This window comes from Sciurus carolinensis, chromosome 2, assembly GCF_902686445.1.
Source record: "Sciurus carolinensis chromosome 2, mSciCar1.2, whole genome shotgun sequence".
NCBI classification, from domain to species: Eukaryota; Metazoa; Chordata; class Mammalia; order Rodentia; family Sciuridae; genus Sciurus; species Sciurus carolinensis.
Window position 1 is genome coordinate 174,402,793 of NC_062214.1, and position 286,023 is coordinate 174,688,815.

Below are 286,023 nucleotides of genomic sequence, written 5' to 3' on the forward strand. Positions count from 1 at the left end.
CCAAGATTCCAGGCATTTCCCTGGAATTCCCATTTCCCATAACCCCCCAGCACCCAGAATTTCCCAAGGTTTACAGCTGTCTGGCCATTTGCAATTTGGCTATGAGCCTCATCATGGTGAATAAAACCTCTGACCCCACTGGATTCTTACGTGCTGTGCACACTGGAGGGAGGGAGGGGGAGAGAGAGAGAGAGAAGTAGAAGAAGCATTAGCAGAAGAGGAGGAGGAGGAGGAGGAAGAAGAAGCATCAGCAGAAGAGGAGGAGGAGGAAGAAGAAGAAGAAGAGGAAAGAGAGGAGAGAGGAGAGACAACATCTGAAGATATTTAGCTCTCCCAGATAGTGTGACAGATTGAGGTCCCCATAAGCAGACCCTGAAGCAAGGACTTTGGTACAGCTGTTGTATCTGGGAGATGGTTCAGGAACCACAGTGAGTGGTAGAGACAGCAAATCAGGGAGGAGAGGAAAGAGCCAGGGGTGTGTGGGGAGGGACTCTGCAGGGCGTCGGGCAAGTGGGACGAATGGGGCATTTATACAACCTGCAGCTCTCCTGCTTGTCCCAACTTTGGGCAGAGCAAAGAGGTAGTGGAGAAAACAGAAAAGAGCAGACACTCAGGCGCTCGAGCTGGGACGTGGTCAGGCTGCGGACACTGTCCACCTCGGGTGGGGGAGTGCGGCCCCTTCTCTCGTGGGTCTGAGACTCCCTAGTGCTCATTTCTAACGCCGGCCGTCACTCACAGGCCGCCCACTTGCCAACACGAATCCGCTTCTGACCTTGGCCGTGCTCTCAGCCTAGGCTTGCTCATGGATCTAGACACAAACGGGACCCTCCGACTACAGGGGTCCCGTTCATCACCCTCGCCCTGCACTCTGCATCCTTACTGAAATACCAGCCCCCGGGGCCTAGCTCAGCCCAAGTGGCACACACGTGACACCGCACTCACGTGCTGAGGTCTTTTAAGGTGAACGACAGACATGCTCCCAGCCAGGTGAGGCCTGTCTGAGGAGGTGACCATAAAGCTGAGCCCATCAGGCAGGTCCGGGCAGGGCTGGGCATCTGAGGCACAGGGACCAGCTCCTGCCACCTCTCCCACCCTTCTCCTCTGGGTATCCCAGCACCTTTTATGCTTCTCATCTGTCTACCTAGAAAATGACTCTACGGTCTCCGTGCCTGGCAGCCTCCTCTTCAGCTTTCAACGCCCGGTGTATACATCCCATCTCCTCCTCTCACCATCCGCGGGTCCTGGCCCTCCCCCTGCCTCCGTATTCACTATGCGTTCTGTCTTTCTCTATGTTTGCCTCCTTAGGCATAGTGACAGTGGTGTGTCACCTTTATCCCTGGTCCTTAGGCTAATGCCTGGCTCACAGTGTAGTTGCTCAAGAAACATTTGTTCAGTGGATGGTACCAGTCGGCTGGTCAAGGAGAGAGTTAGATGACAGGCCAGGGCTGGCTCCTCTTCAGTCACTTTCTACCAAGTCCTCACCTCAGCCTCAGCCTCCTCCCTGAAGTACCAGGTGGGGAAATGTCCATGTATAACAAGGGGACACTTGCTCGCATCTGCCAGCACAGATGGGTCTTTAGGGATCTGCTATGGGAAGGTTCTGCCCTCTCCCGTTCTGTGGTTTAATGTGTAACTTGTCACCTTTCCTGAATGTCAATTTCTTTTATTTGCCTGTCACATTTTCACCTTGCTTAGTCTCCTTGGTTACCATGCGCAGCTCCAGCCCACACCAGGTGCCAGGAGCCCAGCCACCTGCGCTCCACGTGGCTGGCAGAGGCTTGGGCACTCTTGACCCAAGCCACAGGACTTCCCAACCCACCCAGCTCCTCCAGGGCCGCGCATCCCACGGCAGCTGCCGGTGAAGCTCCGAGGAGCCTCAGCTCTTCCGGAGGGCAGATCCCCAGGGCCGGCACCACCTGGGACATGGGCGGTGCTCAGAGGTATTTGTGGAATTAAAGGGAACTGCTGCTCCTTCTGCGGAGGCCCCTTCATTTGGGATGGAAGTTTCTACTTAGCCATAAGCTCTCCCTCCCCGGGCCTGCTCCCCCAGCCCCACTTCCTCCCTCTCGTCTACAGACTGGCACCAGGCCTGCAGGGCCCTGGCGAAGACTTCCTAGGTGTCTCTTCATGGAGAGGGGACCTTACAGTGGGGACAAGCCAACAGACCAACATACTGTGGGGGACATCAGAAGGGACATGGCAGAGGTCCCCACAGAGCGAATAGGAGAGCGGCGGGCTTTGGAGAGGCAGCCGGGGAGGAGCTGGGAGAGGAAGTGAGAGAAGCCCAGCCAGGCAGTGTTGGAGTCTTAATGACATCTGGTTTGTTTCTTAGAAAAGAAAAGAAAAACGACATCAGGCTAACGTTGTTTATTCTGGTGCAGAATCCGTGGGTTTCATTACCTTTTGCACTTTTCTGAATTGAAAGCATTTCTGTATTTAATGTTTTCTGCATTAGATCATGTGATTTAAAAATTTTATCCAATAATTCATAATTCATGATGAATGAGCCAAAACTCATATGAGTAATAAGAAACCACCTTGGAGCATCACGACTTGTCCCCTGAATGACTCTCTTTCCCTTCTCTGGTGGCCACCCTTGGCTTTCTTCTTTTCTCTTCCTGGAAAACTCTTATTCATCCTTCAAAACCCTTCTTAAAAATCACCATCCTAATAAAGGCTTCCTTTACCTCCTCTGAGAGTCAGTTGCTCCATAATTGTGGTCGCTCAGAACATCGTCTATATATTGCTAAAAATGGTACATATTGAATCACAGTTTATTTGTGTGTGTATATATGTTAGTCTGTAGATTCTTCCAGAGTAGCTCCCAGTCCTGTTCATCTCTTTATCCTTGGCTTCTAGCAGAGAGCATGTAGTAGCAGATAGTATATTCTCCGCAATGATTCTCCGGGATGCCTGAAGGATATCTGAATGAATGTTTAACCTTCGAACAACAAGCTTTCCAAAGAGTCTTAATAGAAGATATTTGTATACGAAGGATGTGCTAATTAAATTAGTTTTATTTATTCATTCACACAAACTCAGCAAGAACTCCATTTGGCTGCTATTAATGTTGAGTGTGATTTATTGTAAGTATGAGACCTGTAAAAAAAAAGGATGTTTCTTTTAAAAGGAAAGCCACCCTTCCTCCTGGTGGCCATACCGCTCCCCATTTGTCTGAATTAGTAAGGCTCCACTTTAGTCCAGGTCTTTTCCTGAGACTTGCAGGTTGATTGTGTGGTAATGTAATTACCTCTGTATCTGCTGAAGGCAAATACCAAGCAATCTACGGGGAAAGATTATAGAGTTCCAGGTTGTTTATTAAGTGAGCCTCATGTGGCCCTCGTGGCTGTGATGTGACCCCACCCCGTCCCTGTGTCAGTGCTGGGAGGGAAGCCCAGTCAGAAAAGCTTGCTTCTGCCATCAGCCAACAGGAGGCCCTGGAAAAGCAACTCCAGAGAGAAAACCGTGAGCCCTTCCCTGGGCTCCAGGCTGCTTCCTGGAGGGGCTCAGGCTGCATCACCATCTAACTCACTCTCTTCTCTTCGCCGGCAGGAGTTACCACCATCCCATCGAGAGCATGTTGTGGGGAAGGGGCTCTAGAGCCGGATGGACTTGGTTCACATCCCAGCTTTGCTCTGCTCCGTCAAGGTGGGAATGTCACGGGGCCTCCCAGTGCCTCTGTTTCCTCATCCATAAAATGGGGGTGCAAATGGAATCTCCTCTTATTGGATGGAGCTGGGGACAGTGCCTGCCTGGCGCCTAAGAGTGCTCAGGTGAAGGGGGCACCCGAGAAGCTGCAGCCCACAGGTTTTCAGAGGAGGATGGTCTTCAGGGCTGCCGCTGTCCCTTGGCTATTTCCTCGCCCCTGTTCCTCACTATCTGCCTGGGGTCTGCGCTCACTCGACTCATGGGGACGTAAAGGGCTACGTCGTGAGCAGCCTTTTTCCTAGCCCAAAGAATGACAACTTTTTTTTAGAGGTGGGACTTGTGGCTGCGAGGAGCTGGTGCCGGCTAGATACACGTGCGTCGGAGGGGAATGGAGTAACCAAAGGACTAGGCATTTCTGTTCCGTAACTCCCGGTTTGTAATGGATGAGCCGTGGCTCATATGCATGGTGAGTGACCACCTTGAAGCATAAATCTGGTCCCCAAATGACTCTCTGGCCCTTGTCTTGTGGCCACTCGTGGCTTTCTCCCTTTCTCTTCCTGGTAGACATAAGGGGGAGTCTCCTGGGGAGAAAGGGAGGACATTTGGGCAATATTCATCGAGGGTGCCCAGTACGTCGGTTACTGGGGTGCAAGGAACAGGAAGGTAATACCAGTCAAGCGGTGAGAACGTGCCTCATCTCCTAGGACCAGAAGAGGGACTTCCGGGGTTCTCTTGGCGTGTCGATCGCCAAAGTCTCAAGGACCCCGGCCTCTCCCTTCTTGTGCCCTGACACCTCTGCACGCTGGCTTTTCTTTGCCAACTTTATTTTTCAGGGTTGCATCGTGGCTCCTGTGGCCTTTCCTCCCTGTGTCTCTTTCTTTCCACCGTAGAGGACAATATCGCCCAAATGTTCTCCATTTCTCCTGTAGGAGGCTCCCCTGGAAGTCTCTTGTCAGATTGGGATGTACGGACTCCTCTAACTGTAGGAGAAACAGGGGAAACAACTGGACCTTCAGCCTCTATTGGCTGCATCTGGCCAGCTAGGAAAAGCTGGGAGAGGACAGTGCAGGTGGCTGGTGAAGTCCCCCAGGCTGGCTTAAGTTCCTGTTCCTTAATTCTCACTTGTGGTCCCCTTCCCAAAAGTCTTTTCCAACTTAAATATTAACTGGAAGCTGGTTCTTTTATTTTATTTTTTTTCCTAGAAGAGAAACTATATCTTCCTAAGTTATTTTTTTATGGAGCTGTTACATATACCTACCCAAGTTGTGCTCTGCACAATTTCAGGAAGTTCATGTAGACCAGCAACCATATGAATGGTGCTTCCTGGAGTTGTGCAGTGCACAACCTTCTCATCCAGCACCCTGTGAACCATTCCTCACTCATCCTCATTTATTTTTTTGCCTCACTATTTACCCTCAAACTCTATATTTCCTAACTCAGTAACTTTCAGTCATTCATTCAACAAACATTTGTAGATCATCTACAAAATTCCAGGAGCTGGGATAGGCACTGTTTGGTGGTGGAAGTCCTGGCAAGAAAAAGAAATAAAAGGCATCAAAGTCAGAAAGGAAGAAGTAAAATGATCTCTACTTGCAGAGGACACCATCTTACATGTAGACGCCCCTCCAAATGGTTACAACCAATAAGTATAGTAAAGTTGCATGATATAAAATCAACATTAAAAATCAGTTGCATCTCTATACACTATCAGCAAACTATCTGAAAGTAAATTACAAAGGTAATTCCATTTATGATACCTTCAAAAAATAAAATATTTAAGAATAAACTTGACCAAGCAAGTTAAAAAAAAAAAAATCTTAGCCACACTAACAAAGAGAAGACGAGAGAAAACCCAAATCACTAAAATTCGGAATGAACAAGGAAATATCACAACAGACACGACTGAAATACAAAACATAATTAGAAGCTATTTTGAAAATTTATACTCCAACAAAATAGAAAATTTTGAAGACATCAACAGGTTTCTAGAGACATATGAATTGCCTAAACTAAACGAGGAGGACATACACAATTTAAATAGACCAATTTCAAGTAATGAAATAGAAGAAGTCATCAAAAGCCTACCAACAAAGAAAAGTCCAGGACCAGATGGGTTCTCAGCCGAGTTCTACAAAACCTTTAAAGAAGAGCTCATTCCAATACTTCTCAAAGTATTCCATAAAATAGAAGAGGAGGGAACCCTCCCAAACTCATTCTATGAAGCCAATATTACCCTGATACCTAAACCAGACAGAGACACATCGAGGAAAGAAAATTTCAGACCAATATCCTTAATGAACATCGACGCAAAAATTCTCAACAAAATTTTAGCAAATCGCATACAAAAACACATTAAAAAGATAGTGCACCATGATCAAGTGGGTTTCATCCCAGGGATGCAAGGTTGGTTCAACATCCGGAAATCAATAAATGCAATTCACCATATCAATAGACTTAAAGTCAAGAATCACATGATTATTTCGATAGATGCAGAAAAAGCATTTGATAAAATACAGCATCCCTTCATGCTCAAAACACTAGAAAAAATAGGGATAGTGGGAACATTCCTTAACATTGTAAAGGCCATCTACGCTAAGCCCATGGCTAATATTATTCTAAATGGTGAAAAACTGAAAGCATTCCCCCTAAAAACTGGAACAAGGCAAGGATGCCCTCTTTCACCACTTCTATTCAATATCGTCCTTGAAACTCTAGCCAGAGCAATTAGACAGACCAAAGAAATTAAAGGGATACGAATAGGAAAAGAAGAACTCAAACTATCCCTATTTGCTGATGATATGATTGTATACTTAGAGGAACCAGGAAATTCCACCAGAAAACTGTTAGATCTCATAAGTGAATTCAGTAAAGTAGCGGGATATAAGATCAATGCACATAAATCTAAGGCATTTTTATACATAAGCGATGAATCTTCAGAAAGAGAAATCAGGAAAACTACCCCATTCACAATAGCTTTGAAAAAAATAAAATACTTGGGAATCAATCTCACAAAAGAGGTGAAAGACCTCTACAATGAGAACTACAGAACACTAAAGAAAGAAATTAAAGAAAACCTTTGAAGATGGAAAGATCTCCCATGTTCTTGGATAGGAAGAATTAATATTGTCAAAATGGTCATACTACCAGAAGTGCTATACAGATTCAATGCAATTCCAATTAAAATCCCAATGATGTACCTTACAGAAATAGAGCAAGAAATTATGAAATTCATCTGGAAGAATAAAAAACCCAGAATAGCTAAAGCAATCCTTGGCAGAAAGAGTGAAGCAGGGGGTATCACAATACCAGATCTTCAACTCTACTACAAAACAATAGTAACAAAAACGGCATGGTATTGGTACCAAAATAGAAAGGTGGATCAATGGTACAGAATAGAGGACACGGACACAAACCCAAATAAATACAATTTTCTCATACTAGACAAAGGGGCCAAAAATATGCAATGGAGAAAAGATAGCCTCTTCAACAAATGGTGCTGGGAGAATTGGAAATCCATATGCAACAGAATGAAATTAAACCCATATCTCTCACCATGCATGAAACTAAACTCAAAATGGATTAAGGATCTCGGAATCAGACCAGAGACCTTGCATCTTATAGAAGAAAAAGTAGGTCCAGAGCTTCAACATGTCGGCTTAGGACCAGACTTCCTCAACAGGACTACAATAGCACAAGAAATAAAAGCAAGAATTAATAACTGGGATAGATTCAAACTAAAAAGCTTTCTCTCAGCAAAGGAAACTATCAGCAATGCGAAGAAAGAGCCTACAGAGCGGGAGAAAATCTTTGCCAATCATACTTCAGATAGAGCGCTAATCTCCAGAATCTATAAAGAACTCAAAAAACTCTACACCAAGAATGCAAGTAATCCAATCGACAAATGGGCTAAGGAAATGAATAGACACTTCACAGAAGAAGATCTACAAGCAATCAACAAACATATGGAAAAATGTTCAACATCTCTAGTAATAAGAGAAATGCAAACCAAAACCACCCTATGATTCCATCTCACCCCAATTAGAATGGCGATTATCAAGAATACAAGCAACAACAGGTGTTGGCGAGGATGTGGGGAGAAAGGTACACTCATACATTGCTGGTGGGGCTGCAAATTAGTGCAGCCACTCTGGAAAGCAGTATGGAGACTCCTTAGAAAACTTGGAATGGAACCACCATTTGACCCAGCTATCCCACTCCTTGGCCTATACCCAAAGGATTTAAAATCAGCTTATTACAGAGATACAGCCACATCAATGTTCATAGCTGCTCAGTTCACAATAGCCAGATTGTGGAACCAACCTAGATGTCCTTCAATTGATGAATGGATAAAGAAAATGTGGTATATATATACAATGGAATATTACTCTGCCATAAAGAATGATAAAATTATGGCATTTGCAGGCAAATGGATGAAACTGGAGAATATCATGCTAAGTGAGATAAGCCAATCTCAAAAAACCAAAGGAAGAATGATATCGCTAATAAGTGGATGAGGACACATAATGTGGGGTGGGAAGAGTTAGTGTTAGGTTTAGAGTTAGGTTTAGGGAGGGGGGCAAGAATGGAGGAAGGAAGGACTGTATAGAGGGAAAAGAGGGGTGGGAGGGGTGTGGGGAAGGGAAAAAAATAACAGAATGAATCAAACATTACTCTATGTAAATTTATGATTACACAAATGGTATGCCTTTACGCCATGTACAAACAGAGAAACAACATGTATCCCATTTGTGTACAATAATAAAAAAAAAAATCTTACAATAAAACTGACAAATTATTGATCAAAGAAATTAGAGAAGACACAAATACTTAGGAGGATATCCCATGTTCATGGATTGGAAGACTACTGTTAAAAATATCCATACATCCAGTGCAATCTACAGATTCAATGCAAACTCTACCAAAAATCTCAATGGCATTTTTTTAAGAGAATAGGATAAAAAATACTAAAATTTATATGAAACCACAAAAGGCCCCAGATAGACAAAGCAAGCTTGGGCACAAAAAACACTGGAGGCATCACAAGTCCTGATTTCAATATATACTACAAATCTACAGTATTTAATACTTTATAATCCAGAAATAAAAACAGACATATAGACCAATAGATTAGATTAGAGGACTCCAAAATAAAATCTTGCATATGTGGTCAACTATTATGGTTTACGTATTAGGTGTCCCCCAAAAGTTCCTGTGTGAGAAAATGTAAGAAAACTTAGGGGTAAAACGATTGGGTTATGAGAGCTTTAAACTGATTATCTCATTAATCCTCCAATAGAGATTCACTGGGTGATAACTGTAGGCAGGTAGGGTGTGGCTGGAGGAGGTGGTCACTGGGGCATGCCTTCAGGGCATATATTTTGTCTGTGGCGAGGGAACTTGGTGCTTCCTGGTGTGATGTTCTGAACCACTTTCCTCTACCACACACTTCTGCCATGATGTTCTGCCTCAACCTGAGGCACGGAGTCAGGCTTATATGGACTGAGACCTCTGAAACCATGAGCCCCAAAATAAACTTTTCTTCCTCCAATTGCTCTTGTCTGGTCTTTTGATCACAGCAGCTGAGTAAAACATTAACTGATCTTTGACAAAGATGTCAATAATACACCCTAGAAAAAGGACAATCTCTTCAACAAATGGTGTTGGGAAAACTGGATATCCACAGCAAAGAAATGAAACTGAACCCTAACACCATGCCCAAGAATCAGCTTAAAATGGATCAAAGATGTCATGACCTGGACCTGTAAAACTCCTAGAGGATGATGCCAAAGAAAAGCTTGACAAAGTCTTGCATGTGACACCAAAAAGACAGGCAACAAAAGCAAGATTAGACAAATGGAACACCATTAACTACAAACCTCCACAGCAAAGACCTAATTGAAAGAGTGAAAAGGCAACCTAGAGACTAGAAGAAAGTATTTCAAAACACATACTTAATTCCATAATGTACTGGGAACTCCTACAACTCTCCTACAACTCTACAACAAAAACAAAAGCAACACGATTAGAAAATGGGCAAAGAATTTGAATAGATATACGACAGCCAACAAGTATAGGAAAGGATGTTCAACATTACCAACCATCTTACATGTAGACACCCCTCCAAATGGTTACAACTAATAAGTATAATAAAGTTGCATGATATAAAATCAACATTAAGAATCAGTTGCATCTCCATACACTATCAGCAAACTATCTGGAAGTGAAATTACGAAGGCAATTCCATTTATGATAGTGTCAAAAAATAAAATAAGAATAAACTTGATCAAGGAAGTTAAAAAAAAAGAAATGCACATTGAAACCACAGTGAGACATCATCTCACCTTGTTTAGAACGGCTCTCACTAAAACAAACAACAGAAAATAGTAAGTGTTGGCAAGTACATGGAGAAAATGGAACCCTCGTGAAGTAGGGTGCTGTACCACTATGGAAAACTTATGTCAGATCCTCCCAAAATTAAAAACAGAACGGACCTATGGGAATTTCCATACAACCTATGGGAATTCTCCTTTGGGGAAGATATAAACTCCCATGTTTATTGTAGTATTTTTCACGATAGGCAAGCTATGGAAACAACTCAAATGTCCATCAACAGATGAATAAAGAAAATGCTCCATATACATACAATGAAATGTTATTCAGCATTAACAAAAAGGAAATCCTACCATATGCAATTACATGAATGAAGTAAATGTTCCATACAATGGAAGACATTAATGCTAAGTAAAATGAGCTGTTCATGGAAGAACAGGTACAACATTATTCCACTAATATGATGTATCTAAAAGAGTCAAATTCAAAGAAACAGTAAAATGGTGATTTGCAAGGGTTGAAGGGAGGGAAAAAGGGAGTTGCTATTCAATGGATAAAAAGTTTCAGATATGTAAGATGATTAAGTTCTAGAGATCGGCTATGCAGCAGTGTACCTCGAGTTAACAATAGTGTATTGTAGACTTAAAACATTTGTCTGGAGGGTAGATATCATGTTGTGTGTTCTTATCACCATAAAAACAAAAACCCAATATCCCTGGGTGTTTGTGTGGAAGTAGTTTGAAGAGACTGGGGCCAGAGTAATCAATTAGGAGGCTCTTCCTAGTCCAGGTAGAGTTGATAAGAGCCCAAGATAAAGCCAGGCCAAAGATTGGGAAGGAGGGAGTAAATTCAAGTTTGACCATAGCCTAGTGATCAGACTTGGCGGTGAAGAGAAAGAGGAGTGAAGGGCCACTTGAGGGTCCCAGTGGGGTGGATGAGGTGGATGGTGGTGCCCGAATTAAGAGGGACACAAACAGATGAAGTGTGTGCATGGGGACAGTTTTTAGTGCACTGCGTTCAATGCGATTCCTTGGCTATCAACTCGGTAACATGCAGAAGGAGGACTTCAACAAGAATCTACAGGTAAGAGCCCAGGTCCAGAGGGAAGAGAAACAGACAGGGGAAGGCAGGACCCAATGGGATGCGATTTTGTTTTGACTGTAGAATGGAGGAGACTTGGAAGCGTTTTGATGGTTCAGTGGAGGAAGCCATGGCAGAGGACTGATGACAGGAGAGAGGCGGGGAGAATTGATGGGCACAGTCCTGGAGAGCGGCTAGAAGCAGGCCCAGATGGTGCTGTTAGCTGGGGGCAGGAGGAAGAGCAGTAATTAATCTGAGCTAGGGGAGAGTGCTGGCAGCCATTAATCTCCCCCCTCCAAAAGGCTCACCACCCCACAGAGATTTTTTTTTTAAATATGGCAAATCTATGTCCCTAAGAGTCCTGGACAATTTTTACTTTTAAGATTTGACTACCGCCATCCATTTCCTTTTGAAGGCAGAACAACACTTTAATTTCCTCTTGAGGAACCACTTCTTCCCATTGGGTGTAGTCTTGGTAGGCTGTCGTCTTGGTAGGCTCTCAGCTACTCCAGCTCCTCACCTCCGGGGCAGTCAGGTGACCTGGGCTGAACCAATCAGCATCTTTCCTGGGTCCTTTGGTCTTTGAGCCTGTGAAGGAGGGACCGGCAACAGCCTGTGCATTCCCTCATCAGGGTGCCTGGGCCCCAGAGCATCCTCCTCCAGACTCCGTTCTCAGACCCCCAGAGCCAGCCTCGTTTCCTCCGTCTTTCCTTTAGTTTTTGTGTGGTACCGGATATCATTTCAGTTCATTATTTCTGCTTAAGTTGGACACAGTTTCTGTTGGTTTTGACCAAAGTATTTATGAATAACTCGGAAAATGTTTAGAGTAATAGAATGTTCACTGCTGACCAAGGCCCCACGGTGTCTTCAACACTCGCATTTTACAGAGCAGGTTTTGGACTAGGCATCTCTACCTCTGGTTTACCAAGGCCCGGGGAGAGACCCTGGAGTCCGCGGTCTGCCCGGTCCCTGCACGCCCAGCTCAGGGACACCTGCTCTTCATGCTTCCCCTCTGCACCTCGCCTCTCTCTGCTGCCTTTAACTCCATCCTAAAGGGAAGACCAGGGGCTCCCTGCCTATTTCACCCAGCACTGAGGAATCATCCAGAAGCCACTGGGCGCCAATGTCCTGCTCTAACTCAGCCCGAGGAAAAGACAAACCTGGCGGAGATGCCCTGGGCCCCGGATGCACCCACCCAGCACAAGGCCCGGGCCCTGCCCGCACTCCCTTCCAGCTGTGCTCTTAGTGGGAACCCTGTTCCTTTATCCGATCGTGCCCTGAAGCAGTGACACTCTAAGCCCCCACTTGGGTGGAGGCGTCACAGATGATGCTTAAATGGGGCTAATAGCACAGGCTTTTAAGTCACATGGAGGTGCGTTCAAATCCTGACTCCCATTTACTTATCCACTGTGCAACTTTGGGCAAATCACTTGACCACTCTGCTCATTTCCTATACGATGAACTGGAGAAAATAACCCCGGCTCAGCAGGGTAGTTGTGAGAGTAAATGAGGCGATACAGATCAGGGGCTTCCCGGGGAACTGGCACTTGAAAGTTGCTCAAGCCACGGTTCCCGTGATCCCTGCTTCTGTTGCATGAGACCAATGCACCTGCAAAGTCTGCACAGGCTCAGGGCCACGTGAGATGCGGCAGGTGGCTCAGGTGGGACACGTTCTCGGAGGTCGGGGGAGAGGCGCGTTTAGGACCCCCGTGGGCAGAGTGGACGGGCAGCATGTCACACCTGAACTGGACGGCGAGAACGACTAGCAATAGGCAAGGGGGAGGGAAGGCAGTGCGGGGAGGAAGGTGGGAAGGCGCCCGGCCAGGGCAGCGTGCCGCCCGGGTGCCCCATCGGCTGCTCGGCCGCAGGCTGGGTCTCTCGCGGTCAGGAGACACAAGCAGCTGGGAGAGCGCCTGGGTCTGGGACCTCTGGTTTGTTAACATGGCCACGTTAAGTCTCCTGTCATTCTCTGAGTCTCCATTCTGGCATCTCCCCTTCCTCTAAGGACGGCATCCCTGAGGGGGTTGTAGGCAGGTGTCCACAGCTGGGCCTGGTGAGTTCCTGGCCAGTGCTGCTCCTGGTCAAAGTTCCGTCTCCAGGGAGCAGGCATTTGCTTGGGGAAATACCTCCTTCAGGGCGATGGCCCCCTCCCAGCTCCTCCCCAGCCCTGCCTGGGGTGCCCTCTGGGAGGGAGGAGCCCAGCAGCGTCGCCAGCTCAACCTTGCCCTTGTGTTTAAAGCCAGGGTGCCCACGAGGCCGCCCGTCTCCGCGTCCCCGCGGGAGATGATTAATGGCCTAGCTGCACACCTTAGGTCTCTCCCCAAGCAGACAGATCTTCTCTTCAGATAAAGCGCACGCAGGCCCTGCTGGGCTGTGGTCCCGGCCCGTCCTCCCTCCCGCTTGGCTGCCGTGTCCCCTGGCGCTCGGAAAGGTAAATGAGTCGATAAGACAGCGGGGACGGGACGGCTATCTCTTCGGTGGCCCTGTGAACAGTGTAAAGTCACCTTGATGTGCCAGGACTAACGATGCTGGAGGTGGCGCCGAGCCAGCGGAGGGGCCGGAGGGAGCTGCCAGGGACCACCTCCTCCTGCCCATGTCTTTTCTGTGTGGTGACAAAACTAGAACTCTCTCTCACACCAGGTGCAAGACATCCCAGACTCGACTGCTTCCTCTGTAAAAGAAGGCGTTACGGACTGAATTATGTCCCCCAGTTGAGGTTGAAAGTCAAAGTCCGACCTCCCAGTTCTTGTGCATGTGACCTTATTTGGAAACAGGGTCTTGGCCGATGATGGAGATAAGATGAAGTCATGACACTGGTGTCCTCACACCAAGGGGAAGTTCAGATTTAGAGACAGACAGACACACAGGAAATGCAATGTGGATCTGCGCCCACAGAGAACACCAAAGATGGCCAGCTCTCCACCGGAAGCCGGGGAACAGATGCTCCCTCACCACCTCGGAGAGAACCCACCCTGCTGTCACTTTGATCTTGGACTTGCAGCTTTCAGAACTGTAAGCCAGTAAATTTCTGTTGTTTGAAGCTGTACAGTTTGGGGCAGTTTATTATGCAGCCCTTGCAAACTAATATAGGGAATTACAGTCCCTCCCACGGAGATGTAATAAGGAGACCCATGCAAAGCAGCTACTGCATAGCAGGTGGGCACAAGGCATGGAATTTCAAGGCCAGGAGGTTCACCCTGAGATGTTAGAACTGGGGTGGAGGTAGGCAGAGGCTGCCAGAAGGCCAGCCTCCTTCTCTGCGGAATAGACACGTGGGGTTCGGAGTTTAGGAGGGGCTGCAGACAGCATGACTCTGTGTATTCGAAATATCCAGACGAGGCAAATCCGGACAGCACAGTGGTTTCCAGAGGCTGGCCTATGTTAAAGAGAAGTCACTCTCTCACGTGAAGCCCTCGGACCATGGCACTGTGTTAACAGTGGGCCTCACAGACTGATGCACGGGGAAATGGAAGGTGACTACTTAAGGTGTCCATGTTCTGGAACTAGATGCATGGGACAGCAGTTACATAACACTGTAACTACTCAACCATGTGCTTTAAAACGATGACTCTTCTGTTGTGAGAATACATTCCACTCAACAAAACAGAACAAAATGAGATTTGGAGGAAACTCAAGATGTCTTGAGGAGTTGGAATTCCTTTGAAGGAGGTTGGGGGGCTTGATCAGGGAGCCAGGGGGTAGGTAACTGGGGTTGCAGTGATACGTGGATCATCTGTCCTAAAAGCCACATTCTGGCCAGCTGCTGAAAACAAGGCTCAAGGTGGAATTAGGTATTCTGGGGACCCAGGAAACTCAGGTGGGCACAGTATCTCTGGAGGAAAGGGCTGGGCTATGGAGGGAGGCAGGCATAACTGGGGGGTGGATTTGCAGTCCCCTGGGTTTTCCTGTTCTCTTTACCTGCCTCTTTACCTCTCTGTTAAAACTTGGGAAGTCCCCACAGTCTTTTCTTCCTGACCTCCGACCTCTGGTCAGGCTCGCAGGCGAGAGCGACTTGTCACTGTCAGTTCTTGCCCTGCCAGTCCTGCCTCTAGCTTTCAGAGAAGAACCAGAGCAAACTGGAGGGAGGGGCTGAAGGTGGGCAGAGGCCCCTCCAGAGTGATGGCCGGCCTGTGCACGGGGGCTGGGGCGGGTACCGGAGCATCTACAGAGGACACCGCCCAGGTCGGGCGCAGTTCTGAGCTTGCTCTTATGTTGACTCACTTTGTCCTTGTGACAATTTTTGGACTAGATACTTAAAATTTCCAGTTGCAGATGATAAAAGTGAAGCACAAAGAACCACAGGATTTGACCAGGGAAAGATCTCCCACGTTCTTGGATGGGCAGAATTAATATTGTCAAAATGGCCATACTACCAAAGGTGCTATACAGATTTCATGCACTTCCCATTAGAATTCCAATGACATTCTTCATAGAAAAAGTAGTCCTGAAATTCATTTGGAAAAATAAGAGACCTAGAATAACAAAACAATCCTTAGCAAGAAAAGTAAAGCAGGAGGCATCACAATACCAGACCTTAAACTATACTACAGAGCTATAGTAACAAAAACAGCATGTGGTTGGCACTGAAAACATGAAGACCAATGGTACAGAATAGAAGACACAGAAAAAAACCCAAGTAAACACAGTTATCTCATACTAGACAAAGGTGCCTAGTATTGGAGAAATACATATTGGAGAAAAGATAGCCTCTTCAACAAATGGTGTTGGGAAAACTGGAAATCCATACATAGTAAATTGAAATTGAACCCCTAACTCTCACCATGTGCAAAACCCAACTCGAAGTGGATCAAGGACTTAGGTATTAGACCAAAGACTCCATGCCTACTAGAAGAAAATATATGCCCAAATTTCCATCATGTTGGCTTAGGAACCAACTTCCTCAATGAGATTCCTAAAGTGCAAGAAATAAAATCAAAAATCAGTAAATGGGAGAGTATCAAACTAAAATGCTTCTTCACAGCAAAGGAAACTATCAAGGATGTGAAAGAGAGAGCCTACAGAATGATAGGAAATTTTTGCCACCTGCACCTCAGAGCATTAATCTCCAGGATATACAAAGAACTCAAAAAACTTAACACCCAAAAACCAAATGATCCAGTCAATAAATGGGCAAAAGAACTGAACAGGTACTTCATAGAAGAAACACAAATGGTCAACAAATATATGAAAAAATGTTCAACATCTCTAGCAATTAGAGAAATGCAAATTAAAACTACACTGAGACTCCATTTCACTCCAGTCTGAATGGCAATCAAGAATATAAATAATGACAGGAGCTGAAATAGCTTGTGTTGGAGAGTGCTCGCCTAGTTTGCGCAAGGACCCCGGTTCAAATCCCTGGCCCCTCAGAGGGGAGAAAAAAAAAAAAAGAATATAAATAACAATAAATGTTGGTGAGGATGTGGGGGAAAAGGTATACTCATACATGACTGGTAGGACTGTAAATTGGTACTACCACTCTGGAAAGCAGTATGAAGATTCCTTAGAAAACTTGGAATGGAACCACCATTTGACCCAGTTATCCCACTCCTGGGCCTCTACCCAAAGGACTTAAAATCAGCATACTACAGTGACACAGACACATCAATGTTTATAGCAGCTCAATTCACAATAGCCAAACTATGGAACCACCTAGGTGACCTTCATAGATGAGTGGATAAAGAAAATGTAGTATATATATGCACAATGGAATATTACTTAGCTGTAAAGAAGAATGAAATTATGACATTTGCCAGCAAATAGATGGAACTGGGGACTATCATGCTAAGTGAAATAAGCCAGTCCCAGAAAATCAAAGGCTGAATGTTCTCTCTGATATGTGGATGCTAACCTATAACAACCGAAGGTAGCAAGGGGAAGTATGGAAGTTCATTAGATTAGACAAAGGGGAAGAAAGGGAAGGGAGTAGAGCCGGAATAGGAAAGACAGTGGAATGAATTGGACATAACTTTCCTGTGTTCACATATGAATACATGACCAGTGTAACTCCACATCAGGTACAACCACAAAATTGAAATGGGTTGTACCCCATGTATGTATAATACTGTCATATATATCTAATAAAAAAAGAAAAATATTTTTAAAAATAAATAAATTTTTAAAAAAAGAGGCAAGATTCCAACCCAAGGAGTCCCACCCAAAGACTGTGCCTTACCCATCAAGACAGACTCAGCAGGTGACACTGTATGAGTGTCCACTCAGAGTGGCCCAGGGACAAGGTCAGGGCTGGCCCTTGAAGTTGAAGGGATTTAAGATGAGGAAGTGAAGCCACTAAGAGCCTTCTGAAATCCCCACGCTGAGTACGTCAGCAGAGCCCTGTGATGGGACAGGCTCGGGCTGGTCCCCGCCTGGGGTGGCTTAGAGGGGCTGGGCTCCAAGCCTTGTGCAATCCGGAGAGTCAAGACGGGACTATGGGCCGGTTCAGAGGGCAGGCTGGAGACAAACAGCAGAAACAAGGTCCACAGGGACTTTCTGCAGCAACGCCTGTCAGAAGTTCTGTACTCAACCCAGGAACCACACAGACTGATGAGGGACGGGACTAGTGACTGGAGAAGCCCCCGGAAATGCCAAGGCCACAGAGAGACTGGCACAGGCCTTCTGCCAGAAGTCAGTGAGGGTCGCATGGGTACAGACGGAGAACTGAGGAGAAAGCAGACAAGGAAGAGGTGACTCTTCTGCATCGGAAGAGAGAGCGCCCCTCCGAGGGTCCCACTGGGGTGGAGTGCCAGCGGGTGACCCCAGTCTTCGGCACCCACCTCTCTCTCCGGCCTTGCCTCTCAGGCCCATCTGCCTTTCAGCAACTCTGCGTGGGGTCAGGCCTGCTTAGAGGGGAGTGCTGGGTGGACGCTGGCGACACTGGCCAGTGGTGCTCAGAGCTGTGGGCCCATCAGACTCCCTGTGCCTGAAGTCCCACTCCCGATTCCCCATCTTCCTCGGAAAACACGTTCCTGTGGCATCTCTTGGTCCACAAGTGTGGCTTGAATGGTGGTGTCTTAGGCAGCACTCACTCAGCACACGCGGAGGAGGGTCTTACTGTGCGCCAGGCATCACGGTGGCCCTGTGACGCAGGGCAAAGACAAGCAGGGGTCTTTAGCCTGGTGGAACTTCTGTTCCAGGGGCCAGCCATGGTGGGAGTGGGGATGTCCTGCTGTGAAATAGACGTTGGACGCCTCGGCTTGGAACGCCCGTCCTCACTGAGGAGCAGGGACTGGACCTGCCATCAAAAGGGGGCCCACCTCTGTTTTTTTTCTATTTCTTTTTATTTTTTTCCACTTCATTTTTTAAAAAAAATTAGCTCTGGGGAAGTTTTAGGAATTCTAAAGTGCTTATCCCTCCCACACCGGGAAGGGGCGAGCTCTATGACCCCTCTTAAAGAGGCCCCTCCAGCGGAATCCTGCCTGAAGATGTGCAAGCAACCAGGAAAGCAAGGCAGCTTCCCCGTGGTTGGACAGTGGGTCTCCTGACCTGACGGGCGCTTTTGGGGTTCACTCTTGGCCAGCCAGCTGCTGTCCTTGCTCCACAACTCTCATCCTCTAAAACTTTGCCCCTGGCTGGCCCGTCCCAGGGAGGCTGTGCCAACTTTGCAAAAACCGGTTTCTTAGAGACCTTTTAGTATCTCACAGAGTGGGAATGATTTTCCAAAAGAAGAAACCTTTGCAGAGAGTGTGGTCTCCTAGGAAATCTCTGGGAAAAGCAGAGACCCTAAGCCCCCAGGGCCTTTCCGCGGCAGGCAGTTATTTTACCTGAAATGCCACCTGGACTTTTCAAAGGCCCGGGCCCACCAGGCAGAGCGACTCCAGCCTCCGCCTGGACCCTCACCTGCATGTGCTCCTCACCCTGCAGGAGCCTTCTGCCTGTCCCCCAGGAAGCCCTTCCGCACCCCCCACCCCAGCTGGGAGCACTCTGCTCCCTCCCTGCCTGCTGATTTGGCAGGAGGCATGGAAACTTTCGTGGAAAGCACTTGAGCTGACGAACACTCCCAAGTCAGGACTGTGACTCTGGCCCTGACAGGGCCAGGGGCTGGGGATCCAGGGAGGCCTCTCCTTCCCGGGGTCAGGCCCTCCTGCCCTCCTGCCCTGGCTCCTCCCCTGACTCTGTGGGCTGTCACTCACTAGCTCAGTGACCCCACGTGCAAGCTGCACCTAGAGAAGTCATTGCCCCCCGCACCATGCCTGACCTTCCCCGTTCCGCCCCCCCTTGGTGATACATGTCACTCGCCGCTTTCCTGGGCCCTTCGGAGGCCGTGGCGTCTGCGTGGGGCTCAGTGGAGCTGAAAGTCCAGAGCGTTTGGCTGTTTTGTTTAAGACCTGGTTATGGTTGTGGGATTTTTTTTTTTTTTTTTTTTTTTTTTTTTTTTTGTCAGCTGCCTGTTATATCAATCACGGAGTCGGGATCTATTTATAGGTTGGGAGTACTGTGTCCTTAGTCACAAAGAGACACAGACAGGGGACTGTCAGCTGGTGCCGGAGGAGCCGAACAACGAGTCATCAGCCCCTGGAAACACCTGAGAGTGACCGTCCACGGCAGCCCTGTCCCCCACGCCAGCCCAAGCATGTAAGTCACCTAACTTCTCCCTGCGCTCCTGCCCAGCCTGCCCTGGACCTCTCTGCCCTTCTGCCTACACACCCCCCTTCCCTCCTCTCTCTCTCTCTCTCTCTCTCTCTCTCTCTCTCTCTCATGGATAAAAATATCTCCCACGCCTGCCTTTTCATCCTGGTTTTCCGCACACGAAAGCATCCCCGCGTGGCGGAGGGAAAACCTCTCCTCCCACAGCCTGTCACGGCAAGGTCAGAGGGTCTGGGGATGGCTGGGCAGGACGGTGACACCAACTCATTCGGAATCAGCGGGGCCCTTTATGTTTTTATTTGTTTTGCAGAGGAAAAGTAAGTAAATCAAAAGGGCAAGGCGAAGTTCACAGGCGGCTCAGCGGGCGGTTGTGTCTCCCAGCGAGAAAACTTTGATTTGCTGGCAGCTCCCGCATTGGGTGGGCTGGGGAAGGTGACGGAGGGGGGAGACCTGCTTGGCTGGGACAGGTGATGATGGAAGGGTCCCACCAGATTTGGGCTCACCCTGGCAGCTTCCACGTTCAGCGACAGTCGAGACAGCCCCAGTGATGAGCTCTTCTGTCGCGCCTCACAGGAAAGTGACTTCTTTTCCCTCCGTGGAGCAAGTTTGCTTTGGGAAGTCTGAGATGAGAGCTGAGGACCTGTCTTGCTTTGCAGGCTTTGGCTAGCTCGCTCACTGGGGGCTTTTCCTAATCCTGAAGGGAGGGAAGAGTGTCAGAAAGGAAGAAGCCAGGTGTGGAGAGTTGCTGAATGTATCACTCCGCATGTTTCGCCAAAGGAGAAACTTAATATTATGATTCTCAAGTCAAAGCGGGGCTTGTTTCAGACAATCCAACAGTGTGTGCACATCGGGTGGCTCTGGAGTTGCCCCCGCAACTTAGCCACTGTCCAGCATGCACAGGGTGTACCTGTCACGAGTGTCCGGTGGTGGGATGTTAGTTTTCTGGATAATGTGTAGCATTAACCCCGAATGCTGCATTTGGGAGATTTGGGGAGATTTGCTGTATAGCAGCTATGCAACAGTGATCCTAAGTTTGGGGCAGGGGTGGATTAAGTGATGGTATTTTACATATTCTATGCACAACTTCTAAAATGTATCTCATTTTTTTTATCATGGGTTTCTATTCACTTACACAATGGTTACCAGATGTTATCTTGGAGAAGATGACTTCTTGATTAGTTCCCATAAACAATATCCTAACAAAGAAACGATCTTTCCAACAAATTGAAAGCATTAAACAAAGCAAATAAGTCTAAATTGTTTTTGATTACAAACAAAATAGTTTTGTTAGCAAAAGAGTTGATGAAAGTTAGCAGAGGCATACTCACACGTTCAGAGAGGCAATTTGATCTCGTTTTTATGTTGATGGTTATGAAACCTTAACTTGCCTTCTTCTTGGTTCTTTATTCGTCACCCGCATTTTATTTAGAGTTATTAATGTCTTTAATCCCTTTGTTTATTGTTTTGGAGAGTGGAAAGCAGGTCAGGAAGGAATAAGAAATTGGAAGATGAACTTCATATGTCCAGATAGTAAGGACATGTTCATCAGTGGAGAAATCCAGAATAAGGAGTTCGGTGTGTGTGTGTACAAGCGTGTGTGTGTAGGGGTGGTAAATGTCACTATTTAAGACCTAGTTTGGAAACTAAAGTCCATGAAATCCAGGGGAAAAAAAGAAAAGCTAAGTGAATTATACACGTAGGATTATTAATTTTCCTGTTCCAAGGACTGTTTTTTTTTTAATAGGTGTCATAGTATTTATTATCTGTGCTTTTCTGTTTCTTCAAATTATTCATAATTTTAAAATTCAAAAAGTAAAACCCTGATCATTGCCCAACATTAAAGGCATGTAGGATGTAAAATGCTAACATCATCTAAAGTCCCTTTTCCTGGGCAAAACCAAGGACTGTTTTGATAGACGCATCCTGCTAAGGTTTTCCCACAACAATGCAGGAGTGGCAGCTGGTGGGTGAGCGTTAATTAAAGCTCATGTGGAATCAAGTGATGGAGACATTGCACTCAGAAATCAGAGCGGTCCACTGTGTGCAAAGCTGAACTTCCAGGTCTTTAAAGTCTCAGAGGCTCAGAGAAAGTGTGGTGCTTTATGAGAGGCGCTTCCCTCTCCTTCCCTCTCCTCAGCATGCACCCCAGGCCTGACTGAATGTAGTGGGGAGAGTCCCACATTCCGGAACGAATCCTGTGCTCTCATTAGCATTAAACAGTCCACAGAGAAGAGCACTGGTTGGAACACTCAGGTGAGACCGCCCCTTCCGCTGGCGATTCGGGGATGCTTTGGGGACGAGGGCTTGTCTGGTAGAGTGCTGGAGGCCTGGCTTTCCCTGTCAGGTTCAGGATGTGGCATTTCCACACCCAACGGGCTTAGTTACAGAGATGCAGTTGGGGGGAACTTCGGTGCGTTTGCACAAGGCAGCCTCTGATTACTTACTTTCTGCTTCAATAACGATTAATTTTATGTGGACTGAGCTCCCATCAAACTCATTTTTTTCCAAACTGATTTCTTAAATACAATTGGTCACGGGGCCGTCTGTGACTTCATGTCTGCCACTTCGAACCCATTCCTCCCTTGTTTCTCTCTGTGGCTGGAAGCGAGCAGTTGCCCGTGAGCATGCCCTGCCGTTTGATGTGGCCTCCCTCCCTCCCTGGGACACACCGGCATCCAGTCCTCACCTCCTCCCAGACTGGCGACAGTGGGGCCCTTGAGCAGGTGCTTTGGAATACAGCAAGCTCAGGTGTAGGACCATCAATCTCCAGGAGGAAGGAATTGCAAATACCTGGAGAGTGTAGGGGAGCACTTTCCTCCCCTAATTCAAATGATTTTACATAGCTGAAGTCTCTCCAAATACCCCATAAATAAAAAATGGCAGCCGGCAGGAGTTTTAGACCCTAGACGTGGTGCGACTCCTCCTATCACGGCACCGCAGTGGATCTGTCCATCTTGTTCTTATCTCTATTTTTACATTTCATTATCCTCCCCCTCTTTTCTACCCCTCCTCCATTCCCTCCCCCTTCTCGCCTTTCCTGAAAACACATTTCTATCTGGCACAGAAAATAAACTCAGATTGTGGGTAGTTATGTTAATCTAATTCAATCCTCAGCGGGTTAAGAGTGAAATTCTAATAGTGGAACTGTTGAGGGCTTTTTTGTTAATGGCTTGGGGATTACATTGAGTTAAAGGCTCATTTCCTAATCAAACAGAGAGGGAGAGAGTGACTCCGAATATTTATGAGTCTCCCAGTGAGAGTTTAAACATTCAACTCCAAAAGCTGGGTTTCTGCAGGAGGAAAGAGTTAAAACCCCTCAGGGCTACTGGGGAAAAAAATTAAACCAGTTAAGCCATCAGCATTTCCAGGCTGCTGTACCCCTTCTGTGCTCTGTAAGGTGGGAGGAAGGGCGGGGCTGGGGGCCACACTGGAAGGGAAGCTGGGACCCGCTGAAGCAGTCACAAAAGTCCCCCCTCTCCCCCGTTGCAGACTGGGGTCCTCTGCTCACCCAGGGGCTGGAGGGGCTGTGTGCCTTTACCTCCCCAAGCCAATTTTCCTCCTCCAGTGCGGAGGTGAGACTCGGAGACAGGAGCTGGGCTCCATCTGCCAGCAGCCTGGTGGGCCGGAGGAGTGGAGCTGCCCCTCCAAGACGCGGAGCGCTCTTCCCTTTGGAAAGTAAGCTCACAGGTCTTCCCACTCAGCTTTATTCCCGTGAGGACCTCCAAGCCCAGCTGGCTCTCTGTGCCCAGGTGGAGGCAGGAGGAGGAGTGAGGACCAACTTGGCCAAGGTCGAGCAATGTCAAGGCCGCGCTGAGGTCAGGAGTCTGGGCCCAGGCAAGCCTCTGGCCTCCCTCTCCCCTTGTTCTCTTGAGTGCACTAGGGCAGAAGGGAAGTCAGGACCATGTGGCTGCTACACAGGCCCTGGCTCCCCGGAGTGAGATTTCCTTCTCCAGTTTGGAAAGGACGGGCCGGAATCCCTGATGCAGGGTGGCTCTGCGGGCCCTGTGGGCACTTGGACTTTACCACCAACCAAGTGAGCAGTGTCTATTTCTTCCACCTGGGCTGCTTCCCCTCTCCGTGACGTCACAGAGGCACCAGGCAGCCCACGTTCCTTCTAGGATCCTTTGGCTCTTTAGTTTCCCCTGACCCTGGCTACTGTTCTTTCTCTGTGTTCAGACGTGGCGGCCCGTGGGTCTGGTTTCCCCTCACGTCAAGGTAGCGTTTCCACATCTACATCAGCGTCTCTGTGAAGTCTTCTCCCTCTTGGGGTTTTCACGGTCCCCAGCTGATCTCCCTGCACCTGGTCTTCACCAGACTCCAGGAAGACCAGGAGTCCCGCAGGAGCAAGGCCGTGCCTCAGTTCCCCCGCTAGCGCCGCTCGGGGGTGATCTGTCACGCCCCCACCCTCACCTGTGCCTCCCGCGGACAAGATGGAGCTGGGGCTCGAGCACATGCTGAGTCGGACAGGCAGGGGTCACATCCGGCACCTCCCTTCCTCTGCTGGGGCACAGAGCTGCCAAACCACTCCAGGTCTCACTCTTCCCCTCTGCTAAATGGAGATCACAACAGAAGCTGCCTTGTGGGTTGCTGGAAGAGATGCACCAAGTGCTTAGCCCTGTGCCCAGAAGTGTTGGCACTTTTATTTGCTTGGCGGAGCATATTCCCTCCTCATGCTGGATGGCCTGTTATAGACAGGCTCCCACGCCTACCACTAAGGGTGGGTCACCGTGCTCCCCCTCCAACCTTCTGACCACTAGGGAACCAGAGCGCAAGTGGGCTGGGAAGACCCGAGGCTTTGCAAGCCCTGGGGGAGGGCGGAGGACGCAGCAGGGCTGCAGGCGGCCTCCTCAGGCTGTAGAAACAGTCCCCTCCACCTCTCGGCCCTGACTCTCATCCCGATGAGCAGTTCGGTTCTTAGGGTGCTGCGTCCCTCCCTGCACCCCTCTCCACCCCACAGTATCAGAGGGCAGTCTGCACTGTTCCCACAGAGTAACTGGGCCAGTCCTGGTTGAAAAGACAACACCGCTACACCTACAGGGTGGCAGGTGACCGCTCTATCCTCCTCCCTGCTAATGTGACCACTTGACCAAGTGCTGATCACCTGCAAGAAATGGCCTCTCATGAGAAGCCGAGTCCCAGGACCCTGGACACTCCTGTGTCTGTGTGGGACTCGTTGTGCTGCCAGGCAAAGGCCCTTCTCCTTTCTTCCTCCACTGATAAGCCCTTTGGTTCCTGACCGAGGCAGGGAATCTGGAATGGAATCACAGTGCCACCAAACTTACAAAGTGCTCCGTCTCCTCACTCTGTCCTTCTGCCCCACCTCCGAGCAGTTGGCAGGTACTATTCTAAACACTTGGATTGTCACCGTCTCCCTTTTGGCCTCCTTGGTCTTCACCTTTGAAGTCCACAGTGCCTAGTGCACTGCTGGAACATAATACATGCTCAACACATGCGTGCAAAGCGACCTGCAGAGTCTCTTCTCCCGAGGGGCCCTTCACTCCCTCCGTCCTCTTGATCATGCGGGCACGATTTGAAGCCATGAATGCCCATGTCCTTGGACTCTTGGTTCCTGCCCCAGCCTTTTCACTCCATGACCCTCCTGTTTCCATGTTCTTCTGTCCAGAGAGAGAGCGGGGAAAGAGAGAGAGAGAGAGAGAGAGAGAGAGAGAGAGAGAGAGAGAGAGAGAGAGAGAGAGAGAGAGATCTCCTATCACATGTGCATGCATCTTCCGAGGAATTTATCTGTTCAGTAAAGAAGCTTTGTCTAAGTCGACGTCAGATCTAATTGCTAAACTGCTATCTCTCCTGTGAATATTTCCCTTGTTTGCCACGCTCTCTTCTCTGCCCTTCCTGAGTCGTACCTGCTTCCTCTGGCTGTTCAGACTCTGTGGGGCCCCGTGTTCCTCCCCTTACTTTAACCACTGTGGTCCCAGGGGTACACATAAGAGGGAGACCTTCCCTCTGAAGCCTTCCAAAGTGTCTGCTTCCATTAGCACGGACGAGGCCTTTGAAAGGTGTTGAGTTAGGAACATCATTTTAGGTACCAGATTCTTTCCAGAACAGCATTTCTTTTTTGGCTCTCATGTGGAAGACGGAGCATAAAAACTCAGGCAGTTGAGGGTTAAGTGACAGCAACGAAAAGTCTAGGCTCTCCTGGGGCCTGGTGGCTGGCTGAGACAATTGATTAGCTTGACTTAGTGATCTTTCTAGCAATATTCAGGAGTGAAATTATTGCTGATTAGGCTGTGTGTGTGTGAGTGTGTGTGTGTGCGCGCGCGCGTGCGCGGGTCTGTTTTAGGGTTTTTGGCAATGAGGGTGCAGGATAAGATAGGAGAAAGAAGTGTCTGGATTACTTGCTTTCAGTCAGTCTCAGGAGGAGACCTGCCACCCCAAGTGTATCTGAAGTTACATAACAACTGTAGGTCTTGTGAGTGCCCAAGTCCACGGCAGAGGTAGGTGAAGGTGCTCAGGGTGCCTCTACCTTCTCTTTGTGACTCCTTGGGAATCTATAATTATGTTGGAATTAAGAGTCGAACAATGAAGTCAAGTGGAAAGAGACCCCAGGTTGAGGGCTGCTTCCTCGCAAGCTCTGGTGGTCAGAAGACAGCCTGGTGTGCGGTGGAAGGAGGCAGGTGCCAGGTGTCCATCCCAGTCCCCACTCCAGGTTCAGATGTAATGAAGGTGCGGATGCTCCTTGAGAGCACAGTTCCTCCAACGGTAAATGAGGGTTGAAGGGGGTTTGAGGGCCTCTGACTCTAAAAGGTTACATGTTTAAAACTATTGGTTCTGATGAACCCCAGAACACTGTGCTCCTACCATAACCCATGATGATGGGTCAGTCAGGCTTTGTCCCTGTTATCCAAGGCCATGAACCCAGAAGTGGCTTCTCCTGGGCTTTGTGGCTTTACCCCATTTTTCTTGGTCTGTTCTCTGCACTTACCTTTCTCTATCCCTAAGCACAACTGAGGGTTTGTGGAAAACCGATCAGGGTCCATGGATCCTCTGCATATATATACTGGCACTGGGGATTGAACTGAAGGGCACGTAACCCCTGAGCCACATCCCTAACCCTTTTTATTGTTTATTTTGAGACAAGGTCTAGCTCAGTTGCTGAGGCTGGCCTCGAACTTGTGATCCTCTTGCATCAGCCTCCTGAGTTGCTGGGATTACAGGCATGCACCACCATGCCCTGCCACGGCTGCGTTTTCAATTTTCCTTTGTAATTTGCAGAGACCCTCGTTCTGTACCTCTGTGGTCTTGATACCCCTCCCTGTGCACCTCCCCGCTCTGGAAGTTGCGTAGGCTTCCACACATTTGGAGAAGTCCAGGGCACCCAGTTCTCCAGGAATGCAGACAGTGTTTCACAGCCTCCAAAGGAAGGAGCCATTGGGGATTTGGGAGGGAATTGCCAAATGGGGGGGCCTTTGTGAGTCCTTGATTTGACTGTAGCTTACTTTCTTTACTTGTCCAAAGGGACTGATCTCAGCTTTGAGTCTCTTATAAGGTTGGCATGAAGTTAAAATAAAAATGATAGAATAAGTGTTCCTTTAACCACAGAAGTATTACCACTTTTAGATGAAATTATTCCCTTGCTTTGGGATCTCTGTTAAGTTTTAGGGGTAAAAAACATACTCTAGAGTCAACCTACTGATCCCTGATCCACCTTGTGCCAGATGCAACCCTGGCCGGATTTCCCACCTCTCATTTCACCCCGTATCCTCTTCTGTAAATTGGGGTGATAAGAACTCCTCTCTTATGGAGTTGTGAGTATTAAAGTGACCCACAAACCATCCCTTGGACAGTGCCTGCTAGACAATAACTTCTCAGAGCCATTGTGGGGAGGAGAAGGACATTTGGGGTATTTTGTGGACCTTTTCCAGGGTTCCATGCCAAAAGGCCAGGAGGGAGGAGACTTCCAAAGTTCCCACATTTCTCCAAAGTCCCCTAGGCAGTTTGCAAAGATAGCACAGGGTGCTTCTCTGGAGGTGGTTCAGATACAGCTGGTTGCCCTCCAGCCCCCATAGAGGGTGGCTGCTGTCCACCTCCAGTGACCTGGGTGTGGAAACATGAGCATCCTCTTCTATTACCTGTCTGGGCTTTGGGGGGATCTGGACAAACCGCCTGACTCTTGTGGAAATCTGCTGTCCATAGCCTAACATACAGCTGCCCACGCACAGTCGCGATGGTGGGAAGTGATTTAATTACTCCTGGAGCTTTTGGAGTCCCTGCAGTGTGGTTTCTGCATCCTGCCGATTCCTCTTTCCTGTAGAGTAACCAAGAGGCACGGCTTGTTTCCCACAGGTTGGATGGTGCCCCTCTGGGGAGCCCTCAGTAAGGAGAGAAGAGTGGGAGCAGGGAAGGGTGATTCCTGATGCCTCCGAGAAGCCCTTTCGGCTATTTCAAGGGCCTGGTGGAAGCGCATCACGCTCTTAGGGGAGAATTCTGCATCCAGCCCTGTGACCGGCCGGAGCCCACATGCGCTCGTGAGCACGTTCAGGGTACTGTGGTCAGCCATCCATGACTCTCTTCTCTCCTGTCTCGGGCTGAGAGTAATCTAGAAGGAACATGTAATTACTATTTACTCTGGGGCACTCAATTGAGAGCACCCTCGTGTAATGACTCGCGCTAATTCCGCCTTCGGATGCCCATCCGCTGTCGCTCCCTGGGAAGCCAGTGGGGATCAAGCTCCGCGTTTAGCCCCGGCTGCACGAGGATAGCGAGATGGATGTCAGTCCGGTGGGTTCAGGCTTTACTCTTGGGCCACAGATACACCCAGGTGGCGTCTTTCTTGTGCAGATTCTCCACCCAGATCTCTGTCCTTAGTGATAGAAGTTTCAAAGCAGAGCCGACTGTTTAGCTAATGAATAGTCTCTGTGGATTTGTTGGACAGTCAGCGGCATGGATAAGGGAAAGATATTTAGAAAATTTTTAGAGATGGGAGGATACCATTTGCTTCGAGGTTAAAAACATGCAAAGGAGGCCATGCGTTGCCTAGAGAGCAAACATAGGATGTATGTTGGAGTGAGAGACGCCCACTTTAGAGAGAAGGGCCGTGAGCCCGGGAGAGCTTCCCTCCCGCCTGCCAGCCCACGTTTGCTCTGGCTTCTGCAGCTCCTCCCTGGCTTTCTCTCCCCACTTATTTTTGGGGGTAAGCTTGCCTAGTCATTTAAGGTGGGGAACTGGGGCAGCAAGAGGGCAGGTGGACGCAATCTCATTAAACTCGTGAAATCTATTTGCTAAAAATATCAGAAATATCACCTTGAAATCTGACACTGAACTGATGTGGCTGGACACTGTTGTGGAGGCTTCCAAACTGTTTACGGAAATAAAACTGATTTGATATCAGCATATTGAGTAATCAGTTATGTTAGCTTCCAGAAGCCACTGCCTGATGGCTGGGTGCTAGCCGTTCCATCTCTCTGCCTCTGCTTCTTTGTCTGTAAGAGGGATGGAAGACTAGGGGTGAGCTCCAAGGACCTCCATGTCCAGCCCTGTGCATCGGTACCCCTGAGGGACAGTGGTCCTCTTGCATCCCAGCTGTCTGCTTGTCCGCTTCCCCACCAGAGGTAAGAGCTCTGTGGGCAGACACTGGGGGCCCCACCCCGCAGCACGGTGCCCGATCAGGACAGACGTACTGGTGAAGAAGTGACACAAGCAGGTGCCAACTCCCCAACCCAGTATCAATGTGACTTCTTCCGGAAATGCCACCAGTCTGGGTAGTTGTGCTTAAGTCTTGGTCTCTTCCTTGTCAGGGGGAGGTCCTTGCCTTTCTGGTGTGAACTGGAAAATTCTCTTAGTGATAATATGTAAACGTGCTGCCTAAAAACACCCCCTGAAAAACATTGCCACTAGGCCAGATTTATTTTCTGCATGACCATCCTCTTGTCTATTTCTGGTTTTTCCCCCCTCTCTCTATCATACTCTATTAATTTAAAAATATTACATTTGGAGACTTTCTAAATAAAGAGTCCTCAGAGCACAAAGTATCCCTTTTCCATTTTCTGGGTCCCTATGTGCTCCCTTGTAAAGATTTTTCTCTTTATTTTTTACTAAATGGCCTTGATTTTATCATTAACCACTGTGACAATTCTTTTTACTGTGTCTCCACTTGTTTCTAAAATATTCACCCCTAAGTCCCCAGCTCTTCTCCTCTTGGTCTCTGTGCCCCCTTCTCCCCTGTCTTTGCCATTTTATAGAACTTATAAAGTGATTCCTTTGTAGGTGGGACCCTTGATCTTGGGCTCTCCCTAGTCCTCCACCAACTTTCCCAGCAGAATGGTTCTTACGATTGGACTTGCACGGTGCGGGTGGTCTTGGGTCTCTGTCATTTCCATACTGAGCCTGGGGATGTGCTTTGTTCTCTCTCCCCTAAAACTCCATCTTTTCTTAAGCCAGCAGTTTTCACATTGGGGAAGAACCACATTATGAATTTCAAGTTTTAAAAAATTCTCCAGTCTCTTGCCTTACTCTATTGTGACAATGACCTCTCCTCACGTTAACTCGACCACCCCCAGGACCTGGTCCTGACGTCTCCTCCAGACAGTGCTCCACTGTTCCCTTGTGTCGTTGTTCAGGGCTTGCTTGGTTTCTTGGCTTTTTCAAACGTGTCCCACCTCTGCAGTGGCTCTTGAGATTGTGGGAGAAGGAAAGAGGGCTTTTAAAAAAATTTTTTTTCATACATGTATATAGGCTAATAATGTCTGTCTCATTCTACCTCCTTCCCACCCCCACCGCCTCACCCCTCCCCTCACTCCCCTCTGCACAATCCAAAGTTCCTTCATTCTTCACTACCCACCCCCTACTATGGATCAGCATCCACTTATCAGAAAAAACATTTGGCCTTTAGATTTTGGGGATTGACTTATTTCATTTAACATGATATTCTCTCGTTCCATCCATTTACCTGCAAATGCCATAATTTCATTCTTCTTTAAGGCTGAGTAATATTCCACTGTGTATATGTACCATATTTTCTTTATCCATCTGTTGAAGGGCATCTAGGTTGGTTCCATAGATTAGCTATTGTGAATGGAGCTGCTATAAACATTGATGTGGCTGCGTCACTGTAGTGTCCTGATTTTAAGTCCTTTGGGTATAAACCAAGGAGTGGGATAGCTGGGTCAAATGATGGTTCCATTCCAAGTTTTCTGAGGACTCTCCATGCTGCTTTCCAGAGTGGTTGTACCAATCTGCAGTTCCGCCAGCAATGTAAGAGTGTGCCTTTTCCCCACATCCTCACTGACACTTATTATTGCTTATATTCTTGATAATTGCCATTCTGACTAGAGTGAGATGAAATCTTAGAATAGTTTTGATTTGCATTTCAAAAGAGGCCTTTTTTGAGAATCTGTTATGAGCTAGAAACTTTCTGAAGTTTAGAGTACTTGTCACTGTAACGATTAAGATGTAGGTGTCATGATGATTCCCATTTTATAGATGGGGAGACTGAGACACTGAGGTTGAGGATCTTGCTTAAGGTCACCCAGGTGGTAAGTTATGCCATCTGATGTCACCTTCCACCACACACTGTGGGGCTGTGAACAGGCAACCAATAAAACGCATGAATTCCCTTTCGTATCATTTACGTCTACGTTAGACTCGTTCCAGCCTTTTGAATGCTTTCCTCTTTTTGTTTTCTTTGAGACGTGTTGAGTGTCCCCCTTAACAGACCCACATGAAAGGGACCCTGAAACTGGAGCTTTTGGTCCCCAAGTCCCCGCATCCTTGTAAAGATTGCCACGTGGTGCTTCTGTTGCGAGGCCCTCTGTTAATCATCCGGAGCTCTCCGTGGCCGCTCTTGCAGTCTCGCTTTTCCATAAATCAGCTTTTAAAAGTCTCTGCCGGGGAGTGGGGAGCCACGTTGGTGGAGCGTGGGCCTCGTGGACAGGGTCTGGGTCCCCACTGCGCCCCACATTTCTGGAGACTCAAAACCAGTGGTCCATCCCCTCTCCTGCCACCAGTGTCACCCTGCCTCCTGGGGATAGGAGTGTGGCCTGGTGGCTGTGGGCCCACCTTCGCCCACTGCTGAGCTTCGTTAGGGATGCGGGGAGGCAGGGTCTTTTGCCAAGGCCACGGCCCTGCCTGACTCCTTGCCCACTCTCGGTGACCTTGATCTGCTCCCCGCCACCCGGCTCTCAGGATGCTAATCACATTCCCCAGGAGAGTCAGAATCTCCCCCACCTTGGATCCAGTCCAACCTGTGCTCACTGTTTGGGACAAGGTGTTCATCCTGCCCGTCTGCGACCTTCCACGACCTTCCACCGACACAGGTTCGCCAGGTTCTGCTGGTCCCCTGGCTTCCTCCTCTCTCTCCAGCGGCCGGTGGCCTGCAGCCTCCCTCCCTGCGGTGGGTGCAGGCGGCTGGGGACACTGGTGGATGTTCCTAAGTCACCGACTGACGTGCTCTCCGTGTTCGGCGCTGCCCTTTCTCCCCAGGCCGGTGTCGCGGTGCCATCCTGAGCTGGAGCGTTGGCGGTGTTGGTGGCCATTCTGCCTCTGCCTCCAGTGTACCCCTTTCCTTCCGGCTTCCCTCTGCTTTGTCTGATGTCCTTAGAGCCCCCAGTCCCTGGTCTCTCTTAGTAGGGAGGTTACCGAAGTTCTCCAGAGGGACACTTGGGGCATGGCGATGTGACCGTGGCTGGTGACAGGATGACAGGATGGTTGGGTGGGCTGCAGGAGGTGCTGGCTTGCTCGCAGTGGCCGCGGTCGGCTGTGGCCCAGGCTCTGTTTCTCCAGACTGGAGGGGCCACTGGAGGTGTTCTCTGGATGCTGGGTTCCCCATGGGTTCAGAGGCTGGAATCTGATGGGGGTTGTGTCTCTGCCACTGTCACCCTGCTGCGGGGGGAAGGCTCCTGGGGGGGGCGGTGCCTTAGGTCGGATTCCAAGCAAGGCGGAACCGAGGGAGCGCCTGGAGGAACCTGGGAGCCGGGGAGGAGAGAGGACAGGGAGGATGCCAAGCCAGCCTCGGCCACTGCCCCCAGGAGCTTCCCACCTTCAGGAAGGAGATTGGCCAGTTCTACCCCAAATCAATCAGTCAAGGTCTGAGAGCCGCTGGGTGAGGGAGCAGCCTCCCAGGCCTCTGGAAGGGGCACCCCTGGTCAAGCACAATTCTCAGGAAAAGGTGCAGCTGTGAGCAGCTGGGGGCGGGGGCACCAGGGGCAGAGGATCTGAGCCAAGCAGCAGCGGCGACTCCTCAGGACGAGGCTAGGAGGGGGAGTCTAGCGTGGCCCCCTTCACTCCATGTCCACGTGGCCCCTCTAGAATTTGACTCTGAGCTTCCAGCCCTCCAGGCTGAGCCATCATACAGGACCAGGCTCCAGGTGAAGATTCCACTTGCCAAGACAGACACTCTGGGGCCCATGCTCAGAGTGCGGGTTGCACCCCTATTTCTGGGTCCTGGCGTAGGCTCCCCAAAGGCCAGCAAGAGAGACTTGCTGTCCACCTCATGCTTCTGCTCCTGGGGAGCTGCAGCAAGAGAGCCTCTTCCGCGGAGGAGGACAGCACCCCCAGGCCTTTAGATGGAGTCCCAGGCTGGCCCCACTACCTCCTTCCTGGCGGGCCTTTGGTCTGCAATTTGCCTTCAGTAAAAGGCCAGGTCAAGGCATGGGGCATGATGTCCCTGAGCAGCCTCGTTACAAATGCCCATGTGCTTGACTGTGCACGGAAAAATACAGGAAGATCAGTTCTCTTTCTTTCGGAGTATGGAATACAGGGTTGGAATTGGGGGTGGTCCTCCTGCTTGCTCTCATTGGTGGTAACCGGCCTGGTGACCTCAAGGGGAGGGATGGGGATGTGTATGAAGCGAGTACACGGGGACGGAGACTTGTATTGCTAAGGGACCATGTTCAGGGTGCTGGGCAGAGTGCACCTCATCCCAGCACTTCCTCCGAGGGGACGGTACCTCCAGTGACAGCCGAGGGAACAGAGACCCCAGGTCGGTCTACCTGAGGGGACCGCAGATCTAGGAAATGGTAGAGATGAGTTTCAAACTCAAACCTGGTTGTCTCCATAGCTCTGTTGTCTTGCTGTTAAGCTCAGACACCAAACTGTGGGGCTGCAGTGGGGAGCAGGTCTGTGTGGATTTATCCGCTGGCTCGGTGACCCCAGTTGTCTGGCTCATCCCAGTCCCCGAGGGCTTGGCGCTTCTTCCTGCGTGGACTCTTCTGGCCTGCTCGACCTCTCCCTCGCCCGTCTCCCTGTGCACCCAGTCAGAATGCCACTCACAGAATGTCCCCACTACCCACCCGTGTGCTCTGTGCTGGCGCTGCCAAAACTAAAGTGCAAATTCAAGATACAGTGATGACCCCTTGCTGGTGACCCCAGTGATGACCACACGTCTACAGGAACCTGGTCACCTGATGCCAAGAAGTCCAGACTTTGGACTCAGCTAAATGTGAGTGTGAGTTTCAGGTCTGCTGTGTGGGAGTCTGAAGGTCCCCGTAAGCTACCCTGCCCCTGTGCCTTTCAGTGTCCTCATCTGTGAAAGGGGACAGTGGAATCCAATTTCATGGAGTTGTTCTGAGGATTAAGGAGATGAGGCAGCTCTGCTCTTTTCGTGGCTGTGGGCTGAAGTTCACGGACAGCGAATGCCATGTTTTCTGTGGACATAAAGCATTGGAGTGGGGATTCTGGTGGTAGCAATGATAGTCTAATCAAAAACTTGGCCGACTCTGGATTTGACTTGCATGTGGGCAGAGGGACCGCCTTGCTCGGAGGACGTTGGTGCTGCAGATGTCCCTGCTCCTCCTCTACCTTCAGGACCCATTCACACTTTTGAAGGCCACACAGCTTTCTTCTCTGGCTGTGCCACACACAAAGCAGGCAGAAGGTACCCCGCCTGCCAGCTGCTCTTTCCAGCGCTGGCATGTTCACGTCCCTGGGCACAGGGAGGGCTCCAGGGTGCACAGGCCACCATCTGCTGGAGCCACCATGCCTCGGCTCAGCAACAGCCCCGCCTGCAGGAGCCCAGTCCCAGCTTTCAGCAGCTGTCTGGGTGGGTGACCTCGCAGCTGTGCCATCAGCCTCTCCGGGGCCTATGTTTTTGTCTCTCTCAGGGGCCCTCCTGGCTGCCAGGCAGAGGGCCCACTGTCCTTCATGACCAGCAAGCAGCTCACATTGCCCAGCCTGTGCCAATACTGGCAAAGGATTCTCAGTCGAGAGGCCCAGTGTCTCCGGCCTCTGTAGCTGCTCACATGCCCCACCTGGGGACCGGACCCCAAGTGGGGTGAGGCGTACTCTTAGCCCTTACCTCCTGGGGCTTTACCAGCTTCTCCATTTCTGTCTGACAGATCTGGAGACTTCTCAAAAGGTATCTATGCTCACGAGAGTCAAAGGGAAAAATTGGATGGATGTCTCAGAAAATAGGCACTTGTTAAGTTGAACCGGAAAATTATTAACACTAAGTGAGGAAGTGAGTTTTCTAACCTGACTCCAGCTCATGGTGATGATGGTGGTGGTGGTGATGGTGATGATGATGATGGTGGTGGTGGTGATGATGGTGGTGGTAGTGGTGATGGTGATAGTGGTGGTGATGATGGTGATGGTGGTGTGCTGATGATGGGGGTGGTGGTGGTGTTATTGATGATGGTGGTGGTGGTGGTGATGATGGTGGTAGTGGTGGTGATGGTGATGGTGGTGGTGGTGATGATGGTGATGATGGTGGTGGTGGTGGTGTTATTGATGATGGTGGTGGTGGTGGTGATGGTGATGGTGGTGATGATGGTGGTGGTGATGGTGGTGGTAATGGTGGTGGTAGTGATGGTGGTGGTAATAGTGATGATGATGGTGATGGTGGTGGTAATGATGGTGATGAGGTGGTGGTGGTGGTGGAGGTGGTGGAGCAGGCCACTATTGACACACGCTGTGAACCCAGCTCTGTGCTTGGTGTGCTGCTCCTATTGTCCCTTCTGATGCTCAGTAACTCGAGGAAGTAGGTGCTGGAATCCCTCCTCCCATTTTTCAAATAACAAAGATGGGACCCAGCGGAGTTGGGTGACTAGCCTAAGGACACATGACTGCTGAATGTCAGCTCTGGAATTTGAACCAAGTCATCCTCGAACATCCAAGCTTTCGGCCACTCTCTTGCATGGCATACTCCAACACTGTGCAACGCTTTGTGAAATTAGGGAATGTCAGAGCTGCAGGGGAGACCCCCTAATGAGTAAGGAGTACCTCCCATTTTATAGGTGGAAAAACTGAGGCTGATGGTCAGAGCACCCTCTGTCTAGTACTCATGCCAAGGCAGGAGCTCTGTGACGGTCCTTGCCTGCTGGGGTGAGCTGCAGGGTTGATGGGGCACTGGGCATATATGTTAGCCAGTGTCCACATGGTGGGCAGGAGGGCATGCACTCCTATGTTTTAGACATCTTGAGTGCAGCCAGGTAGAGGAGAGACAGGAAACAGCTAGAGTTGGCTCAGGGCTGGGGCTGGGGTGTGCCACACGGAACCCTTAAGCCCCCGAGTCAGCTTCTAGGACCACCACCTTCCGTTCCATTCCTCCTGAAACCCCCCAATCCCGCTCCCACACAGCAGGCAGCCTTGCCCATGCGCGTGTGTGCCCTCGTGCCTGCAGGCCGTAAGTGCCCCCAAGGGGCTCCCCAACCTCCCAGGGCTCCGTGCTAGCTCTGCTGAAACTCTGCTTGTCCGAGGGCAGGCTGGGTCACATCCGGGTGTCCCCACCTATGAACCCTTTATGTCTCAGCAAGCTGCCCCCTTCTGAGAGAAGCCCTCCATTACCCATCTGGTGGCACTCGTCTCCTGCTCTGGTCCACTAATGTGCTCTGTGCCCTTCCACAATCACACTGCATCACAGTCACATGGGGGCGTGGCTGTCTCCTCTCCAGGACAGAAATCCTCTGAGCCAGGCTGTGTTGCAAATATTCCAAAGAATGTCCAAAAGATGTGCATGTGCGTGTGCGTGTGCGTGTGTGTGCACGTGGGCGTGTGCGTGTTCCTTGGTGTGCACACACGTTACTGTGTGAGAGGAGTCCGTCCAGACTGGAGCGAGGACTGAAGTCCGGTTGTACTGGGGGCGGGGTGGACTGGCTCTCTGCAGGAGCTCTGGGTAGGTGAGAGGCGTGGCTCATCAGCCCACATTTATGGCATTTAGGAAAAAGCAATGGGTACCTCTGTGGCCACCATGCTCCTCTAACTCCAGCATCAAATTGGATTTTCATTCTGGAAAGGGGGCCACGGGTCTTCCCGGGGGCCCAGGAAACAGTGAGAAGTAAGTGGCTCCCAGACCAAGAAAAAAGCAATCAAGTCAACCTCATGTCCCTGTCATGCCTCCAGGCAGTCCAGTGCCAGAGGTCACCTCTGGGTGCCAATTCCCCATCCCTGTCCCTTTGCAGGGAGCTGGGAGGCCTGGTGCATCCTGGCGGCACAGCAGGAAACAGCTGTGCACAGCACGCCACACGCCAGGCACTGACCTATGCAAACACGAGCAGAATCATAGCCACCCGCAAACAAATTAGCATCCTTTAAAAGGTGAAAAGCTCCATAAAATGTCTGGGTTTTGTTTACAGCTCGAGGTGGGGCAGCCGCCAGTCGGACTAAATCACCGAGATGCCTGTGCTGGCGCGGGCTCTCTCCTTCCTCTCGCGTCCCCCACCCGTGGGCCCACGCGGGCTGGTGCACACTCACACACGCTCACGCGCTCGCGACCCGCCTGCAATGGCCGCTCAGTCCATCGTGCCGTTGTTCCTGCCAGCCCGGGTCCCAGCAGGTGTTCCCTAATTAGCAATCTCTTCATTTCCAATCAAAGCACAAAGCGGCCCCAAAAGCCTGTCTTTATGAGGGAGCCGAGCAGCGGCTAGGGATGTGCAGGGGGGGATAATTGTCTTCGCCAGTGGCGGCAGTAAGCGGGCTGGCTAATTCATTATTGTAATAACTTTGCTTGTCCTTGGGGAGGTGCGGGTGGGGGAGGGAAGGAGGGGAAGGGGGAAGGGACGCAGTGTGGCTGAGGGTGGGGCCAAGGGTGGGGGACGGAAGAGCCAATGGAAGAGGCACCTGCTCACTCCCCTTCTCCGCTCTGCGTCCACTCCCCGCAGCAGCCGGCAAGTGACACCCGCCTCTGCAGCAGCCACCGGGCCGGGGGCGGGAGCCCAGATCTCCATGGTGCACGGAGGGCCCCTGGCTTCCAAGTGGGACTCTGGGCTCCAGGAGGCCGGTACACAGCTTCCTTCTGAGTCTGCGGGGCTGCTTCCTGGAGTCCGAGGGTCAGGTTTGTGTGTCTGGGTCCTGAAGCCAGGCCTGCGACTTCCCAAGGGCTGGAGTGTCATGAACTCTCAGACCTTCGTCCTCATCCCACCCCCACAGTGACAGTGGCAGAGGGTCACCAATAGGAACAGCCCAAAGGGCTGCCTTGCCTTTTAATTGTTGTCAGCAAAACAATGTGGGTGACAACCCAAGGACCCCTTCAACCCAAAGCAGCAACAACAAAGTGACTCCCAGTGTTCTTAAAAAGGGACATGGTGACTCTGGCTCGGGCCACCCCTTGCTCTTGCCTGGTGTATTTGCCTGGAGTCACTTGTCCCATAGAGAGCAGGGCAGAGAGGACGCCTGGCAGCTGGGGCACAGGTAGACTGAGATCCAGGTGGGCTGTGGAGGATAGCAGTGGCCCTGCACTGGACGGGGACTCCAGCTAAGCCGCAGGCAGAGAGGAGGGACAGACCGTGTCCCTGGGGGAGGAAGCATGACGGCAAAGGCACGGGGAGAGGCCCAAGTCAGTGACAGAAGAAGGGCACGCTCAGGATGCTTGGGAGACCTGGGAAGCGGGGGCCAGGCTGGCCCCTGGCAGGCCCCAGTCCCCGCGGAGGGCCCAGTCCTCAACTGCAGCACCCCCAAGTCGGCAGCCACAGCAGCCCCTGCCAGAGAGCCTCGGATGACAAGGCCTGAGGGTGCACCCTGGGTCCTTGGAACCCGGGGGTTGGGCCAGAACAGTGACCAGAGGGAAAGGGAAGGCCCCCCAGTCCCCCGCCCCCCAAAGCTGCAATCCAAGTCCTCATGGTGGGGAAGCTGCCAGAGGACACTGGAAGGGGATTCCCAGCAGCCCTTCCCACCTTCCCAGGCCTCCTGGCCTCGTGTGTGGTGGTGGCCGCCAGCGCTCCAGACGGTGGCTCTAGAGGCAGAAGACCTGACTCAGACCCTGGCTCCGTCTGGGAATCACCACCTAGCGTCTCGGTTTCCTTATCTGCCACATGGGTATGATACCAGCACCTGCCTCGGGAGAGTTAATACGTGTGACGTGCACAGCACAGAGCTGGCTCACGGCCCGTTAGCCCCTGAGGCCGGGTGTGGCTCAGTGGTCCAGCACTCGCCTCGCATGCTGGAGGCCCTGGATTCTATCCCCAGTGCCCCACCAAAGATACGGGCGAGGGGAGCAGGGATGGGTGCCAGAGCTTCCCGCGTCCCCTCCCGTCCCCTCCCGGTGGCTGGCACGGGAAGCTGGCTGAAGGACAGCTCTGGGAGATGGACTGTGTGCAGGACTCCCTCCTCCATCCAGGACCTTGGAGATCCCACATCACCCCAGCAGCCTGGTCCGCCTCGGCCCTGCCTCTTCCGTCTGGCTGTGGTGGGGAAGCCCTGCGGCAGGGTCCTGGTCCATGCGCTTGTGTGGGAGAGGAGGTCACATCCCCGACTTTGCTGGCCAGGAGTCCCCGGGCCTGGGCTTGGTCTAACCTGTAGGACAGTGTGGGAGGCTGGGAGCCATGCCCTCCATGGTCATTTCCTCAGGACACCATGGCTTTGCTATCCGGCTCTCACCCCAGAGTGAGGGTCAGGAAAGCCAAAGGCAGCGCCCAACCCCAGCACCACCTAGGGATCACTTCAAGGCTGCTTTTCAGAAAACATCTGCGAGGCTCCTGTCCTGTGCCGAGGGGGAGGATTCAGGGTTACACAAATGGAAGTGTGGTCGGTCGGGGCTGCTCTGTGGGGTGGACAAGGCCCCTGGAGGAGGGGTTATGGGCTGGGTATGTGGTGTCCTCCCAAACCTCGCGTGTGGCAATGCAATAAAATTTCGAGGTGAAAGGACTGGATTATGAGAGCCTCAGCCTAATCCATGTGTTAATCCATGTGTTAATGGATTAATTGGGAGGTGACTGTAGGCAGGTAGGGTGTGACTGGAGGAGGGGTCCCTGGGGGTGTGCCTTTGGGGTTTATATTTTGTCCCTGGTTAGAGGAACTCTCTCTCTCTCTCTCTGCTTTCTGACGCCTGTCCTGAGCAGCTTGCCTCTACCGCACCCTTCCGCCATGATGGTCTGCCTCACCTTGGACCCAGAACCATGGAGTGGCTGTCTATGGGCTGAGAGCCCTGAAACCATGGGCCCCCAAATAAACTTTTCCTCCTCTAATTGTTCTTGCCAGATCTTTTGGTCACAGCGACAAAAAGCCTGACTAAAACAGGGGGGTGACATTTAAGCTCTAGCTGAGAGACAAGGAGAGAACCAAGTCGGGATCTGTGTGGGCAAGACCAGTGCTGTCCAGGCAAACACAGCCAGCCACTTGGGGCTATGCGTGTGGCTCCCAATTTCTTAGTAGCCACAGTTTTAAAAAAGTCAGAAGAAACAGGTGAAATTAACCTTAGTAATATATTCTATTTAGCCCAATGTATCAAAAGATGATTATTTTAACATCTACTCAACAGATAAAATTGTTACAGATACATTCTACATGCTTTTCCTTGTACTAAGTCTTCTGGATTTGGTGTGAATTTTACACTCAGAGTACTTCTCAGTTCAGAAGAACCTCATCCCAAGAGCCTCATGTGGCTAGTTGCTAACCACATTGGACAAGTCTAGGGGTGAAGGGAAGAAACTCTGGAGCCACTTACTACTAGCTGTGTGACGTTGACCAAGTGGCTATGAACCTCTCTGTGCCTCAGTTTCTCCATCTGTAAAATAGGGGCCTAACAGTAGCTACCCCCTGGAATTATTTTGATAATTTTATACGCTCAAAGGGCTCAAGCAGTGTGCAGTTTTGAAAGTGCTATCTAAATGTTAGCTGTTAAGAAGTAAAAATTTTTAAATGAAAATAATGTATCTCTGAAGGAAACGCAGTGAAGGCAGAAAACAAAAAAGAAAGAGCCACGGCCAGAGGGGCTGAGGAGCGGGGTGAGAGGGGACCGAGGACACCAGGGGGCGTGTCCTGATCACTCAGCCTCGCGCAGCTTGAATTCCTCTCCAGCTCCCGGGACAGAACGTGAGAGCCGAGAGAAAACTCGAGGCTGAGACTTCGCCTGACACCTGTTCCCAGCTCTGAGGAGCGGGTGTGAGCGGGCTGGGGGGCTGAGCACCCCCAGTCTTGCCCATCCTGCTCGGACTCCAAAACTGTTGCGCGCCTCCGCTCCCAGCTGCCGGGGAAGCGCCGGCATCAGCTGGAGGGGGAATATTAATGATTCAATTTTCAAGCGGGTTCCACTCCAGGGCCTCGCTTGCAACATGCATTTTTAATCATAACAAAACAGAATGACAAAGGGAGTCATTTGCAGCCAGGCAGCCCCTGCTGGCCGGGCCTCCGGAAGGGTTTGGCTGGGGGAGGGGCGGCTGACCACACGTCACGCCCCCTCCGGAGCCGAGGCCACGCCCCCCTGCAGGAGCGTGGCTGGGGGCCGGCGGCCTCGCCCTGCTGGGCAAGTCGTTTCCTTTGGGTTGGGGCGGATTGGAGTGAACCGGATACCTTGGGTGCCATCGTCTAGGGCTGGTAGAAGCTGGGGGAGTAGAGATGAGACCTGCGTCGGGTTCCAGCGGCTCCTAGGCAGGTGCCCTGCGGGCCAAGGAGGGAGGTCCCACCGCCTTCTACCAGCCAGCCGGCTTGTCGGGCACACCTCAACCAGCCCGGGTCCTTCGGGGCTGATCTGGTCTTGGTGGTGCCGGGGATGGGCTTGCTTCTCGCCGATGGGGGTGGCACCTTGGCTCCTTGTGGGTTCACCTCCCACCTGTGGGTCCTGGCCCATCTTATTTGAAAACTAGCTGCAGTGAGTCACCTGGACTGTTCTGCACTCTTCCTGATGTCCTTGAGGGCCCAGCTTGAATCCCCTTCACCAAGCTCCCTGTCTCCTTTCTGCCTGTATCGCCCCTTGTCTGCCCTACTCCCTCAGCACCCCGCCGTCCACCCCTCCACCTCTGAGCACCCGGTAGATTCCAGGCCCTGTGCCTGGCTGGCTTAGTCTGGTGGGAGTGGCAAGTAGAACACCCAGAAACCAGTCCCTACCTGGGCCAGTACACTGAGCCACCTCCCCAGCCCTATTTGTATTTGCATTTAGTTACAGTCAGGGTCTCACTGAGTTGCTTAGTGCCTCACTTTTGCTGAGACTGGCTTAGAAATCATGGTCCTCCTGCCTTGGCCTCTGGATCTACTGGGATCACAGGCGTGCGCCATCGCATTTGGCCTGGGATAGTATACTTTAATATGTATCCTATTCCTTCAACTAACATTTATGAAGGACCTACTGTGTGCTGAACACTGGGTACCACAGCTACAGTGACAAAGAAGACAGACAGACATGGTCTCTACCTTCAATGTTGAGTTAGGTAGAGAAGATTAAACAAACTGACAGGTTCCCCTGCTGCTGCTTGGATTATCCCTTGTGCAGTGTACGCATGGGGTGCTTAATCAATGCTTGCTGGTTAGTAGGTTCTCAACTGGCTATTCTCTGATTTTGTCGCTTTCCTCTCTCTTGTTTTGCATTTGTGAGGCTGATTCCAAAGTTGGACCCTTACCTGCTTCCTGTCCTGGTTTGGCTAGATCTGATCTCAGGTGTCATCAATTAGTAAGAGTAATAACCAGTGTTTATTGAGTGCCTGTTACCTGTCAGGTGCTAAGCACTTGCTGACACAGTAATATAATCTTATCTGATCTTCACAGCCACCCATGGCGTGGGATGGGGATTATTATTTGACCCATTTTGCCAAAGAGGAAAATGAGGCAGAGAGACGTGAACCGAGATGTAAACCCGAGCAGTCTGGCCCAGAGTCCGCGTCGAAACCACACCGGCTCATCCTGTAGCTGCCTCCTGTCATGGGGACAGCATCCTCTTTTATCCAAAAGAAGCTTGCTGCCTTTTCACAGCCCGGGAGCTGTTGCTGGGTTGGTCCAGGCTGTGCACCCACTACTCCAGGAATCCTGGCATGGCATCCCTGGGGGCCCCGAAGGTCCTCACTGGCTCCCCTCTCACGAATTAGCCAGAAAACCAAGGACCAGGGATGGGAAGGGACTGGCCTAAAAGCTCATGGCCAAACCTTGATCCAGTGTGGCTCCCGGGGCCCCAGGGCAGAGTGGCACCCACTCCATCCCTCCCTCAGTCCAGCAGGTGCCCCAGCAGGCTTGGGGTGCTGGGCAGCGAGCAAGACCCACCAAAGGCCCTGCTCATGCGAACCTTACACTCATGGGGGAAACGTGGGGAGGCAGACAGAAACCCCACAAAGGACTCGCACCTAGTGTGTCAAACAGGTTTGCACCGTGATAAGTAGGACAGTCAGAGCCAGGGGGACCCTCGCCATTCCTCCCTGCCCCGAAGGAGGTGAGGGAGAGTCCTGAAAAATTCTGAGCATTTGCAGCAAAAGGAACTCTTTGCAAGTACCAAGGCCCTGAGGTAGGAATGGACCTGGTGCGTTCAGGGCACAGCAAGGAGGCCAGGAGCCAGTATGGAGCGAATGAAGTGCAGAAGGAGAAACAGTGACAACATACCCAGGGATGACTCCTGATGTCACTGATGAAATGTGTCCTGAGAGTCTGAAGTCACCCGTGATAGCCCATCCCCGCTGGGGCACAGGTGTCCTGCCAGTGAGAGGAAGGCAGAGTGGGGATCTAGCTGGTGGAGGACTCAGCCCCGTCCAGCTGCCCTGCTTGGCTGAGAACCCAGGCGAGGGTTTGTGGAAGGTTTGAAGGTCAAAAGGGCTCAGAGAGGCAGGTGCTCCTACTCTTTCTGACCCCTGCCTCCTGACCAGGGGATTTCCAGAATAAGACAGTCTACCTGCCCCTGCGACCTCCTCTCACCTTCTGTGGTGCTGCGGGCAGACACCGCAGAGCTTTCTAGAGACGGGGCCATGAGAAGGGCAGTTCCACGGTTGTCTGTCTGAAGCTCCACCACGTGGGATGCTCTAGAGTGGAAATGATCTTGCTCTTTGCTCTAGTCAAGGACCTCAAAATTCCACAGCCATCCTAGGAAGGAGGCCTCAGTCAGCCGCTGCCTTTTCTAGGAACTTATGAGAGTCTGGTCATTGTTCTGAGGGGGACTGTGATGAGAGGACACCCTCAGTGAACACTGACTCCTTTGACCCCATCCCTGCTCCTCCTGTTGTGGCCTCAGGAGGCGTTCCTTACGTGACGTAGGGTCTTATGGAGACACAAGCCACAGGGCTAAAGCCACTCTGCCATGTCGGGGCGTGGGGGACTCAGCTTCTGCTGTCTGTGCAAGCTGGTGTTGTGTCCTCCCTCTTCCCTGCAGTCGCCTCTCTCTGATTGAAGGGCTGGTTTTATTCCCGAGCTGCCTCAGGGCTCCTCTTTCTGATTGCATTAAAGTCTCCCTAATTCTCCCCTCATTAATGATTGGCATATTTTTACTCTCACTAAAGGAGCTTCAAGGCGACTCCCTGGGGGCCCTACTCTCTCCGAATGAAACAATTTCATCCTGCTCCAGAAACGCATTAAAAAGGGTTTGTCAGGATCTTATCACCAGTTAGAGAAAGCTAATCAAATTACTTCTATTTATTAGCTGAACAGCGGTGTGGCATTCCATCAAGCCCTGGTCTCAGCTGCCGCCTGGGTGGGCAGGCACTGCGCACCCTGGCACCCTGTGGCCTCCGCATCTGGAGGTGGGCAGTGCGGAGGGGCCGCCCCCTGCCCAGCCGGTCTCTCTGCCCCAAGCTGGCACAGGAGAGCTGGGAGGAGCTACGAGTACACCCAAGCATGGTCATCTGCTGCCCATCAGAGATGGCTCCTCACAGGCCTGCCTGTTCTGCTTGTCCAGAGGGCGCATCTCAGCCCCAGGCTGCCGGCCCGGGCAGACCTGGGCGTGAAGTAGCAGTGCATTTGTAAGAAGACATATTCCCCCTCCTTTGGGAGAGAAGGTTAGGGCTTCTTTTGTTTTCCCCTAGGGAATAGTGTTCTTTAAAAAAAAAAAAAATAAGAGTGTACACCAAATTGATAATGTGTTGTTATATCATTTGTGTTTTGATAACAAAACTGACATTTGATTTTTTTTGTGCCCCACTTCTCCACATTATCTTGTGCCTTATTTCTCCACCTCCTTAGTGAGGAGGATCATAAATTTATCACGTGTCCACCTAGGACCTTAACCGGTCCTGTAAATAACGCATGTGTGTCCAAGAATGAGGCAGCCCTGTGCCATCAGGGGCATCGGCATGGACTCTGGGTCGAATCCCCTGGTTCCCTGGGCTTGCAGATCTGTGACTGAGCTGCCCCAGGCCTCAGTTTCCCCATCTCCAAAGTGGGGATAATAACAGCACCCACTTTTTAGGATTTGTGGTGAGGATAAAACGAGACCCCTGAAGCACTTAGCCAAGGGCCTGGCCTGGGGGCTCACGGAGGCCAGTCAGGGTCATTACCATTGTCTCCCCAGCTCTCACCTGCACCTCCTGGGGCCCCTGAGCCTCCCAGCCCCATTTCGCACGTGCACGTTCCTGCCCCCCAGTGTTAGCTGTGTCAGGATGCGTGGTGTGCAGGATCCCACAGGACACGGCTGGGTGGACGTGCGTGTGCTCCGTCAGGAGCCCTGGAATTCCTTGCTCACAGAAGCAGCCTGGGTGGGAGAACAGGCCAGACTCAGCCCAGCCTCCCTGAGCAGACCTGGGCCCCACAGAAGAGCAGCCCCACCCCCGCCAGCCCTGGGCAAGGGCCACCCAGCCGCGAACCGCCTCCGTGGCCCTGGGAATGGTTCAAAAGGCTGTGCCGCGTGCCCCGTCACGTCGCACAAAAGGACATATTGATTGGTTTGTAGAAGCATTTCCTGGGGTCCTTTATATCTCTCTCCCTCGTCACCCGTAATGAAGAGGCCGCAGCACAGAGGAGGGAGAGGCCAGCACACATCCACCCGGGCGGGATTTCTTCATCTTATCAATCAGGACTTTAATTAGACACGTCCGAGAGGGCAGTTCCATCTCGGGGCAGGCGGCAATCTTTATCAAGCATGCCACATCTCTAATTACTGTGTACTGACAGATAACAGTTGGGGGCAGGATGGGGGGCCCAGGAGGCAGGGAAAGGACAGCGGGACTGGAGAGTGGCCATTTGCCCAAGGAGAGCGTCCTTCCAGGACAACCTGGACAGAATTGCTCTAACTCCGATGCCTAGGGGCAGGGGATGTGGCCTCAGATAACAACCCTCACAGTGATTGCGTGGACGAGGCATGGCGAATGGCCAGGTCAGGAGATGAACAGATGTAGGGATCCTGTGTCCCCTGACCACACAGCCCACACTCTGACACATGCATCTTTCTTTTATGTCTGAACTTCATTGTCGCTCAGTTTTTGCTGACGAGCCAGGAAAACCTATGACTTGGATCCTCAGCTGCGTGTCAGGCAGCTTATGTGACCTTAGACAAATGTCCTAACCTCTCTGGGCTCAGTTGCCTTCACTGCCAGATGGGATGGTCCCACCTATGTGGGACTGCCTTGGCCCTGAGTGGAGATGGCCTAGTGCAGGAAGGTGTTCTCCCCGCCTGCCTGCTCCTTGCCCACCAGGGACACTCTGTGCATTTAAGGGCAGAGGACCAGTTCAGATGATCCATCCAAGCCTAAAGACAAGGCCTCCCATCTTTCTTGGGTGAATTGGTGCGTTTTCTGCTCAGTAGTGTTGACACACCCTCAGGGATGGAGAGTCTGGGGGTGACAGACGAGGCTGGGAGCGGCAGGTTGGCCAGCTCCGTTTCTAGAGAGTTGCCTGGCGTGGAGGTGAGGGAACCACGCAGTCTCTGCAGGGCCTCGAGTTGGGATGTCTGCCCTCTCTGTGAGTTTAATTGCTGACTTCCTCTGAGCCTTGGATCCTGGGGAGCAGACAGGGGTAATCATCCCTCCCTTCATGGTTGGATAGAGGACACATAAAGCACCCAGGGTGTTCCAGCCCTGCACCCAGGGGCTGCCCAGCAGGCTAATGGAGACGGGCTGCCCTGGCCCCCAGTCCAGCCCACGTGCTCCAGGCTGCTGGGGTTCTCCCTTGCTCTTCTCCTGCCTCTGGGCTCTCCCCTTGCCAGCCTCAAGACCGGGTGTTCCTCAGAAGAGTCCTGCCTGGTCCTCAAGGAGTGCCCATTGCTGCTTCTAGACCCCTGGTTCTCAGCCTGGGTGGCTTGTGTCCTGAGGTCCCCTCCCGGCCTCCGACCACTTTTGGAGATACCTCAAAATTCACTCCCTTTTGGCTTGTCCTCCAGTAAATAGATCCTATCATCTCCTCCCGTGAGTCCCTGTCCCTGAGGCTCCCTGGTCTGGTGTGGTCCCTGCGACCCTCAGAGCCCTTGACCACAGGCCCCGGGGGCCAAGTTCTCCTGAGACTTGGCTTGAGGCCTACAAGTGCTCCTGGCCTGCAGGGTCCCAGGCAGGCCCAGGCACCGCAGGAGCCACGGGGCCTGGGGAAGCGGCCTGGCCAGGCACAGGCCTCACCTCCTTCCAGAAAGCTGACCGTGCCTCTCAAGGGCCAGACTCTGGTCCCCGCTCTGGTGGTCACCTGGGTATTCTTTAAACTGGACAGCACAGCTTGGCAATGTCCCAGAACGTCCCTGGACAGGGATTCTCACGAGGAGCTTGGACACACTCAGACTCATCCTTCTCCAAGTGGACGTGAGCTCCCGTCTGGGAGGGTGAGGGCTGGAGGCCTGGTTCTGGGAGGGGTTGCAGAGCACGGGGCACAATGGGACACGGTGACGAGGCGTGCCAGGAAAGGAGCTGTCCCACCTCAAGAGAGAGCAGGGCGTGTGGGAGGCGGAGCCCCACGCAGGCCCCACTGGAGCAGGGAAGGGCTCTGGGGGTGGCACAACGAGCTGTCACAGGAAGGGCAGCGCACAGGCCACAGTGCCAGTAGGCCTTTCTGGTGTGAGCCACCTTGTCCCCTGTTTAAGTTGGACACATTCTGGAAGAGGAGACATTCTGTAGGAGAGAAGGAAGCACGGGGGCAAAGGTCAATGGTCAGCGGGGAGCTTGGTGAGCACCCTGAGCAAGCCTGAAAGAAGAGCCCACAGGTCCCCTGGGCAGGGAAGTACCACAAGGAAGGGGGACCGCACCTGACGCTTAGCACATTCAGTGCGTCCAGTCACGCGAGTGCAGGGATCACCCTCACTAGCCCAGACGAGGAGCAAGAGAGAAACAGGGAAGGCCAAGGCTATGGAGCCAAAGAGCTGGGACCTCAACTTGATTTTTCTCATCTATAAAATGGGAACAGAACTGTTCGTGGGGCAGAGTTGCTGCGTGTCTGTGGGCATGTTTCCTGGTACAGTTCCTACTAGAAACTCCATAAAGCATAACCACCTGGTCATTCATTGAGAAAATACTTGTTGGGTGCCTACTGTATGTCAGGCATCGTGGCAAATCCTGGGTCCCAGCAGCAAACTTGACAGCCAAGCTCTTACTCTCAGGCACTTCTGTTCTGATGGGCAGCAACCAAGGAAGACTGAAATGTGAGCATTAGAAAGCACACTAAGCTGCAGAGCAGGGAATAAACAGGGATTGAGAGAGAGTAGTGCGGACGACAGAGGAACACCTGAGACAGACTGTTCAGGGGAGGCTTCTCAACTTTGGACCACAGGCTGAAGGGGAGAGAGGCTCACCCATGCCCATGGCAGTCCAGATGGAAGGATCAGCGAGTTCAGGGGTGTGGAGTCTTTGCAGTGCTGGAGGAACAGAAATGAGCCGAGCCAAGTGAGGGAAGGGCCATCCCAAAAGGAGCTGGAGAGATGCTGCAGGCCGGGCCCCCCGTCATGGCAGGTAGAGCTTGGGAGTTTATGCCAAGCACAGTGCGAGGTCATGGAGGTCTGAAGGAGGGGTTGAGGGCATGGTGCACGGCTGGAAGGATGGACTCGAGTCACACCATGTGGGTTTGAATCCAACAAGTGTGATCTACTCTGCCAAATGTAGTGTCTTAAAACAATAGCAATCATCACTCAGTACAGGTGGTGCTGGCTGGTGGCCAGGACTCAGTTCCTTTCCACATGGGCCTCTCTGTGGACGCTTGAGCTTCCTCACAGCATGGAGGTTGGGTTCCAAGAGCTGCATGGCTTCTTCTGGCCTGGCCTTGGAAATCATCACCTCCGCCTGATTCAATTGAATGAGTCATGAGAGCCAGCCCCAACTCAAGGAAACGGGAATTAGACCCTATTTCGTACTAAAAGTACTAAAGGATTTACAGCCAAAGAGTTTGAAGAGATTGGTTGGGTCAGGGACAGATCAGGCAAAACAGGTCATGGTAAAGAGCTTTCATTTTCCTTTAAGTGCAGTGTGAAATCATTAGCGGTTTTGAGTAGGGTAGTGATGGCCAATGCAGTGGCAGATAGCACGGATCCCAAAGTTGGACTGCCTGCATTTGAATGGGGCCTGCATGAATTAGCTGTGTGTCTTTGGACTGGTTTTATGACTTCTCTGGGCTCAGTTTCCTTGTCTCCAAAATGGGATTAGTAATAGTACCTACCTCAAAGTTTTGGGCTGAGGATGTATCAGTTTAATTCTCATAAAGGACATGACAGTGCCAGGCACATATTATCTGCTCAGAACGGTCACTATTGTTATTCAAGTTATGCTTTCATATACTTGCTTTGACTGCCCTGCAGAGGAAGCTTTGTAGATTGAATTGAATAGAATTAACTGACCCAAGACTTGAATTTAGACCTGCCAGGTGCTCTGAACATTTGTTTCGTTAGGTGTTTGTTGTGTGCTGGATTCTCTAACAAATCACCACCCACCAAGTGGCTTCAAATACAGGGAACTGATTCTCTTGCAGTTCTGAAGGCTAGAAGTCCAAAATCAGGGTGTCAGGGCCATCGAGGAAGGATCTCTAGGAAGTGTCCCTTCCCTGCCTCTCTCCTGCTGGGGTTGGGGAGCACCTTGGTATTCCATGGCTCATGTCCACCTGGCTCCCGTCTCCACCTCTGCCTTCACCGGGCTTCTCCCCTGGGTCTGTGTCTCTGGGCCCAAATTTCCCTCTTCTTAGAAGGACACAGGCCCTCTCCAATCAAATAAGGTCACATTCACAGGGTGGACGTGCCTTTGGGGAACACACTATCCAAGCCAGTACTGGGCATGGCTGTGATCAGGACTGAATGGGGTGCAGTAGTTGGTGGGGTAAACGGCTGCCCCACGTCTGGTACCTCCCGATGGGGAGCTGCTGTGCGTCCTAAGCAGGGGGATGTGACACCGCTAACCAGCCGAGGCACCCAGACCTCAGCCTCCTCTAAACTCCTAAAGGACAGACCCAGAAGTGACCACTGCCCAGAGGTGCCCTTCCCTGGCTCTCCCAAGACAAGACCCTTGGCTTCCTGGGTTTGAAAGCAGGAGGCAGAGAGGGCTGGGGTCAGCGCGGTGCTCTTGTCTGCCAAAAGGGCTCCCCCGGGGCCGGGCCTCAAGCCTGGGAGCTCTGCCTTGTGGAGCCAACGGAGAGGGCCGCTGCCATGTCCCCTCCCAGTTCTCAGGCAGCCCAGCTCCCCTGAGGGACCTGGGCTCCACACAGCACCTCCACTGGGCCCTGCCTCTGGGCCTATTCTCCTTGTGGCCAGGCCTCAGACACCTTCCCTGGCTACTCCGCAGACCGCCCCTAGCCCGGCTGGGCCGAAGCCCTTCAAGGTCTAAGGAATATGCTCAGGATCAACCAGGATCCCATAATTGGACTGTTGTTCTTCCATTTTGCCACGTTGCAGCGTGCGGATTATAGACACCACATGGTATAGATTTCCTGTCAGAGCTCATGAATCAAGACCCGCTGTCTTATTTACTGTCGGCCGGCGGTGGTGAATAACATCACCCAACACGTGCTCACGTGCGTGTGAACACCGCTAGCCCAGCAGGGCCAGACCTGGGTCCCAGACACCTCTGCAGGGCTGCGGCAGGAAGAGAGGCTGCCCAGCACTTTCCTCCCTGCCCTGGCCTCTGCGAAACAAGAGAGGGGGCTGGTCACGTGGGCAGCTGCCCGACCCTGGGGGAGCCTTCTCCATTCAGACTTAGCTAGCTCTCAGCTAGCTTAGCCCTCAGCTAGCTTAGGGCTACCTTCTGGGGGCCTACAGAAGTGTCCAGACCCAGACCAAACTGCCGTTGGTGGACGCTAGGCATGCGGGGAGTGGGAATAGATTAATATTGTCAATGGGCTTTGAAGGCAGAGATGCGGTTCAATCTTGGCCAGGCCTCTTATTACCATGCAACCCTGGGTTAGCTACAGACTCCCTGGGTCTTGCTTTTCCTATCTGTAGAATGGGTTCATAATAGTAATCATTCATGAATGTGTGTGTGAGAGGCGGGCAGAGACAGAGATGCATGGAGAGAAAATTAATGAGAATTTGTGTGAGGTACTTAGCATAGTTTGCAGGGCCAGATTACTAGCAGTCATTATTATGGACGATAAAGCTCCTGCTACACAGGGCATGAGGACCTGAGTTTGGACCTGCGATGTTTTCCAAAAACTGGTCCTCAGCTTGGAGATTTTGGGAAGTGCTGCAAACCAGAAGAGGTGGGGCAGAAAGGAAGGTCTTTGGGTCACTGGAGGCGTGTCTTGAAGGGGACTGTGGGACCCCTGTCTCTCGTGGAACGAGCAGCTTTGCTCTGCTACATGGCTCTGCCACGATATGTGGCCTCTCCGCAGGCCCAAAGCAAAGAAGCCAGTCGAACAGGGACCGGAAACTCCCACACTGAGTCAAACTCAATCCTTTCACTTCAGAAGCGGATTTATCCCTGCTGTTTGTTACAGTGTCAGACGCTGACTGTCACACTTCATTGACTCACTTAATCTGCCCAACAGCTCTTCCAAGTGGGTATCACTCCACTTTGCACATAAAGGACTCAAAGCTCGAGGGGTTAAGCAGTTTGTCCAAAGTTGCACCACTAGTGAGTGATGGACCAGAACTCAAATCCAGCCCTGCCTGACCCTGAAGGTCCAAGACATTTCCGATAAGCTCACCTCAAGGTCAAGGTTTATGAGCAAATAGTTCAGGATCCTCCTCACCACACTGAGTCAGTCCTTCTTCCTCTCTCTTGTCCATGCAGGGGCGACAGAAATGGATTTTACCCTCCTCATGGATCAGGACTTGTTAGATTTGGGGGTTTGGTGTGTAGTGTCTCCATCACTATGGTGAGCCACCAGACTGTGGGCTGCGTATAGGTATGGGCCATGTCTCCAGTCCACGCTTCTCAGTACATCTGAACTGGCCAGGAACTATTTGGATGGATGGGTGGATGGGTGGGTGGGTGGGTGGGTAGATGGACAGGTGGCTGGCATCCCTGCAGACTTCATAAGTATGGTGCGTGAGAGTGTTTTTAACTAAATACCTGCCACAGTTTCCATCGAATCTCTGCCGTTGGGTATCCAGTAAAAACAACCACTTCAAGGAGGCACAAACCAAGGAAAATCATCACAAAAATGCAAAACCACTGCTTCAATTTAAAGGGAGGCGCTGGGTTCCAGCAAAGGAAATATGGAAACTGTCCCCCAGGCTCAGGCCCCCATGGGCTTGTCATGGGCTGACGAGGCTGCCTTTACAGGACAGCAGGACTTGTCCTTCTCGAAGTCTGTGTCCATCCCAGCCACAAGACACAGATTTCTTTAAGTTCCTTTCTTGTGTCTTGAAATTGTCAAGTCAGGAAAGAGGACCAGACTTCAGATTTTCTGGGCTGTTCTCCCTCCTCGTCGCCTGCCCTAGACCTCAGAGTTGGCCTTGGCTAACTTAAAACCCATGTGGTTCTTGAGAAAGCAGGACCCACCCCTCCCCAAGCCTCACCTTCCTGATCCGTAAGATGGAATGAGAACCACGAACTGTCGTGGAGCGTGGAGTCTTCGATTCTCCTCCCCAAATCCAGAACGGAAGATCTAATTTCAAATTTTCCTGTGTCTGGACAGACACATGAACTGTGTTGAGTGAATACAGGGGATGCGTTGTGGAGTTCTGGGGTGCTACCCGGGCTGGAGAGACCTGGGCAGAGTGCGGCTGCTTTTGCCGGCCTGACACCCCATGTTCCTCTGGTTCCTTCCTAAACTCCTTCTGCCTAGGAAGGTGGACATATTTTCTTCCTGCCCCCAAGAAAAGAAGTCCCCCCATCAAATAACGGGCTGGAGGGCACACAGGATTTGAGGGAGGTTCAGCTGCTGTGAAGGAAGCCACTAAGCTCCAGGCCTGCCCATGAGTCATCTCCAAACCAGCCCGCTTCATGTCGCCCCTGAAAGGCTTTCACGGGCTTGTTCTGTATCCAGAGGAAATGCTTCATCCTCAAATGTAATTGTGTCTGAGGAGGTGTCCTCTGTGACCAGGCGGGTCACGGAGCCAACGAGTGAGTCAGCGCATCCGGGCAGAGTTAATTAAAGCATCGAGGGCTGCTGAGTCCAGAGTGCAGGGCTGCTAAGGTGGGCGGTGACTCCCATCAGGACCGGGGCTCCCTCTGTGGCCAGCAGGGGTCACAGAAGGAGTGCTGTGGATCTGTGGGGGAAACAACGAGGGGGGTCAAGGCCTCAGTGGCTCCCAACTAGCTCAGTATGGGGACATAATGTTGGCTCCTTCTGCTTCCTTTGGATTCCACACATAATTTTCATGAATAATCAGTTTCCTGTGACTTTTCTGTGCCCAGAGGGTGGACCCCTCTGGGAGGGGGAAGGGCAATTCCCTTCAAACGCATTCACCTTTCTGAAAAGGGTGTCCTCGTGGTAGACACCCAAGATGTCCTAGAATAGTGCCGGACACATAATAGGCACTTAATTGATAGCTCTGGAATGAATGAATGACTTTAGAGCCTCCAATTAAGGTTTACCTGAGCTATCAGTAGCCTGATGGGTGGTGAGGAAAGAACTGGAAAAGATAAGCTGTTAAGTAAAGAGAAAGATACAGCCACTAGGATGGAAATTCCATGAAGGCAGGATGTTTGGTCTGTTCCCACTGCTGGCTCCCCCATGCCTATAGCAGCAACACCTGGCTCCAAGTAGGTGCTCATTAAAAGTTTAACAGTGAATAAACAGCCAGGTGCAGGGGTGCTGAGGCCATTGTACCTGCCAGACTGAGGCAGGAGCATCACAAGTTCAAGGCCAGGCTGGGCAACTTGGTGAGACGGTATCTCAAAATAAAACATTTAAAAGTAAAAAAATGAACTGAGGAGAAAAAGAAGAAAGGAAGGAGGGAAGGAAGGAAGGAAGGGAGAGACATGGACAGACTCAGGAAAAGGAAGGAGGCTTCAAGGCTAGGAGAATCCTGCCACACAGCTGGGTAGTAAGTTCCATGTAACCAGGAAGTGTCTAATGAAGGCAGGTATGTTTGATGCGAACAGTATTGTCCTCTATCCCACTTCTCACGCCATGTCTCAGGCATCTGTTCCTGTGGGAGACAGATGCTCTCTTGGAGGATGGGAGGTTTCTTTTCTCCCTCCTCACCCTGCAGACACCCACCAACCTGCTCCAACTCTGAAATATCCACCCCAGGGGAGGTCCAAGCTAAGAGCTGTCGCTGCCTCCTGTCCTGGGTGGGGCCATTGCGCTGAATCTCTGCTCCTTTCCCTCCCTGGGCTCGACGGTCCAGAAGGGACCTGTACGTCCCCCCACAGTACGTCCTTCCCCCCACAGTACATCCTTCCTCCTGGCAGCAGATGCGATGGCAGGCGGGCCACACGCCCAGCTCCCTCTGACTGTGGAGACACTGTGCTAGACACAGGTGAAGTCGCAGCATCCCTGACCTTGCAAAACACGCTGACTTCCTGGAGGAGCGGGCACGAGCACATGAGTCTGCCCGCCCGGAAGAATTTCAGTGAGCTGCAGGGGTTAGAGACGCGACCTCCTGCCAGACTGCCCAGGAGATTCACAGCGACTGTCACCGAAGCCCCCACCGCCCAGGATGGTAGAACCACTAAGTCACATGTGTCTGTGTCTTCACAACGAGGGACGGGGTGGCTCTCCAGTTTCAAATGTGGCACTCTGTTCCGTTCCAACTAGAATATCCTGAGCCAAATGAGTCGATGTTCCGTCTCCCTGAACCCGGAGCCCTCAGGTGATCCAGGCACAATGACAGTAATGTCAAGGCTTTGTGGGGTGACTGTTGAGTGAGAGGCCAGTCTCTGCGTGACGCCTCACAGGGCTGATGGCCCACCTGACACAGCTGGACGGATTCGCGTGACGCTCCCTCCCCCTTTGCCCTGTCCCTCCCTAGGAATCAACAGGCTGTATATCAGTGACAAGAGGCTTTGGCAGTGCTGAACCAGGCTGGCAGAGCTGGGGCTGGCAGGTGAGGTGCAGGGGCCCTGGGCACACCTGCCTGCTGCCTGCCCTGCCTCTGCCAACTGGATACACCTTTTTCATCCTGACTGGGGACCGTGGGTTGGTTCGGTCAGGTAGAGGACAGTGATGCTTTCGTGGCGAGTGAGCTGGGCACCCCTGCATGGCTACCTTGTTGACCATGATCTTGACCACTGTGTACGTGTGGGTGGGGGAAAGAATGTGAAAGACAAACCCCTGATCCTAGTGAAGAAAGAGAAATGTCAAGCTGTTAAAGTCGGCTCCTAGGGCAGCTGAAACAGAGTAAGAACCACACGTTCAGGGGCTTAGAGCTGCAGAAACCAACGCCTCCACGATTCCAGAGGCTAGCCCTTGAAGGTCACGGTGTGGCAGGACCATGCTCCCTCTGAAACCTGGAGTGGCATCCTTCCATCTCTTTTTCTCACTCTTGGTGCTCGCTGGCCGTCACTGGAGCCCCTTGGTTTGCATCTGTGACCTGTCTCTGACTCCACTGTGTGTGTGTGTGTGTGTGTGTGTGTGTGTCCTCATAAAGACACCAGTACTGGATTAGCAATCACCCAACATGGCCTTGTTGATTACATCTGCAACAACCACATTTCCAAAGAGGTCACATTCTCGTACCGGAAGTTAGGGCTCCACCGATCTTTTTGGGGAATGCAATTAACCCTATCACCACCAACGGTCCTCTCCCTGCTGGGAAGTTCAGGATAGTTGTCATGGATGTTGCCATAAGCAAAAACCTTCTTTTCCTTTCTGCTCAGCACACGTGGCCTCTTCCCATAAACTAAAGAAGCAAGGTGAAGGGGGCGGGGCATAGGATGGAAGAGAGAGCAAGGATTTTCATCTGTTCTGTTTATTATTGAGTCCCCAGCACCTAAACAGGGCCTGGCACAGAGTAGGTGCTCACTAAGTATTTGTTGAATGAATGAGTAGATTAACATGGTGGTGGAACTTCCAGAAACCAGGCGAGGGCTGAACTGTGTAACCAAGGACTATCAGCTAACTCCCTGGCTCCGTCCTCCGTCCTCCTCCATAAAGTGGTGATACAAATAACGATGTCCTCATCACTGGGAGTATCACCTGAGAACCCACAGAAACCATTAACTCAGCTGCTGGCACATCCTAAGTACTCAGTAAGTGTTCATTAAATCGGAGTATGCCCGGGCTTTGTGCAGTCTGAGTTTTGGGGCAGCTGGAGTCCCCGGAGGGGAGCGCAGCTTCCCAGCTTTTCTGCGGGGACTGGCCCAGCCACCCTAACCAGTGTCTACTAGGGAGAACGCGAGGGGCGCAAGGGAAAGTAGGAGGGAGCAGAGTTGCCAGGGATCAGTAACAGGGCAACAGTTCCTGGAGCCAGGCCTGGTGGGGAGGGGGTTCGAACCCCAGCTCTGGCCCTGGCTGGTTGTGGGGCTTCTGGCCCGCGGAGGCTCAGTTTCTCCCACCGTATAATGAGCACGATGGTAGCATCTGCTTTATGGGAAGTGGTGAGGATCAAATGACGGGCACGTCGCGAGCAGAGTAAACTTGGTATTACAAGCGTCACTCTTCTAAATCCTCTGCCCGATTGTTCCGAGCTAGATCACCGGAGGGCCCTGACCCCCAACTCTCCCGCAGCTCCGCTGTTTCCCTCCCGCGGCGCGCACACCCGCCCGCAGCCGCCCACCGCGCTCGGGCCCACCCGCGGTCCCGCGGCCAAGCGCTCCGCAAACTCTGAGATCCAGCGCGCCCTCTGGTGGCGCACGGCCCGGCATCGGTCGCGCCGAGGGTCACCCAGTGGGAGCATCCGCAGCTCCTTCGCTTGACGTTCCCAGGCGCCCTGGATCTTGCCCTTGCTCCCTCCGCGGCGTCGGTGATGAGAAGAGCGGTCTCGCTCTGTGGCCTCCCTTGCGCGCGTGCGTCTGTCCTGGGGAGCTTCGAGTGCACCCCGGCGCTGGGGAGAGCTGGGAGACAGAGGATGGAATCCCAGGCGGTTTCGGGGCCTGTCCTCGGGGTTCCAGCCTCGAAGGAGGGAGCATTGGTGACGAGCGGCCCTTTTGCAATCTCTAACCTACCCACCTTTTTTCTGGTGTGAGATTGCAACCAACAGGGCAGCTAGGAGAGTCTGACACCTGCAAATTTGCCTGTATTTAGGGTCACCGCATATGTGTCCGGCTTACTGACCATTTCCACCCTCTAGAACTGGAGGATTCCCCACCCCGTGCTGTCGTGTCGGCCTGCTTAGGCAGTCCACCCCATCATTTGTCATCACCAGCATTCATCAAGCACTTGGCAAGAACTGGGTGCTGTTTTAAGTGCTTCAGGTGTAGGGCTCATCTCATCCAAACACCCAGGAGGGCACTGAGGCACAGAGAGGTTAAGAACTTGTCCAAGATCACAGAGCAGAGTTTTGAATCCTGAGAGCGAGGCCTCAAGCTGATGTCACCACCTCACCTCTCACTGCCTCCCCACTGGATTCTGGGTGGTCACCCCTACTTGACCTGCCCTTGCAGATGTACCCCCTGAGCTCTCCATCCGCCCTGCCTTGCTTGGGAGTCTCCACTGGGAGCTCTTCCCCGCCCCTCTGTGCCCCGGGGTTCTGCCCCCACACTCCATGGGCCTGTCCTCTGTCGCCCTGGTTTGCTTCTGCTACTAGGCTGTGGCTATTTGCAACCTGCACTGAGTCTGCCCACCAGCCAGCACAGTGCTGGGCACACAGCATGTGCTCATGGGATGAAGCCAGCCTCAGATAGCAGCAGCCTCTCCCCAGGGATCCAACTCAGCTCGCCACTCTGCTAGAAAGGTATATTCTAGAGGTGGAAATGCTGAGGTCACAAGGGGTACAGGATTCATCCAACTGCAGAGAGCAAACCAAAGACTCAAGGGAGACAAGCCCGAGCCACAGAAGCTGCGGGGTCTCGGGGAAGCAGAGCAGCCTCGTGTGTGTAGGGAGACCTGGGCTCTGGCTGCACAGACCAAGGAGGAGAGAATAGTGTGTTCAACAGGGTCTCCCCTCGAAAGATGTCCTCCTTTGGGCAGAACTTCCTTCCTGGGTCTCCCTTCAAGGTGGCCTTCTCTGCAGTTTGAAGCAGGGACCAGGCAGCCAGAGGCAGTGGAGACCCAAGTAGGAGCTAGAGGAGTTGAGGACAAAGATGGATCAGCTGTCAGAGGAGGGGTGTTGCTCTGCAGGACAGCTGGGACCCAGAGCAGAGTCTGTGTCCCTCAGAGGCCCTGGTGCACATTCTCTGCCCTTTGTCCCTTTAATGACGAAGTGTCTGCCCCACTCCCTCTCCCCTGGCCCCCATTCTGTTCCAAGCCAGGTTCAAGCTCACCTGGCTCCCTGGCGCCCACCTTGCTGGCTGTCCCCACTGTGCTCTGCAGAGCCTGCCACTGAGCACTGGAGCGCCAGTGTGTATCAACTGCAGGGGCTTCCAGGCCACCCCGCCTCCCCCGCTCCAGGAGAAGGATGGGGCTTCTGGGCTCCCTTTGTCCCCCTCAGTGGCCAGCATAATGCTGGGCACTCTTTGAGGCTCAAGGGTGGGCAGTGGCTCCCTCAGTTTCCTCCTCTGTGAAATGGGAATGAAGGGTTCCTGGAGACTGTCTGCATCAGAGCACCCAGCGCGGTCACTCCAGGTGAGTTCCCCATCTTCCTGGCCAGCCCTGACTTCCTGCTGAGCCTAACTTCCTGTTCCCACCGGAGAATGACCCGCGGTGAGCGGCAATCTCCTGTCCTCCACTCTGGGCTCAGGTGCCTGGGGTTCAGAGGTTCAGATGCCCCCTCCTCTGCAGCCTCTTCCCCCCTCCTCGGGGAGCAGCTAGAGGGAAGGGCAGGGGCTTATTGGGCTCCAGCCCAGCTGAGGTGGGTCCTGTTCCCCACAATGCCCAGCTGGAGCCCTGAGGAGCTCGAGGTAGAAGTTCAACACCAGGTGTCACCAACTTGACCTGCTGGGGCCCCTTACAACCTTCCCCAGTAATAGAGGGGGCAATCATGGGTGGAGGGGTCAGGAAGAGGCCCCGGTTAGTGGTGGCATGAGGGCATGAGCAGACCTCCTTACCTTTTCTCTGCCTTCTGTGTCTTCAAGCAAAGCCTTGGCCCTCAGTGTGTCCCAGCCTCGGTGAGTGACCATTAACCCTCGCAGTAACCCTTGGAGGCAGAACCATGCCTCCCACAACCAACGGACAAAGAGCTGCAGAGAGGCTAAAGGGCTTGCTTAGATTGTCCATCTGTCCCTGGAACCCAGCTCTTAAAGCCTATGGTTTTGTGTTTTCTGTTTTTTTGTTTGTTTTTTTTTGTACAGGAAGGCTTCACCACTGAGCCACATCCCCGGCCCCCCCCCCTTTTTTTTTCTTTAATTTAGAGACAGGGTCTCCCAAAGTTGCTGAGGCTGACTTTGAACTCAAAAAATCCTCCTACCTCAGCCTCCTGAGCCACTGGGATTACACGCATGTGCCACGGCACCTGGATGAAACCTGTGTTCTCAACCAGTACGCTATGCTGTCCCCAGAGTGAAACGTAAAAGCTTAACTCTGCAACCCGATTTCTTCTGGTTCCAGCCGTCCTTCGTGGCCCCTGGCTCGGGTCACCCTGTGTGATCTCACCCCTTAGACCTCCTGCTCTCTGCTTTCTTCTCTGGGCTCACTCTAGACCCATCTTACCCTCTGGGCACCACCCTCATTTCAAAGGGAAGAGGAAGGTCCCCTGGAGGCTGGGGAACAAGAAGCACATGAAGTAGTACCGGCACCCGTCCAGCCTCTTCAGCTGGCCGCTGCGATGGCCCTGGGCAGCTGCACCTCTGTGGGTTTGGACTCACCTTACTCTCTGTCCAGCTTCGTGGTCCCTCACTGCCCCAGCTCCTACCATGATTTCATTCGTTCTTAAGGAAATGGCTCTGTGAGACTGTGGATGGCCACTGTGTCCTGTGGGGGTACCCAGGGAGGCTTGGACCCCCACCTCGCCTGCCTGACACTTGCAACCCCCGGAGAAGGTTGTCTGGGTCCCGCCTGGAGTCCCGCCTGCTGCAGGCCATCCATGGACATCTACTGATGCCCGCCCCTCCTGCCAATGCTACCAAAGTGTTCTTCTGAATCCCCAGGGTGGTGGGAGAGAGAATCGGGGCTGCTGGGAGGAGCTCAGAAATGCACAAAAGTACTCTCCCAAATGGGACTTGACTTTTCATTTTTTTTTTAAAGTACAAGTATTAAAAAAAATAGTACTTTTCTTAAAGTACTATTAAAATCCCCAGGGCCTGTCTGAGAGCTGTTTCTGAGGATGTAAAATAATTCCAGAGAAGAAAAAGTAAGGGCAAGGCAGGGGCTGCTGCCTCAACGTGGAGGCGTGGCGAGTCACTGGCACCCAGATGCGCTGGTGAAGTGGCGGATGGTTTTAGATGACGTTAGGAGCAGCATCTCCCGCGCTGTGCGTGATAATAGGTAACACACAAAGCCACGTGGGCGGCACGTGCAGAAGGGAATGAGTGAAGCTAAAATAATGCTGGTGCAAGGGAGGTGACCAGAGTAACTCCCCTGCTTTAAAATAATATTCCTTGTTTTGAAATAAATTTCCTTGTTTAAAATACTCCTGAAATTAAGAAGGAGTGAGCGGGCAGGAGTGAGGATGGGGTCTGGCAATGTTTGACCTCTGACTCTGGGTGCAGGGCCCAGGGGCTTGCTGATGAAGCCCGAGTTAACGACCCCAGGACGGTGAACCCACCTGTAGGTGTGCTGGACTTCAATAAAAAGTTGAAAAACAGCGCTGGGGGTACAGACGTGTGCTTGGCCTGTGATCTTTAGCACCACCAAAAAAAAAAAAAAAAAAATGGTGATCAACTTGTGTCCAATGACATGAGAAATGCAGCCTGCATGGACAGTAGCTGGTGGTTTTCCCCCCTAAAATGTCCTCTTAATTTAAAATTAGTAATGCCAATTACTTGGGAGGCTGAGGCAGGAGGATCCCACGTTTGAGGCCAGCCTCAGCAACTTAGTGAGACCCTGTCTCAAAATGAAATTAAAAGGACTGGGGCTGTAGTGGTAGAGCACTTACCTAGCATGCATGAGGCCCTGGGTTCCATCTCCAGTACCAATAAATAAATAAATGTATACATAGATACTGGTTTTAAAAGTTGTTTTCTCTGGGATTCTTTGAAGCTGAAGATATGGACTATAAGAAGATAGACTTAAGAACTTGCAATATTTGCTATTTGTGAAAACTTTAGTGGTTCCCAACCTGGAGGTCCCACCACCCCCCACTGCTGGTTCTGGTTATTAAACCCAGGGACACTTAACCACTGAGCCACATCCCCAGCCCTTTTTTACTTTTTATTTTGAAACAGCATCTTGCTAAGTTGCCTAGGCTAATGCTGCTGGCCTGTGGAACCCTCTTTGAGAACCAATGCCCTAAAATAATCCTGTAAACTCAATAAATGTTAATTGCCTTTGGTTCTTTTTATTTTTAAATTTTTATTTTTTTGCAGTGCTGGGGATGGAATCCAGGGCCTCACACGTGCTCAGCAAGAGCTCTGGCACTGAGCTGTACCCCAGCCCCTGCTTATTGCCTTTAAATAATAAACTTTTAAATAAATGTGAGCCATCAAAGATCTCACAAATGGAGGGCCATTGCTGATGAATATCAGGGCATTTTCTTCCTTCTGTAAAATGAAGCTGCTGTTAGGTCTTGATTATGATAATATCTATTGTCTAAGAGGATGTCGGTGCCTGGAGTCATCTGGCACTGTGATCTATGCAGAATGAGTTGATGCTAACTCACCTTATTGACACCTTCCCAAAACTCTAGCCTAAGCTGATACAGCATTCCTAATCCAAAAATCCAAAACCAGAAGGTTCCAAAATCTGAAACTATCTAATCACCAATGTGACAACAGAAGTGGAAAATTCCACACCTGACCTCATGTGACAGGTCACGGTCAAAATGTAGGCTTGCTGAAGATATTGTATAAGATTACCTTCAGGCTACGTGTATAAGGTGTTTATGAAGCCCAAGTGAATCTCATGTTTAGATGGGTCTCCGCCCCAAGACTTCTCATTATGTATATGCAACTATTCCAAAATTCTAAAATACATCCGGTCCCAGTTTCAGATAAGGGAGACTCAACCTGTATGACTGTTGCTGGATACAAAAAGGACACAGAGGCAAACTCATTCAGGCACGGGGAGATGCACAAATTAAAACTATTGGCATTATATCTTTAAATACAACTGTCTGCCTGTTTCAGCATTAAACATTTATTGAGCAATTACTCTATGCCAGGCAGGACGCAGAGAGCTTCTGCGTCTTGTCTCGTTTTATCTTCCTGACCACCTGGGCCATCAGTGCGGTCATTATCCACATTGCTCAGAGTTGAGTAACTTGCCCAAAGTCCCACGGCTTGTAACAGAGGAGTCAGGATTGCAGCCCACGTCCAGAGCCTGCACCATGGCACAGGCAGAGCCCAAGGGGCACACCATCACCTCCTCTCAGGACCCCCTGAGGAAGTGCCAGTGGTGGGGACCCTGAGCTGGCTGCAAGGTACAGCCGGGAGACACATGGGGTTGAGGGAGGGGTTGGTTCAGGAGGTAGGCTTTGGAGAAGGCAGGAGTGTTTGGGAGGAGAGGGAGACACTGTGCAGGAAAAATCCAGGAAGCAATGTGTTGGGACCCATATTTTCCAGGACCCTTGGGAGTCAATGAAACACAGTTCACAGATCAGAAGCCCCGGAAAGTCATATATCTGCTATTTCTAGGGCAGATTCTGTCTTCAGGTATGGCTAGATCCAGGAACCATCGGACCCTACCTCTCCCTATTTTCTAATTTTTCCAAAGAAGCATAATAGAAAAAGAAGGAGAAAAGTTGGAAATAAGGCTCATGTCAGGTTACCAGGGCCTAGTTTCCAATTGCCTGAGAATACTCCTGGAGGGTTTGAGGTCCCTGAGCAGGGATATACATGCCAAGGGTTCTCTTCTTTCCTTCCTGGGTGAGTGTGGCAAGCTGGAGAGCTTCCTGCTGGCAGCCTGCCTCCCTGTTGCCCTGGTACACTGCTCCACTCTGTGTCCTGCCTGATAGTGACAGTCTGGTTTTGTGCAGCACATCCCCACAGTCTCTGGAAAGACCCTGGTCTGCTCAGTTGCACACAGAGGGATTGGAAGAGGAGCGAATGTTCTAGTCTGTTTTATGAATACCAGAGACTGGGAATTCCATAAAGAACAGAGGTTTATTTCTTAGGAGGTCTGGAAGTCCACAGCTGAGGGGCCTATAAATGGCAAGGGCCTCTCGTTGCATCATCCCATGGCAGAAGGTAGATGAGCAAGAGCTCATGCCCTAGGAGCCTCTTCAAGGTCGCACCTCTCAACACCGTTGCAATGGGATTAAGTTCCCAACTGATGAACTTCGGGGACACATTCCAACTATAGAAAGGGAGAACAGGAACAGATGACTTTGTCTGTAGGAAGCGGGAGGCCCTGAAGCTGGCATGGGCAAGAGAGCACCCCGGGGCAGATGAGCAAACCTTGAGCACAGTGGCCCACCACTGTGTTCTCAGATTGTGGTCCCGAGAGAGTCCCCAGCAAGTCTAAAGACCAATTAGATGAACAGCTCCTGCCTTTCCAGGGCACGGAGGACGGGTGGGGGGAGAGGAGGCAGAGGCCACCTTTCTCTTGGTTTCATGTGTTGGGCACCTCCCCTTGCAGACTGCTGTATCACAGGCTGTGTCGTGACCGTGACCGTGACCGACTTAGAGGGTGAAGACGTGCTGTCGCTCGGCCACCCTGGTCTCAGATCTGTGGGTACTGGCTACCTTTCTGGGCTGCTTCACACTGTCCAAGGACATGTTTCATATCTTTTGATTCACTCTGCAACCCCACCACCCCACCAAGAAGGGACCCAGGAGGGCTGCAGAAGGTGGATGGCCCTACTCACATCACCCAGCAGGTGGGAGGGAGGCACTGCCTGCCTTCGACTGAGCGTGAGCAAGTCCAGGAGAGGCTATCCAGGAAGGGCTTTGAAACGTCAGAAGGCCTTCTGCGCGCTCACCTTTGGCATGACTTCTGTCCTGCTTGGAGGTTCTTCCTCCCGACTGCCCCGGCAGCTGTTGGGCAGGGAGCTCTCTCACATTATTGGAAGCTGGCTCTGTGTTCAGCTCATTCAGACCTCACATCACATCCCAGATGACTTGGTGGCCTAGTGTCCAGGCAGGTAGGGCCAGTGGCTTCATCTTTCTGTCCGGGCTGTTGTCTGATGCCATTCAAGATGGCTGCATTGAGAGGTGACCTGAGATGCGAGGCTGGGTAAGAAGGGGGCCCGAGGCAGTCAGCTCCCCGCCTGTACACCTTGAGGCAAGGTGAGCTCGGGTGGGAGATTAAATAGCTCCCGTCCCTCCATTGCCTCCCAAAACTCCTCTGCAGCAGAAATGGTTAGTGTTTGGATTTTTACATATTGATGACTCTTCTTCCAAGATTAAGGGATAGAAGTAATATATACGCTTTTGGGGTTGTCTGGGCGGGAGACAGGATTTGCAGGGATGGTGTTGGGTTGCTGCGAAACTCCGTGTCTGAATGACAATGAAGACTCAAAACAGACCTAAGGCGTCACACGATGGTCCTGACGATGTGGCCTTACCCTTGACGTTGTGTGAAATTCTGTGGCTCACCAAGCTGGACCCGCCATTGGGTTACATGGCTGGGGAGCTCATGGGAAGGTGGCAGAGGCTATGTCTGGCCACGCCCCAGTCCTATCTGGGAGGATGCGCTCAACCCTCCATGGTCTGGAGGTGGGACGGGGCAGAGAAAAGCATGTGCCCAGCTCTCGTGTGGGCCGTCGGAGTGAATAGGATCAGCCACTAGCTAATGCCTCAGTTGCACTCTGCTCTAGGGGTGCTGAGTCTTACCAAGTTTAAGTGCGATGTGGACATTGGGCGTGTGGCAGTGGAGAACACTGCGGAGAGGGCCAGGCTCCCTCTCCCCAGAGCTGAGCTTGGAACCTCTACTCAGGAAAGGAGGGGCACCTCGTAGGTTGACCCCTTGGTACACGTCAGGCACATGCGAAGTGTGCGAACACGCGACCCTGCCACGAACCGCTTTATAGGTCAAGGACACAGGGACGGAGAGGTACATGGTGTCCAGGGTCATGTTGCTAACGCAGGGTGGGAAAAAGGATTTGAGTTCAGGTCTGCCAGACTCCAGAGTTGTGTTCTTCTTTGCCAACATCAACATTCCTAGTAACAGCGCTCCATGCCTGACTTGAAATCCACAAGGACCTTGTGACCCTGGTTGAGAACCACCAAGCCACACTACCTGAGATGATGAATGGGCTTGGTACTCATGATATTTGTGCAGCAAAGCCAGCCACCAGCCAGCTCATACTGAGTGACTGGCAGAGGACGTTGACGTAAGAAGGGGTGAGGGTAGGGCAGTTGCTGACTTTCCCAAGGCCTCCTCTAACATGACCCCAGCGGGGACAGAGCGGTTGCTGTTCTAGGACTGGGTCTGGTGTGCTGTAGTGACTCCTCCTTCCCTCCCTCATCCATCCTTTCTTCCTTCTTTCCTTTCTCCTCTCCTTATTTCTCTCCCTTTCTTGCTGTTTATAAAGAATATGGATTTCAGAGATACCATTTAGATTTTCAAAGAGACCTGGGGACTGTATTGAGATGGCTCACAGGCTTCCTGGGGCGGGAGGAAGGGTCACTGAGAATAGGATGGTCCTTTCTTCCCGGTGGCCTAAACCAGAGCACTACTTTTTTGCTGCTGTATCAGGTTTCTACACACAGTTCCGTCTAAAGTATGACTGGGCTCTTTTTTGAAAGTTTGACAATCACTGCTTTCAAATGATGCTTTTGCAATTTAGGCAAACACACTTCTGCTTGTGGATGACTCTCTCCTTGGTGAATCCAAGAGACTGAGAGCTGTCAAGGAACTCAGTCTCTGTAAAGACCCTCTAGTCCATCCTTTGAAAATGGGAGCAAGAAGTGAATCTCCTTGCTCAAGTGGCGAGGTTAGTGAGGATCCAGGAACAAAAGAAAAGGTGTGTCCATCGATGTTGGAAGAAATGGGATAATAAAACCCCCCATATATTCTGGCTGTGGCCTTTGTAGTCGGAAAGTGAAGGAACAAGAGGTAATGAGCCCTCCTTATTTTATCCGGGAATTTATTCTTCTTCCAGAGGGGACTCCTCATTTCTTGGGTGCATACACAGAAACCCAGCGAGGGCATCCAGCTGGCTTCAGAATTGCTGCCATTTGAATCTGATCCAACCAAGCAAATTGGCCTTAATGGGGAAATTTTGCTTGGCAGTAGATGGTCTTCCTTTTCGTCACCTCCTCCTTCTTCTTCCGGCCGCCCTTCACTTTGTCCAAGTCATAGAAAGTTAAAATAGACCCTCTGGCACTATTCCATGAAATCAGTTGGTTTCTTCCCCAACATTACATCCTTTCTCACATTGTCTCCCTCCAGAGCTGAGAGCGGACCTCATTCCCACTTGAAACAACGTTCCTTTCCGAATGGACATGTCTTGCTAGGTACCTAGGATGGGAATGGGCCCGACCCACATGGGCCCCCCGGAAGCTGCATTCCAGAAGGTCCTCTTTTGAGTTGGATGGAACTAAGCTAGGCCACAAAAATTCTCTTCCTTAGTCATAAGATGCTGGACTGGCATGACATCGGTTGAGGTGACATGGAGGAACCAACAGACAGTTTTGGGGTGAACTTGACTTGGGTTCTAATTCCAGATTGCCTTCTGGCCTCAAACCACTTAGCCTCAGAACTTCAGTTGTCTTCTTAGTCCATGAAAGGAGGACGATGGTACCCACCTTGGAAGTGAGGTGGGCTTGGTTACCCTAGGTAACCAAGTGCCTGGCACTGAGCAGATGCTCAGAGGCTGTGCTGGCTTTCCCATGTCCCCTCCATCTGCAGCCAGAGTCTGAAGACTCACGAGATAGTTGTATGCTACTCATGCACCATGAAAAGGGGGTCGAGAATGAAAAGGCTACGTTTTTAGTGATCAGTCAAAAAACCAGGAAAACCAACCACAATTGAAGAAGAAATAGAATTTCTGTCTTTATTGCTGGTGTGATAAAAGGCAGGATTATTCAGTTAGAGAAAGATGGAGTAGCTGGGCAAATGATGCACAGGGGATTTCTAGACTCAGGGGCTCAAGGTTGGTCATTGCCTATTTATTTGGGGGTCAGTTCTCTTAAAAACGTCCCAGGGAATTGTGAACTATTTCCCTTTTCTATTTCTCAGAATCACCCACCCAGCTGGAGGATAGGAAGAAACAGGAGTAACTGGACCCAAGGAAGGTGGGGTGTAGCTGCTGCACCTCAAGTGTTTGACCCTTGGATTGGATCATTTTCAACCACCGTTCTCCCTGTACACCAGAACTATTCTAGTGATAATCACACAATGATAAATAATAATCGCTGTTTTCCTAATTGGTTGATCAATCCAAAACTAAACCATAAACAATTCAAAATGAAGAATAAATTTCAATTTTTAAGGTATTTCAATTTCAGCAAAATTAGTTACGTATGAACTAATGTTTGAATTTATCAACATTATATCTCACAGTTCCCTCTCTGTTTCATTGGTTTCTATTTTAAGTGCAAACAGAATTTCCAGGTAGGAGCTGAGGGTGTAGCTCAGTGATGGAGTGCTTGCCTAGCATGCATGAGGCCCAGGTTTGATTCCCGAGCAACACACACACACAGAGTAAAAAATTCCAGGTGATCATACAGAACGGGCAGACTGAAGCAGCTCAGGTTCTTTATCTTTAAAATCACTACGCTCTCATTATTTGAGTCTACTGTTTGAACACAGAGATACGTAGCACTGCAGCCTCTGAGCCTCTGAAATGCGCTTTAAGCGTACTTGCATGATTCTGAACTATTGCCAATCTACTTTGGAAGCATGCGTGTAGCTTGTGTATCTGTGTTTGTGTTTGTATGTGTGACTTCCTCACTTTTCTGTGAGGGATGGAATGTATAGTTAGGAATGGACAATAAAGAGGATGCTCTGTGGTGCCCACAGGCTGGTCTGTTCCCACCTCCCTGCCCATGAGACTCCACCAGCTGCAGCAGAAAATGTTGGTTGCCCCCCCCAAAGTCACCTCTGCCTCCTCTTCTATCAAAAGTGGATTTGTTTGTTATTAAATATCAATGTGCCCTGGAAAATTAAAGCTCTCCTCTTCCTTCAGGGCGTGAACATATTTTAAGCCAATCATGGTGGGCCATTTCTCTTTTGACAGTGATTGGCTTGGGGTGAATCTGTGACTGGATTCTGACCAATAAGTGAGAGTACATCCTCTGGGGTGGGGGATGGGAGTTCCCTGGAAAGATCTTCCTCAGGACTTGATGCAAGTCAAAGCAAACAAACACATAAAAAGTAAACTGGAAGCCAGCGTGGTGGCGCACACCTGTCATCCCAGCTGCTCAGAGGCTGAGGAAGGAGGATCGTGAGGTGAGTTCAAAGCCAGCCTCAGCAAAAGCGAGGTGCTAAGCAACTCAGGGAGACCCTGTCTCTAAATAAAATACAAAATAGGGCTGCAACTGTGGCTCTGAGGTCGAGTGCCCCTGAGTTCAATCCCTGGTACCCCCTGCAAAAAAATAAGCTGGAGAAATAAGGAGTGACATTTCCCTCAACATAAATGCTCACCTGCGTTCACCCGTTTCCTGGGCTTGGACAACTGGGTGAGAAGTGTCACCTGGGGCCACAAGAACTTGTCCTGCCTTCAACTGTGGCAGGACAAGCGGAGAGCATGATGAACTGACAAAAAGATGGAACTTCAGTCCCCACAATGTTTGCTGCATGAGATAATAGGCTCTGAAGCCACTGTCACTTGATGCTCCTCTGGCTTGAAGCCAAAGCAAGTTGGAGTTACCGTTGGAAGTGTGCAGGTAGGGGAAAGATGGTCACTTAGGACAGCCATGTCCCTCAGGACAGAGGAACCGGAAAGGAGAGCCCGATAGGTCCTTGCCCTCCAGGGAACGGCAGGACAGGAAGGAAAGCAGAGAGTAGCAGGGGGTCCGGGCAGACACTGGCGTGGCCTTGGGTGCCACCATTGACCTGCACACCTTGGCAACTGAAATGGGTGGTGGTTGAGTGGATGGAGCAAGGTCCCTGGGCCTCTGTAGCTGGTGTGGTGACTAATAATAATCCATCAGCCACTACACTGGTTCAGCCCCCTCCCTGGGGGCAGCAAATAATAAAAGAGTTTAAAGGGAGGGGCAGCCAGTAGCCCTGGGTCGCTTGCTGGTTCAGCCTTTGCCTTGACCCTGGTTCTCTAGAAAACAGAGCCGCGAGGCGAGCCTTAAACGCCGACATTTGGGGAGGTGCAGGCCCCAGGAATGGAGGGGATTGAAGGCCGGTCAGTGAACAGGAGAGAGGCCAAGCATGGCGCACCACGTGCCACGGTGCCTGCCGCCACCTAACACCCAACCTCAAGGAGCCTTCGCGGCCTGTTCCCTGTGCATGTCTTTTCTGGAAGGTGTAGAAAGAAATCACACCATGAAGCAGCACCAGAGGGGAGGGAAAGGAAGGGGTCTGGGGAGTGTCCCTCCTGAACCTCAGTAAGGCTGCGCTGACAAACAGAAAGCTGGAGGCCGCCAGGAGGCCTGGGAGACACCACCATCTGTGAGCGACAGTGTCTGCCCCCAGATATTTGTCCTCTGGTGGGCGGGGACCACCCATCCCTCCTTGGGGGGCTCAGGCGATGCCAGAGCCCTTCGACACCTCCTTTCCTCCAGTCTCCTCTGCATCACCCTTCCGGAACGCTTTCGAAACAAGTCCCCTAGGGCGGACTGTAAGCCTCCATCTGCGCCTCCGTCGGCAGAGTAAAGAGGAATTATTGCTGCTCCCTGCTCTGCTGGGCCTGGCGGAATTACCCCAAAGCAGTGTTTATCATGCCAGCGGGGGATGCCCGTGTTTAATGTGCTATCGGCGCTGACCCCAGGTGTCTCTCTGCATCACTACTCTGCCACCAGCGAGCCTACAGTCTGTGACTCGCCGAGGGTCATTGCTGACAAGTGTATTACCGGTGTTTATCCGTATTAAATCTTGTGTTGGTGACTGCCTTTTACCCATTTTTCTAAATTCTCCCTGGTCCTTGGGCAGTTTCCCCTCCTGCCTTGTCTTGTCCTTCTTGGAAGGCGAACCCTGCTATGTCAGGAATTCTATGCGGCCTCGTGTTCCTGATCGCCTATGAAGAATAAAGATGTTATGGATGGCCCTGCTCCGAACCTGGAGGCTTCGTCTGGAATCGGTGCTGATCCATTCTTAATGACATCGTGCAGAGCGGCGGGGAGCTCACCGAAGGGACTGGCTTAATTACAGCATACATCTGTGAGGGTAGGGGCTGGCCAGCACCTTTCTCGTGTAAGAACATAAACGCTATCATCTTAATCTTGTGTTCTATAGGTATAGCACTTGGCACTTTATAAAACATTTCCACTGGGATTTTCCCTAAAGAAGACCCCTCTTTATTTTTTCCTCTCTACAAATCAGTTTATTAGAGCAAATATAAAATGCATTTTATTCTGAAAAATAATTCAGAAGTTCAGAAGCAGGTAGGAAATAAAAATATGTTCAAGGGTCCCCAGTTTTTAATTTTATGTCATTGATGCTAATGAGACAGGTTCAGTCAACAAGTTTCTTCCTTCCCACCTGATACCAACACTTGCATGTATGTGGCACTTTAGAATTAATTTTCCAAAAGTTTTAGATATGTTAGGGTCTATTTGAGATAGCTATTCTTGAGATTAGAAACATAGATGAGGGCATAATCTGTAAGTTTGCAAAACAAATTGTTCCTTCTTCCTGCAACTGTGGTCGGCCACGGGATTTTTGCAGTTAAAACTATCATCAGCCAAAGAGAAGCTTTTTCTTTTACCAATGATAAGACTCCAGAAACAAATTGCTTGTACTACTCTGTCAAGCCAACTATGTTTTATGCTTAAACTGATGCCAAAGTCACAAGAAATTGGATGATAAATTAATATGTGACACAGACAAAAATAAGGTCAAGTTTCTTTGTTATAAGAAAAGAAAACCACAATCCACTGTAATGGAAAATATTTAATTAGATCATTCATTCAGTCAATAGCTAGCTGTTCAATGCTTCTTGGCTACCAGGTACTAGCAAAGCATGGTGCTCCTTCCTGCCCTTCCTTCTCTTCCTCCTCCTCCTTCAGTGTCCCTCCTCCTCCTCCCTTCCCCTTCTCTCTCTTTGTGCCCCTTCTCCTCCTCCTTTTCCCCCCCAGAAACTTGGCAGGGGACAATGCTATTACAGTCAAGATGTTCTCCTATTCTCCTGGGGAGTAGGAGGGAAAAGATCTTTGTTTCTAGGGAGTGACAGATCGCACTTTCCTGGTTACTGCAGTGGCCATCGGGGTAAAGTCTACAGGAAGAAGGCGTCTTTGTGGCAAGCAGCTTGACTAGACTATTCCGCTGGCTGGTGAAAATGGGATCTGAGGTGTGGACGAAATAAATCATGGAGCTTTGAAATACCTGGAAGTTATTCCAAGATCCCTGGCAGGGATTTCAGATAATGAAATGGATGATGGTGGTGGAGGGGGGACTGGGAAACCCGAGCATTTATCCACTCAAGACGTCCCCCTCGTATTTTATTTGGTGTTGTGGTGGCAGTGCTAATAGGACATGAGCCTTCTTGCCCCAATAATGGCCCATTACCGTTTCAGGAAAAGCCATCATGTTTCCGCAGCATTTATCTGTCAGCAGGAGACTATTATGGAGGACAAACTCACATTGTATTAGCGTTATCAGTTAATTATGATCCTTGGGACGAGTGCCAGCCAATGGGCTGGCAGCCTGCTGACCACCACTCGGGGCTATAACTCGACACCCTAAATTCAAGCATGTGAGAAGACAGCGGGTCCACAGAGGTGTGCAGTCAGGGACATTCCCCAGGCCTGGCGCCCATGGAGCCCTGTCCCCAGGGGCTCTCGGGTTAGGCTCACTCTCTGGGCCAGGCCCACCTTGGTCATCGTGAACTGTCAATGGATGGCCTTCCTGGACTTGGGGTGGAACAGAAGCCAGCGTGGCGTACGCGTCTGACAGTCCCATGGAGGGATCCCCCCATCCTGGGGCTGGTGGTAAGAAGTGGCCTCACATCTTGGGTGTTCTCAAAGGCATGGTTCTTACCTGGAAACTTGGGTAGGGGTGGAGGGTGGGGATGGTGTAACCAGAAGATGTGTTCCCACCTCCGCTGGACTTAGGGAGCAGAGAGGGCAGACCTATAGAAGTGTCTGGTGGCTCTTATCATTTACTGATGAGGTCAGCAAGTCTGCTCTCCTGAGGACCCCCCTGGGCCCACCAGCTCCTGCTGAGCTGTCTGGCCTGAAAAATGCAAAAGCCCTTCTCATATCGTTGGTCCTAGACATGCCCGTGGGAAGGACAGAATCTGAGAACTCGAGGCAATTCTTGCCGCTGCCTTTGTGTGTGTGTGTGTGTGTGTAAAAATAACTAGTGTAGGGAGGCTACTGCAAGGGAGGGGAGATACAACGAAACCTGTCTCTGTGAAGGGCGGCGATCTTCGCCAGGCTTCTGGCAAGGGGTGCTGCGCCTGGGTCAGGAGCCAGCTGTAGGCATGAGGACAGCCACTCTCGGGGCTCAGCCAGCCCATGATGGGAAGTAACAGGGGGTCAGTCAGTGTGGACCCGTGCTTGTGTGACCCGTGACTCTGCACCTGTTGTCCCTTGGGAACTACGGGCTTGAGGAATAGAGGGAGCTGTGCTGCAGGTGATCGCACTTCCTAATAAACTGCCACAGGCAGGGTGACACGTCGTGAAATTGGCCTCCACCTACCAGCACTTCTCTTTCCCTCCCAGGGGACCATGGGGAAGGGGTGGACAGATGCTCATGTCCTCACTATCTCCCAGGTGAAGTCTTTAAGAAAGAGCTTGAACTCAGCGAAAGAGGAGGCTGGAAAGAGAAGACTCCTGACTACAAAGATCTAGAAGTTGAATAAGTAAAAATTCGTAGAACATGGATGGCCTGCTTTGCCAGTGATTCACCGTGTGACCTTGGGTAGGACACTTGACCACACAGGGAAGTGTGCAAATTTCTTGATTGGTCAGTTCTAAATACAGGTGTCCCCTGATTTATGATGGCGTTATGTCCCTATAAACCCATCATAAACTGAAAATGTCAAATACACTCAACTCACCGAATGTCATAGCTTAGCAACACAGCGAACTCACTATTGTCTTCCCTCACGAAGACAAGGCGGCCTCCTGTGGCCACCCGGGAGCTGCCCCTCGCTGCTGCCGCCCAGCATCTAGAGGGACCACTGTTCTGCATCTCTCTAGCCTGGGAAGGGATCCAAATTCAAAATGTGAAGTACGGTTTCTTCTGAATTCGTACGGTTTTTGCACCATCCTAAAGTTGAAAAGATGATGTCCAGCCATGTAAGTCGAGGGCCATCTGCAATTCCCGGATCCTCTCCGAGCCATACAGTTCTTTAAGGGCACTACATATCTATTTGAATGAGTTTGTCACAAAAACAATGTGAGTGGCTGTCACCTTACATCCTCTGCCATCAGTGTCTAATGCAATTTTTCCTACGCCCTTTGGGCTGCCTTGCCCCCTGGGGCACCAGGATCGTACAGGTAAAGGGGTGGCTCAGAGCTCTTGCTGGGGACACATTACCAGCAGCTCCTGCTGCAGGTGGGCAGGGGAAGCAGGAAACCACGAGTGCATTTCAAGCTTGAAAGAAGCCAAGAGCTCTGCCCACCCAGCTCTGCCCGCTGCGCAGCCTCTGCTTTCTGGAGAAGGATGACCTTGGCAAGGTCACATGGAGGAGTCAGGACCAGATCCCAGAGTCCTCAGCACAATCCTGGACTGTGACCTCTCCAGCCAGAGGTGTTGCCCTGGTTTGGGGAAGGAATTCCAGTCACCTTGGTGAGCTGGCCGAGAACGGGCGGGGGAGAAACTGGTCCTGTGCGGAGTGTGACCTGGCCAGGTTTGCCTGGGGTGTCACAGGAGAAGTCTGGGCCTGCCAAGTTGGCTTATGTCACCGGGGTGTCCTGGCCTGCTGGCCCTCTCTCTCCCCTAGCACAGTGGAAGCTCATTCTGGTCAGTGGGGGGAAGGACAAAGGTCTGGGCCCTGGGGCTGGGGGAGGGGGCATGGCAGGCCAGGCATAGACCTGAGGAGGGCCCCAACCACCCCAGACCTCTTCTCCTGTCTCCTTTGCTCCCGGCATCTGCGAACCCACTGCTTCAGGCTGAGCAATGGCCTTTTTCTTCAAATTCTGAAGAGGCCTTTATCTCCACTGGATGTGCTGTGTCTTCAAGGAGCCAACTGACCCCATACAACTTGTCAGGGGCTAAGTCCCTTCATGGGCCACAGCCCGACCCTCAGCTGGCTGTGGTACCAACTCCGAACTGCTAGTTTCATGGTTCATACAGCAGAATCTTTACCCAACACCTGCTGTGTACCAGGTGAATTCTCCAGTGCACACAACAGACAGTCATGCCCTATGGGGCTCACAGTCCAGGGCGGGAGCAGAGGGAAGTATCACTAGGGCCAGTGCACATGTGAGGGTAAACCACAGCCAACATCCTGCAGAGCAGAAGGTTCTAGAAAGAGGGTGGAGGAGTGTGCTTCTAGGTGGTAGGTAAGGCTGGGGCTTGAGGGAGTGTGGCATGGGTTGTGGAGAGTGCAGAGCGACCCACAGAAAACTTTTGCCCCAGGCCTTCTGTGTAGGCCAAACTGGGACCTCATTCCTAACCACAACAAAGGAACACTGGATGTCACTTTACAAAGTGCCATCTGGCTGCCATGCACTAGGAGAATGGATTTCTGAGGGGCAGAAAGGACCCAGAGAAAGAAGTCACTGAGGTCTTGGCAAGAAGTGGAAGTCGTGTAGAAAAGCCAGGTGAGGACAAGCAGCCTCGCACTCCTCTTTCTAACAAAGTACCTGTGTTGGGAAAATAGAATCGGAGGCCACAGGGGGTCTGCCGACAGAGCAGACGTCTCCATCCATCTCTCCGTGAGACACCTTCCTGAGCTGGAGCAGGGAGAGTCCCACGCGTTCCTCCACTTCAACACGTATGAAAAATCTCAGTCCCTTCCCAGCCCGCCCGAGCACACATTTATCCAAGTCGAAAATCACCGGTGACGCTGCTGCCCATTCCCTCCCCAAGTGGCCAGCCCCTCCTGGGCCTTCCCACAACCCTCTCTCCCTGCTTTATTCCTGAAATGCATGACACTGCCTGCAGTTATACTCCATTTAGACATTATTTTGATGATAAAATTATGTCTTCCCCCTACTGCTCATTGTCTTCTGTAGAATATGGGAGAATAAGGTGGTGGTCTCTCCTGAGGGCTTTGTTCCCCCTTTTAAATAATTCTATACCTGCTCCCCTCCCCGCACTCATTTGAATCATCAAATTGATGATTATCCCTGTGGCAGGCACATCTCCAAAGATGAAAAGCCCCACAAGAAGGGTTGGGGCTTGACTTATAGCTCATTTTGGTACAGTGGCAGCCCATAATAGTCTGGCTTGTGGAGGGAGCTGCAGAGGGGGATGCAGGTGTGTTCCTAGCTGGGGATTCAGGTGTGTATGTGAAAGTGTCTAGTTGTGCCTGGGAGTGGATGTGGCAGGTAAGTTGGGGGTTTTAACCACAATGGCATTTTCCTAAGCAGACAGGAATTTATGTGCGGGTGCCTGTGGTCCGGGCACATCACAGAGAATTGCCAATGAGTAGAAGCCACACTTGACACATCCAGAGAGCATTTTATGGCTGTGCACCCTGCTTCTTGCCATAAGGCCAGCAGTTCTGAACTGTCTGGCCCCGGGGTGATAGGAGCCCAGAAGGGCATCCGTTTCCCTCCTGCTCTCTGATTGTGGCTCCCCTGCTCCCCTGACCCTTTGCACATTTGGGCACCAGATATAAGGTTTGAGGCTGTGAATTTCGAAGGCACTGGCATCTTCTCCTTGGTGCGTGGGCGGGGAAATGTGACTCATTTTTAATTTGGAAAACAAACCCATTCCAAGAGGCTGAGAGGTGAGTTTGCTAGGCTTGCAAAGAAAGGGGTAGGAGGTGGGGGTAGGTAAGCAACAACTCTCCCCCTACCCCGAGTCCCATCAGATAGTTGGACATTTTTTTTTCCTCCTTAACTGCAAGAAGGCAAGCCCCGGGGCTCTAAAATCCAGTCCTCCTACTCCTCAGGAGGTGGGGACCTTGCCCGTCCGCGCGAGCGTCTTATTCCATTGAAGTCTCTCTGGCTTGCCCCCCTCCCCCCACCCCAGCTTGATTCTGTCACTTTAAGTCCAGCCCCTGAGAGATAGCCAATAGGAGCCAAACCATACATCAGTCTCTCAGCCTTAAAGCTACAGTAGGGTTAGTGGGCTGCAAGTGTCGGGTGCCCCAGCCTTCTCCACGGCTTCGCATCCCCTCTGCCCGCTCGCTCCCAGCGTGCGGATGAGTGGGAGCGCGGGGCTGGGCGCGCACGGCTCCCTGCCTCCCTCTCCCCCGCCGCGGCCGCTTCCTCCCACTCTGCCTTCTCCCGCTCATTGTGCCCCTGACCGGACTCGCACCTCGCCTGTGCCCTTCACTCGTCTTCCGCGTGATTTCCCCGCCGCCTTTCTCGACCTACTGGGAATGCTAAAACGGGACTGATGGACGTGTCCGAACTCTGCATCCCGGACCCCCTCGGCTACCACAACCAGTAGGTGCCCTGTTTTGCGGTCGGTCTGTGTGTTCATCCATCCGCCTGTCCGGCTGTCTCTGTCCTGGGTGTCGCAGTTCCTCTTCTACACATTCTTGAAGTGGCAGGGACTTCTGGGGGGACTCGGGGGACGTAGGAGGGGGAAAGCCGCACACTTCCTGGGTTTCTCTTTCAGGCTTAAACCCGCCGCTAACTTTTCCCGCATCCCCTTTTACAAACCCTCACTTTGGCAAGAGTAGCGCTTTCTCATTACTCTCTGATCTTGTTCCATGGTGACAAAATATTTTTGAGTTTCCGTGAAGGGGAGGCGGAAGCCCAGAACAGGTGCAGGAACGTGGCGGCAAGGATGTTCTGTCCCGTCCGAGAAAGGCCCCCCGTGGTGCTTTGATTTTATTTCCATCCTGGGGACCAAACATGATTTCCGCAAGGCAGGAAAAAAAAAAAAAAAAAAAAATCGAACGTGCCGCGACAGCTTGGAAATGCAGGAGGCCAGTGGCGCGCTCGCCCTGCGGTCCCAGTGGGGCGCCCCGAGGGTGCGCACAAGGCGGCGGTTCCAAGGAGCCCCGGGGGTGCGGGCGGCGCGGTCCCGGGCGCGCGCCGCTCCGCTGGGCCTGCGCAGGGAACCGGTATCCCTCCAGGAGTGGGATGGCGGGGTCGGCGCTGAAAGCCAGGCAAAGTTAGTTCAAGGTTTTGGAGGAGGCTGGACCCGCGAACAGACCAGCTGATGTGTCTGCCCCCGGGTCGCTTGTCGCTCACCGCGCCAGAACCCTAGGTTGTGCAAAAGGCTTGGGCGGCGGTCGCGGCTGCTGGACGCTGCTCCCACGGAACGCGCTCCCCAGCACCCGGGCGGCGCGCCCAGTGGGAAAGTGGACAACCGAGCCCCACGAGCGGCGGGCGCCTGCCCCGCGCGTCCTGCCCGCGCTCTCCCGGGTTCCCCGCCAGCCACCCGCGCTTTCGCTCCCCGCACCCTCTGCGGTCGCTACCCCACCTGCCGAAGCACCTGCCGGGCTCTCCGCTCTGGCGCTCCGAGTTCCATTGCGCCTGGGGCTAGTGTCCTGGCATCTGGGTGTGCGCGCGTGCCGAGTGTCCCTCGGATGTCTTAAAACTAAAGATTAAAATATTAAGATGAAATCTGGAGATTCTCGCGGACAGCTTTCCTGCGAAACTTTGGGCTCTTCCTCCAGTTTTCCGAAGCACCCTGAACTCTCAGCGTTTCTTCCGTACTACCACCCTTTCATTTCGGTACCATTTTCCCCCTCCCCCCACAACCCCTGCCGAAGAACCACGACTTTATCTCTAAAATAAATACCCTGGACCATGCGGGGTTCCAGGAAGCACCTAACCCCCCGCCTCGCAGCACAGACTACTCCACCCGCGCTGGGCCACGCGTGAGAGAGGGAGCAACTTCACTGCCGCAGCTCGTGTTGGTGACTGCACTGTCCCGGCCCCACGCTGACCTTTTCAGTTCTAGTTCTATTTCCCCAGGTAGAGGGTCCTCTAGATGCCTCTAGAATTTTGACAGTGTCAGAAGAAGACGTTGGGTTGGGAGATGAGGGGAATCCTTAATTATAACGGATTCTGATTTCCATCAGCTTGAAAAGTGTTTTTTCATTCTCCTTAAAGGTTACACTGATCTCAGCTTCCAGACTGGGGGCAGAGAGGGGGGCGTCACAGGGCTCCTTCCTAAGGGAGCAAGAGATGCCCCAGGAAGGGGGGAGGGGTAAGTGAGGCTGTGAACAACGTTTGATGTTTGGAGGGGCATTTCCTCACATAAAATTACCAAGTATAGCAAATATTGAATACTTAAATTATTTAAACTCCCTCTCTCCAGAGGTGACTTCTTTAGTTGAGCTCGAAATATCTATGTGTTTGTCCCTGATTCAAATCATAGTCAATCAATATGAAAATTTGTAAGAGGGAAATATATTCTTTGATTGTGTAGACCAGGAAAACCAGGAGAGATGGAAGGCTTAGTGTCTGGACACTTCCTGGAGTTGACAAGAACCCAGGCTTGAGTTTGAGGAGAAATGTGGGCAAAAAAGGGACTGGGGGGTGGGGAGAAGATGAGGGAGGCGAGGGCCTGGGTATCTGGGAAAGATCTGAAGTGGCCATCATTTAGAAACTAAACCTGACTGTGATTTGGATCCCCCACACTTCCTGGTTTTTTTATTAAAATAATAATAATAATAATAAAAGCTTCTCATTTCATGAGGAAAGCCAAAAACATCAATGTGCCACCCCTGAGGAATGAAGCATCTCTGTGTGATGCCAGTTCTCAAAGCCCAGGACCTGCTAAGCCGCAGCTCGAGCCCATATACAGATGTGTGCCTCCGCCAGGTTTGCCTCTGCCACAGTACAGGGGTGCACCACGACAAGGACAGGCTTGCAGAGGTCAGAGGCTGGCATCCGCGGAGGCATCTTTCAGAACCTTACCCCAGGGCTTCATGGCAGGTAGCTTTAGAGCCATCAGTAGCCAGGGAACAAAATGGAGGGGGACAGTCTTTGGTCTGTTGGAAGGACGGTTGGATGGACACGTTTATTAGAAATGCACACACCGGGAGGTTCATGTGCTCTGTACACATAGTTTTTGCCGGTACAGATTCAATGACGTTTCTGGACTGGAGAAAACCCAAGGGCACGGGGACCAGAGTTCAGAGAGGACGAACCCTCCGGGCCTCCTCTGGCCTGCTGACACACCGGGAGGTCTTTAATGCCAGTGCCCTCTCACCTTCCCAGGTGAGAAATGAACACTAGACACACATGCGGACCTTCCTGCCTGCCCCTCCTTCATTCTCCTCCTCCCGTAGCCAGTTCTGTAGGTGACTCCATTACCCTTTCTAATCAATATTTTATGTACATATATAATCAGCCAGAGTGGGAGTGAGTGTTTCTGCCTGTGCGGGCCTGTGTACAGATGTGGCCATGCTGGGACCGCCCGAGCCCAGACCCAGAGGAGGGGCGGGGACCTCATCACTGTCTGATGACCACTTTGCTGTTGTAGGGAGACAAAGAACAAACTGTCCTGAAGGTAAAATATGTGGGTTCACACATAGGGAAAATGCCACGTGGTAATTCAGAATCAGTGACCCAGAGAAAAACAAAGGGGGAAATTAATTTTTAATGGTACTTTTAAAAATAAATCAGAGTGAGGACATTAGTCTCTGTTTTCCAAGGGAGGGGTTCTAAGAAATAAAGGTTTAGGGCGCCTGCCACCCTTCTGGAGGTGTGGACTGCTGTGGAAGAAGGTAGGAGATGGGGGTGGGGGTGGGAGCTGCTCGGCCCTAGGGCCAGAAATGGGAAACACAGTAGGCCCGGCTTGCAGGCCCCAGTCCCCGGAAGGCCCTTTCCAGCTCAGTGAGATCCTGACATACCTGGGAATTTCCTCTTGGAGTTGGTGATTTCCCCAGCTCCTTTCATTTTAGAAACAATCCTCTATTTTACCAATAATTAGGATATACGAAAAGATCCTTCTTGAGAAGAAAGAGGAGAAGAAGAAACAATCTGGCCCACCAAACAGGAATCTTTTCACTCTATTGATTTGGAGTAATCAATAGATATTCCATTTAGTCCTAGAAAAGGGACAGAGGGGACTTTGGGGGGGGGAACACTTGGAGGGAGATGGCTGTGACAGAGACTTCGTGTGGCAGCCTGCCTTCTCAGAGTGCCCCTGGCCCTCACTCAGGGGGCTCTCCTAATTTTGTGACCTGCACGATCGGTTCACATTCCTATAATTGGACTTCTTGACAAATGGTTTTTTAAGATAAGCTAAACTCACAGAAAAAGTTTGTCTCCTCGGTCTTCTGCAAAATGTGTTTCTTCTGAGCAGTGATCTGCACACTCTAGCAGGCCAAAGGAAGGGTGTCTGGAGACGTCATGGAGAGAGCGTGCGTGCTCTCAGGTTGGCCATGTGCACGAACAGGGTACAGAGAGGGAATTCCGCAGGCAGACCGGATTCAGGATGCTTTCCAACTGTCTCTCCAGCACCTCTTTCTAGAACTTGTCTCCTCCAATACTTTATGTGACTTCTTCAAAGTGAATAAAATCCTTTGTGGTTCCATATTTAAGGGAAGGAACAGTAGATACTTATTTAAACCACAGTCTACTTCTTCAGAGTGAAGGCTGACCCACCCCGGGACATCCCCGTTTTGTCTGAGACTCTGTCCATCCCTCTTGACAAGTGTTTTCCCCTCATGACCAGGAGCTCTGCCCAAAAGTGGCCGACACTCCCCACAGCCCCCTGGCGGCTTCTGTCTTGGGGTCTGGTGGCTCTTGACTGAACATCAGCTCAGCTGGAATGTTCAACCTCAAGTGTTCTCTACAGTCACCACAGTCCCTGAAGTGTCCGTGGTCCTAGGAGGGGTTTGTGACTGTAGGGTCTGCTGATCATTCCTGGGAAACCATGAAGGGCACTAGTTGAGAGTGGGCTAGAACCAGACAGATCTGAGCCTGGAGGCTTCCTGAACATTCTCCCTATTTGCCTGTGAGGCCACTTGCTGATTTCTAGGGACAAATCAAAGATCTTTTGAGCATGTATGTGCTGGTGACTCCTGAGAGAGCTTCCCGGTAGTGCCTCCCCTTTCTGAGGCTCAGCTAACTCAGACCTCTGGGAAATTAGGATAGCCGTGGTCATTCCTTGGAGGAGGGGTTCACAAGCTTCAGCTGGCCCTGGGGTCTCAGGGTAGAGCTGGGCAGCCTGGGGTGGGATTACATCCAGTTGTCCCATCGGCTGGTGTGGCCTGGCCCCTGCTCAGGGAGGTTGTGATGTTTATAATTGCAAATGTAATTAGCAGACCAGCCATGGGGGACCGGGATGCTCAACTTCTTGTGCATCACGGTGACCCCTATGATGGCTGGCCCAGCAGGTTAACCCTCACAGGGCCGGCCTGCCTCCCGCGGCTGGTGAGGCCACTGACCTTTCACTAACAGTAGCGGAGCTGTGCTGGGACCACACACCTTCCTCGGAGGGGTCATCAGGCAGTGACTGTGAAAGGTTGGTAGCGGGGGGGGTTTCTAACTCTTCTGGGGCACTGGGCAGCTGCCCTTGCCTCTTGTGACAGTGACAGCGTGACCTTAAGTAGCACGGTCTTCCTCTCTCACGTCCCCAGCCCTCCCGGGCCTCAGTGGGTGGTGGCCAGCGCTCACTCGCCTCCTCAGTCAGCCACTTCCCAGGGCCGGCTCACAGGGCTGATATTTGGTGGTGCCTGGTCTCCGAGAGCTGGACAGTGTCCGAAGGGCTTACTCAGGGACCTGCGGGGAAGCCGCTCATTGGCGACCTTGGGCTCAGTTTGTTTCTGGGAGTAGAGACCCCAACCAACCAACAGCAAGACTCAGAAACGCCAGATGAGTGGGAAACTCGGGGCCACGGGTAGCCATTGCCCCTTCCAGGCCTGTGCTGTGTCCGCCTCTCTCGGGTGCCTTTCTGTACTGATCAGGACTGAAATCAGAAAGAATCTTAATGGACCTTTATTTAGAAGTCATAGTTTAAAGGGATGTCAAGTTTGAATGCTCCTGTTGGAGAGGGTGCTTCCAAACCCCCGAATGTCAAAAACTGTCTCCATCCCAAAGAGGGTTTCTACTGGGGAGGGTCTCCGTGTGTCCCTTTATATGGGTGGCAGTGGGCAGAGGGCTCTGCTCCTTAAACGCAGCTTCTGCTGCCTGCTGTACCCTTCGCCTGGGATGAGGTCAGCCTGGCCATGTGCCGTAGGGGCTGCAGCCTTGGCCTTGGTCGGTCCAGTGTGAAAGGGAAGGCAGAGGGACCTGCTAGTCAGTTGTCCCTGCAGCTCATGGGGTTTGAGTCCTTCTTAAAAGCCTCTCTCTTCGATTTTCTGGCCTGAGTAGGGCCAGGCGGGCCCAGAGAGGAGGCCAGGATAGCCCTGTCCTCTGGAATAACAGATGGCTACTCAAAGGAGCTTTTGGGCCATTCAGTCCCAAGTCCTCTCTTCCTGCTCTCCCTGGAAATAGCCATTGAACGTCTGGAGCTTAAAGGGTCAAATGTTTTCTTAAATCAAGGAAAATCATACTGGTTAATCTGCCCAGGGGACTTTTAGTGTGGAATCAGATAAAGTGTGTGTGGGGGGGGGAATTACCAGCCAAATGACTTAAAATCTGAATTGAGTTGGAGTTCAAATATATAAAACCTAAAACTAGATTTTTCCTGGGGGTTAACCATACAATTTTTTTTTTCATCGTCATTTCACTGTGCTTTTGAGCCTATACACATTTTGGTCCTAAAAATTATTGGTTTTCTTTTCTTTTAAAATTTCTGTCCTGTGTTCCTTAGGATCTTAAAATATTCTATTCAATATTGTCATTCAGTGTCACCTGGATTGAGCCTTTTCTGGAAATGGTTTTTCTGGAAAATGTTATTTTATTCCTCAATGTCATTTCATTCAGAGGTCAAAAGGCAGTTAAACAAACTCTGACAAGGTTTTGTTTTTATCTTCTGGTTTCAAATGTGATCAATTTTCATTTAAAACTATCAGGGTCCTCTCCTGCCAATTACAGCTCTTGTGCCGGAGAACTGGTGTTTACTAAAGACGGTATGAATGTGTCGGCCGGGTCGCTGAGGGTTCCCCGGTAGAAGAATCCAGAGTTTCAAGACCTCAGATACAAAGTGATATTTAAACTTGATTCTTTGATTTTTAATTGCTTAAATTAACTTTGGGTTCCTAGATTCGTTTTTGTTGTTGTTGTTTTCTTTTTGTTCATTCATGTCTACAATTTGATTGTATTTATTTAGATCTCTGGTTTTGGTGTTTTCACCTGGTTTGTGCTTTTGAAGAGGGTTTCTGAACATCACTGACCTTTTCCTGGGCTTCGGCTTCTGAAGGGCAAAGAACCAAGGAACACGGTCCGCGGCTGTGTCGGTCTGGGGGTGTGTACCTGGGTGTGTGTGCGTGCACATGCATTTGAGCTGTCTGGAGGTGCTGAACACAATTAAGACAGGTGAAGTCCCAGAGCGGAGTGCCCCTTGGTGGCCAGCCCGTTCTGATTCAGCCACCGACACCTTCGTCCACGTCCCTGGTCTACTGACTTGTTTGGGTGGAAAGAGGGAGAGTGAAGATCTGCTTACGGGCAAATTCCAAGTTGGCTGCCTCTGTCGCCCGGGAATCAGGTGGTAGGGTGGGGGTGGGGGTATCAGGAAGAGGTAACCTTGGTTGAAACCAGTTTTCAGATCTTTCCCGTCTCTGCCTGAGACTGGGAGCCCCATTTTGAGATCTTGGTGGTTCCGAGGGAAGAAGCTAGTGGAAGATTTTTGCCTTCCTCATTGATCAGCGGAAGATCTTCCCTTTTGATGGTGAAACGGCCCCTCAGCCTGCAGAGTACAGTATTCATCCTCTTCCTTGGTAACTCGCTCCTTGTCATTGTCTCTGGGCGTGTTGACACTGTCTACGTAAGCAGTCAGGCTAGCAAGCAGTGGCAGAGACCCTGCTTCTCCAGAAATCATAGCCCCATCGGGACGTCATGATATTATAAGAACAGTAATAATGGCCTGCACCTTTATCCCCCCAAAAGCGCAAAGCAATTCTCGCATGGGCCTGCTCAGAGTACCTGGGTGGGGTGTCCGTGTCTCGCCTCTGAACATAAATACCTCTGTGCTGCCGAGGTAAACACCCAGAAGCTTCACGTTTGCATGTCTGAATTCATCCGGGAGCAAACGCTACCTGGTTCTCTGAATAGGAACAGACAGGAAGAGGAGAACGAGGTGTGAGCCACAGGACACCCTGGGAAGTGCTGGGCGTTCTTCCTCTGAATGAAGAAGGAGAAGCGTTTCTTATAAAGGACTGTGTCCAGAGTGACCTCAAGACCACCAGTGGCCCGTGCCATGCTCTCCTCTTGGGTCTCCTGTTCCACGCAGAGGACAGGGGGTTATGACTTGGTACAAGGAGTATCTGGGGGAGGAACTGTGTGAAGAGAGAGGCAAAGTCACCTCTCCACCCTTGGTCGCCTTCTTGGTCATTCAGCGTCTCTGCGATCCTTGTCCCTGCCCCTGGGTCCCTGAACCTGCACCGTGAAGGCAGTGTCTAGAGGGAGGTCACCAGACAGCGGGTCTCCCTGGATCCCCATGTCCCCTCTTGCGACTCTTCACGCGACACCTCCCGGCTCTGACCCCTGCTCCTCCGCAGACTGCGTTCCTCTCTGCGCTACTTTTGAATCGCAGGGCCTTTGTTACTTCTCTCCTTTTTGTGTGCGTGTGGCCTTGGGAACAGGAGGCAGCTCCGCTTTAACCTCACAGACCAGGGTCCCATGACTGTCTGCATTTTTTAATACCTTCATATTCTACTCTTGTTCTTACTCATTTTCCCCCCTCAGGGGGAAAACAACACACACCCAAAGCTTTGGATTATTAATTGATTATTAACTGATTGAACAAGCAAAACATTCCACCCCCGAGGAATGCAGGCAGGAGTTTGGCTGAGCGGCTCAGTTGAGATCTGCTTTTCTCCCTCAGTCGCTGAGAGATTTATAGCTGCAATTCCCTCGTCGGACCCTGAGTAAAAAATTAATTCATGAATAATAAAAACCAATCAGTCTTGTTGAGTTTAAGAAGGATTAGGAGAAAGGGTGTTTTTTCTTACAGAGAACATTTGGAATCTGTGTGTCATTGTCACTGAGTGTTCGGGGATGTCTTGAGCGGTCCTTTATTCCCAACAAACGAGCGGTTTATTATCTCCAGGTGTAACGCATCTTCCTCAGTCCAGAGGCCAATTCACTGATGACTGCGGAGAGTTTCCCACCCATGTCCCACGCCCCAAGCCAGTGACAATTTACTGATATGAAGACGGTTTCCTGTGGAAGTTCTGTAGAACCAAATAGCAGGGGACCTGGCCTTGCAAAGCCCATTTGTGGATGGGATGGGTCCTGGTTCCCCCCGCCCTTTCTTTCCTAGGAAGCAATCGACCAGAAAGGTACACGCCTTTGCAAGAACTACAGAAATTAGATTTGTAGGTTTCTACAGAAATTAGGTTCCCTTTTCTGCTTCCACAAAGAGTATGCACCTCCCAGGATGGTTGCTGAGATTTAAGCAAGCAATTGACAAGTGCCAGGCACATAGTAGGTGTGCATTAAACGGTGGGTGTTATTTATCCTTTTGATGTTATCGTTTGGAAGTTACTTTTTATTCCTCTGACATAACCTCTGGATGAGAATCGTCCGCAGCAGTGAGATTGGGGTGCCTGACCCGATTACTTTGTTTAATGCGATCACTGTGGCTCCGGTTTCCATGTGTAACACAGGCCATTAGAAAAAGAATGACAATCCTGGGTGGGGATGGTGAATCAGAAGTTTTCCTCTGAATGAATCCCTATGTTCCCAGACTTCTTGGTAGAGGTGCCTCTTGAAATACAGATTATCAAGTTAAAACTCGGTTTTAGATAAACAACTAATAATTTTTGAGTGTAAGTAAATCCTATGCAATAGTTGCTAAATCTGGCAACCCTATTCATGCCTGTTTTTCTTAAATTGGTCTGATAAACATGTTCCTTTTATTTACTTGTTTTCTGCTTTTGACAAAGTCCCAAATAATGATCACATGTTCGAGTTTTTTGTTTTTTGACTTTTTTTTTTTCCAAATTATTTTTAAATGTCCATCTTTAACATTTTTCCACAGCATTAACTTTAGTAGAAGGGTCATGTCTTTAGACTTTAGTGGGGAGAAGTGATTCCTGTCATCAGGGTCTGTGGATGGAGTTGCGTTAGGTAAATGAATTGGGGAGTGGGGTCTCCTCAGGGACCTAGCCCCGCATGGTCCCCGACCAGCAGATTAGAGGCAGGACTGCTGGGACCTGAGGCCCGGGTCACTGGAGGTTTCCCTTGCTCCCCCGGGGAGGCGGAATTCCCGCTGGTGAGAGAGGACAGAGGGACATAAACCTGGAGCAGAGCCAGATGAGGGCATGGGCGACCCCGGCTCCCCACAAGGTCCACCGCCGCAGCCTCCTCCCCACCTCCGAGGGCGCAGAAGCGCTGGTAAACACCACCATTGTTTTAAGCCCTGGCAGCCGGGGATGGGGAATGGAAGGGCTCGAGAGCCCCCTACAGGCGCTCGCTGGCACTGCACCCCTCGGCGACAGTCCTGCAACACAGGGTCCCACAGTGAGGAGCGTACGGAGCTGCAGAACCACAGGATCCCAGGAAGACTGAGCTCGAGAAGCAGCTCTGGCTTCAGATCCGCTCCCTGCTCCAGGCTGGGCAGCCCCGCAGCTGCCTCCCGGCACGGGATCTCGGGCGCGCGCGGGCACACGCACTCACGCACGCGCGGCGCTCACTGCCTCTGGATCGCCTGACCTCCAGACAGGCTGGAAAGTGCTCATCCTCATTCAGTCTGAGGAATGCCCCCGCCCCAGCTGCTGAATATGCAGAAGCAGTTCAGTCTGCACCATTTCCAGATCCTGACAGTAGGTTCAGATTCTCTTCTCCAGTAATAATCAACGGTAACGCCAAAGATGAGTAATTGGGACAATAATAGTAATCATTGCAGTAATTGACATTTATTGAACACTTACTCCGTGCCAGGCATTGTCCTGAGACTATTTCATGCATTAACTCATCGCTTCTTAACAACCCTGGGAAGTGTGTACTATTACCATCATCATTTCACAGATAGAGGCTCAGAGACATTAAGTCACCTGCCCAAGGTCACACAGCTGACAAAGCCAGGTTTTGCATACAGGCAGACTAGCTGCATAGCTACTGTCTTCATCAAGTATCTATATCATGTGCCAGCTGTCTCTCCACCTTAACCCAGGAACCTCGGGATATGGAACTGTCTGAGATCCCTTCCTCTCTCTCTTTGTTGTCTAATCCTCCACCCAAATCTGGAAAAATTCTACAAAATATGCACCTCAGATCTCTTCCTTCCTATTTGCTTCCCCCCACCTGGTCTGCCTGGTGAATGCCTCTGTATTCTTTAAAACCCTGCTCAGCCTCTATGTGACGCCACCTCTGACTCCCCCAGGCGGAACTGAGCTCGCTCTCCTGGCCCTGCCTGGGTCGAGGCCTGTTGGATCTGAATACATGCCACTAGGTGCCAAGGAGTCCACGCTCGACCCCTGTCCCAGTGCCTGGAACAGCATCTGGTGCAGAGTAGGTGCTTAATAAACGTCAGTCAAGCTGCTGCAGGGAGTCGGGAGTGAGTAAAGGGGAGCCCCAGAGGGCACAGGAGGGAGGCTGAAGCCTCCGAGAGTGGCAGGCCTACAAGGACCCGCTCAGCCACATCTGCTGCCCTGGTCCAGCGCCGGGAGGCCAGGTGGCTCTCAGACCTTCCGGGAGGCAGCTGGTGTCCCGGTTGGGAGGAGCAGCTGGCTGCAGACGGACGGAGTCTGCGTCCTGACCCCGGTGGGTGCGCCAAGCCACTCACACGGGCTCAGAAGTGCCCTGGTGACCTTGCCAGTGGTTTTGAGAGCCGATTGTTAAATGCACCACTACTCAGAATCAAATTATATAACCTTATAGTTAAACGCATCTTATTAAAAGCAAAGATCATACATACTCAAAGCTGATCATTTTCTAAGACCATGGAACATTTTCTGTTCCATGTGTGCAGTAAATTCACATCCAATGAACCCGTCGGTAGAAGTGGCTGGTGATGGGTGTTGCTGTTCATCTTTTCCCAACTGAGTTCAGAGTTGTCACATTGGTGTCCTGAAATTGGCCACGATGACAGTATTGACACCATGGAAATTGGCAAATGCTACATATCAGTGCCCATCTCCTGAGCAGTTTTAATCTCTGACCACCAAACCACTGCCTGGCTCCATCGCCTCCTGCTCTGTGGCTCTGGATAAGTCACTTGACCTCTATGTGCCTCCAATTCCTCATCTGCAATGATCCTCCTCATTGGATGGATGTAAAGACTTAAAACTGATAAACATAGTTAATGCAGAGTGGTCCACAGGAAGTGCTCAGTAAATTTCTTCTCAATACTCTGGACATACCCCTACCTAAACCCCTTCCTCCCAGCCCCGCTGTCCCGCAGCCCTGGGGATGGAACCCGGGTATGCAGTCCTTTTTATTTGTTGAGGCAGGGTCTTGTTAAGTTACCCAGGCTGGCCTCTGAGTTGCAGTCCTCCTCCCTCTGCCTCCCGAGCTGCTGGGACCATCGTGTGCACCCCCGTGCCAGCTCCCTGTAGGACTCTATGGATTCCCGGGGAGAGCAGCGTGTTTTCTGGGTCGGGTTCAAGGTCACGCTCTTCTTCCTGCTGCCTCCCTGCCCGTGGGGTTTACCTGGAGTGGCCAAGAGCAGGAGGCAGGAAAGACGGATCTTCCAAGGGGAGCGGCGCAGGTGAGGAGGCAGGCTTAGCCTTCCGGCCGCGAGGCCCAGAGGGGATGGCGCAGATGCCGGGGAGGGTCAAGCTGGCCCTGACCTGCCTGGAGGAGGCAGGCCCTGCCCATGAGGGCCAGCCCAGAGTGCAGGGAACGGCCAGGACACAGCCTGAGCCGGCCAGCCGGCTGTGCTGCGGTTTCTCGTGATGCCACGGAAGAGTGGGCAGCTGAGAAGCCAGGTCTGCAGCCACCAGGGTGGCAGAGGCCCGGCGGGGACCCAGCGGGCTAGGGCCGCCTTCGACAGAAACCAGGGCCGGCTGGCAGACTCCTGTAATGGCTCTGCTGCACGGCTCCACAGGCAGGAAGGTGCCCCTCGTTGCTGGGCCTCCTTTTGTGTTTTGAACCCCTGGTCTATGGACAGATGCCCTTGAAAATGGCCGTGCCCAGCAGGCAGCCCACCTGTCCGTAGATAGAGGTCTTCCCTTTACCTTCGGCTCTTCTGGGGCCTCCCCGGGTCTGATTCATATGTGAATTTGTAGGACAGGGTCAAACTTGGAAAACCCTTCAATGAACGTGAACTGAAAACGTGGATACATTTTGAGTAAATTTGTGCATTAGACTGAACTGCTGGTGGGTCACCTGTACAGTTGTACATGTTGCTCACTGTTCAAGAGTGCCTTGTGGAGGGGGTAGGTGAGGTCTGAACCCAGTTGTTCACAACATGGCCCACAACAGTGAGGAGAGAGAGCTGAGTATCCAAGGGGCCAGGGCAGCCCCTTGACTAACGTGTGCAGATTTAAGGCTGTCGTGCTGCTTTCTGTGGGTGCCATCCCTGCAGCCTAACGCTTGAGAGTTCTTCAGAAGACTTTCTGTTCTGTGTAGCAACAGCAGTTAGCAGGTTCCCCAGGTCCCTGCAGGCCAGGGACCCCGGGCCGCTCTTGCTATTAGCTCCGGGAGAATGAGACACCCTGGCTCTGGGTCCTCAGCCACGCGGAGGCCTGGGCAAGCCCCGTCTGGCAGGAGCCTGTTGGGGGATTGGGCCGTTGGTCAGCTCGGGGAGGAGACCACTGTGAGGGCACTTGCTCTGCGTCTCTGCGGCGACACCCAAGTCGGGCACACCCTCACCCCGGGCGGGCAGGCCCGAGGAGCTGGGAGCCTGCTGCAGGTGACACAGCGAACCACCTGGGGAGCCGGGCGCGAATCCAGGCCCGTCCAAGGCCGTCCAGCTGAAGGGGCTCAGAAGCCCAGGGGCCCAGGACGCCTTGCGTTGCCCTCTGTCCCGGCCCTCCTGATGCATCCTGGACTGCTCAGTGGACCCTGTGGGAAGGGCTGCAGCCCCGGGGGTGGGTGCCCTGGCCAGGTGGCCATGCAGAGGGCTGGGCCCTGGAGGTGGCGGGTGGGGCTGCGCAGAGGGCAGGGCTGCCGGGAAGGGAGGAGGAAGCCCAGGCCCCCTTGCGGCTCCTGGTCAGCAGCCCCGCGAGCTGTGGCCCTCGGGCATGGCCGGCGGGCTCCAGCGGGCGTGTGAGGCCTCTGGTCGGCCTCCGCAGGCGCGAGGGCAGGGAGGCTCCGAGGCCAGGCGGCTGGACAGGGCTGCGTGGCCGCCCGGGTTGCGCTTGTGCTTTGATTTCTGTGCCCCTGACGTTACTCAGCTCCACGTCTGGCCGCAGAGCAGCCCCGAGGAGACCCTGAAGGCCTGATGGGGGGCACCCTGGTTGGCCCTCCCTACAGACAGGCACCCCCAATTAAAGCCCCCCATACCGGGGCGCGCCCCCCGCGTGGCTCTGGGACATGCCATGGCATCTGGGCCCCGGGCCTGGCCCACGAGGCCTCTCCTCACGCCCGGAGCCTCCAGGCCCTGGCCGGGGCCCCTCTGCGCGGTCGGTACTCATGCCGCGGCCGGGCCTCGGATCTCTGCTTGGTTCATAAGCGTATTTATCTAAGAAGTTTCATGGCTTTTGACATAAAGACGTTTATTTATCACCTTTATTTATTACAAGGAAAAACGTCCTGTGCAGTCAGAGCAGAGTCCCTGGAAAGGGGGACGCGGCCCAGGAGGCAGGTGGGGGCGTGGCCAGGGCAGCTGCCGGCCGGGCCTCTGCAGGTCTCCCTTTGGGGACACGAATTCCAGGCCTCTCCTGGAGGGTGGGAGACCTCGAGGAAGACTTTCCTCAGTGACTGCAGCTCCTGGCCACTCCGCCCGGGCCAGGGATTGAGCCCCAGCGGGCCGGCTCGGCCACCCCGGCTGACACGCTTCTCTCTGGCTCTGGGCTTTCCTGCTGCGCTTCCTCGGTGCCCGTCCTCAGCCGCCATCATTCTGGGTCTCTATTTTCCTCTTTCCCGTTGCTCACTACAACGGTACCGACTGCTGACACCTGCTGGATTCCCGCTACCAGCCACGTGCTGTGCAGGGGCTGCGGCGCTGGGCCTCCCGTTGGGAGGTTTCCCTGGGACCCCCTGGGACCCCACATGGCTGACCTGTGGCACTTCCAGAGGGCCAGGCAGCAAGGGATCTGGGAAGGGCCCCAACCCCCCCACTTTACAGATGAGAAGACTGAGGCTCCGAGCAGGCAGGGCCTCGGTGACACTTCTGTGACCCAGAGCTCTGTCCTGCATCCTCATCTCCCTGCAGGGACGGTCCTTCCACCCTCAGCTCCTGTGGGGCCTCTTTGACCAAGTGACCCTGAGGACTTGAACTGTGACCCTGGGAGCTGTGAGGTGCAGACCACACCCCCCAGGCTGGGGCAGGGGACTACAGGAGACAGCCAGACAGACAGACAGAGGAGACAGACAGCCAACCAGACAGACAGAGGAGACAGACAGCCAGACAGAGGAGACAGACAGCCAACCAGACAGACAGAGGAGACAGACAGACAGACAGAGGAGACAGACAGCCAGCCAGACAGACAGAGGAGACAGACAGACAGACAGAGGAGACAGACAGACAGACAGAAAGACAGAGGAGACAGCCAGACAGACAGAGGAGACAGCCAGCCAGACAGACAGACAGAGGAGACAGACAGACAGACAGAGGAGACAGCCAGCCAGACAGACAGACAGAGGAGACAGACAGCCAGCCAGACAGACAGAGGAGACAGACAGACAGACAGAGGAGACAGACAGACAGACAGAAAGACAGAGGAGACAGACAGACAGACAGAGGAGACAGACAGACAGACAGACAGACAGAGGAGACAGACAGACAGACAGACAGACAGAGGAGACAGACAGCCAGCTAGACAGACAGAGGAGACAGACCGACAGACAGAGGAGACAGACAGACAGACAGACAGAGACAGACAGACAGCCAGACAGACAGAGGAGACAGACAGACAGACAGGAGAGACAGACAGCCAGCCAGACAGACAGAAGAGACAGACAGACAGACAGAGGAGACAGACAGACAGACAGAGGAGACAGACAGCCAACCAGACAGACAGAGGAGACAGACAGCCAGACAGACAGAGGAGACAGACAGACAGACAGACAGACAGAGGAGACAGACAGACAGACAGAGGAGACAGACAGCCAGCCAGACAGACAGAGGAGACAGACAGACAGACAGAGGAGACAGACAGACAGACAGAGGAGACAGACAGCCAACCAGACAGACAGAGGAGACAGACAGCCAGACAGACAGAGGAGACAGACAGACAGACAGAGGAGACAGACAGCCAGCCAGACAGACAGAGGAGACAGACAGACAGAGGAGACAGACAGACAGAGGAGACAGACAGCCAACCAGACAGACAGAGGAGACAGACAGACAGACAGACAGAGGAGACAGACAGACAGAGGAGACAGACAGACAGACAGAGGAGACAGACAGCCAACCAGACAGACAGAGGAGACAGACAGCCAGACAGACAGAGGAGACAGCCAGCCAGACAGACAGAGGAGACAGACAGACAGACAGAGGAGACAGACAGCCAACCAGACAGAGGAGACAGACAGCCAGACAGACAGAGGAGACAGACAGACAGACAGAGGAGACAGACAGACAGACAGAGGAGACAGACAGCCAACCAGACAGACAGAGGAGACAGACAGCCAGACAGACAGAGGAGACAGACAGACAGACAGAGGAGACAGACAGACAGACAGAGGAGACAGACAGACAGACAGAGGATACAGAACTGCCCTCCCAGGCAAGCTGGCCTCCTCCTGGGCCCCTCTGCCACCCGTGCGGGTCTGTGCCACCCATCTGCCCTTGCTGGGCCCTGTCCCTCTGCTCTTGGTGACCCAGTGCAGACACAGCGAGGGACTCTCTCGCTGGGCGGCCCGCCTCCTCCCCGGGGGAGGCGTGAGGCTGGGAGGACGAAGACCCTGCTCTCCCCGTGTCACCCGGGCCCTCCCAGTGCCTCAGCCCCGCCGCTGGCACAGAAATGGGACACGTCGCCCAGCTGCCAGTCCTGCGGCTGCTCAGGGCAGCCTCCCCACTACTGGCCTGCGTCAAGGTCAGTCCCTAATGGCCATCTCTGCTCTGAGGTCAGCGTGGGGTCTGCAGCTGGCACCATGTGGATGGCACCGGAGGCTGAGCTGGAAGGTTGCAGGAGGGCTGCGGCAGGAAGGAGCCCCTCCGGCCGGGGACCCTGGAGGAACTTCCAGGAAGACTGTCCCTGCCTGGCGTGGTGCCGGGGAGGGGCCTTTGGTATCACACAGACGGACATTCAGCTGGCCACTCTCACTGTCCCTTGCTGTGCCACCTCGGGCTGGTCAGCTCACCCTCCTGGCCACACTGGCCTCATCTAAAAAAGTGGGAGTAATGACTAATGTCCTTCTCTTCCGGGATCGCAGATGGATCTGGTGATATTATGCCTGTGAAATGCCTCGGAAGGGCACTGCCAGGCCTCAGGAAGTCAGACGGGCCCAGGAGTCCCCTATAGACACGCAGTCACTGAAAAGGAAAGTGCAAGTTAATCGTAAAACACCAGTGAGTGGTGGGGCTACTACGTAATCTTCCAACTAAGGAAGACTCAGCGTGTCGAGACTATTAGCAGATGGGGGATCCAGCAATGTTTTGGCAATAAAAGGAGGCCCTCAAGGGCCCAGATGGATGGCATGAAAATACAGGCGACCTGGGTGAGGTTAAAACAAAAAGAACAGGCCAGGAGCTGTGGCACATGCCTGTGATCCCAGCAGCTTGGGAGGCTGAGGCAGGAGGATGGAAGGTTCGAGGCCAGCCTCAGCAACTTCCTGAGACCTTGCCTTAAAAAAGGGAGTGGGCTGGGGAGGTGGCTCAGTGGTTAAGGGCCCCTGGGTTCAATCCCTGGTACCCAGAAAAGAAGAAGAAGAAGAAGAAAAAAAAGCAGGTGACTGAGCATATGTAGTTTATGTTTTTTGGGCTCTAAATGCTGGACCACTTTGAAAAGTTCAGTGCTTTGGAAACCTCTGGAAGATGATGCAGAAAACTGCCTTTTGGGTTCCCCCTGGGGAATGGCTTGGGAACCTGGCACTGGGGCGAGATTTCTGCTTTTCCTTCGCCCTTTTGATGGCGCACGAGTGTGTATCCTGCAATGAAAACAAGTGAAATCCGCAAGCTAAGGAAACCAAGCATGTGCAAACAAACAACCTACCTTAAGGAAAACGTGGAAACGACCGCATCTTCATACAAACCAGCAAGCCAGTGCCGGGGCAGAGGCCTCGGAAGCTGGCTCCCTCACCGAGCAGGTCCCGAGGCGGGCACAGGGACGAGCCCCGTGGGCACCCTGGCTCTGCCTGGCTGGCAAGGGCTGGCCTCCGCCGGGCTCTCCTGCTCTCCATGCCTCACGGGGCCCATTGGACCGTGGGAGCCGCAGGGGACGGGGACTGACTGAGGGGCGGCAGCTCACCTGCCTCGGAGCCCATTAGTCTTGTGTCTCCGTAGGCTCTGGTTCTCTGTGCCAGCACACTGGCTTGACGGGTGCAGGAAAGGACAGGAAGGGGGTCCTGGGCTCCTCTCCATGCTGGACGGTGACCCTGGAAAGCGCCATCTGGCTTTTCTCTGTGTCTCTGACACCAATTCCCCAGACGGGAACATCCAAGACGGGGCCTGGCGATGTGTTCCTTCGGCAGGACCTTGGGGCTCAAGGTCACAGACACGCACCTCCAAAGCCTGCCTGGGAGGCTCGGCCTTCCTGCCCGTGGATGCCTCTGGCAGGGGCAGAGGGTGACCGGGGACCCTGGAGGCCAAGATTCTACCCCCTGTGCTCAGCAGGCCAGTGCCAGGCGGGCCAGGCGGTAAGGTCCTGCCGTTCCCAGCCCTGAACTCCCCTCTCTGCGGATCATCACCAAGTGTCCCCCAAGGAGCCAAAGTACCTGCTGTTCCACCAGGAGTCAGCACGTGTGTGGAGTCTGACCTTGGCCCTCGGGCTTCCCGCGACAGCTGCAGATCCGTGTTTCCTTTCGGTTAGGAGGGCTGGGGTTCTCGATTCCGAAAGGGAGTCGTCGTGGGGACAAAATGCGGGCAAAGGTCGGGACAAGGAACTTGGGACCAAGGTAATTCTGGTCTTCTGATGAAGCTGCACGTCTGGTGCTTCAGAAACGGCCGGCCTGCTGAGGAGCGAGCCTCCCAGCGCTGGAGGGGTGTGAGTGGCCAGGGGGCCTGTTTGGGAGGTCACTGAGGCCCCCACCTGGGCAGGGTCCCTCTCCCTCGCACACTTGGCCCTTTAGATAAATCCCCTCAAAGGTGGGCACTGCAGGGCCCCCCGGGACCCTCTTGCCAACACGGGCAGTGCCCCCGGCCGGCTCGTGCTCGTTGGGAAGTCGGTCACAGACTCCAAGGCCACACACGTGGACCCGGGCTGTGCGCCGGGCACACCAGGGCAGGCCTTGCCGGTCTTCCGGTTGTGGCTCTCGTGAGTGTGTGGCAAAGTGGGCGCTGGTGTTTTCCGCCTGTGACAGGTGAGAAGGGGTTCAGAGAGGTTAAGCCGCGTCCCCCAAGTTACCAAGCTAATAAGAATCAAAGCTAGGACAGACCCACCTTCAGAGTCCTCCATGCCGGACGCAGCTGGGCACAACAGGCGGGCCTGGGTCCTTCCCGTCCCTGCTGGATGGGAAACGGGCCGGTTCTCCTGTTGGTCCCTGTTTACCCCATCGGAGGGCACAGGCCGTCAGGAGCTGGGCTGCTCCCTGCCTGCTGTTTGTGGCCTCGTCACCACTTCACTGTCCCCTTAGAGCAGGGACAGGGCTCTTAGTGGGGTCAAGTGGCAGGGGTGAGAGGAAGGTAGGGCTTCAAGAGAAGGGGCTGGGGAGAGGGCTCTGGGGCACCAGCCCAGGCGGGAGGGGGCATAACTCTTGGCTAAGGGAGCTGTCGACACGGGCGTCACGTTCACGCTGACCGTTCCAGGCACTGGATAAGCAGGTGCATCAGCCCCATGCAGCACCCATTGGAGGCAGGTGCACCTCTGCTTCTCATTTTAAGATGTTGCAATGAGGCCCAGAGAGGTTATGCGACTGGCCCAGGGCCGTTCAGCAGGACACAGTGGAGTCAGACTCCTGCCTGTCCCTGCACTTCCTTCAGGTCAGCCCCTGCTGTTCTGTGGGGGACCTGTGGGTGCAGTTGCACAGGACCATTAGGAACTGTTTGAATCCTCATTCCAGGTGCAGACACCGAGGCCCAGAGAGTCTTGCTGGAGTCAGCAAATGGGGACTCAAGTTACCCCTAGGTCCTTCTGTGTCCCTGGCTTCAGTCTGCCATTTGCAGATGGGTCCAAAGAGTAGTTGACAATCCCCTGAGAGGAAAAGTTCACCATGGCTGTAGCTAAAGGTCATGGGTGGCCGGTTGTTCTTTACACCAGCACACGTGTCTTCAGGGAAACAGGCAGGCCAACAGGAAGCTTCCCGAGGTGGCGCCGCAGCCCCTCTGTGGCTCCGTGATGTGGGTCACTTGACCTCTGAGCCTCGATGTTCTCCTTGGCATAACAGGGACAAGAGCATCCCAGGCCCCGCCCACCACGAGAGTGCAGTGTGCACCCAGCCCTGGGGCTGCCTCCTGTCCTGCCTCCCAGGCCCCGCCCACCACGAGGGTGCAGTGCCCACGCAGCCCTGGGGCTGCCTCCTGTCCTGCCTCCCAGGCCCCGCCCACCACGAGGGTGCAGTGTGCACCCAGCCCTGGAGCTGCCTCCTGTCCTACCTCCCAGGCCCTGCCCACCACGAGGGTGCAGTGCGCACGCAGCCCTGGGGCTGCCTCCTGTCCTGCCTCCCAGGCCTCGCCCACCACGAGGGTGCAGTGTGCACCCGGCCCTGGGGCTGCCTCCTGTCCTACCTCCCAGGCTCTGCCCACCACGAGGGTGCACTGTGCATCCGGCCCTGGGGCTGCCTCCTGTCCTGCCATGGAGTCACCCCCTTGTCTTTGAATGTGGCCGCCGGTCGGGTGCCTCTTGTTTGGGGGATGGATTTAATTTTTAAGGCAGCCAAGATCATTCGGAGGCAAGTCTCAGGGGTGAGCTGGGTGACAAAGCCGAGTGATTTTCCATCACAGAGAAAGTAAGACGTGACTCTATGTCTCCCATAATCTGGCTCCAAGGCAGTTCCCAGGAGGAGCCCCAGAATGCTGTGACCAAGGCAGCGAGGCCTGGGAGCTGGGAAGAGGTGCCCGAGGTGACGGTCTGGAAGGGGACGGCACTTGCCAGGTGTGTGAGTGTCAGTTGGTCCCAGTGGGCCTCCTGATTTCACAGTCACACCGGGCTGCTCCTGACCAGCCTGCCCCTGCTTCATGGAGTAAACTTGGTGGGCGTCCATGTCGGCGTCCAGGGGCACTTGGGTGATGGTGGCCGCCCCGGTCAGGTGCAGTCCCTGCTCTGCGCAGAGGCAATGACCTAGCACGATGCCTCTGACTTCCTCGTCTCACCAGCCAGACCTGCACATTACCCAGCGGAACCCACGCTGCTTTGGCCGGCGGGCCGGATGAGTCAGAGCTGGCAAGAATCTGGCTGGGGACAGAAGGGAAGGACACACTCAGCCCCGCCTGCTCGGGGACGTCATTTGCTCTTGAGAATTGGCCTCCCCGTGGGAGTCTGGGAGTGGGCACCTCCTTCCCCTCTTCTTGTGCTGACCTCCCCCAACCTTTTCACCTGGGAAAGTTTCTAGAGAAACCATCAGAAATATATAGACTTAGAAGCTTTGAATAAAAACGGATGCACGACCAGATCACAGCTGGGGAGAGCAGAGCATGGGCAGCGAGCTCTGAGCAGTGCTGGTGACCTCAAAGGCTGCCTGAAGACTTGAGAGCAAAAGGAGGGAACCTTCCGGAAGGACTCACGTTAGTTGAAGACTGTCCTTTTGTGCGACACGATGATCCTCCTCATTTGGGGAGTGCGAGTGGCCTTTTATGCAATGATGGTTGGACCAGCGGCCTTGTTTATCATTGGTTGATTGATTGATTGATTGGTATTGGGGATTGAACCCAAAGGAGGCTTTACCACTGAGCCACATCCCAGACCTTTTTATGCTTTTATTTAGAGACAGGGTCTCACTCAGTTGTTACGGCTGGCCTTGAACTTGTGATCCCCCGGCCTCAGCCTCCCGAGTCTCTGGTGTATGTCCCGGCTGTTATTTTCTTTTTTCGTGTTCTTAGCACTAAATAGCCAGCCCTGTATTGGTCCCCAGTAGTGGGTTGAAGTGGGGTGTATCCTGTGAGCTCAAAACCAGGGGAACTCCTGGTCTGGAACCGAGGAAATGGAAACCAGGTGTCTTCAATCTGGACTTCCAGGTTCTATAGGAAACCTGGGTACGGAGAGCGGAGACCCGGGGCCGTGTTGACATTCACTGTCCCTTGGGGAGCCGGCTCCTGCGCTGGGGCTCCGGCCAGCAGGAGCTCTCCCCGCCCCCAGGGCCTGCTCCCCGCACTGTTCGGACGACAGCCACCCTAATTCTGGAGTTGCAGATGTCTTCTCTGGTTTGGCCGAGCAGCCTGGAACCGAGTCCTCCTTCCCCTGGACTCCGCTCCTAGCTGTGGCCACCTTCCGGGAGCTACTGGGCACCCTTTACCGTCATGGGCCTTGCCACTCAGGTCCAGGAAAGTGCTAGGAGCCCAGTGGAGCTGGTGTCCACACAGAGGCCTGAGAGGCGAGAACCACCGAGGCCCAGGAAGGGAAATCACCCTTCCTGGGGAGCCGACTTCTCACGCCCAGTCCAGAGTTCCAGCTCGGAAGACCGCAGACCGAGGAGGCCCGATGGACGGCCCTGTGGTGGTCCATGCCTGCAGAGGCCCTGTTTTCTGGGCAGGGGCTGCGGAGCAGAGGCCCCGGCCTCCTAGGTCCCGACCCTGAGCGGCACCCCTTGAAGCACTCATGGAACTTCAGTGCACAGGGTGCTCCTCAGGGAAAGGGGCTTCTTTTCTTTTTTTCCTCTTTTTTCTTTTAATTCCAGGGATTGAATCCAGGGGCGCTTAACCACTGGGCCACATCCCCAGCCCTTTTTAAAAATTTTATTAGAGATAGGGTCTCACTGAGTTGCTTAGAGTCTTGCTAAGTTGCTGGGGTTGGCTTCGAACCTGCAATCCTCGTGTCTCAGCCTCCAGAGCTGCTGGGATTACAGGCGTGCACTACCGCACCAGCAGGAAAGTGGGTTCCTATGAGGGCCTCCAGGTAAACAGGCCTATAGGAAGGTTCTAGATGGACAGGTTCAGCTGTGGGCCCATCTGTCTATCGATCAAGAGATGTATTATAAGGCATTGGCTCACATGGTATGGAGGCTGACAAGGGCCAGACCTAAAGAGTGAGCAGGCAAGCTGGAGGCCCCGGAGAACTGAGTTGTAAGTTCCAGTCCAAAGGCTGGCAGTCTCGAGACCCAGGAAGAGCTGATGCTTCAGTTGAAGTATAAAGGCAGGAAGAAGCTACTGTCCCAGCTCTAAGGCCATTAGGCAGGAGGGGTTCCCTCTTGGGAGCTGGTGAACCTTTTTTGTTATATTCAAGCCTTCAACTGATTGGATGAGGCCCACCCACGCTAGGGAGTTTGACAATTTAAATGTTAATCTCATCCAATAATAACCTGATAGAACCTGTGCAGAGGAGACACTTCTCCTAGGAATGGGCAGAGCAAGTCACTTCTGAAGTTTCTCTGAGCGGATGGGGAAACATGACGTGGTGACTGTGCCGTGACCTTCTTTTACTCATTCTGACGCTTCGTGTTTTCTTTGTTAGACGTGTCGGCATGCCGTGACTCTCAATCCATAACCATGATCTGTAGTGAGAGAGGTTTTACACAGAAATCTGTTCACTCGGGGCTGGGGATATAGCTCAGCAGGCAGAGTGCTTTCCTTGTTAGCATGAGGCCCTGGGTTCAAATCCCCAGCACCAAAAAAAAAGAAAGAAAGAAGTCTATTCACTGGCCACAGTGTGCTGGGATCCCTGCTTCGGGTCTGCTTCAGTCAGCCACTGTGACCAGAAGTTCTGACGAGAACACGGAGGAGGACAAGTTTACTTTGGCTGGTGGTTTCAGAGAATCCTTGATGGTTGGCCAGCTCCATCGCTCTGGGCCTAAGGTAAGGCAAAGAGGCATCAGAAAGCAGAGACAGAGCTCCACTCGCCAGGGCAAAATGAAGCTCAAGTCGCACCCTCAGCGACCTACTTCCTCCACCCACCCGCTACGTGCTACGGTTACCGTGCGGTTAACCCGCGTCAGGGGCTTAACCCACCTCTCAGAAGTGAGCCACTTCAACCCCGAACATTCTTGCGTTGCCTCACATGAGCTTCGCGGGGACACCTCCTGTAAACCACACAGGGTCTCCCTCTTTCCTGGAGGCCCTGGGAGAAATGTGTGTCCACACTCACTCAGGTCATTGGCAGAATGTTATTCCCTGAAACTGTGGCATTGAGGACCCCGATGTCTGCTTGCCGGCTGTGACTCAGGGGCTGCATGCGTGGCCCGTGACAGGAGCCTTCACCATCTTCAGGACCCCGTGTACCATCAGTCTCTCCAACTTCTCCTTCTGCCACCAACTGGAAGAAACGTCTCTGCTCTTAAGTGTTCACAGGATTCCACTGGGATCGTGCATGTGATCCATGATAATCTCCCTGTTCTAGGGCCAACTCTGTTACATGACAAAAGTGACCATGAGGGGGGCTAGGGATATGGCTCAGTTGGTAGAGTGCCTGCCTGGCATGCACAGGGCCCTGGGTTCTAATCCTCAGCACTGCAAAATAAATAAATAAAAATAACAGGAGGATATCATCTCAAGACATTCACGGGTTCCAGCCGATAGGGTAGAACATCAGCGAGGGACCATTTTAGAAATCCTGTTGATCGGACCACCTCTAGTTTGTGTCTCCTGTTTCCAGAGGTTGCTGAAGGTTACTATTCTCCTCCTCTAGACTGAGAGACAGCGGGGAGCTCCTCACTTCCAGCTCAGCAGGTCTGACGTCATATAGCACAAAGTCTCGCTTGGTGTTAAGACATTGAAGTGTGCAGACTGAAATTATGTTTCAGAAAACGTTCTGCTTAGCACAGAAGTTACTCTGTCAACACCAAAGCTTCATTAGGAGACTCTGATTTCTATAAATAAAGACTCAATTGTATTCAATGTCTAAAATGAGCTACAATTAAAGGAGAAGAAGCCACCCTGCTCTGATTAAAAAAGAAAAGAAAAGAAAGAAGAAGAGGAGGAGGAGGAGGAAGAAATGTCCAGAATAATAGTTGGTTAACATCTGGGCACTCCATAGCTCAGTCAAGTTGCCATACAAGTATCAAGTATCACAGCAGGCAAGTGAATTTGGGAGAGTCTGTATATTATCTCCGCTGTCTTAGGCCTTCGGGGCCTGTTAGTGTCCTGAGAAGTCATGCAGAAAATAAACCTACTGGACTTGTTTGTGAAACTGTTTTCCTTATTTATTGGCTCATGGTAATTTTTGAGAAGAGGGATATGATATCTGTAAATCCCATGGAACTGGCCTCTGGGGACCAAACATTTTGAACCACTGCCCTGAGACCACCACATAGGTTGGGCATCACGGTCCCCAGACCTTCTTCTGCTCTAACGTCTATCCCTGCAGACTCTGGTATTTGGTATCTTGGGTCTCTCTCGTCCTGCCCTCGGCTCTATCGTGCCAGTCCATGATCAAGTCCACCATGCGTGTGAACCTCGCTTTAGGTCATGGTCACAGTGCACCCCAAAGTGAAAGGACTCGGAGAGCACTTACTGCAATTGCGTTTTGTGGGGGCTTCCTCGGGGCCCTCTCAGCCACCCTTGGGTTGGGAATGAGTACGTCATTTTACAGCTAAACAGACGTTGAGTCTGCGGGGCCTTCTAGCGATTGGGAAGTCAGGATTGGGACCAGGCTTGTGTGACCCCAGAACAATGCCCCCGACCACTGCACTGCCAGATTCCCCCTGCATGGTCGGGAAACCCTCGAAGAGCAGAGGAAACAGAGGAGTCACCAGGCGTGTCGCTGGCAACTGGTCAGGTTACCTGGAAACCCTTAACTGATGGGATGCCTTTTGGTGGCAGGAGGGAAAATGGAGAGATCAGGGAAAGGCAGGGGACAGGGCTGCTTGGGAAGAAGGGCTGTGTGTGTCGACCGAATGTCCCCACGTCCGGAGGGAAGGCAGAAGAACACGGGATCAGGATGTCCCTGACATCGTCTGCCTGCTGGCTCTTCCTTACTTGCTGCGCCTGGGCTGGGTGTCTGCAGGGTGGTCCCTGAGGGTGCCAGACTGCTGGGCATGGTAACGGGTCGCAAGGCCCAGCTTGCTGGAGGCAAGGACCCTCTGGTCCAACACTTGGTGTGACCCGGTCGAGTCTGGGTGCTCTCAAATGTCTGGCACGCTCTCGGCCTGTCTGTGAGGTGAACAAGGTCGCTGTGCCCTGTTCTGCATTAGGGCATTCCCTAAAGAAAGAACTGTGCCTATGAGCCTGTGTGTGAGCAGGTGTGTGCGTGCAGGTGTGTGTGTGCAGGTGTGTGTGTGCAGGTGTGTGTGTGCAGGTGTGTGTGAGCATGTGTGTGCGTGCAGGTGTGTGTGTGCAGGTGTGTGTGTACAGGTGTGTGTGAGCAGGTATGTGTGTACAGGTGTGTGTGAGCATGTGTGTGCGTGCAGGTGTGTGCGTGCAGGTGTGTGTGAGCAGGTGTGTGTGTGCAGATGTGTGTGAGCAGGTGTGTATGTACAGGTGTGTGTGAGCAGGTGTGTGTGTGCAGGTGTGTGCCATCCCTGTGTCTGTCTGCAGTGGTCAGTGCTCTCCAGGGACCTGGTCCTGCCACCAAGGTGCCCAGAGCAGCGTGTCTGCAGTGTGTCCGCACAGGTCACATGTGGCATACTCCTGCATTGCACGGGACTTTCAATCATTGATATTACATGACACTTAAACCCTTGTTAATCTCTCCCCCTAGAGAAAGGCCCCCAAGCTCCCTTAGCCTGAAACCAGGAACCCGTCTCTCCCGCCAGCACGGGGTCCAGGTGTCTGGCGTTGGGAATGAGTCCATGGACAGAGTCCTCAGTGGTCTTTGGGTCAGTGCTCTGAGATTTCTATCGTCACGTGAACGGCTCTCCCTCAGTGAGTGGACCCCTTAGGAAACGGCAGGGAGGTGGCACAGCCCGGCCTCCTCTTCCTCCCCCTCCCCACTCCTGCCCTGCACCCTCTTTGCCCCCAGCCCCGCGCCCCACCCCATGCCTGGGAGCATCTCTAGCAACATCTTCTGCCCAGACTCTTGAGTATTCTTATTGATGGTTTGACGTTTCTTCTGAAAGCAACAAACGTAACTTGGAACTGGCGTGTTGGTTTATCTGTTGGCGGTGTCTGTCCCTAACCCAGGTACGTTGTATGCAACGTAGGCCCAGCGCGAGGAAGCAGGGGCAAGGGGACTCCAGCAACGCCCGCCAGCTGCGGTCCTTCTTGTGGCACGGTTTCCTAAAGCAGTGCCCAGTGGTTGGCCCCGCCCCGTGGCTCAGGGGTTCACCTGGAGGGACGCTCCAGCCCGAGACCTCAGGAGCTCTTTGACCAGGCAGGGAGGAAATTCAAGAACCCAGGTCCGGTGTCCAGAAATGGATGAAATCCAGCAGGGCTTTTCCTCGTCCGTGACCCTGCCAGGCAGGCCGAGCACTTCACGCGGGACCTTTGGGTCCGTGGGTGATCAGGAGAGGTGGAATGGCTTCTGGGGCTTCTTGTGAACTTGGGTGTGAGACCTCGGCAGATGTCAGCAACAGGATCTGCAGGTGGCCTTTAGCAGCCAGGTCATTGAACCACCCTCAGGATTTAGACCTTCTTCCCTGCCAAGCCTTCCCTCTGGCTTTGCCATGTCACCATGGAAACTTGGGGATGGGGCAGCGACTTCCCCTCTGATTTCCCCTCTCCTGTGCCCAAGCCTGCCCTGCCCCTTGGGGACCACTTCTTATTGCATCCGGCAGGCAGGGCCCTCCCTGTGATGGATGGGTGGCCTCAGCAGGGGCTGGCCCGCTCCTCTCGGGGTCAGGAGGAGTGTGCCCGTGAGGCTGTGTGCACTGCCGGGCAGGGCACCTCCCGCTGGGAGCTTCCAAGAAGCTGGTCCCCAAGCACTGGGCTCCGAGCCACATTTGGAGCCATTGTCTCTGCTTCTCCCACAGCTTAGCGCATGCCTGTGCCAAGGTCCAGCCATGGCTGGTAAGGTCCCGGGTTTGTGGGGACAAACCCAGATCACAGCACACACCCCAACACCTTCAGAAACCAGGCCAGGTGGTGCACACCTGTATCCCTGCTACTTCGGGGGCTGAGGCCAGGGGACCACAAGTTCAAGGTTAACCGGAGCAACTTGGGGAGACCCTATCTCAAAATAAAGTGAAAAAATAAAAAGGGACTGGGATGCGGCTCAGTGGCACAGAGCACTCGTCTAGCACGTGCGAGACCCTGGTTCAATCATCAGCCCAGCAGAAGCATTTTTTTCTGGGGTGGGCACATAGCAGAGTGCTTCCCAGCATGCACAGGCCCTGGGCTTGATCCCAGCACCAAAAAATAAATAAATAAAAATTAAAAATTAGAATTTCTTGATTTTGCATTTTTTCCTTTTCATATTTGGAGATTAATTTTTTTGGTCATATTTCAAACATGTGAAGATCTTTGAGGACGTTCCCAGGCCAGAGGCTCTGGGCCTGTAGAGCTGAACAGACGCACCAACCCTGCCCCTGCCCTGGGGATCGCCAAGCTGCGGAGAGCAGGGAGGATGGGCTGGGGAGCTCCAGGGTCTCTGAGGGGCAGGCAGCGTGGCGCCTGGGCTGAGGCCCCAGTCGGGCCGAGTTCTAGACCGCTCTGGAATGTCTGGTTCATGTGGTCCGTGGAAGGTCTTTTGAACCTTTTCCCGACAACCTCCCTCGACTCTCTAGGTACCCCTGAGCCCGTCCCTCTCGTCATTCATGATTCTTCTTAGTGGAGTGGGTCCCATCCCTCTCTAATCCACGTAGGCAGAGGAACAGGCTGAGAGCAGGGAACGTCCTCTGTACTCACAGTCTGCTTGCCAGCCACACAGGCTGCTCAGCTCCAAAGCAGGGTCCTGTAGGGCCACCAGGCTCCTGCTGCACGCAGCCCCACTCTTACTGTTGGGTGTTCGTGGGAACCCTGCTTCTTGCAGGAGGGGTCTGGGAGCTTCCAGGGGGGCAGAGCGTCCACATCTTTGCCTGATGTCCTTGGGACGGGGCACCGAGGGCTTCCTCATTTCCCCTAAGCAGGGCAGGCTGCTGTGCCAGCTGGCTGGGAATTCCTCTGGTCCGGGGTTGCTGTGTGGGTTACTGCTGGTGCTGAACTGAGGGGTCCTGGCAGCCTGGCCCTTGGACAGATACCAAGCAGCACACGGAGCTCAGGCTACACATGCAGCAGCCAGCCTGCAAGGATAGTGCATCAGGCTGCAGTTATGTACACCGCAGGCCAGACTCAGGGCCCCCAGTCACCGGGCAGGTTTGAGGAACCACCGTGCCTAGGCCCCCAAGAAGTGCACACCGCCAGGTTCACAGCCAGCTCAGGCTGCCTGGTCCCTCTCAGCCTTTCATTCATTCCAAACAGTTGAAGCCCTTTCCTGAAGACACAGCAATGGAAGTTCCTGTCGTCAAGGAACCTTGCCAAGAGATGATGCGTAAGCACAGCATTGAGCAACGCTGGCCTCCAGGTGCACAGAGCAGGCGCGCCGTAGGTCTGACTTCATGAGCCAGGTGCCGCAGGGAGAGTGAGAAAGTCTCCAGGCAGGAAAGGGAGAAGGTGCGAACATCACAGAACATGTGGGGATACAGGCGTGTGATGTTGGCACGCCCGTGATCCCAGCAGCTGGGGAGGCTGAGGCAGGAGGATCGCAAGCTCAAAGCCAGCCTCAGCAACTTAGCGAGGCCCTAAGCAACTCAGCCACATCCTGTCTCAAAATAAAACATAAAAGGGGCTGGAGATGTGGCTCAGTGGTTAAGTGACCCTGGGTTCAATCCCTGGCGTGTATGTATGAGAGAGAGAAGCAGAGTCTGGTGGGGGTGGCAGTGTAGGAAGGGAACTCCTGTCCAGCACTGGTTTTGATCAGAGCTGGTTTTCTTCTGAGCACGTGCCACACGTCATTCTAATGCTTGTGATGAATCCTGTTGTCACCACTCCCCATACATAGCTGCACAGCCCCAGGCCAGAGAGATCAAGTCCACCCCCAAGGCCAGGAGGCAGTAAGAGGCAGCCAGGGTAAATAGGGGCTGTCTGGGGGACGGAGGATTAGGGGCAAAGAACACACCAGTCCCTGAATCACATCGGGCCTCTCGTGGGTAAAGCTTCAGTGGCAGGGGACCTTAATGGGAAGGCGTTGGGTGGGGTGCGTCTGAGGGAGAAGGACGCGTCGAGGCCGTATTCCTGGGTGGGGATGACATTGGTTGGAGCAAACACTCAGGGCCCCCACCATTTCTGAGAGGAAGGACACCCTGGCGACAGGCTTCCGCATTAATACAGCATGTGCACTTTATCTCTGCAGACCTTGCGCGGACTTGGTTTAAAGAGCCCGGCTCAATACCATTAGTGTCTATCTGCAGAGGGCCCTTTGGAAAATTGATTAGAAAGTGGGCTTCTGCATCGGGGCTGGGCCTAATCGGATTTGAGCAAGAGATGGTATCTCACTCCCTGCATCTAGGAACTGGCGTGGGGACCTCCCTGGGAGCCAGCCACCCCGCCCCCAGCAATTTGGTTTGTGAAAATACTAGCCAAACAAGCCCCAGGGCTCCTTTGGGGAGAGGGTGTTGGGGGGTGGGGAAGGGAGATGTGAAAGGCAGGGGACCAGGGGAGACGTGCTTCCTGCTCAGGTCTTGAGTGGAAGGTGCCCAGCAGGTGGCCGGGGTGTTTCGGCTCGTGGTACCCCGTGGGGGAAGGAGACTGGTTATCGTATTATTTATTGCACCCCCTGTGTACACTCCCCCCTCGTTTTCAGTCTTTCTTTAGAAACGTCATAAATTCATATTTATAATAAGAAAGTCAACACTGAGACCAGGCGGTGATGGACACGTCATTCCTAATCCTTGGTCCCCCACGCAGCCTTCCAGTGCCAAGGACTCTGTGACTCCTCATCTTTCCACAGATTTTCTTGTGCATTCATGAACAGCTTCATGAATCTCTTCCGGACTCCTGCAGGGGAAGCCCGGGTGTCCCCATTTGACAGAAAAGTGGGGGTTCAGGTTGGTGGGGTGCCAGCTGCAGAGTGGCAGGGTCAGGAACCACACTGTGCATGGTCCAGTCTGGGGTCTTTCTGTGAAATTGTGTGCCCTTCTCAGAAAGAGGGCTGCTCCGAGCTCCCCAGGGAACACCACTTCCTCACCTCTCCCTCGCTCCCTGGCCATCTTGGATGGAAACTTGCAAGGGCTTCTTGTTAGGGCCTCAGACTTGGAGTATGTATTCCAAATAAATTCAAGAAATATTCTAGGTTCTGTTCCCTTCCTAATCCCAGTTCTCAATCTAATTTCTCTAAAGCGAACCCATGTTAGTTTCCTCTCAACATGTATTGAGCACTTGCTGTTTACTTGGCCCTCTGCTGTGTCAGGGTACAAGGATGAATAGCCATAGACCTCGTCAAACAGGAGGTGGCCTGAGAATGGGACCCTCAGTGAGGGTCCAGGTGGTTGGGTTTGCCAGGAGTGGGAAGTGGTAGACGCCAGCGTTCTTTCTGGCCTCAGTTTTCCATTCTGAGAAGTGGCGCTGCCCCCTTCTTGCTCCTTGGTATCTGGAAGCTACCGAACCACCTGGTTGATGTGGTTTCAGTCTTGTGGTGTCCGGAAGGGCTGAGATCCCTTTTCCCACCGGCATCAAGTATCTACACACACACACACACATACGCACGCGCACACGCACGCACACTCTGCCCCAGCCTCGAGGCTCTGGTCATCTGCAGGACTGCAGGAACACAAGCCTCCAGTCCCCCTTTTCCTGCAGGGTCTTCTAGTGGCACAATGGTCCCTCCACCCCGCCGTAGCTCCTGACCACTCCTCCGGTGAACCCTGTCCAGCTCCAACTCTGCCCCCTGCCCCCAAGAAGGCTAGTAAGGTCCAGAAGAGCTCAGCGCCCGGGCTGGACTGTAAAAACCGGGCACCGGAGCAGCGGGATTACAGGGAGATTAGTAGCTTTGCTTAAAGATTTTCCGCTTACGCCAGGATCAGCGGCGGGGCGCCTTTAAATAGCAGGCTTTACCCAGGCATCGGTACTGCAAGGAAAGGCGGATGGGAGGGGAAGGGACAGGGTGGGAAGCCGGCAGGGCGGGGTCAAGGCCCCTCTAGCAGCCGGGCTTCCTTGGCGGAAGGTGAGCAGAAGCCCCGCCCAGCCCCTGGCATCGCCGCCGGTGGGCTGGGGGTGCCCGGGCCGCTGTACAGTGCTGGCCAGTCGGCGCATCAGGTGATGCGGGCCACCCTGCACCAACCCCGAGCTGGCCTCTGCCACCTCTCCATCTTGGTAGCCCTCTTTCTGGCCCTGCCCCCTGCCCCGTCCCTCTGACCCAGGCTTCCCGCGCCCCCTAGTTCCCAGGATGAGTACTGCCGTGGGTACCTCTGTGATTGGCACCTGAAGGGCCCCTGGCGAGTATGCCGTCCCCCAGGGCTCCCCCTCCTGGCCTGGCTAACACCTACGGGTCTTTCCTCCTCCAGGAAGCCTTCCTGGACCCATTTCCCCTCAGGAGGTTTGGACAGCCCTCTCTGCTCCAGTGGTCCTGTGAAAACGCTGGTGTGCATGACCCTATCATAGCACTTTAGGACACTTCCTTGTCCAGTGGCTTTATTATCATGGGTCACTTTTTCGTATCTATCATGTCATGGTGTCAGGAATGGAGCTTGTGAGCTTAGGAACAGGGTCCTCCTGTTTGACTCAATATACCTGTGGTAAATGAAATTAAATAAGTGAATAGTAACTCCCAGAGGGACATGGAAGCACAGGCCTGCAAACTCAGCGACTCAGAGGGCTGAGGCAGGAGGATTACAAGTTCAAAGCCAACCTCGGCAATTTAGCAAGGCCCTAAGCAACTCACTGAGACCCTGTCTCCAGATTTAAAATAAAAAGGGCTGGGATGTGGCTCAGTGATAAAGCACTCCTGGATGAAATCCCCAGGAGCAAACAAACAGTAACAACAATAACAATAAAAACAAATAGCAACTCCTATTTGTAGGAGGTAAATGTTTGATAGGCAGGCACTTGGCATATCCCCAACCCTGTCCCCAGACCCTGGAAGTACACAGCATGTCCTTGCGGGCAAAACTCTGGTGTTGAACCAGAGTCCAAATAAATCCCAGCTGTATCCCAGCCATGTGACTTGCCCCTGTGTTTCCCCAGCTATAAACCAGGATCAGGGTGCAGGGTGCAGTGGTGCATGCCTGTAATCCCAGAGATTCGGGAGGCTGAGGCAGGAGGATCACACATTGAAGGCCAATTTGCACAACTCAGCAAGACCCTCTCTCAAAAACTCGAAAGGGACTGGGGATGAACTCAGGGGTAGAGTGCCCCTGGCTTCCATCCCCAGCATGGGGGGTGGGGGTCAAAATAGTTCTGAGCCCCTGGTGGTTGTGGCAGGGTGGGGAGTTCATGTGCACAGCACTTAACATGGTTGGCACGTGCCAAGTTCCCTGGTGGCAGGGTGTTTACTGAGGGCCCTGGGCTCCCGGGCATTTCCTCTCCAGCATCCCAGGTTGCTGAGCTTGCTGTCCCCTCCTCCCCTGCTCCCCACCGACCCCCACCCGTCAGCCCAGAAATAATCCAATTTTACTTGATTATTAGTCATTATTTTCTGCTGCTGTTTTTATTTTTATTTTTTTTAAGTATTCTAGATTTAATTGAGTTGATTGATCAGCACGATGGCTGATTGGAGGGAGGTGTTCTATAACCCTCTCCTCCCCTGCTGTCCCTCCACCCACAGCAGCCCAGGCTGCCCCCGGGCTCCCAGGGTGGGGGCCCATTGGGTTCAGGGGGCTGGGAGCCAGACACCTGGCCGTTCCTGGTTTAGTGACCTGAGGTCAGTCCTGTGCCCTCTCAGAGCCTCACCAGCAAAAAGGGGGCGGAACTAAAGCAGCCTCTGATCCTTCCCCCACAGTTCTACGGCTAACCCTGCCCTTCTTGGTTTATGAATTATGTCTTCGAGGTCACAGCCTGCCCTGAGCTTAGCCAGAGGTTGTGGGGACCCAGAGATGTGAGCCAGGCAAGAGCTGTGTCTTATAGGGACCAGTGGGGGCGGGATTGGCTTCCTAACCAGTGGGTTCTAAGTTCAGCAGAGTTTGAGAGCGGGCCTCTAACTCTGGAGAGTTGTGTGTGTGTGTTGGGGTGACATTTGGGTTCAGGCCAGAACAACCCAAACTGACTGGTAGGGGGTTGTGTGTGTGTGTGTAATATGTGCTGAGAACGTGCCAAGCGTTGTCCTTATTTTGTCAAATGCTCACAGCAACCCTCCGAGTCCAAGGGAAGTAAGATGAATTTTACAGACTAAACACCTGAAGCTCAGAGAGGTTAAGGTGACTTGCTTACGTCATATGGCAAGTGAAGGAGAGAGGTTGACTTTGCACTGAAGGCTGAAGGCTGTCCGAGTTGCCGTCTTTACACGGTGGCAGGCGATATGACAACATGGTGTACACATCTCAACAACTAGAGGAAGGAGCAGAACCACCAGCTACTTTCTCCCAGGATCACTTCTATTTCCATGTTTGCACATTCTCTGCCTCACAGACCCTTTTTTTAAGTGACATGGAGTGACCTACCACCTTCTGTTCTTCACTTGTAAGTGCTCTTTTCTCTCCTCTGTGTCATGCAATTATTAAGCACCTATGGTGTGTCCTGGTTCTGAGTCAAAGCCCCTGCCTTCCTGGAGCTGCCCCTGGGTGGACAGATCATAAGTAGGTGACCAGGTAAATCACAGAAGCTCAGACACTAAGAAGGACTGTGAAGAAGGTAGAGCAGGGTGGGGAGGTAACAACAGTGGCCATTTGTGGATCTCCTTTTTGACAAATGCCCATTCGGATTATTTGTTTTGTTTTTTTTTTTGGTTCTTTTTTTTTTTTTTTTTTTTTTGGCTATTGATTTTTTTCCAATTTCTTAAAAAAAAAAATTCATTGAAATCGTTTCTACTTTACAGAAACATTGCCAGGGCTTGGTGCCGCGTTCCCGTGGCCCTGGGTCTGCCTCCGTTTCGCTGGTGTCTCATCAGATGGTAGACTTGCCACTTGACGCCTAACTACAACCTAAACTCCCTACTTCTCCCAGATCTTGTTGGCTTTCCTGCCTCCATCCTGGAGCAGCCAATCTGGAGCACCACACTGAGCTCAGCTGCTCCTTCTCGGTAGTCTCCCCTGGTCTGTGACACTTTCTTGGACCCTTCTTGGTCTCTGCGACCTGGATGGTTTTGAGGCAAGCTGCCTGGCCAGTTTGCCTTTGTGTTTTTCAACTTTCTCTCTCCATTTGAAATCAGTATGTTGAGAGGCTGTGGAACGTCAAGGTCGAGCTCAGAACTCAGAGGTCGGTGTTGGGGAGTGACGGGGGCGGGGTCCTGGCCCCGCCCACTGAGGACCCCGCCCCCTATCCTCTAAGCCCCGCCCCGCCTCGGTTTCCCCACCCTGGTGAGCTGCTCCTGAACTCGTGCTCCTTGGTTTCACCTGCGGGGAGCTGGAGGGAGATGCCACAACTTTGCGGGAGGCTACCGCTTTACAGAGCTTTCGAAGATGATGTCCTAAATTGATCCTCTCGATAATTATGCCATGATGTAGTAAGATGGGATGGCCCGTGTTTAATGGATGAAGAACTGGAGCTCGGAGGTCAGGAACCTAGGGAGTTCACAGAGGAAGGAAGGCCTTGAACTTGGACCCGGTGGCCAGAGTGAACAGGCAGCCCTGGGGTGGTGGCAGGTAGGGTCTGGGTCCCGCATCCTGGGCTGGAGGGGTCTGTCCTGTGGGCCTGGCGGGGCAGACACAGGGAGAGAGAGAGTTATGGATTCCCAGTCGCTACACGACATATTGATCTCAGGCCATTGTATTATAGCCAGTGTTTCATTTTGTAATGTAAATTTTTTTTTCTTAAGGTGATTTCATTTTTAACCCTTAAGCTACCTGTGAAAACAACATGAGCCAATGAACAAAAAGCTCTAGGCTGCCACCCTGCTTCCCAGGTGGGTCTCAGGACCAGGGGTTCTGCTTCTGTCCAGAAGGCCAATAGTCCTGCCTCCTGCTTGGGGCATCTTCAGGCCCCTCCAGATGGCCAGGACTCTCTCTGTCTTCCAGAAAGGGAAGTAGAAGGACAGAGCAGACAGCCGGCGATTTCAAGGACACACAGCCTTGGAGCTGGAGCAGAGGCCAGATCAGCGTCTAGGCTTATTCTGCCAGGCATGGTGAGAGCTCAGAAGACACCTCGGCTCCTGGTTATATCTTTAAGTCTGAAATGCAAACCACAAAATTAACTGACCCTTGTCAGGGAGCTGGGAGGCCACAGCTGTAAGTATGTAAGCTAATAGTTCTGTCCTAGGGGGACAGTAGGTATATGTGTGTGTGTGTGTGTGTGTGTGTGTGTGTCAGAGGGGACAGGAGAGAAACTTGTTAGTTTAATGTACTAAGAAGACAAAAAACAAAGTAATTTTGGCACTCAGGCCCAGAGCCAGCACTTTCCCTCCGTTCAACCAGCACGCAGTTAGAGGGTGGGCTCCCAGGACCTGTGGCTGCTGTGCCCTTGACATTGGGAGCTCCCATTCCTCCCTCTTTGAACTCTGAATCTGGGGCTGGCAGGCTTCCCGCACCTTCCACAGCCGTGTGCACAGAAGGCACAGCCCTGGCCATTCCTCTGGCTCTCAATGGCGTGCCTTCTGCCCGTCCCCTGTCCCCGAGGTGTGCCCAGGTCATTGGGCCTCTGAATGGCCTGGTTCTCAATTGGCAGCATCCCTTGCCCTTGCCCACCTTTGGTTCTTTTGGACCCCATGGCTGGCCAGGGGACACCTGTGACTGGTGGCCATGCCTGGGGTGACCCAGGGAAGAGTGCTCAGGCTTGCCGACTCTCACTTCGTGGCTGTCCCTGGCCTCAGCCCCTCCTCCCACCTGAACTCACCTGGAGGAGGGCCCAGACCCCTTGTCCTCTGCCCTCTGCTCCAGGCCAGGGAGGTCTGGCAGGACAGGGAAGAAGGAAGGGTGCTTCTCTAGAGACGGCTGTTCGCTCCAGTGGGGACAGGAGTCCAAGTCACCGAGCAGCTGGGTGGCCCGCATGATACAGCGTCTGGTGCCGTGGTTGATTCCACCTGCAGCCCTGGCTGGGAACTCCAGGGTTAGGGTGAGGGTTAGGAAATCTGTCTGTGGCAAACGGGTGCAGAGAAAGGAAGGAGGCTCCTTACTCTGCTGGATGATGCAGGGGTGTTCAAACCTCCTTTTCCCTTCTGAGAGTTTCTGCCTCTGCGTCCTTACAACAGCCCACCCCTCGGGTAGTTTTGGACCCAGTTACTGACGCAGCAACCAAGATGCAATGGAGTGAAATGACACCCAAGGCCACTCCCCCGAGCAGTGGGACACCAGGGTCTGATGTCCAGGTCCCAGGAGGGCACTGGGTAGCCTAGGCTTGGTCAGCAGGACCCACCTGCAGAGACAGGGGCTTTCCAGCAGATGTGACTGTCGGGAAGGGAGCACTTGGCAGCCACCCCTTCCCGCACACGGGCCCTTCCAGTCCTCTGGTCCTCCCTCCTGGAGGCAGCTGTCTGCCCCAGCTGAGTCCCTTGGGCCATAATCCCTTTGGTGCTGGCAGGGGTGGCTCCACCTCTGGACGGGGGCAGGGCCAGTGCCATTGGCAGCAGCATCTTGGAGGGAAGACGGATGCATTAGTGAGCAGCGATGAAATGCAAGATAACATTTTGATCGAGCCAGCAGGCTGTTTATTTATCAGATCAATAGTCAACCACCCCTCTGGAGAAGTCCGTGTGATAAGTGACAGCATTGCCAAGGGCAACCTTGCAACTCCAGCCCCCTCCCCCAGGGACCGGGATTAGGCCGTGGGGCCGGGGAGTGACCCCAGCTCCGCTGCCCCTTGGTACACCGGGAGCACGTACACGCTTTCCCCTCATTTTCTTCTCACACACAGTTTACAGAGGGGTGACTGAGATCCAGGTTGCTGGAGTCCACTGTGACTGACAGGCCTGCCCCCAAGAGCTGAGAGGTCATAGCAGCTGGGGTTTATTGAGCACTTAGTATATGCAGGTGCTGCTCTTGATGCTTTACATGTACTGTGCCATTGAATACTCAGAAAAATTTTATGAGTTAGGTGTTTTTACCTTTTACTGTTACTGGTTTTACAGATGAGGAAACTGAGGTATGGAGAGGTGAAACAATGGATCGCCTGGCTAATTGGTGCTAAAGCCAGGATTCAAGCCCAGAGGATCGGGTCCAGAGTCCTCCGCCTTTGGCTCTGTTGGTCTTTTCGAGGGCAGGGAGCAGAGGTGGACCATTTTCTCTTACACAGGAGGTGCTGGCTCTAAGTCAGACGGCCTTTGCCCAACTCTGCTTCCCAAGGGTTCTCATGCATCACGTTGACTTTGGTGTTAAAGTACCTTCTCTTCTTCTTCTCCTTCCTCTTCTCCTTCTTCCTCTTCCTCCTCTTCTTCTCCTTCTTCCTTCTTCTTTTCTTCCCCCTCTTCCTCTTCCACTTTCCTCTTCTCTTTCCTCTTCTTATTCTTCCTCTCCTTCTTCCTCCTCTCCTTCTTCCTCTTCTTCCTCTTCCCCTTACTCCTTCTCCTCCTCTTCTTCTTTTTCCTGCCTTTTTTGCTTTTTTAAACCAGATTTCTCCAAAAGTGACTTTCAGGCTCTAAATTTTCTAAGTTGCTCACCAAACACATGACATGGTTTTGGGTGCTTTACAAAAAGAGAGAGAAACCAAGCCTGTTGGTGCACAACTATAATTCCGGCAATTTGGGAGGCTGAGGCAGGAGGACTACAAGTTCAAAGTTAGCCTCAGCAACTTAGCACGTCTCTTTCTCAAATAAATAAAAAAGACTGGAATGTGACTCAGTGGTTAAGTGTCACTGGGTTCAATCCTTGGTACAAAAAAAAAAGAAAGAAAGAAAGAAAAGAAAAACTGGTAATTAAGGAAAATCTATACATTGTAAAGTATTTAACCAGGATTACTGAAATTCGATAGGAACTGATTTCAAGGTTGAGCCCTTAGTCAGTCTCCCAGGGACTGTGGACTCTGTGTCTCTGGCTGGGATGCTGGCTGGCTCCCTTTCTCAAACCCTGGTCTTGTCTTGTTACTCAGGTCTGTGACCGTCACATCCCGAGAGGGTGCGGGCTGCAGGGACTACAGAACACAGGTTCACACAGCGTTACCTCGTGTAAACTCTCGGGCCTCCTAATTCATGTGTTCAGCAGATACTTACTGAGCACCGGCTGTGTGCTTGCTGGTGTCCTAGACACTGGACTGGAGCACAAGAGAAACCAGACTCCCCACAGATGGGAGCAGAACCTTGAGCTGGGGCACGATTAGCACAGCCAGGAAGCAGCTGGATGGTGCGGGCCCTAGCTCGGTGGTAAAGCATGTGCTCGCCTGCAGGAGGCCCTGAGTTCAATCCCCAGCATGGGGAGAAAAGAGAGGAGAGAGATACCCAGCGGCTCAGGGGACTGGGATGCTGTACACAGTACCAGCACCCGCTTCGACGAGGGGATGCAAACAGTCAGTGATGTCATCCAGAGTCCCGGGCCTTCCACAGAGCAAGCCCTCCATGTGGGGGCGCTAGTGTCCTCCCTACTGAGCTCCGAACCAGATTCCCTGGTTGGCTGCAGTGCCAGGGCCCCGGCTGTCCACTGAAGACATATTTTTGTCATCTGCCCCAGCTGCTAGTTAATGCAAAGACTGAAAAATGAACTCAGAATAAGGAAAGGATGCTGGGAGCCCCAAGTGTCCTATGTCGTCCCTGCTGGGCATCCGGCCACATAGAAAGGGTCACAGACATGTGACCTCATGGAGCAGAGTGGAGATATAAAATGTGTCCGACACCTGAACTGCTGGTTCCAGCCGGCATGCACAAGCAGAAGTCTAGAGCGAGGCAGGTGTCTGGCTCTGTCTGCAGGGCTGGGGATGTGGCTCAGGGGTACCACGCTTGCCTAGCACGGGCAAGGCCCTGGCTCCAGCCCCAGCACCACAGGGGGAGCGGAGGAGGACTTACCTGGAGACCTGTACTCAGTTCCGAGGCTCCTGTGTGGACAGAGAAGATGGAAGGGGTTCACCAGGGAGCAGGAAGCTGCTCCCGCCTCTGACAGACTGTCTGTGGAAGGGGCGAGACTTACACTGTAGGCCCCGAGGGGGGGAGTTGTGTCAACTCTAGATGGAGAAGAAATATTTTGGTTCTTCACCAAACACTTTAGATTTTAAATTCACTTTTAATGTTTTGGCAGGGCTGAGGATTGAACCCTGGGCTTCACCCAGGCTGGGCAAGTGTCTACCACTGAGCTACATGCGTGGCCCACAGAGCATCTGAAAAGAAACCCAACACGTGGAGGGATCTACAGCTCTAGACTGCTGCCTCCTGGACCTGAGGTCCCCTGCCCGCAGGGCCTCCTGAGGCAGGCGGCCACCTGGTTGGGAGGCGGTGAGGGGCTGAAGCATGGGCTAAGATGGCCTAGCAGCCTGGAGGTCCTGGCCTGCCTGAGGCCCAGGCTGGATGGGCTGCCCGTCCTCCTCACGCCCCCCTCACCCTCCCTCCCTTGTCAGGTGCCCCTCCCTCTCCATCAGTCCTTAGAGGCTCCTGGGACCACCCTGGCTGGATCTCCCCCCCACTGCCCTTCCCTGCTTCTCCTGGTGCCCTAGGCACTGACCGACTGTACCACTTGAGGGTTTGCCTGTCACAGTGGAGTGGGCAACACTGCCTGGTATTCTCCACACGCTGGTGGCTTTTTGGTGGCTTAACAAAACGGAAGTTTTTATTGCTCATGTAACATTTTGGCGAGGATGTTTGGCAGGAGCCTTTTCATGGGTCGATTCTGGGCCTTCTGGTTTGTGGTTCTGCCGTCTTCCAGGGCCTTGGAGTCCCCAGAGGACTTCCTGTGTCCTGCAGATGGAGGGGTCGCAGGAGGTTGGGGGGGAGCAGTCTAGAGTCAATGAAAGGCAGTACTGGCTTTCCTTGAGGGCAGGGACCCAAACACCTTGATCCCCACGTACCCCAGGGCTGGAAGAGTGTGGGGGTACAGCAGACACCCGAGCAGTAGCCGAGGGCACCAGAGAGCGATTGAGAGGGCATGTGAGCTATTCTTTCGGTTAAGCACAGCCCCCTCCTGGGAGCTAAGGCACCAGGGAATCAGGACATGCTCACCCGCCTGAGCACAGATGCTGCTCGGGCTTGGGGGCCACTGGCGGCAGCAAACGAGGCTCCAGAACATTCTGCCTCTGACCCTTGCTCTTCTCTGCTGCCAGCTTGGATATTCTTCCCTCTCACTGCACACTGTGGGACACATGACCTCGCTCGGTTCCTGAGCTCTCCATCTTGCTGCTTCTGTCCCTGGAGGGTCAGCCCTGGCACCAAACCCTCATGGGAGAGACCTATTGTCCTAGCTTGGGTCAGGCATCCACGCCTGGGTCAATCAGCTGGGCTGGTGAGTGGAGGTCTGTTAAGAATCTGGTGATTCCTTTGGGTATGTGGGGGGGGGGCACCCCTTTGCTCGAAAAGGGACTTCCTTGGTGGAAGCATCAGGCATGCAAATTCAGGGTTAAATGGATGGATGGGTAGATGCATGGGGGGCGGGCGATGGGATGAGAGAGGGAGGAAGACAGTGTTTCCTGCTGGAAGACTGACCTTTCTAGGGACAGTAAGCGGAAGCTGTTTTCTTGTTACCAAATGGGGATGTGAGGAACAACTGCTGATATTTACTGAGTGCTTATATTTTCCAGGCACTGTCCTAGGCTCTTTTCTGTATTCGCCTAATTCTCAAGACCACCCTGTGAAATGAATAGTGTAATTCTTGTCCCCATTTTACAGAAGAGACAGAGGCACCGGCAGGTTCAATAACCCAGTTCATAAGGGGCAGCCCTGGGATTCGAACCCAGGCAGTGCAGCTCTACGCTCAGTCCCATAGCCCAGACCAGGGCTCTTGTGAGAGTTCAAAGCCACCTGGAAACTGCAGAGTCTGTTCAAGAACATTAGGTGGGATGTTTATGCCACACCATGGACACAGGGGGGAAATCAAACAGGCTCAAGAAGAGGTGGCACATGCCTGTCGTTTGCAGAGACTCAGGAGGCTGAGGCAATAGGAGAGCAAGTTCAAGGCTGGCCTCGGCAGCTCAGCGAGACCCTGTCTCAAAATAAAAGTAAAAAGGGCTGGGGATGTAGCTCAGCAGTAAAGCACCCCTTGTGTCAATCCCCAGCACTTGGAAGAAAAAAAAAAAAGAAGAGGTAAGATAAATTCACAGATGTCAGATCTCTAATAGCATCTGAACAGGAGGACACAGGCGTATGTTGGGAGCATATTCTGAATTTCGGAGCTCTCCTTCCCCGGTCGTACCTCTTTGTGGTGGTCAGACCCCAGAGCTGGCTGAGTGAGCTAAAGTGAGAGCCCAGGTCCTCTGGGGCCTTGCATGAGGACGTTGACTGAGGGGACCCACGGGAGAGGCCGTCTGGGGCTGGCGGACGGGGCCTTCCCGCTGTCCCCGGCAGCCACTCCTTATCCAGGCAACTCTTTCTGCTTCAACAGACTCTCTCTTCTCATTATGATGGATGCAGCCTGGAAAACCATGGATAAAAAGGCCTGATTGAAAGACACTAATTACCCATCATTATTTTCCATGCCGTAATTTGTGTGGAACGAGATTTCCATCAGTTGTCTGGGATCAGCCTGGTTTTGACTAATCTTTCTGACGACAAGATGCTTAATTACAGATTTTCGCCAGAGTTCCAGCATGCGCAGAGGGAGGCGGGCTCTCTCTGGAGCCACCGAGCTGTTGGGTCATTTTGTAGCATTGGGTCCTAGGGGCCCCCAGGGGAGAAAAAGAGAGTGTTAGGAAGATAACCAATTTCTGGACTAGGGGTGTAGCTCATGGGGTGAGGCCCTAGGTTGGATCCCCAGCACTGCAAAACAAACAAACAAACAAAAAATATATATAGGAAGAGCTGGGTACAGGTCTGTAATCCTAGCTGTTCAGGAGGCTGAAGCAGGAGGATTATGAACTCAAAGCCAGCCTGGGCAACTTAGACTTAAAATTTTAAAAAAAGAGGGAAGGATGTGGCTCAGAGGTCAAGTGCCCTGAATTCAGTCCAATATCAAACAAAACAAAACAAACACGGAAAGATATGGGGGGGGGATAAAATTAAACTATATCAAAAAAAGTGTGTGAGTGGCAACCTGGCCAGGAAGGGTGGCCGGGGGCTGCTCTCTACCAGCTCATCCTCCTGGGCAGGTCCCTAGCTACTGTGTTTCTAAACCCTGAACAACCTCCCAGGTACCGCCCCCCCACCACCAATCTGACTCTGGGGCTAGTGACTTTGAGCCCATTTCAGTGTTTCAGGGTAGGCAGAAGGATCTCTGAGACCTTAGGATGTAGTGGCTCCAACGGAACTGATGTGTCCTGCAGAAAATGTTATCCGTTGTGGAAAGGTGAAAGATATCCATATGCTAGATTTCAATCACACAGGAGTGATAAAAATAAATATTAATTAGAATAAGCCATTCAGACCCAAGGGGAAGGTTAGTTGGCATTAATGAAATTTCTGAGTTTAAGAAAAATGCCTATAGCTTAGCGTGGTGGTGCACACTTGTAATCCAAGCAACTCGGGAGGCTGAGGCAGAAGGAGGGAGTGTTCAAAGTCAGCCTCAGCAACTTAGGGAGGCCCTAAGCAACGTAGTGAGACCCTGTCTCTAAATAAAATATAAAAAGGGCTGGGGATGTGGCTCTGTGGCTGAGTGCTCCTGAGTTCAATTCCTAGTACCAAAAGAAAAAGAAAAGAAAAAGAAAAATACATATATAATTAATGAACCTCAGCGTGCAGAATAGGATCTATCGTAATCCCTGGTTCATATCATGTCTCATCTCCATGTAACAGGTGCCCGTGAATCCACGTCCAACAGGAAGGCTGGGACCTTGACAGGAATTCACGTCTTGCTAGGTGCGTCATAGCCCTGTCCTACCTGCCTGTTAAAGCTATTCTGCATTTTTAATACTATTTTTTATGGAGGGTACTGGGGATTGAACCCAGGGGTGCTCTACCACTGAGCTAGGTCTCTAGTCCTTTTTATTTTTTTGAAACAAGATCTTGCCAAGTTGTCCAGGGAGGCCTTGAACTTGTGATGCTCCTGCCTCTGCCTCTACCTCCTGAGTCGCTGGGATCACCAGCTTGTGCCACTCAGGCCAGGCCTTTAAAACCACTTTAAAAGGAAGTTCATCTTGTTATTTCTGGGGCTTGAGGAGTTGATTTACAACAAATACAGCTTTGCTGGAGGGTCTGAGAATCTGCTTTAATGAATGTCTTGAAGGCCCCTCAAATTAATCATTGAGATATACATAAGAGTCTCTCAAGTGTTCAGAGACCATTTTTCTTCTCTAGATGGACTCCCATTTCAGCCTGGCTTATCCTCTTAATCTTCTTAGCCACCCCCTTTCTGTCCTGGTATATGGCAAGTTCCTTGCAGGATTATCCTCAGTTCTAGATCTAGAGAGCTTGGCTGAGGGGAGGGGGTTTGCTCCTCAAGCCTGCCAACTGCTGAATGTTCTGGAAGGGTTTTCTTGGGAGAATCACAATGCCAGTTCACATCCACTTACCGCTGGCTTGGGAACCAGCATTGGCTTGAGCCTTTTGCCTTCACTGGCTCAGAGAGGGTGACCTGGCTACCCAAAGTGAACAGTAACATGGGGCAGAACTGACACATCTACTGCTAGCATGCAGACTCACAACCATTAAATGACCCAGCTGCTTATCCCTGGCCTCAAATGCATGACCCAAGCAGAGGGCCAAAGAGGGCTCCAGGGGCAGTTGTTCGGCATGACCTCGATCCTTGTGTGTGGTGGGAGGATGCCACCCCATCAAGGACAGGGATTGGACCAGTCCTTACCTTGGTCCCGCCTGACCACCAGCAGGCCACCTTCAGGGGCCATATCCCTGGGATTCCAGCTTTGATTATCTCTTGCTGATACCCAGGGATTTCTCTTCCTCTAGAGGTCTGAGGCAAAATAGTTAAGCAGCTTGGGTTTCATTTAGAACTTTCGAGATTCTGCTGGTCTCTGCTTTAGGATCTGCTTCAACTCTTGCCAGAGTGAGTCTGGGAGAGTCTCCCAGCAAGCACGGCATCCCTGGGGGTCAGGCTGCTCTGGAAACGAGGCCCCACGCTGGAAGCTGCGGAGGCTGGGAACAGAGTCCGGTGGGGGCGAGAGAGAGGCCACACTTGTTTAGATGGTGAAATTGAGGCCAGGGCAGCTCTTGCTGAGCTCCAGTCACCAGATGGACCACAGGGAAAATGGTGCCTGAAGGCGCTTCGACCACTGACCATTGCTCTTTCAGGAGGATCTGTCCCCTCCCCACGAAGAGTCGATAGTCATTGATCCAGCTGGGACTGCGGCCAGCCAGCCTCAGATGATAGGTCCGTTGGAACTCCCTCCTCCCCAGCACAAGGGCTGCTGCCTCTGGTCCCTGTACCGAGGCTGCCTGGATCCCACCGTGGCCATCCACTCCACAGCCAGTGGCTCCAAGGCAACCCCTGAAGTCTCCAGAGCCGGCTTCTCAGGTCTCCTGGCCTTCCAGCTTTCTTGGTCTTTCCTTCTGCTGTACCTCAGCCTCCATCCCTAGAAAATTCCACGCTCAGTTTTCTCCCAGCCCTACCCTGACAGCTGTGCTCTCCCCAGGGGCTGCCCAGCTCTCTGCTCCTGCACCCCTTTCTACTCTTTTCCAGCATGCAGCCAGGTCAGTGCCTCTCACCTGCTGGAAGTTTTGCCCCCAGAGGGGACATTGGGCAAGGTCTGAAGATTTTTGTGCGAGGGTTGCTAATGCTCCAGTAGGCAGAGGTCCAGGATGCTCTGGAACATTCTATAATGCAAAGAACAGCCTCCACAGTGAAGAATTGCCCTGCTCCAAATATCAGTCATGCCGAGGCTCAGACACTCAGGCCGCAGCCTCTGGAGGACATGGGCCTCCCCTTGCCATGTTGCCCCAGCATAGCAGGTGAAAGGACCTTCCCGTCCTGACCTGATTTCTGCTCTTTCTGCCTCCCACAGCTCTCCTGCAGACTCTCTTCCTTTTCCTAGTCTTCTGCCCTCTGGCCTCAGCCTTCGCTCCTGGTCCCGCCCCCTTCACAGTCACTAGAAGGAGAGTGGAGGCTGGAGGGGGCCTCACTCAGCTCCTGCCCCTGCCTCCAACACACTTCCCATTTGTTGCCGGCTGTGTTGGTGCCTGCCTGTAATCCCAGCCTATCTCAAAATAAAAAATGGAAAAAAAAAAAATTGGGGCTGTAGCTCAGAAGTAGAGCATCACTGGTTCAATGCCCAGCACCGGGGGGAGCAAAACGGACAAAACCTCTTCCTCTTGCACGGCTGGCCCTCCTCCTACAGCGGAGCTCATTTCTCTGCCTAGATTCTGGACGACTTTCAGGCTCCTCCCAGGCCCGGGAACTGCTTTGTTTATTCCAGTGCTATTCCAATTTAACACCCATAAGCATCACAACCGTGCTGCACAAACAAAATTAAACACCACCCCACTCAACACAGATTTCTGGACCCCACTGCAGAGGTGCCTGTTCAAAACATGAGTGGGGCCCGGTGTGGTGGTGCATGCCTGTAATCCCAGGGACTCGGGAGGCTGAGGCAGGAGGACTGCCCTCAGAGGACAGCCTCAGCAACTTAGCAAGCCCCTAAGCAACTTATGGAGACCCTGTCTCAAAAAATAAAAAAGGCTGGGGCCAGGTGTAGTGGCACACACCTGTAATCCCAGGGGCCCCGCAGGCTGAGGCAGGAGGATCGCAAGTTCAATGCCAGCCTCAGCAACTTAATGAGACCCTGTCCCAAAATAAAAAATAAAAAGCTGCGGATGTGGCTCAGTAGTTAAGCACCCCTGGGTTAAAAACAAAACAACAACAACAAAATAAGGGAGGTGGGCTAGGACCCAGGCCCTCAGATGACACCGATGAAGGCTGAAGTTTGAGAGAAGCTGACGTTGATCTTTGGCATCTCCAGCCTTCCCATCTTGATTTTGTTATTTACCATTAGCATTTAACATGGAGTGACTGTAATCAAATGGAGTGTCCCTAATCTTAAAATCTGAAATTCTCCAAAATCCAGAACTTTGGGAGTGCCAACACGACACCACAAATCTGATGGTTTGGTGTACACACACGTCATACACAAAATTATGCAAAATATTTGTGTAGGGCTGGGATGTAGCTTAGTGGTAGAGCGCTTGCCTGGCATGCAGAAGGCCCTGGGTTCCATCCCCAGCACTGCAAAAAGATTGTATACGTTTACCTTCAGGCTATATGTATAAATATATATGGGCCTGGGGAGATAGCTCAGTTGGTAGAGTGCTTGCCTTGCAAGCAACAAGGCCCTAGGTTCAATCCTCAGCACCACAAAAAAAAAAAAAAAAAAAAAAAAAAGTATATACGAAACATAAATGTACTGCATGTTTAGACTTGGGTCCCATCCCCAAAATAACTCATTATGCATATGCAAATATTCCAAAATGTTACCAAAAAAAAAAAAAAAAAAAAAACCAGAAATCCAAAACAGTTTTGGTCCCAAGCATTACAGATAAGGGAGGCTCAACTTATAATAATTCATTATTTACTTTGAGAAGAGAAAGGGGGAGAGATTGGTAATGATACTGGGTCAGTCAGTTGGGACCAGGATAGCCAAGGGCAAACTAGAAGGTATGGACACTCATTTTTAGATTCCTTAAATTCCTTCCATTCTCAGCATCTCCCTCCTCATCAAAGAAGCTAAAAGTTACCAACAACAAAAACATTGCTTCCCTGCCTCCCCAGTCCCCAAGACCAGGGCCTGCCATGCATTAAGCAGATGGTGCGGGGAGAAGGAATGGGTGGACAGCCCTCCTGCCATCCCTCTGCTGACCCTGGCGGCTAAACTTCTTGAAAGAATCCCGAGTTCACGATCTCCTGCAGTGTGGCGTCTGTCCTCATCATCCACGATCCCATCCTGTTGGCAGGCCACCTCACCACTGCCACCGTGGACACTTGCCCTTTATCCCTTCACCTGGTTTTGTAGGCACATGCGACCTGCTGCTCACTGCCCTTCTGGACAGCTCTGCTCTTAACATTTCTGCGATGGGCTCTTTTTTTCTTGTCCAGCTCCTCTGGCCACTTCTCTGTCCTCTTCTTGGACTTCTTCACCTCTGTCCTTCCTTTGAAATTTTCTGTGAGTGAATGAATGAATGAACTGTGTCCTGGAGGTCAAGGAGAGAGAGAGGGCGTGGGCTGGTTTCCAGGGGGTCTGGCGGCCTCGGCAACTTTCTTCGCCCCACCTGGTGCATCTGGTCAGGCAGCCCGGTGCTCCGCTCCCCTCTGACTCGAGGGTTCTCTACTCTCACCCACGTGGCTCAGGAAATGAGCGTGAGGATTTGGGGCTCTTGGGGAGGGTCAGAAATTGCCTGAATTGAGAAGGAGGAGGAGGAAAGGAGGAAGAAGGAGAAGCAGCCTCCTGGGGGTCTTCATTGTCTGCAAAAGTGAATGAATGAAGAACGAGCAGAGCCAGATCAGAGGGCACGGCCGGGATGCGCTGTCAACAGTGTCCCCAGGGCCCTTCCTGGTGCTCTCTGTGCTCGTGTGTGTTCAGGGTCTGTGGCTCCTAGGACAGAGTCAGATTTTCCTGAGATTGAGGGCTGTGCCCGTCATCCGCCTGACACCTGGCCAGCGCTTGACACATGGTAGGTGCCTCACATATGGGTTGACTGTCTCTGGAAAAGGCATTGTGGTGGCGTCTAATAATGGTCACTGACAGGAGAAACTGAAGAGTTTAGAGCCCCCAGCAGGGGCTCGGGCAACACATGGGCATCAGCTTCCGGGATCCCGAGGCTGGCATCCAGTGTGCTTCCTTCTCAGACCGGCCTCCAACCAGCGCCCGCACTGGGGTCCTGGACACTGCACCTCAGGGTGCAATATCCAGTGCCAAAATAAAGAAATAAATGACTTGGGGCTTGGCTCCCTGCTAGAGAAACTGCCTAGTATGCGCACAGGCCTGGGCTCAATTTCCAGCACTCCCTGCTGCGCACTCCTTTGCACATGCGCACGCATGCGCACACACAAGGGAGGAGGGGAAAGCCAAGTTTAGGAATGCAAACATCACCCTTCTTGGGGGTCCCTGGATGGTTGAGCCATGAAGTTGGGAAAAAACTGTGGCCACCCTCTTCTGGGAGAGGCTTCCCATTCTCTGCGCTGCTTCTCTCGGGACAAAAGCCTCTTGTACCTCCAGGGACAGCCGCCTTCCAACCCCTAGTACTGGGGATTGAACCCAGGGGCACTCTACCGCTGAACCACATCCCCAGCACCCCCCACGCCTCCGTTTTTGGAGACAGGGTCTCACTAAGTTGCTGAGGCAGGCCTTGACCTTGGGGCTCCTCCAGCTTCAGCCTGTGGAGTCACTGGGATTATAGGCGTGGGCCACCATATCCACCTTCCAGGGACGTTTTTTTTTTTCCTTTCATTTTTGGTACCTGGGTATTGAATTGAACCCAAGGATGCTTTGCCACAGAACTGCATCCCCAGGCCTTTTAATTTAATTTAACTTTTTTTTTTTTGAGACAGGGTCTCACTAAGTTGCTTATGACCTCATTAAGTTGCTGAGACTGACTTTGAACTTGAGAAACACCTGCCTCAGCCTCCCAAGTCACTGTGATTACAGGTGTATGTCACCGTGCCTGGCTTCAGGGACAGTTCTAAGTGAGGGAGCTTTTAGTACATGCTCACTAAACAGTAACTAACATAGTGACGGTTTAGGTCAAGTGCATTTCCTGAAATCTCTGGAATCTTGGGAGCCTGGGGAAGGCTAAATAGATGGCCAGAGTCTGGAAGCTCTGGTCCACCAGGGTTTCACAGTAGACCTGGGATGCTCCTGTGAACAGCAGAGCTAAAGCAGCTGTCAGGAGAGAAGAAAAGGATTAAAAGTTCAAGAGCTTGTGGTCAGCTCTCCTTCACCTGCCTCGAGGAAGGGCATCTGGAAAGGAGCCCACAGGTGCATCCCTCTCTGCTCGGGCAGATTCTTCTCTGGATGATGCCCTGCCAGACTGATGGCATTTCCTGGGGACACACTACTGATGGTTAGAGGGGTAGTGGGTGGCACTTTCCAGGGAGATGACAGGACACTGGTCAGAGATATGTAAAAAAGACCCAAGGAGACTCTCAACCAGGGGATCTTCTACCAAGTCAGGGGAGACTGGGGGCCTGGAGGAGAGGGTCTCAGGACTCGGGAACATTCCATTTGGAACAGAGAGACCCGGAGCCTCTGTGCTCACATACCACATTCCAGGGGATTGTAAACTTGAGAGCAGGAGCGTCTTTTACGTTGGGATCATCAGCTCTCAGCTTCCGATTAGAGCTGTATTGGGCCATCTGGACACAATGGTGTACCCTACAATCCCAGCCACTCAGGAGGCTGAGGCAAGAGGATCACAAGTTCAAGGTCAGCCTCAGCCACACAGAGAGACCCTTCTCTAAATAAACTAATAAATAAATAAATAAATAAAAAGGGCTGGGGGTGGCCTAGTGGTAGAGCACCTGGTTTTAATTCCCAGTATCAAAACGAAACAAAGAAAAACAAAACAAAACAACCTGTATGCAGCCTGAGTTCTCGCTCTGGACATTTTCAAATGCAGATGGGGGAAAACCCCTCAGAGGTTGCGTTGACCATGAACTCATCAGCGGACCAGGGATAACGGAGGGTCCTCTGTCAGAAGGTCCCATGGACGCATTTGTGGTCTTGGTGTGTAGCCAAGGACTGATGTGTGAGGGGTTGGTTTGGGGGTGATGAGGCAGCACTTCTCTAGGGAGTGACCAGTGCTTTCCATGATGGGATGCTCAGAAAAGGGGGCGGACAAGCAGGTTATCACCGCCTGTAAGTAATTCTGGAGGTAGGACACTGGCCGCCCCCACACGGGCCCAGCACTGAGGCCGCCCTCCCGCCCAGGAGTCCGCTTTCCTTCCACTGGGTGGTTCCACCCAGTGCTGTGGGCCAACCTCTCAGCCTTCCTTTCAGCTCCCCTCAGGCATAAGCACCGTGGCCTCTCTCCCTCCACAGAGGAAGCCCAGAGAGTGGGGCCATCTGTCAAGATCCATGGCCAGGAGGAACCCCACCCAGGGACTCCTGACCCTGTCCTGGAATGTGGTTGGCAGCTAGGTTCCCCTGAACACACCAGTCTCCCTGCTGTGAGCTCAGCTGCTTTTCTTGTCCACACCCAGAGCGGGAAGGTCCTCAGGGCTCATCCTGGGAGCTGGGATGTGGGAGAGTCACGCCCTTGCCTGCCTTCTCCCCTACCAGGCATGGCTTGAAACAGAGGGGCTTTGGGTTAGGAAAACATTCTACTATCCTGCAGTTACCCCGCCATATTGGTAAGGCTCCTTGGCTTTCCTGGTTATGCAGAGTGGCTTAGAGGCAAAGAAAGTTCAGGTAAAGGCTGGGGAGGTAGCTCAGTAGTAGAGCATTTGCCTTAGCATGTGCAGGGCCCTGAGTTCAATCCCCAGCCCAGCAAAACAAAACAAAGAAACTTTAGGTTGAGAGACAGCTGGGGGCTGGGCATGGTGGTGATTGTCTGTAGTCCCAGCTAGGAGAATCACTTGAGCCCAGGATTTTGAGAACAAAAGAAGGTTGGGGGATGGGCAGAGATGAGATTGGAAGGTTCCCTTACACTCTCTGATGGAAGCAGTTTCTTGGGTGATCCTTAGGGTAGGTGGGAGCTGTCCTGCTTAAGGGCCAGGAAGGAAAACAGGGAGGGGTCCCGGAGCTGCCTTCCAGACGCACCCTCCTTTTCCAAGCCTGGACTAAAGCCAAACCCACGGGGCAGTCAGTCTAGCTGGTGCCCCTCTTGCCCTGGTCAGATGTCCTGGCCTTGGTGGCGGTAAGGTGCTGTATGAAGCAGCAAGTTTGTATTCCTGGTGCACTAGCGGGGCTGCCGACATAGATGAAGGATCCGTGTAATGGATCATCAGGCCATTGTACTTAGCGTGCCCGATCGCGGGCTTGGCACACTGGGCCAGTTACAATGTAGCCGCTGCGTATTGTTAGGCAGTAGGATGGCCAGATATTTAGGCTGAAGAGTTGTTGCAAAGCGCGGGGATTCCTGATCTGAAGCTATTGATCCAGTTTCTTTGGGGACTCAAAGGCTGCGGGTGTGGGAGGCAGGACCGTGCTGGGGCCGCACCCCGGCCTCTGGGCCACCCTCGCCTCCCAGGCCCGGGCGTCCAGCCCCGCCCCGCCCCGCCCCGGCCGCGCCCCGCCCCGCCCCTCGCGGGCACTGACTCGGCTCTGTGTCCACAGGCTGCTGAACAGGATGTCCGCAGACGACCGGCACCTGGGCTCCAGCTGTGGCTCCTTCATCAAGACCGAGCCGTCCAGCCCGTCCTCGGGCATTGATGCCCTCAGCCACCACAGCCCCAGCGGCTCGTCCGACGCCAGCGGCGGCTTTGGCCTGGCCCTGGGCACCCACGCCAACGGTCTGGACTCACCGCCCATGTTCGCAGGTGCGGGCCTGGGGGGCACCCCGTGTCGCAAGAGCTACGAGGACTGTGCCAGCGGCATCATGGAGGACTCGGCCATCAAGTGCGAGTACATGCTCAACGCCATCCCCAAGCGCCTGTGCCTCGTGTGCGGGGACATTGCCTCTGGCTACCACTACGGCGTGGCCTCGTGCGAGGCCTGCAAGGCTTTCTTCAAGAGAACCATTCAAGGTGCGTGGTGGGCTGCGCAGGGCTTGGGTGCCGGGTGCCGGGTGCTGGGTGCAGGGTGTCGGCGGGGGTGCCCTGGCCCTCTGGAGAGCCGGGCCACTCTAGTGAGGTCTGGGGCCCTGGAGCAGAACTTCCGAAGGGCCTCTTCAATGGCTTAGGGATTCTCACATCTGGAATTCCGAACAAGAACTCAGACTTGTTGAAATGACGTGCACCCCTTTCTTCCGACCCTCAGAAGCTCCAAAGAAAGTCCACACAAATTCCTAAAGATGTGTGCCTCTCAGCCAGGATGGAGAACACCCAAATGTGTGCCCCAGCCAGAGAAGTTAAGCTTGGTGGTGGAGCGCTTGCCTAGCATGAGGGAAGCCCTGGGTTCAAACTAGCGAGCCCCGGCGTGTGTGTGCGTGCGTGTGTGTGTGTGTGTGTGTGTGTCTGTGTGTGTGTGTGTGTGAAAGAGATATCAAAGCCTGGTTCACACCTGTAATCCCAGCAACTCAGGAGGCTGAGGCAAGAGGATTCCAAGTTCAAGGCCAGCTACATCAATTTAGGGAGACCTTGTCTAAAAAAAAAATTATTTTTCAGGGTCACACCCCTCATTTGCCCTGCCTTTTTAAACCTGGGGTAGAAAGCTTTCTATCTTATTTTTATCTTTGGTGTGGTGCTGGGATTGATCCCAGGGCCTGCCCCCAGGGCCTCTCACATGGTAAGCAAGTGCTCTTCCACTAAATTACATCCCAACTCTTTTTACTTTGAGATGGGGTCTGCCCGTAAGGTGGCCAGACTGCCCTTGAACTTGGGACCCTCCCACCTCAGCTTCCTGAGTTGCTGGAATTGCGGGCGTGGACCACCGCGCCCAGCTTGTTTTTAACTTCTTTTTTTTTTACCTGTGGTGTGGGGAGCAACCCAGGGTCTCAAGCACTCGAGGCAAGCACTTCACCACGAACCATACTCCCAACCCTGTTTTTATCTTTTAATTGCACAAGTAAGACACGAGTGTTTTCTCATGGTGAAAAATTCAGGTGCGTCTGCACCAGGACGGAAACTTACCATATTGGGATCCCTCCTTTGGCCTATCTTTAGGCCTTTCTTCAGTTCATTTGCAAATCAGCTGAATCATGTTCCCCTGGCTATGGGGGTGGCGGCCTCTGTCTGTGTTACTGGAGCGAACCCATCTGATAAAGTTGTGCGGGCAGGTGGACCCCTGGTGGGTCCTTCTCTGTAGTCACCCCCAGGTGAGTTAGGGGTAACGGTGGGTCTACCTTCACAGGCTGTTCTTGGCACAGAGAGCCTGCGGGATTCTTACTGCAGCAGGGCTACGGCAGAGCACTTACTTCCATTCATTCAGCCAAGTTCCGTATGGAGCACCTACTAAGTTCCAGACATTGTTGTAGGAACTGGTTAAAGGATAGACAAAAATCTGTGCTCCCGTCGATACTTGAGGCCCTGGTGCCCACCCACTGCACAGACACTGCAGATCAGATGGAGACCTCTGTCCTGTCCCGATCCTTCGTCCAAGGCCCTCTTTCGTCTACCCTCTTCCCCCCAGTTCCCTTTTGGAAGAGGCAGGCAGGGCTTCTCTGGGGTGGTTCTGTTTATTCATTCAACAAATATTTGTTACAGTTTCTTCAGATGACAATCTGTTCAGCCAGTGGAAGGCATTAGGGTTGGACTTGTTTTCAGTTCTACGAATTGGATAACGAGGCCTGGGCCCGCCACCTGGCCTCGGGTCAGACCCATCACCTCCTAGCTGAACCTTGGGCATGCTGCCTGTTTCTCTCTGCGCTTGAGTTTCTCCTCCAACGTGAGATACCCTTCCTGCCTCACATAGACTGTTAGGATAAATAAGCAAGTCAGTATGTATGTAGCTCTTAAAATGTAGCCTGGCATCTAGGTAGTGCTAAGTAAATGTTTACGATTATATTATTATTTGCAGTACTGAGAATTGAACCCAGATGCTCTTTACCACTGAGGTATAGCCTTAGCCCTTTTTGCATTTTATTTTGAGACAGGGTCTTGCTATGTAGTTGTGTTGCTTAGGGCCTGGCTAAGTTGCTGAGGCTGGCCTTGAACTTGGCGCTCCTCTTGCCTCAGTCTCCTGCGTGGCTGGGATCATAGGTGTGTGCCATCGTGCCAGGCTACAATTATTTTTACTTTAACAATAACACTTAACATGTTGTTTGATCTTACAGAACCAGCTTTTGTAATCTACGTATACTTATTTTTATTTTTAAAAAAATTTTGGGTGGTGCTGGGATTACATGTGCTAAGCTAGTCATGGGCCAGCTTTTTACCCCTGAGCCTAGAGACAGGCCTGGGGTCTGCATGTTTGAAATGTGTTGTATGAACGCTGTCTCCTGCCTTAGCCAGGGCTGAGAGCCTCCTCTCTCATGATCTTGTCACAACTTAGTGGATATTTGACTCCAATTTAAAAAGTTACTAAAATAGCATTTTTCTTCCTAAATTGGGAGTGGTCTTGGTGAGGTTGATTATTTTCCATTCTTTGAGATCAGCTTTGGGAACACTGCTTTCTGAGAGACAATCGCATTTTCTTCTTTCTATGCTGTTCTTAAACCGGACTGGAATGTTCTGGAATGTTGGAAAATCACATTTTCCAACAGAGGCTGGTGTGTGTAGACCCAGAACCCCTGTTGCACCCTCACCAGAGGCCTGGGTGTCTGAGAATGTTCTCCACCAGCTCAAAGTCCACGGGAACGATTTGTAAATAGTCTTAATTATCTGCTACCACGAACAGGATAACAATCTCTTCGTAGAAGTCAAAAGACAAATGGCAGCGATCCGGCCATCAGAGGCGAACGGCCTGGTCCCCTCCCTTCTCACTGGGAGATTCCAAGCTCACTGCAGAAGGAGGTTCTGCCCAGAGCCGGGAGGACGAAACTCCACAGCAGACGGAGCGCTCTGTTATTTTATTAATTCTTTGGTTTTGTTCTAAAAGTGATTTGCATTTGTTGTTCCTAGGCATAATAATTGTAGAAATTTTTGGAAAAAATACAAGTATAAAGAAGAAAACAAGGACCTGTATTTGGACAACCACAGAGATAAGCTAAGCTAAGGTCTCAGTGGGCACTTACTGAATATCTGTTCCATATAAGGAGCAGAGACAGGGGAGGCAGGGACATGGCTTCTGTCCTCAAGTAGCTGGAATTCATTGCTCAGTGCCCTTGAGTCTGCAGACCTGGCACTAGGACATAGACTCCTAAGCCCACCTAATTAAGGGGCATGTTTAGGCCATTTAAATTGTTTGTGTGTGTTGCCGGGACTTGGACTCAGGTCCTTTCCTGTGCTAGGTTAAGTGATCCACCACTGAGGTACACCCCCAAGCCCTAGGCTTTTTTAAAAAAAAAATTCAGGGCTGGGGAGATAGCTCAGCTGGTAGAGTGCTTGCCTCGCAAGCACAAGGCCCTGAGTTCGATCCCCAGTACCACAAAAAAAAAAAAAAAAAAAAAAAAAAAAAATTCAGTCCCTTGGAGCCTTTAGTCCTTAATGATCCTTTCACAAGTATGTTAACTCTTGGACGGTTCTGGAAGTCAGTCTAACAGGTTCCCTCTCTGTCTCCCCTTTACATCATTTCATTCAGCTCAGTCCAGTGCTTGTGCCAGTGTGGGAAGAAATCTTGCAGAACCAAGAGTTTCCTGACAGACTTGAGGAAAAGGCTTCAGACACTAGCCCTCTCCAGTATTGAGTGCTGTGTCTTTTTCTGAGCTAGGTGGTAGCGCCATGCAGGGTGGGGCGGGAGAGAAGGGCGAGTGGCAGCCTGGGGCTAGCCATCAGTTTGTAAATCAAGTAGGGTGGGAACGCAGCCCCACCTGTTCTTTTGCATATCTTCTGTGACTGCTTTGACCCTAGCTAGGAGTTGAGTAGTTGCAGCCGAGAAGCCTGAAATATTTACCATCCTTAGAGAAGCGGTTTGCAGACCTCTGAACTACAGCTCTGGTCCCTGCGCCCTCTGGGGCTTTCCATCAACCCTGGTGGCGCTGTGTTGTGCTCATGCCAACTTTGCCGGGTGCTGGGAGGGCGTTTGAGGTCAGTGCTGGGGCCCAGGTGCCACTCACTGAGAGTAGATGAGCTGAGAGCTGACGAAGGCTCCTTCCTGAAGGAGTGGAGCAGCTCCAGGCAGAGGGGAGGCCTCAAAGGAGAGTCTGACCGAATTGACTGGTCTGGCTAACAGAAAGTGCCCATCGGTGAGGAGTGGCCAGCCTTAGAGGCCGAGAGAAAGTGGACAGTTTAGGAGAGGCACCGCACCTCTTCCTAATGGAGTCCACCTAGCGACAGCCTGATGCGGTTATCTTTCTGATTGCAACCCCCTCCCTGAGGGTCTTCCACACCCTTGAAATGAGTACCCAGGTGGTGCGGTGGCCTGGGGAGCAACCTCAGGGCCTTTCCCTGCCTGGACACAGTCACCCGTCCCTCACTTATAGCAGTGATTCTGCCCCCTGTCGATTTGAGAAACTAGAAGCCCTCAGTTGGGAGTCCCTGAGTATCGCGTCAAACCTACCCACTCTTCCCCATCTGCCATTTTCCACTCACTGATTCCACGGGCACGCCTGCTGCGTGCGCTGGTGAAGAGGTGCCTCCCGTATCCAGGCCCAACTCTCCTCAGCTGGCATCCTGTCTCCTCTCTTCTCAGAGACCCTCACCCCCTTCAGCTCCTCTCCTTTGTCTTTCCCTTCTCATTTTCTGGTCTTCTTCCTTCCTTCCATTAGCATTTAAATACCTCCAGTGTCTCCCATCTTTTTTTTTTTTTTTCTTTCTTTCTTTTCCTTGGGGATTGACCCCAGAAGTGCTCTGCCACCAAGCTACATCCCAGGCCCTTTTTATTTTTTATTTCGAGACAGGGTCTTGCTAAGTTGTCCAGGCTGGCCTCTACCCTGTGATCCTCCTGCCTCAGCCTCCTGAGTCACTGGGATTAGAGGGGCATGTGCCCAGCTCCATTCAGTCTTCAGAGGGGATTATTCTCAGTCCCCTCATTCTCTGTGTGCCACCTCTCTTTCCCCTCCTGCTCCTAGTTCTCCACCCACCCGTGCCCAGTATCTTTCTTCTCCTGCCCGTGGCCTCTTCAGTTGCCTCTGAAATCCGGATGCTCCTGCCCTCAATTCCCTCCCTGGCTCCCTGGCTCCCTTCCTTAACACCCGTTGCCCACACAACTGTCCTACAGGTTCCCACTTCCTCAGGAGGCCTTCCGCAGCGCCTTCCCACCCTTACCATGAGTGGCGCCCATTTCGGATGCTTCTGTAGATCTTCACCTGCCCCACCAGCCCTGATCTCACTGCGGTCATTGCTGTTGCCGGTCTGACTGATCAAGACGGGAGGCTCTGAAGGGACAGTGTTAGATTTACCTTGCTTTCCCCTGACCCCGTGTCCTCCCACTGTCCTGTCACGTAGGACGTTCTCAAGTGTCCATAGTGATCCCTCATTTTCCCAATGAGGACAAACCAAAGAAGTTTGGCCAATTTACATATATAAACTTGTAGGAATACAGATAATGTCAAACGTCCACTTATAACAATATACTAATTTTAGTTTTACTTGCATATTTTAAATTACATGTAAAATATATTATTTTAGAAAACTTTTTCCCCCTTCACATTTTGTGAAGTCAGGTTTCTCACCTTTTCCACCTGGATCTTTGACAGAAGCGTCTTTGCCTGCCTGCCACAGATCCACTTAACGCTGGACTTACTTCCCTCTCAGCTCAGTGTGTACATGCTGTCCTCCCTATGCATGCTATTATTTAATTTATTTTCATTTCATTTCATTTTTTTGCAAATCTGATTAGAGAATCTGAGCGTGCTTTTCTACTGAACTACATCCCCTGTCCCTTTATTTATTTTGAGACAGGGTCTCACTGGGTTGCTGAGGCTAGCCTGTGATCCTCCTGCTTCAGCCTGCTGAGTCATGGCCCTCTGCATCTGGTCTACATGGTTTTTAAGCCATAAGGGCACACCTGGATCATTTGGGCAGTTCTTTTTTTTTATTTGTAATGATTTAAATCATGATTTCTACAACATAGAAATATTGGGTTTTGATGCATAACCTTTGTTATTATAAGGTCACGTTCCTGGGAATAACTAAGTTTGTGTTACTTTTTTTTTTGCTCCCATTCATATTGATTCACGCAGGTGACGAGCATTGATTGAAGTCTTAGGTCTATGTGTCCCTAGTTGGCTGTTCAATAATAGTGACTAACATAAATGCACTTCTAATCTGAGACCTTATCAAATATTAAGCAAGTTCTTTGCATTTGAGCTTATGAAGTAGTACTCAGTTGTTTGGTGAATATTGAGCACAGATCACTGAGCTGAGAGCTTGGGACAGAGTGACAAGCCCTACCCTGGTGGGCTTGCATCCTCGGGGGAAGACAATCCATAAGGAACACAGGAGCAGACCGAGCCAGGTGCTATGAAGGAGGGAGAAGAGGGAGAAAGAGAAGGTGTCGTGTAGAAGAGGCTGACGTAGGCTGTGGGAACAGGTGGCTTTCAAAGTTGAAGCCCATACAAGGACCCTGGGACCAGTGTTCCAGCTAGAGGGACAGTGAGGGCTTGGGGACCGCTAGGCGGACCAGTATGACCAGAGCGAGTGCAGCATTGTGGAAGGAAATGGGGATGGAGAGGTTGGGTCAAGTCTAGGGCCATGATGATGGGCATGGTGGGCACACCTGTTGTCCCAGGTATTTGGAAAGCTGAGGCAGGAGGATCATTTTAGCCCAGGCGGTTTGAGACCAGCCAGGGCAACATAGCAAGACCTCCACCATCATTTTTTTTTTTCTGTAAGGGGAGGGGCTGGGAGCATAGCTCTGTGGCAGTGCGGTGCTCAGCGTGTTCAGAGCCCTGCATTCAATTCCCAGCACCACAAAATGCAAAGAAGACCTAGGGCCATGGAAAATGCTGGGCTACCCGGAGAACAAAGCCAGTCTGAGTTTCCAGGAGAGATTGTCAACTTTGCAGAAGGACACAGGGCGATCCTTCCAGCAACTCCTGGACCTGTGACTTAAGGAGAAAGGGCCCTGGCACCGTGCTTCCTCTGCTCACCTGGGGCCCAGATGCAGCTTGGCAGCAAAAGTCTCCAGGGAGACAGGCAGGGACATGATTGATGGGTTGTTCTGCCTTGGATCACGTCCAGGCCTTTTGTCCTGGAGAAGGAAGCGGGCAAATCCCAGAGGACATGAGAGAGTGGTGTGGAGACAAAGCCCAGGAGTGGGTAGGAGCCAGGAGCCAGGTGTGGATCCCAGCCATGACAGCCAGCTAACCTTGGGCAGGGACTTAAGTCTTCTTGGCCTCAGTTTCTTCCACAGAGAAGGAGTCAAACGCACAGCCCTCTTTTGGAAACAGAAGTAGGGTGCAGGTCAGAATTTGGATAGCCTGGGACTCAGGTGACGCACAGAGTCCAGAGAAGGGCTATTGAATCTGATTGAGGACCTCGGCTTGGCAACTTCTTACGTGTGTATCCCTGGGTAAGGGACTGGTTTTCTGAATCTCAATTTCCTTATTATTAAAGTGGGGCTAATAAATAGTTTCCACCCCTGGACCGTTATTACAAAAACTAAATGAGAGATGCTCATAAAGTTGAACTTGGTGCTTGGCATATGATAACCATGAAATAAATAGAAATTGTTTTGTTATTTATGCTTGGCCTCGGGAAGCCATGGAAGGTTTTTGAACAGGGAATTATTAATCAGATCTCCTTTTAGCAATATAATTCTGTCTATGATAGGAATGTAGGTCTGGAAGCAGGAGAGTCCGGGGGCAGGGAGACCAGTTAGGAGGCAATTGTAACAATCGAGTTAAGAGGACTGGTCGATAGTCCAGTAAAGTCATGCAAACCAGGACAGTGGCAGAGGGCTTAAAATCTTCCAGCAGTCACTATGGGGTGAAAAGTACAGCGATTGGATTGTGGAGAGTGAGGGAAGGACTCTTAGATTTCTGTTTTAGGCCATGAGGGAGAAGATGGCCGTGGCTTTAGGGGAAGATAAACAGAAGGTTGAATTATGGGAGGAGTCTGAACCAACGAATGTGGCTTTGGACATGTTGGGTTGGATGGGTTCACAGAGACCCAGAAGACATGGAGATTAGAACGCAGAGCCCAGGAATGGGGGGTTGGGGGGTCTAATGGGATCTTCTAGGGAAGTGGGGCTCGAGGTGTGGCCCCCAGACCAGCAGTTGCTTACAGCTGGGAGCTCGTGAGAAACGTAGGTCTGGGCCTCACAGAGTAGTAGGGGGCAGGGCCTGGAGGGGCACTGGGAAACAGTGGACGCTCTAAGCAATACAGCCTCGACTCCCTTTCTAGCAGAGAGGGCGATTCTGGAAAAGATGAAAATTATTACTTTGATCAAAAATGATTCAGAAGAATCAATGAGAAGTTTTAGCAAGATCTCAACCAATTTATTTTTCTTATTTTTTTTTCTCTCTCTCTTTTTCCCCTCTAGTATCAGAGATTGAACCCAGGGGTATTCTGTCCATTTCTATCACTGAGCTACATTCCAAGCCCTTTTTATTTCATATTTTGAGACAGGGTTTCACTAAGATGCTGAGGCTGGTCTCGAACTTGTGATCCTTCTGCCTCAGCGTCCTGAATTGGTGCCTGGCCAGCTTAGGGAATTTCTTAAAGCAGCCTATTAAATTCTTAAGTCATATCTTAAATTCTTTTACCAAAATGGTGTGTGCCCCTATTAAAGAGTATAACAGACATTTAAATTTTATAATGGAAGATAAGGGCTCCTGGCTGTCTCTCTTCTTTTTCCCACCCTGACCCAGAGTTAACAATTTTTAAAAAATCTTATAGAATATGTCTTCTGAGTTACTCTAATATTATGATTTGATACCTGTATTTACCGACTTGGCAATTTTGACATTTCTTGATTTACTGTTATGGAAGATGAAGAGTTGACCTTGGTTACACAACCCCTGTGTATACACACACACACACACACACACACACACTTCCGCCTTTCCCATCTTACCCTTGTCACAATATGTCAGATCTAAATTTTGGCTAAATCTATTTGCCTGTTGTCAGTTCCTTCTTGACGTGTCCATGACTTTCTCCTCCTGGTTGGATGCCCTGTTTTCTGGATCTTCGTCTTCATCTTTTTGGTCTATTCCCTCTTTGGGGATCACACACTCTGGGGACATGCTGAAGAGGAGTGAGACAGGTCACACTGTTGGTGCCTCATAGGTGTGGAAATGTCTTTGGTCTGCCCTCAGCCCTCACGTTAGATTCACATCTTGCTTATTGATAATCATTTTTGCCTGGAATTTGGACACTTCCTGCTTTGGCTTCTAGGTCCTGGTGTGACGCTTGATTCATTCATTTAAGAAATACACATGGGCTGGGTGTGGTTGTACACATCTGTCATCCCAGCAGCACGGGAGGCTGAGGCAGGAAGATTGCAAGTTCAAAGTCGGTCTCAGCAATTTAGCGAGGCCCTAAGTAACTTTGCCAGATCTTGTCTCAAAATAAAAAATAAAAAGGACTGGGCATGTGGCTCAGTGGGTAAGTGCCCCTGGGTTCAATCTCTGGTACCAAAAAAATAAAAAATGCATTTTGAAGCCGGGTACACTGCCTATAATCCCAGTGACTTCGGAGTCTGAGGAAGGAGAATGATGAGTTTGAGGCCAACCTGGGCAGCTTATTTCACAAAAGTGAAATAAAGGGCTGGAGATGTAGCTCAGTAGGGGAGCGCTTGCCTAGCACACAAGGGTCTGGGTTCAGCAGATGCTTATCTATCAACTTTTTTCAGGCTTCTTGCCAGTTGTACACACACTTGCATGTGTGTGTGTGTGTGTGTGTGTTGTGTGCATTCACAGTGGGGCAGGAGCTACGACGGATGTGGAAAGGGTGTTCACTTTGTGTATCTTAGTCAGCTGGTCTCCAGAGAAGTGTCCCTTAAATTCCCGTCTTCCGGTTGTGGGGTGTGTGGGGAGGGGGCTTTGCTCATGTTCTCCAGAGAGCTCATCAGCCTCCTCATGCAGGTTGTGGAGGGATGTTTGGGGGCCGCGTGGAGTGGGAGCAGGGACTGAGCAGCTAAACACGCCTTACATACAGACGTCCAGCAGCTTCTGTTTCCAGCCCATGCCTCCCTCATCTTGATCTTCCTGCCTGAGGCCCTCTCGGGTCCGCAGTCCTTGGCTTCTTTCTTGTCTGGGAGCCCTCTTCAGCCGATGGGTTCTGCCTCCTCCGTTTGCTGAGACAGCCCTCGCTCCCGCACTGCCCTTCAGTGGGCTTTTGGGAAGGCACATGGACCTGAGGAGCCAGGGGGCCAGCTGGGGGTCCGGCGGGGGAGGCTCTCCGTGTCCTCCACGGTCAGTGTGGGGGACGGATCAGAAAGGAAGGTGGAGACGGGAGCCTGTGCACTACGGGAGCCTGTGCACTGCGGTAGCCTCAGGGGAAAGAGGGAGAGGATGTCAAGGAGATAGGATGAAGAGCTCTCAGGAGCAGAGAGGAAGAATCCAGGATGCCATCTCGGTTTCTGACTGGATGGCGGGATGGCTAGTCGTTTCTTTGATGACATGACAAGAAATAGAGTAAGAGGAGCCAGTGGGCTGAGGGTGGGCTCAGTTTGAGAAAGCGTGAGGAGCCCAAGGGACCCCAGGTGGAGACGAGGGCGGGGGGCCCAGCACAGGCGGCGTGACTTGCTGAGGAACACTGCCTTTTGTACTGGCAGGAGCCAGTGACTCGGATGAGATCATCCAGCTATGGGCAGAGAGGAGGGGAGGGCTGAGAGTGGAGGACACTGGGCCACACAGAAGGAAAGGGATGGCTTCTGTCCTCCAGGAGTGAGATAAATAAGGGAGTGAAGCCAAGTGGCCACCAGCCCAGAACGATCACTGCAGCCCCTCAACATGGCGGCCATTGAGACTCTGAAGTCAGCCAGGAGCCCTGAGCCCACAAGTCCTGGAAAGCTGTTGATCTAAACTCAGCAGCTCCCACCCCTGAGCACGGGGCAGGGCTGCCAGCTCTTCTGCAGCTGTTCAAGGACAGCTGATGGGGACGCCCCTGGGATTCCCTTCTTAGGGCAGCCCGGGATCAAAGGGTTGGTGGCAGCAACCAACCACCCCTCTGCCTTGGGATCACGTGGAAATCCAGGTCAGGCTCTGGGTGTGCCTATCCGTCTCCCACAGATGCAGTAAGCATCAGCGCTGAGGTCTAGCTGTGGGAGGCAAATTTTAATATTTTTAAAAGTCAGAATTGGGTTACCCCAGAGTCTCCTGGCTGTATCTACCTGGTAGATGTCTGGTTGTAAAAATTAACATGGTTGCTGGGCACAGTGGCACATATCTATAATCCCAGCGGCTCCGGAGGTTGAGGCAGGAGGATCGCGAGTTCAAAGCCAGCCTCAGCAAAAGTGAGGCACTAAGCAACTCAGTGAGACCCTGTCTAAATAAAATACAAACTAGGGCGGGGATGTGGCTCAGTGGTAGAGGGCCCCTGAGTTCAATTCCTACCCCCTCCCCCCAAAAACTGTAACAGAGTAATCTTGGTTGCTTGCCTGCCTGGCTATGCATTCCACGAAGCCCTTGACATGCTTCCTGAATCTATGCAAATTTATTAGATGGGAATGGTACCCACTTATGGATGAGGAAACTGAGGCTCAGAGAAGTTAGGTGACTTGCCTGAAGTTGAGTCTGCACATGTCTGTTCTGAGCAGACTCCCAGTTAAGAATGCTGAAGTTGTGCTAGCCATGGGCTGTGTCTCTGTCCTCTGAGAGCCACCTCCAAACTTGCCACACCCTGGTTGTGTGTGTGACTGCATGTGTGCCACCAGTGTTCCCTTCCTGTTCCTGAGCTCTCCTACTCTCTCCTCGAGGCCACAGGAATTCTGATGGATTAATCTCATTGCTTTATCGAGGAGGCACTTAGAGAAATTACAAGGCAGGGCCACCAGCCTGGTTTTGCTGGCAGCCAGCCGCTTGGGCCATAAAACAAATTGAAAGGAACAAAAATAAATAAGTAAAATTAGAACTGTCTCCTACACACACGTCCCTAAAGGGTCGGGAACACTGCCGGAGACTTGATGTTGGCATTCGGTCCTTGTATTGTGGGAGGGCAGCACATATTTTTGACCCCTGATCTGAGCACCAGCTGTGGTCCCTCTTCCTCCAGGGATGGCAGGCCTCTGTGCAGTTTGGGTGCAGGGCGTGGGAAGAGTCACAGTGTGCAGGTGTGTCCCAAGACAGCGCAGTCACCATTTCTAGGAGTTCACTGCTCCACCATCTGCAGCAGCTCTAGTGGCAACCACCTGGGTTCCCAGTCCAGCACTCTCTCAGCCTGCCGTCCTCACCCTCCTCATCTGTGAGGTAGAGAAGAATAGGGTCAGCCCCCGGGTTGTTGAGAGAGGGAGGGACTCTACATACGCAGCGGCCCTGCAGCTGGGCCCACGTTAGCGCTCAGCCAGTGTTGGACATCTGCGGTGGACTGGGTACTGACGGCAGAGAGGAACTGGTCTGCGCGGAGGAGACAGTTTAAACACAGGCAGTGGGGACATCTCTGGGCAGTCGGTGAGAGAGGCAGTACCTCCCTAATGGGACCTGGAGAGGTGGCCAGGTCTGGGGGCAGGAGATCAGTGGGCTAGTTCTTGGCTATAGGAGCCAAAGCCTGGAAGCCTAGGAGACCAGAGTTCCAGGAACTGATAATTATGCAGAGTGACTGATAATTATTCAGAGATAGGAGTGGAGAAAATCCACTACAAGAAGCCTCCAATGGAGGCCAAGAGGGAGAGAGACAGGAGGTGGGGACAGGGCTCCAATTCTTCAGAGCCTTCTAAGCCAAGATCAAGACTTGGTGTGCATTTCCTCCTTTCTGCATTTTCCGCTTTACCATGCTTATGTGTGCATTGAAATCACTTCCCAAGAAGCCTCGCAAGCAGGGGCACAAATCGTCACCCCTTCCCCTTCTCACCCTGCAACAGAGGGGATGACCTCTAGCCACCTCCCTGCAGGAGATGGACAGGGAGAAAGTGGATCCTGCTGGACTGGAGAGGGAGAGAGGGAGAACGGCTTTTTCCTGGGGAGCTCTGAGGTGCGCTGGGGAAGTCCGTTTCCCCATCAGTAGAAGTGGGCAATACTATTCCCCACCCTGCGCTGAGCGCACCCTACAACCAGGCCCGCTGCAACCGGGGCCGGCAGAGTGGCCACTGAGAAGCACTTGGTCAGCTGTGGCACGTGGCTCGTGCTTGCTCCAGAAACCCAGTAGCAAGTGGTTTCTCCCCTGCCATGAGCCACGTCCCCAGTCCTTTCTATCTTTTTACTGTAGGGTAAGTTCTCACGAAGTTGTCCAGGCTGAGCTCGAATTCCTGGTCCTCCTCCCAAGTCCCTGGGGTTACCGACCTGCGCCACCACACCCGGCGAGTGGTGTCTGTATCCCATCCGGGGAGGCTGCGGCACGGTGATGCCGAGGACGCCCTCCGCCTCCTGGCCACCGGACCACCTGGCTAGCAGCGGAGACCTGTCCTTGGGGCTGGTGGCTGAGTTTCCTCAGCTCCCTGAGTCACAGCTTCTTGGTCTGTGACGTGGGGCACTGAGCGACAACTTGAGAGTGTGAGGATGGAAGGAGTTGACAGGACCACGCGTCAGTCCCAGCTTTTATTACCAAGTGGTCGGCCTCAGAGGACAGGCAGGCCTCTGGCTCCTCCCTGACCCCCGGTTGTGCTGTCTGGGGGCGCCGGGAGGAGAGAGCTGGCACCCCCGTGGCCTTTCCCTCCAACACCCAGCATGTCACAGGAACACAGTGCATATTTGTCAAACTTGTGTCGTCAGATACGGTAGGCAGGGTGGACACTGCCCGGCTGGAGAAAGGCAGCCATGGCCTCTCCGGACTAGGCTGAAGCCCTCCCTGGAAGAGGCTGAAAAGAAACAGGGCGTTCGGAGGCTGTGTGGTCGCACCGCCCTGGGTTTGTAAAACTCGGGCTTCTCATCTGTAAAACGCAGAGAGTATTCGTGCCTTCTTCTGAGGTCGCCCTGAGACTGGGCTGGCGGGTGAGTCCTCCGGCGCTCTTTTTGCCAGCTGGGTGGTGGGGCAGATCCAAGTGCTGCTGTGACTCTCTGTAAGCCCTTAACCTGCGTAAGGGACTCCGCTTCCTGGGAACGTGGGGTCAGGGTCATGGTAGCCATGGGTAAGGTTCCCTGCAACCTGGAAAATTTAATCAAGGAGTCCGTCTGCTACAATGAACGTGCTTATTCAGTGGTCACCTCATGGTGACCAGTGCTTCATCATTGTTCAGAGCACCTGTCCACGAAAAGTCTTGCTTGATCCTTCCGTTAGGACCTGGCACACCATTCCTGTCAGAGGACGATTTCCTTCAGGCCAGCCGGGCTGGTGACCTGGATCTGCCCAGCGGGAGGCAGAATCCAGACCCTGACACCTGGGAGCTCAGAGTGTCCAGCACTTTTCGCAGAGCCGGGGCCCTGGCCAGAGGTGGGAGGCGCTGCCTGTGGGGACAGTGCTGATGTCTTGGGCAGCACAGGGGCCATTCTCTTCCTGGGGTAAGATACCCTGGACCCACGAATGATGGGTGGCCACAATCTGGAGAGTGACTTTCCAAGTGGCTGCCTGATCCAGGGCCTGGACTCCGGCTTGGAAGAATCTGCAGTGTTCTGACGGGCCTCTCAGAGCCCCTGCTTGAGGAGCGCTGCCTGTGGGACCCGGGTGGGGGCGAGCTGTAGCTCTGGCCAGTGAGTGCCCAGCCCTCCGCCAGCAGGCGGGGTCCTGCGCGGCAGGCACCTGGCGACCCTCTCTGTGTCTGGTTGCAGGCAACATCGAGTACAGCTGCCCGGCCACCAATGAGTGCGAGATCACGAAACGGAGGCGCAAGTCCTGCCAGGCCTGCCGCTTCATGAAATGCCTCAAAGTGGGGATGCTGAAGGAAGGTAAGAGGCCTCTGCACCAAGGGTCCTCCCAGGGCCTGGGGCCGCCCACCAGCTCTGATCAGCAGGGCGTCTCGGGTCTGAGATGCCTGAGCACCTGGGCCTTCCTGGGCAGCACAGGTGCGCGTGGGTCCTACCAGGCTGTCCTGCCTCCGGGCGTGAGACCCGCCCTGGGTGCTGTGTCGCCCCACACCCTGCAAGCCAGACTCCAGCCCACTGTCCACAAAGCTCTCCTTTAAGGATCCTTCTGGGACGTCTGACCCCACCGGGGCCCTGGACAGTTGTCTTGGCCCTCTGGGCAGGTCCGCTCTCCACCCTGGCAGGCTTGAGAGGCTGATGACCCCAGCGCCCTCTAGGGCTTGCGGGTGGAAAGGACAGGGGCCAGGAGTTCCAGAGGGGCAACGATCACACCTTCCCTGGGGAGGAGGGGCCTCGCCTTCCAGCAAGGACCAGACATGGCTCTCACCGGGCGGATGCGCCCCCTGCCCCCGCGCCCCTCTCCTACCTCGCCTCCCCTCCCTGTTACCTCTTTCTCCTGCGGAGCTGTGCCTCCTAGTATGGCAGCCGTGAACCACGCATGGCTCCTGAGCACTAACTAGGTGATCCAAAGAGTGTTCTGCACATGGTTTTCAGAGACTTAGGATGATAAAAAACAGTGTAAAATGTGGTAGTGGTTATTTAAAAAAATCGATTGCATGCAGAAATGATAGTATTTTGATTCATTGGGTTAAATAAGACATTTCTGAAATTAACATCATGTGTTCCCCCCCTCCTCTTCCTCCTCCTCCTGTCTGTGGGGAGGTGGGGTGCTGGGGATTGAGCCCAGGGCCTCACACACACATACTGGGAAAGCACTCCACCAGAGGTACACCCCAGCCCTTTATTATTTTATTTTGAGCTAGGGTCTTGCTAAGTTGCCCAGTCTGGCCTCGGACTTACCATCCTCCTGCCTCAGCCTCCTGGGTGCTGGGATCACAGGCGTGTGCCACTGTGCCAGCCACTTCTGTTTTCCTTAATTGTGGCTCCTAGAAAATAAGATGGCATGGCTCATGTGGACAGCTGCTCTAGGGCCCCTCTCCTCATTTCCCTATGGATCGGCTCAGTGTGGTAAAGCTGGAACCAGCTGGGGACGTGGAGTGTTGTGTCTGTGTGTTCATCCCCTTCTCAGCTTCCAAGGGGAGCCAGTGGATGTTCTTACAGAATTTATGGGCCTTGGGATCCTTCTAGAAGGCAGGAAGAGCGGTGTGTGTGTGGAGGATCAGGAGGGGCTGGCAAATAGAGAAGGGACCTCTGGGACGCAGGCGGGGATCAGTGCTAGGGAGCCAGCACAGTCTCTCAGGCTTGGGGTGCTCCTCCCATCTCTTCTCCCAGTGCCTTCTGGAGAAGAGGGCCTGAATTTAAGATGCCTCTTTAGTAAGGAAACTTGGACCTTCATGTGTTGTAGAAATTGGGAGCTCCCCCAACTTCTGTTTCTGTTCCAGGTCCCCCCACTTCACCTAGGCTCACCCCGGCATCTGTACCTGTAAAGCAGGAGCTTTTGAAGTCCATCCTCAATTACCCCATTGGGTCTGCACAGCACACTGGCCTTTAAAATGCAGGCTTGCTCATTTGTCCCTTCATTCATCCCTTTGTGATGGAGAGGGCCACTCCACTCTCAGATACAGGCAGCTAGTTTGTTGGGACTCTGCATCGGAAACAGCTTTCTTTCTAGGTTAAAACTGGGCTGTTAGACCTGTCAAAAGACCATACGTTGGTTCATTTTGACCCTGTACAATTTGGTCTTACCAGGGGTATAGGTTGGGACCAAGCTCCTCAGAGCCTCCTGATGTTCCCAAGAGATGAGGCAGGGCCCACGGTCCCACAGAGGCATGCCTTAGCACAGCTCCCTTGATGTCCCCTCTGTGGGACCCTGAGGGTTCAAGCCTTGGAGAGACTCCTCCCTCTTAAGTTCAAGAGATGGAGCTGCCGTCTTGCTCTGTAAGCTGGGAGTAAGGAAATGGGATCAGGCTGGGGGCCATATGTCCCAGCTTGTCCCGGCCGGAGCGTGCAGCCTCTGCTTGCTTACAGCACCGGAGGAACCCAGCGCAGAGGGAAGCTGTCTTGTTATCAACACAGCTCTGGATGTTTTTTCCTTTTTGGTCCTGGAGATTGACCCCAGGGCCTCCGTGTACCTTAGGCAATTGCTCTGCCACTGAGCTCCGTCCCTGGCCCTTTTCACTTTTTACTTTGAGACAGGGTCTTGCTAAGTTGCTCAGACTGGTCTCAAACTTGCTATCCTCCTGCCTCTATTTCCTGAGTAGCTGGGATTACAGGTGTGCACCTTGGCACCTGACTCTCTGAATTTTAAGGGTGATAAAATGGGGCCCTGCGGGGATTGGGGTGAGATGGCTTTCCCACCTTCTGTCACATGCTAGCAGGAAGGGAGCTGGGCCCCAGGCCTCCTTCCTCTGTGCTGTCTGCCTGCCCCTCCCCTGTGGCAAAGGTCAGGGAAAGCAGCTGCCCACTAGAAATCCCTGGACTGCTGCAGAGTTGGCTCAACCGTCGTTAGGGGCCGTCCAGTGCTGGGAAGAGAGGGGGGACACGTTCTAGGTACCCGGAAAGGGGAGATGACGGGAAGGATTCGCTGCTGGCAGGATGGGGTGGCTGAGCTCAACTGGTGGCCAGCAGCACTGAGACACCTGGACAGGCACTTGGAAGAGAAATGGGATGGATGTCCTGAGTCCCACGACGAGGGCGTGGGGGGTCCTGGGAGGATGCAGGCTAAGCCCCATGTTGACTGCTTCCCCCTAAATAAAGAACCCTGATGGCCTCCACCCAGGGGGGCAGCGGAGTCTCCCCTGGCCGATGTGCTGAGCCCGAAGAGCCCTGCTAAGGAGCCCTGCCTGCAGGAGGAAGGGACAGTCCCAGAACACTGCCCTCCCCCAGTGCTGGCAGTTCCAAGTCCAAAAGACACAAAGGCTGCTGCGGTGGAGCAGGCAGAGCCTGGCTGAGCGTGTCCCCGCGGAGCCCTGGAGAGATCCTGGGATCTGAGGCTCCGCGGGGACTGGTCCCCTGAGGAGGAGCGGGCCGCTTTCGGGAACCTGGGTCCCTGCCAGGTAGAGGCCTTGGCAGCATGGGGGCTTCTGCTTTTGTTTGGAGGAGTTCCTCCTGGCCCAGCCCGGGGAACCAGCCGGGGTTCCCGCCTCCCTCTGTCTGCCCTCAGCCTCCGACTTGACTCTGAAAGGCACACTTGACCTTTCCCCAGGACTGCTCCTGTTTGGGGGTGTCGGGGTCCCTCGGGCTTACAGCAAAGCCGAGTGTGAGGGCCAGCAGACGCCTGTCCCTCTCACCCACACATCCGGACCTCTTCCCTCCTCACCCAGCACTGGAGGTGTCTCTTCCGACGTTCGCTCTCCTCAGTCATGATTTAGGGGCCCCAGCTATTACCTGGAAGTGGTCATGTGTGGCTTCCTCCCTCGTAGGGGTCTAAGCCTGTCAGATGACTCAGCGTGTGAGGACCAATCTGCGTCCTGTGTGGCTTTTGCCTTCCCTCTGCACAGCCTTGGGACACCACAGCAGAGCAGGCTGTGGAACACAAGTGACATCCATAGTTCTTTCTTTAAGCAAACCTGGTGTATAGAAATCTGTGTTTTCAGGGTAAAAAGTATTTTTCTCTCTTTTCTTTTCTTCCTTTTTTTTTTTTTTGAAGTATTTGGAATTGAACTCAGGGGCACTCTACCACTGAGCTACACCCCAGGCCTTTTTATTTTTCTCTCTTTTTATGTAGAACCTGAACACAAACTCTGAACCCGAAGCCTGCGTCCTTTCTGCCGGTCTCAGGCATTCTCGCTGTGTAATGGTATTCTCAACCCATGTGCCTCTGTTTCTTCACCTGTACAACAGGGATGTTGATACCTGCTGTCCATCCCCTAGGGAAGCTTAGAATCCGATGGGACAGCTCCTTGGCAAAACCCACTGCTTTGACTGGTCAGCTCCCCAGAAACATTCAGATAGTGTTTGGTCCAAGGGAGCCTCGTTCTCGCTCGACTTTCCAGCAGCCGGCCCCGTGTGTCCAGTGAAGGAAACTGGTGTCCAGCTGCCCTGATTTTTCATCCTGGATTTGCTGGTGGGGAATCTTAGAGGGTGGTGTTATCCTGGGTTGGCCCCCTGGTTCTAGAACCGGGATGGGAGGGTCCACTGACAGGTGAGCTCGTTCCGGTCTGGCTAGGGCATGGAGGGACTCAGCCTCCCACCCAGAAGAGCCCTGGAAAACAGAACCGTTTTCTATGTTTCACAGGGGCTCCCCAAGCCCTCCGCACTGGGATTTCAGCACGCTCAGTCATCAGCTTGTCCCTGTGAACTTCACCTTCTCCTCTCCTGACTTCATCTCCCTCGCCACCAACCTCCTGGGCTGCTCCATTTCCTCCCCCGCCCAGCCCCTGCCTGCCGTTCCCCAAGTGTTTTCTAAAAGATATTTGATTTCAGGGAGAGTTGGGCTGACATCCATGCAATCTGCTCCCACTCTCTCTCTTTGTGCTTGTTGGGAAGGCGGAGGGCTCCTCCAGGGATTCTGGGTAATTGGGTTAGTGGCCAGCTCATGTCAGGAAATTAAAAGGAGGCCCTGATCAGGTTCCTGCTGCATGGGATTTAATGGCTTTGTATTTATAGAGCATTCTGCCTCTAGCCCTTGCCAGAAATACCACTTTTCTGGCCCTTGAATGAAGAAAGGGAATGAGAGATGACTTGTCTTTAAAAATTCTTTTTCTTTTCCAAAATACATTAGTGTTTTGAAACAAACCAACTCTCCGGAACTTCAGAATAGTATTGAACAACAGCTGGAGAACTCTAGTGTATGTTTGTATCCCCCCAAACTACTTTCCATCTGAAGCACATCACCTCCTCTCTGGATCACCGGATCTTCTCATGTGCCCTGAAGCGCTGGGCCACGCAGGCACAGTGACCCCTGGCCGGAGAAGTCAGAGGGCTGATTCTGCGTTGAATCCTTATTACTGTAACTTGGGGCATTTGACGTTGGATAACAGGCTCATGGTCCTTCGGACCTGGTAGGATCCCAGCTTCACCATTTGCCAGCTTCTTGGGCAAGTTGCTTAAACCTCTGTAGGACTCTGCGCTCCTCCACAGAATGGGGTTAATAATAGTGGCTATTTTCATCTTGTTCCCGTCCTCACCGAAGTCTTAGGGTGGCACCATGAGGTCTGATTTTGGTCATTGATTTGAGATCAATATTCTTCATGTTATAGCATTGATTTTCATATTTTATTTTTAATTGACAAATAATTGTGTATATTTATGGGGTCATTGTGATGTTTTGATCTGGGTATACGTTATAGAGGGTAATGAACGTATCCATCATCTCACCAACTTATTATTCTTTGTGTGGGGAGAACATTAACAAAAATACACTGCCATATGTCACCCTTTGATGAGACTTCCCTTTCCCCAGCCCTCCCTAAAATTGATTTTCTTCTGTGATACAGAAGCAAGTTTTGGATCTCCCATCGCCTCTCTGCACCCTTTGATCTTGCTTCATATTTTCTTCAGAAAATAGAAAGTCAAGTTTCTTACCCCTCCTACCACTGATTCCACAAAACTACTGTTGGTGGGTCCATGATTCTGCCTCCGTTCCTGTTGGAGGAGGAATTTTTCTGCTCCTCTCAAAAGCCATTCCCCTACCCCCACTGGATGTGGTGTTACACATCTGTGATCCCAGCTATTGGAGAGGCTGAGGCAGGAGGATCTCAAATTCAAGGCCAGTCTCAGCACCTTAGCAAGAGTTCCCTCTTGAAGTTTAAAAAGGGCTAGGGTTGTAGTTCAGTGGAAAAGCAGTTACCCAGCATGCAGTAGCACTGGGGGAAAAAAAAATCTCTGCCACTTAAAAAAAAAGAAACAAAAAAAATTAACTATTTTATAAAAAGTAAGAATTTGAGTAGACTTAGAAAAATATAGTGTATGATATCAGGTAGGGTTAGGCTAAGCTTCTGTAACAAAGAGAACTTTTTTTTACCTCTAAAACAATCCAGAAGCATTAAGCAGAGTAGAAATTTAGTTGTCTTTGATTTTGAATGTAATAGTTCAAAGGTCACAGGTGATCCAGGACTGGCTGGCACTCTGCCATCCTCAGTCTGTGTCTTTCACCTGTGAATCCCATTTTTCTTTTTTTTTTTTTCCATCTCATGACTGGGAGTAAAAGCCTATGTCCAGTCATTTGACGAGCACAGAGTCCTTCCATCCACAGCCCATTGATGGAACCTGGTCACATGACCTTTACCGATCCACAAAGAAGTCTGGGAATTGTAGTCTTCAGCTGGGATACCGTGTGTCCCGCTAAAACTTCGTATGGAAGAAGGGAATAACATACTTTGGAGGACAAGCATTTTTGTGTGTCAAAAATTATGTCAAGACAGACGCATAATCCCAAGTAAATTGGGAGGCTGAGGCAGGAGAATGGCCACGTTCAGCCTCTGCAACTTTTAGCAAGACCCTGCCTCAAAACAAAATAAAAGGGGCTAGAGATATAGTTAAGTGAACCCTAGCTGAGTTAAATTCCTAATAGTGGAAATTATGTATATATGTTTGTGTATATATAAAAATTAATTATATATTAATTATATATATATCTGTATATATAAATATATATATATCTCACCCTTACTTTTTGGGGGGTCCCCCTTGGGCCCTTTTCTGTAGTCATTCCCTTTTCTTCACCCTCAGCAGTAACCACTGTCTTGGATTTCATGTTATTTTTCCTTTTCCTTCCAGTTCTATCATCTCTCTGTATCTCTAACAATATTGTTTTTTAGTTTTAAATGAACTTATCCTGCATATTCTTCTGCATCTTGATTATTTTAGTCTGTCCTGCAGAGATGAAAACTTCTTGTGGCATGTTGCTGTAGTCTACTCATTTTCTTCTCCGTTCAGCAGAAGTCAGTAAATACTTCCGGCTTTGCAGGCCTTAACGTCTCTGTCCTCAGTACTCTGCTCAGCCGTTCAATGGATGCGCAGCACTGTTTCTGTGAACGAGGCAGAGGGCCACGATTGGCCCACAGACCATCTTTAGCTACCTCCCAGGCATCATATGGGTTTAGGAGAGCTTACTTACTTTCTACTGTTGATGGGCATTTGGGCTTCTTCTTCTTTTTTTTTTCTGAGAGCATTATAATTATACATAGGGTTCCTTTTGATAAAATCATACATACCAGGATTTTGATTTCAATACCCCATACATCTCCCCCTTCCCCTTCTCTCCCTCCTCTACTGATTTTCCTTTCACTCCTTTATTGATTTTTGATTGGTACTTTCTACCTGTACATAAAGGGAGAAATCCCCTTTGGTACCTTTCTATGTGTACATAACATGATTCTGTGAGATACATTCCATATTTCTTTCCTTTTCCCTTCCTCCCTCCCTCTCCTTCTCCTTCTCAAGACCCTGATCTTCTCTAATCTTCATGTCATCCAATCCCTTCCCCAACTGCTTTCTTTTCCTTATTTTGCTCCAACTTCCACATATGAGAAAACACGTTCAACCCTTGATTTTCTTTCTTTCTTTTTTTTTTGTGGTGCTGGGGATTGAACCCAGGGCCTTGTGCATGCAAGGCAAGCACTCTGCCACCTGGGCTGTATCCCCAGCCCCAACTCTTGATTTTTCTGAATCTGGCTTATTTCACTTAGCATGATTTTCTCTGTTTCCATCCATTGACTGGCAAACGCCACCAGGGCCTCTGGATTTTTGCTGTTAGAAGTACTGTCCTGAGTGCTTCCTGATTGCTTGCAGTAGGGACTTAGGGGCCGGGAGCAGAAGCACCAGGAACGTGCATCTTCAGCTGAATGGGATGATCCCAGACTGCTCCTGGGGTGGTTGTGCTGATCTATGCTTTTACCACCTGCAGTCAGATGTTCTGGTTGTTCGGTGGTCTCACCAGTCCATTTGATCTTTGCTAGTGTAGGGCAAATGGTATCTTCTGATCACTTTATTCATTTTTCTCATTTATGAGATAAGAATATTTCATGTGTTATTAGCCACTTGAGACCCCTTTCCTGTGATGAGGTTCTTGTCTGAAACCTTCCCCTACTTTTCTACATCTTTTTTCCTACTTGTTATAGAAATTCTTTCCTTTTGGTGGACCTGTGGATTGAACCCAGGGCATTGAACATACTAGTCAAGCACTCTACTGCTGAGCTATATCCCCAGCCATTTTTATTTCTTGAGACAGGATTTTGCCAAGCTGCTGAAGCTGGCCTCAAATGTGTGATTCTCCTACCTCAGCCTCCAGTGTGGCCAGGATTCCAGGTATGCACCTCTGTGCTGGGCTAGAAGTTAGTAATTCTAATAAACTGAGCTTATCAAATTTTTCCTTTGTGGTTTTCCTTTTCTGTCATTTAAAAAGCCTCTTCCTGAGCTGCTCTTGTAAGCATGTTTTCCTATTCTGCCTCCCAAACTTAGGTCTCCATCCTCTGGAGTTGATCTTGACTTTGATGACTGGTCATGCCTCGGTCCACTCTAATCAGGCCTCACTCCTGACCCACCCCTGGTACTGCAGCCTCTGAGTCACCAAGCCTGGTGCTCCTCTGTCTTCCGCTTCCTCGGCCTGAGCTACATTCTCAGCAGCTCCTGTTCCGCTTTGCTTGTGGCTTCTGGGACCACACTTGCCTCGTTTTCTCCTTACCGTGCTAACCATGAGTTTTAGACTTTGCAAACTCTGCCTCTTGCTGCTCTTTACATTTTGGAAGTATTCGGGTCTTGGACTGAGGCCTCTCTAGTGATCAGATGCTAGATACACAGGGTCTCAGTCAGGCCCCAGCCACACTGCTACGCTGGTTATCGTAGGATTCCGGATCTAACGGCGCTCCTGGCATCTCCTCTGGGCCCCCCAGGGACATCGTGATTGAACGTTCTAGAGAGGGACTCTGGGCTGCTACCCCTACCTTCCGCCCTCCCGGCTCCCCTACCCCAGGAGTGGCAGCTCTGTTCCTGTGTTCACATGAAGCCTCTGAGTCATCCTTGACTCCTCTGGGTCGGCGCCCACAGTGTATTTCAGAGTCTCCTGCCTTCCTTCATCTCCAGTCACGCCCTGGTCCAGGCAAGTGCTGGCTTTCTCTTGGACCACAGGACAGTTTCCTTTCTGGACTTGCGATGTCCCTCTTGGTCCTATTTCGTCTAATCCCCAGAGCAGCCATTTCATTTCACATCACCCAGTGGTTCCCATTGCACTTCGAATAAAATCCAGATCCCTTACCCTGACCTCAAAGACCCTGCATGGTCCAGCTCCCCTGGGCCTTCATGTCTTCTCAGTCTCCACCCCTCCTGCCCCTGACTCCTGCCTACTCTGTGTGGCTTGCTTTTTCTTTTTCTTTTTTTCCATTTGAACTGGGGATTGAACTCAGGGGCACTCAACGACCTAGCCATCCCCAGCCACACCCCACTTTTTTTCTTCCTGAGTTGCTTAGGGCCTTACTAAGTTGCTGAGGCTGGCTTTGAACTCGGGATCCTCCTTCCTGAGCCTCCCAAGCCGCTGAAAGCTGAACGTGACTGACTTTTAATCCCCATGCCTGACAAACTCTTTCCTGCCTTAGAACTTTCCTACTAATCCCTCTGCTAGGAAGGCTTTCCCGAAGGCTGTCTCCTTGTTCTTCCAGCCTCAACATGAATGTCATCTTCTCAGAGAGACCTCCCTCTCCTTCCAGGACTGGCTTCTCCGTTTCCTCATTAGACTTTCCCGCCTGATGTTATCTTCGGGCTTGTTTGTTTGGCTCTTATTTACTCTGGCAACTCCTAACATAGTCTTTCTTAATTCAGGCTGCGGGAAGGCCAGTTGCCTTCACTGTGGGCCCTAGGGTGGGTGGGCTACCTGTAGTGCAGGATTGAAGGGCTTCTGGGCAGGACCTGGGATCAGCAGGCAACGGTACCAAGATTGATTGACGGTGTCCATCACAGCCTCGGACATGGAAGGTAGTGGCACAGGGGACAGGTACTAGCCTAGCCGTGCTTGATCTGGCTAAGCTGAGCCTACGTGGTTTTCCCAGGACTGCAGCTGGTAAATGACAGGGCTGGGTGGAACGTCCCATTCCCAGCCTCTGCGTGGCTCCCAGGGCAGCAGGGCCAGTAGCAAAGCCCGCGGCTCCTCCTCAAAGGGAAACGAGGGGCGGCTGGGCTCCTGCTGGGTATGCAGTTTCGGATGCATCTTGCAGTGGGCACGCAGCGATAGGGCAGCTTGTTGAGACACCCTTGAGGTCGGGTAGGTCAGAGGAGAGAGCAGAGTGGGGCCGGCGCTTCCCTGGCGGGCAGAATGCCGGGCTCCCTCCAACCCACCGCAGTGCCCGAGCCCACAGAGCGGTTGCAGGAGCCCCGGAACGTTAGGCGCTAGGTGTGTGTGCTACCCGCCAGGCTCTCCTGCGCGGCTTTTGGGGAGTCAGCCATGAGAAGTGCCACCAGTGTAAGAGTCACCCCCGAAGTCCCCTCCGGAAGCACCGGGCAGAGAAAAGCGTTGAATTAAAACCCAGACCTGGCGCACAATCAGAATCTCTAGAGGCGTTTTGAAGAACCACCGTTGCTGGACTCCTTCCCAGACCTGTTGGCTCAGAACCTCCGAGGGTGAGTCCTCAGGGCTGCGCTGTGCCCAGGCTTTCCAGGGTGTTCTGGTGACGGTGGAGCCTGGGCAACTGCAGGCTCGGGACTAAGGAGGTCGGACTTGGACATCTGTAGATCAAGGTTCACTTCCTCCCTCTGCGTTCCAGGCTGGGTGACCCTGGGCAAGTCACCTGACCTTGCTAGCCCTCCGTTTTCTCCTGGGAAATACAGAACACGGATTCCCCTTCCTCAGCATTGTCACGCAGCTCAGCTGAGAGATGGGTGTGAACCAGCCCCATCAACAAAAGCGCTGCTCGGGTTGATGACCTGAGGCTGTGGAGTTCAGCGGCGGCAGCTGGTTTCTGGATAAGGGGAAGAGAAAGGTTTTGACCATGAATGTTTTGCAAGGTCTGCAGGGATCCTGCCCACCCCCAGCCCCACAGTAGCTCAAGAAGAAGGATGCGGCTCAGGGACCTTTCCTCTCCCTGCTCTGCGGAAACCTTCCCTGTGGGGAGGGACACTGGACAGGAGGGCAGCGCTGGGACAGGCCCCAGGCAGGTGCGGGGCCAGGTGCGGGGGAGATTTGCTCAGTTATTTTTAGCACCTGGGTGTAAAAGAAAGAAACTTAAACTGGCCTTTGCTGCTGCTGCCCCTGCACATTCAGCTATTTTTACTTCTGAAAGACTGGGATCGCATCCAGCGAGGGAGGGAAGACACCAAGAAAGGAGAGGGGTGAGGACAGTGGGAATTATTTTACCTCCATTAAGAAAAAAGTCAGCAGCCTGATCTTATCAAGTCAGCCCGGGGGCATCCGATTCCACAGGAGCTGCTGGCCCTGGATGCTCTCAAGAGCCTGCCCTGGGCTGGGGAGGCCAGCAGCTGGGGCACGGCCTTGAGAGTCTGGGGAGCCAGCTCCCCTCCTCCTAAGGAGTGGGAGCTTCCAGAAGGCCCAGGTCCTCAGTCCAGACCTCTCAAGGTGCCCGGGGCACCAGCCTGGTGAGGCGGCTGTGGGGTTAGAGCAGGTTCGACTCTGTCCTCTGGCCACTTGACTCTGTTGGCGTATTCAACAGAGCCCCTGGGTCAGGCTGTGTTCCCCTGGGAGAGTATTTAACCTCTCTGAGCTTGGGTTGCGTGAGGGTGTCTGTTGTGGCATCTGACCCACCGCAGCTGTAGGTATACGTGGGAATGGGGCCTTCTTCCCATGAGGAGTCATTCACAGAGACTCTACTGCCTTCAACAGGCAGACCAGAGGCAAGAAGGGACTGTTGAGTGCCTGCTGTATACCAAGCACTCTGCTACCTGTTTCATCCTTTTTATGTGGTTCACTTCTACCTGAGAAAGGTGAAGTATTTTCAAAAATGTTCACAGCTTTGTCGAACTACAGTTCACCTATTTAATGTGTATAGTTTGATGGGCTTTGTGGTTTATTACGTTGTCTTTAAAATCGTGGCAAAATGGAGATCACACAAAACTTGCCATGTAGCCAGGTGTGGTGTGCCACGCACCTGCGATCCCAGCTCATCTGGAAGTTGAAGCAAGAGGATCACAAGTTTGATACCTGCCGGGGCAACTTAGCAAAACCCTGTCTCAAAAATAGAGCAGCCCGGGGTCCAATCCCCGGTGCTGCCCCCCGGCCCCCGCCACGCAAAAACTGCCACAGAAGCACCATTGCGGGTGTGGAGCCCAGTGGTGCCCAGGGTGTCCCCAGGGTGTACAGCCTCATCACCGTCTGCTCCTGAAACGTTCCCACCACCCCTCCTGGGGACTGTGCACCATTACTCACTGCTCCCCGGGCCTCTCCCTGTCCCTGCAGTCTGCAGGCTCCTCCTGTCTCTGACTCGGGCCCTCCAGACACTTCATCTAAGTGGTATTTTCCGGGAGTGGTCATCTTATGTCTGGCTGATTTCACTTAATGTTTTTAAGGTCATCCGAGTTCTAGCAAACACCAGAACTTTATTCCTTTTGATGGCTGAATAGTATTCTTTTATTTATGCGTAAATATATACCACTGTTCATCCATCGACTTGATGGCCACCGGTCGTTTCCGCCTTCGGGCTTTTGTGAATAATGCCGAGTGAACGCCGGCACCAGACCTCTGTTCCAGTCCTGCTTTCAATGCTTTTGAGTTCCTACCTGGGAGGGGAGCTGCTGGCTCAGATGTTAATTCTGTTTAGCTTTTTGAGGATCCACCGAACTGCGTTCCACTAATATCTATGCCATTGACTTATTTTCTTTTATTTTTGACAGTGCTGGGGATTCAACCCAGGGCTAATGCAAGCCCTCTACCACTGAGCTACGTATCCCAGCCCACCACTTGGCTTTTATACAAATTTTTTCTTTTCTTCTTCTTCTTTTTTTTTTTTTTTTTGTACTGGGGATTTAACCCAGGGCTGCTTTACCACTGAGCCACATCCTTAGCCCTTTTTATTTTAAATTTTGAGACAGGGTCTTGCTAAATTGCATAGGGCCTTGCTAAGTTGCTGAGACTGGCCTTGAACTTTCGATCCTCCTGCCTCAGCCTCCTGCACTGCTGGCATTACTGGCCTGTGTGCCATCACACCGGCATTTGCTGGTGTTTTTAAAAAGTTTTTAATTAAACTTTTTATTTTGAGATCATCGCAGACTCCCTTGACTTGAGAAGAAATGATACAGAGAGATTTCACGTAGCCTTCACCCGGTTTCCCCCAGTGGTAACGTCTTGCAAAGCTGTTTTACAGTGTGCAACTAGGTATAGTCAAAACAGAAAGCCTTCAAAGAGGAAGTGTTATTAGTGGTAATATTAGTCATAGTGATATCAGCTCACATATATTGGACACATTATTTGCCATCTGTGGTAGTTTAGGTGCTTACATGCATCAGCTCTTTGGGGATTACCTGAGTTATTGTCCCTATGAGACAGGCACTGTCACTACCTGTTTCGCAGGTGAAGAAATAGAAGCTCAGAGAGGTGAAGAAACCTACTCCAGGTCACTCAGGCAGCCAGGACTGGCGCAGGGATTAGAGCCAGATGCTTCCGTTGGACTCATGCCTCTGAGACTTAGGGGCTTCATCACATGGGGCAAAGTGAGGGACTCACTTTGTCGATCCCGGCTCAGCCCAAAGCCTGCATCTGCGCAGTGACTGCCCACCAGTTTTGTATTCATGAAACACTTTAGAAATATTAACTTTTTGACCTGCACAAATTAATGGATTAAACAGTGTTCTGTAGTGATTAAAAACATAGGATATGTATTTATTACCGTATTTGGAGATCTGCAAAGCTCTACACATTAGCATTATGAATGCTTTTTTATATTCAGAAAGCATTAGTAAGATGATATGATCTTTAATCCCCGACAGTAATTGTAAGTTAATTAGTATTTTAATTGTACTTCCTGAGTCTGCTTTTTAGATATTTTGCTAATATAACGACACAAACAATAAGGCAACTCTCATTTCAAGTTCGAGACTCTTTTTTTTTTTCCAATTGGTGTTTGGAAGTTGCATGCATCCTAATTTAGAAAGTAATTGCCCCTTGTATCAGTCAGTGAAAACTGCCTTCTGTTGCTAGTTAGGAACCTCCTGGTGGCTAGTGGCTTAAACATCTATAAATGAGGTAGATTTCTTTTCCTAACAAGAAGTCTGGAATTACATAGGCTTCTCAGCTGTTGAGTCAAGGGCTCAAACCTCTTCTCTGATGTTCTTTGTTGTCCTTAGATTTTGTGTCTCATGGTTGCAAGGTGGTTGCCACAACTCCAGGCTTCACTTTACAAGTGGAACAGAAAGGCAAACCAGTTGCACCAATCATGTTTGTCCCAGTTTTTCTGAAAAGCAAAACCATTCACCACTGTGAACTCTCCCTTCCATCCCACTGACTGGAAACAGGCCATATGCCCAGCCCGGCTACCAGGGAAGCTGGGAGAGTGGGAAACAGAATTGTTGGGACTGACTAGGACATGTCGCCTCCATGGTGAAATCCGGGTTCTGTTGACATGGAAGAGAGAGAATGGAATGGGGATGAGTGGACAACTAGTAATGTCTGGGCCCCAACCATTGGCGTTTGGTGATCCACTGCTGAAGGAGCCCTGATACAAAATCTTGTAGCAATCCACACGAGGGCCTAGTCTACCATTATCCTGAGCAGGTACTGCCTGCTTATTAAAACTATGAGCAGCTTACTTGGTAAAACGTAAAAGCACACAGACACAGTCGACCCACATTTGTTTAGGCAGTGGGCAGAGGGACGGGGACCTCTTTCCGCTAACCCTGCTCTTGAAGAGCTGAGCTCGCAGTTCAGAGCAGGCCGTTATCAGTCAAGACAGGCGCACAGAAAAACAGGGAGGTCACTGGCCTGAGGACCATCCGCACAGAGAGTAAGGGGGCTTAGCCATGGAAGGAGGGGGCCAGGAATGGAAATTCATAAAGGACTGCCCTGTGACAGGGGGTGTCTTCTCAGATGTGGTGGAGGGAGGAAGAATTCAGCTCAGACACGGGGAAATGCTCACGGGGAGTGGGCTGCCTGGAGGACGGGTTGGTGGAGGCTGCAGGTCAGAGGGAAGCGGGGACAGGACAGGCCCCGCAGGCTTTAGTCTCCAAGTCTGGAGGGCTTCCTTTTAATGGGGCACATCTTCAGGCACTCGGTGGCCCACCTTGAGCTGGGTGCTGGGTTTGGGCTGTAGAGATGGGTCCAAGTCCTGGCCAGGCGGTCCCATCGTCCACCCAGGGGATGGCATAGCTTGCCTGGTGGAGCGGTGGCCGCTCTGTCTCTGTTGTCACTGCTGGCATGGGAACGAGCAAAGGGAAGCCAACAAAGGCCGGGGCCGCCCTGCTGAGGCAGCGCTTGGACAGGGCCTTCAGGGTGGGCCCAGATGTGACCTGCCTTCAGGAGCAGAGTGGGCAAGAGGGACAAGGCCACTTCGCTCTGGTGGTGACCCACCACCCCTTAGGCCCAGACTTGGGAAGCACAGGCCTCTGTCATTAAACTATCACCAGCAAACCCTGAGTGTGGGCTGGGGTCGGGGAGCCAGCTGGCCTGGGCCCCGTCCTCTCAGAGCCCCCCGACCTGAAGAGCTGAAGGGAACAAAGGAAAACTAGCCTCAGTGGCCCGTGGAGTCCCAGGTGGACGCCACATGCATTGGAATTTACCACCAAGTCACTCAGCCAGACGCTCTGAGCAGAGTTGGTATTACATGATACGGAGGCCACAGCGCAGCCATCAGGGATGCAGATGGGCCTGACCTTGATCACGGATCCCCTGGGCTGCAGCCATGATGGGCTTGTGCATGGGCTCAGATTCAGAAACGCAGCCGGGAAGCACACCGGACGTCGGCTTGTGATTAAACCCAGCAGACTCCCCCTTCCCCCCCTTTTTTTTTTTAACAAAACAAACTGATAATTGATTGGAACCATTGACCATTCAGCTGTAAAGATCTGGAGGAGAAAATTTTAGAGGAGAGTTTACCTTTGCTTTGCCCTGGAAAGTCACACCTTGGTATATGGTGAGGAACTTGGGTAGTGGCTCTTTTGTTGGGCAAATGACTGATTCTCTCAACACCCCAGTGTGTCTTATTTGTAAAATAAGGATAATAGAACCTGCGTGTAGTGTGTGGGTCTCAGAGGGCAATGCATCCAGAAAGTTCCTCATGAATTATGTGACTGTCATTATTAATGTGATTTGCCAGACAGTTGTTCACAAAGGCTGGGGAAGACTCATAATGAGGATGACATGAGAACAGGAACAGTTCCCGTTTCTCCAGTACCCACTGTGCATAGGACGGACATGTGTGGCATGATGGACCCTGGAGCAGGTCCTGAGCTGCTGCTGGCCTCCGGGGTGTCCTTAGGGGAAACCCAGTGTGCTCGTGAAGAAGCACCAGCCTGGCATGGGTTGGGGAGGAAGGAGGTGTGTCCATTCCCATACTCAGCACCCACTAAAGGGCCAGGCCCTGTATTAAAGAACATTCCAGAAAGATGGACCGGCAGAGTTGGCAGCTGCTCATCTCCTTTCCTTGCTAAGGGATGGGTGCGTCTTTCCGTGTCTCCTTGAACAGTCCTCTCTGGCTGACAGTGGCCTGGGCTGGGGGCAGGCTGGGGGTGGGCAGATCTTACTCGACTTGCTGATATCAGAAAGGTGGAGGCAGAGTTCATCCTGGGCTCAGAAATGAGGGCCCACGTCAGACCCGGGCACACAGCAGGTGCCAGTAAGTGGGGTTCCTTGCCAACCTTCATGGCGTTTGGATTTTCTCTCTTGGTCTTGTCCACATCTCAAGGGGGAAGCAGAGCTTAGTTGTGGGGGGAGCTGCATTTTGTCTTGGGGTCAGAGGCAGGGGTCTTCCTTGAGATGTGTCCCAGGATGGAGGCAGAAACTCTTCTACCCGGGGGACGCCGCCCCAGAGGCCTCCAGGGAGGAACCTCCTTCCTGTGTTCCTGCGTCTGCTTCCTCTGCCCTCACGGAAGGGGCTTGCAGGGGCGAGGGGTTGAAGGTGAGCCTCAGTCCTACGGCATGCAGAGCTGGGCCTGTGCCGGGAGGGATTGGGCTGTCCCCTCGGGTCCCGGGTGCTGGTGACAGTTGAGTCCGCAGCTGCCTCTGCTGCTGGGATGCCCTGGAGCAGCCCTCTTCAGACCCTGTCGGGGAGAGGGGCCTTGTGGAGATGCTGACTGCAGCCGCCTGAGATGGTGGCACCTCTCCCCAGCCCCGGGTGATGGTGCTGCTACCCGACTTTGAGAAGAAAGGCAGCAGAGACTGTCCCCGCCACACCGGCTCAGCTCGCTCTGCTCTGAGTGCTGTCTGGCACCCCGCCACTGCCCCAGGGCTTTCTTTGGCTACCAGCCAACTCAGCCTGGACCAGAGAGCCAGGTAGGAAGTGTCAAAGCTGCGGTCGCTGGTGACTGGTGGACCCCCAAGGCGTGACTCCCAGAGTCTCTAGGACTTGAGCCCCTACTGCCCAGAGCAGGCGCCTCCTGAGGCAGACACTCTTGTCCGGGTCCTTCCTTTTCCAGAACTGCTCCGCACACATCTTTGTCTCAGAGTCTGCTCCTGGAGGAAGCAGCTGATGATGTGGTCAGTTACAAGCACTTCTGAGCCTCTAAACAGAAGAGAGGTTTACCGGAGGCCTCGCAGGAGGCTCAAGGACCACACCTAGAAACCAGAGAGGAGTCTGGAGGTCCCAGGAGCAGGAAGAGCAGTAACTAGGGTGGTCAGCCTGGGCTGCTGCCTCACCCTCCTCCGTCTTTCTGATGGTCCACCTGCCTGTGTCTATGTTCAGGAGTGGATAGGGCACAGCCCCTACCAAGATGACCCCCACAGGGAAGTTACCTTTAAATACAGGTCAGGGGTAGGATGCTGAGTGCACCCCCCAAAAACATGTTCAGTGCAGCTCTGTGAGGCACCAGATGTAAGCACAGGTCTTGGGGTGAAAAGGATGTTGCTGATGAAAGTGCTGAGTGGCACCTGGCCCCAAAGAGGCAGTTCCTTCAGGTGGCCTGCAGGCCGGGTGTGCTCCAGCACTGACATTGCTTCCAGGAGGATGTGGGGATGTGGGCAGGAAACCGAGGGGCATGGCGTCCCACCCACTCTGCTGCACAGAGGTCCTTTTCTGCATTTGAAGGCATTGACCCTGCCCCTTGCACAGTCACTGTTTGCATCGGGAAGCTTCCTCTTGTCCCAGGGACTTAAATGTAGTGACTGTCAAAGAAACAGCTAGAATGGGATCTGGATCAGCATTCCTTCCGTTTCTTCCTCCTCTTCCGGGAGGAAGGCTTCGTGAGCAGGCTGGCTTGCTGCCTCCCTGGAGATGCAGATGCCAAGGCAGAGGTGTGGAGAGGACAGATCTGAGGGATCTGAGTGTGTGGGGAAAGGGAAGGACAGGCCCTGAAGGCAAACTGACTGAGGCTCTGGGAGGGACACTCCTGACTTCTGTAGGAAAGAGCAGAAGTCGGCCTTGGCTTCTCCCCTCAGAGCCAGCGACCTTCAGAGCCAGCGACCGCCCTTCCTTCCTCTGAGGACTCTGGTCTGAGTCTGGTTTTTACGTGTCTTCGCCAAGGCCCATTTCACAGTCAGGAAAAGAGACATTTGCAGTAGCTCAAGTCAAGGAATCTGAGAAGGCGTCTTGCACCAGGCTGGCCTTCGAGAGCCGAGGCCAGAGGGCAGGAGTGGACTGCCGGCTGAGCCAGGGCCCAGGCGCCAGGCTCGGGGCTCCTGCTGGCTCTGCGTATCCCACTGCTCTGTCCTGCCTTCTGGTTCTCTCAGTGGTAGTTCATGCCTTGAGCTAACGTGATGAGTTCCACATTGGTTAGCGAGCTTGCGTGCCCGCAGGCGGGGTACCTGCCCCAGCCCTGTGCCTCAGTCTGTGAGGGGTGCCAGTGGTTCCACTGTGTCTGTCTGGACAGCAGAGCTGGGCTGGGGCTGGCTTCTGGAAAGCTGTGTGGACTCACTGGCAGTGACGGGCAGGGGTGGCCCTCGTTCCTGGAGACGGATGTCCTTGTGGAGTGGCCATGACAGCTTTGCACCGTATTTCTAGGCACTAGTTCTTCTGTGGCTGGCCAGGGTGTCCTGCCTCCCCATCGGGGGGACTCTGTAAACGGGCTCTAGAGCCCCGTCTCAGAATGTCACAGGGCAGGATCCAGAAGCTGACAATTATAATGAGTGCCCATCAGGTGATTATTCAGTGAAAAGTCTGAAGATCCTGTTGGCCCTTTTGAAGTGCCTGTCCCCTCTTGGCCGGGAGCTCCGCTCTCCCTGGATTCAGAGAGGTCACTCCATGACTTGTTCTTCCCCAGCACTGGGTAAGGGCTTCATAGAGACCCGGGCTGGTGGTTGCTTGGGAGGATTCCAGGAGGAGGCAGAACCAGGCCTGGGCCGCGGGGTTGGGCCCTGACTCTTGGCTGTTTTCGGATTGTCCAGCTCTCTGGTCTGAGGCAGGCCATCTGGGCCTGAAGAGCTGAGCCGGTGTTGAAATTCCAGAGTCAGTGCCGGCACCCCTGGTGATATCCAGCAGCCCCGGCCACCAACTCCCTTTCTTCCCCAACAGGTGTGCGCCTTGACCGAGTGCGCGGAGGCCGCCAGAAGTACAAGCGACGGCTGGACTCGGAGAGCAGCCCGTACCTGAGCCTACAGATTTCTCCACCCGCTAAAAAGCCATGTGCGTACCAGCCGCCCACCCCCCTTCCAGTGCGCTCCCCTGGCACTTCTGGGGTCCCGTGGGAATGGGACATGGGCATGGAGCAGTGCTGGTCTCGGGGAGGGGACGCCGTTGCCTGGCTCCACTCGGAAGGCCTCCCGACGGGGGGCGCCCAGAGCGAGCTGGGAATGAGGCCGCGTCCCAAGCAGCCTCGGGTCCCAGCACCGGGACCTGCCCTGCTTACCAGCCCCACAGCTACGCTGCAGGGTCCTCCGGGAGAATTCAGAACTCCGTGGAAAGCTGTTTCTCAGCCACCGAGTCCCTGCCTCCAGTGGCTTTGTGGGTCAGCAGGGGCAGAGAGACCCCAGCCACGCATGACCTTCCCGAGGCTCTGCCTGATCCCCCTTCTCGCCATCGGGGCTCCACCTGCCCTTTCCCTTTCCCCAGGGTTCACCTTGCCCCCTTTTGTCATTGCAGTGACCAAGATTGTCTCATACCTACTGGTGGCTGAGCCGGACAAGCTGTACGCCATGCCCCCACCTGGTATGCCTGAGGGGGACATCAAGGCCCTGACCACGCTCTGTGACCTGGCGGACCGGGAGCTCGTGGTCATCATCGGGTGGGCCAAGCACATCCCAGGTGAGTCACGGGGCCCAGGGGAGAGTGGTGAGGGGCTCCCCCAGGTTCCCGAGGCCGCCCCGCTCCTGTGGCTCCGATGCTCGGTGCCTGGCCCCAGGAGGCCGGAGGTCTTGCAGCCGACTCTTGCCATTGGGCTTGGAGAGGCGTCGGTGTTTGGAAGGTCCAGTGGTGTTCGTGGACTGCTGGGGCTTCTTTGGAACCATTTATCATTCTAGGAGGGGCAGTGATTGGATCTGCGGTTGGTAATATTCAAAGAGCAAGTTCCTCAGAACCTTAAAGGACAAAGAGCGGGGTTTTCTTCTAGACCTTATTAGAACTATGCTGGAAAGCAGCTCACGAGAGGGATCGAGTCCCTCTCCACATATTGGCGGCAGGCAGAGAGGGACCTGGGATCCGGTTGGATTCGCAGTCTAGGTCTGCCGCTTCCTGCTGCGTCCTTTGTGGGCTCTGACGTGGGAATGAGAGGAGCGTGTGGTGTGGAGCTTCGGGCACCGTGCCTGGCAAGTGCCAGCGTCAGCTGCAGGCTCGCCGTGGCCACCTGCTGGAGCCCTCACTGGGGCCGTGCGTTTAAGGGCCTCTGCGGCGTGGGAAGTGTGCACCGTGTGGACCACACCCCACTTCCCTCCATCTGCACTTGCCTCACTTCGCCCTGGGTAAACGGCACGAGCTGAGTTTTCCTCTTCACAGACACCGGTGCCCACGTGAGTCTACACCCCCCACGCTGGGACCTTCCTCTGGTGCTCTTCCTCCACCCCCGGCTTCAACGGCGAGACTCGGGGTGTGGAGGGGTCATCCTGTTACCCTTCTGGCAGCGACCCCGCCGTCGCCTCTACTTCTAGCTGTGAGACGTGGGACAGTTTATGTTCCCGTCTGCACATCCTTGCTTTGGTGTTACTGTCACAGCCCTGAAAGATGCTTACAGCAGGCATGACGATATAGCAAAGGTGTCCTAGACTTCAAATGCCAACCTGCGGTCGATCGAGGTGAATCAGAGTCCCACGCCCCCTTACAACCACAGCTGACAGGAGGGAACCTTCACTGGACAGGGGCTCACAGGGAGACTGGGTGGCCCAGAGGTGCTGTTGGCTGACCCTAACTGACAGGAAACCTGAGGGACTCCCTGGTGGCCCTGGGCATTCTGACGTGGGCAGGTTTGCCAGGGACCTGGCTGTTGTGCCCTTGCTAAGGAGCTCAGCCTCCTGGAGATTATGCACTGAGTAGTGTTTCAATCTGCCCCGTGCTGGCTCAGCACAGATACGGGGTCAGGCCACCGCTAAGACACCTCAGCCTGGATTGCTCCACTAACCCAGGGCCAAATTGGGCACGTCTACTCCTGCCTGTCCCCATCCTCCTGTTCCTGGCCAAGCAGACACTGCATCCTGGAGGTGGCTCAGGAGTGGCGCCTGGCGGTTCCTTCCATCACCACACCCTGTAACACTCCGAGGGAGGGGAGCAGGACCCCATGCTCTATCCCCGTTCTCCTTCCATCTGGGAGGGGCAGAGCAAAGGGGTTGCCGGGGACATGGAGCAGGGAACCCGGGCTCCATCCCAGCCCTGTCCTCACTGACCTTGTGCAAGATACTTGGTTTTTCTGAGCTTCAGTGTCCTCATCTGTGAAATGGGAATCCTAATGGGGTCCCCACGGGACTGCTAGGGGGATGCAGCTCAGGCGTGGCCACTTGGTGATGCCAGACGGTTGGCATGGTCGTCATCACCATGGTAAGGAAAGCCTCCTTCGGCTCCGTCATTTCTCCTCATCCAAAGTTGAATTCCTTTGGATTAAAAAATAAAATAAATGTAGGGGCTCGCTTGTCTGACTCAAATACTAACTTCCCTACTTGGCTTTACTCTGCATGCTGAATTATTTGTGTCTGACCTTCCAGTGTTTAAGGTAAAGTACTTGGTGCAGTCTTCTGCCCCTGCATGCAGTAAGGGCAGGCACAGCAAGTGCCCAGTGTTTTAAACTCATGGACTGAATCCCATCCCAGAGCAGATGGCAAACTCGTCCAAAGCCCTGAGGGGGCGCGAGGGAGAGAGAGACAGGGTGGGTAGGGAGGGCGCAAGCTGGAGGCCACCCTGAGGCCTGTGTTGACTTCTGTCCACTCTGGTTCTGGGGCAGACAGAAGGAACTGGCCACTTGAGACTGCTCAGGACTTGGCTCTGCAGAGGCTGCTGCCTCAGCAACAGGAGACCACATCCCTTGCTTCAGAATCTTCCCGTCTCTAGTCCAAGGTCAGGCACATCAAGAGCGCTGCTACACACTTGCCTTTGTGTGCAAAAGTTAGCACTCCCTGTATGTAGGGTCTCTTACTTGCAGTCTAACTGGGACAAGGAATTGCCAAAGGGCCCTTTGTTTGCGGAAGCTGTGCTCCAGGAAGCCCAGTGGAGACCTAAAACCACGGACAGTCCCAAATCCTGCAGAAGCTGTTTTCTCCTAGATGCCCCAAGCACTGCCACAGAGTGTCAGTCACTCTGCCCTTCCGAGTTTCATGCTCTGGTGGCTCCTGTGCCTCACTGCTCTTGTCTTTGGGGCCGTTATTAAGTAAGGATTGCTCAAACAGAAGAACCATGTCAGTTGCCCTGGTAGCTTAGATGGCTCAGTGATGGATGGGTGGGTAGCATATACAGCGCGGATACGCTGGGCGGAGACTTCCTGTCCTGGGCAGAACAGAGCAGGATGGCACGAGGTTTCAGCACAGGACTCAGGACGTTGTACAGTTAGGAAATTCAATTAATCGTTTATTTCTGGAAATTTCCCACTCAATGTTGTTGAACTGCAGTTGGCCTTGGGTAACTGAAACTTCAGAAAGTGAAACCTCAGATGGGAGGAGGGGCTCCTGTAGACCAGTTTCTGCCCCCAGGATCTCATTGGAATGAGAAGGAGCTCCCTGGGGAACTCAGGGATGATTGGGATTTGCTCAGAAGGGCAGCCGTGGTTGCGGTCAGTCTGAGGTTGATGTGTCAGGTATCGGGCCGCCTGAAGGGCAAACCCACGTCTTTAGAGTGCCCGCCTCTTATTTCCTGTGAGAAAGAAATCAGAACAAGAGCCAGCAGCCTTTAGTGGGCAGAGGGCAGCTCTTGATGAGTTGAAGCCTCCGTACAGCGGTAGCGGTTTACCCGCCCTCCCAGACGGCCTGGGCGGCCAGGCCAGGGGAGTCTTGGTGGGGCGTCGCCCCCGCCCCCGCCCAGCCCAGGCTGCATGTTCAGGGGCTCCCCAGAGGCCTCCTGGGGAGGGTCCCTGGGCGGCCTGCTCCCAGGTAGCTGCCGTCTGGCTGGATGAAAGATGAGCTGCCGAGTGACAGCAGCTGGTCTGAAGTGGCCCCAGATCCTATAATTACATCTCCCTTTATTACCTCTCTAATGGCCCTCCAGGGTGGCAGGGACCGTCATAAATTAACAGATTATGAACTCCACTTGCCACAAATTATGTGCTTTCTTTTTTCTTTTTTTAAATTCTGGATGCTCGGAGTGCCAGATCACTGGGGGATGGGGCTTGGGCAGAGCGCCGGGGCTGTTAGATCTGATGGTGCAGGTAAAGGAATTCTCTGGGGCAGCGGAGCCCCCCGCGAGAGGCCCAGGACCCAGGGCCTGGCCTTTTACCTGGGGCCGGCCCCACAGCAGCCCTGCTGGCCAGGGGACCCAGCCACACGCGCCCCCTCCCTCCCTGGCCCAGAATCCCTGATTGCTCCAGGAGGAGGAGACCCGTCCCAGGGTAGAGAGGCGGAACTGGCGGGAGCGTTCCTGAGGGCTGGAGGGCGCGTCAGCTGCTTTGGATCTTAGATAGAGGAACATTCGAGGATGTCAGATACGGGAGGAACCAAGACTGCATCAATCCGAGCGCCCTCTGGACATCTCCGTGATGTGCACAACACCGCAGCCGCCCAGGGGCCCACACTCCAGCCCTGCTTTACACTCGGGGTTTGGTTCAGTCGCACAGAGTGGCGGCTGAGCAGAGTTCTCGAGTCCACCCGTGAGCCCGTTTCATCTGGACCACCCCAAGGGGAAAGCGCTGCGCCTATTCCCATTTTATAGATGAGGAAGCCGAGGCCCAGCGGGGGGCTTGCCCAGGGTCATCTCAGGTAGTCAGCAAGCAAAGATCCCACAGTCCAGCCCTGGACTCTCTGCTCCCTCTTCATGCTCTTGGATATCCAGACAAAGAGCTCTACCTCTTTGTTTCTAGTAGCTTCTAATGTGCTACTCATGTAACTGAATATTGCATTCATGTAATCACATGTATCGCTTTAGTCACATGTGGGTGGTTCTCTGGGTGGGGCGCTTCAGGCAGTAATGGAATCGACCCCCTGTTGCGTTTCTTCTTGTGTCTGTGCCTACCTGTCTTTCTGGGAGATAGTCCTACAGCCGTGGAAGGGCTAAGTTGAAAGGAACATGCCTGTTGTTTTGTCTTTGATTAAACCATATTTATGACTTAACTTTATTTTTGAGCATCTTGAACTTTGACATGATTGAAAAGTCAAAGGTACATCAAAAATGTGTGCGCAGGTGCCTCACCTCCATGCTGGGCGCTCCTAGAGGTGACCGCGTTCGTCTCTCGCGTTTCTCTCCTCAGCTGACAGGCAGCATGTGAACTACTCAGGCGTTAGGCGGCGGCACACATTTCCTTCCTTCCCCACGTGGGGCAGAGCAGCCCGGGTACTCCGATCAGCACTGTGGGCGTCTCCCTCTTTCCAGAATGTCATGGGGCGGGGCCCACTGTCCACGCCAGCCTAGCAACCAGGTGTGGGGGCACGGCTCCCCTGGTTATGCCTGTGCCCGGGGCACAGAACTTTCCAAAAGATGCCCCCAGCTCCCACCGAAGGCCAGGTCGATTCCTGAGCCGTACACGGTGGTGGACGGGCAGCTAAGCCTGAGTCTGAGTCCAGGGGTCTAAGAGGCTCTACCCAAGTGCTTTGGGTTTATTTTCTTGTCACCTGGGGGGCCAGGCCCATAGCATTCGTCCATTCTCTCCTCTGCTTGGGAGTTGGCCCCTGCTGTGCTTAGGGCCCAGTGTCTGACCGTGGAGGACAACAGTCCAGCGTCTGTGCTCCCACAGGGGGGAGGGCCGGCCAGCACGTCGCCATTGGGCCTCTGTGTCTCCGTGTCGGGGTGTCCTTGGCACCCTCCCGCAGAGCTCAGCCCCGAGTCTCCCTTCTGCAGAGCCTCCCCAGGTCTCTCTGGGACACGGTGCTCTTGCGTGTTCTGAGCTGCCCACCCGCCATTGCTCTCCTGTGGTCATACCTGTGTGACCACTCGTGACCCTCGTCCATCTGGGACACCCTCTTCAGCACGCACTCTTGAAGACGGGAGCGGTCCTGGCTTGAGCACACCACCTGTCCCGGTTGGTCTTCCCGGGTTCCAGCAGCCTGTTGGGCCCCCAGTGAGGCACAGGCCTGGCACTTAGTAGGTGCTCAATAAATACTTGTTGACTGTCAAAGGAGCAGCCCCCTGCTACTGGTGTTCTTGTAAGCATCCTACCTGTGTGATCAGCCCGGGTCTTTCCTCCCGTGTTCCTGAGGCCTGGCTCTGGCCGGGCCCTCCCTCTCTGCCACCTTCCAGTCGCGCGGTCTATTAATCTCGCCCCTGCCCTCCTCCTCCATCCTCCCTGCCAGTCTGTCGGCTTTCAGACGCCCCTCTCAGTGCAGTCCAGCGCTTTGCCACACACCCTCCCACGCTGGCTGATTGGTATCTGTTAATTAATGTCGCCCAGGGCCTCTCTCCCACTCAGAGACCTGATAAGGGAAATTGGATGTCCATTTCTATCTATCTTTTATTACCTCCCAACTCCCGGGCCCCCACACCTTCTCCCATGCTGGGGATCTAGACGGCGACACACACACAGCTGACCCCTCTGTGTCCCAGCCATGTCCCAGAGGGCACATCAATCAGAGCATGCCCTGTGCTGGTGGCTGCGATCCTTTCCGCTCTTGGGTTGATGTCCCTGGTTCCAGCAGTCCACTGGTGATCCAGGACCCAGGTTGTACAGATGGGACCAGGAAGCAGACAAGGAAGCCCACCCAGCAAGCTGGCCTGCAGCCCCAGGAGTGCCCCCAAAGGGTGCAGAGTCACACGCTGGTTGGAAAACAGGGAGAGACTGGCAGCAGACGAGAGGTGGATGGGTCAGAAGCCAGAGAGATGAGCCCTGCAAAATGGGGACACCCCAGGCCACAGGCACGGCAGGAAGAAGACAGGAGTGAGACTCCTAGGGCCATCGGGAGCGGCCGTGTGCTGGGAGTGATGCTGCATGACGTGCATCTTTCAACCTAAGGACACCCTGACATCAGCAAGTGGCAGCCAGGCAGGGCAAGGTCCTGTGTCAGCAGATTCCTTCAGAGGTGGAATTGTCCCAGAAGAAAATCCCTTGATTTTGGTAGCTCATTGGGCATGGTGCCAGCCGCTTTGTGGAGACCCTTCCTCCTTCAAGTGAATCCAGCTTGTCAGTGTCAGAACTAGAGTTCCAGCCCCCAGCGGAGTTACCGCCTCGTGTGTAGTAGTTACGATGTGGGGCCGGGCGTGGTGAGCAAGCCTGTAATCCCAGAGACTCGGGAGGCTGAGGCAGGAGGATCACAGGATCCAGCCTCAGCAACTTAGTGAGGCTCTGAACAACTTAACGAGATCCTGTCTCAAAATAGAAAATAAAGGTGGCTGGGGATGTGGCTCAGTGCTTGGGTGCCCTTGGGTTCAACCCCCGGTACCCAAAAAAAAAAAAAAAAAGGTGTGTGAGAATCAGCCATCTTTCCATCTTTCTCTCTTGCCCTCTTATAAACCAAGATGTTACTTGACGGTGCCCATGTTAAGAGCATATGTAATGCAGTTCCAGAATGTCATCTGCATTTGACAAATGTCAACTTTCTGTTCATTGTTAATCAGATTCCCAACAAATACTAAGTATGTTCTATACTCATTGTTGCATTTAGACCCCACAGGAGGCAGGGACGAGGAGGCTGGGATGAGGAGGCCGAGGTCTGGGGCGGTCACAAGCTCCACAGGGCAGCTACAGCTGGTTTACGGGGAGTGGGTTCAGGCCCCGGCCCAGTCGAGGGCACACTGGGCAAGGCAGGCAGCAGGGTGATTCTGGAGCCGCCGCCCCCCAACCTCCGCTCACTGCGGGGTCAGCCTCCTTGCTAGCAGGGAGAGAGAACCCCAGTGATCCCCATCCCCCAGAACAACACGCACTGGGAGGAGAGTGATGTGCTCAGAAGGCTGAGGCAGGAGGACGGCAGGCTAGAGGCCAACACGGGTAGCTGCGTAAGACCCTGTCGAAGGGCTGCGGTAGAGCACTCTGGGCTCAATACCGTCCCACCAAAGGAAGTGGGGCAGGCAGGGATGGCCTGGGCAGCGGGCGCTGAGCCCTGTGAGACAGTGCCCTGACTCTGGGGGCTTGATCTCTCCCAGCCCAGACTGTGTCACTGGGGTCCCGGCACAGAAGAGACTGTATGGAGGATCAGGTGTGCCTTTAGGGCACAAAACTCCTGTCTAGTTGAGCAGAGAGGAGCCGGGAAACTCCCTGGAGTGGGAGGGATCTGTACTGTGCCTTTGGCTCTCTGAATGCAGTAACTCCTGAAGTTCAAAGTGCATTTAGGCCATCGAAGCACTCCTCCAGACATTGGAAGAGTACCGCAGCACTAGCAAGCAAACTGATAGCCGCTGCTCTGATGCCGTCTTGTCCCTGAGTTCTGGGTTCGGCTCTTTCACCTGGGAAGGACGGGGAGTCCAGTGGCTCCTGGGGTGCTCCCTGCAGCGAGCTCTGGAGGCGCCCGGGACAAAGCCCGTGCCCGCCTGCCCTCCTGCCAGCCTCGGGGAGCCTCTGGCCCCGCGCCTGACCTCGCTGCCTCCTCCCGCAGGTTTCTCCAGTCTCTCGCTGGGGGACCAGATGAGCCTGCTGCAGAGCGCCTGGATGGAGATCCTCATCCTGGGCATCGTGTACCGCTCCCTGCCCTACGACGACAAGCTGGTGTACGCCGAGGACTACATCATGGACGAGGAGCACTCCCGCCTGGCTGGGCTGCTGGAGCTCTACCGGGCCATCCTGCAGCTGGTGCGCAGGTACAAGAAGCTCAAGGTGGAGAAGGAGGAGTTCGTGACGCTCAAGGCCCTGGCTCTGGCTAACTCAGGTATGGACAGGGTGGTCCGCAGCCAGGAGCTTCTGCTTCGTCCCTGGGCGGGAGCGGGGCCACGGTGGGGGGGGGTGGTGGCGGGAAGGTGCTGAAGCGGTTGTCAGCAGAGATGGGGCCGAGCGGTGGCCTGGAGTTAAGAAGATGGTGACATCTGTGCCTGAGGACACTGGAGTTGGGTGCTAAGGGTCGAATCCTGCCTCCCCCATGTTAGCAAGCTGTTTCACTCTGAGCCTGAGTTTCCTTATCAATCAAATGGGGACAGTAAATAGACCTTACCGGAAGTGGACCTTTATACATAGTTATATTGTGCTTACAACATGCCAGACATGTAGCAAGTGCTCAGCTTGTTAAATTAGGTATGGATTTTTTTTTTTTTTTAAAGTACTGAGGATTGAACCCAGAAGCACTTGATCCCCAGCCCTTTTTTATATTTTATTTAGACAGGGCCTCACTAAGTTGCTGAGGCTGGCTTTGAACTCATGATCCTCCTGCCTCAGCCTCCTGAGTCACTGGGATTACTGGCACGGGCCACTGTGCCCAGACTGAATTTAATTCTTACCAACAGCCCTAAGAGCAAATTTTTTTTTTTATTATTGCAACTACATTTTACAGATGTGGGAACTGAGTCTGGGAAAGGTGAAGAAGATTGTCCAGGGTCACAGAGTTACAAAATGTCAAGAGTGAGGACTGAAACCAAGGTCACCTAATTTCAAAATCAACCCAAGCTTTTATCTACTCTTTAAATCTTTCCATCAAATGGCTGGAACACAAGAAAATAAAACCTTCCCAAATGTACAGTTTAATCTGGCATTTAAAAAGGAGGATTCCCAGGCTGGGGATGTGGCCCAGTGGCAGAGCACTTGCCTAGCACAAGGAAGGCCTTGGGTTCGGTTCCCAGCACCACCCCTCCCCGACAAAATCCCCCCAGCAAAGGAGGATTCTCCCCATTTAACCACCTGCCAACTTCTGGCTAGATTATCCAGGGTGAGGGCGGATTGGGTAATGGGGGTTGAGCTGGAATGTGTCTGTGTGCACACTGAGCCTATGCACGGTACTGTCCTGGGTGCAGGGATGCAGGAGCACACGGTCCCTGCCCAAAAGAGCCCGTCAGTAGTGCATATAATTCTGCAGGGCAGTGGGGTGAAGCTAACCGCTCAGGTCTGGGTCACATGGACCAAGTTCAAAGTCTGTCTCTGACACTCAACTGGCAGCAGGACCTTGCTGGGCTCAGTCTTGTGTGTCCAGTGGGGATATTCTGACTCCTCCTTCAGGCACTTGGGCGAGGGTTAAGGAGCAACTGGAGATACAGCACTCCACCCCGCGCCCAGCCTAGAAGAAAAGGTCAATAAACATTCATTCTTACCATTCCACGCACCTTAGAGAAACCAAGCGATACCAGCGCTTGGAAGAGGAGGGCTGGAGGCACGCGCCGGCAACCGACCTGTGTGCTCTGTAACTTGCGCTTTGACTGAAAGCCCCACTTGGAGGAAACTCCTTGGTACCTGCAAACTGGGGCAGTTGGTCACCCTAACAGGTGTCACCCAAACATGTGGCTTCATGGCTCAGTCAGACCCTTTGCCTGGATGGTGCCCACATCCCCAGATGCTAGCTCCACTGCACAGCCGCCCTCCAGGCTCAGGCCTGCTGCCCACCCCAGGCAGTTAGCTCTCAGCACCCAGGGTGGGCAGGGTAGCCAGCGGGGGGCACTGGGAGGCAGAGTGGGTCAGAGCTGCCTGGCTGAGCTCATCTGCCTCGCTTCTGCCGCACTTCCTTTCTCCTGAACGCAGGTCCTCTGCAGGTCTCTGTCCCCAGCCCCTGCCCAGGCTGTGTTCCCGGGACCCTGACCTAACACAGAGGGAAGCACTGTGTTTGGTTCAATTTCTTTTTATTAATAGTAAATGAATGCAAAATAATAATTAGCATTTTATAGGGGTTATTTATACTTTCAGAGTCCAAAATGGTAATGCATTTAGTGGGAATGCCCGTGCTGCCTTAGAGCTTTTTCTTCCTTTTTTGTATAGTTCTGAATTGACAGAATAAGCAGATAGCACGGAGGAGTCCATGGGCTGCCATCCCAGATCCCCTCCCCCAGTGCACAGTGGCCTCTCTCATGAACATGTTGCATCCGTGTGGCACTGTGTTACATTTAGGGAGCCAGTGTCCATGCATTATTCTTTTTTTTTGGAACTGGGAATTGGACTCAGGGGTTCTTCACCACTGAGCCACACCCCCGGCCCCTTTTTGTATTTTATTTGGTGACGGGCTCTCGCTGAGTTGCTTAGGGCCTTGCGCCCAGCTCAATGCATTACTCCTATCCAAAGTGCCTAACCTTCTCTGGGGCTCACTCTTGCTCTTCTCCCTTCCTGTGGCTTTGATGAACATGTAGTGTCACGTCTCCATCATGACACCATGCAGAAGACTTTCAGCCCCCTGTGTCCCACCTCTCCAGAGGGAGCATTTTAGCGAGCCTTTGGAGGGGGCTGGGCGTTCCGATGGGGAGGAGGGGGCCGGGGAATAGCAGGAAGCCGGGGAATGAGGCGTGGGGCCGGAGGCTGGTGGGCTTGGGAGGCAGAGTCCTCCATTCCGGACTTTCCTGATTAATTGACGCCAGACACTCACCTTGGGAGAGGTGAGTGAAGAGGGAGCAGGTAGCTAATCTGTTTCTGTCTCACACGTGTACACACGCACACACACCACCTGAGGACCCACACAGGTGGCATCAAGCTTTGCCCAAGTGGCACTTGGTCACATGGGATGAGGTTCCAGACTTCTCACCTAGCTGGTAGCTAGAGGGCCATCCTGCAGCTGTGCACAGGTGCGAGATTCTTGGGTTGCAGGACGACTTTGTGATGCTCAAGGCTCTGGCTGTCCATTGCCCCTCAAAAGGCCACATTGCTTCCCCCCTGCCGGGGGCCGTGGGCATTGGTACAGCTGAGGTGGAGGATGTGCCCTTCAGGGCTGAGGGGGAGCACAAGTCCCCAGCCTGCCAAGTAGGCCCTCCAGAGGCCACTGACCGGGTGCTCTTTCTTCTTTCTTAAAGTAATGGTTTAAAACAGCACTTTCCAAAGTACCTGTGATGAAAGATCAGTTTTTACATGTTTTCAACTGCTTCATCTATCACAGACTGATCATTTTGTGAAATACAGCAAAAATGTTTATAAAAATGAAATTTGAAAAACAGATAAACAAAATATAAGCCGGATTTTCAAATTACTAGGTACTATAGACATAAAGAAGACTTATCCTATCAAGTTGCTCTAAAGTTTCCAGACACTCTCAATTTCTATCCCTATCGAATCCCAGGCCAGTAGCAACTGGAGGGCAGTGGGGACAAGTCTGTGTGCTGTGCTCAGGACAGCACAGGTTGGCAGGGTGGACCTCAGGACCACCAGCCCCAGGTGCAGACCCTGCTTGCCGAGTGCCGAGCAATTCACCTCAGAGCAGCAGAGTCTTCCTCTGCACAGGGAAGCATCTAAGGTGCCTGCTGGCTCCAGGTGCTTCTGCTCGGCTCTGCCAGGCCTAGTGCTGGCCGCCTGGGGAAGAGGCAGTTGGATATGGTCCCTGACCCCAGTGGGAGAATCTGAACATGGATAAAACCAGAAGGAAAGTCTCGACCCCAGCACAATGGAGGCCCCAGGAGATGCTTTCTGCTGGGGAGGTGGAGGAAGCTCTGCAGTGGGGCAGTCGGCTCGAGGCAGGAGTGGGAAGGGTGAGCCCTGTGCACCCCGCACATCTCACACCTGCACACCACATGCAAGGTGGCCTTCCAGACACCACCAGGCATCTAGAACCTCATCCCATGTGACTAGGCACCCAAGGCTGGGCAGGCTGGGTTTGAACGGGCTCAGCACAGGAGCCAGGAAAGGTGGTCCAGGAGTGAGCTGTCCCCAGCCCTGGGGATCGCCCAGGTGGCCTGGAGGAGAAATGGGGCCCAGGAGACCACCGAGGGGGTCCTGGTGGCCTGCGGGTGTCACTGTGAAGTTGAGCAGATGACACATGGCTGGGGTTTGGTCACTTAGCATCTAAGGCCAGGCAGAAGAGCAAAGCACTTTAGAGACAGGCCGTGGCCCCAGAGCTCAGCCCCTCGGGAGCCTGCGGTCCGTCGTTCACCCCACATCCCGGCCATCTCCAGGGCTCCCTGACAGCGAAAAAAATTCATGGCCATTGATTTTGTAATTAACAGTTTATCAATGCCATCGATACAGACTTGCTGATGGATTGTGGAGAAATTAATCTTGCAATGTTATTTTATTTCATTTTTGGTCGAAGACACCTGCCAATTTTGGCCTCCTGGGGGAAGGAGGGGAGGGTGACAGGATGAGGAGGGGAGTCCAGGCGGCCAGGGACCAGCCACCTTTCGATTTACATTGTATGTGGCTGTATAGGAACAGAGAGCCACGTTCCACCTCCCAGTTGGCAAAGGAGTCCTTGCTGCCTTGGTAACTGCAGAAGAATGTGGAGGAGACTCGGGTATGGCCCCAGGATTGCCCAGCCCTGCAAGAACACTCACCCCCAGACCCAGGGCCCCCTATAATGATAATAATAGCTAAATACTAGGTGCGGACTAAGTACCTGGTGATGTGCTGTTCCTGTAACCCTACCACCAGCTTATAAGTCTGCATGCCTATTTGTTCTGTACAGATAAGGAAACAATCTCAGAGAGGCTAAGCAACTTGGTCAAAGTGACACAGCATCTGAGACTCTAAAGCCCTTTCTGTCATTTTACTACTCCCAACACAGAAAGAGACTGGACCCTGGAGGACACAGGCAGAGTATAGACCCAGAGGGTTGGGAGTCATCAGGATCAACCTTGGGCACTGCAGTTTAGGATCATGAAGCCCAGAGTCATCGAGGAAGGTCAAAAGAAGTCGGGTTATCTTTCCCCAGTGAGTGGCTTCCAGGAGATTCCCTGTGCCTCCTTTGACTCACACGTTAGTCTAGTGTCAGCAGCACCTCCCTGCTTTACTGAGATTTAGGTGAATTTCATTCAAACCCTCAATCTGAGGACTAAGTTCAAAGTCCTTTTTTTTTTTTCTCATGTGAGGTGCTTGGTGCAGAGTGCACGGCGTCACACATGCCGGACAAGCGCTCTGCCTCTGAGCCACCCCAGCTCCCCCAACACTGCACCCCAGGTGCCAGCACAGGGCGCCTGACCCACTAGCCCTTCATCTGTGTCTGCATTGTGCGACTGGAACCCTGCGGGTCATGACTGCCCTGCAGACCAGAGGAACTGGCGGCAGCAGCGTGGTGAGGCTGACCGGGACAGTGATGGTGACGGTGGTGCCAGTGGCCACCTGCTCCCTGGGCACACGCTTGTGACCCTGTTGTCACCCTGCGGCTGGGTGACTCCTTTGACCCTTTAAGGTAGGTCTGGCCGTTACCCCCTTTCACAGATCAGGAAAATGAGGCACCGAGAAATTAAAGTCACGCAGCTGGCGGGTGAGGGAGCAGGATTCTACACCCGGCACCTCCAGGACAGGACGGCTGGGCCCAGGCTCAGCCCCTGTGGCGTCCGTGTGGCTGCCTCTTGGTGGCCCCTTCCTTAGATGCAGATCTCTCACGGGGTCTGAGCCCCCCACGCCCTCTGTGGCCTCGGGCCTCTCCACGCCCGTCCGCCAGCCTCCGGAGCTGGCCCGATGGACAGGGGCCGCTCACGCCCGCCTTGTGCCCGCAGATTCCATGTACATCGAGGACCTGGAGGCCGTGCAGAAGCTGCAGGACCTGCTGCACGAGGCGCTGCAGGACTACGAGCTGAGCCAGCGCCACGAGGAGCCGCGGAGGACGGGCAAGCTGCTGCTGACGCTGCCCCTGCTGCGGCAGACGGCTGCCAAGGCCGTGCAGCACTTCTACAGCGTCAAACTGCAGGGCAAGGTGCCCATGCACAAACTCTTCCTGGAGATGCTGGAGGCCAAGGTCTGACGGCCGCCCTGGACGGACAAATGGACGGACCGACCTGGAGCGCTCCGCGGCCGCCAGCCTCGGCCCTGACCCCTGTATCATGGCTCTAAGGCGAGCCGGCGAAGGGGCGTCCGCCTCCTGGCCGTGTGTGCAGACTCCTGGGTGCAGTGGGTGGGGGGAAGGGCGTGGGGCTCATCTGTCACCCGCTTTTTCTTCGGTATGTTTTTCCTTCTCATGGGCAGCGCTGAGGCCTGGGCCAGGGCGGACTCCCCTTGGGACTGGAGGCCACCAGAGGAAGTGGCCACTTTCCCCACTAGACTACCAGGAAGCAGCCGGGGCATTTTCCGACCCTCCTCGGCTCGGGGCCCCGGTAGGCAGTGCTCAGGGCAGGGGCCACCTGGAGGGCGGGTCCCTGGGTCAGCGGCATCTTCTGGAGGCCCTGCCTGTGCTGAGGCCCTCGGAGTCCCCTCACGAGACTCCGCACCTCCCACAGTCCAGATGGCTGCCCCCTCCTCCTCCTTCTCAGTCCCAGGCACACCCAGCTGGCGGCCCAGGTGCACCCCATTTCCTGGGTGCCCCACCTCGGTGCCTCCCACCTGCCTGCCACCCATCTCCCTCCTCTCCTTTCCCAGGAGGCCCCTCCCCTACCTCGAGCTCACTCCACGTGACTTCAGCCAGCACCAGTGACACCAGGACCCGTGGACAGGGCGTGCTGGCTCGGGGAAGAGCAGGGGCCTCCCCGATTCCCTCCTCCTCCTCCCTCAGAGCAGGTTCAGACCCGAGGGAAGTCCCCATCCCAGAGGGTGGGGGCTCCCGCCCAAGGCTGGCAGTTGTGAGGAGGTCAGGGCAGGATGGGGAAAGACCCCAGCAAACTTTTGCCCAGAACAGGAAGAGTCTGCAGCAGAGAGCAGGTGCAGCCCTGGAGATGGGCTTCAGGGGACCCAGCCTGCCAGGCCCTGCCTGGCTCCCAGGGCAGTAGATCCCGGGGTAACCGTCCTGTGCGTCCCACAGGGTCAGGTGCATACGGGTCACCGAGGAAGCACGGCGGTAGCTGTCCTGGCCAGCTCTGGCAGGGTCCTCAGAGTGTCTTGCTGCTGCACAGGGGACCCACCAGCACACTTTGCCAAGGACTTTCCCAGTTCTAGCTGAGCATTCTGTGTCCCAGGAAGTTCCTCAGTCCCAGGCACACGGGCCCCCCACTGTCCACTCAAGTGACATCCTTGAACTCCTCACTTTGCATCTGACACCAGGTGCTTCTTCCAAGCTTTTCCATCAGAAGCAGTTGCTATTTCTGGGGACACCAGGTGGACCTGGTGTGACCCCCCACCCCAGAAACTGCTGGGCCTGAGCTGTATTGGGACTTAACTGAGGTCATCAGACAGGAGAGCTGGCTAAGCCCAGCAGCTGCAGAGCGTCTCTGGTCCCTCTGCACAGGGATACTAAGGATTCCAGGAGGCCCGCCTTTTCTTTTGGCCTGTGGGGAATCTGAAGTCCTAAGTTGCTGGATGAGCTGAACTTGACGGTTCATGTCCTGACCTCATGTCGCCATCCGTGGGTGGGTGGGTGTGCGTGCGTGGCCACTGCAGTCACCTCTTTGGCATTAAGGAACCCAGGCTGAACACCAAGCCTTTCATGACTTAGGGCCGAGCACCAAGCCCTGACTCGGAGGCTCCTCAGCGAGGGCACTTGGGTGTGTTCTCTGCGACTGCCCAGCCCCACTGCTGCCTGCCAGAGGAGGGGTGCAGCAGGCAGCATCTCACCCCGCACCAGGCTGTCTGCACTGTGGCCCCTGTCCGAGTCCCAGGGGCTTGCGCACTGGCATTTGGTCCACCTTTTCTGGGGGATTGCGGCTTGTCACTCGGCCCCTGCTTTGGAGCAGGTGCGTGGTCTCCACGGGCACCTTCGCCTGCATCTGGTTCTTCCGCAGGTGCCCTGAGCTAGACCTTCCCAGCAGAGGGGGCTCAGGCCTGAGGCGGGAGCTGCCGTCACAGGAAATGCCCCTGTAACCGTGGGAACTCCACCCCACGGGAAAGCCCTGGCATGGCCTTGTGGGGAGGGCCCTGGACATCCAGAGAAGGGCAGAGGCCAACTTCTTAGGAGCCCACCCAGACCGTGGGGCCTCCACTTGGTGAGAGCAGGGACAGCGAGGAGAGTTCAGGAGACCCTGTGCCCCCAAACCACAGAATCCAAGTTTGCCCCCAAATCTGCCGTTTCTAGAAAATCTGTAAAAAGGAAACCACCCCCTCAGTTGTACGCTCATGATACAGGTCATTTGAAACCAACCAAGAAATAAAACATGAAAATCCAACCGCAGAAAAGGTGGTGCTGGCTGGGTTTTGTTTGGTTTCCTTGTCCCTGTCCTTTCTGAAGGTTCCAGGTGGCACGCGGGAACTTGAGGGTATCTCCCGATTTTTGCTACATAAACGTCACTGATTTCCCAGGCTGCAGTTGGAGGACCGGGGCCCGAGGCTCTAGAGAGCAGGGCCTCCAAGGAATGACCTGCCCCCACCCTGCGGGCCAGGGAGGCGTGGGGGTGATAAAGACCACGCAAGGGCCCAGAGCCTGTGCCCACAGGGCAGCACCAAAGAAAAGCACCATGTGGAAAGATTGCTTTATTTTCTAATGATGATGATACGGCTGGAATGGCTTCTTGAGATGTATATATTTTTTAAATGGCAGTCCCTCATTGCCACATGGCCCCTGTACATATCTCCACCCCTGTCTATGTTCTCCCAAAGACCTCCATGTAAACCACATGCCCTGGGATTCTTCACCCTGGTCCCGTGTATCTGGAATCTAATAAACAAGGAAATCCCTGCTGGAGAGTCTCTTCACCCGTTCTCTTTTCAGTTTGGCAGTTCTCTGGACAAAACTGCTGCCAGGTGTCCGCCTGATGCAGGAAAAGTCATCCGGGAGCCACCTCAGGCTCTGAGGTCTCAGGATGGGGGGTGGGGGCGGGGGTCACCTGGATCAATCTCCAGCACCACCATCGATCAATCTTCCAACCAATCAATCAAGCAGTGATCAGCAGCAAAACTCAGAGAGTACAACTTGAGAAGTCTGAAGCCGATCTGAGACGCCCTCCTGCTTTATATGAGGTGCGTCTTGTTTTCATGAGTCCAGAGAAATGGGACGTTAAGATACACACAAATAACAGCAAGTGTAAGTACAAAAGGTCTTTAATGATTAAATAGTTCAATTGGATCAAAGTTTCTGTTGGAACCCAATGAAGCATAAGCCCTTTTAAAAAAAAATAGGCACAAAGCACACATGGACTCTTCAGATTTTGAGTGTGACGCTTGGTGGCACAGCCTGCCTGCTGGTCCAGGACATGCTCAAGATGAAAGGGAAGCAGAAAGGACCCAAAGAGATCGAAGAGGACTGTGTCAGGATGTCTTTTGTTGAAAGTAAAAGACACGTGTTTATACTGGCTTACGGAGATTTATTGCCTGGGATATAGCTCTATGAAATCCAGAACTGAATGTGGGGTCCGCAGAGGAAGACTGGAAATCTGAACTAACTGCTCCCTACCTGCCCCGAATCTTAGCTGTGCACACTGTGGTTTCATAGAACCAGACGTGTCCTCCAGGGACCCACCTTGGGCTCAAAGACTAGCAGTTGTTTTAAGTCTCATTGCAGCAAACGCCCTGACAGGCAAATCCTCTGGAACCCAGGTCCGCTCTCTCCCCTTCACTGGCGTTAGGTTGGGAGTTCACAGTTTAGCGGGGAAGACACATAGAACCAGTGGTTGAAGCGGGTCTCACAGAGACTCCACAACACACGGGAGAAGGAACGGGCAACCCAACTTGGCTTGTAGTGGCTGGGATGATGGGCATTTGTTGTCCAGGGACATCAGCCTTGGAGAAGCAGGTCAAGGCTGGGAGCTGAAGGAGTCGGGGGAGCCTGGCGAGGCTGGGGAAGTGTATTTCAGGAAGAGAGAGAGAGAGAGACACGTTCCAGGCTTGCTCGGGAAATCTCGGTTGGTTGGTGGCTGAGAGTGCGGAAAAAGAGAAGACTGGACATTGGAGGGGACAGATCATGCTGAACTTCGTCAACCTTGTTGAGGATGTTGCTCCACAATGGGCAGAACAAGGGGAAACCCTGCGGGGTTCTCAGCAGGGGCTGACATGCTGAGATTGGCCAGGACTGGGGTGCACCTGAGCTTTGGGTCCAGACTGGTACAGACTCAGGAGTCCCAATGTCCCGACCTGCACAATGCAGCTGACTGCACGGGGCACAGGTGCTTCTGAGCAGCACTAGAGGGATGCTTGCTGTATCCCGCCACCTCACGCGGCACCTGGCATGCCTCACCAGGAGCCTCCCTTCCTTGGGAGACGAAGACCCAGTGAGGCTAACCTACTTGCTTATGGTTACAGAGATCAGATTTGAATCCAGATCGCCATGAGTTCAACTTGAGTCTTTTTTCTTAATCTCCACGCCATGTGTCTGGTTAGTCCTCTACCGGGGTCAGGTGCACAGCATTGTCTCAGTGAACGTCCCCGCCTTCCCATCCTCCTCCCACCGCGAGGCAGTATGTGACTCACAGGAGCCCCTCCAGCCACAGCCACAGGTCTGCTCTTATTCCTTGCCAGGGTCAGCTCAGGACCTTCCCATCAGGGCAGGAAGGGACATGAACACGCCTTTGCTGGAGGCTTTCCAGGTGCCTCGCGGCTTCTGTGTGCCAGGGTCATGGGGCCACTGGAGGAGGGATGTCCTCTCATGAGTCCACTCGGTGGCTAAGTGACTTCGCCCAGAGTCACACCCCATGTAAGTAACTGAGCTACAATGCTGCTGCTGACCTTCAGACCACAGGACCTGGAACCAAATCCAGGGATTTCCAAACTTGTTCCTTCCTGTCTTTGGAGAAAAAAAAAAAATATATTCAGCCTAATTTTATGGGTCAATATTATGTGACATTTTTATCCTCAGTCTAAAGATCTCCTGGAGTAAAGCTTAGATTCATCTAGAGGAAGCCTCCACTGTATGATATCGGAGATCAGAGCTCAGACAGAAACGGTCCCCAGCTCCAGACAAAGCCCAGAGGACAACAGTGGCTTGTGCCTGGAAAAGTGCAGATGGACAGGGCTGGTCACAGGTGTCTTGCAGTGGGGAGGACAGCAGCATGGGGTAAGAAGAAGGGCTGGGGGATCCCGGCCAGGACGCGTCCTCTTTGTCCTATGTCCCAGGCAACCTCCTGCTCCACACTGAGGTCATTGCGATGGGGTGGGTGTGGGGGCTAACGAGAGGAGAGGGACCCAGGACAGTCGTGGAATGTGCTGCCCAAAGAAAGCGAAATTGACTCAGAGGAAACGTTCTTGGAAGGAGACAAAGCTCCCCCGGCTTCCTCTGGAAATTGCTTTGTTTAATATGCAAAGTGCAGATGTGTTTAGATGACATCTCGGCATCCATCACCCTATGCAAATGCCGACCCTGGGGAAGAGCAGCCCCTGTAAGTCACTCGATCCCCTAATCGGGGGTATGTGGGTGATGGCGGGCCAGGGAAACAGCTCAGGGGTGGGTGGACGTTTGCCACACGGGAGGTTTGATAAGCTGGCCCCAGGTCCACAAGGTGCCCAGCTGCGGGGGCCTCTGGTTCCCGTACCACCCCCACAGGCTGGCTGCTTGGATACAGGCAGCAGCTGCTGCTAGAGGCCTTGGAAGGACAGAGCTCCAAACCAGGTGCTGCTGGACTCAGGGACAGGGACTCTGGAGAAGTGCACAGAGGCTCCTTTCCCGGACCCTCCATCCCAGGACACATGGTGAAGTGGGTGCCTCGCTGGGTTGGGACGGGCTCCTACACCCAAGTCTGCCATCTGACATCTGGGTCCATCCCCAAGCCCCCGAAGGCCTCCGGTGACAAAACCACAACATCCGGGGAACATTTCCACATAGAAAACCAGATTCTAGTCAGTTCTGAACTTCAGATAAATGATGAATAATTTTTTAGTATAAGTATATCCCAAATATTGTATAGGATTATTTGTTGTTCGTGTGAAATTCAGATGTAACCGGGTGTCCCGTATTATTATTTGCTTAATATGGCGACCCAGTGACTGGGTTAATCCTCCTCCCTTTTCACACGGATTTAACGGGGGGATCATGGGTCAAGTCTCTGCCTTTGGGGCCGCAGATAGCAACCCCGCCCTCCTCCTGTGGCCCAGCAGGACTGGAGCCCCGCTCTCAGGCACTCTTGGGTCCCCACTCTGAGCTCTCAGGGTGTTCCCTGGTGGCTTCCTGGGTGTCTTCCAGACTGGGTTCAGGAGCCTGTGACAACCTGACTTGGTCATCTTTTCAGGCAAGTCTCCCAGAAGCTCTGTCTTAGGTAATTTTAGGCGCTTCGTGGTGACAGTGTCTTTAAATGCAACGGCACATGTTCACATAACAAACGCTCCAACAACAAAAAAGAGAACACAGACCTACAATTTTCTAGAACTTGACTGGAAAATGCCACTAAGGGCTAGGCGCTGAGCGGGTAGGTGAGCAGAAGCTCTGCTGCAGCAGAGGGTGAGGGGTGGTGGCGGCGGAAGAAGAGGAAAACCAGTCACCCTCTGCCTGGGTTGTAAGTCCGCTTTCTCCTCAAAGACCAGAAACCACCTAGAACCCTAGAGTGACTCCCCTGGCTGCCCAGGGCTTTGTCTGTACCCTGTGGGGCTGTGGAGTTGGGACCTGGCAGAAAACACGCTGAAGGACAGGAGGTGTCAGTGGAGAGGGGTTAACGTGCACTGAGCACTGATAACGACAATCAAGACGCGTGCCGGTCCCAAGAATCGGTGAGTGCAGGTCTTTGAATTTTCGGGTGACCTGTAGAAGCTCCTCGGAAGCTCTGGGCAGCCATCGCGGAGAACAAGCCAGATGCTTCCGATGCCCCACGCACGGACCTGGAGCCGCCTTCCGGGGCCAGCAGCAGGCTGGGTGCAGCTCTGAGACCTGAGGAAGCAGCAGCGGTTACTTACATGGAGATGGCAACGTCCCCAAGCAATTCTGAGCTGAGGGTAGAAATCCGGACACTCCGTTCTTCTGGAAGATGGGCAACTTCGTGTGTCAAAACACGCAAAGGCGAGTGCAGACGGCGTGCGGAGGGGCTTGCTTGCTGGTGTGCCCTGGCTTTTCTGCTCTGGGTCCTGCCTTTGCAGCACCGTACATACACTGCATGTAGTTCTCTGTGAATCCAGCAGCTAGTCCAGGGCAGCAGAGGTCCCCAGATTCCAGCCGACCTTTTGACCTATGATCCCTTCTTTCCAAGTCTGTGGTCCTAGCACCTGTTCCTTGATACTGGCCATGTTGATTGCTCCCAACACAAGGTCCATTTCTCCCTGAGGGCCAAGGAGGGAGAGGCAGAGCCTGATCACATGTGGCTGTGGCTCCTGGTGACCTCTCAAGAACAGCGCAGGTGGCCAGGGCAACCATGGGATTGCCCTCTGAAGGTCCCACTGGTGACCACCTCAGCCCCTCCTCCACTCCCCCAGCCCACTCCAGTTCACCACAGCAGCCCCCTCAGTCTCATGCCCGGCTCTGGATCCTACCTCTAAGATTCCAACTCTGGAAAGTTCCACAGGCAGTAAAGATATGTCTAGGAAATGAATAGGTAGTGAATGTCTCTTCTTCCCACCTCCTGGCCAGGCCAGCTGCAGGGCCACCTGCTCGTTTCTACAGGTCCCCTGGGAGGTGGATGCTGAGGCTGCGTTAGGAATCAAGAGGGGGGTACAGTGAACTCTATAGCAACCCCCCCAATTCCTGTCTACCCAGAGTCTCATAAAGTGACCTTATTTGGAAATGGGCCTTTGCAGATTAGCTAAAGACCTCAAGATGAAATCATCCTCGAATTAGAGTGGCCCTAAATTCAGTGATGATGTCCTCAGAAGAAGAGGAGGTGGCACAGAGAGGCACAGAGGAGGGGGCAGAGCCCGGAGCGGAGCGTCTCCCAGCCAAGCAACTTCAGGAGGACCGGCAGCGGCCGGGGGGAAGCTCGCGGCGGCTCTCCTGCCGAGCCTGCAGGAAGAGCCAACCTTGGCATCTCCTTGACTTTGGACCTCTGGCTCCAGAACCAGGAAAGAGAATGGAGTTCGGCTGTGTGAAGCTGCTCAGTTGGTGGCCTTTTGTCACAGCAGCCTATGAGGATAAGAGGGGTCCTCGCGGCTGGCTCCGCCCTCCTCTTTTCGTCAGGGGTCCACCTCCTACCTCGCTTTCCTCACCACAATAAGACTCTTGGGCTCCTGACTCTATCCCAGTCTCTGGTTCCTGGACAATCTCAGTGACAGCGTCTTGGCCACCATGATACCGAGCACTGGAGCAGAGACTGTCCAGTAGGGCGGTCCCACACTGGGGAGGCCCCTGATGCTCAGTCATTGACCAGGGCTGCCCTAGAAAGGCAGGGCCTTCACTCAGACTCAGTGGTGGGCCCCAAAGGTGCTGCGGCCGGGGACTGTCAGCTGACCACTCCTCGGAGCCACGTAGCAGATCCTCTCTCGGAGGAAGATCCGGTGGCATCCCTCCATGCCAGCACCAGTTGGCTGCCTGTCCCCTTTTGGCGACTCCCCCTAGCTTCCCCACTATCAAACAGTTCAGTGACTTCCCACTGGCACCCTGGATTTCCAGTGGGGTGGGCGCTGTGTCGAAGGCCTCGTGCAGTCCCCCACCCAGGAGAACTTCTCGTTCCCGCCGATCAGCACCCCAGGGACACGAGGTTTCTGATGCTCACTCCTTAGGAAGGATGGGCTGCCTTTCTGCTCTCACGTGGCTAAACCAGAGGACAGTAACAAGACATGTGGTCCCTGGTCTCCGGGGGCTTCCAAACCAGTTGGGCAAGACAAAAAAGAAGGAGGGAAGGAGGAGGAAGAAGAGGAGGAAGAACAAGGGAGGAAAAAGAAAGAAACAGTTAATGAAGTAATTGCAAGTATAAATGGAGGAAGAAATAGAGGAGCTGAAGTAGAGAATCATGGGAGATGGGGAGGGGCCTACTTCAGGGGGAAGTTTGGGGAAAGGTCAATCTGAAGAGATGACATCGAAACCAAGATCTGAAAGGTAAGAAAATGCAAGGACCAGTGGCAGGATGTTCTCAGCAGAGGAAAGAGCATGTGCAAAGGCCCTGAGGTGGGACTGAATCTGAGCAGGTCTCTGATGTTTGACAGGGCTCTATGATCTCAGGAGCTGTCAGTGGGTATTTCAACTTGCAGTCATCTTGACGTCCCAAACCCACCCTCCCTCAGCGGGTGACCTCCCCTCCTGACTCACAGATGGAGCATGCAGTTTCCTTTTATTGCAGCGCCCCCCACCCCAGACACACACTGATTTCTGCCTTCATCTGTTCTTGAAGTCCATGTGTCTGCCTTCCCTGCACAGCCGGTCCTGCCCCTGACTTGGCCCGCCTTGAAATTCCTTTGGGGACTTTGCTCTGTGATATTGTCCTCTCTTGTGCTTCAACCTTGACCATTACCCAGGCGGCCTCCTCTTCCTTCAGAGCATCTCAGACACAGCAGCTGCGGCTTCCTCTCTTTCTTTCTCTCTCAGCTCTTTCCAAAGACATTTGATGTCTTCTTGTCCCCTGCCCCATGCACTCCTCATCCAGGCCTTCTGTCCCGCCACCCTCCGCCCCTACTCTTCCAGAGGCCTCCGTGTTGCTCCTCCCTCCCTCCCTCTCTCCCTCCCCTCCCTTTCTCCCTCCCCCTCCCTCTCTCTCCCTCTCCCTCCTTCTCTCTCCCTCCTTCTGTCTCTTCCCCTCCCCTCCCTCCCTCCTCCTCCCTCTCTCTCCCTCCTCCTGTCTCCCCACTCTCACTCCCCTCCCTCTCCCTCTTCCTCCCCGTCTACCCCCCTCTTACTCCCCTCCCTCTCTCCCTCCCCCTCCCTCTCTCCCTCCCCCTCCCTCTCTCTTCCTCCCCTCCCTCCCTCCCTCCTTCCCTCTCCCTTCTGCCCCGAGGGCAGGGCTGTATGACTGAGGCTCCTCCACCCAGAGTCAGGCGCTGAACTTCTGCGGGGGACTGACAACTTCTGCATTTGAGCTGTCTCTAGTCGGGACACCCCTTGGGCTTGGGACACCGAGGTGGGACGTTCCTCTCAGGTGAAGGCGAGGTTGCCGCTCAGCGGCCGGGGAGTGGGCGGCCCGGGAGAGGGTGATGGATGGTGCCAGCGCGGGAACAAAACCAGACATCCTTCATGCTGTCAGGGCGACGGGCCAGCACTGCGGGCGGCAGCAGGCAGAGCCTGGCCTTGGGGCGCGGAGGCTCTGTCCCCTTCTGCTCTGAGTCAGCAGCCCGGCTCGCCTTCCCTGGGGTGGCGTCTGGAGCGCTCGCTGGCCTGTGCCTGGGGTCGGTGGGCGGGGGCGTCCACCGGAGCGGCTGTCCTCACCGCCCCGCGGCATCCGCGGCCCCAACTTGGACGTCTCAGTTCCCGCATCTGCCACCCACATCCGCTCAGTTCCCTCATCTCATGCCCATTCCCAAATCCCAAAGAGGAGCCCGCCGTCCGGTCTCCCCTTTCCAAAGTCAGCTCACTGGCCAGGCAACGGATGAGGGTCAGGAGCCCATCCTGCGTGCACCGGCGGTAGGATGGGATAGGCCACGTGACACGGGTCCGTCCCTTCCAAAAAGCATGCCTGGGCCGCCGCTCCGCTCAGGTTCCTATTAAGAAAGGACTGGAGAGTGGGAGGGTCCAGGGGAGGAGACCCCGGGGAGCCAGGGCAGAGGAGTCCACTGTCGGCAGCAGTCGGGGAACCCTGGGCTTTGCCAAGTGCGGTGGCCCCTCCTGCCCGCGCGGGCCAGTTGAGTGGGCCTCGTGGTTCTGGACATCGCCATGGTAGGAGCAGGCCCGCAGACGGCCGTCCAGCTAGCGAGCCCGCCGGCTGGGCAGTCCAGGCGCGGGAGGGCAATGCAGGGAGAGGAGGCGAAAGAACGAGGCCCGGGCTCCTCTTCCTGGACCCGGCCCCAGCATCACCGCCTCGGCGCTCTCGGTCCCCGGTCCCCATGGCAATCTAGGACACATCCTCTTGTACGGAGCAGGGGGTCTGGGATCAGACGGATCTGGCAGGTCTAAGCTCCCGGAGACTCGGTTTTCCCCAAGTCAGGTGAGACTCTTCATGCCTCCCCCAGAAGACTGCCACTAGGCTAGGAGTGCCTAGCGCATAGTAGGTACTTAACTGGAGGCAAACTCAATGTTTATTCTTATGCAAATTATTTCTTAACCTAGATCTGAAAAAATGGTTTCACTGGGTGTAAGTTGATAACTATTTTACTCTGCAATGGGAGATAATATCACTTCCATTACTATTGCTCACAAGCGGTCCATCACCCAACGCTGTAAGTGATCTTTCTTCTCTCGCTATTTTTTTTTAAAGTCTCTTTTTCTTGGATGTTCTGCAATTTTGCTTTGCTGTGATAGTTATGAATATCCTTTGATTATATTTGGGGTCCATTGGACATCCAGGACATGAAGAGTGGTGTCTTTCAACAACCCTGGGGACTCCTCCAGGGTCATCTCTTCAACCCCTTCCCCTCCCATCCTCATGAGCTCATCCTGGGACACGGGCTGGCCCATCTTAGACTGACCCCCTCTGCTCTCATGCCCTTTAACATCATTTTATCTTGCCCTTGTCTTTGTCTCTTTGAGCTACACTCTGGAAAAGATTTGAATCTATCTTTCATATCTCTAGGATTTTTCTCTTCAGTTGTGTTTAATCTTTTGTTTAATCTTCCATCGACGTTTTAAATTTAATTATAATGTTTCCTACTTCTATAAGTTTCATTGGTTTTATTTATAGCTACTTAAATTGTTGATTATACTCCCATGTCCTTGCACTTATTCTAAAACTTACTTCTTTGTAGATATATTTGTGGTAGGCAGAATAATAACTTCCCAAAGATGTTCACCTCCCAATTCCTAGAACCTGGAATATGTTAGGTTACATGATAAAGAAGAATTCAGTTTGCAGATGGAGTTAAAGTTGCTAATCAGCTGATTCTAAAATAAGAAATTATCCTGATTATAGAGTGGGTCCATTTTTACTTTTGGGGAGATAATCAGTCATTTTGCTGCTGCATAACTTTTTAAAAAGACGACTTTGAAGATAATTATAGATTCACATGTGGTTGTAAGAAATAAAATTCCGCTTCCACCCTATCCAGTTTCTCCCAGTCCTCCCATCCTGCAAAACAACAGTACAATATCAAAATCAGGATATTAACAATGACCCAGCCAAGATACAGACCCTTGCACCCCTACAAGACGTCTCAAGCTGTCCTTTGTAGCCATGTCCACTCCCCACCGCTTAAACCCTGGAACCCCTGGCAGCCACCAGCCTCTTCTCCATTTCTATGATTTTGTCCTTTGAAGAAAGTTATAGAAGTGGAATGAAGCAGCATGTAATCTTTCAGGACTGGCTTTTTTCATTAGACATAATTCTCTGGGGATTCATCCAGGTTGTTGGCTGCATTAAGACTCTGTGGGTCTTTTTTGTCTGTTTTGTTTTGTTTTCCTTTTTTTTTTTTTGAGCAGTATGCAGCAGCCTGGATAGACCAGCCTGTTTAACCGGTCACTCTTGAAGGACATCAGGGCATTGTGAATGAATAAATCTACTCCAAATACTAATGTACAGGCTTTTGTGTGAACAGAGACTTTCTTTCCTTCTTTGCAGTAAGTGCCCAGGAGTGCCATGGCTGGCCATAAGGTAAGTGCATCTTCACTATTTTATGATGCTGCCAAACCATTCTCCAGAGTTTCTTCTAGATTCTTCCAGATGTTTCTTAGCATCTTCTCGGGCATTTGGGATTGTCACTAATTTTTATCTCAGCCATTTTGATAGGTGCCTAATTACATCTCATTGTGGGTTTAATTCTCATTTCCCTAATCTTAAGATAATTAAACATCTTATAGTGTGCTCCTTTGCTCTTTGCAAATCCTCACTAGTGAAAACTGTCTTCATCTGTTGTGGCCATTTCTTTCTTTCTTTCTTTCTTCTTCTTCTTCTTCTTTTTTTTTTTTTTTTTTGCAATGCTGGGGATTGAACCCAGGGCCTTGTGCTTGCAAGGCAAGCACTCTACCAACTGAGCTATCTCCCTTCCCTGTTGTGGTCATTTCTGATTGGATTGTTTGTTGTTTTCACTGTGTATATAAGCATTATTTATATATTCTACATTCTAGACTCTAATTCTTTGTCAGATATATTTTGTGATTTCCCCCTCCCCAATGTGTGCTTTTCTCTTTGTTCTCTTAAGTGAGTCTTCCACAGAGCAGAGTTTTAATTTTGATGAAGTCCAATTTATTAGTTTTTTTTTTTTTTTCTTTTATGAATTGAGCTTTTGGTGTCAAGTCTCAGAATCCTTCCTCTAACCCTAGATCCCGAAATTTTTCTCCTATGTATGAGTTAAGAGTTTTACAATTTACATTTAAGTCCATTATCCACTTTGAGGTCTTTTTCCCCCAGTATTGAGGATTGAACCCAAGGCCTTGAAGCTGCTGGGCAAGCACTCTACCACCAACATACCTCCCAGCCTTTTTTAAAAATTTGAGACTAGGTCTCACTAAGTTGCTGAGGCTGGCCTTGAAACTTAGAATCCTCCTGCCTTAGCCTCCGGAGTAACTGGATCACAGGCATGAAACACTGTGCCCAGCTTCCCTTCAGGCAGTTTTGAACTTAGAATTCAACTTTGTTGAAAGCTATCTGGCTATTCAAATTATTTCATAATGGACGAGTTTTAATTTGTGTTTTTTGAGGGATGGGTTCATTTCACATCTCATAAAGTTGTCAGATTTATGTGTTCACAGTTGTATTGGTCAGCTTTTCTAGCACTGTAACAAATGCCTGAGACAATAAACTTATAGAAAGAAAAGGCTTAGTTTGGCTCACAGCTTTGAAGGTTCTAGTCCATGACTGATGGACCCTGTTCTTTTGGGCCTGTGACAAGGCAGCACATCCTGGTGGGAACCTGAGATGAGCAAAACCATTCACTCCATGCATGGCCAAGCAATTAAAGAGGAAGAGGAGGAAAATGGGCTCCCACAATCCCCTTTGAGGTCCCACACTGAATCACCTAAAGATCTCCCATCAGTTTCCAAATCCTAAAAGCTCCACCACCTCCCAGCACTACTGACCCTTTAACACATGGCCTTTGAGGCACTCTGTGCAAACCATAGCAAGAGCTGTCCTTAGTCTTCTCTTATTATGTTTCGAGATTGGCAGAATCTAGAGTGAGATCTCTTATTTAACTCCTGAATTTAATAATTTGCATTTTATTTCATTGTATCTTTGTTATTCTTGCTAGAGGTTTGTCAATTTTACTGATATTTTCAAAGTGCCAGTTTCTTTTTCATTGATTAAAAAATTCTGTATTCAATTTCACAGAATTTTTTTCTTCATTACTTTCTTCCTTTTGCCTGCTATCAGCTTATTTTATTTTTCTATGATCTTGAGGTGTGAGCTTCGATTATTGATTTAAGGCTTTCCTCTTCTCTAATATAAGCACATAATGCTGTAAATTCCCTTCTCAGCACAACTTCAACTACATACCAAAAATTCTAATATGCTGTATTTTCACTCTTATTCAGTTCACTTTTATCCTTTGAGACTTTCCTCTTTGATTCATGGACTATGTAGTAATGTGTTGTTGAATTTCCATGGAGGTGGAGATTTTTCTGTTATCTGTCATTGATTTCTAGTTTGATTCCATTTTAGTCAGACAACACACTCTAAAACTCTCTAAAACTCCTAAATTTGTTAAGATCTGTGGTTCAGGTCAATATTGGTATATGTAAACTTGAAAAGAATGTATATTCTACTTTGTAGGGTTGGCATTTTGATTATATTCTGTTGATTTATGATGGTGAACTACTTTTCTGTTTGGTTATTCTCTCAATTGCTGAGAGATGGGTATCGAAATTTCTAACTATAATTATTGATTTCTCTATTCTTTCCAGTTTTATCAGCTTTAGCTTTACATATTTTACAACTCTATTGTTTAGTGCATACATATTTAGGATTACTATATCATCTTGATGGATTGACCCTTTTATCATTATTTTATATATCTCTTTGTCTCTGGTAATTTTCTTTTCTCTGAAATCTGTCTGATATTAATATAGATACTTCTGCTTTCTTTATATTAGTTTTGAAAGGTTTAGATTTTCCATCTTTTTACTTTTAACCTATCTATACTGCTACATTTAAAGTGAGTTTCTTGTAGATAGCACACAGTTGGGTCATGTTTTCTTATTCACTTATCTAATCTCTGACTTTTAAGTGTTGTCTTTAGGCCATTTACATTTATTTTATTTGTTGATATCTTAAGTGTTAATTTTTGTTTTATGTTAGTTCTGTTTTATTTTTAATGTCTTCCTCTAGGTCAATTGACCATTTTAAATTTTCTTTTAATTCATGTGTAACTTTTTGAATGTATCTCTTTGTATAATTTTGTTAGTGGTTGCTGCAGGTATTACATTATGTAATACACAACTTATCACGGTCTTCTGATTTCATCATTTCACCAGTCCAAGTAAAGTTTAGAAATCATACCCCATTAGATTATTCATTCTCCTCTGTTTATTATATAATTATCTTAAAATATTTCTTCCATGTTCACATAAAGCTACATTAGATAACTATACTTTTTGCTTCAAACACAAAACATTACTTAGAAAAACTCAAGAAGAGAAGGAAAGTCTAATTGTTTCACCTACATTTTTGCTTACTGTATTTTCTTCCTGATGTTCCAAAGTTCCTTCTTCTTATTTTCTTTCTGTTTACAGAACTTCCTTTAGTCATTCTTTTAGGATAGGTCTGATGGCAACACATTATCTCAGCTTTTCCTCATCTTAGAATGTCTTGATTCTGCCCTTCATTCCTGAAGGATATTTTTGCTGAATGTAGGTTGATGTTCTTTCCTCTGAGCCCTTTAACACTATTGGGCCACCTCTTTCAGGCCTCCTGGTTTCTGGTGTTTCATTTGCTGTCATGTTAATTATTTTCAGAAGTTTGACAATATTGTGTATTGATGTGGGTTTAAGTTTGTTCTGTTTAAAATCTGCTCAACTTTTTGAATCTGTATGTTTATATCTTTGCCAAATATGGAAAACTTTCCTCATTCTCCTTCTCTTACAATTCTGATGATACAAATATTAGCACTTTTGTTATCATCCCACAGGACCCTGAAATTTCATTAAAGTCCATTTTCTCTGTTATTCAGAAAGAGTGATTTCTATTGTTCTGTCTTCAAGTTCCAGTGAACTTGAAGTTCTACTTCTGTTCCTTCTATTTTGCTATTAAAGCTCACACATTGAAAAAAGGCTGTTTGTTTTTGCAGTACTTGGGACTGAACGCAAGTGCTCTACCACTGAACTACATCATCAGCCCTTTTAATTTTACTTTGAGACAGAGTCTTGCTAAGTTGCCCAGGCTGGCCTTGAACTTGGGATCATCCTACCTCAGCTTCCTGAGTGTCTGGGCTTACAGGTGTGTGCCATACACCTGGCTGAATTTTTTAAAACTTTGGTTATAGTTGTTTTCAGTTCTAAAATTTTCATGTTGGTCTCTTGAATCTTTTTTTTTAACAAATTAAAAAAAAATTTCTTGTTCTAATTAGTTGTACGTGACAGTGGAATGGTCTCTTTAATCTTGTCTATTACACTGCTGAGACTTTTTATTTCTTAACTGAGATGTTCTGTTTTTTTAAAAAAATCGTTTCAAGTGTGTTTGTTGAATCAGGTTTTTGGTGGTTGTGTTGGGAGCGCTGTCAGCTGATTCTGCTTCCTGTGATCCTGGGGTTGACCCCTGACTATCTTTTTCCATTCAGTTTGAGATCCTTGCATAATTCTTTATTGAAACCTGGATGTAGTGGGTATGTATCGTGGGGCTCTGGGTCTTATTGAAACCTTCTCTTTGGGCTACTGTTTTTCTGACAGGACTCTGGAGGGGTGGACGGGGTGCTGCCTTGTGACTTCCAGCTGGGGTAGAAGGCTCCTCATTACTCTGGGAGGGGAGGGGGCTCTGGGGCCATTCCCTCCACTGACAGGTCTCTGCGGGGCGCGAGACATCCCTGGCTGGAGGGCAGGAGTGTCCCCTCACTGCTCCTCACGTGGCCTCTGCTGACCACAGAGTGAGGGGCTCTGTGACCCACAGGTAGAGATGGAAGTCCCAGGCCCTACATGGCCCTCTCTGGCCCCGCCCTCTTTGCTGCTGATGGCGAGGGCGTGGCTCGCTTTCTTTCTGGGATACTTGGTTAGAGTAGAGACGCTCCAGGGTAAGAGCTTTTTGTCTTGCTAGATTCACCCTTTTCGAATCCTTTGATGAGAGGTGGTAGGGTTTTGCTTGTTTTTGGAATCTGTTCCCACTTGCGTTTTTGGTGGCTGTCTTCTTCTACTTCAAGCATGGGTTGCGCGAGGCCAGAAGAAAGCCCTGAGAAGCCAGCACCAAGGTGCTGCTTGACTGACGTCGCTCGCGGTCTGCCTCCTTCCTTCCACCTTTCGGAGTTGCCTGACGACTGTTTTCCAGGCTTTCTAGTTATATTTAATGGAAGTAATAAGACAAAGCCTGTCTAATCCATTGTCCCCAAAGCAGAAGTCCTACTATGTCACTTTTAGTGTGTGTGAGTTCTCAGGAGCATTCAGATGCAGGCAAAGACAGGCTCAGCTCGCTGCTGAGTGCCCAGTGGTGTGCTGGAACTACAGAGACCTTACCGGACACGGTACCACTCCGGCCTCACGCAGTCACCACGGAGAGTAAAGCCCGGGCGCAGGTGCGTGAGCGCGACCCCTGTTTCACTGCTGCGGTGGAAACAGGCCCAGGTCAGAGAGCCTGCTCTGCTCCACTTGGGGCCTGGCTCCATCCACCCGGTCTCCTCCTCTGTCCCCAGAGAAGGACCTTTCTTGGCGGGTGGGAGTGGGAGCGGATGAGACAGGCTGTCACCCAGGGGTGTGGAGAAGTGCTTCTTAAACTTTAAGGTGCACCGGAGTCCCCTGGGTGTTCTAAGTGCAGGTCCCCGTTCAGGAGGTCTGGCTTGGGGCCCGAGATCCTGCGTTCCTGAAAAGCTCCCAGCTGACGCCCACCAAGCTGCTGGTCTGTGGACCCCACTTTGAGTAGAGAGCAAGCCAGCCTGGCCCCAGGGCGCAGGCACTGTGGAATGAGAGTTCACCCATGCCTTAAAGGCGAAGCAGGCAGGGGGCCTGGCGCTCAGGCAGCCGTCAAGTCCAGAGAGCCAGGCGCCTTCTCTGCCCTCTCCAGCTGCTCTGGGCCCAGGGCCCGGCTGCACATGGCTGCAGGGCGCGTGGGCCTGACAGTGGCACTCACGGGGTTAACGCGCCTGCTCTCACCCGAGATGAATGTTTTGTGTTGAGTCTTTGCTGCTGGGAAGGGAAAGGCGGGGGAGAGAGAAAGCCCCTTCCTTATTATTCTGAGGTGCATTTTAATTTGCACAAGCGACGCGGTGTCTGTGATGGATGGCACAGAGGGAAAAATTACAGCCCAGGAAGCCGGCAAAGGGGGGAAAATAAGAGATCCAGCAAGGATTAAAAACAGCCCAGGTGACGCTGCATCCTGATCAGGGTCGGGAGGGGGGGGCCGGGGAGGGGTGCCCAAGTAGGGCCGGGCGGGGAAGGGCGGATGGGGACAGAGGGCGCGGAGGTCCGATGGGGTCCGGCCTGCAGTGGGCGCAGCCTGAGCCTGGTCTCCCTGCACTGGGCCCGGCTGGTTGCTGGCGCCAGAGCGGAAGGCGCCAGGCTGAGCTGATCCTTGGCGCCCTGGGGGTTTGCAGCAAGTTTGCTCTTCCGGTTCCTTTTCTGCTCTGTCCCTCCCGTCTATGGCACTGCCATCAATCCTGGGTCACTCAGCTTGGAACATTTGGAGGACCCTCCTTCCACCTCCTGCTAACAAAATTCAGGTGGGGCTTCCTCTTTCCTGAGGAGGTCGGGCAACTCAGAGACCACCCGAGAGCACAGTCAGAGCGGCCAGGACTTAGGGTTCCAAAGGAGCTCACTTCCCGATTGCTGGCCAGCAGATCGCTGAAGGTCAGCAGCCCAGGGAGCTACAGGTGTTCGTTCTTTCCTTTGGCTGTTGGTTAGTGGCAGTTTAGAGCGTGGATTCTGGAATCAGATGCACAGATCTGGGTTTGATACTTGACTTTTCTGCTTAAGAGCTGTGTAACCTCAAGCAAGTTACTTAGCTTCTCTGGTGCCTCTGTTTCTTTCATTCTATACATTTTTTTGTGGTGCTGGGGATGGACTGAACCTGGAGCCTTCTGCATGTGAGGCAAGTGCTCCACCACTGAGTCACAGCCCTGTTCCTTTCATCCTAGAACAGAGATAAATTAGTACTCACCTCATGGGGCCATTGAGAAAGTCAAATAAAAAAGTGGGATTCCTGTGCCCTAGAAGAAAGTAGGCCCAGCAAGACTGAGCAGGACTAGAGTTCAGAGGACGGTGACCCAAGCTTTGTAACTGGCTGTCCCCAGTGCAGCTGGGTGGGCTCTGTGCTCATTGTCAAGGCCCTGGGGGAAGGAGAACTGGGGTCACTCTTGAGCCCAAAGCCAGTCTAAACTCTCTCCCCTCCGCTCTGGGCGGATTCCTCTCACAAGATCTTGGTCATTGCCTCCTGCCTGGAGACCCAGCTAAACACTAACAAAGCATGATAGATCCAGACAAGTGTGTCACTAGTGGTTGGATCTCAGTAACGGGGCTGCCACCCTCTAAGCAAAGCTTAGGCAAATCTCAAACGTCTCCATGCAAGACCTGCACCCACAATCTGTGTCTCCCCGCCACCGCTGGTCAAAGAAACAGGGTAGCATTTCATCTCAGCCAGCTGGCCCAATAGTGCAGTAATAATAATAAAAAAAGTGTCTGAGAAAACTCAAGGAACCCTCGCGGGACATTTCTCTTGCAAATAGTTCCGTGTTCCACTCACCCACTCGTTGATAATCCAAACGGCTAATATTTATCGCGTGCTTGCTACGTTCTGGGCCCTGTTTTAAGCATTTTCTGCATGTTTGCTCCTTTACTAGTCATCTGTCTATTACAGAAGGAATCCATGGCACAGGGAGGTTGAGAACCTCGCCCAGGATCACAGAGCAGGAGGCGGCAGTCGGGACTCACCCCAGGTGGTCCGGCCTCAGGGCTGAGCTTTCACAGAACCTCTGCTACTACATGTGTTCGGAGTCACCAGGGCGCCGTGGACTCCCGTGGGCGCAGACGGCAACCGTAGCTTGTTTTTCTGGGGCTCCACCCGTCTGCACTGGATAGCAGTGTGGGGGACTGCCTGGCGCTCCCTGGGGGACAGGTTTAGGGTGGAGCAGGATTCGCTGGTGGGGATGCCCACGGGAGCGGCCGCACCAAGCGGTCCTGTTCTCCAGAACGTGCAGGAGCCTTGCCGTGCGCGTGGACCGCAGGCGAGACCTCCCTGCCTGGCAGGAGCCGCTCCTGTGGGTGCTCAGAGACGCAGGCCAGCCCCGTCCTGCCAGCCCTGGAGTCCTTGCTGTTCAGTGCTCTGTGCAGCTTCTGCACTCAGCACCGGGCGGGGCTTTCCTCCCTTACCTGACAGCAGCTGCCAAGGTGGGGTCTAGACGTGGGGCAGGTTTGAGACCACAGGGCAAGTCTTACAGGCTCTGAGTTCGGGGGCTCAAGTCCCCAAGCGAAGACTTTTTTTTGCTGGTGCTTTTTGTCGCATGTGGGTGACACCAGGGGAAGCTGATTGCCATTAGATAAGCCCACAAGGAGTCTTGCTTTGCTGTGTGTCCTCTCTGAGCCTCTGGTTTGTCTTCTCAGAAGTAGGGATAATCCTTCTCTTTCCTGCCTCGCAGATTATTACGAGATCCAGAGGTTGGTGACAATCACTATTAGCTGCAGACCAATTTCTGTGGGGAACCAGTGTTGGGGACACTCCTCTTCTCAACAGTCTCTTCCCTGGGAACAGCTTCTGTGGAGCCTGAGATTCCACCATTAGTGATGCGCTTGTTTGGATGGATCATCACTCTTTATTAACACCCGTCCTCTGGGATGGATGATAATCATCCATTTTAGCAGGTTATCCCTTAGAGAAATGCTTAATATTTCTAGAATTAAGACCACCTCGATGAGAGGTGGATGAGATAAATGGATATTCAGTTCAGAAACACGCACAGCCCTGGGGGTGAAGGTTTAGAACCCAGCTTTTCCAGAATACTCTGTCAGGAGCTTGGTGGCATTCCTGCATTCTTGACTGCGCCCCCTTTTTTGTGGTCACAGCCTCCTCTTCCCCTTGGGGAGCACCCATTGGAGGTATCGGGGGGCCTGCCAGATTCCTTCAGCCCCTGGACTTTTTGCTGTGAAGCCCTGCGCAAGGGCTCTCTGGCCACCGCAGCACGCCAGCCACCTGCGTGGGTGACCAGGAGCCGAACCGGAGGCAGACTGGAGCGTAGGTGAGTAAGCGCTCACTCTCCCGGCCGGTGGAGTTGGAGCCCACGCCCAGAGCAGCCTGCTGGGGGTTCCGAGTCCCGCCACCTCCCCTGCGCGCTCTCCAGCCCCAGGCCCCGCTGCCTCTGGGATCGCCTCCCGCACACCCGCGCTCGCAAGCCGGGTCCCGGCCTCCGTCTTTGCGGGAACCCAGGCAACGCTACCATCTTTTCGCCACTCTCAGTTCATGTCCTTCCAGTGGAGCTGATTCCACCCCCCGGTCCCTGAGGGGACTCCTGACCCGGGCTGAGCCATGAGGGTCGTCGCTGGGACTCTGCTGACACCACTGGACTGGACGGAGGCACCCTCGTTTCCACTGGCTGCAAAGACTGTCAAAGCCTGGAGCTACCAAGGTCAGCCTTGCCACCCAGCGACCCGAGCCGAGGGGCCGAGAGGGCGGTGCTCGTCCGACTGTAGGGGACCCGGATGGATCTGGGCTCAGCCTGCAGCTCCACAGGGCGCGCTCAGTGACCAGAACACGGGCTCCTCGAAGGGTTCGGGGCGGGTTGTGTTCTTTCCAAGTCTGCAGCTTTCCCGGTGGCCTAGTGCACAGAAGCCACACAGAAGTCACAAGAGCACCGTCCCCTTGCAAGAGAGGCACCCTCCCATCAGCTCCACGCTGCAGCTCCCTCAGCACGGGGACTGGCTCCTCCCCCGTGGGTCCCCGCTCAGGGGACACACTCACCAGGGGCCGGGCAGCCCTGCTTGCAGGCCAGGTCTTCGTGGGGGACTAGAGGCCGGCCAGGCGCCCTGCCCCAGAGCCCGGGCTGGCTCTCCAGGGGGAGCCCTCATCCGTCTCTCCACCAGGACATGAAGGCAAAGCACTAGGCTCGGCCCCTGGTAACTCGCGAGGCTGTAACGAAGGCCAGTTTGACGCGGCTCCCTTCCACTCCTCTAGACCTCCTGCCACCACCGCCATCGATGCCATTATCGCCTCCTCTTTTAGGTCAGGTCCTCATCACTCTGTTTATTTTTAATGCTTTTTTTAGAGACAGGGTCTCTTTAAGTTGTTGAGACTGGCCTCAAACCTGCCATCCTCCTTCCTCAGCCTCCCAGATCGCTGGGATTGCAGCAACCTCTGTGCCCAGCTCCTCCTTGCTCCTGTGTGGATTTTGGGACAATTTCCTAAATCTGCCTTCCCACCTGTGTTCCTTCTTCTATGCTTCCAAACCCCGTCCTGGGGAGCGTTCATCCTTTCTTTGGGAGCCCCACCCTTCCTTTCCAGCACCTGCCTCCACCTTTGAAGCCTTGGCCCCTCCCCAAACACACAGTGTCCTTCTTCCCTGTGGCGCTGCCTGCCTGGCTGCTCCCCCTCCCGGCTCGGCCAGGCTTCCAGGTGGCTTCTGTGGTCTTCCCTCTGTGTCAGTCAGTCAGGGGGTCCATGGTAACAAGCAGCCCCGTGGAGACCAGGTGTCTGACATCAAAGCATCCATGGCGGGGCTCCCCCTGAAGGCTCCAGGGAGGCTGAGCCCGTCCTTCCTCCTCCTGTGGTGGCAGTCTGTCCCTGGTGTGTGGACGCTCTGCCTCTGTCTGCACATGGCCTCCTCCATGCCTTCGTCTTCTCTTCTGTTACAGTGACACTCGTCATTGCATTTAGGGCCCACTCAGTTGATCCAGGATGATCTCAAGATCCTTAACGGCATCTACAAAGTCTCCTTTATAAAAATAAGGTCATATTCATAGGTTCCAGGGCAGGGGTGTATCTAAGGACAGATTTCTTGCAATCTGGAGGAAAGCCAACCTGAGGGCAGCAGTAAAATGGGGGAAAGTCGGGCCTTGATCACGCTGTGCCTGAAGCTAACTCTACCCTTCCTATTCCTACACATGAGATTAAGTGTCTTCTGTTGTTCACAGGTTTGTTGTTATTGTGCTCCCTCCCAGCTTTGAGCACCTTTGTGTATCCCCCTCCCTTGGGGATCTTTCTCAACACATTGGTTTCCTCAGCTGCCTTGCTGTATAGCACCCACTACTCTCTGGTGACGATTCAGTCCTCTGTGTCTTTCCTAGGTTCCCCACCCTCCCCTGTCTGTGTCACCCTGGCTGGATTATACCTCCAGGTTTAATTGACCAGCCATGACCCTCACCTTTGGGGAGACTCACTGTGATCAGGGGACTGTCCCCACCCTCCTTCGTCACACCTGTGACCACCTTTCAGCCCAGCACCCCCTCCCCGGGGCCAGTCGCTGTCCAGGACAATGTAAATTAATTTAGCCAGTCACCTTCCACGAGACACTGATTCAAAGGCTTTTCTAAAAATCAAAACACACTAAATCTTCCGTGAACCCTCTTTCCACTAATATTACAAATTAGTTAGAATGAAAAAGTACGACCGTTTCCCGGCATGACTTCTGCGTAAACCTGCCAGTTCAGTTTATGGCTTGGGCTTCTGTTGGCCTCCAGCTGCTTACTGGATTTTCTTCTCATAAAATTTATCGTAAAGTTTTAATCATAGAATTCGTTCTGCGGCTGGCCTGCGGGCGGGACTCGGGCTTCTCTGAGCGGTGGGAACGGCCTTCCTCCCGATTATACGCCCAGCCTGCACTTTCTCTTGGTGGCCGGCTCCCCACCGTCTCCCTCACTTTTTTTGAAAGTATCTGTCAAGAGTCCCCTAAGTTCATTAGCTAATTCTGGCAAGACCTTTCTGTTTGTGTGCCACCGGACCCCGTGATTTATGTCTCTCTCTAGCATTTAATTTTTCTAAGTGACCCTTTACCTGTTTTTTATGATGACTTTCTAATTGCAGCCATTTCCTGACTTTATTTTTCTTATTAAAGACAGGTTTTAATAGGGAGTTCATTGCTCAGCCACTTAAGGAGCCTGATTAATTTCGCGAGACTCCTAGCCATTCGGGAATGGATCACCTTTCTCGCTAATATTTCTTTGTCCTGACCTGGTGGGTCTGCCTCTGGACCTGGAGGCCTGGTTAACTCAGGGGCTCTGGTGCAAAGGCTGCCTCCTCCCCCAGCTTTCCTTGCCTGGTGTTACTTGAACTTTCTTTCTTTCCTTTTTTTTTTTTTTTTTGGGTACCAGTGATTGAACTTAGGGGCACTCAACCACTGAGCCACCTCCCCAGCACTTTTTTATATTTTATTTAGAGACAGGGACTCTCTGATTTGCTTAGCCTCACTAAATTGCTGAGGCTGGCCTCAAACTTGCAATCCTCCTGCCTCAGCCTCCTGAACCGCTGGGATCACAGGCGTGCACCACCGTACCTGGCAGTTACTTGAACTTTCTGTGCCTTTTGTGAAAGGAGGACAATAGGACTTTACAACCTCCTGGGGAGACACAGTAAGCGTGGGGGAGACTGGAAGTGCCTAGCAAACACTAATTCTGCTTATTTTTGAGAAAGGCTCTTCCCCATCCAAATGTTCACCTGTAATCATGAGTTTCTGGGACCTTCTCTGCTGACCACATTGAGCCGGATGGAAGGGGAATGGCTACGGAGCCCCATGCCGTCACCTTTATCCCTCCCCGCACACACGGAACTCATCCTGGTGAGAGACGTCCTCACCAACTGCTGCCCACAGTTCCAGGCAGGGTGAAGTAAATGCTAGAACAGATCAAAGCCAAGGGCAGGGGACAGGGCGGAAAGAAGGACGCAGGGAGTGGTCATGGAGGAGGAGGCTGAGATTCAGAGCCCAAGAAGGATTCAGGTTGCAGAAGAATGAGAAGAAAGGGCATTGCAGGGTGAGGGACCTGGCGGGCGGGCCCAGGGGCGGGCCCAGGTGTTCCAGCCTTGGGCCCCATAGCCAACCCCCTTCCACCTGGCTCAATGCGGTCAACACAGAAGCTCCCGGAAACTCATGAACTACAGACAAACATTCAGATAGGAAAGGTCGTTTCTTGAAAATAAGTGTAGTCCATGCTTACTGAGCACACAGGAGTGTGCTGGGACCCCGTCTTCCTGCACGAGCTCACTGCGTCCTCGAGGGTTCTTGGGGGGCCTGAGGGGACAGGGATAGAGCAGGAGGGGGTAGTCTGAGCTCCATTCCTAGTGCAGTGGTTCTCCAGCAGCATCTCCTGGGAGAGTTCTAGAATTGGAATGCAGATTCTCAGGCTCAACCCCAGTCCGACTGAATCAGAAGCTGTGAGTGTGAAGCCCAGAAAATGTTTTGGACGCAAGTTGAAGTCGGGACACTACTGTTGCTAAAGGAGGATGTTTAGGGCTCACCATTAAGGCAAGCTGTTAAGAATGTGTGATCCTTTGTCTTTATTAGCTATGAATTTGGCCAAATGCAGTTGCTTATCCAACCATGGGTTTATTTTCCTTTCATCATAAAGGTCCAGAGGAGGTAGATCAGGGTCACCCAAGGAAATGATCAAAATCCTACCTCTGTGAGCATGTGACTTGCATCCTCATGACGATAATATGGCTGCCATATCTCCAGGCTTCTCTACCACATTCCAGGAAGAAAGAATAAGGGAATAGTGAAAAAAGAAAGGCTTATACCAGTCTTTCTCTGTTCCTATTTAGCTTTTCTGAATGGAAAGCGTGTCCCTAGAAGTCCTATCCTGTAGCTTATTTCTTGTAATTTAGAAGAGGTTCGCATGGTCACTGCAGTTTGAGAGCGTCTGGGAGCTGAGTGTGCATTGACTCCCATAAGCCCACCACCTGGCCAGGCCGGGCAGTTTGCACCAGGTGCTGCCATCCCGTTGTGCAGCGTGCTGGGGAGGGCCGAGGCTGGCCCAACGGGGAGGCGCCAGGCAAGCTGGCTGTTGCGGGAGACGCTTGAGCAGAATCTTTCAAACGGCCGGGAATGGATTAAAGGAGACAGGAGTGGCTGGAGAAGCAGGCGTGTCCCGGGTTCAGACCCCCAGGACAGAGGAGGGAGGGGAGCTGAGGGCCCAAGGACTGGGGCTGGACTGGGGCTTCTGAGACCCGCTGGGGAGCCAGGATGGAGGGGTGGGGGCCAGGGCGGAGCTGGGACCACACAGCCACTGGATATTTGGGGGGAGCATGCAGCATGGAGGGGGCTCTGAGTGCAGCCGGGCCTTGGCTGGGGAGAAGCACCTGGACTAGATTACCCAGCAGGGTCCAGGTGGGCAGCCAGCCTGTCTGCTGGGCAGCAGCTGAGCCCTGAGCTCTGCCCCAGGACAGTCCTGGTCCTGGATCAAGGCGCAGTAAGTGGTGATGGGCAGGAGGGACGCAGTCAGAGGCGGAGCATGTGAGCACCTCACAAAGGCAGCTGCCACTTTAAAGAGGAACAGTGTGACCCTTAACCTCATGCCAGTTTGGAGAATCAGCTCTGGCTCTTGGGGGAGGAGAGGAAAGGCAGGGGAGAGAAGGGACCAGCCAGGTTCAAGGTCAGCCTTCGAGAAAAGTCTTCACTCTAAAACTATCCCAGCAGGCATGGTGAGCAAATGCGGCCAAGGACAGGGTTCTGCCTTCCAGTTCAGTGGGGCATGGGGCCTCGGCGTGACCCCCAGCTCCAAGGGACCAGGGTCTGGTCTTGCTTCACCACCAGGCTGACCTTGGTTGAGAACCCTGGCTTGGCAGTTATGGCGTCCTATTCCTGGTTGGTGTGTCTCCCTGGTGCTGACGAACCCTCTTTTCTGCTTCTCAGGGTGAAGGCAGACCCTGGCCCCTTCCCAGGGGGATATCTGTCCCCAGCAGGGACATCCCAGCGGTCTCTGCTGGATCTGTCTCTTCCTTCCCCGCTGCATGTTCACCCACCGCTGGTTTCTTGGTCTTGCCCCAATCCGGGACTATGCTGGTGAGTCAAGGTAGGGTCCAGGGACTCCAGAGGGATCTAGTTTTCCCTCTCTGAACTCTCCTGCCGTCACAGGCCAGGAGGGAGCCTGCCTCCTGCCTCCGTTCCTCAGCCTCCTCCCTGCTGCTGAACCAACATTCCGTCCAGACCCTCTTCAGCTTTGCTGGACCTTGGTCAGAGTGCAGTCCACATTCATGGTCCCCTTCAGCCAGTTTCCAGATTTTAAAATTCCTGCCTTCTGTCTACTGCGACCAAGTACTGAGCACTGTCCTTGGTGCTGAAACGGCAGCGGTGGAAGCAGATTCTAATCTCACTGTTTTACAGGTGAGAGATGAGGGCTGGGAGGGCCCCCCAGGGAGTCTGTGGCCAGTGCAGTGTTTGTGCTAGGCAGCAAAATCTCCAGCTCCAAGTTCCTTTCTTGAAAGCATGGTACTTCCCAACTTCGTCTTCCAGCTGGGAAGAATCCCAGGAGCAAAGTGACAATTTTGAACTCTTGAGCCCATGGTATCCCATTCAGGGGCACCTATTGCTTGGGGAACTGAGTTGGGGTGAAGTTCTGAGCTTCTCAGCCAGGGCTTCTCAGCCTTGGCTGCAGCCTAGACTCCCATGGGGACCTAAAAGCATACCAATACCCGGGGCATATCCCAGACCCATCCAATCAAAATCACTGGGGTAGCTGGCAGCCGGTGGTTGGTTTTTTGTTTTCTTATTTTTGTTTTTTTCTTCAGTATTAGGGATTGAGCCTGGGGGTATTGTAACACTGAGCCACCTCCCCAGTCCTTCCTATTTTTTATTTTGAGACAGGGTCTCCCTGAGTTGCTGAGGGCTTTGCTAAATTGCTGAGTCTGGCCTCACACTTCCCATCCTCCCTCCTCAGCTTCCCTAGTCACTGGGTCACAGGTGCACATTGCCATGCCTGTCATAGTGCTGTTCATACAGTTCCCAGGTAATGCTTCTGTGCAGCCACAGTCAAAAATTGACTGACATGAACTGTGGTTCTCAAGATTTAGCATCCCTCAGAAGAACTGGAAGGGCTCACTGGACCTCAGACTGCTGGGCCACCCGTCTCAGTTCCACGGGGCTGGGTGGTGCTGGAGGACTGCAGAGGTATGAGCTTCCAGCTGCCGCGGACCCCACGCTGAGAACCACCCCACTCCCACCTAATCCCACAGATGCTTCTCAGTCTCAGACACCATGTGACTCTCCCTGCATGTCGCCCTTTCCTGGTAGGAGGCCCCCCTCAGAGCTCTATAGGAATCTCATAAAGACAGGAAGAGGTGACTTTAGTAAGATTGGAGACAGTAGGGAATTTGGCCCCAAATAAACAGGGTTGGTTATGAAATGAAAGGACAGGGGGAAAAGAGTTAATCAACTTGAACATCTGTGTCACTTAATATCCCTTTAGTAGAGAGAAGTCATGTCACCATCATGAGCAGCTTTGGTCTTACAGATGGAGCAGCGAGGGACACTTGGGGAAAACCTGCTCTCCGTTGGATCAGCCATTTAATGACAGTGGGATTGTGGCCCTGTCACTAAACATCTCTGAGTCTCCGTTGCCCCCTCTAGAAAGTGAGGGTTTAGTGAGACTTGCTTCCTGAGATACTGGGGGGAATTAACATCTGAAAACACCTACACCATAAGTGGTAGCCGTTATTAGTACTACATGCTATGATCCTTGGCCCTGCTGGTGGTGCCCCGTATGTAAAGATTCTCAGCAACAAATAAGTGTGGTTCCCGTTCAGTGCTGGGAAGGCTGCTCTCACGTCTAGCAAGGATGCTTCCTATTGGCTAACAGTGGCTGCAGTACTCACCAGGGAAGCTCAGGGCTCAGGTCTGTGATGTGTCCACACCATCTCCAGCCTGTTTTCTGGCTCAGCTCTCTCACCCCTTGATTATCCAGGAGACGCTTCTTTCTTTCCTTCTTCCACCTCATTTGTGCCATGAGCTATTTTTGTGTCCCCACTGGCTTCTAAGATTCCAAGAACACCTCAGTGATTCTTTGCTGTGCCTGGCCGTGGCCTCCTCAGTGGAGTTTGGTGGGTGGATGCAGAGGTCTAAAGGAACACGGGGGATATGAAATCCTTTTTCAGCAATGAGTGATTTGAAATTAATAAGTACATGGAAAATGTAAGGGGACTCTGGCTTCCATTTGAACTCATGTGGGAAGTGGAATTGATTCTACCTGTTGCTGTTGTGGTGTTGGGGATGGAGCACAGGGCCTGTCCCATGATAGGCAAGCCACTGAGTGACACCCCAGCTCTGATTCTAATTGAATTAACACTCTGAGAGAAAGCAAAGAAAGGTTCCGTCTTCCCTCCCGCTTCCCTCCTCCTTTCCTCTCACCCGCCCTCCTCCTTTCTTCTTGGCAGGTTCTTTAGCCTGTCTAAGCCCTATTGTCCCTGGGTGCAATGTGGCATCAAGGACACCTCCATGGTGGGCGCTGGGAGACGGGAAGCTGGCAGGCGTGGAGGCCTGGCCCAGGGCCTTCCTCTGGGATGTGCAGTTGACAGTTGGTTCTTTGTCTTGACTTCACCCTGACTTAAAGGATTCAGGTCTAGCAGCACGAGGCTTCTGCAGAGCCAGGACGGGCAGGAGCAGCCAAGACAGCAGGGCACGTTCCGGGAGGTTCTCGCGCTCAGGACTGGGTAAGTGCAGGGTCAGCCCCTGGGAGAAAGGCCACCCTTACAGTCTGCACCCTAAGTACTTTGCTTGCAATGTTCCTGTCCCCACCTGGGACTCGGGGTGACTTTTAATAGATCCATACCCCACCCACAATTTCATTTTAATGGCATTGTAGTCCATTTGTGCTGATGTAAAAAGCAGCCAAGAATAAATACTTTATAAAGAATAGAAATGTGTTTCTCATGGTGATGGAGACGAGGGAGTTCAAGGTCAAGGTGCCAGCAGGTTCATTCTCTGGTGAGGGCCCAGTGTCTGTTTCCAAGGCTGTGGCCTCCCATGACAGAAGGCGGAAGGTAAGAGGGGACAGATTCTTTCCCTCAAGCCTTGGTACCTAACCTCAGTCACGAGCGTGGACCCTCATGGGTCAATCACCTCCCGAAGCCACACCTTGCGATAATGTTGCTTTTGAAATCAAGTTTCAAGACGGACCTTGGAGGGGCAGGACATCCATACGACAGCAAACGGCAACCTTGAAACCGGCTTAGAGTGCACTCCAACCTGCAGCCATCTGTAGTTTTCAAGTCCAGTCAAAACAACAGGCTCAACCGATAACAGATGCTGAGGGAAACAGCCACCCCCGCCCGCCTCAGCAGGGCTGGAGCTTGCGAACCCCCTCCTGCTCAGCTCCTCAGGCTCTGGCCTCTGCGGCCTCCAGGGGCAGGAAGACCAGTGCCAGGTTAGCATCTAGGAAATGGAGGATTCAGGGATTTTTCCCACGGTTACAAAGTGAATTGGATTTCAGGCACAGGCTGGGCTGACACCTCTCAAAACATGGCTGAGTTTTTTCGGGACACTTGTCCCAGTCAAGAGTTCTGGGCCTGGGCTGCACCCTACGCCTCCCGAATCAGAGTCCTTGGAGGTGCAATGGCATCGACATCCTGCCAGGCTCCTGGAGCTTCCAGGGCACAGCCAAGTTCCTGGAGGTCGGAGCTGCTTCGCTGTCCGGATCTGGGTTCGCTGGCAGCCCTCGCAGCACATGAGTGAGTGTGTGGGTGGGAGCGATGGTCCAGCCAGAGCTGGTGCTGTGTGACAGGCACTGCTCCAGGTGACTCCGGTTGGTACCAAGTGCAGAGCGTCGGTGGAACAGCTAAGATGTTGTCAGAGCTACTGGGGAAAATATGACCGTCGCTTTCAACACCCGAGTTCGTGAATTCTCACTTAGGACCAAGTGAAGTCTCTGAAAGGTGAAGCCATTTAAAGTTGAACTGAAGACAACCTCGTGCCTGTAATTCTGAGGTGTCGTGCAAGCGATTGGATACCAGCCGAAGTCTGGATGCTTCTCTGTGGGGCTGGAAGGCAGGCTCCTCAGAGGCTCCACCTCTCCTCCCCAAACACAGTCAGCAGCAAAGACAGAGCATGATCAGTGTTGACGGTGACCATTGTCGCCATCGGGAGCTGGGCTGGGGGTGTGAAGCTCTCTTAGGGAGGATGGGTCTCCTTTTCCAACAGGTTGGGAGAACCCCCGACTCAAGCTCTGTCCAAGCCTGTAGTCGGACATGCGGGCTGGGCAGGGAGTCCATCAGGGACAGTCCAAGAGCAGGACAGGTCACCCTTCTCCTTTTCACATCTCCCAGGCCGCTGCCCTGGGGGCTCTTTACGCCCCTTCCCAAGGGTCATTGCAGATGGCCAGGCTGGCCCGGGGCTGGGAGCACTGTGCTAATAAGAGATGACAGAGGCGTAAAAAGAGGAGAGAGGGAACAGGAGGCTGGGGGAGGGGAGAGCGAGGAGAAAGAAGAAAGGAAGTGGGGGAAAGCATTTGTAAAATTAAAAGGCAAGGCCCCATCAGATGGTGTTGGGCAAGGAAAGCGTGTCACGGGCGGGAGTAATTGGTAATCGGAGCTGATGTGAAGAAGGGATGATTTATGGGAGCATGCAGACAGGGGTGGAATAATTTTTGGAGCAGAACGGGGAACTTACTGAACGCCTGAAACTCAGCTACTTATCCACTCGTTCTTGTGATGAATTAGCTCTTGTTTAAAGTAACCGCGGCTCCATTTTTCATTCTGATTACTACACTTGATATCTTTCTCTCCCTCTGTTTCCCTCTGACCACTGCCCCCTTGCCAGGTTCTGGGTGCAGAGACACTGGGTTTGTAGAAACTCGCCCCCCCTCACCTCGCCGCTTCCCCACCCCACCCCCCTAGCAACATTAACTCTAAAGAGCCAAGTCTAAAACCCAGCCACTTGAAATATTGCGAAGATCAAGAATGCACGGCATTAGCAGAGGCTTCAGATGCAAGACTGGCCTGCTTCTGCATCCTGAGTGATTGCAATTCGTTTGCCCATCTGATGTGATAATTCTCTTTCCAAACTTTCTACCGCTGTGAAAGAGAAAGAGCTGACCCCTTCCTACCTGGGCGGAGCCTTCCTTTTGGAGGTGGAAAGGTCTTGAAGACCTAGCGAGAGGATGAGAGGTCAAGTCAAGGTAAAGCATGTTCTAAACCTGGTCTCCCTCCTTGCCAGCCTTTAAAAGCAGGAGTTTTAAATTTCTATTATGCAGAAAGGGAGCAATTGTAGATACAGGCATCACTATACAGGTATTAGGTTCTTTTAATATTTTTCAAATTATTTTTATTAGAAATACAAACTTCAAAAATTCAGGCTCCCTTACAGTCCAGTTTTAGCACAAATTTCCATTGATACAAAAATCTGATTAAAGGAGTCATTAGGGATTGGGGGTGTAGCTCAGTGATAGAGCGCTTGCCTAGCTTGTGTGAGGCCCTGGGTTCAATCTCAATCATTTGTATAACAAACAAAAAGAAAAAAAATGATTAAAACGATTTAAATATTTACAGCAGTTACTTGGGAAAATAATAAAGAAACAACATTTACCTACTATTAGCTCAGAAGAAAATACCTAAGATATTCTTGGCATTTCCCCTTCCCTAGTGGTCATCTGCAAGGCAAGGAGTCTCCAAAGCCCAGGCAATGGCTTTGGTCGGGTCGCTGCCTGCGCCAGCTGGTTGTGGGACCCCAGCCGCCCGCAGCTCTGCTGCCTGCCTTTTCCTTCTGCCAGTGGGGAGGCTAGTTTTCCGGCCGCTGGCTTCAGCGCTGTCCTGCTTCTCTCTGTCTTTGCCTGCAGTTGACCCCTCCCGGGATCCTGTACTCCTTCCATGATTCCCACCCAGCACACCCCTGGCTCTGCCAGCTCATTTCTATAGCCTCCTAAACGCAGAGGCTTCCTGACCACTGTCTCCACTGACTTCCTGGACGCTGGCCTCTCTGGGCCCCCAGCATGCTCCCTCCGGCTGCTGACTCCGGCTTCCACCTGTGAAGCCGGCTTCCCAGAGCAGCACGGGCTCAGGCAACACTGGGCTCATCTTCTTGATCCTGATTGTCCTGGTGCTGTTCCTTCTCTCTCTGCCACAAATTGCTGACCACAGCACCTGGCACCCAGGGGATACCCCAAAAGTGCTAGCTGCTGCTGCTGCTGTTAGTATGAGCGATTTGTCGTGCTCGTTGAGTTAGTTCTAGAAGGGTTTTCCTGGTGGGCCTTTTGCTTTGTTTTACAGAATTCGCCTCCTAGCGCCGGTCTCCGCTGACGTTCTTTGGTTCTCACACCTACTGAGGGAGATGCGCTCTCAGCAGTCAACAGAGCTGGCTCTCAGTTCAGCTGGTAGAGCCTGTCTTTTGGAGAAGGGAAAACCACCCACATGGGCTGACAATCGCCGTTTTAGCCTCTGCTAATAAGAAAAAGCCCTGTTAAGAAGATGCTGAGTCAGCCCAGCGACTGAATCCACAGCAGAGCCAATCAGGGGCTGGCACCCAAGGAGATGCCCAAGTTCATTCATTATCCTGGTCCAGTCGTCCTTGCTGGGCTTTGGGAAGCATGGTTAGCTGCAGGGTGGGGCTGGGCTGGTCCTGGCTGGCACGCAATGATAGAATCAGGAGTCTGGAAGGACAGTAGCCAGGGCTTAAGCCAAATTGGAGAGGTAGTCAGTTGGTCCTCTCCAAGTTCAAAAGGGCTGGAAAGGGAGGTGGAGACTGGAGAGATGGCTGGACAGGCTGGTGTGATTTGACCACAGGGATACCTGGGTCAGGGAGCCCGGACCCCACCCCGCACAGGCTTCCTCAACAAACATCTGCCTGCACCTGGTCGTCCTTCCAGACTGAGAAGGAAACTGAGCCCTCGGGGAGCCAGCCCGGGGTCACCATGGTCTCTTCCTGCTGGTTGGTGGATTCTGTGGCTATCTGGTCGTGAGACAGAAATGCCAGAAAGAGGAGTCACTTTGGCTTTGCCAGCAGCAATGAGGATGTCATTGCCTAGCTTGCTTGCAGTGACACTGGACAGTTCTTGTCTGCTTTTTGCTGACTGGGGCTTGGACGTGGCCAGTTCCCCTGAGCTGAACTGGCAGCCTCTGCTTCCTGGACAGCCGGCCCCCGTCACACCTCAGGTCTCAGAGAGACTCAGCAGGGACTACCCACCTGGGGCTCAACACCTCAGTCATCCTCCAGCCACTCCAAAAATAGCACCCAGGTGTGGCAGCTGACTCTGATCCAGGGCTGGAAGTCCTGTGCACCTCACACCAAGTGACCATTACTGCTCTGTCACATTGTGTCCACACACACACGTCAGCCCATGCCCTCACATGCCACCCGGAAGCTCCACGTGGAGGCCCGACCACGTCCCTTGTGGTCTTTTCTAACGGCGACTATCATCACACCCTGTCCAAGTGGAGGGAATGGAAACCCACCCCGGAAGTTTCCCTGGCTTGCCTGGGAACAAAGCCAGGTTCCTAAGGCTGCGTCTTCTCCTGGCAGGGTCCACACGGAAGACTCTATCGAGGAGTGTGAGGTGAGCCTGTGGAGACTGGAGAAGAGGAAGGAAGGGCAGGAGGGGCAGCTCTTACCAATCGGGGCAGCCTGCAGAGGAGGAGGCTTCTAGCCAGATGCAGGGCTTTCCTCCAGATGTGCTGCAAAGACCCCACCCCACCCCAGCCCTTTGGCCCTCTGCACAACAAATTCTCCGCCGCTCTGGTTGGTTACTGCTTGCAGAAGGGTGGGAGGGCACCGAGGGGTGGTGAGATGGGACTGGCCCCAGCCATGTGGGCTTCCGCAGGTGACCATGAGCAGGATGGGGATTTGAAGTTCACCAGGCGGACCAGGGTGGGCCAGGCTTGGGCCGCTGCACACAGCCCTCCTCAATGGATCTGATTGTTCAATGGCCAAACTTCCCCCTTCCCAGGAGCCCCACCCCTTGTAAGGTGAATTGCATCTCAAGTTAATAATTAACTTATCACAAGCCGCATCAATGCCGCATCAAAGGAGTGACAGAGAGAGAGGGAGGAGTGGGGGACAGAAAGGGGCTAGCCCAGCACCCCAGCCGGCCGGCCACAGCCCCTGCTCATCTGGCCCATAATAAATAGGATGAAAGGCACTCCTGATAAATGCCCGTGTCATGGAGAGATTTTTACCTTCACTCAGAAACAATGTAATATCTCGGCTATTACCCAAAATAATTTATCAATGTGTAATAGCTTTGTGCAGGCCTCAGATAGGAGGGGAGCTGTGCTATCGGAGATGGATGTAGCCTACCTTCGGCTTTTAATTTTTAATGTTTGCAGCCGGCTTTGCATTAAAGGCCAGGTGTCATATAAAGACTTAATGTAGGAGGGGAGTTCATGAATTCTAATCAGGGAGGGGCGCTCCCCAGGCGCTGCTCATGCTGATCTTTTGTTTTCTCCCTCCTGGTCCTTCAGCTCTTCCTTCTCCTCTCCACCCCACCCCACCGGCGCCCCCTCCCTGCCTGGCCCCATGCTGGACTTGCCTAAATCACACCTTTTTCTTCCTGCCCTAAGAGGGAGGGTCTCTGCTTGCTGGGCCAGGACAGTGAGTGCAGATTCTGAACCATCTGGAGAAGAAGTCCAGTCTGGAGAGGGCGGCACTTTGGTCTGTTTCATTCATTCATTCATTTCATTTCTGTTTATGTATTCGTTTTTTTTCCTTCATCCAGAAAGTCTTTGTGGATATCCACCAAGGGCTCCCGTCTGCGCTTGGCCCTGTAGATAATAGAGGGGACAAGATTGTTTCCGTCCTTAGGGGAGTTTGCACTGTTGCTGGTAAAATATTTATGCAAACAGGCGTGTGAGTGTGAGTTGAGACAGGAGTGTGAGATCGCAAAGAAACCCTGGATGCCGTCTCCACGAGGCCTTGCCTGACGCGCACTTGGGCACCTGCATGTGCACATGTGCACGCGCACACACGTGCACGCACACTCACACCTGCCCAGCATGCCACGCCCCCTTCCACTACACTCTATAAACTGCCTGTGTAAAAATAAATGGGCACATTAAAATTCTAAAGAGTGGCACGAACAGCGACTCTGAGTCACCCAGCCCCAGACCCCAGCGCTCTGGGTGGTGCTCCCCAGAGCGGGCGCAAGGCGAGTGTCTCTATAGGTGACTGGGGAAGCAAGACAGAGGGTGCATCAGATAATGTGGGACGTCAGGCTAGGCGGCAGTTTGTGGTTGGTTAGGCAGACGATGGGCTTCCCAGGCTGGGCCTGCTCACTTGGAGCTGGGCCCCAGCTTGCCTGTGTAGGTGGCAAGGCCTGGTGCGGTCTCAGACTGGTGGCATTTGTTTCAGTCAGTTATTTATTTATTCAGTCATTTATTTATTCAGTCATTTATTTATTTATTTATTGCTGTGGGCACGAACCTGACATGAACAATTAGAGGAGGAAAAGTTTATTTGGGGGCTCACAGTTTCAGAGGTCTCAGTCTGCAGAAGGCTGGCTCCATTCCTCTGGGCTCGAGGTAAGAAGGAACATCATGGCAGAAGGTGTGACAGAGGAAAGCAGCTGGGAACATAACTCCAGGAAGCAGAGAGACTCCCCAGATACAAAATTGGCACCCCAAAGGCACACCCCCAATGACCCGCCTCCTCCAGCCACACCCTGCCAGCCTTCAGTTACCACCAGTTAATCCCCAGAGAGGGATTAACTCACTGGTTAGGTTAAGGCTCTCATAACCCAATTGTTTCACCTCTAAAACCTTCTTGCATTGTCTACTCGTGAGCTTTGGGGGATATCTCACATCGAAACCATAGCATTCTGCCCCTGGCCCCCAAAAGCTCTTGCCCATTTCACAATGAAAAATACGCTTAGTCCATTTCCAAGAGTCCCCATCGCCTCAACAGTTCAAGCACTGCCCAAAAGGCCATGGCTAAAGTCTCTCTCAGCCTCAAGGCAAACTCGCTCGGTGTGAGCCCCTGAGAAAATCAAAAGCAAGTTTCATATATCCAGTATATAAAAGCACATAGTAAACATTTTCATGTGCAGAAATTGGGCAAAGAAAGAAGGGATGGGACCAAAGTAAGACTGAAATGCAGCTGGGTAAATGGGTCCTGTGTCTGGGACACGTGGCCCCATGATGCTCTCTCCAAAGGGCTTGTGTAGCTCCACCCGCACGGCCTCTGTTGGCTTGTCCCTGCTCGCTTCCTGCAGCTTTCCTTGGCAGACATTCCACAGCACTGGCATTTCTTCATCTCAGGGTCTCCACTGCGCTTCAGCATCCTCACATCTCCATACGTCGCCCTCTCAGGGGCTGCCTGCAGGGACTCAGACCCTACTGAACTTTGCCTGGCTTCCCAGGCCTTCCTTTGAAATCCAGGTGGAAGCCTCCATGACCCCCTAACTCCAGAACCAGCACCACAAGGTTGACACCGAGGTCTGTTGCCATCTCCACCAGTAGCCAAGACTCCAGGTACCATGGCTGCAGTAGCCTCCGAGTGCCTGGGTAGCTGAACATGGTTAAGCAACTTCCTAGTCCCTCCACCCCCAAACAAGCAGGGTTCCCCGCTGGTTACTTCTCAGGGGAATTCTTTCCTTTCATACCCTTGAGCCTGCAATGAGTGTGCTCTTGCCACTTCCTGAGATGCCCTCAAGTCACCTTCCTAGTGTCTCTGGGCAAAGTCTTTGGCGTTTCTTTAGTGTCCATAATGCCTTTAACAATCACACATTCCTTAGCACTAGCTTTACTCAGTTTTCTGGCTAAACTGCAAGATTTTCAAATCTTTGTACTTTGCTTCCTGCTCCTATTATCATGATCAACTTGGTTAAAAGCTTCCAGCAATATCTATGCCACTGCCTGAATGCTTTGCTGCCTAGAAATTTCTTCTGCCAGGTTAAGTAGTCTATCGCCTTTTAATTCAGACTCAGAGAAAGTCTTAGGACATGAGCCAAATGCAAACAACTTCTTAGCCAGAACATAACATTCATGGCCTCTAATATAGTCTCTAATAGAGTCCTCCTTCTCTGAAACCTCATGAGCCCTGTTTTTACTGTCCACACTCCTATGAGCATTCTGGTCTTCTGAACTCCCACCAGAACTGCCCATCAATGTCCACCTACAACATTCTAAAACTTTTCCAGATTTCATCACTAAACTTTTCAAAATTCCTCCTACAAATTCCAAAAAGCTCCAAAAGCTTCTAAAACAACATGGTCAGGCAACATTAGTCATAGCAATGATCCTACTTCTTGGTACCAATTTCTATTGTAGTCAGCCTTTTCACTGCTGTGACCAAAAGACCTGACAAGAACAATTAGTGGAGAAAAAGCTTATGTGGGGACTCATGGTTTCAGAGGTCTCAGGTCATAGTTGACTCCATAGCTCTGGGCTGGAAATGAGGCAGAACAACATGGCGGAAGAGTGTGGTGGAAGAAAGTGGCTCAGGACGTGGCACCAGGAAGCAAAGAGAGAGTCTCCACTCACCAGATACAAAATGTGTACCCCAAAGGCACACCCCAATGACCCACCTCCTCCAGCCACACCCTACCAGCCTTCAGTTACCACTCAGTTAATCCCCATCAAGGGATTAATTCACTGATTAGGTTAAGGCTCTCATAACCTGATTATTTTACCTCTAAACCTTCTTGCATTGTCTCACATGTGAGTTTCTGGTGGACACCTCACATCTGAACCATAACAGCAGTCTAATTAACTATTTTAATACCTACTTATTTTGTTTGGGTTTTATTTTCTCTTGCATGTTGGTTTATTTCAACCATTGATATGGCCCTTGTGCTTCACGCATGGTAGGTACTTAGTATTGCTTGACTGGTTTAAGTCACCAGGAGTGACTTAATCTAAGTCACTAAGAGAAGAGAACGCTAAGAGAACACAGCAGTGGTGTTGCGGTGCCTTGGAAAGGAAGGGGAGAAACACTCATGCCTTCCAGCAGCAAGCGACTCTGGCTCTTCTGCCCATTGCCTGGTCCCTGCCCGGGGTCCCACCTCTCTGTAAAGTACCCTCATAGGTCCCTGGGTAAACCACTTCTCTCCTAGTCTTGTCCAAGCCCAGGCCACTCCATGCCTGCCTGTCTCTGCTAAACTTCTGGTTGAGTCCTCCTCTGTTCCTCCACAGGATTCCAGGCTGCCACAGAGTGGGAGGGAGATGGGATTCTACCTGGCCGGGGGCTCCTCCAGATGCGTCTGCCCCTCACGCCCCTCTCCAATCCAGAGCAGAGACCCTGGCATGCAGCAGGCGTGAGCTCCAGGCAGGCCGGTTGAGTGAGATGCCTTCCTGAAAACCTCTCCTCATTCCACACTCACAGAATTCAAGACCCATTGTGAAGAAGGAGTGTAGGATCAAAAGTTGGTGACGGTTAACAGGAAAGTTTTGTGCTTAAGATAAATGGCAGGGACAGGAGGATAGGGCTGAAGTTTAGGTTGAAGACAGTTAAAAGAAAAACACTGCACACATTATGCCTAAGGTGAGTGGGAAGGGCCACCCGACCACGTCCACCGTTCAAGACAAACAATGAAAACACATCAAACTGATGCCAGCACGTCTGATCACAGCCCCTGGACCAAAAGTCAATGGGACCCTCATTTAAATACATCTTTACGTTAAAAGCTATGCAGAGGTGGGGGTAGGGGTTGTGAACCTAACCCAATTTTGGACATCTTTTTTTTGGCAGTGCTGGGGGTTGAATCCAGTGGTGCTACATTCCTTACCCCTTTATATTTTTTATTTTGAACCAAATCTCACTAATTGTCCAGACTGGTCTCCAACTTGCCCAGGCTGCCTCAAACTTGGGATCCTCCTGCCTCGGCCTCCTGAGTCACTGGGATTACAGGTGTGCATCACCGTGCCTGCTTAGACACGTATTTGACTGTGTGCAAAACAGCACAGGCCTAGGAAGATTGTGACATAATCGCGAATATTGCTACGTAACCTATAAGTGAGCAAACTCCTGATGCACAACTACATGAACGCTGTTCGCCCTTCTCCTTCCTTGCCACTCTGTCTATGGAGTGGTCACTTGGCTGCCTTGTCCCTCTGCCCGGGGGGGGGGGGGAACCCCTTTTGCTATACTAATCAATACAATGATTGATTTTTTTTTCTGAGATTGAAATTTGGAAACACAGAAAAAGAAAGATACATTGGGTCTCAAAAGAAAATCACCCTTGTCCTGTACCCTCAGAGCATAAATTAACACCAGAGAACAGTCACCAAACTGGGGTGAAGTCGCACTCAGCCCTGACTCCACCTCGGGTCCCTAGCTACCACCTCTGGAAGTACTTGTCCCCCAGGCCAAGGGGTTTCTCTGTCTCTCCAACTTTCTCCCTGGAGTGCTTCCCTAAATAGATCTCTGATGCCTCCTTAAATTCAACTCTGTGACATTCATTGAGAGCCCCATTCATCCTGAGTTCAGTCCCCCTCTTGGGAATTCCCTAGACCTCCTCCAATTAGCAAAAGTTCAGTCCTTGTCCCCAATGCCAAGCCATTAATGAAGACAAAATTTTAAGAAAAAGAAAAAAGAAGTTTTATTGCTTTGCTCTCCATAAACTGCTGCTCAGGCTCCCCTTCTAAAATCTGTAGTCCATCACCTCTTCATCACCTCCAGCCTGATGACCTGAATCTCCATCAGGACCCGGAGAGGAGAGAGTCTTCAACCCAGCTGGGAAGGACCTTCCCAAGTGCTCCTGATCACCAGGATGACCATCTGAATTCCTTAAAAAGGAGAAAACTCATTACTAGGGTGATTTCCACCTCAAAAAGTTCATGTCTCGGATCGATGACCAGAGTCTGGAGGTTCATTTCCAAAATCCAGAGTCCAGCCGTAACTGGAGTTGATCGTGGGCCTTCCCTTTTGTCCACCCCAATTCTAAAATTAGCTAATCGTGTAGATCGTACCCTCCCTCCAGCTCTTCCTAGCAGGAGCGAGGCCCGTACCAGCTTCGGAACCTGGTTAGTTGGCGGACGCCCGCCCAGGAGCGCTGCTGGCCGGACCCCCTTGGGGGAGCACCTTCTGCAGAAGTTCATTTGCTTGCTCCACCCACTTCCCAGTGCGGGTTTGATTTCTGGTGGCACCTTGTTATTTCTAACGGCTAGCAAAGGGGACTCCTGTCCCAGAGTGATTCTCCCCATTAAGGAAAACAGGGTTTTTAAAGAGGTGATCCAAAGGCTACACTCCGGGTGTGCCTGGTGGAGGCCATAATTCACTCGTTACTGTGGGAGATTTCTTAGATATTCTGACGTCATCCCTGAAGTCTGAATTACTTCACTCCTGTGGTGGGTGTGAGTTCAAGGACAGATCACTGGGCCTAGGAGGGGAAGAAGGGCAATCCTGTATCCCCTGAGTTAGGGAGGGCAGGTTAGGGACGGGGAGGGGGAGAGAAAAAAAAATGTCCCCTTTCAAAACAGGGGACATTTGAATATTTCAAAATATTCAAAGCATGAAGCAGACCACTGTGACATGGTGACATTTCAAATCCTCTTTTTGTTAGCTAGGTTTGATTTTGAGCTGAGGGACCCATGAAGCTGGTGACACCTAGCAATAGATATCAAGGGGGACCTGCGTTATTTCAAATTGTGCACGAGTGAAACTTTGTGTTGCCCAATTTCAGATTCACCGGAGAGGGACTGCTGTGCTGGGAGGCCGTGTCGAATGTCGAGTGACAGTGCGGTGGGGGGGTCCTCCCTGTCTCATTTCAGTTCTGCTGCGTCTTCCTCTGCCAAGGGACCTCCGCCCACTGTTTCTGCAGCCACGATCTCCTCCCTGCAGCTCTCTTGCCTTCCTTGAAGACACACTTAAAGTCACCTATTCCAGGAAGTCCTCAGGCAGAGCGCACACCTTCCTCTCTGTCAATCAAGGGATTTCGTGCAAGCCTTTGCCTCAGGCAGCTGGTTGTAGATGAGTTGCTGGCGGTCTCTCCTCCCAGCTCTGAAGCCTGGGAAGGCAGACGCTACCTCTACGTCACCACCTTAATCCTGGCACCTTGTACGTATGAGGGAAGGAATGACTGAATGGGTACCTCATTCTCCCTTAGATACTTGCCAAAGCGCATGTGCCTTTTAAAGCTGATTTAATCAGACTCACCATTGGCACTTAACCCAAATCGTGCAGATTCCTGAACTCCACACCGACTTTGCTTAGAAAGTCTCCACTCCAGGGCTGCAAATTAGTGCAGCCACTCTGGAAAGCAGTGTGGAATTTCCTTAGAAAACTTGGAATGGAACCACCATTTGACCCAGCTATCCCACTCCTTGGCCCATACCCAAAGGACTTAAAATCAGCATACTACAGAGATACAGCCACATCAATGTTCATAGCTGCTCAATTCACAATGGCCAGACTGTGGAACCAACCTAGATGTCCTTCAATTGATGAATGGATAAAGAAACTGTAGTATATATATACAATGGAATATTACTCAGCCATAAAGAATGATAAAATTATGGCATTTGCAGGCAAATGGATGAAATTGGAGAACATCATGTTAAGTGAGATAAGCCAATCTCAAAAATCAAAAAGATGAATGGGCTCACTGATAAGCAGATGATGACACATAATGGGGGGTGGGAGGGGGACAAGAATGGAGGAAGGAGGGACTGTATAGAGGGAAAAGAGGGGTGGGAGGGGTGGGGGGAAGGAAAAAATAACAGAATGAATCAAACACCATTACCCTATGTAAATGTATGATTACACAAATGGTATGCTGTTACTCCATGTACAAACAGAAACAACATGTATCCCATTTGTTTACAATAAAAATTTTAAAAAAGAAGACAAAAAAAAAAAAAAAAAAGGAAAGCCTCCACCCCATCCTGCCCCAGAGACGCTGAAGGACAGGCGAGGCCGTGCTGGGAGTCACCTGTGGAACAGCGTCCACTCTAGGCTGTGCATATGGCCCTTCCGGCTCTGTCACTGCAGCTGAGTTTTGAAACGGATGTGTTTCTTTCTCTTCCTCTCTCCTCTCCCTAGTCTTTCTTCCCCACTTCAGGCAGATTGATCTGTCCCTGAACACATACCCACCACGGGAAGGAAGTAATCCCGACTTGGGGATGGTACCAGAAGATCTCCAAAGTGATTGTCCCCCACATTAACAAGTGAGTCAACTCCAACGGAGGACATGTGGCGTGTAGCTTAGAGTCGCCTCTTTAGAAGCCCCTAGTTCCTGCTGATGGGCAGAATCACAGCCTCTGGGACAGGAGTCCCTGTGTTTCTCCTTTGCTAGCAAAGCAATAAAATTTCTTTTTTCTTTTTCTCAAAACCGTGTCCTCGTATTGGATTGGCATCGGGGACGAGGACCGAGCTTTCGGCAACACCTGGAGCAGTGCTCAGAGACACCCAGGCCTGGGCCTGGCAGAACCCGCGGAGCCCGACCCTCCAGGGAGAGTGTCTGCCTCACAAAGGCCCCGGATGACGCAGGAGGAGCAGGGAACACTGGTGTGTGGGCCATCCTCCTCCCTGAGGGCTCCCAGGTGAGGGAGGTCCCCCTTCCGGTCTGCCCAGACAAGTCCCTCCAGAAGTTCCCAGTACTTTGCAGGCAGGAGGGAACTGACCTTTCTGTCCCAGGGTTCCCCAAACTCAGCATGACTGACATTTCTGATCAGGTAATTCTGTCTGTCACAGGTGCTGTCCTGTGCGTGGTAGGACGTAGGGCAGCACCCCGGACCTCACCCCACAGATGCCAGCATCAGCCGCTGCCTCCCCCACTGTGACAGCCAAGAATGTCTCTAGAAACAGCCTGGGACCCGGGAGACAGTGTCGTCCCTGGCAAAGAACCTTGCCAATCCCAACGGTGGCTCAAAGGCTAACTGCTTCGCCCAAAGGAAGGCGTACCGTTAAGATTTCAGGAAATAATTCCAGTGGAGAGGGAGGTTATGTCCAAAGAGGTTCATCCGAACCCGACTTATAAACTAACAAACAACAGACAACTGGAAACAGCAGGAGTGACCAAAAATGCAAGTTTTGCACTTGGGTCACCCTGTAAGACTGGACACCAGTCAGCCGTGAAAATAGCAATATCAAAGATTAACGGATGACACAGGAAAATGATCCAAGCTTACGTGACAGGAAAACAATTTACCTGGGGATGAGGAGGGGCTTCGATATCATTCCGATGCAAAGACAAAGGGGCATAACTTGTTGCTATTTTCTCAGTGAAAAAATTACTTTTTTTCCTGCTAACGCACGACTGGAGTGAAGCGGTGCAGACATGGAAAGTCCTCCCTGTCCTCCGTTCCCAGTCACAGGGCCCCGGTGAGGGCGCCCAGGCATGGGTAGCAAGGGACCCTGGTATCCTTTAAACATGAATTCAGCCCCGATTTAGGGAGAGTGAGGAGAAACGATACTAAACCAAAACCAAACGATATGCCTCGGCTTCAAAACCAGTAACTCGCGACAGGCTCCGAAGAAAGACACTCTTTTTTTGTTTTTAATTATAAAATATTTGAAACCTACAGAAAGTTATAGAAAATTGATATAAACGTGTACTTTAGAGAACATACGTGCCCTATGTTGACTTACTAGCTTTAGATCTTTTAGCTTTTAAGAAATGTTGTACTGTGCCGGGCGCAGTGCGCACGCCTGTAATCCCAGCGGCCCAGGAGGCTGAGGCAGGGGGACTGGGAGTTCAAAGCCAGCCTCAGCAACTTAGCGGGGCCCTAAGCAACTCAGCGAGGTCCTGTCTCTAAATAAATATAAAAAAGGGCTGGGGGTGTGGCTCAGTGGCTAAGTGTCCCTGGGTTCAATCCCTGATATTAAAAAATAAATGAATAAAGAATTGTTGTAATATTACAGATATAGTATGAGCCTTGTTTCCTGACCTGTATCCCTCCTGCTTGCTTTGAAAGAAGTAACTATTTCCAAGGCTGCATAAATCATTCCCATGCATGCTTTTAATATATTTGCTACATCTGTATATCTCCATAAATAATTTTAGTCTTACAATTAAAATTACGTAAATAATGTCAAATTATGAAGTCTCCTACAACTTGCTTTTTAAACCTTTTGATTTTTTATTTGTCCATTTATATACATATATAAGTTTAATTTATTCATTTCAATTGCTTATTAGAATGATGTGATATGACAACATTGCAGTTTATTTATTCACCATCTCAAACAGTGCTACCTTGAGACTTCTTACACAGGTGTCCTTTGAATTTGTGGAAGAGTTTGATTTCTGAGATAGCACTTCTCAAACTTGTTGCTCTCAGGACTCTTGACACTCTTGACAATTATTGAAGACCACAAAGGGCTTTTGTTTAAGGGAGCTCTGTGTATCAACAGATAACAGAGTTATCAGCTTAGAAATTAAAACTGAGGATTTGAAACAGCAATCCCACTCCTGGGTAGTCACCTGAAAGACCTAAACTCAGTACATTGCAGAGACTTCTGCAGACCCACTGCAAGCCAAGTGATGGAATCAACCTGGGTTCTACCAACAGATGAATGGATAAAGAAAATGGGCCACAGAGATGCCAGCCCTCTCACAGTTATTGCAGCACTATGGCTAAGATACACAATAAACCTGGGTGCTGTGGACAGATCAATGCATAAAGTAACGGTGGCAGGTATACACAGAGGAATATTATCAAGCCCTGAAGAAGAATGAGACCCCACCATTTGCAGCAAAATGAATGGATCTGGAGGACGTCATATTAACTGAAATAAGCCAGACACAGAGAAACAATACTGCCTGATCTCTATCTTATGCAGAAGCTCAAAATAGTCAACCTAAATACACCACAGTGATTGCTAGAGGTTGGGAGGGGTGGAAGGGGAGGGTGGCTAAAGAGAGTATACGTAACGGGTTCCAAAAAAGTGAGATAAGGAGAATAAATTCTGATGTTCCACAGTACAGTTGTTGATTCTTGCTTTTATTTCTTGTGCTATGGGAGTCCTGTTAAGGAAGTCTGATCCTAAGCCAACAAGTTGAAGATTTGGACCTACCTTTTCTTCTATAAGATGCAGGGTCTCTGGTCTGATCTCAAGGTCCTTGATCCATTGTGAGTTGATTTTTGTGCAGGGTGAGAGATAGGGGTTTAGTTTCATTCTATTGCATATGGATTTCCAGTTTTCCCAGCACCATTTGTTGAAGAGGCTATCTTTTCTCCATTGCATATTTTTGGCCCCTTTGTCTAGTATGAGAAAATTGTATTTATTTGAGTTTGTGTCCGAGTCCTCTATTCTGTACCATTGATCTACCTGTCTATTTTGGTGCCAATACCATGCCATTTTTGTTACTATTGCTTTGTAGTGTATTTGAAGTTCTGGTATTGTGATGCCCCCTGTTTCATTCTTCCTGCTAAGGATTGCTTTAGCTATTCTGGTTTTCTTATTCTTCCAGATGAATTTCATGATTGCTTGCTCTATTTCTGTAAGGTACATCATTGGGATTTTAATTGGAATTGCATTGAATCTGTATAGCACTTTTGGTAGTATGGCCATTTTGACAATATTAATTCTGCCTATCCAAGAACATGGGAGCTCTTTCCATCTTCTAAGGTTTTCTTTAATTTCTTTAGTGTTCTGTAGTTTTCATTGTAGAGATCTTTTACCTCTTTGGTTAGATTGATTCCCAAGTATTTTATTTTTTTGAGACTATTGCAAATGGAGTTGTTTTCCCCATTTCCCTTTCAGCTGTTTTGTCGCTTGCGTATAAAAATGCTTTAGATTTATGCATGTTGATTTTATAGCCTGCTATTTTGCTGAATTCATTGATGAGGTCTAGAAGTTTTCTGGAGGAGTTTTTTGGATCCTCTAAATATAGAGTCATGTCATCAACAAATACTGAAAGCTTAAATTCCTCTTTTCCTATTCGTATCACTTTAATTTCTTTAGTCTGCCTAATTGCTCTGGCTAGAGTTTTGAGGACAATGTTGAATAGAAGTGGTGAAAGAGGACATCCCTGTCTTGTTCTCATTTTTAAAGGGAATGGTTTCAGGTTTTCTCTCATTAAGAATTATGTTGGCCATGGGCTTAGCATAAATAGCCCTTACAATGTTCAGGTATGTTCCTACTATCCCTATTTTTTCTAGTGTTTTGAGCATGAAGGGGTGTTGTATTTTACGAATGCTTTTTCTGTGTCAATTGAAATAACCATATGATTCTTATCCTTAAGTCTATTGACATAATGGATTATGTTTATTGATTTACGGATGTTAAACTATCCTTGCATTCCAGGGATGAACCCCACTTGATCATGGTGCATGATTTTCTTAATATGTTTTTGAATACAATTTGCCAATATTTTGTTACGGATCTTTGCATCTATATTCATCAAGGATATTGGTCTAAAATTTTCTTTCCTTGATGTGTCTTTGCCTGGTTTGGGTATGAGGGTGATATTAGCTTCATAGAATGAGTTTGGTAGGGTACCCTCCTTTTCTATTTCCTGGAATACTTTGAGAAGTATTGGAATGAGTTCTTCTTTGAAGGTCTTGTAGAACTCGGCTGAGAATCCGTCTGGTCCTGGGCTTTTCTTGGATGGTAGATTTTTAATGGCTTCTATTTCATTGCTTGATATTGATCTGTTTAAACTGTGTATGTCCTCCTGGTTCAGTTTGGGAGGAGCATATGTCTCTAGAAATTTGTCAATGTCTTCAGTAGTTTCTATTTTGTTGGAATACAGATTTTCAAAGTAGCTTCTCATTATGTTCTGTATTTTAGTGGTGTCTGTCGTGATATTTCCTTTTTCATGATAAATTTTAGTAATTTGAGTTTTCTCTCTCCTTCTCTTCGTTAGTGTGGCTAAGGGTTTGTCTATTTTGTTTACTTTTTCAAAGAACCAACTTTTTGTTTTGTCAATTTTTTTAACTATTTCTTTTGTTTCAATTTCATTGATTTCAGCTCTGATTTTAATTATTTCCTGTCTTCTACTACTTTTGCTGTTATTCTGTTCTTCTTTTTCTAGGGCTTTGATCTGTAATGTTAGGTCATTTAGTTGTTGACTTTTCATTCTTTTCTGGAATGTGCTCCATGCAATGAATTTTCCTCTTAGTACCACTTTCATGGTGTCCCAGAGATTTTGATATGTTGTATCATCATTCTCATTTACCTCTAAGAATTTTTTTTATCTCCTCCCTGATGTTTTTTGTTATACATGTTTCATTCGATAGCATATTATTTAGTCTCCAGGTGTTGGAGTAATTTCTGCTTTTTATTTTGTCCTTGATTTCTACTCTCAGTCCATTATGATCTGATGGAACACAAGGCAGTATCTCTATTTTTTTGCATTTCCTAAGGGCTGCTTTGTGGCATAACATATGGTCTATTTTTGAGAAGGTTCCATGTGCTGCTGAGAAGAAGTGAATCCACTCATTGATGGATGGAAAATTCTATATATGTCTATTAAGTCTAGGTTATTGATTGTGTTGTTGAGTTCGATGGTTTCTTTGGTTGGTTTTTGTTTGGAAGATCTATCTAGTGGTGACAGTGGTGCGTTAAAGTCACCCAGAATTATTGTGTTGTGGTCTATGTGATTCCTGAAATTGAGAAGGATTTGTTTGATGTTACAGGACTGCGCCATTGTTTGGGGCATAAATATTTACTATTGTTATGTCCTCCTGATTTATGGTTCCCTTAAGCAGTATGAAATGTCCTTCTTTATCCCTTCTGACTAACTTTGGCTTGAAGTCCACTTTATCTGCTATAAGGATGGAAACCCCTGCTCCTTTACTGAGTCCATGTGTGTGGTAGGTTTTTTCCCATCCTTTCACCTTTAGTCTGTGGATGTCTTTTTCTATGAGATGAGTCTCTTGCAGACAGAATATTGTTGGGTCTTTCTTTTTAATCCATTCTGCCAGTCTATGTCTTTTGATTGATGAGTTTAGGCCATTAGTATTCAGGGTTATTATTGAGATATGATTTGTATTCCCAGTCATTTGGCTTATTTTTGGTTTTTAAGTTGACTTGGTTTCTCCTTTGAGTGGTTTTTCTCTAAGGTAGTTCCTCCCTTTGCTGACCTCCATTGTTGTTTTTCAATTCCTCCTCATGGAATATTTTGTTGAGAAGATTCTGTAGTGCAGGCTTTCTATTTGTAAATTCTTTTAACTTTTGTTTATCATGGAAGGATTTTATTTCATCTTCAAATCTGAAGGTTAGTTTTGCTGGGTATAGGATTCTTGGTTGGCAACCATGTTCTTTCAGAGCTTGAAATACATTGTTTCAGGCCCTTCTAGCTTTTATAGTCTGGGTTGAGAAGTCGGCTGTTTTTTGTATTGGTCTCCCCCTATATGTAATCCGATGCTTTTCTCTTGCGGCCTTCAAAATCCTATCTTTATTTTGAATGTTAGGCATTTTCATTATAATGTGCCTTGGTGTGGATCTGTTGTGATTTTGCACATTTGGTGTTCTGTAAGCCTCTTGTATTTGATTTTCCATTTCATTCTTCAGTTTTGGGAAATTTTCTGATATTATTGCATTGAATAGGTTGTTCATTCCTTTGGTTTGTATCTCTGTGCCTTCCTCAATCCCAATAATTCTTAAATTTGGTCTTTTCATGATGTCCCATAGTTCTTGGAGATTCTGTTCATGATTTCTTACCATCTTCTCTGTTTGGGCAACTTTCTTTTCAAGATTAAATATTTCATCTTCATTGCCTGAGGTTCTGTCTTCCAAGTGGTCTAGTCTTTTGGTGATGCTTTCCATTGAGTATTTTATTTGGTTTATTGTTTCCTTCATTTCAAGGATTTCTGTTTGGTTTTTTGAGAATCTCTATCTCTTTGTTGAAATGATCTTTTGCTTCCTGCAGTTTCTGTTTCAGCTTATTGGTATTATCATTCATTGCCTGCATTTGCTCTCTTATCTCATCCTTTGCTTCGCGAATCATCTTAATCATGTATAATCTGAAGTCCTTTTCTGACATTTCTTCTAACGTACTGTCATTGGATTCTATTAATATAGAATCTAGATTTGTTTGGATCATTTTCTTCCCTTGTTTTTTCATGTTGTTCATGTATGTTCCCCTCTAGCAGTGCAGATCTGGGGTATTACAGATTTCCCCCTATAGGCTTATAGTGGCCCTATAGGTTCCCAAAACCCTTTCTTTAAGGGGAGATCAATATTAGCAGTACCCAATTCAGACACTATGCAGTCCTAGACCAAATAGCCCCTATGAGGACAATAACAAAATTGTCATAATAAACCAAATGAATAAAACAAACAGATTTGCAATTAGGTCTGCAGTTTCAAATGGAGGACAAAGAGGATGCAGAGGGATGTAGAATGTGGCTGTTAATGGGATAAGAAAAGAATATACAAAAGTTCTAGATAATAGAAAGGGTGAGAGTGTAATCAAAAGAAATTGGATGTTAGCATGCAAAAAAGGGAGAAAGAGACTCTGAGGGAACAGGTAAACAAAAGGTAAAGAGAGCAAGAAAGTAAGAAATAAAAACTCAAAATATTTCAATAAGGAGAAAAAAGAAAATCTACAGTATAACAGTCATATAGTAATGAAACCTCCCAGAGTTCAGTAGCCTGTTGCATGAGAGGTACCTGACAATTAGCTTCAAGCCTCCTGCAGGCGTCACAGGATGGGATTTGCCCCACCTAAAGATGGGAGCTACGGCTTCCAGGATTATCCAAGATGGCCGCTCTGGCTTCCAAATGTGTTGGCAAATGGGGAGCTGCAGCTCAGGGGTGGACGTGGTCAGCTGGAGGTCCTGGAGGTGGGATGCGGTTAGTCAGGCAGGGGTCCTGGAGGTCCGGTGTGTTTGGTGTGGTTGTGGGATCCTGGAGGCCGGGTGCAATCAGTTGGTCTGGGGTCCCGGTGATAGGGAGCAGTCAGTTGGTCTGGGGGTCCTGGCAGCAGGGAGCAGTCAGTCGATGTGAGGGCCCCAGAGGCAGGGAGTGATCGGTTGGGCTGAGGGATCCTGGAGACGGGGCTCAGTCAGTCCAGCCAGGGGTCCTAGGGGGCCTGGCTGTTGTCTCAAAATGGCTGCATGTAACCAAGCCTGCAGGTACTGTAACAGTGAACTTCCAGGCAGCAGTAGGCAGCTGGTGCTCCACTGGCGGTCGGCGATCAGTTTGCTCCAGATTTTTAATAATTAAAAAATCGACTCCTCCATCAACAATAGTCTTCAGTCAAACCATGTTTGCCCCTGTGACGTGCACGGCAGTGACGAACCTGGTGACAACTAGCACAGCTGAAGGCCCCTGCCTCGATTAGTGCTAAGGGACCAGGAGCCCACTCAGTGTGGCCCTGCGCCCTCAGGGCATACCTCACTGCAGGAGGCAGGTGAGATCCTGGTCCTCTTCCAGAGATAGCTTAGACTTTTTGGTTCCCTGGAAGCATCTTGGAGTCCCCAGGGGTCAGGATGGTGCACTTTGAGAACTGCTCTTCCAGGGTAACCAAGCAGAAGTCAATGACGTTGACGAGTCCCTCCCAAGTGATTCTTGGACGTGGTTCTGTCAGCTCCATTCCCACCAGTGTTGTCAAACTCTCTGGATCCCCCACATCCGGTCGTCACTTGGCGTAACCCAACTTTCATTTTGTCCAATCCAGTGTGTAGGAAATGATGTCTCGTTGCTCTATTAATCAGAAATAGTATTTCAAATATATTTGGAATCAGCTTTCAAAATTGACCATTCATAATTGGATGATGTTTGCTGCATTCACTAAAAACTGAGATAATTTAAAGGGGTACAGTTGTCAAATATAGTCTTTTTCAACATATGTTTAAAAGTGGTGTGTGTGTGTGTGTGTGTGTGTGTGTGTGTGTGTGAGTTTCTATCTTTGTTGTTGGCAAAATATTTCCCACTTCAATCTGCTTTTTGCAATCTTCCAAATGAGAGAGTTCTGCGGATGTGATTCTAGGGTTTTTAATCATTTGTTCCCTGTAAACACTGCTCCCCCACATGTGATTTTGTTTCAGGACCGCAGTTGGTTACATGGTGGAGCTGCGCCTGCTGGTGTCTGGGTTGGCGCTGCCCACAGTAGCTCTATGGACCTTGCGTGTGCCTGTTGTTGAAATGCTCAGATTGGTAGATGCTAGTAAAACCAGCTTTGCTGGAATCAGTGAGAAATGACATGTTGGTCTCACCAGGGCGGCTTTTAAGGGAATTTTTTAAAGTCTTTGCTTTACTTACGACTACATAAACTAACCCCCAGCTAAGAAGCAAGACCTTCTAGTTATGTCTGGGAACCTGAATGAATGGGCCGACCTCGCTTCCCTTACAGCCTCCCCTGCAGATTTCTCATCTGTTTCTGTGATATTCAGCTTCCTTCATAGATTTGGCTTCTTAGCACCTATTCATCTAGACCAAAGTTTGGCAAGGTTTTCCCGTAAAAGCCCAGGTAGTAAATATTTTAGGTTTTGTGGGCCATGTGCTTGTTATGACTACTCAACTCTGCCACTGTAGGGCAAATCAGCCATCGATGACAGATGAACTACCAGGGTGACTGTTTTCCAATAAAACTTTATTCACCCAAACACGGGAGTGCTGTAGTTTGCGGGTCCCAGGTCTAGACTTCTTCTTCATTTGGTTCTCTGTAGGAAGTCTCTGCTAATCCCTCCGTGTCTATTCTTCTAGCACGATAGCCTGTTTATTTCATTTAACGGTACGTATGTGTGTATTGCTGCATCATTAATTTAAAAAGTAAAGACAAGGAGATGAAAATGAAAACAATGTGCATAAATAAATATGATTATTATTACTGGAAATAATAAAACCATAACCACTTGGAGAGGAGAACGTAATGAAATACATGCCAACTTGACCACAGGACCACAGGAACATGCCTGACTGACAGGTGTCCTTCTGAGCTCCCACTGTGCTCCAGAAAAATCACATTAGATGGGTCCTGGAAGGGTGTTTGGAGAAACAGCTGATTCGGGATCTGGGACAAGGAAAATAGAAGAGGAGGCTCACAGATCTGGTAGTGCACTTGGTCAAGTGGGCTCGAGGATGGATGGGAACACGCGAGTCACCCTGAGGAGTGCCTTTAGCTGAATATGGACAATTTGAGCATCAAAATGAATAATAGTAATGAATTGTAACAAGAACATTCCCCAAATCTATACTGACATAAATGGATGATAAGTAAACAAGGGAGAAGGGATCTTTCTTCCTTAGCATGGAATGCCAAATATGGAAGGAACAATGGAGTTAGAAAATCATTGATGGGTGCTAAAACTTTTGGATAAAGTTTGATGTGAAGCAAGACATTTTCTCAGAGTATCTTCCCACAAATCAATTTCTTTTTTCTTTCTTTCTTTTTTTTTTTTTTTTTTTTTTTTTTTGGTACCAGGGATTGAACCCAAGGTGCTAAAGCTATAAGCCACATCCCCAGTCCTTTTTTGTATTTTATTTAGAGACAGGGTCTCACTGGGTTGCTTAGCACCTCAATTTTGCAGAGGCTGTCTTTGAATTCACGATCCTCCTGCCTCAGCCTCCTGAGCCACTGGGATTACAGGTGTGCACCACTGTGCCCGACTCTTACGGATCACTTATCACAGAGGGAAGCACAATAGTTTTACGATGGGAAAAACTGACAGATGATCACTTTACTTAATGAGTAATATCCCCAGCATTGGGTCAACAACAGGAGGCACGGAGAGGGACACCACGTCACCTCTGTGAAATTCCTGTGCAAGTGCACAAACTGAATCGGATCAGGAAAAACAGCAGACAAACCCAAGCAGAGGGGAATTCTATAAAATAGCTGGCCGGCCCTCTTGCAAAAATAATCTGAGGGTCAGGAAATGCAAAGAGAGACTGCAGAACTAGCCCTGATCAAAGGAGATGAATTCAAGACACTGGGCTCTTTCTATTCTTTCAAGGCCAGAGGTGGAGACGGAGGAAATAGAAAGTTCAAGCATCTTTCACTCTCTCTTGGGCCAGAAGGGGTCAAGAGCCCTTCCATTAAAGTCTCTCCTGCAGAGATGGGTGTCCTGGATCTTCAGGGTGCAGAGCAGTGTTCTGGGGGACCAATCTCATCCCAACCCCTCTTCTAGATTTCTCTAGCTATGAGTCCCAGAAATCAGGGACTGAATGCATAGGGCCTTGTGCCACCGTGACACAGCTCGAACATGGAGAAGTCTCCTTTATCATAGATCTCAGCTTCGGTCTGCAGTACCTCGTCAGTCATCTGGAGAAGCAGAACAGAACCTCACTGGGGAAACAGTGTTTTAGTCAGCTTTTTCCCTGCTGTGACTAAAGGACCTGACCAAAACAACTGTAGAGGAGGAAAAGTTTATTTGGGGGCTCACGGTTTCAGAGATTTCAACCCATAGACAGCAGGCTCCCTTCCTCGGGGCTCAAGGTGAGGCAGGACATCATGGCGGAAGAGTGTGGCAGAGGAAAGCAGCTCACACGATGATCAGGAAGCAGAGACTCCACTCACCAGATATGAAATATATACCCCAAAGTCTCGCCCCAACACCCACCTCCTCCAGCCACATCCTACCAGCCTTCAGTTACCCTCCAGTTAATCCCTATGGGGGGATTAAGTCACTGATTGGCTTAAGGCTCTCATAACCCAGTCACTTTTCTCTGAATCTTTTTGCATTGTCTTACACATGAGCTTTTGGGGACACCTCACATTCAAATCATAACAGATAGATACACAGATGCATCGGGGGAGAGAGAAAAAGAGAGGAGGAGAAGGAGAGAGAGAGAGAGGGCCCTCACCACCATTTCTGAGCCCCTGCACGCTGGGTGTTTGGTCAGGTGCATGCCAACCAGAACCCCCAGAGTAGGTGATGGGTTACCTGGTCCTGAGCTCAGCTAAGGCCCTGATGTTCCTCCGATCCCCATCCTCAGTCAGGTCTGTGGGAGGAGGCCTCTCAGGAACCTGCTGGTGACAAACGGTCCTGAGCTCCTCTACTCAGGGTCTCTGTCGAGTCCTCGTTGCTGACACGGTGGCTCTAACTGCCGTGTACTACAAATTAATCCATTCCTTTAGGCCTTGCTGTTCGGTAACTGGCTGTCACAGCAGTCGCCCTGGGAGCTAATTGAGAGTTGCGATCCGTGGCAGTATTTCCATTAGCAGCATAATGACAGGCAGGCGCTGCACACACACAAATACACACCGAAGCACAAAAACAAGGGTACGCAGGCACGCGCAGACGCCGGGCACACGTACACAGCCCCACACCTACATTCATGCACTCGGGCACAGCACCACACACACTCAAGCCGACGTACCCAAGTTCGCCTGCGTAGACAACCAGGAGACAGCGCTCGCACGGGCTGCCATACTCTGGGAGCTCCTGGAACTCTGGGGGTGGACCTGCTGGCCACTGGAGAACACGATAGTCCCCACCCCACGCTGCTGCACCAGGCGGATGGTGGGACTGCAGGTCACAGTGGCTGCGTGTCCTCAGCTGGCGCCCTTTGGCAGGAGAGGGCGGGATGGGCCCACAGCAGACTCTGAGTGTGAGCGGACTCCTGTAGAGGCTGGGGGGACGCGTGACTCGCCCTTCTCATCTCAGCCCAAGGCCCCTGGACCTTGCAGGGACTTCATGCAGGGAGTGCAGGGGAACACTCAGCCCGGGTTCAGGAAGTCCTAGCTTGGACTTGCTTGCAGGCACTGTTCTGGGCCCTTGGTGGTGGTCCAGGCTTGAGTCTCAGAAGCAGAGCCTGCAACATGGACCCAGGAGGGGAGTGGGGTGGGGAGCCAGGGAAGGCAAGGAAGGCCACTGGGGAAGAAGCAGGTCACAAACGCTCCCACGCACCTACGGCCTGCCCCGGGTGGACCAAGCACGCTTCCCCGCCCAGCAAGCCCTCTGTGGGCCGGGGGTTCTCAGTGAGTACCAGGAGGGGGTCTGCGAGGAGGGGAGCGAGGGCGAGTGCGCGCCTGTGGCACCTGCTCAGGCGCAGAAGACGGAGCCGGTGCCTTTGCTCAGACGCCACGTGCCGGACACATTCCGCCACGGGGAGCTCGAGTTCATGGGTCAGGACGTGAGAGGTCAGCACCGGTTCCGGCAGCCACTGCAGCAGGGTGGGAGGGCCCCACCGAGAGACCCCTCGGCTGCACTGAGGGGACACTGGTGCTCGTTAGCCTCATCCAGGGACCTCAGTTTCACACCCTTCATCTTCTTCCGCCACCCTCCTCCTCCCACAGCCTAAGCCGCCCCGCCTTGGATGACTCTAGTCTGGAGTCACCTGACAGCCCCACTGTGAAGGCACGGAACGCTAAGATGGTCAAGACCAGACTTGGCACGTGCCCTCCTCCCCACACCGCGCTCCCCCGGAGTGCCCCCCACAGCCAGCAGCACCAGGTTATGCTCATCTCACTCCGAGCGCACCGGCTCCCTCTCCGCCGCCCTCCCCTGACCCAAGCCACTCCCTGCTGGATGAAGGCTCCTTGCAGATGGACTTGCACTGCTAGGAGACTCCGAGATGCTCTGCCCCACCAGGGCGCCGTGCTGACACTTGGGGACATGCTGTCATCCTCTTTATCTTTCTTGTTTCAAAAACAAATGAAAAGAAACACGCACCAACTCTATAAATGATGGAAATGATAAAAACCCAGGCAACGTTTAAGGGAGCTGCAATTAATACCCTTTTTTAAAAATAGTTATAGAAAATATGACTTGACAGATTGGCTCAAGCAAAGTACTGATGGAGAAGTGGTGGTAGATTTAATGACTCAACTACAAACACCTGCAGAAAAGCTTCAGGTGTGGCTTGATCTAGGCGATATTGACACCACCAGAAACCCATTTCTCCCTGTTCAAGTCTTTCTTTTCTTTCTCTATTTCTCCCTCTCCTTCCCCCCAACCCTGTGTGTGTTTGTGTGTGTGTGTGTGTGTGTGTGTGTGTGTTTTGCTGGAGATTGAACCCAGGACTTCATGCTTGCCAAGCAGTGTTCCACCACCGACTACATCTCCAGCTCCTGTTCGAGTCTTGATTCCACTTTTACCATATTAATACCCCTAAGAATTTCTGACCTCATGAATGACAGAATGGTTGCTAGAGGTCCAACTCATACCCTTGCAGATCCAAGACCAATTGAAGAGAAAGAAGCCTCTCTGTACAAGTCCTTAGAATCTCCTTCTGTTGCATTAATCTGGAACTTGTGCCCCCTCTGAACCAACCTTTGGGACTAGGAGGATGAAACAAGCTGATTGACCAGGTCCTAAATTCTTGGATGGGTTCCTCCATAGCCAGAAAGTGAGGGAGAGCAGTTCTCAAAAGGGAGTCTGAGTAAGACTTACTCAAAGAATGGAAGCCAGCTGGGCGTGGTGGTGCGCACCTATAATCCCAGTGATGCGGGAGGCTGAGGCAGGAGGATCTCGAATTCAAAGCCAGCCTCAGTAATTTAGCAAGGCCCTAAGCAACTTGGCAAGACCTGAAGTGACTTAGTAAGACCCAGGCTCTAAATAAAATATAAAAAAAGGGCTGGGGATGTGGTTCAGTGGCTCAGCACCCCTGGTTCAATCCCAGGTACCAAATAAATAAATAAATAGATAGATAAGTAGATAAAAATTTAAAAGGAAAGAATGGAGGTCAAAGGCAGAGGCCAGTGACAATCAATCCCCTACTGCTTATACCTGAAACAGGAGGACGCTGTGCCCAGGGCCATCGGGACCTTGGGTGGAAGACCAAGGAGGTCAGTTACCAGGAGACACTCACCTCGTGCAACAGCCGTCTAACAGAGCTGTGGGCCTGCCCGGCCTATCCCAGTGGCCCCTGCCCAGGTGCCAGGCCATGCCCTGCTTGTCTGTGATGGTGGCGAGGGTGGGAGGGAGGCCCTGGCCCTGGCCGCTCTGCCTTCCCCAGGACTCTGTTCATGGGCCATGGTGCCTCTCACTTGGGTGTGGGGTCGGATCATCCATGCTGAACAGTACAGGTCCTGACAGTGCACGTCCATCTGCAGCTCAGAAGGTGACCTCTCTTGGAAACAGGGTCCTTACCAAGTCACGCCGGACTGGATCCACTGTGACCAGTGCCCTGTCAGACGAGGGGAGGACAACACACAGCACACGGGGAAGGACGCCAGCCACGGCAGAAGTGGAAGGTAACCGGAGTGACATGTCCGCAGCCAGTCAACACCGAGTGTCACGACAGAGTGAGCAGAGTCAGGGAGGGGCCCTGGGCCTCCGGGAGCGCGAGGGCCTCCAGCATCTCAATTCCAGACTTCCAGCCTCCAGAACCGTGGGAGAACCAACGTCCCCCGTCGCCAGCCACCCAGTACATGTGGGCCCAGCTTGTTCCACACGGCTCTGTTTTCCACGTCTGCCCTTAGGAGAACGGACCAAAAACACCAAACCCAAGGCCTGTGTGACCGGCGACCGCCATCGGCAGTCTTCGGGAGTTTCTCTTGGTCAGAGCAGACGGCCACAGCCCCAAGGCACCCCAGTGCCCGCTTCTCCAGTCTCTTCTCCCAGAAGCTCAGCAGAACTATCCAGGCCCTGTGTGGCCTTCCCTGGGGCTCCCCTGGCCCATCCAGAGCTCCACAGTAACCACCTTCTATAGGACGGTCCTCCAGTGACGGGGACACGCCGGGCATTTGGGCCTTTGTCTTTCTCTCTGCCTCACAAGGAAGAACGCGATGGGGGTTACTCTCTCACTCACTCAGATCATTCCTTCCTTGTTAGGGTTTAGATCTGAGGCGTCTCCCCGAAGCTCCCGTCGATGCAGAAATGTTCAGAGGTGAGACAATCAGATTGTGAGAGCCGTACCCTAGAGGGTCCGTCCTGGTTTAAAGGGGTTGGCAGGGTGGTACTGTAGGCAGGTAGGAGTGGACGGAGGAGGCGGCTCACTGGGGTGTGGACGGAGGAGGCGGCTCACTGGGGTGTGGACGGAGGAGGCGGCTCACTGGGGTGTGGATGGAGGAGGCGGCTCACTGGGGTGTGGACGGAGGAGGCGGCTCACTGGGGTGTGCTCCAGAAGGGTGCGTCTTCTCTGTGGCCCCCTCCCCCGCCTCTCTGCTTACTGACCTGGCCATGAGCTGGGCAGCTCTGCTCCGCTGGGCCCTTCCCCCACCTCACCTCGGGCCCAGAGCAATGGAGTCGGCCATCTGTGGACTGAGACCTCTGAAACCGTGAGCCCCGAATAAACTTGTCCTCCTCTAAGTTGTTCTTATTGGGTATTCTGTCATAGCAGCAACAACAACCAAAAGTTAGATAAAACATTCCTCCATAGAAAAAGAAATAGTCACAGTCTCTTCCGCCTTCCCATAGGATTTTTTTTCCACCAAGCCTACAGAGGCCATCTTTGGCTCACGGCATGAGGGGCCATGGCTGCTCCTTATTGAGCTTTGGTGCCTCTTTACCATGGCTCAGCGGTTCCCAGCTGCCAGGGAGAGGTGGACCATCTTTCTAGCTCCTGCTGGAGGCTCCCGCTTCCCTCCATGGGTATATTGACACAGGCATGGTCACAGTCAACCGGCATCTTGAAGGACCTCAGGGTTCACCCGGTGATGTCAAGAAAATAGGGACACAAAGAAGGGAGGGGTCTGCCTGGGGCCTCCCAGCAGCGGGCGGAGTGGTGGGAAAGACCAGGACCTGAGTCGTTTCCCTTTCCTACCTGACCAGCAGCCGTCAGACCTGCGGAGACAGGCGGGCGCTGCTCACAGAACACAGTGCTCAAAGACTTGCCTCGCCTTTCAGCCAAGGCGGCCTCAGCATGCCCACTGCTCAACCCTGAGCTCAGGCTGTCTCCACAGGGTCCAGTTAAATGGACACACACCACTTTAAGGTAGTGTATTTTTAGCTTTTAGCACTGTGATAATAATAACAATAATAATTCATTACAAGAATTACACGGCAAGGCTTACAGAGAGCATGCCCGTAGGTCCCATCCAGGGGTGATTTTATCCTTCAAGGGACATTTGGCAATGGCAACAGACATCTCTGGTTGTCACAACAGGGGCTTGCTGCTGGCATCTAGTGGGTAGAGCCTAGAGATGCTGCTGAACATGCTATACAGTGCAGGACAACACCAATGAAGATTCATCCAAACAAACACCCCATAATGCCTTGGCTGAGAAGCAGCTATACAGCATGTCATTTAATCCTCAATCCTCAAAGGCAGAACTTTCCAGCTCAGGTGCCAGGGGCACACACGGCCAAACATGGGGACCCTGCTCATCACCTCTGGGGAAGTCTGGTGGGCCTGGCAGACTGTCCCTGGTCTGAGAAAGCACAGAACTGAGCATCACGGTGCTTAGCAAGCACTGGGCACAAGCAAGCCTCCTAGAAAGGTCAGTGGACTGAGGCTCAGGAAGCTTGTCAGTATCAAAGTCACACAATTTTCTGACTTCAGAATCAGAAAAAAACTAAAGCAGATTTTTTATGCTCACTATGTAATGTAGAGAATTAATGGATATTACTCTTTTATGAATGAAGGAACTCTCCGAGAGACGAAGTTTTCATGGGTCACTAAGCCAGCAAATGGAAGAACTGAATTGAAACTCGGGCCTGTCCTATTCTAAAACTTGTGCCCCCTTTCCACTGTATAATATGCTCCTTCCACATGTCTCTCCTCTTGGAAGTTGGTGGACCTTATGCCTCTCGTGGCTGAGCTCAGCACGATGCCTGGTATAGAACAGGCACTCAAAAATTCTTATAAATTAAACATTTCGCCCTGGCTTAGGTAAAATTCCTGACTGAGCCAATACTTCCCAGCTGTAACACCTGTTAGCACCCCAGCCCACCAAGCCTTGCCCCTCCTCTTTCAGTCTCCACCCACATCCCAACTCTTTCTACCTTTTTGGTTGTCTTGCCGTGGGGAGACATGATTTTGGCATCCAGAGAGGGGAGGCCAAGGATGCTTCTTAAACATCCAAGAACAGATCAGAACAGCTCCTCACAGCAGAGAATTATCTGACCCAGGATATGCCAATGTTGAAAAGCCTCGATCCATACTTGGGCTCTGTGCAGGGAAAATAATCTTTAAGAATTAGTAATCATGACTTTCCTCCCCCTGTAGTATTTTTTTATTCTGTGTGTGTGAGTGTGTGTGTGTGTGTGTGTGTGTGTTACTGAGGATTGAAACCAGGGGTTCTCTAACACTGAAGTGCATCCCGGTCTTTTTATTTTGATAGAGTCTTGGTAAATTGTCAAGGCTAGCCTCAAACTTGCTAGCCTTTGCCTCAGCCTCCGGAGTCCATGGGATTACAGGCATGTGCCACCACATCTGGAATCTCCCTGCTAGGTGTGAAATTTGAATTTACTCGGCTTCTATGATTTGGAATTCCAAATTAATAAATTAACAACAACAACAAGGAGGAGGAATCTGAGGTCAGTTTTAACCTAGGGCAAATGTACTAACCCTTCTAGAGGGACACATCATCTCTCCAATTGATGTAGGATTCCCACATGCAAAACTTCACTGATGATGAATTACAATCCAAAATTATAAAATGCACAAGGAAATAATCAAACAAGAGAAAAATTCACAGATATAAGAGTCAATAAGATCAGATCCTCAAGAAGTTTAAATTAAAAAGGTGTAAAGGTTAATTGGGGTCCTACAAAGGTTAAGGGGAGAGCAATAAAGAAGCAAGCACACAGGATGACGTACAGCAAGAAGTGGCTCCTGTGGGAAGTCCAGTTCAGTTTTATTACCTATTCCAGGGTCATATCAAGCTACACTAGGTTACATAGTGCAGTTAGCTTTGCGCATGCGCAGATCGTGCAACTTGCTTACTTCTCAGAGTCCACTACCAAAGGTTTTTATGATAAGATAATGTCTCCAGGTCTCAGGGACAGAGGAGTTGTAGAGTGTTTCTAAGCCATTCAAACAGAAGGCGTATTGTCTGAGGAGTTTGCTCACTCAAGGACTTTTGCTCCTCTGCACATTCACTGACCTGAAACCTCTACAAAAAGAGAGGAGGACAAAATGGTAGGTCAGAGGAACAATATGCTACAATATGGTAGCAGCTGCCCAAGTCTGAATTAAAACCACGGTTCCATGGCAGCATATTGCACGAGGAAGATTGTGGGAGAACACTGGTTTGCAACTTAGAGAGCTAGCAACCAGGTGAAAACCAAAAACCTTGCTTTCTAGGCTAGAAAGAGAATTCACAAACGGGAGAGACAGCAGCAATGCCAGGCACGGGGGGCTCAGTGGGGAGTGAACACTCCCTTCCAGTGAGCCAAAGACATCCTCTCACCTTATTTTAGATAAACAGTCATTGCTGGCCAACCATTTCACATCCTGAGCAGAAAATAAGCTCAGATACAGTGAGCTGAGCCCAGATCAGGAGAAAGTCCCAGCACAATCTGGTGGAGCTGGTGGAAGCAGGAGAGTGGCAACAGTTTAAAAAACTGGATCTCCTGAGTGGGAGACCAGAAATCCCTGTGGTTCACATTCGTGTTTCATAGTTCGCTTTCCCTCTCTCTCATCTTATTCTTGCTACGCTTGCTTTTCAAATTCTCAAGACCAAAGAGTCACATAGGGTTTACTTTTCACTGGATTGATGGGTGTTCATACTAAATGTCCATTTGGACATAGGAGTGAATCTCAGGGAGAAGCTCAGGGTGGCAACGGAAGCTGCAGCTGCTGGTCTATCAGTCTGGGTCTTCCATTCAAAATGGGCAGTCTGATCTCTGGGTGTGCCCGACAGTGGAACTGGAATGGATCAGGGTCAGAGGGAAAGCGGTGATCCCATGGCAACTCCTGTGGACCTGCACCAGCTCTCCATGCCCATAAATGTCCGGAGGGCAGACTGATATGTCCCACATACCTCCTCCCAGCACAAGGGCTGAGGTCCTTGGAAGGAGAGGTGAAATGAAACCCAGTTCAGTCTACAGGCAGAGCAGGTGAGAGGAATGGCCAGCAACCCTGCCAGACTTCCACTCTCAACCCTGGTTACAACACAAAGTCACTCTGAGGGTGAATTATGCTCTCAGTCAGACAGGCTGCCAGGCAGGGAGCGGGGGGAACTCAACATACAGACTCCCCTAACAAATTTGTCTGCCTTGGGTCAGAGCTGAGATCAAACCAGCAACACAATATTTTTCATATACAAATTTCCTCATAGTTGGGAGATCCTAAAATTAAAAACCCAGAAAGATTCCTATGTTCATATATGAGTACACAACCAGTATAACTCCATATCATGTACAACCACAAGAGCAGGAAGTCATACTCCATGTTTGTCAAAATGATACTTTAATATGTATGCTCTATCAAACTATATAAATGCATTCTACTGTCATGTACAACTAATTAGAACAAATTAAAAAAATAAATGCTCTACTATTTTGTATATCTGAAAAGAACAAAAAAATTAGGCCATCTAGTCTGCTAAAAGGTTTTTATTCTGATTTGTTACTCTATTGACATGAAAAGAGCTGCAAGAGTAAAATGATACAATTGTTTTGAGTTGTTAATATAGTTATCTTTATCATAAATAATAAAATTAAATGAAATTATAAAAAAAACTCAGAAAGAAAGGTCTCCATTTCAAAATCCTCAACAAAAGGAAAACTGAATCTCTATATGACAGTTATTGCATTAACCACTCAATTAAATTCATTCCCAGTGTCTGTTTTTTCCAGAGTTCTATTTTATATATTTATCAATTAATTGGATGCATGCTGAATATCTCTTTTCTTCTCTCCCATCTCTGTTTCTTTATTTCTCTCTTTATCTTATCTTCTGACTCCCTTCCCTTCCTCGCCTTTCTTCTTTCCTTTTTCCTTTCTCCTTTTTTCTATTTTCTTTATTTTTATCTCTTCTTCCAATTCAATGTAGTATACTATCATTGAAGTTTAATCTTTTTTTTTTTTTTTTTTTTTTGGTACTGGGGATTAAACTCAGGGGCATTCAGTAACTGAGCCCCAGCTCCAACCCTATTTTTTTTTTTTTTTTTTTTTTGTGGTGCTGGCAATTAAACCCAAGGTCTTGTGCTTACAAAGCAAGCACTCTACCAACTGAGCTATATGCCCAGCCCAAGTCTCCAATTTTGTATTTTATTTAGAAACAGGGTCTCACTGAATTGCTTAGCACCTTACTTCTTTGAACTTGTGATCCTGCTTCAGCCTCCCGCCTAAGCCTCCCTCCCACCTCAGCCTTCTGAGCCACTGGGATTACAGGCATATGCTACTGCACCCAGCTGAAGCTTAATCTTTTCAGGCTGTTCTCTATTATTTCTCACCCTCTTTTCTTCTTGGTTAATAGGGTTGTAGATATTGTTAGTAATACCTTTTATAGTACATGTTGATGTATGATTTTCTTTGAAGTAACCACTGCTACTGGTGGTTACTCTCTTCTTAAAGTGTTACTGGAAGTTGAACTTAGTACTTTTTTGCTTTTTGGATGTGTTGAAGCTAAGATAAATCCCCAGTCTAGGTCTTACTATAAAAAGATAACTAGTATATAAAGCAAACTCATGTAAACAAGGAAGAGGAAGTCATTTCAACAAATGTACTAACATAGGACCTCAGAAATGTGAAACACAAGGCAACAACACACCAAAACTTCATAACCCTCCAATAATGGAATCCACAGATATTGAAGTAGATGAAATCCTGGACAAAGATTTAAAAAGTTGATTGTTAAAATGAACAATAAGCCAAAAATATATCTAGAGAAAGAACTAAGAAAGAAAATGTAGGGTGTGAAAGAGCATTTCAATAAAGAGAAAGAGATTCTGAAAATGAAAGACTCAATAAATAAAATTAAAAATTCAGTTGAAAATCTCATCAAAAGAACAGATCACATAGAAAACAATTTCAGCTTGAAGATGAGAAATATGAACTTGAAGACTCCATCAGCAATAAAAAGAAGATGGAGGAGGTTGGTGGAGAAAGAGAAGAAGCCATGATAAGGATATACAAGGACTCTGGGATGACATTAAGAGATGAAACTTAAGAATTATTGGAACTGAGAATGGACATGAGATACATGCTAATGACATTGATAACTTTGTCAGTGAAATATTAACAGAAGAATTATCATACCTCAGAAATGAGATGGTGCATTAGTCAGCTTTTGCATAGCTATGCCAAAAATGTCTGATAGGAACACTTTAGAGGAGGAAAAGTTTATTTGGGGCTCACAGTTTCAGAGTTTCAGTCCATGACAGTTGTCTCTATGCTTTTGGTGAGACCTAACACCATGGCCAAAGGGCATGGTGGAGGAAGTTGCTCAGCTCATGGTGGGATTAGAAATCAGAGAGGGAAAGAGGAAGAGGCCACAGAGAAGATGCACCCTTCCAGGGCTTGCCCCCAGTGATCCACCTCCTCAGGTCATGCTCCACATGCATACAGTTACCACCCAGACTTTCCATTTGAACTAGGATAGACTGATTAGGTTATGGTTCTCACAATCGAATCATTTTATCTCTGGATATTCCTGTGTTAAAACCGGAGTTTTGGGGAGGAACACCTAAATCCAAACCATAAGAGATGGAAATCCAAATACAGGAGGCATTAATAAACCCAAATAGACAAGGTCAAAAAAGAACTTCCCCATTAAAATGACAAATGTACAGAGTAAAGATAAAAATCTAAAAACCTCAATAGAAAAACATCAGATCACATTTAGAGTTGAACCATAAGAATAACACCTGATTTTCCACCAGATACCCTAAAATCTAGAAGGACTTAGAAGGGTGTCTTTAAAGCTCTGAAAGAAAATAACTGTCACTCAAGATTGATACACCCAGAAAGGCTACCCTTCAGAATCAAAGAAGAAATAAAATCTTCCAAGGTAAGTATAAACTAAAACAATTGATGAGTACTAAGCCAGCATTACAGAAAATACTTAAAGAAATCCTACACACTGAATAAATTAAAACAAACTCCAGAGCTCAGGAAAGGATGGATTTCATTATAAAAGTAGTTAAGCAAATGAGAGGTAGGACCAAATTAACCTTAGAAATAAATCAAAGTGGTAGGAAATAAGAAGCACCTTTCTATAATAACACCAAATGTAAATTGTCTCAACTCTCCAACTAAAAGACGTAGACTGGCAGAATGAATTAAAAGACAAAAGTCAATTATATGTTGTCTACAAAAGACTCACCTCCCAGGCAAAGACATCCACAAGTTGAAATTGAAAGGATGGAAAATGATATTCCATGCAAATGGAGCCTCAAAGCAAGCAGGAGTAGTGACTCTCATATCCAGCAAAGCAGACTTCAAACCAAAATTAATCGAAAGCAACAAATAAGGTCCCTCTATACTGGCAAAGGGAACAATTCAACAAGAAGATACAATGACAGTAAATATTTATGCCCCAGACAAATACTACTCAACATAACATGAACATGGGGTTCAGATAGACCCCAACAAAATAAAAGGTGATTTCAAACTTCTCTCACCAATCAATAGGTCATCCAGACATAAAGTTAGTGAAGACACTTCAGATGAGGGATACAGCTCAGTTGGTAAAGTGCTTGCCTTGCATGCACAAGATCCTAGGTTCAATCCCTAGCACCACATGCACACACAAAATACCTAAAATCTAACAAGAACAAAGATACAACATACTAGAATCCCTGTGAGTATTATTCTAAAGAAAATTTATAGCTATGAATGCCTACATTAAAAAAGATCAGAAAGATCCCAAATGAATAACTTGATGATGCATTTCAAGGTTCTAGAGTAACAGGATCAATTCCAAACCCTGTAGAAGGAAGGAAATAATTAAAATCAGAGACTAAATTAATGAAATAGAGAATTAACACAAAACCAATATAACAAAGAGTTGATTATTTGAAAATATTAACAACATTGATAAACTCTTAGATAAACTAACCAAAAGAAAAGAAGACTCAAATTAATAAAATTAGAGCTGAAACAGGAGCTAGCACTACAGATATCACAGAAATTCAGACGATCATTAGGATCTGTTTTGAAAAACACTAGAATCTTTTTTGAAAGAAAATTGAAAAATCTAGAAGATATAGAAAAATTTCTAGACACATACAACCTACCAAAATTAAACCAAGAAGATTTACAAATCCTAAGTAGATTAAAAACAATGAATTGGAAACAGTAATATACAGCCCTCCAACAGAGCAAAGCTCAGGATCAGATGAATTCTCAGCTGAGTTCTAACAAACCTTTAAAGAACTAAAATCAATTCTCCTCAAAAAATTATTCCACAAATTAGGAAGGGGTTGAACACTCCCAAATTTATTCTATGAAGCCAGTGTCACCCTATATGCAAACCAGATAAGGACATATCGAGGAAAGAAAACTACAGACCAACATTACCAATGAATATAGATGCAAAAAATTCTTAATAAAATATTAGCAAATCATATTTAACAACAAACTGAGAAGATTGTACATCATGATCAAATTGGGTTAATTCCAAAGATGCAAGGATGGCTTAACATAAGCAAATCACATGAATAGAACAAAAGTCAAAAAATCATATAGTCATCTCAACAGATGCAGAAAAAGCCTAGGACAAAATCCAGCACCCATCATGATAAAAACACTGAAGAAAGTAGGGATAGGAAGACCTTACCCCAATATCATAAAAACCATGTATGACAAACCCAAAGCCAACATCATACTGAATGAGGAAAAACTGAAAGCATTTCTTCCAATATCAGGAACAAGACAAGGTTGTCTATTATTCCTACTACTATTGAATATAGTACTTCAAATTTTAGCTGGAGCAATTGGGCAAGACAAGGAAATAAAAGGGATATGAACAGAAAAGGAGGAAATTATCACTGTTTGCAGGTAAGGTGATCCTATACTTAGAATATCCAAAAACTCTACCAGATGTTAATAACAAATTTGGAAAAGTATCAGGATACAGAACCAACATACACAAATCAAAAGCTTTTCTATACATCAATAATGAATTCACTGAAAAAGGAATCAGAAAAACACTCCCATTCACATTAGTTAAAAAAACAAATCTAAGAATAAATCTAACCAAGGAGGTACAATGAAAATTATAGAACACAGAAGAAAGAAATTAAAGAAGATATTAGAAGATGAAAATTCCTCCAATGTTCTTGGATAGCCAGAATTAATACTATTAAAATGGTCATATTACTAAAAGTGAACTATAGATTCAGTGCAACCCCCATCAAAATACTAATGATATTCTTCACAGAACAGAAAAAAGCTATTCTAAAATTCACATGGAAGAATAAAAGACCCAGAATAGCCAAGGCAATTCTGAGCAAAAAGAACAATGCTGGAGGTATAACAATACCCAATTTCAGGTTATACTATAGAAGTTTAGGAATGTCATATATTGATGTAAAAAAAGACAGAAGAAGGATAGGATAGGATAGGATAGGATAGGATAGGATAGGATAGGATAGGATGGACAGAGACAAACCCACCCAGATACCATCATTTGATCATTGAGAAAGGTGCTTAAAACATATATTGAAGACTTTAAAGGAAATGGTGTTGAGAAAACTGAATATTCATACATGGAAGAATGAAACTAGATTCCTATCTGTCATCATACTTGAAAATCAGCTCAGAGTAGAACAAACACCCAGAATTAGACCAGAAACTATGCAACTTCTACAAGAAACATAGGATCAACATTCCAACATATGGATGCAGGCAACAATTTCCTTAACAGGACTACTAGAGCTCAGGAAATAATACCAAAAATTAATGCATGGGATGGCATCAAATTAAAAAATTTCTGCATAGCAATTAAGAGAGCAAAGAGAGAACCTACAGAATGGAAGAAAATATTTGCCAGCTACTCTTCTGATAGAGGATTAATATTCAGAGTATACAAAGAACTCAGAAAACTTAACATCAAAAAAGTTTATAAATAATCAATAAACGGGCAAATGAACTAAACAGACACTTCTCAAAAGAACTACAAATGACCAATAAGTAGATGAAAAAAATGTTCAACATCTTGAGCAATCAGAGAAATGCATGTCAAAACTACACTGAGATTTCATCCCACTCCAGTTAGAATGGCAAAAAAGAATACAAATAAATCGTGATGAGGACATGGGGAAAAAGAACACTTAAACACTGTTGATGGGATTGTATATTGGTATGATCACTATTGAAATAAGTATGGGGGTTCCTCAAAAGATTAGGAATGGAACCACCATGTCACCCAGCTACACCACTCCTGGAAATTTATCCAAAAGAGCCAACATTGGCATCCCATAGCAATACATGCATACCCAGGTCTATAGCCACACAATTCATAATAGCCAAGTCACGGAACCAACCTAGGTTCTGCCAACAGAAGAATGGACAGGAAAATGTGGTATATACACAATGGAATTTTACTCTACTATAAATAAGAATGAAAGTACGTCACTTGCAGGAAAATGGGTGTAACTGTAGAATCTCATATTAAGTGAAATAAGCCAGACTCAGAAAGTCAAGGGTCATATGTTTTCTTTCACATGTAGCCACTAGACAAAAAAATGGGGAAAAAGTGATCTCTTGAAAATAAAAGGGAGACCAGTAGAGTGGAGGATGGGGATCAGGGAGGGAGGAGCGTAAGAAAAGGAGAGAGGTACTGGTGAATGAAACATCTGTGCATAGATGAATATATCACAACGGATCCCACTACTATGTATAATTATGATGCACCAATAAAACATTTTTTGAAAAAGATATTCCAATAAAAGATTCTGGGCACAACACTGAAAATATACTGAAATCCACCAAATCATAGTCTTTAGAAGGGTGATTTTTTTTCACATGTGAATTATATAATAAAGCTGTTGTTAAAGAAAAAGACCACAGGAGAGAATCCATAATATACCTATGTGTGAAATGATTAATTCACATTATCTTCCTTGTGAGCTTATCAACAAATTAGAGCAAATGTATAACTGGCATTAAATAAGCATTCAATAAGTAATATTTGTTATTATCCCAATGATGATTCACGCATCCTCATTTTTACATTTCTGAAGCGCTTGTCATCTATCAGAATGTACCTGCATTGTGTCCCATTCTATTAGAGCCTTAAAACCGTATTTCCTCAATTCTGAGATGCCATTCATTGAAGCACAGATTATGGGGATTCAATACAAACTTTCAAAAACAAAAGCAATCCTGCAATATGTAACAATCGGAAAAGTGAGAGATGGCACTCTGTTTATGTATGATCATGAAAATGTATAAAAGCATTCTACCGTCATGGACAACTGATTAGAACAAATAAAATTAAAAAATTTAAAGGAAATCAATAAAGAAAAGCAATCTATCAAATGCACTTATTTATGGTAGGGTGCGATCTGATTTGGGGAATATTCAAACGAGAAACACACATTTGAACCTACAGTTCCTGGTAGAATCGTTTGTGGTCCCGTGATCATGGGTACCACTGAGTGGCCAACTTCAAGTTCGGTGATGCCGAATCCTGGATGGCATGAAACTGGAGCCTCTCTCCAGACCGGCAGCTGGAGAATGCAAGGCTGGAGGCCTCACAGCCCTGGCCCCTGGCCCCATACCCAGGAGCCCCAGGTCTGCAGCAGAAAGGGACGGGCAGCCCACGGTCTCAGCTGGGTGTCACTGTTTTCCCATCTGGGCGTCATCTGACCCAGTCCCGTATCTTCCTATGGAGGAGCAAATACCACTCAGGGTTTGGTGTCATCCGCCTGCGTGTCTCCCTCCTGAGCCTGAAAGGAAATAGTGGGATGTGACTCGTTTTCAATGGACCACAGCTGAAATGACTGGCTTGAAGTTCCACAGGATGGTTTTCTTTCTTTTGCAATCCCTTGGTCCCGCCCTATGCATGCGGAGCAGGCTTACCAATAAGCAGTCCCCAGGGAGGACTGGCTCCCACTGCGTAGGGGCGAGCTAGGAGCCTCACAGGCCAACCACCAGGTTAAGGAGCCCCGAAGCTCCTTAACCTGCCTCCTGGGTGGCAGTGTTCAACGCCTGGGTGTGAGGAGACGGCCACGCTCACGTGGGGCAAGTGATGTGCGCCTGGGTTGTTCTTACAGATAGCCAGCAAGGGGCGACAGATACCTGGGCTCCATCGTGGACAAATTCTCAAGGCTCAAGAAAGCAACCCAGAGTGGGTTGAGGGTTGACAGCACGAACCCCCTGGACCACAGTCGGGGGATCCTGAAAGGCAGCCCTCCCTAGGGTATACACTTTGGGGGATATGACTTGCTGGGCTAAAGCTTTGAAGGACATCTTGTGTCCCGGGGAAAGTAGAACAAAGCCCAGGTGTTCCTCCCTAACTCAGGTTACATTCCTGGTAAAGACAAGAACAGATCCCTGGCTATCTCAGGTGGTTTCTCCTTATCTCAGGGTGTTATGTTCCAGAACAGTCTACAGTTATTATTGAGAACTTCAAGCAAGAAGATGGGGGTAGGGAGACTGGATTTGAACTCCCCAGAGGACAATCCTGCCATGTGGGGGTGGGGGCTCAAAGTATTCAAGAGAGAGCATTGTGGTTAAGGACGGAGTCGGGTCTGAAGCTTTCAAGAATCTGTTATCAGTCAGGACTCCAGGGCTGGGACCTGCAGGGAGGGCAGAGGGAGAAAAAGGAAGGAAGGGAGACCCGGGGAGGGGGAGGTGCAGGTGCCCGTCCATGGCTGAGTCGGTCCACACTGAAGGACCCCGCAGCGCTGGCAGCTTAGCAATGAGATGGAACAATGCATGAGCTGGAAGTCAGAGTGAAGTTCCACCTCCTTCGCCCATGGTAATGGAGCAGCAAGGCCTGGGCCATCCACCCCCGTGCTTCCCAGACTTCTGCATCACATGAACCACCTGCAGAGCTTGTAATGCAGACTGCGATTCCCCAGGTCTGCAGGGCCCGAGATTCTGCATTTCTAACAAACTCCCAAGTGACTCTGAAGCTGCTGGTGGTCCAGGAACAGAGCAGTGGCAGAGGAGGTACTGGACTAATATTCACTCATTCAATCAAGCAGTCAGTCAACAAATACCAATGGAGCACAAGCATTGATTGTGGTGGTGTTTCCTGTGGCACCTAGAAGGTTATGGGGGGAACAAAACAGAACATAGAACCTGGACATTAAATGAAGAAATGTATGATTGATTAACTAATTAGTGGCTGACACTTGCGGCTTAGTGCAACATATGAAAACCCAACAAAGCCATTTCTCCTGTAGCAATTCAACCTGCAATCCCAGACCCCAATATCTGTTTTTTTTCACAAGGCAGCAGAAAGGAAAGGGAAGAGAAAGGGCATCTAGGGTCACCCACCGCGGAGTGTGACCTTGGACATGTTCCTTAACCTCTCTGGTCTTCAGGTTCTCCGCTGATTAGGAGAGGAACCTATTCCAGCTTGACCTTAGCACTGAGAGGATTAAATCAGGAAATGCGCCAAAACCACCTGGGCCGAATGCTCGGCGGGAGCTGTTGAAATGAGGCAGCCGCTCTCATTTCACTATTCCGGAAGAGGGAAGCTCAGTGGCTCAGGGCTGCTCCCCGCCCCCAGCCGGCGTGCTCCATCCCCCATCACAAGGCTACCCTGATGAGCTGTGCAGAATACTGTGAAATGCACTGCATTTTCTCCCCAGCTGCCCCCTGATTGCAGTATTTACTTTTAATCTCCCGTGCCTCAATGCCCGATAAAAACTTTGTCACATTAGATGGTGACAGATGGGGGAGAGAAGGGGGGTGGCCCTGCGCGGGAGCGTCCGCGCTGCTCCACAATCCTTCACCACGCCAATTACGTCCTTCAGCGCTCCCCGGCGTGGGCACCCATGTCAGCGCAGCGGGAAATGGAAAAGCATAAATAAAGACAAAACCAGGCTCGCCGAGGCTTTAATCTGCAGAATAACATTTCTCATTTGTGTGAAATATCACTGGATTCTCTCCCTATGCTCCGGGGACACACTCCAGCGCCCACGCGCACCCGGGAGGGAGATAGGGGTTCCTGGTGCGCCTGGAGCTAACAGAGTGCAGCCTGCCTCTCGCTGGGTTAACCGTCCCTGGGCCCTAACTGGGCTGTCAGGGACATTTCTTCTTCGTGTTTGCAAGGCATTGGAAGGGAACAGACAAAAAAAAAAGAGGAATGTAAATGATTTAGAAGTTATCAGACATATGCAAGGGAAACCAGTGGCCAAAAATTAGTTCTGCTATTGCCATAATAGAATATTGATTTCATAATAACATGTGATCAGTGCTTAACACTTTCCAAATCTCTTGCTTTCACAAGCTTTACCTTCTGGATTCTCAAACAAACAAACAAACAAACCACCACCAACAACAAAAACACTGTGAAGCAATTAAAAATGCACCCCAATATGTGTTGAGAGCTCTGGATTAGCCAGCTTTTCGTCTCTATGATCAAAATGCTTGATGACAACAACTGAGAAGGAAAAGTTTATTTGGACTCAGTTTCAGAGGTTTAGTCCACGGTCGGCCAACGCCATTGCTCTGGGCCTGAGATGAAGCAGAACATCCTGGAGGGGAGGGGTGGAGGGAAGCTGGTGGGTCATGGTGGCCGGGGATGCAGAGAGAGGGGGAGGATCCAGGGACAAAATATAATCCCCATGGCCACAGTCCAGTGACCTTCTTCCTCCAGCCACACCCCACCTGCCTACGGTCACCACCAATAATCCTTTCAAATCATTAATCCATCAAGTGGATTAATCCACTGACCACCGCTCTTAATCTAATCAGGCTGCACCTGACCATTGCTCATCGTCTGACACGTGAGCTTCTGGGGGACAGCTCGTGTCTGAACCATAGCTCTCTCTCCAGGGGCTAGTGGGGTAGCGTGCATCAGTTCCCCAGGGCTGCTATCCCCAGGCCACGAAGGTGCAGATCAAAGCAACACACTTATTCTCTGAGGCTTCTGGAGGCCAAGGTTGAAAGTCGAGGTGTCTCCCAGCTTCTGGGAGCCCGGGTCAGTCCTTGGCTGGTGGCAGCCTGACTCCAGCGTCTGCCTCTGTTTGCTGTCTCCCTGCGTGTTCGCATTTCCCTCCTGTTAGAAAGACGCCACCCTCACGATTTCATCTTGGCTTGAGCACATCCACAGGGGCTAGTTTCAAATATGGCCTTATTCACAGACAGCATGGGTTAGGACTCAGACATATTCTTTGGGGAGAGACAATTCAACCCAGAGCACAGAGCGCAGGGTCGTAAAACTGTTTTGAAAAACTTGTGCTTGAACCCCAGTCCTGGGGCCAGTTGTGACATTTTCTGGAGTAAAGGGGGCGAGTCCCCAGGTCACACCACTGGAGGTGGAGCAGAGCCCTCGTGTCAGCTGCACTGGGAGACTTCAGTGGGACTCCTGTGCGTGCAGGGGACCCCCTGCCAGCCTGCCCATCTCTGCACACAACCAGGAGCGTCAGGCTTTGGGGAGGGACTGGAGCGTGGGAAGCGGAGTCCACAAAACCCACCAGACAGAGGCGAGGCCTGTACTGGGGAGACCCAGCGATGGCAGCTCTGGAGGCAGGAGCCCAGACTTTGAGAATAGCTCAGAATCCTCAGAGCAGGAAATGACTGTATCCGCCATGGCTGGCCCTTGACCGATGAGACCACCAGATGAGAAAACTGAAAAAAGACTACGAGACTAGCCAACCCCAGCAGCAGACCCCAGAGTGGGATTGGTGGTTAACTCCTCAGTCTCCTGGGTTTGTGCAAAGCTCTGTGGGATAGAGATGGGCCCAAGGAAAAGGAAGGAGGTATTGCTGGCCACTGAAAGGAGGGCAGGGTGGGCAGCAAGGAACACAGAATCATAGGAAGCCCCCAGGAGAGGGGAAGTAAAGCCCCAGGACAGGAAGTAGAATTCCAGCCAGACCTTAGGCCCGCTGAGAAGTGGAGGGGAAGATCTAGCAAGGGTGCAGGGCAGGGTCCTCCCCAAATTGCCAAATGAGGCCCTGAGAATGTCATGGTCCTCAGGTGGAGGAAGGGGCGTCCGACAGCACTGAGGATTCCAGACAGCACCATGACGACACCCATGTGCCATTTGATATTCATTTTTTTAAAACTGAGGTGGAATTCCCATAAACAAGTCATCCAAAACTGTGCGGTTGAGTGGCACGGAGTCCTTCACAGCGTCGGGCCACCGGCCGTCACCTCTGACTGGTTCCAGGCATCGTTACCACCCTCGAGGCCCCACGCTCCTGCAGCGGTCCCTCGGGAGGAAACTCCTCAGCAGCTTCCTGTCTCCACAGATTTGCTTGCTCTGGACACTTCACAGAAACAGGATCATACAACAGGGGACGTCTCACGTCTGGCTTCCGACGCGCATCGTCCCGAGGCTCAACCACGTTGCAGCAAGGATCAGAACTTCTTTCCACCTGATGGCTAATAACCCACCGCATGGACATGCTGCGTGGCTTTAGCCCTTGGGCCACGGCGTTTGGAGGGCATCGGGGTCGTTGGCAGCGTTGGCACTGCGTGCAGGGCGATTGGATGGAAGTTTGTCAGCTGCTTATCCTAGCCCAGAGGAAGCTGAAAGGGAATCCTTTCTCTCCCACTCCCCATCCTCCCCGCCTCCTCTCTCTCTGCTGTCATCCCTTCATTCAACAACGAATGTCACCCTGCACCTGGTCCTGGCTCCCCTGGAGAGGAAGCCACAGGAACCTGGGTGACATTGCTGACTCCAGTTATGCACCCAGCAACCCCAGGACGGCCTTGGCCACAGGTCCTCTCGAGCCTGAGGAGGACTTCCTGTCCGTCCTTCAGAGAAGGAGAGAGAGGCTGGCACCAGACCCGGCCTCTCCCCACAGGACCGAGGGAGCCCAGTAGGAAAGGCACAGAACCCAGGGAACTTCCAAAGGCCCGGTTGCTCATGTCAGGCCTCTCCAGGGGGTACAGACTGCCTGTCCCTACGGGGGGCTCCCCAAGGGCTCTTGGGGGTCCAATTCACTCGCTGGCCGTCGGTGGACATTTCTGGAGCTTACTTGTTGCCAGGTGCTGAGGAACGTTTCAGGTGTGTGAAGAGCTGTGGTTAGAAGTGTGTGTGTGTGTGTGTGTGTGTGTGTGTGTGTCCCCAGGAACTAGAGCACATGACCAGAAGTTCCGACAGTGAAGTCCACCGGTGCCGCCCTCACCCGGAAACAGCTGAAATTCTCCAACAGAGCTGGCGACTGTGGCTACCAGGGTCCTACATCAGGTAGGGGGCTGGAATTGACGAAGGGCCTGCACCAGTGTTTGATTACCACAGACCTAGGGGCATAAAACAGATTCCTTATCTCCCAGTTCTGGAAGTTAGACATCCAGCGTGGGTTTAACCAGCCTCAGATCAATGTGTCAGCAGGGCAAGCTCCTTTCTGGAGACTCCAAGAGAGGATCCGTGGCGACCCCAACCTTGGCCTCAGGGGTTCTTCCTCCATCTTCAAAGCCCTCGACGACCTGTTTAGTCCTTCCCACATCACGTCACTCTGATTCCTTCCTCTTCCACCTTTAAGGACCCTGTGGTTGTATAGAGCCCACCCAGGTGACCCAGGATAGTCTTCCTGTGTGGAGGTCAGCTGAAGGGTCATCTGAATTCTGCCTGCAACCTTAACTCCATCTTGCCATGTTACATAACATCCCGAGGTTCAGAGGATTAGGACGGGGACGTCCTAGGGGGCCACGAGTCTGCCTTCTGTGGCACCTTGACATCCCTTCCCAGACAGAGATCCAGTGGACTTATGATTGGTTGAAATTGCAGGGTCTTTTCAAGTAGGGCAGAGACTTGGGCCCAACTAGGCACAGCAGAATGTCTTCAGGTCCCCCAAGGGCACAGTGTGTGTGACTGCCTACTGCCAAACCAGAAGGAGGGCCACGCAGTAATTACCTCTTTGTCTGTTAGCAGCAATTACACTCAAGTCAGTGGGAGGTCTAGAATTACTGTGGACTGAACCTCTTTCTCAGAAAATTCTATTAAGTGTCTCTGTAACTAAGAAGTCATTACAGGACACTTGAAATGATAGTGTTACCTGCCTTAGAAAAATTCCTGCATCTCCTGAAGAGGGAGAATCGATGGAGCGGCAGGTAGATTGTCAGGAAGTGGGAGTCTTCCTCCTCCGACATCCTCGCTGCAGGTCTGAGAGTTCTAGACCTTGGCAGAGCCCATAGGTGGTGATAAATAATCATAACAGCAGCTATTCATTGCTCGTTCCTGGGTGACAGGCACGGAGCTGGGGCCTTATACACTGCAGAGCCGGGTTCCAAGTGAGGCTTTCCCAAGCTGCAAAGGGGCAGTGGATAACCACCCTGGATCCCTGTCTCAAGGACAAAGAACTGAGACTCCAGGGATTGGGCTAGGAGGGCAAGCAGGGGCTGGAAGAGGAGTTTAGGCCTCAACCAGCCAGAACCCGCCCAAGCCAGCCTTGTGTCCTTGTCATGGGTGTGGGATAGGAAATCTCATTGAGCAAGGAAATTGCAAGAAAGAAACTTGACTTTCTAAAGCATGAAGTTTGAAATGGAAGGGTAAGGCTGGTGGGCGAAAGCCAGGCCTGGGTTCCATTTTTAAACAGGATACCATTGAAGAGCCATCCATTAAGCAGACATCTGTGGACTGTGTAGACCAGGAGTCAGCAAGTATTTGTTTGGAAAAGGCCAGATATTAAATATTTATGGGACAGAAACTCTCTATCTCAACTTCTCAATTCTGCAATTGCAGCAGCCCTAAGCAATATGAAAGCAGATGCATAGCTTTATTTCAATAAAACTTTATTCACAAAAGCAGGTTGTGGGTCAGATTTTCCCACAGGCCATTGCTTTCCAACCTCTGGTCTAAATGACGGATTGGAAGACCATCTGTGTTCCATGTTCCTGTAATTCAGGATTCCCATGGCATCAAATTCACGGGGAGTTGATGAATAAGTGTTTAAAAGTACTTGAAGTGTATATTTTGAAATAATTATAGACTCACGAGAAGCTACAAAAATCACATAGAGAGGCACCATGTACCCATCACTCAGCTTCCCCCAAGGGAAACGTCATATGAAGCCATAGTTCATTATCAAAATCAGAAGTTACAATTATCTAGACTTTTCTCAAATTCTACCAATCATCTCTGTCTTTGTCTTCTAATGCCATTGCATTTGATCATATATAGATTAAAATACAAATTCTTTTATCAATTATGTATATATTTTTTTTCATTTGATACTCATGGTCACTATTTTTTAAATAATTAATTTTATTCCATTTCTACTTTATTTGGTACTTAGGATCTGTAACTTATTTTAAAATTATGCATGTATGTAGGTTATGTTATTATGAATTTCATTTTAAAGTAGAAAAGGAAGGAAGCACTAACATTTGTTTGTAGGATGATAACAACAACAGATTCCAAATATTTAGAGTAATAGGTGTTTAACGGACAACAGTGACTGTCTAGGGATCACCGTGTACTGAAACTTTGCCATGCATTACTCCATTTAATCTGCATAATGTCCTATGAAGTGTTTGTGATAACATTATTTCACAAATAAAACAATTCCAAGACTCAGGCTGGTTTTCTTAAGATTCTGCAATAAATTAATGGCAGAGCCAGGGGGCTCCTGAATCTGCAGTACCAACCACGACCCTGGATGTTTCCAAAGTACTGTCATTACCTCTCCTAATAATGCTGCCATTATCACAGTAATAATCACTTCCGCTAATGTAATACTGACTACGTTTCAGATAGTGGGCCCTAAGCATTGTGTAGGTTATCTGACTCTCAGCAGTCCCATGAGGAAATAATTTTTCTCTTTATCCTAAAGTCAAGATGCTGAGATGAGAGAGGTTTAGTAACTTGCTCATAGTTGCACAGCAAGAAAGTAGTAGAGTCAGGATTCCGACCAAATAGTCTTATTTCAAAGCCCAGGACTCTATGCACACTCCACACTGCCTCATTGGCTTCAAGCTGTTCTCCCATAATCCTTGTAGGCCTGCCCTTAGCCCAGGCAACCGGCTTCTGTCCTGGGTCTCCACTGTCACTCTGGTCTAATGTGCTCCTCCTCATGGGACTAGAAATCCTGGGCCATGCCTGGGCCCTTTTATAGGGCATCCTTAGAATTCCCTGTGCACTAGGCCCTGAGCAGCTGCCAGCATCTACATGGGCTTCCTTCCGGGGTCCTCCTTGGAGGGAAGGTCAAGTTCACCCCAGGCCTGATGGATGACCACGAGGCAGCTGTGTGGGAGGGTCGGGTGGGGACAGGAGTGTCCTAATGGGAAGAGAAGTGGGAGAGCTACAGGTTGAGGCCGCTGCCTGCTTCTGTCCCAGTCCACACGCAAGAGGGGGAAGCCCAGGCCTTGCCCTGCAGGCTGTGTCCTGAACGCAGGTCCCGTCTCTGCACTTGGATCTGAAGACCTTGGTCCATGAGCTCTTTGACCCCAACTGCTGTTGGCAGAGTCGTGCCTTGTAAGTCCATCAAGCTCTCACGATGCCCAGGGGCTAGCCAGGAGCCTCCATCCCGGTCCTCACAGGGCAGGACAGGAGAGGGCCCCTGAGTGGCCCCAGGCCCCCAGTCCCGGGGATGGGCCACCAGGCAGAGACCCCCTGAGGCCAGGCTCAGCCCTCCCAGGTCCTGCCCACCACCCAGAGGCAGGAGGGGAGATGAGGGGCTGCTCGTCAGATGTGGGGTGGACGCGGGAGGGGTGCTCAGGAAGATCATCTCACAGTTCGAACTCGTTAATGAAAGAAATAAATTAACCAAGCTCATTTTTCAGGGAATTCTTGTGTAAACTGGAAATTTTCCAGTCTGTGAGCCCTGTGCCAGGCCCTCCCATAAATCACAGCAAGTAGCTGTCGGCTCAGCAGAGGGGGAAGAGGCGGAGGGGAGCCGCCAAACGGGCAGCCAGGGGCCGGCCAGGGCGGCAGGGCGGGAGCACCCAGGCCGGCCCAGCGCCTTCTCCCAGGGAATCCCAGGGCCAAGCAAAGGGGCAGAAGGAGCAGCCCCAGCCAGAGAGCTCAGCAGGCAAGGGCCACGCACATCTGCAGACACCCCCGTCCCCAGACTCCCAACCTGGGCGCTCCCCTGAAACAGGTCATTTTTTAATTGAATACAATATTAATTACTGCGTGCACCATTAACGGTTTGTGGGATTTGACTAATTAATGTAATAGTTTTTGAGTCACGCTCATTAAATATGAAAATTACGCTGGTGAAAGGTATTGGTTTCATTATCCATCTTGTATGGGCAGGAAGGGGGGCAGGGACCCGAGAGGCAGCAGACCCCTGCCCCTCTCTTCTGGTCCTGCGAAGTGTCCATATGGGGCTCCATATTCAAGGGGAGCCCCCATGGGGGCTGGGAGGAGGGAAGAAAGAGGCGGCCTGAGGAAAGTCAGAGGCCAGTCCTTATTTGACGTGACCCAGTGGCCGCGCCAGGCACTGAGAACCGAATCTCCCTCAGCCTTGTCCAGGTGGAAGCCTTCTCCTGGACTGATTGATCGAATGATCGATTCACTCATTCATTTGGACACTTGCAGCGGACACTGTTGGCTGGTGATCTAACGCGAGTCCATTTCCAGCCCCCGTCCCTCATCCACCTCCTCCTCAGAGGCTGAAAAGGGAAGCACCTCTATCCCCGACAGTCCTGTTTGTTGGGGCGGCTCTAGCACAACACCATATTCTGGGTGTGGCACATGATTGCTCTCAGCCTGGAGATTGGGACAACCAAGACCAAGAGACCAGCACGGTCCGTGTCACCACCGTGACAGGTGACTTCCTTTTTGCTGTAACCCCATGTGACGGAAGAGAAATGGGTCCCTCTGGGGCCTCTTTACTAGGGGAGCTAGTTCCATCCGTGAGGGCTCCACTCGCTACCAAACGCCTCCCAAGGGCCCTCACTTCCAAACCAGGTCGCCTCCTGGGTGAATTTCAACATATGGGTTCAGAGAGAACACAAATATTCACTGGGTTACACCAACCTCTCTTGAGGCTAGGGATGGTCCCATGACCTTGTTGTAGCCAATAAGATGCGAGGGGAGTAGATCAAAGGGACAGCTGTTGCTGGTGACACTGTTCCTCTCCTGGGTGGAGCCATGGCAGCCCTTTTTGAACATGAGGGAAAAGCCAAGAGATGCAGGAACACTGGCCCCGCTGCTGCCGAGCCACGAACCACCCAGGAGTCCCTGAGTCCCTGTGTAGAGGGGAAATGACCCTCTATTTGGCTAAAACATGGAAGGTTGATTCTTCTGCATCCGAAAGTATTCCTAATAGATACAGATAGGCCAGAAGTGGTGAGAAACACAAAGAAGCTTATGATCCAAGCACCGAGGAAGAGCAAAAAGATACAAGATTCAATAATACCTCCCAGGCCACCTTCAGTGCTGGCCGAGGGGCTTCGAAGCATTGCTGATTGGCTGGTGAGCCCAGGAGAGCCGTGTGGCTGCTCAGAGGTGGGTTCCTTCTGCGCCAATGACCCGGGGTTATTGTGTACTAAGATTGGCACCCTGGCCAGAGCCGCTGAGCTGTTCAAAGGAAGATTGGGTGGGGTGGTCCAGGAAGCTTCCATGATGGTCAGGCAGGGATCTGAATTGAACTCCAAAGGATGGATGGAACTTCCAAAGGCAAAAATGGGAGAGAGAAAGAGAAGAGAGCATGCGTTACTAGAATCAGCCAGGAGGCAACAGTGAGAAAGGCCCGGAAGTGCGAAAGGGAAAATCCATTGCACGAAATGAAAAGTAGCCACGTGGGGTCACAGGGGAGGGAAGAGAGCAGAGTTCCCACACTGCTGCACCTGCTCCCACCCCTGTGGGTCTCCTGCACTGCTGCGACGAGGTGTGGAAATATCAGGCTCAGGAGTCCACAAGGCTTTGAACGAATGCGGGGCCTCTGCCTTTATCCTTGGGCTCTTCCCGCTTAGCGCAGGATTTGACACGGGTCTAGCTGGCACTCGACAAATGGAGCACATAGACACAAGTTAGGGTAGTAGAAAAAACAGCTATGACAACTGTCATCAGCGAGGGTCTGCCATGCGTTGGCACTGTCCTGGGTACGTTACCCACATTATAACTGCCGACTTTACCAGATGGATGGAGGTCCTGGCTGGGCCTGTGCCCTCCATGCCTGTGATCTCATGGGAATTTAGTCAACCTCTTCGAACATCAGTTTCCTCAGTAGTAGGTGAGAGTAACACCTCTCGGAATTTTCAGTGTGCTGAAGAGCAACACCACCAATAAGAGCTGGCATTTAAGTGTGTGCTGTACTGAGTGCATAATTGTCATTATCTCATTTATTCCTTATGGGAAGCCTCAGAGGCAGGTATTTTATTATCAGCTAGTTATAGACAAATAACCTAAGGTTCAGAGAGGTTAAGTAGCATATCCAAGTTCACACAGCAGGTAACAGGAGAATGCTAGAAATGCTGATCCACGCTGTGGGTGCCGTGAGAAGATTAAAGAGAATTGAAGATGTGGTCTTTCTCCTTGAAGAGCTTAGCATGCGTGATCTTCAAAGGCAGCAGCCAGAAAACAGGGTCACCATCCTGGAGCGCCAACCATACAATCTGCAGAGGAGGAATTCAGCAAGGGAGAGAGGGGCTGCATCCAAGTTGGTAGCTTTAAAAACCAAGTTGGGCGGGGCAGGAAAGACCTAGAGCATCCAACCTGCACACTCTCCCCTGACTACCGCTGTTGCCCCGAGATGAGTGGGAAGTCCAGAGGGGCAGAGTGACATTTCCTGGTGGGTGATAGTTGTACCTGCAACGAACCTGAACTAGCAGTGGCCAGACTCACTTCCTGTTGCTGCTGTAACAAACCACCAGCCAGGAGGCTCATGACTGCACATCTGTCGTCTCACAGTCCTGGAGGTCAGAAACCTAAATGGTCTGGCAAAGCTGAAACCACACATCAGCAGGGTCATATTGCATTCTGGAAGCTTCAGGAGAGAACTGCTTTCCTGTCTCTTTTAGCTTCTGGAAGCCACTGAGCTCCATGGCTGTTGTCCTCCTTCTGTCCCGTCTTGGAAGTCAGTGATGCTGGCTGAGTGGAATCTCTCTGATGTTGACTCTTCCACACTTAAGGACCTTGTGATGGTTGCTGGGTGTCAGCTGGCCAGGCGACCAGGTGGCTGTGTGATCGACGCCAGTCTCCATGTTGCTGGGAAGTGCATGTAGATGTGATTGACACTTAGGTCAATAGGCTGAGTAAAGCAGCCCCTCCATAGCACCAGCCAGCCCATCCAATCAGTCAAAGGCCTTCGGAGGAGAGGAGGGTTCCTCAGGAGAAGCAATTCTGCCCCAGGACTGCAGTGTGGAAATCTTGCTTGAATTTCCAGCCTGAAGGATTCTGACTCGAGACTTCCACACTGACTCTTCCATTCCCAGTCCACTGGCCTTCTCTGCAAAGTTTGGATTTACCAGAGTTCCACGATCTTGTGAGCCAACTCCTTAAATCCCTTAAAGACACACATATATCTTAAATGATACATCCTATCACATGTACACTATGCACACACACACATACATTTACACAAAAGCATATCTCCAATATATATCCTGCTCGTCCCGTTTCTCTGGAGAATCCTGACTAGTGTAATTGCATTAATCCAAGATAATCTCCTCATTTTAAAGTCGCTGATGATCAACTTTAATTCCATCTGCTACTGTTATTCCCTCTCGTTATATAATCTAACATAGTCACAGATTCTAGATATTAAGGCATTGTTCTGTCTCCATGTAACAAACAAATAGAGATTTATTTTCTCCCATAATCTGGAGGTATGAGTTGATGTTTTGGGGTTGTGCTCTTTTTATGCTTTAAATTGGCTTTGATATATTGGCTTTGATCCTCAAGCTCACTGCCTCCTGCTCACAAGATGGCTGCCTTAGCTCCCTGAATCGCACCACAGTGGCAACAGGCAGGAGGAGGCTAGGCAGAACTGCCCTCCTTTCTATCCAGGATGACCAACCTTCCCTGGAGGTTCCTAAAAGCTTTTTGCATGCCACTGGTGAAGGCTGGGTTCCAGGGCCAGCTCTAGCTGTGAGACCTGGAGAGTGTGGCTTTCCTTTCCCGGTAGGGGTGGGAAGGGTGCCGGGATGAACCAGGAGACCCGCTCGGGGGCTCCCTTCCACCTGCAGAATGTGCTGCCCACCCTAGTGCCCCGCAGGCCACCTCTGCCCCCCAGCGGCCGTGACGCTCTTCCCTGGTCCTACGGATCCTCATGGCTGATGAACTGGCATCGACTGAGCACAAGAGGGAGACGAGTTTGAGCCAAAAACTTTCCCGGCTGCCAGCTGGCCCCGAGCAGGGACTGGCAGGGAAAACGCCCTCCAGGAAAGATGAAGCCCCTCACTCTGGGCCCCTCCCCCCAGGCCCCAAGGAGTCGGTGGGCCTGCTGGCAGCGGTGGGGCACTGCAGGCTGGGGCCCGCGGGAGGGGACGTGCCCGCTCCATCATGTCGATGGCCCTGGGCTTGGCAGCTCAGGCCTGCTCCCCGGGGAGCTCAGGGGGTGGCCGGGTGCCAGGCGGGGCTTGGGGGCAGCAGCCTTGGGGGTGAGGGACAGAGGGAGGAGGGAGAGGGAACCAAACAGCCCCGGCTGAAGAGCAGGTCTGGAAGGAAGGCTGAAGGGAGGTCTGAGAAAACCAAGGGGAGGACGAGGGAGAGGCCGCGGGGACGGGCAGGAATACCAGACGCGGCACCAGGCAAGCCCAGGGCTCCAAGGCGGCTCTGAACTGGGCCTCTGAGTGGAAAAGCCAAGCTCCTCCACCACAGTGACAGCGTGGCGACCAGGAGACTGTGGGGGTGGGCAGCTGGGGACGGGGGTTCCGCAGGACCCCGGCAGGGGCCGCTGACCAGCAAGGGCGCCGCAGGGAAGCAGCCTGGTGTGGCAGGGGCTTGGTGCCCGGAGCCAAACCCTGGCACTGGAACTGAGGAAAACCACTTAGGCCTCAGTTTCCTCTTGTGGAAAACAGGGTGGAAACTGTTCCACCTCATGGGCTCATTGTGAGGATTTGATGAAGTGGTGGAGAGAGTGCTTAGGATCGTTCCCAATATCCGGTGAGTGCTCAGCAAGGGTTAGGCACCATTAGATAACGTTTGGATGAACAAAATCCCTACATTGTTGAGGATAGCCGTGGGCCTGTTGAAAAACTACATTTCCCAGCCTCCTTTGCAACTGGAGCAACCCTGAGACGTTAGAAGGTTATTGTATGGGATTTCCTAAAATTCTCTTTAAAGGAGCTGACTCTACTGGCAAGCTGGTCTCTGTCTTTCCTCCTTCATGCCAGAAAGGTGGACATGATGACTTGAGCTACAGAAATCACCTTGCAGCCCTGAGGTCCCCTTGAAGATGGGTGATGACCCAAGTGTGACAGAGCATAGAGGAAGAAGGAGCCTAGGACACTGACCACATTGTGGGGTCACCAAGCCAGCCCTGGGACTCCTCTAACCACAAGTCCTTTGCCTGAGGAAAAAAACAAATCCCTAACTTGTTTCAACTACTGCTGCTTCAGGTTTGGGTTAATTACTGCCGAACCAATCCTAGATGAAACAGTTTGAAAAGTTAAATAGATTCTAGAAAACTTAGAGAAATTTACACTGATAGATCCAAAATGAGTGACTTGTGAAAGGTGCATGTGGTAAATGAAGGATTATGGAAAATAAGATTCCTACAAGACAGGTCCCCAAGAAAAATGGAGGGACAGTGTGACTTGGGAGGAGGAGGGGAAATGGGCCAAACATTAAACCTCTCCCAACTCACCCTTTCCCAATAACAATGGGCCCTGAGGGGAAAAAGCAAACTCTCATCTCTTCCCAGGTTCATCGCCAGCATCTCCACCAAAAGCAAACCATCACCCCTTCCCAACCCCAGTGCATCTAGAAGGAAGGAGGCAAATACTGAAATGCTGGGTCCTGTACTTTGACCTTCCCCCATCACAAATTAGTCCTCAATGGAGGCCCAGCAGATATTGAAACTCTGGGAAACAATGGATCCCAAAGAAAGAAAAGCAACAGGCAAGATTGAGTACTCATCCCTCAGGGTCTGGATTCCTCTCTCCCCAGATAATGAGTTTCAACCTTTTTACAACCACCCTCCTAAGTGAAAGTTTTAACCTGCACAACTAGCCCCGGACTGTCCAAACTGCACGTCCGCAGTCTCCAATGAGACTATAAAACCCAGACTCCTTCTGAAACTCGGGGGGCCAGCTCCATACCCAGAAAATGGGCCCTTCCATGCCTGATCCATAGACCTCACTGCAGAACAAAAGAAAGCTTGCTGATCCGAGGTCTGCTTCCCGTCTCCTGCCTCGGTCATTTGTGGGCCATGAACTTACAGTAGAGGTATGTTTGAGAGACATCAAGTCGGAGGTCCCATGACCTATCCCCCGGTCCCCTCATCTGTGAGCCCAAGTCAGTAAGTGATAGTCTTATCACTGTCCTCGTCAAAGACCTCTGGAAACCAGGACAGGACATAAGGTCTCAGACATCAAAGTCCCATCATCTGGAAAGGAGGAAAACCCCCAAGGACCACCAATACCAGGACATGTGCTGGACACTGGCATCACCACCTATGGGACATAAAGCTTCCTGGCCCCTACTGTACCCCTTCCCCTGGAGCCTCTAGTGGCCACTGTTGGGCCGGGATGAAGCTGAAGGAGGGCGCTGCGGGGTGGCTCTCATCCCTGGAGCTCCGTGGGTCTCCCGTGGTCTGCATCCAGCATGGGCTCCGTAGGGAGCACCTGGTGCTCCGTGGGATGCGGTATCCACTGGCTTGCCCGTGAAGTCGGGAGCAAGGTGGGGTTCCTGCCTCCTTGTGCCGTGGTCCTTGGGCTGAGTCAAGGTGAATTTTAGTGGTCAACTTGATTGGATGACGGGATGCCCAGACGCTGGTAAAGCGTGTCTGGGTGTCTGTGAGGGTGTTTCCAGAGGACAATGACGTTCCACTCAGTGGACCCGGTAAGCGACTCCTCCCTGACCCAGGGCCAGCAGGCACCATCCAATTGCCTGAGGCCCAGAGAGAACAAAGAAGCAGAGCAAAGAGAGATTCTCCCCGCTTCCTCCTGGAGCTGGGACGCCCTTCTTCTCCTGCCCTTGGACATCAGAACTCCAGGTTCTCTGGCCTTTGGCTTGAGGACTTGTGCCCGCAGGTCTCGGCGGCCTCTGGACTTTGGCCTTAGACTGAGAGCTACACAACTGATCCCTTGGTTCTGAGGTCTCTGGACTTAGACTGAACCATGCCACCAACTTTTCTGGTGCTCTGACTTACAGATTGCCTGTCGGGGGACTTCCCAGTCTCCATAACTGCAGAAACCAACTCCTGTAACAAATTCCCTCTCGCGAATCTCTCAGTTTCTGCATCTCCTATTGGCTCTGTCTCCAGAGAAGAGAACTGACTGGGGCCGGAGGGCTACCTCACCTTGTGGGAAATGGGGACGGGCTGGTTCCTTCCAGAGAGGGGAAGGGGATGGTTCCCTCCAAAGAGGGGAGGGGGCTGGTTCCCTCCAGGGAGTGGAGGGATGGTTCCTTCCAGGGAGTGGAGGGGGCTGGTTCCTTCCAGGGAGTGGAGGGGCTGGATCCCTTGCTGCTGTTCCAACTTTGCTTTCGGAAGAGAAGAAGAAAGGCCCTGAGTAGGATGACACCCAAGGGCAGTGAGCTGAGGAGAAGCCATGGGGTTTGAAGGAAGGACAGCAGGTGGAAGGAAGAGCACTGGGACTTCGCACTGAGCCGGGGCCTGAGGCAGAGGAGCAAGGAGAGCCTGGCACGCGGGTGACTGGCAGCAGCAAAGGCCTGCAGATGCCAGCTGGGGGAGATTGGTGGCTCCCTGTGAGATCACGTGGAGACTGCTGGATCCCTGCTTCCGTGTGTCCTCCTGTCTCTGGAAGGCATGCTCACCTTCTCCACAGTGAATTTCTTAGTTGAGTCAAGGATGTTTGCTGATGCAGAATAAAGATCTGACTGGAGTAGGACGTCTTCACCCTGGAGCTGGGTGGAGACCCAGAACTGAGGGAGGAGGGAGAGCGCCACCTCCAGGGCACCCGGGGTAAAGCCCATGATTCTAGGCAAAACCAAGATGGCATCATCTCAGCAGAGAGCATCGGGAGGGATGAAAGACAAGCTGACAGTCCAAGGTACAGACTGACCTTCTTCAGAGGGACAGGACTAGGGGACAGTGCCCAGAAAAGTCCTGGTGAGTGCACATCCAAACAGGGAGCAACTTGAGAAGTTGGAGACCACGGTCACATTCACTGTACTGGAGTCTGCCCTCCACATGGGGTGTCACTGAGGCTTTGAGACATGCATTCAGCCATTCATTTATTCAGTCCCCTATGTCACGTGCCATGCACATAAATATTTCACTCCAAATCATATTTCTCTTTCCTCCAGTTCTCAGTTCTAAATTCACTGTGTCTTCCATTGCTGGTGTCCTTTAACCAGTGTTTGGGGGACTTGAGATGAGGGGTACTGGAGATTTAACCCAGGCGTACTTTACCACTGAGCTACCTCATCAGCCCTCAGCCCTTTCCCACTTTTTAAAAATTTGAGACCATTAAGTTGCTGAGACTGGTCTTGAATTTGCGATCCTCCTGCCTCAGCCTCCCCAGCCCCTGGGATTACAGGTATGTGCCAAGGTGCAGCCAGGCTGTTTTGGGAATGTGTGCTCTTCTGCCTGGTAACCTGCATGCAGGAGGCCCAGTAACTAGCTGAAGTCAGTCCCCTTGCCCTGCCACCAGGGCTGGCCACTAAATCATCACTGCCCAAGAGATTTGTTTCTGCCACTTTTTCTCAGGGTCCCAGGATTTCTACTTCACTGTTAAGATCTACTCAAGTGCCTAAAGACTAGTGTGACTAAGAGCCTTCATCCACTTAGTAAAAATGGTAAGGTGTCTAGCGCCCTTCACTACACGTGGTTTTTATCCTTGCTGAGACTGAAACACCAGTGGCTGTTCTTTTGAGATACACACAACTGCAAATTCTTCAGAATAAAAATGGAGCAATGACGTCAGTGTTGACACAGGTTTTGAATCTTCCAGAACCCTCCCGGGGAAAGGGGCAGAGCAACTAAGTTAGGAAAACACAAAACCCACTTCTGCAGCAAAATCAGCAAGTCTATCATCAAGAACCCCAAAGCCTGAGTGGGTGAGGACAAAGTCCCAGTGCCCATAAACTCTGCATGGGAGTTTATGCAACTGTGCCAGAGGAAGCAGAGACAAGCCAGGAGCTGCTGATGGGGGTAGGAACCAGAGACCCTCAAAACATGTGCGGGTGCTGGCCCAGAAGCAAGGCAGGTCACCAGAGGAGGGGTCACGGCAGGCACCAAATTGCAGGTGGGGACATCGGCTGGAAGGGATAGCTTGAAACCAAGAAATGGAGGCTTCTTTGAGGACAGCACCCCACACAGAGAGGAGATACAAACTGAGACTTCACACTGGGGAGGACGGGGACAGCGAGGAAAGACCTAGGACTTAGCACTGTCCCATAACGGAAGCCATTAGCCACAGGCGGCTATTCACATTTAAGTTCAGCAAAATTCCACTTTAAAACTGAGATCTCAGGTGCCCCAGCCATGTTTCAATTGCTCGATGGCCCCACGTGGCTGGTGGATCGTGCAGATGGAGAACAGTTCCGTCATCACAGAGTTGTTTTTTTGTTTTTTTTTTTAATCGCAGAGTTTTTATCAGCCAGTACTGGAGGCCAAAGTGGGGGAGGCAAGCAGAAATCTCTGAAAGCAAGAGGCTATGTTTCCGATCATGTCAAGAAGTCATCAGAGAGCAAGGTCTCCAGGAAAGTCATGGTGCCTGCGTTCCCGGCCCGACGGTACAGGAACTCACATCTCATGGGAACAGGAGCCGTGGAGAGGGGCTGCAGCCAGATCCCCTGCAAAGCATCGAAGTCATTTATCAGGGAAGAAAATTAAACTGCCTTCAGACTATCAGCCTCAATGCTTTGTGCAAAACAGAATTTTTTGAAATCAATAAATTAAAACTATTATAAGAAAGGAAATGTGGACGAAGGATTTTATATCCACACAAACTCCTGAACATGTGAGAAATTCTCACGAATCCCTTCCACAGATGTTTTAGTCAGCCTTTTCACGGCTGTGACCAAAAAGACCTGACAAGAACAATCTCAGGAGGAAACATTTATTTTGAGATTCACAGTTTCAGAGGTCTCAGTCTGTAGATGGCCAGCTCCATTCCTCCAAGCCTGAGATGGGGCAGAACATCATGGCGGAAGGGTATGGTGGAGGAAAGTGTCTCAGGACGTGGAAGCAGAGAGACAGACTCCACTTGCTAGAGACAAAATATGTACCCCAAAGACACGCCTCCTAATGACCCACCTCCTCCTGGGACGCCCTACCTGCCTTCAGTCACCACTCAGTTAATCCTTACTGAAGTTCTTCTAACCCAATCAACCACCTCTAAACCTTCCTGCATTGTTTTACACGTGAGCTTTTGGGGCACACCTCATATCTAAACCATAACAAGAGAAATCTGTAGGAGGTTAAGACAATAAAAATGATCATCTACAGCATAGTGGTGAACTTTAAGTATGTAAGTATGTTTAATACAGACTGAGTACCCCTTATCCAAAATGCTTGGGACCAAAAGTGTTTCAGATTTCAAATTCTTCAGATTTTCAAATATTTGCATATGTATCATATGCATAATGAGTTATCCTGAGGATGAGACACAAATCTAACCCTAACCTTCACTTACATTTCACATACTCTTTACATGCATAGCCTGAAGGTAACTGTATACAATATTTTTGGTGTGCTTATCTTTTGACTGCAACCTATAGTGAAGGATCGGGTATGGAACTTTCCACTTGTGGCATTATATTTGTGCTCAGAAGTTCCAGATTTGGAGGCATTTCATATTTGGGGTGGATTAAGAATGCACAACCTGTATATATAAACCAATGCTAAATATATGAATATGTTTGAGAGAGAGAGAGAGAACATTAAGAGTGTTTGAAAACTCAGGCTTGCTCAACATCAGCACTAATCAGGAGTAAAGGGAATTTTTTTTTTTTTTTTTTTTTTTTTTTTTTTTTTTTTTGCGGTGCTGGGGATCGAACCCAGGGCTTTGTGCTTGCAAGGCAAGCACTCTACCAACTGAGCTACCTCCCCAGCCCTAGTAAAGGGAATTTGAAGGAATGAATAGTGGGTGACTCTGCGGCTCCCCAAGGTGTGACCTTGAATGTGCAACTAACTTTTCCTCTCTGAAGTTCAGTTACCCAGCTGGAGGTGGTTTGGGGAGGAAGACTTTTCTTGTCTATCCTATAGGCTGTGAAAACATATCAAGTTTTACTATTTTGAGACCTGGAAAAATAGATCCACATTTGACAACATTGAGATTCCATCTCACTCTAGTCAGAATGGCAATTATCAAGACTACAAGCAACAATAAATGTTGGCGAGGATGTGGGGGAAAAGATACATTCATACACTGCTGGTGGGACTGCAAATTGGTGTGACCACTGTGGAAAGCAGTATGGAGAGTCCTCAGAAAACTTGGAATGGGTCCACTATTGGACCCAGTTATCTTACTTCTTGGTTTATACCCAAAGGACTTACAATCAGCATACTACAGTGACACAGCCACATCAAAGTTTATAGCAGCTCATTTCACAATAGCTAAACTGGAACCAATCGAGGTGCCCTTCAACAGATGAATGGGTAAAGAAATTAAGGTATATATACACAATGGAATATTACTTAGTCTTAAAGAAGAATGAAATTATGGCATTTTCTGGTAAATGAATGGAGTTGGAGAATACCATGCTAAGTGAAATAAACCAATCCCAAAGAACAAAAGAGCAAATGCTTTCTCTTGGATGCAGATACTAATTCACAATAAGAGGGGGACTAGGGAAAAATAGAGGTACTTTGGATTAGACAGAGGGGGGTGAAGGAAGGGGAGGGGTTTGGAGGTAAGAAGGAGAGTAGAACGAATCGAACAGTATTACCCTATGTGCATATGTAACTATACAACTGGTGTAATTCCACATCACATACACCCAGGAAATGGGTCCATTTATGTATGATGTGTCAAAGTGCATTCTACTGTCATGTATAACTAGTCAGAGCAAATTAAAACTATACCCACGTCTGAGAGCTGAGGAGACTGGAAATTTGGGGAAGGTATGAAGCCGGGGTAGGTGAAGGTGTGGCAAGCCACTCAAACCTTATGCTGCTCCTCAGGAAGAGGGAAGCCCGGGAAGCACCTCAGCCTGGGAGGCACCCAGTTGCACCTGGAAAGAACCAGGCCATAGCTGGTTAGGAAGTGAGCCCTCAGGACCATTGAGGAGACCGTGCTGCTGTGGAAGGACATCGGATAAGGTGAGCTGGAGGCAAGGAGTGTGGGAGAGAAAGGCGGGTGAGTCAGAGGTTGGAAGCCCACTTTGGGGCCTTACTCCTGCTGGGAAGGCATGACTAGAAGGGAAAAATTAAACAGGGGACAGTCATTTGTAGGGGGTGGCATACATGGGAGTCTCAGGGTCCCCCCGAGTGACGGAGGAGCCAAGCCTGGCTTTGTGCATACTTCAAAGAGCCGCCTTTCCTCCTTCACTAGCAGAAGAGGACTTGGGACCCTTCTGGGCACCAGTGGGGTCACCTTGACCCAAGGCACATCAAAGACCTTTAGAGACAGTAAGAAGCAGTGTCATCCTCAGGAGCTTGGGGTACTCTGGGAGCCTCTGGGCTGGACTGGTCTCCAACACTTGGGCCCATCACTGCTGCTGTGTCCCTGATTCCCTCTCCACAGAACTCTACTCTCCATTTGTCAATTTTAAGTGATAATTTCTATTCAATCTGATACATATTATAAGAATATAAACAAATGCCTTTCCCCCTATCGGCACCATAATCACTTTCTTTTATAGCTATCATTTATTATGGGACGACAGATGGCCAGTTTGCAGAATTCCAAAGAGGCTACCCGCCGGCCAGTCACCTGGGAACATGGGCGCATTTACATTTCTCCAAAACAGATGGGAGAGGAGGGAGGAAGGAGGCAGATTTCTGTCAAAACTTTGGCGCTTTCCAAAATGTGTTTCTTTTGCATTTCCTTCTGTCCCTCTGTCCCTCTGCTTTTCTCACAGATGGTACTTTGCCCCCTTTCCCCTTTCCAAATCTCCTCATGCCCTACCATTCATTCATTTTCCATTAGTGGAAAAATGAAACCACCAATATGGCGGCCTCCATGGATGGAGATTGGGTGGACCCTTAGCAGTCCGCATTCTGGGGACTTTTAAGGTCTGCAATTCTGGATTCCAGCCTGCCTCCTGGTTGCTATTTGGGATTGAGGCTGAGGTATAAGATCAGAGGAGGGTAAGACATGAATGACTTCACAGAGGATGGATGCTGAGGTCTACATTTTCCACCAAACTACAGAGCATTCTACAGGTTCTCATTCCTGACAGAACATGAGGTTACCTGAGGAGGTTTTCAAAAATTTTAATGCCAGAGTCCTACCTGGGCCATTCAATTAGAAAGCCTGGGGGTGGGGCCTTGCAAAGTGCACACCTACCACTGAGAATCCATCACTGTGCAACCAGAAAAAAAGCAATTAGAAGACAAACAATGGAGAAGCCACAGAGAAGCAGGACTACTGTGCGCCAGGCATTGTAAGGGTTGCAAAGTTAGAACTCAGTGAGGTGAGGTCTCTGCGTAGAGCTGAGGAAGGCAAAGACAAGTAAACTGGTGAAGTTCGGGGTGAGATAGGGAGAGACCAGTGGTGGGGACCTCAGGGATGTCTCCCTGAGAAGATGGCACCCTGAGTGCAGAAAATAAAGGTAAATAAGAGAATATCCTGACCCAGCTATCCCACTCCTTGGCCTCTACCCAAAGGACTTAAAATCAGCATACTACAGAGATACAGCCACATCAATGTTCATAGCTGCTCAGTTCACAATAGCCAGACTGTGGAACCAACCTAGATGTCCTTCAGTTGATGAATGGATAAAGAAACTGTGGTATATATATACAATGGAATATTACTCAGCCATAAAGAATGATAAAATTATGGCATTTGCAGGCAAATGGATGAAACTGGAGAATATCATGCTAAGTGAGATAAGCCAATCTCAAAAAACCAAAGGAAGAATGATATCGCTAGTAAGTGTATGATGACACATAATGGGGGGTGGGAGGGGTTAGTGTTAGGGTTAGAGTTAGGGTTAGGGAGGGGGGCAAGAATGGAGGAAGGAAGGACTGTATAGAGGGAAAAGAGGGGTGGCAGGGGTGGGGGGGAAGGGAAAAAATAACAGAATGAATCAAACAACATTACCCTATGTAAATTTATGATTACACAAATGGTATGCCTTTATGCCATGTACAGAGAAACAACATGTATCCCATTTGTTTACAATAAAAAAAAATGTAAGAGAATATCCGTGTGAAGGAAATGATTTCCCTAGCCACAGAGAGTGGAAACCATAAAGGAAATGACTGATATATTTACCTACATTAAAATCAAGATCTTCTGTTTACCAAAAGATACCATAATGAGAGTCAAAGAAAAGACACAAACTAGAAGAAATTAGTAACATTGGTGACTAATAGAGGATTAATATCCAGGAAACTGAAAGAAGGCATAGGAATCTGTAGGAAAAAGCAACCCCCAAAGCACAAAGGGCTTGGAAAGGAAACATAATAAAGGAAACAAGAAGTGGCCCATGGCATAAGAGAAGAAAACATAAGTCAATTGCAATCAGTGGGAAACACACTCAACCAAAAGTTAATGCCATTTCACACCCACTTACTTGGCAAAAAATTGAGTCTAACAATATCAAGTGTTGTGATGATATTGATGGCAGTGAGTATGTAAATTGGTACAATCACACTGGAAAAGTCATTCTGTGATAACTACTAAGGTTGAACACATGCATACTCTAGCACTTTTAATCTCAGTACTTGTGTTAACATACACACACACACGTGTGTATGTTGCCTATGTGCCCAGTCATGCACATAACAAGTATCTGCCCAACAATCTGGATCACAACAGCAAAAAGGAAACACAGACAAATAAATGTTAGTATGATCTCATGATGGAGGTCAAACAATTGTAAAACTGAACCAAAAATAGTCACATGCATCAATGTGGATAAAACTTGAAAATGTAATGTTGAGTGAAAACAGAAGATTATGGAAGAACACATTGGATAGGGTTTCATTTATCTAAAATTTAAAACCATGCCCAGTTAATGCATTGAACAGGGATGCATATCTATGTAGCAAATCTAGAAATCAAGTAAAAAGGCCACAAACTTCTGTAAGGTGGGGGTGTTCAGATGGCCAAGGGAATGTCACACACATGGTTGGGAAGTAAAAAAATAATAGTGATTCTGTTTAAGTGGGTATGTGGGTGTTTATTTTATTGTTATTATTTACATACATGAATGATATATTTCAAAAGAAAAATCATTTTAATAAAACAAAAGGAATGTCATAGGCAAAAGCTCATATCATAAGTGCTATGCCTTATCTCAAAATTCATCCAAGAAAGTGGCCCCATTTGGCCTATTTTTCTTCCGTAGGAAGCATCCACCTTCCTGAGCTCATTGAAACGGTGTCATGGGCCCTTCTCAAACATGGTGGGGACGCTGTGGCCGATTTCCGGCTGAGAGGCAGGATGCAGAGTGTGGAAGAGCTCCACGTCCTGCAGGCTGCTCTAGACCACGTGCGCATCAGCCAGAGGGCCCGTAAGTGTCTGTCCCCAGAAATCCCTGGACGCGGTGCCTTGGGAGAATCAATGACCAGACCCTGAGCATATTAGCATCTAATGATCCATGTGATCCACTGGTCCCCAAAGGGATCTTTCAAGAGAGGGGGCTGGGTCCTGAGGCGATTCCTGCTGAGTACATGATGGAGCCGAACAGGGAAGGGTGCCTGGGAGCTGCGCCCAGGAGGAGCAGGGGCAGCTGGGAGGGAGGGTGGCAGATCGGGTGGCCACAGACGGCAGACGCCTCCTGGAGGTGGCGCCTCAGGTCTGCACACCTCCACTCTCGCGGCACAAGTCTGGCAGGTGGTAAGTGCCCCCAGATCACGCTGGAGTGAGGGGAATAATGACGCCAGCTCACGCGGACCAACCGGGATTCCATCGTAGACACAGCTGAGCCCTTCGCGCTCCAGTTCACCTTGGCAATGGCTCTGAGTGTGGTGCTACCTTTATACCCATTTCACGGAGGAGGCCCGGGGGTACACGACAGGGCTGGAGGTGGAGCTGGGTGTGACCTTGGGGTCTGCCCTCAGACCTGCCGCTCCATCGCCCTCTCTATTCATGTTGGAGCCTTGGTAATAGCTCCGGGAGTCTTTGGAAAATGAGAAGATATTTTAATTACCATTTGATGGGTGAAAAAGATGAGTCGTAAATTGGGTGACTGCTTGTGCCTTCGTGACAGGGAAGACTACGCGCAAGACTTTTCGACTCCCCTCTTCTTGTTCCGCTGCATCGCTGGGTGCAGGGTAGGCTGAGGGTGAGGCCTCTGGCTGGCAGGCGTGGAGACACCTGGTACCAGGTCATCGTCTTGGGAAGGGCTTGGACCCAGCCTGCAGACCCTGCTCTGTGCTCTTTGCCTTTCATTTAAAACCTCCAAAGTGAAAAATAATAATCATCCAACCTCCAACACCTTCAGGATTATGTCATTTGCCCCGGGTTTTATAAAGGAAGAAACAGAGGCAGGAGAGTTCTGCCCCTGGTCATGCCGCGCACTGGGACCCCCGAGCTGTGTCCTGGAGGCTGTGTCCTTGGGGGTTTGCTGCAAGGGCGGAGGCAGGGCCTGGGGGGACATGGGCCCACAGACCTCCCCTGGGCCCTGAGCCTGCTTCCCAGGGTGTGTTCCATTTCGGGTAAGTGTGATCTGGACGGGGATGAGCAGGGAAGAGCACCTGGGGGTGGCGTCCCGGGTCCCATGGCGGAGACTTGAGGGCAGTTGGGCAGCAGACCCTCTGCGGGCTCAGGTCTCCCAGGGAGTCCAGAGGTAGAAGGCAAGTGGTGAAATGGTCACTCTGGACACCAGTCCACTCAAGGAACACAGCTCTGGGCACAATGGAATTTTCTGAATTTTTTCTTCAATTTTTTTCTCCTTCTAATAAAAACACGTATTTTCTTCCTCCGGCCCCACCTCTCATCCCCTCCTGCCAGCCTCAGGGTCTTTCTGTTCCTAACGTCTCAGCCTGTCCTTGGGAAGTGACAAGCATGACATTCACATTGGTAAAATGAGGGGGGTTGGCCCTGCCTGACACACTAGGCCTGAGTCCAGGAGCGGTGGGCGGGAGCCAGAGGCCGGGATCCCAGTGCCCGCGGGAGCCGCGACAGGCTGCGTGACCCCAGGGAGCTCCCCAGGTGAGCTCGGGCTCACTCAAAGCTGGTGGTAGTCAAGGGAGCCCGAGCGAGCGTGAGGGCGAATCCCACACACGGGGTCGCCTGCTGGCCCGGGGCTGCCAGAACTTAAGCACTCTGGCGCTGGCGACGCCAGGCCCCCCTCAGGGATGAGGCTGGCGGCAGGCGTGACTTCTTCCAGAGCTCCTTAGCCACCAGACTGAATCGCTAACTGTGAAATGCCAGGCATCAGTAAACAGAAGGCATCGGTACCTAAAGAGGCAAGAAGAACTTTTCGTTGCCGCTCAGTTAACACCATCTAGCAATCCATCCAGGAACCTCACCGGCAGGTGTAAAGATGACAGCCCCCGGGAAGTGCTTACTATGTGCCAATCATGGCTCTAAGTCAGGGCTCAGGAAACTGCAGCCCTCGGGCAAATGCCACCACCGCCTGTTGTCACTCACTTTAAAGGAACACAGTGATACTCAGTTGTTGGCAGGGTATCTTAGGCTGTTCACCCACCACCTTGGCAGAATTAAGTAGCTGTGACAGACACCGTCTGGCTCTCAAAGTCTAAAATATTTGCTCTCTAACCCTTCACAGAAAAGTTTACCCAACCCTGTTCTAAAGACTTGGCACTTAATCCTCATCATAGGCACAGAATATTGTTATCCCCATCTAACAGACGAGAAAACTGAGGCCAGAGGTAAAAATAACCAGATGTGCATGCAGACAATGCAGAGCCAGAATCTGGAATCCTAACAACCCCACTGGGTGGGGATTCTCTCCCTGAAAGGATTGCTGCATTTGGCAAATGGAAATAAAGGATACCTGATTAAATTTCAGACAATGAATAATTTTTTTGGTGTTAAATATGTCCCATGTGGTATTTGGGGTATAGTTATACTAAACAACCATTTATTGTTGACCTGAAATTCGAATATAAGTAGAAATCCTGTATTTTAACCAGCAATCCTGCTGAAGAACCCAGGAAGAAGCCAAGTGGTAGTGACCCCAGAGGAAGCCGGGGTCTCTGGAGCCTGGAAGAGGGAAGGTCTCTTCCCACAGCCAGATGTCTTCTGGGAGAACATGGTGCGGGGAGACTGTGTGCCTCCAGCTCACCTTTCCACCACCAGGTTCCCAGGGCCCTCAAAGGTCATCAGGGTGTTCAGACCTGAGCAGCCAGGAACAGGGGGAATCCTCGGGGAGGCACGACCCTGGGCGAAGGGTCCATCTCATTTCCCTAGTGACTTTTGCCATCTTCCTGGTGGGGGGTCCCACTGGCCCTCTCTCTCCTGGAGATTACATAGGCGATTAAGAAGGGGGCGGGGCAATATGTCAAACCCTAGTGACAGTAATTCAGGGCCAGAGATCTGGGTACAGAGGGTGGGGCAGGCTCTGGAGTTGGGGGGATGTAGAGGGGGAGACGCATGGTGTGGGGGATGGGAGCGGGCCATCTAATTTTTAATAGAGTGAGACATAAATGCAGCATGATTCACTTTGCACAGGCCACCTGGATTAGATGGAAGTTAATTAAAACAATCCCTCATTTCTCAGCGTTTGAAACTTCTTAAGTCTCACTTGGGGAAGGGTGCACAGGACTTTTTATTACTCTTAGATGGTGTTCAGAAGGCCCATAAATACATCTCCTCTTCCCGTGATCCCATTAATCTTGCCGCCTCTCCTGCTCCTCTCTGCCAACAATCAGATCCCAGTAAACAACCTCAAGTGAAATTTGCAACTGTCAGATAAACATTAAAAATGCTTCTCTTGTCCTTTCCCATTGATAGTCCCATTAATATTGTAATGGAACAAAAAGTTATGAAAATGAATGCACCCTGGATTTGGGAATGAATGATGTCGCCGCGGCGGGAACGCCGCGCACATGCATATGGATGGACTTGGGGATCGTGGATGCTGCCCACATCCTCAGGGGCTGCGCGCCGGCGGCACCGGCCCCCTGAGTGCCAGGGACCAAGGACACCCGCGCACAAAGCTGGGGACACACGGGCACACCCGAGTCAGGGTGGGGAGGGCTCGTAAAGGCAATAAAGGAATTCCACCCCAGAAGGGACTCAACCGTCCTCGCCGCCCAGTTTCACAGAGAGGAAAATATTAACTCCTTCTCGGTTTTTTTCCTTGCTTCTCTGCGCCCTTATCTGTTTGCAGTCGGCGGTTGGATCCCTCTAAAGATAGCGAGATGCCCCGGCGGATAAGGTTCTCCTGACGTTTCTTTCTCATTTATTTTCCATGCAGAGACCTTTGAATACACACGCTGCTTTCGCGTGTGTTTATCTCTCTGACGAATGAGGCTTGAAACTGGAAGACGCCAGGCCCGGGAATTTCACGAACACAAACTTCTTAAGGAGTATTTTAGGTTAAAAAGCACATTTAAAGCAGGAAATGAGAACATGTTTTAAGCGTATTGAAGTTCAGTAGAGAAAAAAAATACAGCGAACAAAAAACCCTTTACCCTTTAACTCTTTAAACCCAATCCCATGCCATGGATTTGATGACCTTTCCCTTGGGGCCTTGCCCTGGGATCCTGGTAGACAAGAGTCACTTTAGGTTTGGGTCATGACTGTGACCCAGCTGCAGGCACAGTGCCGACCACTTGGAGGCTCAGGAGCTGCCAGGGAGAGGGAAGGAGGGAAGGAGGGAAAGGGAAGGAGCGAAGGAGGAAGAGGAGCAGGGTCCTCTTTGGCCCTTGGCTGTAGGGAAGTCCTTCTGTGCCCACCAACCAGAGGTGGGGGTGGGTTCTAACAGCTCCACATCCTGGAAGGTCAGCCTGAAGATGGATTTGGGGGTGGTTGGGGAACGGGACAGGGCCCTTCTTTGGGACAGGAATGAGCACCTGGCAGGTAACTCGCTGTTCAACTCTCCCAGCTGTGAAAACTGCTTTTCACACTATCATGATCTCAGCTGGCATGTCCAGGCATGTTCCGAAAGGCTAGACAGTCGTTCTTGAGACTTCACCCCAGCCCAGCCAGGCCTTGGCCCCCACATTTTGACTTGCTCCCTTTCCCCCGCCTCTTGACCAGGAAGGCCTCTTGACCTCTTAGCCGGGGTCCATTCAGCCGTCCCTTCCCCCCCCAGTGCCCTTCCTCACTCTCTGCCAGCAGCCCCAATGGCAGGAGCCTGGTTCACAGCACAAGCTAAATATTTGCTGATTGACTGATAGGGTAGCTATTAAAGAGTTATGTGAATTCCCAGGCCTAATTGATGTCACTTGAAAGGTGACAGTAGAGAGACCACTAGCATGTGAGTCAGCTGAACAAGTTCTGGTTGTGTCCCTGATCCACTGTATGAAACACATAAGCTCTCCTTCTTGTGTCAGTAAAATGGGTTCATACTTTGCAAGTAGAATGCAGCAATTAAAAAAATAAATCAATAGGAAGACCAGGGGAGAAGAGGAAGGGGATCAGGAAGGAGGAGGAGAAAGGAAGGGGAGACTCTGGGGAATAATGTGGAGCAAGTTATGTTAAGTCCTTACATATGTCACTATGAACTCCGCTATTGTGTATAAAAGTGCTAATAAAAATTTAAAGCGATAGCAGGATATAAAAAGAATGCAGAATAACATTAAGTTCTTGCCTAGAAAATAGGATATTTTACACCCAATTGGGAACTGCTAGCTTCCCTGAAATGCACACAACATGGACACGTGGGACGTGACTTTGCCACCACCGGCTCTGAAGGGTAGAGGCATCACCCTGACAGATATCCATCCATCAGTAGGATTTAGTACAACCAAAAAGCCGTGGGATTCCAGAAGCCAGGTGGAATCCCAATCATCAGTGACCTCAACTAACCGAAGGCCATTGCCTTTTGAGAGACACACATCATTCAACTTCAGAAAAATTTACAATTAAGTAGGCAGATTTAAGGGAATTGAAACTGTATTATGATATTCTTGGATTAAGGAATTTGCAAAACTTTATACTTAATATATTTTAAAAGTTTGAGGGATTCTGGTCTGTAAGAATAAATAGCTTTCAACTCCAACTTAAAGACTTGATGTGAGACGGGATTCTACATGGCGCGATGCTGGAACAGTTAAGAAAACTTTATGTTCACGTTATTCATTTAATTTCATAGATTTTGGAGACTGAGTACTCAGGAAGGTTTTGAGTCGGGATATTGAAATCCGGAAGGAAATAAAATATATGACATCTATCAGTGCAGTTTAAAATGCTTCAAAGTATTTCATGAGCTGGGCTTTGGGACAAAATAGAATTCAACAGCCCTTAAAATGAGCCCTAAAATAAGAACAACAAGACCGGTTTATTGGGCTGGGGATAGAGCTCAGTGGGTAGAGTGCTTGCCTGTCAAGCACAAGGCCCTGGGTGGGTTCAATGCCCAGCACCGCAAAAAAAAAAAAAAAAAATAGACTGGTTCATTTGCATCTCCTTCCTCTGGAGCTGGGATGGGGCTCGGGGGATTCCCAGAGGAAAGTCAGGGTGCTGCTGGAAAGAGCCCAGGAAGTTTGCAAGAAGACAGGTGTCGCCCCCTGTGACTGAACGCTCCTGCGCATCCTCTGTAACGCCTGCTCCATCCGCGAGCCGAGTGACCTCCCCGGCAGCCTCTCGGTAGGTAGCTCTCACTGTTGTCTCCACTGCGATCCTCTAGCTTCACCCTCAGGCAGGGAGAAGTGAAGAGACGCTTGAGTTGGGGCTAAAAAGGGCACCTAAAGAGGCCTCAGGATGGGCAGGCCCTCGCCTCAGACTGCGGACTGCACCGCCCTCACCTCCAGCAGAAGGACCAAGAGTCTGAGAATGTTTGGTGATCCAAAACCAACGGCGCAGACTTGTATCATAACCTTCTATTATAAATGTACACATGCCTGTATATATATTTCATACCTATTTGAGCAAGTAGACAAGTAAATTACCAAAGCCCCCCCCCCCCAAAAAAAAAAGACATTAAAAAGCAAGGCTCTCCACCCAAGCATGTCGGGCGTGGCGGGACTGTGGTGCGCCTGGGCAGGGGCGCAGGCTCCAGGGGAATGTGCCAGGCCAGTGCTTGGTATGTGCCAGTTCCTATTCTAAGTGCTTCCCATGTCGTGACCTACTTACTCCTTTCAACTAACCCTTTGAGTTTCATTATCTGTTTTATGGATGAGAAGACCTTGCCTCAGAGTGATTGAAGGACTTGCCCAGGTTACACGGCTGATAAATGGCAGAACAACCTCGTTCCAGAATCCACACAACCTCCCTTTGATGGTGAAAGTAAGGCTCAGAGAGGCTAAGCGACTTGATTGGGCTACATAGCTGAGCCTCTAACGCAGCACCCCTCAGGCTAAGCTCTTGGCAGGAATGGAAACCCAGGAGTGGTATGTCCCTCCGGGAGGATCAACCACTAGGATACCTTCTTTCCAATCGTTACTGATTTGCACATGGCTCTGGTGCACTTAAGAACCCACATTTTGCTGCTAGGGTTTTGAAGAGACTGGTTTTAAGAATCCACAGTGACAGAAGAAAAAAAAAAAACCATATTACTATTTAGCACATTGGTTCTCAACAACAGCTACATTTAGAATCACCTGGGGTGCTTTATAAATTATTGATATTCAGGCTTCAACTCAGACTAATAAATCAGAATATTTGGAGTGGCATCAGAATTTTATCAAAACCATCCAGGTGAATTTAATGTATCGTCAAGGCTGAGAACCACTGATTTGGCCAATTCCCAACACACAGGGGACCCCAAGGATGCTGCAGAACTTTTTTGTCCTCTCTCCCTTCCCTTGCCTTTCATCCCACACAGACTCAGCCCTAGATGGGCTCACGGGAGTCCCTTGTCCCTTGCTCTGTGTTCTCTTCTCTTACCCATCCCGCCCCATCACCTCCCACCAGAGTCCCCGGATCTTCACACACTGGATCCTCATGAAGGAGATGACTTTGCCTTTTAGTCTGCAGGGCGAAGCAATCCTAAGGCAGGAAGGCCTGTCTGACAGGTAGGGATGGGCCGGCCTGAAGCGGTAGGAGAGGAGGAACACCACCCTGCTCCAGCAGCAGAGTGCCATGAAGGGAAAGCGGACAGCGGCATGAGCAGCGACGAGCCCACCCAGGTGGACAGGCCTTCGACTCCTCTTTGTTGGCATTTCTACTAATTAAACCAGATGGCAACACCAGCCACCTGTCTTCATGTGGCAGACACAGCCCGAGTAACTGAGATTGTCCCCAGCTCCTTCACATGCTCTTCACCATGGGATGAGGCAGCCCATCCACCTGTGGAGGGTTTCCATACCATCCACCAAAGGCCCTTATTTAAAGCAGAAAGTTGTGGAACACAGTCATCCTTAAGATAAAGTGGGCAAGTGCTGTGGTTTGTGTCATGGTTTGATGTGAGGTGTCTCCCAGAAGCTCATGTGTGAGACAATGCAAGAAGGTTTGGAGGGGAAATGATTGGGTTGTGAGAGTCTTAACCTAATCAGTGAATTAATCCCTAGTGGGATAACTGAGTGGTAACTTTAGGCTGGTGGGGTGTGACTGGAGGAGGGACATCGGGGGTGTGCCTTCGGGATATATATTTTGTATCTGGTGAGTGGAGTCTCTCTCTCTGCTTTCTGATCGTCATGTGAGCTGCTTCCTTCTGACACACTCTTCCACCATGATGTTCTGCCTCACCTCAAGCCCTGAGGAATGGAACCTGCTGTTTATGGACTGCGACCTCTGAAACCGTGAGCCCCTAAATAAACTTTTCCTCCTCTACAGTTGTTCTAGTCAGGCCTGTTAGTTGCAGCAGCAAAAAAGCTGACTGAAACAGTTTGGATGTGGTTTGTCCCCCAAGGGTTCACATGCTGAAGGTTTGGTCCTCAGTGTGGTAGTGTTGAGGTGACGGACCTTTAAGAGGTGGTGCCTAGTGAGAGGCCATTAGGTCAATGGGGACGCTGCCTCTAGAAGGAATAATGTTCTTGTGGCACCCCACTTAGTTTTCCTGAGAGGAGTTATAAAAGAACAAGCCTGGCTCTTCCCCACTCTCTGACTTCCTGTCTCACCATGTCATCTCTCCCTCTCACACATACTTCCACCATGATGCCACCGCCATGTTGGAATGCAGCCAAGGGGACCCAAGCAGGGGTAAAATTGGTGGAGCAGACTAATCTTGGACATTCAGTCTCCAAAACTTTCTTCTCTGCACACTATCCAGTTAGTTATTTTGTTAAAAAAAAAATCGAAAATAACCCTAATATGGTAAGAATAAACCACAAGGGTAGGGACACATGGAAGATGGGTAGAAACATAACTCAATAGGTATTTCTCCTATTTGGAGTCAGCTGTCATGGTGGAAGGAAGAGACTAGATCCTGAGGAGCAGTAATTCTCAAACGCTTTCTTGGGAGCTGCCAGGGTCCCTGAGTTTCTTCCATATAAACCAGTCCCTTGAAGTATCAAGGGCGAAGACATGATTGTAGCTATACCTCTGTTTCTGGCAGGGATGATAAAGGGGAATATTTTTTTCTATATTGTCAACACCTCTGACACCAATATGTGGGTTCTCCACACCAAGAAATTCTCCAGTTCTTTTCCGACAAGTGAGTGTCCTACAATTTACTCAGTTGTGACACTAACTACCTGGAATTAACAGAGAGCTTACAGGTGGAGGTCTCAGCCCCATAAGACTGCCCCCACTTTAGATATCAGGAGCAGGATCTCAGGGCACCTGCCCTGCTGTTTAACTTGGCTACAAATCAGAGGCTCACAGGATCCACTCCTCATGTTTGATAATTCACTGTAACAGCTCGCAGAGCTCAGGGAAGCCATTTGTATTACCAGTTTAAAGCATACAATTCAGGAGCAGCCAAATAGAAGAGATGCGAGGGACAAGTCCAAGGTGAGGGTGCAGAGTTTCCAAGCCTTCCCAGTACCTCAGTGTGCTCACCAGCATGGAAGCTCTCTGAACCTTACTGGTGAGGGTCTGGGGGAGGCCTCACTGCCTGGCATGACTGACTACACCATCGGTATTTAAGTCAATTTCCAGTCCCTCTCCCCTCCTCTGAGGTCTAGAGGCTGGAGCTAAAAGTTTCAACTCTCCTCACATGGGTGATTCCTCTGGCAGCCAGCTACCATCCTCCAATTAGCTCACTAGAAGAAACTCAGGGGTGGTTGAAAGGGAGTTATTATGAATAGCAAAAGATACTGTTTTCACTCCTATTATTCAGAAAATCCAAAATGTTTAAGTTACTCTACCAGGAACCAAGGCCAAATATCTATTTCTTGTGATATCACAAAATCACCTGCATGACCGATGTGATCTTACAATATGTATAATCTGAAAATGAGAGATTGCACTCCATTTTTGTATTATCTATCAAAATGCATAAATGCATCCTACTATCATGCACAGCTAATTAGAACAAAGAAAATCTTAAAATTAAAAAAATTAAAAGGTATTTCAAATTTAAAAAAAAATCGCAGATGATAACATTTCATAGGAAACAGTGCCTTTCATAGGAAGCAGTGTCTTTCTTCCCATCTCTCCTTTTACATTCCTTTTGCAGTATTTAAAAATATGGGTTGAAAGATAAGCCATCTGATCTCCTGTCAATCAAAGTAATGTGAGCTCTGAAGAAGTTTAAGAGGCATTTCTGAATTACATCCCAAGCTGGGGCCCTCAAGGCTGCCTGTGAAAACAGGGGGTTTCTGCCACATTATTGTTTCTCACTTCCAATCCCTTGAGAGGTAGAGCTAAAGAAGATGCAGGTTGACCTTGGACATCTTTAAGAAGTGAGGCGGTCAGATAAAGAGCATTCTCATTTGTGGAGTGATTATCCATGGAGTGAACTCTCTGAGGTCAATGGTAATTGTTATACCCTCTTTATGGACAAAAGCAGGCTCCATGATCTGGATGACTATGACGTAACTTAAACAACTTGCCCTCCAGCTAAAAGCAAATGAAAAGCATAAAATACATATGAAAGAACTGATTTCAGACTCTAGGTAACAGATACCACAGTACTGAGAAAGGAAACAATCACTCCAATTTCCTGCCTGGAGGTATTTTCTAGACCACAGTAAACAGAAAGAGAGAGAGAGAGAGAGAGAGAGAGAGAGAGAGAGAGAGAGAGAGAGAGAGAGAGATGCCAAGCCAAGAATAACAATCTTGTTGAATTCAGGAAATCAAGATTGGAGTTTAAGGAGGCTGGAAGCTGAAAACTTTCCAGAAACCTCCATTAGAGTCCTCCTTGGGACTGTCCATCAAAAAGATATCAATTACCAACTAGCCAGCATAGTGAGACCTAATTGACTGCCAGGGCCAGTAAGTAAAGACTCTGTAAAGGTAATGCCTTAATAATGTGTTTAAGCCAGTTCTAGAGTAAAGCGTACTCTAGATCTATTCTAACAAAGCTTTTTAAAAAGCATAGAAAGAATCAAGTTGATCAATGAGAAACTTAGTCTACCAAAAAAACTTCCCTCTTCAAGGAAGACAACAAAATTCAGACAATACTGAAACATTCCAAATGTCTAAAATCCATTCAGAAATTCAGTGAAGCAAGAATGAGACCCATAACAAGGATGGAAAACAGTCAATGAAGACAGATAAAGGAATAAAGAGATAATAGATTTAACAAATAAGGGCATTAAAGTAGCTCTTATAAATATACTTAAAATTTTAAAGGAAAATATGAAAGCAATGAGGAAAGAAATGAAAGATATGAAGATGAACTAAATGAAACTTCTAGAAATTAATTGTGTACTTTAAATAAAAAATCCATTGGACAGCTATTTAACAGATTAGACAATGCAGAAGAAAAAAGGTTAAAAGATACAACAATTAAAGAACTAAAGCTATGGCAATAGAAACCACACAAACTGAAGCATATAAAAAATAAAGATTCTAAATATGCACACATACATACATGCATACAGTCTTACCTGTGGGAAAATATCAGTGCAGTCTAATATGTATGTATGAGGGGCTCTCATATATATGAAGAAAAATTCCAAATTTGATGTAAATTATATGCATGCAAATCTAAGAAATTCTGTAAACACCAAGCAGAACAAATACAATGAATAATAAACTCAGGCATATCATAATCTAATTTCTGAAAACCAGTATTAAAGAGAAAGTATTAAAAGCTACCAGGCAGGGGCTGGGGATATAGCTCAGTTGGTAGTGTGCTTGCCTCACATGCACAAGGCCCTGGGTTCAATCCCCAGCACCACGAGAGAAAAAAAAAAAAAACTACCAGGCAAAAGAGATCTATTACTTATGGAAGCAGTAAGAATGACTACAATTTTTTGTCCAAAACACTGCAAGTCAGAAGGCAATGGTAACAGGCTTATAGTACCAGAAAAAATTTTGTCAACCTAGAATTCAATTTCTATTTTTTGTGTGTTGGTTTCCTTGCCTGTTTGTTTTGCAGTGGGTGGGGAGGGGAATCAAATTCAGTGAGATTGCCTTTCAAAAATTAATGATAACTGTATATTTCAAAGGAGTAGATTTCATGGTATATGAATTACATTTAAAAAAAAACAGAAAAATGGGAAAAGAATAATGAGAAAGACTTGCTCAGACAAATAAAAGCTTACCTATACCACACGAAAAACCCAAGGTATTTGTATAGGCTGAAGGAAAATGAGATCAGATGGAAACTGAGAACCACCAAGAGGAATGAAGATTGCTGGAAAT

General features: G+C 51.1%; 1 protein-coding gene and 1 non-coding gene across 3 annotated transcripts; both read left to right on the forward strand.

Moving 5' to 3' along the window:
- The first annotated feature begins 19,524 nt into the window (after nt 1–19,524).
- Esrrb (estrogen related receptor beta) lies at nt 19,525–181,136 on the forward strand. 2 transcript variants are annotated; one of them, XM_047540216.1, is made up of 7 exons: nt 19,525–19,632; nt 128,764–129,173; nt 143,933–144,049; nt 163,621–163,731; nt 164,188–164,349; nt 172,188–172,457; nt 178,135–181,136. In XM_047540216.1, coding segments are annotated over exons 1-7 (1,317 nt in total). In that variant the 5' UTR covers nt 19,525–19,630; the 3' UTR covers nt 178,380–181,136. The 2 variants fall into 2 exon arrangements, with proteins under 2 accessions (XP_047396172.1, XP_047396171.1); XM_047540215.1 differs by lacking the exon at nt 19,525–19,632 and adding an exon at nt 76,387–76,688.
- Trnaa-ggc (transfer RNA alanine (anticodon GGC)) lies at nt 123,654–123,725 on the forward strand. Its single transcript has one exon. It is a non-coding gene; the product is annotated as a tRNA-Ala (tRNA).
- Nucleotides 181,137–286,023: the final 104,887 nt, after the last annotated feature.

Bases quoted from the DNA above. Each gene is read 5' to 3' on its own strand.
- Esrrb (XM_047540215.1), top strand. From the start codon at position 76,639: ATGGACGTGTCCGAACTCTGCATCCCGGACCCCCTCGGCTACCACAAC. The intron at 129,174-143,932 runs GTGCGTGGTGGG...GTCTGGTTGCAG, and splicing joins CTTCAAGAGAACCATTCAAG to GCAACATCGAGTACAGCTGC. The intron at 164,350-172,187 runs GTGAGTCACGGG...CTCCTCCCGCAG, and splicing joins GTGGGCCAAGCACATCCCAG to GTTTCTCCAGTCTCTCGCTG.